General features: G+C 41.9%; 2 protein-coding genes across 17 annotated transcripts; both read right to left on the bottom strand.

The window, feature by feature from the left end:
* Positions 1–12,314: 12,314 nt before the first annotated feature.
* Positions 12,315–147,884, bottom strand: MEIKIN (meiotic kinetochore factor). Of its 7 annotated transcripts, XM_086410429.1 has the most exons (14): positions 147,505–147,884; positions 147,261–147,354; positions 146,759–146,846; positions 144,230–144,293; positions 127,345–127,482; positions 120,542–120,661; positions 93,160–93,199; positions 87,324–87,376; positions 84,619–84,671; positions 81,621–81,785; positions 80,473–80,553; positions 75,065–75,184; positions 22,390–22,510; positions 12,315–12,523 (listed from the first exon to the last, which is right to left on the bottom strand). In XM_086410429.1, the coding sequence occupies exons 1-14, from the start codon at positions 147,635–147,637 to the stop codon at positions 12,492–12,494; spliced, it is 1,302 nt and encodes a 433-aa protein (XP_086266555.1). In that variant the 5' UTR covers positions 147,638–147,884; the 3' UTR covers positions 12,315–12,491. The 7 variants fall into 7 exon arrangements, with proteins under 7 accessions (XP_086266555.1, XP_086266556.1, XP_086266557.1 ...); XM_086410430.1 differs by lacking the exon at positions 75,065–75,184; XM_086410431.1 differs by lacking the exon at positions 147,261–147,354 and having other exon boundaries at positions 147,505–147,685.
* Positions 147,885–154,547: 6,663 nt separating this feature from the next.
* ACSL6 (acyl-CoA synthetase long chain family member 6) lies at positions 154,548–217,820 on the bottom strand. 10 transcript variants are annotated; one of them, XM_086410421.1, is made up of 22 exons: positions 217,424–217,820; positions 214,789–214,873; positions 199,575–199,795; positions 194,515–194,629; positions 193,777–193,841; positions 193,398–193,499; positions 192,786–192,885; positions 192,000–192,178; positions 191,023–191,055; positions 189,588–189,639; positions 180,965–181,038; positions 179,209–179,286; positions 175,303–175,437; positions 174,586–174,720; positions 173,382–173,477; positions 171,861–171,933; positions 169,231–169,319; positions 168,394–168,510; positions 165,214–165,357; positions 163,847–163,948; positions 162,864–162,935; positions 154,548–155,015 (listed from the first exon to the last, which is right to left on the bottom strand). In XM_086410421.1, exons 3-22 carry the CDS (start codon positions 199,767–199,769, stop codon positions 154,878–154,880), a joined length of 2,094 nt encoding a protein of 697 aa, XP_086266547.1. In that variant the 5' UTR covers positions 199,770–199,795; positions 214,789–214,873; positions 217,424–217,820; the 3' UTR covers positions 154,548–154,877. The 10 variants fall into 10 exon arrangements, with proteins under 10 accessions (XP_086266547.1, XP_086266552.1, XP_086266549.1 ...); XM_086410426.1 differs by having other exon boundaries at positions 179,209–179,265; positions 217,424–217,812; XM_086410423.1 differs by lacking the exon at positions 179,209–179,286 and adding an exon at positions 179,075–179,152 and having other exon boundaries at positions 217,424–217,812.
* Between the last annotated feature and the right edge of the window lie 21,498 nt (positions 217,821–239,318).

Genomic DNA, 239,318 nt, shown 5'->3' with positions numbered 1-239,318 from the left:
CATAAAAATTGGTGAATTTTTGTGTAGTGATTTTAATATTGAAGATGGAAGGAAAAAGCAACATTTTTGACATATTATGCTTTATTATTTCAAGAAAGGTAAAAACAACTGAAACGGAAAAAAAAGATGTATGCATAATTATTTTTGTATGGAGAAGCTGCTATGACTGACCGAGTGTTTCAAAAGTGGTTTGCTATGTTTCGTGCTGGAGATTTCTCACTGGATAATGCTCCACAGTTGGTTGGACAAGTTGTAGTTGATACGAATCAAACGGAGACATTAATTGAGAATAACCAATGTTATACTACATGGAAGTTAGCTGACATGTTCAAAATATCCAAATCAAGTGATGAAATCATTTGTACCAGCTCAGTTATGTTAATTACTTTGATGTTTGGGTTCCACATAAGTTAACCGAAAAAAAAAAAATCTTCTTGACTGTATTTCCTCATGCAATTCTCTACTTAAACATAATGAAAATGTTCTGTTTTTAAAATAAACTGTGATGGGCAATGAAAAGTGGATACTTTACAATAATGTGGAATGGAAGAGATCATAGGGCAAGTGAAATGAACAACCACCAAACATGCCAAAGTCTGTTTTTCATCCAAAGATGGTGATGTTGTAAAAATGCTGGGATTGGAAAGGAGTCCACTAGTATGAGCTCCTTCCAGAAAGCCAAATAATTAATTGCAATAAGTACTGCCAATAAGTACTCCCAATTAGAACAGTTGAAAAGCATCTGCAATTAGTCAACAGAAAACGCATAATCCTCCATCAGGGTAACAAAGACTGCACGTTTCTTTGATGACAAAGCAAAAACTTACACACTTGACTGGCAAGTTCTGTCATTCACTGTATTCACCAGACATTGCACCTTGAGATTTCCATTTATTTCAGTCTTTACAAAATTCTCTCAATATCATGGTAATCCAAGTCTAGGCCCCGACCAGTAACGCTGAAGAATCTGAAGTTGAATGGTTCTGTGAAGACCTACAAGACCTTCTAGAACTAACACCCTAAAATGATGTCCTTTTCATTATACGGGACTGGAATGCAAAAGTAGGAAGTCAAGAAACACCTGGAGTAACAGGCAAATTTGGCCTTGGAATATGGAATGAACCAGGGCAAAGGCTAATAGAGTTCCACCAAGAAAATGCACTGGTCATAGCAAACACCCTCTTCCAACAACACGAGAGAAACTCTATACATGGACATCACCAGATGGTCAACACCAAAATCAGATTGATTATATTCTTTGCAGCCAAAGATGGAGAAGCTCTATACAGTCAGCAAAAACAAGACCAGGAGCTGACTATGGCTCAGATCATGAACTCATTATTGCCAAATTCAGACTTAAATTGAAGAAAGTAGGGAAAACCACTAGACCATTCAGGTATGACCTAAATCAAATCCCTTATGACTATACAGTAGAAGTGAGAAATAGATTTAAGGGACTAGATTTGATAGACAGAGTGCCTGATGAACTATGGACGGAGGTTCATGACATTGTACAGGAGACTGGAATCAAGACCATCCCCAAGAAAAAGAAATGCAAAAAAGCAAAATGGCTGTCTGAGGACACCTTACAAATAGCTGTGAAAAGAACAGAAGTGAAAAGCAAAGGACAAAAGGAAAGATATACCCATTTGAATGCAGAGTTCCAAAGAATAGTAAGGAGAGATAAGACAGCCTTCCTCAGCGATCAATGTAAAGAAACAAAGGAAAACAACAGAATGGGAAAGACTAGAGATCTATTCAAGAAAATTAGAGACACCAAGGCAACATTTCATGCAACAATGAGCTCAGTAAAGGACAGAACGGAGAAGGCAATGGCACCCCACTCCAGTACTCTTGCCTGGAAAATCCCATGGATGGAGGAGCCTAGTAGGCTGCAGTCCATGGGGTCGCTAAGAGTTGGACACGACTGAGCGACTTCCCTTTCACTTTTCACTTTCATGCATTGGAGAAGGAAATGGCAACCCACTCCAGTGTTCTTGCTTGGAGAATCCCAGGGACGGGGGAGCCTGGTGGGCTGCCGTCTATGGGGTCACACAGAGTCGGACACAACTGAAGTGATGCAGCAGCAGCAAAGGACAGAAATGGTATGGAACTAACAGAAGCAGAAGATATCAAGAAGAGGTGACAAGAATACACAGAAGAAATGTACAAAAAAGATCTTCACAACCAAGATAATCACGATGGTGTGATCACTCACACTTACCTAGAGCCAGACATCCTGAAATGTGAAGTCAAGTGGGCCTTAGGAAGCATCACTATGAACAAAGCTAGTGGAGGTGATGGAATTCCAGTTGAGCTATTTCAAACCCTGAAAGATGATGCTGTGAAAGTGCTGCATTCGATATGCCAGCAAATTTGGAAAACTCAGCAGTGGTCACATCACTGGAAAAGGTCAGTTTTCATTCCAATCCCAAAGAAAGGCAATGCCAAAGAATGCTCAAACTACCCCACAATTGCACTCATCTCATATGCTAGTAAAGTAATGCTCAAAATTCTCCAAGCCAGGCTTCAGCAATACATGAACCAGGAAATTCCTGATGTTCAAGCTGGTTTTAGAAAAGGCAGAGGAACCAGAGATCAAATTGCCAACATCCGCTGGATCATGGAAAAAGCAAGAGAGTTCCAGAAAAACATCTATTTCTGCTTTACTGACTATGCCAAAGCCTTTGACTGTGTGGATCACAATAAACTGTGGAAAATTCTGAAGGAGATGGGAATACCAGACCACCTGACCTGCTTCTTGAGAAACCTGTATGCAGGTCAGGAAGCAACAGTTAGAACTGGACATGGAACAACAGACTGGTTCCAAATAGGAAAAGGAGTACGTCAAGGCTGTATATTGTCACCCTGTTTATTTAACTTATATGCAGAGTACATCATGAGAAACACTGGGCTGGAGGAAGCACAAGCTGGAATCAAGATTGCCGGGAGAAATATCAATAACCTCAGATATGCAGATGATACCACCCTTATGGCAGAAAGTGAAGAAGAACTAAAGAGCCTCAAGATGAAAGTAAGAGAGCAGAGTGAAAAAGTTGGCTTAAAGCTCAGCATTCAGAAAACAAAGATCATGTCATCTGGTCCCATCACTTCATGGGAAATAGATGGGGAAACAGTGTCAGACTTTATTTTTGGGGGCTCCAAAATCACTGCAGATGGTGACTGAAGCCATGAAATAAAAAGACGCTTACTCTTTGGAAGGAAAGTTATGACCAACCTCAGTGCAGTTCAGTTCAATCACTCAGTTGTGTCCAACTCTCGGTGACCCCATGAATAGCAGCACTCCAGGCCCCCCTGTCCATCACCAACTCCCAGAGTTCACTCAAACTCACATCTATCAAGTCAGTGATGCCATCCAGCCATCTAATCCTCTGTCGTCCCCTTCTCCTCCTGCCCCCAATCCCTCCCAGCATCAGGGTCTTTTCCAATGAGTCAACTCTTCACATGAGGTGGCCAAGTATTAGAGTTTCAGCTTCAGCATCAGTCTTTCCAATGAACACCCAGGATTGATCTCCTTTAGAATGGACTGGTTGGATCTCCTTGCAGTCCAAGGGACTCTCAACAGTCTTCTCCAATACCACAGTTCAAAAGCATCAATTCTTCGGTGCTCAGCTTTCTTCAGAGTCCAACTCTCATCCATACGTGACCACAGGAAAAACCATAGCCTTGACTAGATGAACCTTTGTTGGCAAAGTAATGTCTCTGCTTTTGAATATGCTATCTAGGTTGGTCATAACTTTCCTTCCAAGGAGTAAGTGTCTTTTAATTTCATAGCTGCAATCACCATCTGCAGTGATTTTGGAGCCCAAATAAAGTCTGACACTGTTTCCCTATCTACTTCCCCTGAAGTGATGGGACCGGATGCCATGATCTTAGTTTTCTGAATGTTGAGCTTTAAGCCAACATTTTCATTCTCCTCTTTCACTTTCATCAAGAGGCTCTTTAGTTCCTCTTCACTTTCTGCCACAAGGGTGGTGTCATCTGCATATCTGAGGTTATTGATATTTCTCCCGGCCATCTTGATTCCAGCTTGTGCTTCTTCCAGCCAGGGTTTCTCATGATGTATTCTGCATATAAGTTAAATAAACAGGGTGACAATATACAGCCTTGACGTACTCCTTTTCCTATTTGGAACCAGTCTGTTGTTCCATGTCCAGTTCTAACTGTTGCTTCCTGACCTGCATACAGGTTTCTCAAGAAGCAGGTCAGGTGGTCTGGTATTCCCATCTCCTTCAGAATTTTCCACAGTTTATTGTGATCCACACAGTCAAAGGCTTTGGCATAGTCAGTAAAGCAGAAATAGATGTTTTTCTGGAACTCTCTTGCTTTTTCCATGATCCAGCGGATGTTGGCAATTTGATCTCTGGTTCCTCTGCCTTTTCTAAAACCAGCTTGAACATCAGGAATTTCCTGGTTCATGTATTGCTGAAGCCTGGATGGAGAATTTTGAGCATTACTTTACTAGTGTGTGAGATGAGTGCAATTGTGGGGTAGTTTGAGCATTCTTTGGCATTGCCTTTCTTTGGGATTGGAATGAAAACTGACCTTTTCCAGTGATGTGACCACTGCTGAGTTTTCCAAATTTGCTGGCATATTGAGTGCAGCACTTTCACAGCATCATCTTTCAGGGTTTGAAATAGCTCAACTGGAATTCCATCACCTTCACTAGCTTTGTTCATAGTGATGCTTTCTAAGGCCCACTTCACTTCACATTCCAGGATAGACAGCATATTAAAAAGCAGAGACATTACTTTGTCAACAAAGGTCCGTCTAGTCAAGGCTATGGTTTTTCCAGTAGTCATGTATGGATGTGAGAGTTGGACTATAAAGAAAGCTGAGCCCGGAAGAATTGCTGCTTTTGAACTGTGGTGTTGGAGGAAACTCTTGAGAGTCCCTTGGAGATTCAACCAGTCCATCCTAAAGGAGATCAGTGGGTGTTCATTGGAAGGACTGATGCTGAGGCTGAAACTCCAATACTTTGTCAACCTCATGCGAAGAGCTGACTCATTGGAAAAGACCCTGATGCTGGGAAAGATTGAAGGCAGGAGGAGAAGGGGACAACAGAGGATGAGATGGTTGTATGGCATCACCAACTCAATTGACATGGGTTTGGATAGACCCTGGCAGTTGGTGATGGACTGGGAGGCCTGGCGTGCTGCGGTTCATGGGGTCGCAAAGAGTCGGACATGACTGAGCGACTGAACTAACTAATTAAGGGGAGAAATTTCAATTCCTGAAGACTGTAAAAGGCACCTATAACAGTTCTTTGCTCAAAAAGATAAAAAGTTTGGGGAAGATGAAGTTATGAAGGTGCCTGAAAAATGGCAGAAGGTACTGGAATAAAACATTGAATTCATTGTACAATAAAGTACTTAGTAAAAATGATAAAGTATCCTTTATTTTTATTTTAAAACTGAAGGAACTTTTTGGCCAACCCAATACTTGCTATCATTCATCACATTTCCTTTATGTTATAGTGTAATATTCAAATTATAGACTTAGAGGGCACTGAAATGATACAAGTTTGCCATAAAAGAGGACATGTAACTATACCTAATTATGTAGATTAAACTGAAAATAGTTTCAAGTTCAGTGACAGTGTAGATTATATTTTTTTCTCCTTTTACTCAACATGACCTCTTTTCACAGAGAAATTGAGGTGTCTTAAAGTAGCCTCTTTATATTTAGGGGCAAGAAGGAAGTGTGAGAAATAAAATAAAATAATTATTCATTAATAACATATAAATGTGGAGCTGTTCGGTTAGAAAGTTAGACATAAGGCCTACACTTTCACTCAGGAGTAGAAAATTTAGCCTCTGTGCAAACCCCAAAGGCCTTTGGGTCTCTGTCCACCTGATTCCAGTAACATAGAAAAGAGGCATACTCCTCCCTACAGCCATTTTCGAGTTATCAGACAGCAAAAGGTGGCAATAAAACAGGAATCTTGCTCCTTTAACCACCATGCTAATAAGCACAACCTCAATTGTGCTGAATTCTTCTGAAACAAATTAGATTTTCATTGATAACATCTCAGGACAAGATAGTCAAATCAAGATGATCAAGTAAAACTTCCTGAATGACACTTAGATGGACTCAGAGTACCTCAGTTTTAAAAACTCTTAAGCCAACCAATGATTTACTGCTGTATAATACGGGAATGGCAGTTGTTTGAGGCAACAGAAAACAAACATTATTTAACAAATATTTCTTCAGTCCCTCAAAGGTGTCAATTCGATGTTCTGGCTGTCTATTCCTACTTTCAGGAACTTAATTCTTAGTGGGAAGATGCGAAGTAAACAAAATGTTTGCAAGTAGTGGTAAAAGTTAGGAAAGAAAGAGTTAATAGTATACAACTGGAGGGAGCCAAATTTAGATACGGTGGTCAGGAAAGTCCTCTCCAAAGATGTGGGATTTGAACTGAGGTCTAAAGAATGAAAAGGGACAAGCCATGGAAACATGATGGTAAATAACATTATATAAGAGAGATGAAAAATACAAACACTCTGAGACAGGAAGGGGTTTCTCCTGTCTGAAGAAAAAAAAAGCGGGGAGGGGCTAAAACACCTGAATATACTCTGGGAGGGGGAAGATGTTTGAGATATGGTTTAAATGGCGACATGGAGCCAGATTATGTAGAACCTTGTAAATCATGCAAAAGAGATTGGATCAAGTGTGATGTAAACTATTGTAGGAATTTAAAAACAGGAAAGGGACATGATAGAATTTATGATTTTAGAAGATTACTCTGGTTGCTCTGTGGAGAAAGGAGTATAAAAGAATAAGAATGGTAAGAGAGAAACTATATAGGGGTAGACCATGTATTTTAGGCAAGAGTTGATGTTAGCTAACTATTTTAAGACAGAACTAATAGGATTTATAGTAGAAGTAAAAGAAAAACTAAAGATTGACTCCTAGGTTTTTGCCTTGAGCAACCAACTGGAAGTAATTTCCTGATACAAAGATGAGTGAAATTATAGGTTTAAAGAGGAAAATGTAGCATAGTAAGTTTGGATATATTAAGTTTGAATGACCACTAGCTATCCACCTGGAGATTCTGAGTAGAATAAATGAGGAGAAGGCAGGACTGAAGAAAAATTTGCTAGACATCAGCTCATACACAGAATTTAAAATAACAGAATGAGTGAGTTTTCCTAGAAAGAATATGTATGTATAGTAGACAGTCCAGCACTAATATTCAGAGAGGACACCACTTACAAGTCTTCACTAGAAAGACTCAACAAAGAAGGATGAGTAGTAGTAAGACAAAAGAAGAAAATAACCCCAAAAAGGAAGAAGACATCAACTGTGTTGAATGTTACTGAAAGTTTAAGTGTCCGTTAGATTTTTCAACATACACATCTTGACAAGAACAGTTTCAATAGAAAGCAGAGCAAAAGCCAGAATGGAGGGAACTCAAAAAAGAAAGAGTAGGGAGGGAGTAATAAAGCAAATATAGACAACTACTCTGCTTCGCTGAGATAAGGAACAGGAAAAATGGGGATTGAGAGGAGATGGAAGGAGGGAATTATTTTTTTTTTGAGATGGAAGATATTAGAGAATTTCATATGCTAAGAGAAAGAATCTAATAAAGATGATGAAATCAAACACCTGCTTAGTTCCAGGTGCTAAGGATGCAATAATGTACAAGACAGTTACAGCCCTCACCCTTAAGAAACCAGCAAGTAAACAAGTTATTACAGATTGTGATAAGTGCTTTTAAGGAATCAAACTTTTATCTTCAACATAAAATTGGCTTGAAATCTTCACATTGAATTCTACTGGAAGTATACAAAAGGAAACAGAAGTTGACAGGCAATTACATGATGTTATAGTAAATGCTATGATATGGGCAAGTACAGGATGAAAATAAGGAAAAACAAGTAACCTTTTGGAGGAATTAAGGGGAGTTTTCTGAAAGGGGAAATAAATCTGGATTAAAAATTAAAATGGAATATGCTAAAAAAAGAAGATGTGGGCATAGAAAGTGTGTTCCAGGCAGATGGAGCAACACATTCAGGGCTTGGAGGCAAGAGAGAATTTAAAAATCCAGTGACCTACAATACAATCTAATGGTAAAATTGAACTGGATTAATAAAACTATGTAAAAATCATTTAAAAGACTTTATCTAGAGGACATGGGGAGCTAGCAAGGGATTTTAAGCAGAAAACAACATGATCAGCTGAGCATTTTAGACAGTTCTCTCTAGATGCATTGTGAAAAACTGACTATAGGGTACAACAATAATGACTGAGAAATGAGTGAAGAGGCTTTTATTCTAAGCCAGGCAAGAAAATACTGGCATGAACTCAGAGAACAGCCATAGGAATGGAGGAATATGGAAAATACTGAGGACTTTTAGGACTGCAACAGGACTTCATGATTGCCTGCCTGTGAGAAAGTAAGAGGAAAAGGGTGATAGCAACTTTCTGGCTAGGTAACTTGGACAGATGAAGCTATCCAACACTGAAACAGATGATAGAAGACATAACTGCTTCAAGGCGATATAAATTCAATTTGGGATATGTTGAGTATGAGATACCATGGGAATCCCTGTGGTGATGACAAGTAAGCAGTTGGCTACAGAGACTTAGAACTCTAGAAATGTCTCATGTGAGTCCATCAGTCAGGATGTTCTGTGTTGCACATGATAGAAAACCCAAACTAAACTGGCCTAAGCAAAAAAAAAAAAAAACTGATTAGCTAGCATAACTGGAGCTAAAGTACAGAACAGTTCAGGCACAGCTGTATGCAAAGACTCAACAATAACATCAAGAATCTAGCTTCTCTATCCCAGTCCTAATTCCTCTGTGTGAACTCCATTCCCAGACACTGCCTCCATTTGTGGACACAAGATGGCTGCCAGCAGCTCTCCTGAGAGGAATAGCATAATAAAAAGGCTGTATCCAGTATTCTCAGAAAAAGCACTGAGATTTAACCCAATACATCATTTTAGGCCTTGCCCCTAATCCTGAACCAATCACTGTGCCTGAGTTAGGTGGGCCATGTAATCGATTTAAACCATTAAAGGCCCACCTCTAGAACTAAAGTTGGGATCAATCCCACCTAAATCATGTGACTTGGAAACTCAAAATCCAATTATAAGGGAGGTAGTGAAGTGAAGTGAAGTCAGAAGGGAACAGAAATACAGTGGTGAACAAGATGTAGTTTCTACATGCAAGAATCTTATAGTCGAAGAGATAAAGTGTAGAATTTGAAAGGCAATTACAGTACATTGTGATTAGTATGGTGCAGGCAAGTACAAGATGCTGTGGGAACACAAGGAAAGACAATAAACTTCTGGGGGACACAGGCAGGGCCAGTCACCACACATATTCACTACCAATATCCATGGCAGTTACTGACAACGATTTGGGGTCAACTGAACAGAGATAAGGGAGAAGGCAATGGCACCCCACTCCAGTACTCTTGCCTGGAAAATCCCATGGATGGAGGAGCCTGGTAGGCTGCAGTCCATGGGGTCGCTAAGAGTCGGACATGACTGAGCGACTTCCCTTTCACTTTTCACTTTCATGCATTGGAGAAGGAAATGGCAACCCACTCCAGTGTTCTTGCCTGGAGAACCCCAGGGACGGCGGGGCCTGGTGGGCTGCCGTCTATGGGGTCGCACAGAGTCAGACACGACTGAAGCAACTTAGCAGCAGCAGAACAGAGATAATAACCAATGGCAGTGATAGATGACATCACCAAGAGAGACAGTGTAATATAAGAAGCCCTAGAATATGGGACTTCCCTGGTGGTTCAGTGGCTAAGATTCTGCACTCCCAATACAGGGGGCCTGGGTTCAGTCCCTGGCCAGGGAACTAGATCCCACATGCTGCAAGTAATAGTTCACAGATCACAACCAGAGATCCCAGTGCAGAGCAACAGATAAATTAAGAGGGAAAAAAAAAGAAGTCCTAGATTATAACTCAAAGAAACAACAAAATTTAAAGACAGGACAAAGGAAAGTAAGGAAAAATAGAAGAGAAAGAGATCAAAGATGGGATGAGGTAAGAAATGAGATGAAAGCCTGGAGAGTAATGTTTCAGAGAAGTCATTCCTTACTGTAGGATTTCAAGAGGAGAGTAATAGTCTACAACATCATTAGCTAGGAGGGGCTGGGTAAGATGAGAACTGAGAAATACTCCTTAGATTAACATCAAAGGAGTGCTGGTAGCCTTGAGGGGACCAGTGTCAGTGAAGGGCCCAAGGTGAAACCAGACTTTATGTGTGTTGAGGGTAGGGGAAGGAAGAGGAGAAAGGACTGAGCAGTGAAGGGAATCAGTGAAAAAGCAGAAAGGACTCTTTTCAGGAAACATGGATATAAACAGGTAAGGAATTATTACATAGGTAGAAGAATGTATAGAATCAAGGGAGCATTTAAAATATAAGATGATCCAGTATGTTAAAATGAAGGTTAGAAAGCTACAGTAGAGCAGGAGACTGAAGATAACTTCTATCTGGAAAGTCTAGGTATCACACCCTTCATATAAGCATGTGTGCACAATATGAGATAAAGAAGCTATTCATAACTGAACAAACCTTGGAAAGGTGAACAAAACTTTAAATTTTTTAAATGGAAATGGCATCATGACTGCTTGGCCTTTCATGAATTTTTAACTGAATTTTCTGGGTACTTGTGACATGAGGGTTTGTTTTTTCTTTTCATGAACTTGAAAATATAATTTTAAGTGCTTAGAAATGAAATGTAATTAGTTGTATGCTAAAATAAAGTGGTCCAGTCCCACTGTTAACCTTTTAAAAAACATAGACCACTTTGAAAATATGATGAAAACTATGGAGACACTCTCCCCAGAAAGAAATGAACTCCTTTTCTGATGGTCTTCCAGGGAGGTTCACTGAAAGATGTCTGGCGCCTACCCACCAATGCAGAGTTACAGGTATAACCTTCTAGGATTTGCCAACAGGAATCTTCCTGGAACTTATCACGTCTGGCAGATACCAAGTCCGGTTATTCTACTTTCCTTCCTCTTAATCATAACTAAAGTTATGTCCTTTACTAGTAAGCCTTGAACTTCAATTGCAACTCTTTCCTCCCTCCCACCTTTCCCTGTGCTCCAGCTAATAAAAATAGTGGATTCACATAGTCCTACCTTCATTTGCTGGTTATCTCACTTTCTAAACCACATCAGCCTGGCCAAGTCTTTATCTTTATATTTTTCTTATCAGCAATATGAAACTATCAAATGTTTATTTCCTCCAGCCCCATTAGGACCAGTCTAAGAATCAGGTATCATTTTTTTCTCACAAGAACCTACCACCTGTTTAGAAACTATCAAATACTTTGTTCTCATTCTCACCCCTCTCCCTTGGATTATAAACTCCTTGAAGGCAGGGAATAAGCCTTCTATTTAATTTCATATTCCCCCGCTGCTTATCACATTTCTGCTTTTTAAAACGACCACAAGAGTTGCTGACTTAGTTGAGTACTGATTGAGAATTCAAGTCTAAATTTGGTTCTAACCTCCATCATTAATGATCTCTTCTATATTTCCTAACAGCTTTCCTGTATTTTACCTCCAAATTAGAATATAAAACCAAAATCACAAGTAAGTTTTGTTAATGGCTTAAGGCCTTGTGAAATTATTTACAAGAATATCTTCATGAGACTCCTATTTTAAAATGAGTACTATATGGGTTATGTAACCTCAGTTAATTCTTCAATTTTAGAATTTTCCTTCATACTGAAGCAGCTCTGAAATTTTGCCTCACTTAATTTTATGTCTAATAACATTAGTAAAACCATCAGAATTAAAACCTCACCACCAGTTATACACTATACTGTGTTCACTGACAATAGGATTGCTGCTTTTTAGGAAAGTCATTTCCAAGATATATTACCCCTCAAAAAAAGTCCTACAGATAGATAGCACTAGCTAAAGAAGGTTGTTTGGGATGAGGTAATATATTAAATACTTAGTATCTGATTGATTGAAAGTATTACACAATTCCTGCTTCAGCAAACCTTGAGTATAGAGTTTCTTTCGGTCAGACCTGGAATTAGGTCTCTCACTCATGTGGTTTCAATTAAGTTCTGTTAAAAATAGCTTGTAATATAAGCATCAACAATTTTACTACTGTTAATCCATACAAAGGATAAACTTGGGAAAAAAACCATCAAACAAAGTTACCTGGTATCCTGGTATTGCATCTTTATAAATAGCTGAAGTCATCTATTTAGTGTACAGTCTTCTAATATAAGCTGTTTGTTATTTTACAATACAAATATATATATATATATTTAAGAAACAGATAGAAGAATGATTCCTTCTCAGCTTATTAAAAGTAATTTATAAGACTCTCAGTAAAATTTCAACATCAGGATATAGCACAAATAATTAGAGAATTTTGATTTTTTAATTTTATATAATTTCAAGCAGATATTGTGCTTCACGGACTTTGACTTCACATCCAAGTCTTCAAAGTAGTGAAAATTCAGCCACACCTGCTACATCCTTCCACTTGTTTTTATTATAATATCTGGAGAAAAAATTAACAATAGATTATTTCATATACATCACAAGCATGTGTCCAATAGTTATTAATAACCAGTCCCTAGGAGAGAGAACACTTGATGTCCAAGCAACTCTAGTTTCAATCCATCAATCCTTAGGAAACAAATCTAGAGGTCCTTAAAAAAAGAAAGAAAGAAAAAGGGAAAGCTGGCTCACTCCCTCCTGGACATACTGAGGATACTTCTCTTCTCTTTGGAGGCACAAAGAGACCTGTCTGACATTCCAACAGAAAGCCCAGCAAAGACAGCTGTCAGTGGCCATCATAGGCTGCTAACTCCAGCCTGGTAACCTGGTGGAATCCATCCAGTTGTGGTTCCCATCCCAGTCCTCCACAGCCACCAGCTAGTCAGAATCTCCTTTTCCAGGCTATCCCTGCTTCCATTCTCCTACTGACCTGTTGTAGCTGAACCCAGGTTCTTTCCAATACAGGATTCTGAGGACTTTCTTCCTCCCAATATCTTGTACCTTTTGGAAAGTCAAACAAAACCTATAGCTCTCCTTAGATTTTGAGATTTTTATTTTCTTTTTCAGAAAAAATGATAAATATTATGTTATAAATTCATATCTTAAGCTAATAGAATAATAACTTTTATCTGGATATATATCTTTAGTGAGAATTTGAATGTTTAGATGATAATAACAGGTGGAGTCAACTTTATGTATTTCCATTGTCACATTCATTCTATGATACACCTTATGCCTGGCCTAATCAGCCTATATCAATGGTTTTCAAACTCTGCTACACCTTAGTTATTTGAGCTTTTAAAAATCCTGATATCCAGGCTATACTCCATACCAAATAGGACAGAACCTCTGAACAAGGGACTCAAATATCCAGAAAAGTTTGATGTACAGCTGTTTGAGCACCAGAGACCTGTATCTTTAGTGGTCCATGGACCAGTAACTTCAATGTCATCTAGGAGTTGATTAGAAATGTAGAATCTTGGGCTCCATTCCAGAGCAAGAGAATCATAAATCTCCATTTTTAATAAGATCCTCAAGCAAGTCACAAGTAAACTAAAGTTTGGGAAGTACTGGCTATTCTATCCTCTACTGCTGCTACTGCTAAGTTGCTCCAGTCGTGTCCGACTCTGTACGACCCCATAGATGGCAGCCCACCAGGCTCCACTGTCCCTGGGATTCTCCAGGCAAGAATTCTACCCTCTACTCTTCCTTATTGTTATCTTCACTGACCTCAGATACAGTTTGCTCACTTGTCGATCACTTTGGAAACTGGGCCACAGTCATCCTCTCCATACAACTTAAACTTTCCAAGTGGCAACCAGCCCATCCAACTATGTAGTCTCCTCCACCCCTCCTTGGCCTTCATATATACATCCAGGGCCATGCTCTATATTTCCCCCTGACATCACCTACAGCATATCATCTCTGCTGCTGCTGCTGCTAAGTCAATTCTGCTAAGTCACTTCAGTCGTGTTCGACTCTGTGCGACCCCATAGACGGAAGCCCACCAGGATCCCCCGTCCCTGGGATTCTCTAGGCAAGAACACTGGAGTGGGTTGCCATTTCCTTCTCCAATGCGTGAAAGTGAAGAGTGAAAGGGAAGTCACTCAGTCGTGTCTGACTCTTAGCGACCACATGGACTGCAGCCTACCAGGCTCCTCTGTCCATGGGATTTTCCAGGCAAGAGTGCTGGAGTGGGGTGCCATTGCCTTCTGCCTGCTATTATCTAAAAATTCAAACTCTCACTTAAGATATATATCCAGGTAAAAGCTGTTATTATACTAGCTTAAGATATAAATTTTTAACATATCATTTATCAGCTTCTCTGAAGAAAATAAAAATCTCAAAATCTAAGGATAGCTACAGGTTTTGTTGGATTTTCCAAAAGGTACTGTTACCTTGGAAGTCTTCCCTGACACTTCAAAGTTAAAATCATCCTCTCCTGGGCTCCTAGGATGCTTTGCTCCACTTCTAACTTATCACCTTAGAAGACTGTGAAGTCTACCTCATGATGAATCCGTAAGCCCTGGAGGACAAAAGCTGTATTCATATCCCTAACTAATAATACAATGCCTAATGCATGCTTGTTGGCTGAATTAAAGTACCAATAACAGACCTCCATTGCTGTAACTGTAACAGTATAAAGCAATGATTGGCTGGTTCTTCTTATTGGTTTTAAAAAAATTTTAAGTCTCTGTTTAAATAAAATATAGAAATCCAATGTGTAAAGCAAAGAGAAGCAAGACTGCTCTGTCTGGATGAGCTGAGAAACTCAGAGCCCTATCTACTCTTACATTCTCTATATGACAGCTACCCAGTCAAATATCAATAATCTCAGATATGCAGATGATACTACACTAAAGGTAGACAGTGAAGAGGAACTAAAGAGCCTCTGGATGAGGGTGAAAGAGGAGAGTGAAAAATCTGGCTTAAAACTCAGCATTCATGGCAAATAGATGGGGGAAAAGTGAAAACAGTGACAGATTTTATTTTCTTGGGCCCCGAAATCACTGCAAATGGTGACTGCAGCCATGAAATTAAAAGATGCTTGCTCCTTGGAAGAAAAGCTATGACAAACTATACAGCAAATTAAAAAGCACAGACATCACTTTGCCAACAAAGGTCCATATAGTCAAAGCTATGGTTTTCCCAGTAGTCATGAATGGATGTGAGAGTTAGGCCATAAAGAAGGCTGAGCACTGAAGAATTAATGCTTTCAAATTGTGGTGCTGGAGAACTCTTGAGAGTCCTTTGCACAGCAAAAAGATCAAACCAGTCAATCCTAAAGGAAATCAACCCTGAATACTCACTGGAAGGACTGATGCAGAAGCTGAAGCTCCAACACTCTGGCCCATGATGCAAAGAGCAATCGCATTGGAAAAGACTCTGATGCTAGGAAAGACTGAGGGCAGGAGGAGAAGGGGGTGACAGAGGATGAGATGATTGGATGGAATCAATGACTCAATGGACATGAGTTTGAGCAAACTCAGGGAGATAATGAAAGACAGGGAAGCCTGGTGTACTGCAGTCCATGGGGTCACAAAGAATCAGACATAACTTAGCTGCTAAACAACAACAGTCAAACTTAGCAAGAACCAGGAAAGCTAAGTTCTAGTTCTGATTCTGCCAGTAACTACCTGTGTGACCTTGGACAAGTTACTGATCAATATAGCCAGGTCGTTTTTGTTGTATGCAAAATGAGTAAAACAAACTAGATTATCGTATGGTTCTCAAATTTTAGTGCTTATTGGGATCACATAGAAAGCTCATCAAATTGTAGATACTTACGCCATCTCTCTAGAGATTGTAATTTATCAGATCTACAGTGATTCTGGTACAGGTAGTCAGAGGACCACACAATGAGAAACCTTGGACTGGATGTTTTATAAGGCCTCTTCTATCTGTCTGTCTATAACCATTCTCAGATCTCTGCTTACCCACACCATCTCGTCAACCATATCTCTTTTGGACTCGTGGTTTACTTTCACCAATTTTTTCTTTAATTGGCATAATACCAGTTATAAATGAACAAGCAGCATACTGAACAGGGGTCCTAGACCATCAAAAGTGAGCTTCACTCTGTCCCTGATTAGATTACTGCCAAACTAGCTAAACTGTTAAATGCCAGGACTAAAAATAGGCTGCTGCATGTTTAAAATAACATGCTCACAGTTAGCTTGGGGCTTTGCTATTTTTACGAAAGGAAAGACAGAGACAAGTGCCCAGAGGTTGAAAGGGAATTACTTAAATATGGAGGCTGCTGTATGCGATGAGAGCCTAGAAAGAAGCCAGGAGGTGGCACAACTGGTTCAATATGCATCAGTGGGACTCTCTGAATTAAACTAAAAAATTTGGTCTTAACACTAGAAAGAACCTCCTAAACACAATTTAGTTTTGGTTTGTTGCATAATTAAACCCAGAATTATGACATTACCTGATGAATTATTATGACCAGCCAAAAAGATCAAGTTAAGAGTTTATTTTTATCAATTTACTGATATTAATTTATCAATTTTTATCAATTTACATACACACAGAAAAGTACTATACAGCTTCTTGGGCCTTCAGAAACTTAACACATCCATGTAACTACCATTGGGATAATGAAATGGAACACTACCAGGACCCTAGAATTCCCTCTTATAACTCTTTCCAGTTAATACCAGCTTCCCAACAAGGACATCCACCATAGTGATTTCCATCATAGTTTAGTTTTGCCTAGTTTTGTACTACTAAATATAAGTGATATTAAATGTACTCTATTGTGTTTGGCTTCTTGTGTGGGACTCATCAATACTCTTGCAAGTAACTGTATACTGTTGATTCTCAGTACTGTATAGCACTTTAATCAGTGACTATATCACAGTTTATCCATTCTACTGTTGATGGGCATATTCAAAGAGTTTCTGGTTTGAAGCTGTTACCAATAGTGCTGCTATGAACATTCTAGTATATTTCTTATGAGGAATATATGTGCACACTACAGTTGATGCTTTTGAACTGTGGTGTTGGAGAAGACTCTTGAGAGTCCCTTGGACTGCAAGGAGATCCAACCAGTCCATCCTGAAGGAGATCAGCCCCGGGATTTCTTTGGAAGGAATGATGCTAAAGCTGAAACTCCAGTACTTTGGCCACCTCATGCGAAGAGTTGACTCATTGGAAAAGACTCTGATGCTGGGAGGGATTGGGGGCAGGAGGAGAAGGGGACGACAGAGGATGAGATGGCTGGATGGCATCCCTGACTCGATGGACGTGAGTCTGAGTGAACTCCGGGAGTTGGTGATGGACAGGGAGGCCTGGCGTGCTGCGATTCATGGGGTCGCAGAGAGTCAGACACAATTGAGCGACTGAACTGAACTGAACTGACAGTGGATATATTCCTCAGAATAGAAACTCTGGGACTCTAGGGCCCAGAGAAATGGAATTTCTGGGTTTCTTTCCATTTCAGTGAAACTTCTAGGGGTCCAGTGGTATGAGACATCTGCCTTACAAGCTAAAGGATAAATTGTTGCATCTGGACCCTCCAACAACCAAAAACCAGACACAATACGTAGAGGGCCATTTTAGATTTTGGAGTCAACATATCCCTCATTTGTGTGTACAACTCCAGCCCACTTACTGAGTGACCTAAAAAGTTGCTGGTTTTGAGGGGGTCTCAGAACAAAGAGAAGAGTCTGCAAAAGGTCCAGGCTACTGTACTGCTTGTGCCATAATGGTCCAGCAGATCAAATGGTGCTTGAAGTGGCAGTGGCGAAAAGAGAAGCTGTTTGGGGCTTGCAGATGAATAATCACAGTACAGGCCCTAAGGATTTTTCAACAGAGTGCTGCCATCCTCCGTGGGTAATCACTCTCTTTTTGAGAAATAGCTTATGCTCTGCTACTGAGTCTTAGTAGAAATCAAACCCTTAACCATGGACCACCAAGTTACAATGAGAGCTGAGCTGCCCACCATGAATTGTGTGTTGTCTGATGCACCAAGCCATAAGGTTGGCTGTGAAGAGCAGCACACTGTTAGCAAATAGAAACAGGTTTATGAGACTGGGCTCAAGCAGGCCTTGAAGGCAAAAGTAAGTTATATGAGAAAGTGAGCCACACGCCATGTCCACTATTCCTGATACTTTATCTTCTCTTTCCCTGCTTGCTTTAATGGTATCACGGAGAGTTCTGGACAGGTAACTGAGGAAAAGAAAGCTCAGGCTTCATCTACAGATGGTTCTCCATGATATGCAGACACCACCTGAAAGTGAACAGCCTTAGCACCTATAGCTTCTTTCTGGGACATCCCTGAAGGAAACTGGTAAAGGAATATCCTTCAAGTGGGCAGAACTTCAAGGACTGAATCCAGTTGTTCACTTTATTGGAAGAAATGGCCAAATGTGTGATTATATATGAGGTGGCTCAGATGGTAAAGAAGCTGCCTGCAATGCAGGAGACCTGGGTTTTATCCCTAGGTTGGGAAGATGCCCTGGAGAAGGTAATGGCTACCCATTCCAGTATTCTTGCCTGGAGAACCCCATGAACAGAGGAGCCTGGTGGGGCTACACTCCATGGGGTCGCAAAGAATTGGACATGACTGAGTGACCAACACTTTTACTTTCATTGGCTGTGACCAATAATTTGGCTAGGTAGTCAGGTACTTGGAAGATACATGATTTGAAAATGATGACAAGAAAATATGAGAAGAGGTATGAAACTAGAAGTCTCTGAATGGGCAAAAAAACATGATGATATCAGTATCCCACATGAACACTCACCAAATGTTACCTAAACAGAGGACAATTTTCATAATCAAGTGGATAAGATTACCTGTTATGTGGATACCAGTTAGCTTCTTTCCCCAGCCACCCCTGTCATCACCCAGTAAGCCAATGAACAAAGTGGCCATGGTGACAGGGATAGAGATTGTGCATGGTCTCAGCAAAACAGATTTCCACTCACCAATGTCGGCCTGGCTACAGCCACTGCTGAGTACCCAATCTGTCAGCAGCAAAGACCAACACCTAGTGAAGATCCCCTAGAGAAAGGCTACCCACTCCAGTATTCTGGCCTGGAGAATTCCATGGACTGTATAGTCCATGGGGTCACAAAGAGCAGACACAACTGAGCGACTTTTACTTTCCCTGGAGTGGTCAGCGAGCTACCTGGTGGGTTGAGTACATTGGTCCACTTCATCATGAATGGGGAAACATTTTATTCTTACTGGAATAGACAGTTATTCTGGATATGGATTTGCCTTCCCTGTACATGATGCTTCTGCCAAAACTCACCAACCAAGGATTTACAGAAGGCCTTATAAACCATCATGTTATCCCAAAACATTGTTTCTGATCACACTACTCACTTAACAGAAAAAATAGTTTGGCAATAGGCCCAAACTCTTGGAATTTACTGGTCTTATCATGTTCCCCACCACTCTGAAGCAGCTGGCTTGACAAAATGGTGGAAAGGCCTTTCGAAGATTCATTATAGCATCAACCTGCAGAACTGGGGCAAGGTTCTGCCTAAGGTTCTGTATGTTCTGACTCAGCATCCAATATATGGTGGTACTGTTTCTCCATAACCATGATTCACAGGCCCAGGAATCAAGTGGTAGAAATGGAAGTGAGACCATTCAATATTACCCCTTGTGACCCACTAGGAGAATTTTTGCCTCCTGTGGCCATGACTTTATGCTCTACAGGTCTAGATACCTTAGTTCAAAAGGAAGAAATGCTGTTACCAGGAGTCACAACAATGATTCTATTGAACTGGAAATTAAGATAGCCACCTAGCCACTTAGGGCTTCTCACACCTCTGAGTCAACAGGCAAAGAAGAAACTTCTTTGTGCTGGCTGGGGTGATTGATCCTGACTGCCAAGGGGAAATCAGACTACTGTGCCATGATGGAGGTAAGGAAGAGGATATCTGGAATACAGGATAAAGCATCTGCCTGCAATGTGGGAGAGACCTGGGTTCAATTCCTGGGTTGGGAAGTTCCCCTGGAAAAGGAAATGGCAACCCACTCCAGTATTCTTGCCTGGAGAATCCCATAGACAGAGGAGCCTGGCAGTACTAAGAGCATCTCTTAGTACTACCATGCCCCACCATTAAGGTCAATGGAAAACTATAATAACCCAATCTAAGTGGGACTACTGATGGCACAGGCCCTTCAGAAATGAGGGTTGTGTCACCTGACCAGTAAAAGAACCACAACCAGTTGAGGTGGTTGCTGATGGTAGAGGTAGTATGAAATAAGTAGTGGAGGAAAGTAGTTATAAGTACCTGAGAGATCAGCCCTGGGATTTCTTTGGAAGGAACGATGCTGAAGCTGAAACTCCGGTACTTTGGCCACCTCATGCGAAGAGTTGACTCATTGGAAAAGACTCTGATGCTGGGAGGGATTCGGGGCAGGAGGAGAAGGGGACGACAGAGGATGAGATGGCTGGATGGCATCACTGACTCGATGGACGTGAGTCTGAGTGAACTCCGGGGGTTGGTGAGGGACAGGGGGGCCTGGCGTGCTGCGATTCATGGGGTCGCAAAGAGTCAGACATGACTGAGCGACTGATCTGATCTGATCTGATAACCACGTGACTAGTTAAGCAAATATTTTTGTTTTCTTCCCTCTTTCATGCCTATATCATGTAACATAAGTTTTATTAATAACACTTAACTTTATATCATAGTATCTAAGCTACAGGATATCAAGAAGAAAAACAAATATCACTGAAGGACTTTATCCTCTTCTGGGGAAGGAGTGATCACATTTTCAGTTTTATGTAGAGTGGCTGTAGTATGTTAGGCAGAAGTATTACTTTGTTATTGTCTTTATTTAGACATTAAATATGGTTTAAGGAGATGTGTATGAATGCATAGTTGACATGGAGTGGACTGTGATGGTAAGTTGTATGCATCAACTTGGCTAGGTAACATTACCTAATTAAATTAAATACTAATCTTGGTGCTTCTATGAACGTATTATGGTTAACATATGTAATAAATAACTTTAAGTAAAGGAGATTATCCTTGATAATGTGGGTAGGCCTCATACAATCAACTGAAAGACCTTAAGAAAAAAACTGAAGTTTCTCTGAAGAAAAATTCCTCCTGAGGATTTACTGTATCATTGGCTCCTGCCCAAGAGTTTTTAGCCTGCCCTACAGGTTGCAATCAGACCTTCCAATTGCATAAGTCAATTCTCTAAAATAAATCTCTTTATATACCTATACATATATGTGTCTCTCTACATATACCATTTATTCTGTTTCTTTGGTAGAACCCTGATTGATACAGCATCTACTATTCCCTACCACTATGCTAAAGTTATCAGAGACTGAGATAGAAAGAGGTCTATTACATGATTTCTGTCATTTAAAACTTCATAACCCAAAGAATATAAAAAGTTAGCATTATGAATTATGTCAGGTAGACTGCCAGGCTCCTCAGTCTATGGAATTCTCCAGGGAAGAATACTGGAATGGGTAGCCATTCCCTTCACTGGGGGATCTTCCCAACCCAGGAATTGAACCTAGGTCTCCTGCATTGCAGGCAGATTCTTCACCATCTGAGTCACCAGGGAAGCCCAGTAGTATATTATTAAGTGTCAAATGAACATCACTAAATTAAGTAGTCAAGGAACTTAATGAAAAAGATCTCTGTGGACTTCAGGAGTGCTCTGGGCATGTTCTGTGGAGGAAACGGGGGCAAGGATCACGTTATACATAACCTATTAAGTTTCAGTTTCTTTACTGCTTGCTTACCTTTCAAAGGTTCCCAGCTTCATTGAGTAATTAGACATTCTGTCTGATATGCAGTGAGGGAAGTACAGAAAAATCTAAATTTGGAGCATAGAAGCCTTGAAAGATTGAATTCCTCTCCATTACTTGGTAGCAGTGTGATCTTGGACAAATTTCATACTACTTTAAGCCTCAGATTCTTAATATTTTTTTAAAAAGTATACATCCTGTTATCATAAAGTAATAGTGAGAAATAAAGAAGATATAATGAGGTGCCTTTCCCAGAGCAAGTGCTCAACTAATGCTAAGTGAATGCAAAAATATCTCCATATATTTAAAAATGAAATATCTATCTATGAAACCCAAAATCACTAATTTTAGATAATTATAAAAGGAAGGATACTAGATAAATACACTTTAAATTAATGGCATAACATAATTTTTTAAGAGATGACAGTAATAGACTTTCAAAAAACCCATTTTACTCAGGTTCTGAAAACTGACCAAGCTTTTTTATAATTTTACCGTTTCCACTTCATGGAAGAACTCTCAGAATACAATTTATAACTAATTCCTGGGTACATAAGGAATTTACAATGAAAAAATCTTTTGTATCTTTCAAAGAGTAGGTTGTACATTCATACTATAGTACCTTGAGGTATATCTTTAGGAAGAGAATATTTCTTCTTTACAATAATTCCTTTACTTTCCACTTGTCTAGTTCCTGGTGATGCTTTAATAATATAACATATTTCTGATGCATTTGAAGGTACCTGAAAAAAATTACATAATTTTTCAGGTAATAAACCTATAGATTGTTTTATTTCAAAGGCAAATAGTCTCAATATTGATATATTTCATAGACATTCGCAATATAAAGCATTTAGGAAGTGCTCACTTCACTCCAGACACTATATAATTGGTTTTTAAAACATTTGCTTATTTAATATTCACAAGAACCAGCAAAACAGATTATATTATTCCCATTTATAAAACAAGGAAACTTAAGTTCAGAGAGGCTGGATTAACTTATTTAAAAAACATAGAGAAAAGTAATGGTAGAGTTGAGATTCAAGCACTCCAAAGTTGAAGAGAAAGTTTATAGGATTTACTGAATTAAAACATGACCCAGAGGGATGGTATGGGGAGGGAGGAGGGAGGAGGGTTCAGGATGGGGAACACATGTATACCTGTGGCGGATTCATTTTTATATATGGCAAAACCAATACAATACTGTAAAGTTAAAAAATAAAATAAAATAAATTTAAGTCTGATTCAAACAATAGATTCCTTGATTTCCTAACTCAGTTAATTTTTCAGAAATTTTATGAAGATATTTATTTATTCTATAATTGATGGATTAAATTAAATAAGCCTTATATACCACTTTACATCTCTCCCCCCACAGCAATAATGTTTAGTCTTTCTAGTGGTTACTTTTATAACTTTTTAAAAGTTGAAGTATAGTTATTTACAATAACATGTTAGTTTTAGGTATACAGTACAGTGATTCAGCACAGAAAAGTACACAGTACAGAAAAGAATCTGAAAAGAAATATATATATATATAGATAGATAGATAGATAGTATAGAATCCTTTTCAATTCTTTTCCCTTATAGGTTACTACAAAATATTGAATATACTTCTCTGTGCTCTACAGTGGGTCCTTATTAGTTGTCTATTTTATATATGTAGATCAAATTGCCAACATCCGCTGGATCATGGAAAAAGCAAGAGAGTTCCAGAAAAACATCTATTTCTGCTTTACTGACTATGCCAAAGCCTTTGACCATGTGGATCACAATAAACTGTGGAAAATTCTGAAAGAGATGGGAATACCAGACCACCTGATCTGCCTCTTGAGAAACCTGTATGCAGGCCAGGAAGCAACAGTTAGAACTGGACATGGAACAACAGACTGGTTCCAAATAGGAAAAGGAGTTCATCAAGGCTGTATATTGTCACCCCGTTTATTTAACTTATATGCAGAGTACATCATGAGAAATGCTGGACTGGAAGAAACACAAGCTGGAATCAAGATTGCCGGGAGAAATATCAATAACCTCAGATATGCAGATGACACCACCCTTATGGCAGAAAGTGAAGAGGAACTAAAAAGCCTCTTAATGAAAGTGAAAGAGGAGAGTGAAAAAGTTGGTTTAAAGCTCAACATTCAGAAAACGAAGATCATGGCATCCGGTCCCATCACTTCATGGGAAATAGATGGGGAAATGGTGGAAACAGTGTCAGACTTTATTTTTCTGGGCTCCAAAATCACTACAGATGGTGACTGCAGCCATGAACTTAAAAGACGCTTACTCCTTGGAAGGAAAGTTATGACCAACCTAGATAGCATATTCAAAAGCAGAGACATTACTTTGCCAACAAAGGTTCGTCCTAGTCAAGGCTATGGTTTTTCCTGTGGTCATGTATGGATGTGAGAGTTGGACTGTGAAGAAGGCTGAGCGCCAAAGAATTGATGCTTTTGAACTGTGGTGTTGGAGAAGACTCTTGAGAGTCCCTTGGACTGCAAGGAGATCCAACCAGTCCATTCTGAAGGAGATCAGCTCTGGGATTTCTTTGGAAGGAATGATGCTAAAGCTGAAACTCCAGTACTTTGGCCACCTCATGCGAAGAGTTGACTCATTGGAAAAGACTCTGATGCTGGGAGGGATTGGGGGCAAGAGGAGAAGGGGACGACAGAGGATGAGATGGCTGGATGGCATCACTGACTCAATGGACATGAGTCTGAGTGAACTCCGGGAGTTGGTGATGGATAGGGAGGCCTGGTGTGCTGCGATTCATGGGGTCACAAAGAGTCGGACACGACTGAGCGACTGATCTGATCTGATCTGATTTTATATATGTAGTACTGTGTAAATATTAACCCCAACTTCCTAATTTGTCCCTCCTCTCACCCCCTTTAACCACTGGTAACTATACATTTGTCTTTTCTACATCTGTGAGTCTCTTTCTGTTTTGTAAATAAGTTCATTTGTATCACTTCTTTAGATTCCACATGTAAGTGACATCATATGATGTTTGTCTTTCTCTGTCTGGCTTATTTCACTTCGTATGATAATCTCTAGGTCCTTTAATGTTACTGCAAATGGCATTATTTCATTGTTTGTTTTAATTTTTTAATTTTCTATTGGCATACAGCCAATTAACAATATTGTGATAGTTTCAGGTGAACAGTAAAGGGACTCAGCCTTACACATATATGTATCCATTCTCCCCCAAACTCCCCTCCCATCCAGGCTGCCACATAACACTGAGCAGAGTCCTATGCCCTATACAGTAGGTCCTTGCTGGTTATCCATTTTAAATGTAGCAGTGTATACATGTTCATCCCAAACTCCCTAATTATCCCTTCCCCCATCCTTCCCCTGGGCAACCATAAATTCCTTCTCTGAGTCTGTGAGTCTCTCTTTTTTAAATAAGTTTATGTGTATCATTTCTTTTTAGATTCCACATATAAGGGATGTCCAGAGAAGGCAATGGCACCCCACTCCAGTACTCTTGGCTGGGAAATCCCATGGATGGAGGAGGCTGGTAGGCTGCAGTCCATGGGGTCGCTAAGAGTTGGACACAACTGAACAACTTCACTTTCACTTTTCACTTTCATGCACTGGAGAAGGAAATGGCAACCCACTCCAGTGTTCTTGCCTGGGGAATCCCAGGGACAGAGGAGCCTGGTAGGGTGCCATCTACGGGGTTGCACAGAGTTGGACACGACTGACGTGACTTAGCAGCAGCAGCAGCATAAGGGATGTCATATGATATTTCTCCTTCTCTGTCTGAACTTACTTCACTCAGTATGACAATCTCTAGGTCCATCCATGTAGCTGCAAATGGTATTATTTCATTCTTTTTAATGGCTGACTAATATTCCATTGTATATATGTATCACGTCTTCTTTATTCATTCCTCTGTTGATGGATATTTAGGTTGCTTCCATGTATTGGCTATTGTAAACAGTACTGCAATGAACACTGGGGTGCATGTATCCTTTCAGATCATGTTTTTCTCCAGATATACGCCCAGGAGTAGAACTGCAGGGTCATATGGTAGCTCTATTTTTAGTTTTTTAAGGAATCTCCATACTGTTCTCCACAGTGGCTGCACCAATTTACATTCCCAAGAACATTGAGGGGTGGCTTCCCATCTGGTACTAGTGGTAAAGAACATGTCTACCAACACAGAAGACACAAGAGACATGGGTTAGATCCCTGGAAGAGGGACAACCCACTCCAGTATACTTGCCTGGAGAATCCTATGGATAGAGAAGCCTGGAGGGCTACAATCCATAGGGTTGTATAAAGTGGGATACAATGGAAGCAACTGAACATGCACTCACAACAGTGAGGGAGGGTTCCCTTCTCTCCACACCCTTTCCAAGATTTATTGTTTGTGGACTTTTTGATGATATCAATTCTGGCTGGTGTGAGGTGATACCTCACTGTAGTCTTTGCATTTGCATTTCTCTAATAATTAGTGATGTTGAATATCTTTTCATGTGCCTGTCGGCCATCTGTGTGTCTTCTTCAGAGAAATGTCTATTTAGGTCTTCTGCCTATTTCATTCTTTTTAATGGCCAAGTATATTCCATTGTATAAATATACCACGTCTTCATTCATCTTCCCCTGGGCAACCATAAGTTGGACATTCAAGTTGCTTCACATCTGGCTATTGTAAATAGTGCTGCAATGAACACTGGGATGCACATAGCTTTTCAAATTATAGCTTGCTCTAGGTATATGCCCAGGGGTGGAATTGTAGGATCATTCGTTCAGTTCACTCACTCAGTCACGTCTGACTCTTTGTGACCCCAGGGACTTCAGCATGCCAGGTTTCCCTGTCCATCGCCAACTCTCTGAGCTTACTCAAACTCACATCCATTGAGTCGGTGATGCTATCCAACCATCTCATCCTCTTTCATCCCCTTCTCCTCCTGCCTTCAATCCTTCCCAGCATCAGGGTCTTATCAAATGAGTCAGTTCTTCATATCAGGTGACCTAAGTATTGGAGTTTCAGCTTCAGCATCAGTCCTTCCAATGAATATTCAGGACTGATTTCTTTTAGGATGTACTGGTTTGGTCTCCAAACACTCCAAGAGATTCTCAAGAGTTTTCTCCAACACCACAGTTCAAAATCATCAATTCTTTAGTGCTCAGCTTTCTTTATAGTTCAACTCTTACAGCCATACATGACTCCTGGAAAAACCATCGCTTTGACTAGACGGACCTTTGTTAGCAAAGTAATGTCTCTGCTTTTTAATATGCCATCTAGGTTAGTCGTAACTTCTCTTCCAAGGAGCAAGTGTCTTTTAATTTCAAGGCTGCAGTCACCATCTGCAGTGATTTTGGAGCTCAAAACAATAAAGTCTGTTACTCTTTCCATTGTTTCCCAATCTATTTGCCATGAAGTGATCGTACCAGATGCCATGATCTTACTTTTCTGAATGTTGAGCTTAAAGCCAACTTTTTCACTCTCCTATTTCACTTTCATCAAGAGGTTCTTCTTTATCTTTATTCTTTATTCTTCGCTTTCTGTAGGATCGCATGGGAGCTCTATTTTTAGTTTTTAAAGGAAGCTCCATACCGTTCCCCATAGTGGATATGTCAATTTAGATTTTCATCAACAATGTAGAGGGAGAAGGCAATGGCACCCCACTCCAGTACTGTTGCCCGGAGAATCCCATGGATGGAGGAGCCTGGTAGGCTGCAGTCCATGGGGTCGCTAAGAGTTGGACACGACTGAACAACTTCACTTTCACTTTTCACTTTCATGCATTGGAGAAGGAAATGGCAGCCCACTCCAGTGTTCTTGCCTGGAGGATCCCAGGGATGGGGGAGCCTGGTGGGCTGCCGTCTATGGGGTCACACAGAGTCGGGCACAACTAAAGCAACTTAGCAGCAGCAGCAACAATAATGTAGGAGGGTTTCATTGTAGTTTTGATTTGCATTTCTCTAATTAGTGATGTGGAACATCTTTTCATGTGCTTTTTAGTCACCTGTATATCTTCTATCCAGAAAAGTCTGTTTAGGTTTTCTGCCCATTTTTTGATTGGGTTGTTTGGTTTTTTGATACTGAGCTGTGTGAGCTGTTTTTATATTTTGGAGATTAATCCCTTGTCACTTGCATTATTTGCAAATACTGTCTCTCATTTTTTGGGTTATCTCTTCTTTTGTTTATAGTATCCCTTGCTGTGCAAAAGCTTTTAAGTTTAATTAGATCCCATTTGTTATTTTTGTTCTTATCTCCATTACTCTAGGAGAGGATCCAAAAAGACATAAATACAACTTATGTCAAAAGAGTATTCTACCTATGTTTTTACTCTAGGAATTTTATAGTATCTGATTTTACATTTTGGTCTTTAAATCATTTTTAGTTTATTTTGTGCATGGTGTTAGAGAATATTCAAATTTAATTCTTTTACATGTAGTTTTCCAGTTCTCCCAGCACCACTGATAACACTTCTAAGCATCAACATGGTCACAAGACCCAGTCTAAACAATCAATGTATTCTATGCCCCTGGACATAGTGACTGGCTCAGTAAGGGACTAACAGGAAGAAGGGAATGCTGAACATGAAATTCTGACACAAAACCAGAATCACTAAAGGGGGCAGAGAGGTCCTAAACTGATACACAACCTGGGCTACACCTGTTGTAGTAGAAATAGATAGAGATCTTAGGAGGATGAGATCATCAGTTAGATCCACAGGATTCTCATCAAATAAGAGCAACAAAATAGTGGGTTAAATGATCAGGGTCAAGGTTTCAGTGTCAGAGTCATTCTTTAAGATCCAGCTCAGAATGGTTTTAAGCAGAAATGATGACAAAATACACTTCACATCTTCCTGTAATTTCATTATAACAACAAAAAAGTAAGTACCAAAAGTGCTGTGGAAAACGCCACTGGTAATTTAATAGTAATTGTCAGTTAATTTTGACAATATGCCATCAAGCAGACCATCTCTAAAGAAATGCCATTGCTTTCAAACATAACATATCTTATCTCTTAGAATTCAGAAGCAGAGATACATATGTATGAAGGGCACCTCATATTTTAAATAAAGTTTATACAGAAGCCTATTCTAATGTAAAATTTATACTCTGAGGTGGACATCTACAATTTTCCTGCCCAGTATTCCTTTTCCATCCTTCTGATATGGAACAGTACCAGAATCTTCTTGGGAGAATGTAGTCATTTGGACTGGTTGGAGAACCACTGGAAGAGATAGTAAGGTTGGAGAAACCTGGACTTCACTCATGAGGAATGTGTGGGTACTAGCTTGATGCCAGGCAGGAAAGACAAAGGTCTGCCCCAGCAACTGCTGGGTTTCCAACAACTGCCTCACAGTACTCTCCAATTGAGTCAGGTGAACACCCTGGTCCAGCTCACTCCATGTCACAGAGTGGCACTGGATGTGTGGCAGCCAGCACAGGGGAAAAGACTCCACCTTGGGATGCAAAGGTGACTGAGCCTCTACTTTTAGGGTAGAGCCCAGGTGGGGCAGTGGCGGCGACTGCTGGTGCTTACTCAAGCAGTACCCCAGAAGCAGTCTAGACTTCTGACGACAGCAGAGCCACTGGGTTTCCCCAGATGAACTCAATCATACCCTTACCAGGACATGTCATACCTAAAATGGCAAAAGTTAAAGAATTTCAAATACAGCAAGAGAAAAACAGAGAGTCACACACAAGCAAATTCCTATTCAGCTATCCCCTGATTTCTTTGCAGAAACTTTGCAGGTCAGAGGAGAGCAGCATTATATTTTAAAGTCTTAAAAGGAAAAAACCTGCAACCGAGGATCCTCTACTCAGCAGATTATCATTTACAACAGAAAGAGAGAAAAAGATCTTCTCAGACAAGGAAAAGGAGTAAGAATTTATCAATATTAAACCTACCCTAAAAGAAATGTTGAAAGATCTCTAAATGAAAAAGTAAGAATCTAGAGGAAAGAGAAAATTCCAGTAGGAAAGACAGATATATAGTAAGCATTGAAGATTACTTAATTAAGCCAGTGTGCAGATTAAAAGACAAAAAATAATGGTAAAAGAAACTACAACTACAATTATCAGCAAAAAGATAAACGTGAAGATGCAAAATATGACATCAAAAACACAGTGTTGGGGAGAAGAGTAAAAAAAAAATTAGATCTTTCAGAATGTGTTTGAACTTAAACGAATACAAATTTAAAACAAGTAGATATAATTATAGGTCAATATTATTTCTATGGTAAAGTGCTAGTTGCTCAGTCATGTGTGACTCTCTGCGACCCCATGGACTGTAGCCCTCAAGGTTCTTCTGTCCATGGGATTGTCCAGGCAAGAATACTGAAGTGGGTTCCAGTTCCTTCTCCAGGGATAACCACAGATCAAAAACCTACAACAGACAGAGAAACCAAAAAGAAATGTACCAAATACACCACTAAAGAAAATCATCCAAATATAATGGTAGAAACAAAAAGAAGAAAAAAATGAACAGAAAGCAACTACAGAAACAACTGGAAAAAAGTAGTAAAATGGTAATAAGTACATACTTACAATAATTACTTCATGCGTCAATGAGATAAATGTGCCAACCAAAAGACACAGGGTGGATGACTGGAATAATAAAGTCTCTTCAATATGCTGCCTACCTGAGGCTCACTTCAGTGTTAAAGACACACAGACTGAAAGTGAGGGGAGAGAAAAAATATTTCATGCAAACAGCAAGAATGTGGGGGTAGTAATACTCATATCAGATGAAAGATTTTAAAACAAATGCTATACCAAAAAAAAGATTAATTATCATGTATAATGATAAAGGAAACAATACAAGAAGACAATATTATACTTATTAACATATACAAACCCATACAGGAGCACCTAAGTATATAAAGCAGACATAACTAACAGGCATACAGGGAAAAATTGGCAGTAATACAGTAATATTAATAGAAGAGGACTTTTAACATCCCATTGACATCACTGGACAGATCATCCTTACAGAAAATCAATAAAGAAACAATGGTCTTAAATGGCCTAATGGACTAGGTATACTTAATAGACATTTATAGGATATTAAATCCCAAAACAGCAGAATACACATTCTTTTTAAGTGCATATAGTAAGTGCTCCAGGATAAATCACGTACTGGGCCTCAAACGAAGCCTCAAAAAATTTAAAGGGACAGAAATTATATCATGCATTTTTTTTCCCAATCACAATGGTATATAAATAGAAATCAACTATATAAAGAAAACTGGGGAAAGAACAAATGAGTGGAGACTAAACAACATGTTACTAAACCAGTGAGTCAATCATGAAATCAAAGAGAAGACCAAAAAAAAATTTCAAGACAAATGAAATGGAAACAGAATTTCCCAAAACCAATTAGATGCAACAACAACAACAAAAAAAACATCTGTATGAGGGAAATTTATAGCAATAGAGGCCTTCCTCAAGAAATAAGAAAAATCTCAAATAAACAGTCTAATCTTCCACTTAAAAGAATTAATTCTTTTAAGGACTTCCTTGGTGGTCAAGTGGTAGAGAATCCTCCTGCCAATGCAGGGGATACAGTTTAATCCCTGGTCAGGGAAGATTCCACATACTGCAGGGCAGCTAAGCATGTGTGCCACAACTACTGAAGCCCACTTATCCTAGAGCTGGTGCTCCACAACAAGAGAAGCCCTTGCAATGAGAAGTCTACAAAACCGCAACTAGAGACTAGCCCCCACTCACTGCAAGTACAGAAAACCCACGTTCAGCAATGAAGACCCAACACAACCATAAATAGATAAATATTTTTTTTTAAATTTTACTCTTTATTTGAAGATTTTGAAATGTAAAAGAAAAAAAAAAGATTTAAAAAAGAAGAAAAGGCAAAGCCCAAAAACAGCTGAAGGAAGTAAATAATAAAGATGAGATGAAATAAGTAAAAATAGAGATAAAAAGATCAATAAAACCAAGAGCTGTTTTTTAAAAAAGATAAAACTGATAAACTTTTTAGCTGAGTTCATCAAGAAGAAAAGAGGCCTCTGCCTCAAAATAAATAATGAAAGAGTAAAAATAATAACTAATACCACAGAGACATAAAAAGAAAAAAAAAACCCATAATACTATGAACAGGAGAAGCAATGGAAATAGCAACAGACTTTATTTTTGGGGGCTCCAAAATCACTGCAGATTGTGACTACACCCTTGAAATTAAAAGACGCTTGCTCCTTGGAAGAAAAGTTATGACCAACCTAGACAGCATATTAAAAAGCAGAGACATTACTTTGCCAACAAAGGTCCATCTAATCAAAGCTATGGTTTTTCCAGTAGTCATGTATGGATGTGAGAGTTAGACTATAAGAGAGCTGAGTGCCAAAGAATTGATGCTTTTCAACTGTGGTGTTGGAGAAGACTCTTGAGAGTCCCTTGGACTGCAAGGAGATCAAACTAGTCCATCCTAAAAGAAATCAGTCCTGAACATTCATTGGAAGGATTGATGCTGAAGCTGAAACTCCAATACTTTGGCCACCTGATGCTGGGAAATATTGAAGGTGGGAGGAGAAGGAGACAACAGAGGATGAGGTGGTTTGATGACATCACCAACTCAATGGACATGAGTTTGAGTAAGCTCCAGGAGTTGGTGATGGACAGGGAAGCCTGGTACGCTGTGCCCATAAGGTTGCAAAGAGTCGGACACGACTGAACAACTGAACTGAACTGAACTGAATGAACAGTTAATATGCCCACAAATTGGACAACCTGGAAGAAATTGACAAATTTACAGAAGCAAACAACCTGCCAAGACTGAACCAAAAAGAAACAAATAATTTAAACAAACCAAATCATTAGAAGTTAAATAGAACCTTTTATTTAAAAAACTCCCATCAAACAAAAATCTAGGACCAGACAGCTCTACAAGGGAACTTTACCAAACATACAAAGAACTAATAGTTATCCTTCTCAAACTATTCAAAACAATTGAAGAGGAATGAATACTCCCAAGTTCATTCTATTATAAGGCCCCCATTGCCCTGACACCAAAACTAGACAAACATTTCAAAAAAAGAAAATTACAGACCAGTATCCTTGACGAATACAGAAGCAAAAATCCTCAACAAAATTTTAGCAAACCAAATCCAACAATATAGAAAAAGAATCATATACCATGATCAATTTAGTCTAGGATGTGGATTTTAGTTTAGGGTCACAAAGACAGTTCATCATTCATGAATTAATCAGTATGATACAGCACAGTAACCAAAGTAAGGATAAAAATCATGTCATCATCTAAACTGATGCAGAAAAAACATTTGGCAAAAATCAACATCCATTCGTGATAAAAACTCTCATCAAAAACTCTCAACTTAATAAAAGTCATTTACAACAAGCCCACTTAATATCATATTCAATGGTAAAATACTGAAAGTCTTTCCTCTAAAGTGAAAAACAAGACAAAGATGCCCACTCACACCAATTCCATTTAACAGTAATGGAAAGCCTAGCTACAGTAATAATGTAAGAAAAACAAATAAATGGTATCCAAATTGGAAGAGAAGAGGTAATATGATATCTTTGCAACCCTATGGACTGTAGCCCTCCCAGATCTTCTATTCATGGGGCTTCTCCAGGCAAGGATACTGGAGTGGGTTTCCATGTCCAACTTGATACTTCATACAGAAAATACTAAAGCCCCCACTCAAACATTATTAGCAATAATAAATGAATTTAGTAAAGTTGCATTGCTGCTGCTACTGCTAAGTAGCTTCAGTTGTGTCCGACTCTGTGAGACCCCATAGATGGCAGCCCACCAGGCTCCCTCGTCCCTGGGATTCTCCAGGCAAGAACCCTGGAGTGGGTTGCCATTTCCTTCTCCAATGTATGAAAGTGAAAAGTGAAAGTGAAGTCGCTCAAGTCGTGTCCGACTCTTCGTGACCCCATGGACTGCAGCCCACCAGGCTCCTCCATCCATGGGATTTTCCAGGCAAGAGTACTGGAGTGGGGTGCCATTGCCTTCTTTGAAAGTTGCATTATATGAGATTAAAACACAGACATCTGTTTTTTATAGAACTGATTTTTATTTCTATACAAAAACAATGAAATAATGGAAAGAAAAAAATCCTGTTTAAAACTGCATCAAAGAGAATAAAATGCACAGGAACAAAATTAACCAAGGAGGTAAAAGATCTATACTCTAAAAACTATAAAACACTGTTGAAAGAAACTGAAGATTATACAAAGAAATGGGAAGATTCCCCATGCTCTTGGTTTGAAAGAATTAATATTTTTTAATGGCCATATTACCCAAAGCAATCTACAGATTTAATGCAATTCCTATCAAAATTAACAATATTTTTCACATAGCTAGAACAAGTAATTGTAAAAATCATATGGAACCACAAAAGATCCCAAGTTGCCAAAATAATCTTGAGATAAAAGAACAAACACGGAGGTATAACCCTTCCAGACTTCAGACTATACTACACAGCTATGGCAATCAAACGGCAGAGTACTGGCACAAAAACACACACGTAGGTCAATGGAACAGAATAAAAAGCCCAGAAATAAACCTACACACCAATGATCAATTAATCTATGACAAAGGACACAAGAACACACAGTGGAAAAAAGACAATCTCTTCAACTAGTGGTTCTGAGGGAAAATGGAAAGCTACATGTCAAAGAATGAGATTAGAACATTTTCTAACATCATTTACAAAATAAACTCAAAATGGATTAAAGATCTAAATCTAAGACCAGAAAGTATAAAACTCCTTAGAAGAAAACAAAGGTAGAACACTTTTTCACATAAATAGTAGCAATATTTTTTTAATCTGTCTCCTAAGGCAGAAGTAGAAGCAAAAAGAAATTTAATAGGACCTAATTAAAAAGCTTCCACATAGTAAAGGAAACCATAAACAAAATGAAAAAGACAACCTATAGAATGGGAGAAAGTTTTCTCAAATGATATGGCCAACAAGGAGTTAATATCCAAAATATATAAACAGCTCATATAACTCAGTATCAATAAAAACAAACAACCCATTTAAAAAAAAAAGGCTTAGAAGACCTAATTAGACATTTTTTCAAAGAAGATAAACAGATGGCTAACAAGCACATGAAAAGATGCTCATCTTGGCTACTTATCAGAGAAATGCATGTTGAAACAACAATGAGACATTACCTCACATTTGTCAGAATGGCTATCATCAAAAAGTCTACAAAAAGCAAACATTGGAGAGGATGTAGAGAAAAAGGAACTCTTGTACACTGTTGGTGGGAATGTAAATTGGTGCAGCCACTATGGAAACCAGTATGGAGATTCCTCAAAAAACTAAAAATTGAACTACCATTTGATCCAGTAATTCCATTCCTGGGAATACCTGCAGAAAAAATGAAAAGATACATGCACCCCTGTGTTCACAGCAGCACTATTTGCAACATCCAAGACATGTGAACAACTCAAGGGCCCATCAGCAGACAAATGGAAAAAGAAGATGCAATACATATACACAAAGGACCACTAGCCATAAAAAAAGAGTGAAATTCTGTCATTTGCAGCAACATGGATGGACCTAGAGAATATTACGCTTCGTGAAGTTGTCAGACAAAGACAAATACTCTACGATGTCACTGATATATGGAATCTAAAAAATAATAATACAAACTGATATATAAATGTAAAACAGAAACAGGTTCACAGATACAGAAAGCAAACTTGTGGTTACCAAAGTGAAGATAGTAGAGAAGGACAAACTAGGGGGGCTGGATTAACAGATGAAAACTACTACGTAGTAAGTAGATTAGCAACAAGAACACATTATATAGCACAGGAATGAGAGCCAATATCTTATAATAACTTATAGTGGAATACTGTTTCTGAGGTGCCAGTGGTCAGTCAGCACATTCACCTTACTTATCAATAACCTCAGATATGCAGATGGCACCACCCTTATGGCAGAAAGTGAAGAGGAACTAAAGAGCCTCTTGATGAAAGTGAAAGTGGAGAGTGAAAAAGTTGGTTTAAAGCTCAACATTCAGAAAACGAAGATCATGGCATCCGGTCCCACCACTTCATGGGAAATAGGTGGGGAAACAGTGTCAGACTTTATTTTTCTGGGCTCCAAAATCACTACAGATGGTGACTGCAGCCATGAAATTAAAAGACGCTTACTCCTTGGAAGGAAAGTTATGCCCAGCCTAGATAGCATATTCAAAAGCAGAGACATGACTTTGCCAACAAAGGTTCATCTAGTCAAGGCTATAGTTTTTCCTGTGGTCATGTATGGATGTGAGAATTGGACTGTGAAGAAGGCTGAGCGCCAAAGAATTGATGCTTTTGAACTGTAGTGTTGGAGAAGACTCTTGAGAGTCTCTTGGACTGCAAGGAGATCCAACCAGTCCATTCTGAAGGAGATCAGCCCTGGGATGTCTTTGGAAGGAATGATGCTAAAGCTGAAACTCCAGTACTTTGGCCACCTCATGCGAAGAGTTGACTCATTGGAAAAGACTCTGATGCTGGGAGGGATTGGGGGCAAGAGGAGAGGGGATGACAGAGGATGAGATGGCTGGATGGCATCACTGACTCGATGGACATGAGTCTGAGTGAACTCTGGGAGTTGGTGACGGACAGGGAGGCCTGGCGTGCTGCGATTCATGGGGTCGCAAAGAGACACGACTGAGCGACTGATCTGATCTGATCTGATAGTAGAATAAAACCTACAAAAATACTGAATCACTATCTATATAACTGAAAACAGTATATTTTAAGTCAATTCTACTTCAATTCAAACAATTCCTTAAAAAAATTTTAAACAAGATAAAATTAGCAAAAGGAAAAGGCACATAATGTGCAGTCCAGAAGAAAAGGCATACAGATTTGAATTCAGGAGGATAAGCTTCCAGTTGTCCACTCCTTGCTGAAGTCAAATGGAGAACATTTATTTCTCCCGAGCGCAAAGTACTGCCAACCAGGGAAGCTCAGTGAGCCTTTGTATCAGGGTTTCTATTTAGAGTCAGTCACATAAGTATGCAGTGCCTGCAGGACTGACCTCAGCTACTCAGACCCCAGTCCCCCAGAGGTCAAACTGATACAAGGTGGCCCAAAGCCTCAGGCAACAAAAGCAGGTGTTTACCATAAATCACTTGTGAGCATAAACTATCTGGCCTGGCTCAGGACATACAAAACACTGTTATCCAAGTATCCACTGATATTCCAAGGCTTCAGAGGTCATCTCCCAGGAGCCTCATCCCAGGATAAGCCTGAGGAACTTGGGAATGTGCAGGCCTGATATTTTTAACCCTTTCCTGCATACATATAGTTTACAAAGAAATGACATTAGGCTAACAGAAGTCATAGAAAACTTGAAATAGTGGTAAGTTCTCAATCTAGTAAAGGATTGTGATGGTCCTGAGGTATTGTTTCCAAAGAGTTTTTGTTTTTCTGGAGAAGATGTACCTCCAGCCCCTTTCTGATTCAGTAAGGTCATGTGAGTATTTCTGGCCACTAAGTTTTGAGCAGAGGTAATGAATGTCACTTCCAAGCCAGAACATTTAATTGCCAGTGTAAGGCATTGCAGAGCTTTCTTTTTCACTGGCATAATTTCTAGAAATATTCAAGATGGGGCTGCTCTATGAGCAGGGCCCTATGTCAACTTAATGGATGTATGTATAGCATCAGCAAGAAATGAAACTTTGTTGTTTTAACTGCTAAAAATTGTTTTAGTTATTTCTTACTACAGGTTATGCTGTTTAATACAAGTTGTCTATAAAATAAGTTTGCACAAGCTTTAAGCTTAACAATGAAACTTTTCAAACAATTTCCTTTTAGATCTTAAATAAGAAATATGTTGTACTAGAGGTCTTATCCAAGACACTAAGGGACAGTTCTTATGGAAGAAACAAAACCATTATTATTCTAAGATGATATGATTGTCTACATAGAAAATCAAAAGGAATTCAACATATATTAGCATTAACAAGATTCAGCAGGGTTCTGCATATACACAAATATATACAAATCATTTATATTTCTATACTCCATAAACAAATTTTTAAAATATAATGATAAAAAGACACAATTTGCCATAGCATCAAATAATATACCTAGGAATATATTTAACAACAACAACAAAAATACAAGGTAATTCTGGTTAAAATAATAAAACTTTATTGAAAAATATTGAGTAACACTTAAATTAGGAAATATATGATGCTCATGGAATGAAATATTTAGTAAAGATGTCAGTTATAAAAATAAAAACAAATTAGAGGAAGTGAAGTGAAGTGAGCTCGCTCAGTTGTGTCTGACTCTTTGCGATCCCATGGACTGTAGCCCACCAGGCTCCTCCATCCATGGGATTCTCCAGGCAAGAATACTGGAGTGGGTTGCCATTTCCTTCTCCAGGGGAAATTCCCGACCCAGGGATCAAACCCAGGTCTCCCGCATTGCAGGCAGGCACGTTACCCTCTGAGCCACCGGGGGAGCACAATTAGAGGAATGAATGGCACAAATCCCAGGACAGTCATTACTCACGGGACAGGGTTAATGGAATCATAGTGAGATTCCTTGGGCTTCGGGGAGACAGTATTTGTAATGTTCTCTTTCATTGTCTGCATAGTGGGTAAGCATAAGGGTATCCATCTAATTTTTTTTTTCTTTAAACTGCACATACTCTCTCCACTTGTGGTGCACAGGCTTCTCATTGTGGTGGCTTCTCTTGTTGTGGAGCACAGGCTTTAGGGCACGCAGGATTCAGCAGTTCCAACTCTCAAGCTCTAGAGTGTGGGCTCAGTAGTTGTGGCTCAAGGGCTTAGTTAACTCCCTGGCATGTGGGATCTTCCCATACCAGGAACTGAACCTGTGTCCCTTGCATTGCCAGGTGGATTCTTAGCCAAAACATTACTACAAAAGATGTGGAAGATAAAACTGAGGGCATCTCCCAGAAAGTAGAACAAAAGGATAAAGACATTATTTTAAAGATAAGAAATTGAGAGGGCTGGTATAGGAAGTCCACTATGCAAATAATAGATGTTCCAGAAAAAGGAGAAAAATGCAGAGAGGAGGAGATTATTGAAGTAATAATATGAAAAAATTCCCCAAACCAAAGTGTTTATGTTTCCAGGTTAAAAGAAATCCACCATGTTCTACCACAATGCATGAATAAAAACATATACCAAAGTATTAATACATGATAATGAAATTTCAAGACACCAAGGAAAGGAAAAGATCCTTTTAACCCTCACAGAGAAAAAAATTATTTTAAAAAAATTTTTATTTATTTTAGGCTTGCATTTCACATGATGTACTCTGCATATAAGTTAAATAACCAGGTTGACAATATACAGCCTTGCAGTATTCTCTTCTCAATTTTGAACCAGTCAGTTGTTCCATGTAAGGTTTTAACTGTTGCTTCTTGACCCCCATACAGGTTTCTCAGGAGACAGGTAAGGTGGTCTGGTACTCCTCTCTTTAAGAATTTTCCACAGTTTGTTGTGATTAACACAGTCAAATGCTTTCATGTAGTCAATGAAGCAGAAGTAGATGCTTTTCTGGAATTCCTTTGCTTTCTCTATGATCCAATGAATGTGGGCAATTTGATTTCTGGTTCCTCTGACACTTTTCTACATCCAGATTGTATATCTGGAAGCTCTTGATCACACTGCAGATGGTGATTGCAGCCATGAAATTAAAAGATGCTTATCCTTGGAAGGAAAGTTATGACCAACCTAGATAGCATATTCAAAAGCAGAGACATTACTTTGCCAACAAAGGTCCATCTAGTCAAGGCTATGGCTTTTCCAGTGGTCATGTATGGATGTGAGAGTTGGACTGTGAAGAAAGCTGAGTGCCGAAGAATTGATGCTTTTGAACTGTGGTGTTGGAGAAGACTCTTGAGAGTCCCTTGGACTGCAAGGGATCCTACCAGTCCATCCTAAAGGAGATCAGTCCTGGGTGTTCATTGGAGGGACTGATGCTGAGGCTGAAACTCCAGTACTTTGGCCACCTCATGGGAAGAGTTTACTCATTGGAAAAGACTCTGATGCTGGGAGGGATTGGGGGCAGGAGGAGAAAGGGACGACAGAGGATGAGATGGCTGGATGGCATCACCAACTCGATGGACATGAGTTTGGGTAAACTCAAGGAGTTGATGATGGACAGGGAGGCCTGGCATGCTGCAGTTCATGGGGTCGCAAAGAATCGGACACGACTGAGCGACTGACCTGAACTGAACTGAGGAATAAAGGGGAACCTCAACTCTCTATTAATAAATAACATCTATTAATATGAAAAAAAATAACCACTTACAGCTAACATCATGCTTAATGATGAAAAACTTCAACCTTTCCCACTAAGATCAGGTACAGGCAAGAATGTTCCCTCTTAACACTGTTTTTCAACATCATACTGGACGTCTTTGCTAATGCAATAAAGACAAGAAAGAAAATAAAAGAAATACAGAGTGTAAAGGAGGAATAAAACTGTCATTATTTACAGATGACAGAGTTATCTATGTAGAAAATCCAGAAGAGTCAACAACAATAAAAACTCCTGGAGCTAATAAGCAATTATAGCAAGGTTGCAGGATACAAACTTAATATAGAAAAATCAATTGCTTTCTTATATAACAACAATGCTGCTGCTGCTGAGTCACTTCAGTCATGTCTGACTCTGTGCTACACCATAGACAGCAGCCCACCAAGATGCCCCGTCCCTGGGATTCTCCAGGCAAGAACTCTGGAGTGGGTTACTATTTCCTTCTCCAATGCATGAAAGTGAAAAGTGAAAGTGAAGTTGCTCAGACGTGTCCGACCCTCAGCAACTCCATGGACTGAAGCCTTCCAGGCTCCTCCATCCATGGGATTTTCCAGGCAACAGTGGAGTGGGGTGCCATTGCCTTCTCCATAACAACAATAGAGAACTGGGATTTGAAATTAAAAACACATTACCAATTATATTAGCATGCCCAAAATGAATTATTTAGGTATAAATCTAACAAAATATGTATAAGATCTACATGAGAAAAACTGTAAAACTTTTGATAAAAGATATCAAAAAAGAATGAAATAAATGGAGATATAACCCATAGTCATACATGACTCAAGGTTGTCAAAATGGCAGTTATTCCCAACTGAATCTACTGATTCAGTACAATCCCAATAAAAATCTCAGCAAGTTATTTTGTGAATATTGAAAAACTGATTAAAGAGGCAAAAGACCCAAAATACAGAACACGATATTGAAGAAGAACAAAGTTAGAGGACTTTAAGACTTAATTATAAAGTCTTTATAATAACTTTAAGTCATTATAAAGCTATAGTAATCAAGAGAGTGTGATATTGGCAAAAAATAAATAAATAAATAAAAAGGACAAACAGATCAATGGAACAGGAGAACCCAGAAACAGACATTTATATATACTCAACTCATTTTTGACAAAGGAGCAGAGGCAATACAATGAAGCAAAATAGTCTATTCAACAAATGGTGTCAGTACAATGGACAGCCACCTACCAAAAAAATAAAAAAGAATATAAACACAGACCTTACAACCTTCACAAAAATTCAAAATGGATCAGAGGTCTAACTATAAAATGCAAAACTATGAAACACTCTAAAGATAACATAGGGGAAAACCTAGAAGATCCTGGGTATGGTAATGTCTTTTTTTGATTAACATCTTTTTAGATATAACATCAAAGACATGATCCATGAAAGAAATCATTGATAAGCTAGATTTACTTAAGATTTAAAGCTTCTGCTTTGCAAACGGGTGTATCAAGAGAATTAGAAAAAAAAAAAAGAAAGGCACAAGTTAGAAGAAAATATCTGTAAAAGATACATCTGATAAAGGACTGTTACCCAAAATATACAAAGAACTGTTAACAGTAAGAAACAGCACAATTAAAAAATGGGCCAAAGACCTTAACAAACACCTCACCAAAGAAGATATTCAGATGGCAAGTAAGCATATGAAAGGACGCTCCATATTTCCACATCAGGGATATGCAAATTAAGACAACGGTGAGATGCCACTACACACCTATTAGAATGGCCAAACTCCAAAACATTGAAAACAGTATATGTTGATGAAGAGGTGGAGCAAGATGAACTCTCATTCTTTGCTGGTGGGCCTGAAAAATGGTATAGCCATTTGGTGTTTTTTTAAAAAACTAAACATACAGTTACCATTTGAGCTAGCAATTTTATTCCATAGTATTTATCCAAATCATTTGAAAGCTTATGTTTACACAAAAATCTGCACATGGGGACTTCCTTGATGGTCCAGTGGCTAAGACTCCACACTCTCAATGCAGAGGACCCAGTCAGGGAACTAAATCCCACATGCCGGACGTGGGACCACTTTCTCCCCCACAAATTCACCAAAAGATCATTTGAACGCTGAGCAAATTCCACAGAACAACTTCTGAATGCTGGTGGAGGACACCAGGCAAGGCAGTCTGCAAGGCAAGGCAGGACCCAGAAAGGCAGCCCATTGTCTTCTAAAGGAGGTAGGACAAAATATAAAACATAAAAAGAGAGACAAAAGAGTTAGGGATGGAGACCCGTCCCAGGGAGGGAGTTGTGAAACAGAAGTTTCCAAACACCAGGAAACCCTCTTACAGGCAGGTCTGTAGTGATTTTTGGAACCTCAGAGGGCAACATAACCAGGAGGAAAATAAATAAATAAATAAAACCCATAGATTATGTGCCTAACTGCAACTCCCATTGGAGAAGTAGCCCAGATGCTCGCGTCTACCACCAGCAAGCAGGGGCTGAACAGGGAGGCACGGGCTGCATTGCTTAGGATAAGAACGGGGCCTGAATGCCCTGAGGACAATCTGAGGGCGCTAACGTGAGATAGCAACCCAAACTGTGGGATAGCCAGAGAGAGAGAAAAAAAAAGAAAGAAAGAAAGAGTGAAAGAACTTTCCCACTAAAAGCTCTAACCTAAGGCACTGGCGGGCCGCATGCAGAACAAAGGACTAAGCAAGTATCAGAGGACAGCTAGCTGGCTTCGGACCAGCCCATCCCCCACCAGAGGCAGAGAGGCAGGAGGGTGACAGCCAGAGCTGGAATGCGAGGGGCAGTTTCGGCCCCAGAGACCGCATCCTCTTCCAAACTGCGAGCAGGCTCCCAGTTCCTAAGCAAGTCTTCCTGGGATCCTGGACGGTTGACATCCACCAGGAGGGTCGCAGGGACTGCGGAGGTGATAAGACACACTGCCCACCTGGGGAGAGTGCGCTCACCAAGCACCTGATCGCCTGAGCTGCTCAGACCTGGGAAGGGCACAAAACGCAGGCCCAACTGAGTCTGTGCCTTTGTGTAGTACCCAAGAACCTGAACCTGAGTGGCTTAGACCTGGGAAGTACACGCAACCCAGGGCCCACTTTAAACAGTTCCCCTGCAGAGCAACCGGGAGCCTGAGCAGTGTAGACTGGGAAAGCACACACGCCATGAGCGGGGGCAAACCCAGTGTGGCTCAGACACTGTGAGCACTCCCCCCACACGCCAGTGATATTTGTTTGCAGTGTTCCTCCCTCCCCACAGCACAACTGAACAAGTGAGCCCAAATAAGCGACCACCTTCGCCCCCTTGTGTCAGGCACACTGAAAAGACTTGCAAATAGAAGAAGCCAAAATAAACAGAGGGAACCGCTTTGGAAGTGACAGGTGCAATAGATTAAACCCGTGTAGATAGTACCGACTACATTGGAAGGGGCCTATAGACCTTGAGTAGAAGTATAAGCTGGAACTATCTGAAACTGAACTGACCCCACACTGTCCACAACAATTCCAGAGAAATTCCTAGATATATTTTACTATTACCATTTTTTAAATTAAAAAAAAATTTTGCCAAAAAAGACCCTATTTTTTAAAGCAAATTTCATATATAATTTTGTATAATTTTCGTGATTTTTTTAAATATTGTATTTTTGAGAGTCTAACCTCTACTCTAGATTTTTAATCTTTGCTTTTTGGTATTTGTTATCAAGTTTATACCTTTAAGAATCCAATCTTCAGTACCCATTTTTACTTAGGACTGTGATTACCGGCTTGATTGTCCTCTCCCCCTTTTGACTTTCTTTGTTCCCCCTCATGGCACCTCTATTTCCTCCCACCCCCATCTCTTCTCTACCCAACTCTGTGAATCTCTTTGGGTATTCTGGGCTGTGGAGAACACTTAGGGAACTGATTACTGGCCAGATCTGTCTCTCTCCTTTTGACTCCCCATCTTCTCCTCTTGGTCACCTCTATCTCCTTCCTCCCTCTTCTCTTCTCTATGTAACTCTGTGAACCTCTCCAGGTGTTCCAGGCTGTGGAGAGCACACAGGGAATTGATTACTGGGTAGATTGCTTTCTCCCCTTTTGATTCCCCTTCTTCTCCTCCTGGTCACCTCTATCTCCCTGCTCCCTCTTCTCTTCTCCATGTAACTTTACAAACCTCTCTGGGTGTCCCTCACTGTGGAGAATCTTTTCTCCATTAACCTAGACATTTTATCATCAGTGCAGTATGCATGGAGAAGTCTTGAGGTAACTGTAAGAATAAGACTGAAAACCAGAGGCACGAGGCTTAAATCCAAAACTTGAGAACACCACAAAACTCCTGACTCCAGGGAACATTAATTGACAAGAGCTCATCCAAAAGCCTCCATACCTACACTGAAACCAAGTTCCACCCAAAAGCCAACAAGTTCCAGAGCAGGACATACCATGCTAATTCTCCAGCAATGCAGGAACATAACCCTGAGCATTAATATACAGGCTACCCAAAGTCACATCAAACTCACAGACACCTCAAAACTGACTACTAGATACTTCATTGCACTCCAGAGAGAAGAGATCCAGCTCCACCCACCAAACACCGACACAAGCTTTCCTAACCAGGAAACCTTGACAAGCCACTCACCCAACCCCATCCACAGGAAGGAACCTCCACAAAAAAGAGGAACCACACACTTCCAGCATACAGAAAGGCAACCCCAAACACAGCAATCTGAAGAAGATGAAAAGGCAGAGAAATACTAAGCAGGTAAAGGAACATGATAAGTGCCCAGCAAACCAAACAAAAGAGGAGGAGATAGGGAATCTACTGGACAAAGAATTCAGAATAATGATAGTAAAAAATGATCCAAAATCTTGAAAACAAAATGGAGTTATGGATAAACAGTCTGGAGACGAGGATTGAGAAGACTCAAGAAATGTTTAACAAGGACCTAGAAGAAGTAAAAAAGAGTCAATCAATAATGAATAATGCAATAACTGAGATCAAAAACACTTTGGAGGGAATCAACAGTAGAATAACTGAGGCAGAAGATAGGATAAGTGAGGTGGAAGATAGAATGGTGGAAATAAATGAAGCAGAGAGGAAAAAGAAAAAAGAATTAAAAGAAATGAGGACAACCTCAGAGACCTCTGGGACAATGTCAAATGTGCCAAATTTCAAATCATAGGAGTCCCAGAAGAAGAAGACAAAAAGAAAGGCCATGAGAAAATACTTGAGGAGATAATAGTTGAAAACTTCCCTAAAATGGCGAAGGAAATAGCGACCCAAGTCCAAGAAACCCAGACAGTCCCAAACAGGATAAACCCAAGGCAAAACACCCCAGTTCAGTTCAGTTCAGTTCAGTCCAGTCACTCTGTCGTGTCCGACTCTTTGCGACCCCATGAATTGCAGCACGCCAGGCCTCCCTGTCCATCACCAACTCCCGGAGCTCACTCACTCACATCCATCGAGTTAGTGATGCCATCCAGCCATCTCATCCTCTGTCATCCCCTTCTACTCCTGCCCCCAATCCCTCCGAGCATCACAGTCTTTTCCAATAAGTCAACTCTTCGCAAGAGGTGGCCAAAGTACTGGAGTTTCAGCTGTAGCATCATTCCTTCCAAAGAACACCCAGGACTGATCTCCTTGCAGACCAAGGGACTCTCAACAGTCTTCTCCAACACCACAGTTCAAAAGCATCAATTCTTCAGTGCTCAGCTTTCTTCAGAGTCCAACTCTCACATCCATACATGACCACTGGAAAAACCATAGCCTTGACTAGACAGACCTTTGTTGGCAAAGTAACATCTCTGCTTTTGAATATGTTGTCTAGGTTGGTCATAACTTTCCTTCCAAGGAGTAAGCATCTTTTAATTTCATGGCTGCAATCACCATCTGCAGTGATTCTGGAGCCCCCCAAAATAAAGTCTGACACTGTTTCCACTGTTTCCTCATTTATTTCCCATGAAGTGATGGGAGCAGATGCCATGATCTTAGTTTTCTGAATGTTAGCTTTAAGCCAACTTTTTCACTCTCCTCCTTCACTTTCATCAAGAGGCTTTTTAGTTCCTCTTCACTTTCTGCCATAAGGGTGGTGTCATCTGCATATCTGAGGTTATTGATATTTCTCCCGGCAATCTTGATTCCAGCTTGTGTTTCTTCCAGTCCAGGGTTTCTCATGATGTACTCTGCATATAAGTTAAATAAACAGGGTGACAATATACAGCCTTGATGTACTCCTTTTCCTATTTGGAACCAGTCTGTTGTTCCATGTCCAGTTCTAACTGTTGCTTCCTGACCTGCATACAGGTTTCTCAAGAGGCAGGTCAGGTGGCCTGGTATTCCCATCTCTTTCAGAATTTTCCACAGTTTATTGTAATCCACACAGTCAAAGGCTTTGGCATAGTCAATAAAGCAGAAATAGATGTTTTTCTGGAATTCTCTTGCTTTTTCAATGATTCAGTAGATGTTGGCAATTTGATCTCTGGTTGCTCTGCCTTTTCTAAAACCAGCTTGAACATCTGGAAGTTCATGGTTCACATATTGCTGAAGCCTGGCTTGGAGAATTTTGAGCGTTACTTTACTAGCATGTGAGATGAGTGCAAAAAAACAATACCCAGTGTGGATGTGACTGGTGATAGAAGCAAGGTCCAAAGCTGTAAAGAACAATATTGCATAGGAACCTGGAATGTCAGGTCCTTGAATCAAGGCAAATTGGAAGTGGTCAAACAGGAGATGGCAAGAGTGAACATCGACATTCTAGGAATCAGTCAACTAAAATGGACTGGAATGGGTGAATTTAACTCAGATGACCATTATATCTACTACTGCAGGCAGGAATCCCTTAGAAGAAATGGAGTAGCCATCATGGTCAACAAAAGAGTCTGAAATGCAGTACTTGGATGCAATCTCAAAAACGACAGAATGATCTCTGTTCGTTTCCAAGGCAAACCTTTCAATATCATAGTAATCCAAGCCTATGCCCCAACCAGTAACTCTGAAGAAGCTGAAGTTGAACGGTTCTATGAAGACCTACAAGATATTTTAGAACTAACACCCAAAAAGATGTCCTTTTCATTATAGGGGACTGGAATTCAAAGTAGGGAGTCAAGAAACACCTGGAGTAACAGGCAAATTTGGCCTTGGAGTAACGAATGAAGCAGGGCAAAGGCTAATAGAGTTTTGCCAAGAAAATGCACTGGTCATAGCAAACACCCTCTTCCAACAACACAAGAGAAGACTCTACACATGGACATCACCAGATGGTCAACAATGAAATCAGATTGATTATATTCTTTGCAGCCAAAGATGGAGAAGCTCTATACAGTCTGCAAAAACAAGACCAGGAGCTGACTGTGGCTCAGATCATGAGCCCCTTATTGTCAAATTCAGACTTAAATTGAAGAAAGCAGGGGAAACCACTAGACCATTCAGGTATGACCTAAATCAAATCCCTTATGACTATACAGTGGAAATGAGAAATAGATTTAAGGGACTAGATCTGATAGACAGATTGCCTGATGAACTATGGATGGAGGTTCATGACACTGTACAGGAGACAGGAATCAAGACCATCCCCAAGAATAAGAAATGCAAAAAGCAAAATGGCTGTCTGGGGAGGCCTTACAAATAGCTGTGAAAAGAAGAGAAGCAAAAAGCAAAGGAGAAAAGGAAAGATATAAGCATCTGAATGCAGAGTTCCAAAGAATAGCAAGAAGAGATAAGAAAGCCTTCCTCAGTGATCAATGCAAAGAAATAGAGGAAAACAACAGAATGGGAAAGACTAGAGATCTCTTCAAGAAAATTAGAGATACCAAGGGAACATTTCATGCAAAGATGGGCACAATAAAGGACAGAAATGGTATGGACCTAACAGAAGCAGAAGATATTAAGAAGAGGTGGCAAGAATACACAGAAGAACTGTACAAAAAAGATCTTCATGACCAAGATAATCACGATGGTGTGATCACTCACCTAGAGCCAGACATCTTGGAATGTGAAGTCAAGTGGGCCTTAGAAAGTATCACTACAAACAAAGCTAGTGGAGGTGATGGAATTCCAATTGAGCTATTTCAAATCCTGAAGATGATGCTGTGAAAGTGCTGCATTCAATATGCCAGCAAATTTGGAAAACTCAGCAGTGGTCACATGACTGGAAAAGGTCAGTTTTCATTCCAATCCCAAAGAAAACAACCCAAGACACATATAATCAAATTAACGAAGATCAAACACAAAAACAAATATTAAAAGCAGCAAGGGAAAAACAACAAATAACACACAAGGTGATTCCCATAAGAATAACAGCTGATCGATCTTTCAACAGAAACTCTCCAGTCCAGAAGGGAATGGCAAGACATACTTAAAGTGATGAAAGAGAAAAACCTACAACCCAGATTACTGTACCCAGCAAGGATCTCATTCAAATATGAAGGAGAAATCAAAAGCGTTACAGACAAGCAAAAGCTCAGAGAATTCAGCACCACCAAACCAGCTCTTCAACAAATGCTAAAGGATCTTCTCTAGACAAGAAACACAGAAAAGGTGTATAAACTCGAACCCCAAACAACAAAGTAAATGGCAACGGGATCATACTTATCAATAATTACCTTAAATGTAAATACGTTGAATGCCCCAACCAAAAGACAAAGACTGGCTGAATGGATACAAAAACAAGACCCCTATATATGCTGTCTACAAGAGACCCACCTCAAAACAAGGGACACATACAGACTCAAAGTGAAGGGCTGGAAATGAAGACTAAAAGAAAACAGGAGTAGCAATACTCCTGTCAGATAAAATAGACTTTGAAATAAAGGCTGTGAAAAGAGACAAAGAAGGACTCTACATAATGATCAAAGGATCAATCCAAAAAGAAGATATAACAATTATAAATGTATATGCACCCAACATAGGAGCACTGCAATATGTAAGGCAAAAGCTAACAAGTATGAAAGGGGAAATTAACAGTAACACAATAATAGTGGGAGACTTTAATATCCCACTCATATCTATGGATAGATCAACTAAACAGAAAATTAGCAAGGAAACACAAACTTTAAATGATACAATGGACCAGTTAGACCTAATTGATATCTATAGGACATTTCACCCCAAAACAATGAATTTCACCTTTTTCTAAAGTGCACATGGAACCTTCTCCAGGACAGATCACATCCTGGAATATAAATCTAGCCTTGATAAATTTAAAAAAAAAATTAAACCATTCCAAGCATCTTTTCTGACCACAGTGAAGTAAGATTAGCTGTCAATTACAGGAGAAAAACTATTAAAAATTCCAACATATAGAGGCTGAACAACACGGTGCTGAATAACCAACAAACCACAGAAGAAATCAAAAAAGAAATCAAAATATGCATAGAAACGAATGAAAATGAAAACACAACAACCCAAAACCTATCAGTTCAGTTCAGTTCAATGTATGGCAATGTATGCCAAAAACCACTACAATATTATAAAGTAATTAGCCTCCAATTAAAATAAATAAATAAATTTTAAATAAATAAATAAATCCCATTGCGACAACTACAGATCCCACATGCTGCAACTAAAGATCCTTCATACCACAATGAAGACTGAAGAATACACATGCTGCACTAAGACCCAGAGCAGTCAAAAATAAATTAATTTTAACAACCTGCACATCTATATTAAAAGAAGCATTATTCATTTTTTAAAATTTATTTATTTATTTTACTTTACAATATTGTATTGGTTTTACCATACATTGACTCGAATCTGCCATGAGTGTACATGTGTTCCCAATCCTGAACCTCCCTCTCACCTCCCTCCCCATCCCATTCCTCTGGGTCATCCCAGTGCACCAGCCCCAAGCACCCTGTATCATGCATCAAATCTGGACTGACAATTCGTATCACATATGATATTTTACATTTTTCAATGCCATTCTCCTATATCATCCCACCCTCGCCCTCTCCCACAGAGTCCAAAAAACTGTTCAATACATTTGTGTCTCTTTTGCTGTCTCACATACAGGGTTATCACTACCTTCTTTCTGAATTCCATATATATGCATTAGTATACTGTATTGGAGAAGGCGATGGCACCCCACTCCAGTACTCTTGCCTGGAAAATCCCATGGACGGAGGAGCCTGGTAGGCTAAAGTCCATGGGGTTGCTAGGAGTCAGACACGACTGAGCGACTTCACTTTCACTTTTCACTTTCATGCATTGGAGAAGGAAATGGCAACCCACTCCAGTGTTCTTGCCTGGAGAATCCCAGGGACAGGGGAGCTTGGTGGGCTGCCGTCTCTGGGGTCGCACAGAGTCAGACATGACTGAAGCGACTTAGCAGCATACTGTATTGGTGTTTTTCTTTCTGGCTTACTTCACTCTGTATAATAGGCTCCAGTTTCATCCACCTCATTAGGACTGATTCAAATGTATTCTTTTTAATGGCTGAGTAATACTCCATTGTGTATATGTACCACCGCTTTCTTATCCATTCATCTGCTGATGGACATCTAGGTTGCTTTCATGTCCTGGCTATTATAAACAGTGCTGTGTTGAACATTGGGGTACACGTGTCTCTTTCAATTCTGGTTTCCTCAGTGTGTATGCCCAGCAGTGTGATTGCTGGGTCATATGGCAGTTCTATTTCCAGTTTTTTAAGGAATCTCCACACTGTTCTCCATAGTGGCTGTACTAGTTTGCATTCCCACTAAGAGTGTAGGAGGCTTCCCTTTTCTCCACACCCTCTCCAGCATTTATTGCTTGTAGACTTTTGGATCACAGCCATTCTGACTGGCGTGAAATGGTACCTACCTCATTGTGGTTTTGATTTGCATTTCTCTGATAATGAGTGATGTTGAGCATCTTTTCATGTGTTTGTTAAACATCTGTATGTCTTCTTTGGAGAAATGTCTGTTTAGTTCTTTGGCCTACTTTTCGATTGGGTCTTTTATTTTTCTGGAATTGAGCTGCAGGAGTTGCTTGTATATTTTTGAGATTAATTCTTTGTCAGTTGCTTCATTTGCTGTTGTTTTCTCCCATTTTGAAGGCTGTCTTTTCACCTTGCTTATAGTTTCCTTTGTTGTGCAGAAGCTTTTAATTTTAATTAGGTCCCATTTGTTTATTTTTGCTTTTATTTCCAATATCCTGCGAGGTGGGTCCTGCTGTGATTTATGTCGGAGAGTGTTTTGTCTATGTTCTCCTCTAGGAATTTTATAGTTTCAGATCTTACATTTATATCTTTAATCTATTTTGAGTTTATTTTTTGTATGGTGTCAGAAAGTGTTCTAGATTCATTCTTTTACAAGTGGTTGACCAGTTTTCCCAGCACCACTTGTTAAAGAGATTGTCTTTTCTCCATTGTATATTCTTGCCTCCTTTGTCAAAGATAAGGTTTCCATAGCTGCGTGGATTTATCTCTGGGCTTTCTATTTTGTTCCATTGATCTACATTTCTGTCTTTGTGCCAGTACCATACTGTCTTGATGACTGTGGCTTTGTAGTAGAGACTGAAGTCAGGCAAGTTGATTCCTCCAGTTCCATTCTTCTTTCTCAAGATTGCTTTGGCTATTCAAGGTTTTTTGTATATCCATACAAAATTGTGAAATTATTTGTTCTAGTTCTCTGAAAAATACCGTTGGTAGCCTGATAGGGATCGCATTGATTCTATAGATTGCTTTGGGTAATATACTCATTTTCACTATATTGATTTTTCCAATCCATGAACATGGTATATTTCTCCATCTATTTGTGTCCTCTTTGATGTCTTTCACCAGTGTTTTATAGTTTTCTATATATAGGTCTTTTGTTTCTTTGGGTAGATATATTCCCAAGTATTTTATTCTTTTTGTTGCAATGGTGAATGGAATTGTTTCCTTAATTTCTCTTTCTGTTTTCTCATTATTAGTGTCTAGGAATGCAAGGGATTTGTGTGTGTTGATTTTATATCCTACAACTTTACTATATTCATTGATTAGCTCTAGTAATTTTCTGGTGGAGTCTTTAGGGTTTTCTATGTAGAGGATCATGTCATCTGCAAACAGTGAGAGTTTTACTTCTTCTTTTCCAATCTGGATTCCTTTTCTTTTTCTTCTCTGATTGCTGTGACCAAAACTTCCAAAACTATGTTGAATAGTAGTGGTGAGAGTGGGCACCCTTGTCTTGTTCCTGACTTTAGGGGAAATGCTTTCAATTTTTCACCATTGAGGGTAATGTTTGCTGTGAGTTTGTCTTATATAGCTTTTATTATGTTGAGGTATGTTCCTTCTAGTCCTGCTTTCTGGAGGGTTTTTATCATAAATGGATGTTGAATTTTGTCAAAGGCTTTCTCTGCATCTATTGAGATAATCACATGGTTTTTGTTTTTCAATATGTTAATGTGGTGCATTACACTGATTGATTTGTGGATATTGAAGAATCCTTGCACCCCTGGGATAAAGCCCACTTGGTCATGATGTATGATCTTTTTAATATGTTGTTGGATTCTGTTTGCTAGAATTTTGTCAAGGATTTTTGCATCTATGTTCATCAGTGATATTGGCCTGTAGTTTTCTAAAAGGAGCTTTATTCTTAATTGCCAAAACCTGGAAGTTATCAAGATGTCTTTCCATAGGTGAGTGGATAAACATCCAGACAATGGGATATTATTCAGCCCTAAAAAGAAATGAACTATTAAGCCTAGAAAAGACATGGAGGAACCTGAAATACACACTAATAAGTGAAAGGAGCCAAACAGAAAAGGCTACATACTGTGTGATTGCAACTATATGACAATTTAGAAAAGGCAAAACTGTAGAGATAATTAAAAGACCAATGGCTGTCAGCGGTACGTGAGGGGAGATGAATAGGTAGGACAAGAGGTTATTTAAGGCACTGAAAATACCCTATCAGTTAAGTTCAGTCACTCAGTGACTTTGCGACCCCATGAATCACAGCACGCCAGGCCTCCCTGTCCATCACCAACTCCCGGAGTTTACCCAAACTCATGACCATGGAGTCAATGATGCCATTCATCCATCTCATCCTCTGTTGTCCCCTTCTCCTCCTGCCCCCAATCCCTCCCAGCATCAGAGTCTTTTCCAATGAGTCAACTCTTCGCATGAGGTGGCCAAGTATTGGAGTTTCAGCCTCAGCATCAGTCCTCCAATGAACACCCAGTACTGATCTCCTTTAGGATGGACTGCTTGGATCTCCTTGCAGTCCAAGGGACTCTCAACAGTCTTCTCCAACACCACAGTCCAAAAGCATCAATTCTTTGGCCCTCAGCTTTCTTCACAGTCCAACTCTCATATCCATACATGACCACAGGAAAAACCATAGCATTAACTAGACAGACCTTTGTTGGCAAAGTAATGTCTCTGCTTTTGAATATGCTATCTAGGTTGGTCATAACTTTCCTTCCAAGGAGTAAGCGTTTTTTAATTTTGTGGATGCAATCACTATCTGCAGTGATTTTGGAGCCCCCCAAAATAAAGTCTCACACTGTTTCCTCATTCATTTGCCATGAAGTGATGGGACCAGATGCCATGATCTTAGTTTTCTGAATGTTAGCTTTAAGCCAACTTTTTCACTCACCTCTTTCACTTTCATCAAGAGGCTTTTTAATTCCTCTTCACTTTCTGCCGTAAGGGTGGTGTCATCTGCATATCTGAGGTTATTGATATTTCTCCTGGCAATCTTGATTCCAGCTTGTGCTTCATCCAGCCCAGCGTTTCTCATGATGTACTCTGCATATAAGTTAAATAAGCAGGATGACAATATACAGCTTTGACGTACTCCTTTTCCTATTTGGAACCAGTCTATTGTTCCATGTCCAGTTTGAACTGTTGCTTCCTGACCTGCACATAGGTTTCTCAAGAAGCAGGTCAGGTCGTCTCGTATTCCCATCTCTTTCAGAATTTTCCATAGTTTATTGTGATCCACACAGTCAAAGGCTTTGGCATAGTCAATAAAGCAGAAATAGATGTTTTTCTGGAACTCTCTTGCTTTTTCCATGATCCAGCGGATGTTGGCAATTTGATCTCTGGTTCCTCTGCCTTTTCTAAAACCAGCTTGAATATCTGGAAGTTCACAGTTCACGTATTGCTGAAGCCTGGCTTGGAGAATTTTGAGCATTACTTTACTAGTGTGTGAGATAAGTGCAATTGTGGGGTAGTTTGAGCATTCTTTGGCATTGCCTTTCTTTGGGATTGGAATGAAAACTGACCTTTTCCAGTCCTGTGGCCACTGCTGAGTTTTCCAAATTTGCTGGCATATTGAGTGTAGCACTTTCACAGCATCATCTTCCAGGATTCGAAATAGCTCAACTGGAATTCCATCACCTCCACTAGCTTTGTTTGTAGTGATGCTGTCTAAGGCCCACCTGACCTCACTAGGTGAGTGATCACTAGGTGAGTGATCACACCATCATGATTATCTCTGATATTATAATTACAGATATACCTATTTTTATTACCCTCTGCTTTACTGCATTTTGCTAGTACTATATATAATTTTTTTTTTAATATAAATTGAAGTTTTGTGGCAACCCTCTGTTTAGCAAGTCTGTTGGCACCATTATCCAACAGCACTTGTTCACTTGATGTCTGTGTGTCACATTTTGGTAAATCACACATTTTTCAAATGTTTTCATTATTATTATATTTGTTATGGTGATCAGTGACCTTTGATGTTACTATTACAATTGTTTTGTCAGTTTTTTGCAATAAAATTCTTTTTGCAGCCATGAAATTAAAAGATGCTTGCTCCTTGGGAGGAAAGCTATGACAAACCTAGACAATATATTAAAAAGCAGAGATATCACTTTGCAGACAAAGGTCTGTATAGTCAAAGCTATGGTTTTTCCAGTAGTCTGTATGAATGTGAGAGTTGAATGACCATAAAGAGAGCTGAATGCCAAAGAATTGATGCTTTCAAATTGTGGTACTGGAGAAGACTCTTGAGAGTCCCTTAGACCACAAGGAGATCAAATCAGTCAATACTAAAGGAAATGAACCCTGAATAATCATTGGAAGTACTGTTGCTGAAGCTGAAGCTCCAATACTTTGGCTACCTGATGTGAAAGGCTGACTCATTGGAGAAGAGTGTGATGTTGGGAAAGAATGAAGGCAAAAGTAGACTATATGAAGTCTAATTTAAACTATGGACTTTGGATGATTATGATATGTTAATGTGGGCTCATTCTTGATTTAAAAATGTACATTCTGATGAATGATATTCATAATAATTATGGCTATGCATGTGTGAGAGTAGTGAAGATATGAGAGTTCACTGAATTTTCCTCTCAATTTTGCTACAAAACTAAAACTTTTCTAAAACAAATTTTAAAGTAAAAGGATACAAAAATATACACCATGCTCACAATAGTCAAAAGAAAGCTAGAGTAGCTATATTAACATCAGACAAAGGAGATTTCTATGCAAAGAATATTACCAGGGATAAATAAGGCCTTTCATGATAAACTGGATGAATTAATCAAGAGGATATAACAATCCCAACCACTCTTAAATGTTTATACATCTAGTAACAGAGGTTTTGTTTCACATATAAAACATTTTTCATATATAAAAATATTCACATATTTTATATGTGAAACAAAAAAGGATAGGACTAAAAGGAGAAAGAGACAAATCTACCATTACAGTAAGAGATTTCAATATCTCTTAATAATCAATAGACCAAGTAGGCAAGAAATTAGCAAGGATATAGTCTACTTGAACATCACTACCAATCAACCCGACTGATTGACATTTATAGACCACTTTACCCAACAAAAGCAGAATACACATGATTCTCACATACACAGAACATTCACCAAAATAAACCATATGGGTTATAAAACATATCTCAACATTTTATGGCAAACAGACGGGGAAAAAATGGAAATAGTGACAGATTTTATTCTCTGGGCTCCAAAATCACTGTGGATGGAGACTGCAGCCATGAAATTAAAAGATGCTTGCTCCCTGGAAGAAAACTTATAACAAACCTATACAGTATATTAAAAATAGAGACATCACTTTGCTGATAAAGGTCCATCTAGTCAAAGCTATGATTTTTCCAATAGTCATGTACAGATGTGAGATTTGGACCATAAAGGAGGCTGCTGCTGCTAAGTTGCTTCAGTCGTAAAGTGACCCCATAGATGGCAGCCCATCAGACTCCGCCATCCCTGGGATTCTCCAGGCAAGAACACTGGAGGCTAAGCACCCAAAAACTGATGCTTTTGAACTGTGGTGCTGGAAAAGATTCTTGAGAGTCCCTTGAACAGCAAGGAGATCAAATCAGTCAATCCTAAAGGAAATCAACCCTGAATATTCACTGGAAGGACTGATGCTGAAACAGAAGCTCCAATACTTTGGCCACCTGATGCAAAGAGCTGTGTCATTGGAAAACACCCTGATGCTGGGAAGGATTGAAGGCAGGAGGAGAAGCGGGTGACAGAGGATGAGATGGTTGGATGGCATCACTGATTGAACGGACATGAGTTTGAGCAAATTCCGGGAGATGGTGAAGGACAGGGAAGCCTGATGTGCTGCAGTCCATGGGGTCGCAGAGTTGGACATGACTTAGCAACTGAACAAAAACAACAAATTTAAAAGGAATCTAGGCATATCAAGTACAGTCTCAGACCACCATGGCATGAAATTAGAAATGTGTAACAGAAATATCTCTGGAAATTTTTCAGATATTTATATAATAGCACACTTTTAAATGGCCCAAGGATGAAAGAATAAATACATAGGGAAAATGGGAAGTATTTGAACTGCATGAAAATGATAACACATTGTGTCAAAACTTGTGGGATGCATCTGAGCAGTAGTTGAAGTAAATGTATAGTTGAACTAAACTGTGCTGTGCTTAGTAGCTCAGTCATGTCCAACTCTTTGCAACCCCATGGACTGTAGTCTGCTAGGCTCCTCTGTCCATGGGGAATCTCCAGGCAAGAACACTGGAGTGGGTTGCCATGCCCTCCTCCAGGGAATCTTCCCAACCCAGGGATCGAACCCAGGTCTCCTGCATTGAAAGGTGGATCCTTTCCCGCTTGAGCCATAGGGAAGCCCATGAATACTGGAGTGGGTAGCCTGTCCCTTCTGCGGGGGATCTTCCCAATCCAGGAATTGAACTGGGGTCTCCTGCATTGCAGGTGGATTCTTTACCAGCTGAGCTACCAGGCAAGCCCAGCATTAAAACTACTGTATTAGAAAAGAAGAAAGGTCTCATATCAATGACCTCAGCTTTCACCTTAATCAATACAATATTGTAAAGTTAAAAAATAAAATAAAAAAGTAAAAAAAGAAGAGCTAATTAAACATAAACTAAGCAGACTAAAAAAAATAACATCAGAGCAGAAACCAGATTGCTCAGAAAAAAGAGAGAGAAGACATAAATTATCAATACCAGGAATGAGAAAGATTATATCACTACTGCTGCTGCTGCTGCTAAGTCACTTCAGTCGTGTCCGACTCTGTGCGACCCCATAGACGGCAGCCCACCAGGCTCCCCCATCCCTGGGATTCTCCAGGCAAGAACACTGGAGTGGGTTGCCATTTCCTTCTCCAATGCATGAAAGTGAAAAGTGAAAGTGAAGTCACTCAGTCGTGTCCGACTCTTAGCCACCCCATGGACTGCAGCCTACCAGGCTCCTCCGTCCATGGGATTTTCCAGGCAAGAGTACTGGAGTGGGGTGCCATTGCCTTTTCCTATCACTACAGATGCCCATATATTAAAGAATAATAGGAGAATATTATAAATATTTGACAATAAATTTACAGGAAATGGACAAATTCCTTGAAATACACAAACTACCAAAGTTTTCTCAAGAAGAAAGAGATAAGTTGAATAGCCCTAAAGAGGTTATACATGCTAAGTCGCTTTAGTTGTGTCTGACCCTTTGTGACCCTATGGACTGTAGCCCACCAGGCTCTTCCGTCCATGGGATTCTCCAGACAAGAATACTAGAGAGGGTAACCATGCCCTCCTCCAGAAAAAGGTAGTAATTGTAACATTTCTTTTCAACAAAGAAAATTCCAGGCCTATATGGCTTCAATAGTGAATTCCACCCAACAAAAATAATTTAAGGCAGAAATAATACTATCTCTTCTCCAGAAAACGGAAGAGGAAGAAATACTTCCCAACTTGTTTTATGAGCTTAATCATTACTCTGATACCAAACGCAGACATACACTTTATTTTTTTAAATTATTTTATTTATTTTAATTGAAATCTAATTACTTTACAATATTGTAGTGGTTTTTGCCAAACATCCACATGAATCAGCCATGGGCACACATGTGTTCCCCATCCAGAATCCCCCTCCCAACTCCTTCCCCATTCCATCCCCCAGGGTCATCCCAGTGTACCAGCCCTGAGCACCCTATCTCATGCATCAAACCTGGATTGGCAATCCACTTCACATATGATAATATGCACATTTCAATGCTACATACACTTTAAAAGAAAACTACAGACCCTCACGAACACTGATGCAAAAATTGAAGCAAATCAAATCCAATAATATATAAAAAGAAAAATACATTACAACCAAATAGGGTTTACTTTAGGATGCAGAGTTGGTTTAACACTAGAACATCAATCAATACATTATATTCAATTTACAATCATCAATTCACCATATTAACAAACTGAAAAAGTAAAACCCTACGATCACCTTAACAGACACAAAAGCTACATTTGGCAAAATCCAGCTAAGAGTCGGACATGGCTGAGCAACTTCATTTTCACTTTTCACTTTCATGCATTGAAGAAGGAAATGGCAACCCACTCCAGTGTTCTTGCCTGGAGAATCCCAGGGACAGGAGAGTCTGGTGGGCTGCTGTCTACGGGGTCGCACAGAGTCGGACACGACTGAAGGGACTTAGCAGCAGCAGCAGCAGCATCTATTTCTGATAAACTCTCTCAAGCATATTAGGAATAGAAGGTAACTTTCCCAAACTAAGAGAAAATATATAGAAAACCTACAGATAATATCATACTTAAGAGTGAACTACTAAATGCTTTTCATCAAAATATAGAAACAAGGCAAGCATGTCCGCTCTCCTTACAGCTCTCTTTCAACTTTGTACAGGAGGATGGAATCAGTGCAATTATGTAAGAAAAAACAAAAGGCATCCATACTGGAAAGAAAGAAGTACAACTATTTTTATTCACAGATAACGTAATTGCCCATGGTCAAACAGAAACTTTAGGGGGAAATACCACTAGATCTAATAATTAAGATTAGCAAGTTTATAGTATCTTTATTATGAAATGAGTGTTTGTGTCCCTCCAAAGTTTATATGCTCAAGTCATAACCCTCAATGAGATTGTATTTGGAGATAGAGCCTATGAGAGGGTGATATGAGTTCATAAAGGTGAGGCCCAATCTGAGAGATCTGGTGCCCTCATAAGAAAAGAAAGAAACACCAGAGCCCTCTCTTTCTTTGCATGGAGAGAAAAGGTCATGTGAAGTCATAGCAAGATGGTGGTCACCTACAAGACAAGAAAAGAGCCCTACCAGGAAATGAATAGGCCAGCACTTTGGTCGTGGACTTCCTGGCCTCTAAAACTTTGAAAAAATAAAATTCTGTTGTTTAATCCCCCTAGTCTATTGTATTTTGTTATGGTAGTCCAAGAAGACTAATATAAAGATCAACAAACAAAAAGGTATATTTATTGGACTTCTTCTTGGTGGTGCAGTGGACAAGAATTTGCCCGCCAATGCCAGGGACAGGGGTTCGATCCCTGGTCCAGAAGATTCCACATGTCTCAGAGCAACTGAGCAACTCAAGCTCAGTACTCAGAGCACAGAGCAACTCAAGCCCATGTGCCACAATTTTTGAGACCATGCTCTAGAGCCTGCAAGCCACAACTACTGAGCCCGCATCCTCAGCCACTGAAGCCTACATCCCTAAGACCTGTGTCTGTAAGAAGAGAAGTCTCTGTGATGAAAAGTATGTGCACTTCAACAAAGAGTAGACACCACTCATTGCAACCAGAAAAAACCTGGGCAGCAACAAAGACCCAGTGCAAACAAAAATACATAATTTTTTTAAAAAAGGAATCAGTTGGATGGGAGGGGAATTTGGGGAGAGAATGGATACATGTATATGTATGGCTGAGTCCTTTCACTGTTCACTTGAAGCTATCACAACATTATTAATCAGCTACACCCCAATACAAAATAAAAAGTTAAAAAAATAAAAAAGGAATCATTTTTTAAAAAGGTATATCTCTATTGCTAGCAATGAATAGTGAGAAATAGAAATTAATAGCATAAAAATCAGAGAAGGCAATGGCACCCCACTCCAGTACTCTTGCCGGGAAAATCCCATGGACAGAGGAGCCTGGTGGGCTGCTGTCTATGGGGTCACACAGAGTTGGACACGACTGAGCGACTTCACTTTCACTTTTCACTTTCATGCATTGGAGAAGGAAATGGCAACCCACTCCAGTGTTCTTGCCTGGAGAATCCCAGAGAGGGGGGAGCCTGGTGGGCTGCCATCTCTGGGGTTGCACAGAGTCGGACACGACTGAAGCAACTTAGCAGCAGCAGCATAAAAATATGAAATATTAAAATTAGGTGAGAAATAATGACATCAGGTGGGAATAATGACCTGTTTAGTAAAAATTTTAAGGTAGTAAAGAAGACCTAAATAAAATGGACAGATGCCCTTTTTTCTTAAGATAGGAAACTCAATCTTGTTATGATGTCAATTATCCTCAAATTAACCTATAGATTCAATGCAATCCAAATCAAAATCCCATTAGAGTTTCTTGTTTTTTTTTGTAAAAATTGACAAGCTTATCCTAAAATTCATATACAAGTGCAAAGAACCTAAAAGCCAAACCAATTGAAAAAGAATAACAAAGTCAGAGAGCTAATACTATCTGATATCAAGAATTACTATAGTGCCACATTATTCAATACTGCATGGTACTGGTATAAAGATAAACAAGTAGATGAATGAAACGATATAGAGAATCCAGACAGAAACCCATACTTATATATGGATAACTTTTTTTTCAGCAAAGGTGCAAAGGCAATATAGTGAAGAAAGGATAGAATTTTCACAAATGCTAGAATAATTGAATGTCAATATGCAAAAAAAGAACCTGAATCCATATCTAACATCATTTAATAAAATTAACTCATAGGCAAAAATGTAAAACTTTAAATTATGAAACTTCTAGAAGAAACCACAGAAGACCTTTGTGACCCTGGGTTAGGCAAAGATTTCTCAGATATGACAACAAAGGCATATCCCAATAACAAACTGACAAGTTGGACTTAATCAAAGTTAAAAATTTATGTTCTTCAAACTGTTTCACAAGAAATTACATATTATATGATTCCACTTATATGAAATGCCCAGAAAAGGAAACTCAAGAGACATAAAGTAGATCAGTATTTGCTTGGGGCTGAGAACAGGGTTTAAGTGTAAATGGGCATAAGGGATCTTATTGTGGGTAAAAAATGTTCTAAAACTGACATATGGTGATGCTTAAACTCTCCAAATTTGCAAAAAATCATTTAATTGTAAAACTTTAAATGGGTAAATTTTATTATATGTAAAATATACTACATTAAGGTTTGTTTTTTTTTTTAAAGAAGACAATAGAAATAGTGTGAAAAGACAAGGTGCCCACTGGAAGAATATTCTTCAAAGCATATATCTCATAAAGGATTTGCATCCAGAATATGTAAAGAACTTTCAAAATTCTACAATGAGAAAATCAAATAATTTTTTAAATAGACAAAATATTGGAACAGATATATCACCAAAAAGGATATGCAGATGTCAAATAAGTACGTGCTGCTGCTGCTGCTAAGTCACTTCAGTCGTATCCGATTCTCTGTGACCCCACTGATGGCAGCCCACCAGGTTCCTCTGTCCCTGGGATTCTCCAGGCAAGAATATGGGAGTGGATTGCCATTTCCTTCTCCAATGCATGCATGCATGCTGAGTCGCTTCAGTTGTGTCCGACTCTGTGCAACCCTATGGACAGCAGCCCACCAGGCTCCTCTGTCCACGGGATTCTCCAGGCAAGAATACTGGAGTGGGTTGCCATTTCCTTTTCCAAAATAAGCACATGAAAAAGTGATTAACATATTAGTCCTTAGGGAAATATAAATTAAAATCACATTACGATATCACTTCATATCTATTAGAATGGTTCAAATTAAAAGACTGGCCATATTAAGTGTTACATGTAATGAAACAAGTTTCAAACACTGCTAGTAGAGGAGCCAAGATGGCGGAGGAGTAGGACGGGGAGAACACTTTCCCCCCCACAAATTCATCAAAAGAACATTTAAAAGCTGAGTAAATTCCACAAAACAACTTTTGAAGGCCGGTAGAGGACATCAGGCACCCAGAAAAGCAACCCAAGTCTTCGAAAGGAGGTAGGAAAAAATAAAAAAGACAAAAAAAGAGACAAAAGAGGGAGGGATGGAATTCTGTCCCGGGAAGGGAGTCTTAAAAAGAGAGGTTTCCAAACACCAGGAAACCTTCTCACTGCCGAATCTGTGCCGAGCTTTGGAAGCACAAAGGGCAACATAACAGGGAGGAAAAATAAATAAACAATTAAAACCCGCAGATTGGGAGACCTACGGTAACTCCCCCAGTGGAGAAGCAGCACAGACGCCTGCACATGCCATTAGCAGGTGGGAGCTGGGCAGGGAGGCACGGCGTGGGCTGCATTGCTTAGAGTAAGGACCTGGCCTGAATACCCTGAGCGCTATCTGAGTGAAATAATTTGGGCTAGCAAATCAGACTGTGGGATATCTACCACGCGAAAAGCCAGCCCTAACCTAAGACACCGCCAGGCCCGTGCATGGAACAAAGGACTGAACAGAGATAGCCGGCTGCAGACCATCCCCCTCCGGTGACAGGCAGCCAGAACTAGAAGGGGGCAATCACAGCCCCAGAGAGACATTATCTATAAAACTGTAAGCAGGCTTCTTTGCTAACTAAAACTTCTTGGGGGTCTGGATGGTCAATATCTACCTGAGAAGGTGTGCTGGTTGTACACCTAGATAACCAAGCGGCGAGCGGCGGGGAGGCGATAAGTCGCAGCAATCGTGCTCGCCAAGCACCTCATCACCTGAGCTGCTTGGACCTGCGAAGGGCACAAAGCGCAGGCCCAATCGAGTCTGCACCTCTGAGGACTACCCGAGAGCCTGAACCTGAGCGGCTTGGACCTGGGAGGTGCAGGCAGCCCAGGGCCGGCCTCAGATGGTTCCTGGCAGAGCAACCTAGAGCCTGAGCAGTGTGGGCAGGGAGGCTACATGCGCCGTGAGCGGGGGCAGACCCAGTGTGGCTGAGGCACTGCGAGCACGTGCCAGTGTTATTTGTTTGTAGCATCCCTCCCTCCCTCCCCACAGCGTGACTGAACAAGTGAGCCTAAAAAAAAAAAAAAAAAAGTGTCCTCCACTGTCCCCTTTGTGTCAGGGCAGAAACCAGACACTGAAGAGACCAGCAAACAGAAGAAGTTATAACAGAGGGAAATGCCTTGGAAGCTACAGGCAATAGATTAAAACCCTGTGGTTACTACCGACTACATAGGAAGGGGCCTATCTTGAGAAATATAAGTCGGACCAAGGAACTAGCCAAAAATGAACTGAACCCACAATACTCACAACAAAACCAGAGAAAGTCCTAGATATATTTTTTACTATTTTTACGATCATTCTTTCTTTCTTTTTTTAATTTAAAAAAAAATTCTAAGTCCTCTATTATTCCTTTAATTTTCACTTTTATAACCTATTACTTCGCAAAAAAAAAGACCTTTTTTTTTTGCAGCAAACTTCATATATATTTTTTTTTATAATTTTTTGACCTTGTTTTTTTTTTTTTTTTCTTTTTTTCTTCTTTTCTTTAACATTGTATTTTTGAAATTCCAAACTCTACTCTAGATTTTTAATTTTAGCTTTTTGGTATTTGTTATCAATTTTGTACCTGTATTTTCTTTATAATTTTTGCGGCTTTGTTTGTTTTTGTTTGTTTTTTTCTCTCTTTCTTTTTCTTCTTCTTTTTTTTAACATTGTATTTTTGAAATTCCAAACTCTACTCTAGATTCTTAACTTTTGCTTTTTGGTATTAGTTATCAATTTTGTACCTGTATTTTCTTTATAATTTTCGTGACCTTGTTTGTTTTTATTTGTTCGTTTTTTCTTTCTTTCTTTTCCTTCTTCTTTTCTTCAACATTGTATTTTTGAAATTCCAAACTCTACTCTAGATTTTTAATTTTTGCTTTTATGTATTTGTTACCAATTTTGTACCTTGAAGAATCCAATCTTCAGTACCCATTTTTCACTAGGGAGCGAGATTACTGGCTTGACTGCTCTCTCTCCCTTTGGACTCTCCTTTTTCTCCACCAGGTCGCCTGTGTCTCCTCCCTAACCCCTCTCTACTCTACCCAACTCTGTGAATTTCTGTGAGTTCCAGATGGTAGAGAACACTTAGGGAACTGATTACTGGCTGGATCTGTCTCCCTCCTTTTCATTCCCCCCTTTTATCCTCCTGGCCACCTCTGTCTCCTTTCTCCTTCTTCTCTTCTCTGTATAACTCTGTGAACATCTCTGAGTGGTCCAGTTGTGGAGTGCACATGAGGAAGTGATTATTGGCTAGCCCACTCTCTCCTCTATTGATTCCACCTCATCTCATTCGGGTCACCTCTAACGCCCTCCTCCCTGTTCTCTTCTCCATGTAACGCTGTGAACCTCTCTGGGTGACCCTCATGGTAGAGAAACTTTTCATCTTTAATGTAGATGTTTTATCAGTGGTGCTGTATAGAAGGAGAAGTTTTGAAACTACAGTAAAAATAAGACCAATAACTGGAAGCAGGAGGCTTAAGTCCAAACCCTGTCTCCAGGGAACTCCTGACTCCAAGGAACATTAATTGACAGGAGCTCATCAAACGCCTCCATACCAACACTGAAACCAAGCACCACACAAGGGCCAACAAGTTCCAGGGCAAGACATACCAAGCAAATTCCCCAGCAAAAAAGGAACACAGCCCTGAGCGCCAAGATACAGGCTGCCCAAAGTCACCCCAAAACCATAGACATCTCATAACTCATTACTGGACACTTCATTGCACTCCAGAGAGAAGAAGTACAGCTCCACCCACCAGAACACTGACACAAGCTTCCCTAACCAGGAAACCTTGACAAGCCACCTATACAAACCCACACACAGCGAGGAAATGCCACAATAAACAGAACTCCACAAACTGCCAGAATACAGAAAGGACACCCCAAACTCAGCAATTTAAACAAGATGAAGAGACAGAGGAATACCCAGCAGATAAAGGAACAAGATAAATGCCCACCAAACCAAACAAAAGAGGAAGAGACAGGGAATCTACCTGATAAAGAATTCCAAATAATGATAGTGAAATTGATCCAAAATCTTGAAATCAAAATGGAATCACAGATAAATAGCCTGGAGACAAGGATTGAGAAGATGAAAGAAAGGTTTAACAAGGACCTAGAAGAAATAAAAAAGAGTCAATATATAATGAATAATGCAATAAATGAAATTAAAAACACTCTGGAGGCAACAAATAGTACAATAACAGAGGCAGAAGATAGGATTAGTGAATTAGAAGATAGAATGGTAGAAATAAATGAATCAGAGAGGATAAAAGAAAAACGAATTAAAAGAAATGAGGACAATCTCAGAGACCTCCAGGACAATATTAAACGCTACAACATTCGAATCATAGGGGTCCCAGAAGAAGAAGACAAAAAGAAAGACCATGAGAAAATATTTGAGGAGATAATAGTTGAAAACTTCCCTAAAATGGGGAAGGAAATAATCACCCAAGTCCAAGAAACCCAGAGAGTCCCAAACAGGATAAACCCAAGGCGAAACACCCCAAGACACATTTTATCAAATTAACAAAGATCAAACACAAAGAACAAATATTAAAAGCAGCAGGGGAAAAACAACAAATAACACACAAGGGAACTCCCATAAGGATAACAGCTGATCTTTCAATAAAAACTCTTCAAGCCAGGAAGGAATGGCAAGACATACTTAAAATGATGAAAGAAAATAACCTACAGCCCAGATTATTGTACCCAGCAAGGATCTCATTCAAGTATGAAGGAGAAATCAAAAGCTTTTCAGACAAGCAAAAGCTGAGAGAATTCTGCACCACAAAACCAGCTCTCCAACAAATACTAAAGGATATTCTCTAGACAGGAAACACAAAAACGGTGTATAAATTCAAACCCAAAACAATAAAGTAAATGGCAACGGGATCATACTTATCAGTAATTACCTTAAATGTAAATGGGTTGAATGCCCCAACCAAAAGACAAAGACTGGCTGAATGGATACAAAAACAAGACCCCTACATATGTTGTCTACAAGAGACCCACCTCAAAACAGGGGACACATACAGACTGAAAGTGAAGGGCTGGAAAAAGATTTTCCATGCAAATAAGGACCAAAAGAAAGCAGGAGTAGCAATACTCATATCAGATAAAATAGACTTTAAAACAAAGGCTGTGAAAAGAGACAAAGATGGTCACTACATAATGATCAAAGGATCAATCCAAGAAGAAGATATAACAATTATAAATATATATGCACCCAACACGGGAGCACCGCAATATGTAAGACAAATGCTAACAAGTATGAAAGGAGAAATTAACAATAACACAATTATAGTGGGAGACTTTAATACCCCACTCACACCTATGAATAGATCAACTAAACAGAAAATTAGCAAGGAAACACAAACTTTAAATGATACAATGGACCAGGTAGACCTAATTGATATCTATAGGACATTTCACCCCAAAACAATGAATTTCACCTTTTTCTCAAGCACACATGGAACCTTCTCCAGGATAGATCACATCCTGGGCCATAAATCTAGCCTTGGTAAATTCAAAAAAATAGAAATCATCCCAAGCATCTTTTCTGACCACAATGCAGTAAGATTAGATGTCAATTACAGGAGAAAAACTATTAAAAATTCCAACATATGGAGGCTGAAAAACACGCTGCTGAATAACCAACAAATCACAGAAGAAATCAAAATTTGCATAGAAACAAATGAAAATGAAAACACAACAACCCAAAACCTGTGGGACACTGTAAAAGCAGTCCTAAGGGGAAAGTTCATAGCAATACAGGCATACCTCAAGAAAGAAGAAAAAAGTCAAATAAATAACCTAACTCTACATCTAAAGCAACTAGAAAAGGAAGAAATGAAGAACCCCAGGGTTAGTAGAAGGAAAGAAATATTAAAAATTAGAGCAGAAATAAATGCAAAAGAAACAAAGGAGACCATAGCAAAAATCAACAAAGCCAAAAGCTGGTTCTTTGAAAGGATAAATAAAATTGACAAACCATTAGCCAGACTCATTGAGAAACAAAGGGAGAAAAATCAAATCAATAAAATTAGAAATGAAAATGGAGAGATCACAACAGACAACACAGAAATACAAAGGATCATAAGAGACTACTGTCAACAATTATACGCCAATAAAATGGACAAAGTGGAAGAAATGGACAAATTCTTAGAAAAGTATAACTTTCCAAGACTGGACCAGGAAGAAATAGAAAATCTTAACAGACCCATCACAGGCATGGAAATTGAAACTATAATCAAAAATCTTCCAGCAAACAAAAGCCCAGGTCCAGATGGCTTCACAGCTGAATTCTACCTAAAATTTAGAGAAGAGCTAACACCTATCCTGCTCAAACTCTTTCAGAAAATTGCAGAGGAAGGTAAACTTCCAAACTCTTTCTATGAGGCCACCATCACCCTAATACCAAAACCTGACAAAGATGCCACAAAAAAAGAAAACTACAGGCCAATATCACTGATGAACATAGATGCAAATCCAACAACACATTAAAAAGATCATATACCATGACCAAGTGTGCTTTATCCCAGGGATGCAAGGATTCTTCAATATCCACAAATCAATCAATGTAATACACCACATTAACAAATTGAAAAATAAAAACCATATGATTATCTCAATAGATGCAGAGAAAGCCTTTGACAAAATTCAACATCCATTTATGATAAAAACTCTCCAGAAAGCAGGACTAGAAGGAACATACCTCAACATAATAAAAGCTATATATGACAAACCCACAGCAAACATTATCCTCAATGGTGAAAACTTGAAAGCATTTCCTCTAAAGTCAGGAACAAGACAAGGGTGCCCACTTTCACCATTACTATTCAACATAGTTTTGGCCACAGCAATCAGAGCAGAAAAAGAAATAAAAGGAATCCAAATTGGAAAAGAAGAAGTAAAACTCTCACTATTTGCAGATGACATGATCCTCTACATAGAAAACCGTAAAGACTCCACCAGAAAATTACTAGAGCTAATCAATGAATATAGTAAAGTTGCAGGATATAAAATCAACACACACAAATCCCTTGCATTCCTATACACTAATAATGAGAAAACAGAAAGAGAAATTAAGGAAACAATTCCATTCACCACTGCAACAGAAAGAATAAAATACTTAGGAATATATCTACCTAAAGAAACTAAAGACCTATATATAGAAAACTATAAAACACTGGTGAAAGAAATCAAAGAGGACACTAATAGATGGAGAAATATACCATGTTCATGGATTGGAAGAATCAATATAGAGAAAATGAGTATACTACCCAAAGCAATTTATAGATTCAACGCAATCCCTATCAAGCTACCAGTGGTATTTTTCACAGAGCTAGAACAAATAATTTCACAATTTGTATGGAAATACAAAAAACCTAGAATAGCCAAAGCTATCTTGAGAAAGAAGAATGGAACTGGAGGAATCAACCTGCCTGACTTCAGGCTCTACTACAAAGCCACAGTTATCAAGACAGTATGGTACTGGCACAAAGACAGAAATATAGATCAATGGAACAAAATAGAAAGCCCAGAGATAAATCCACACACATATGGACAACTTGTCTTTCACAAAGGAGGCAAGAATATACAATGGATTAAAGACAATCTCTTTAACAAGTGGTGCTGGGAAAAGTGGTCAACCACTTGTAAAAGAATGAAACTAGAACACTTTCTAACACCATACACAAAAATAAACTCAAAATGGATTAAAGATCTAAATGTACGACCAGAAACTATAAAATTCCTAGAGGAGAACATAGGCAAAACACTCTCCGACATACATCACAGCAGGATCCTCTATGACCCACCTCCCAGAATACTGGAAATAAAAGCAAAAATAAACAAATGGGACCTAATTAAACTTAAAAGCTTCTGCACATCAAAGGAAACTATAAGCAAGGTGAAAAGACAGCCTTCAGAATTGGAGAAAATAATAGCAAATGAAGCAACTGACAAACAACTAATCTCAAAAATATACAAGCAACTCCTACAGCTCAATTCCAGAAAAATAAATGACCCAATCAAAAAATTGGCCAAAGAACTAAATAGACATTTCTCCAAAGAAGACATACAGATGGCTAACAAACACATGAAAAGATGCTCAACATCACTCATTATCAGAGAAATGCAAATCAAAACCACTATGAGGTACCATTTCATGCCAGTCAGCATGACTGTGATCCAAAAGTCTACAAGCAATAAATGCTGGAGAGGGTATGGAGAAAAGGGAAGCCTCTTACACTGTTGGTAGGAATGCAAACTAGTACAGCCACTATGGAGAACAGTGTGGAGATTCCTTAAAAAACTGGAAATAGAACTGCCTTATGATCCAGCAATCCCACTGCTGGGCATACACACTGAGGAAACCAGAAGGGAAAGAGACACGTGTACCCCAATGTTCATCGCAGCACTGTTTATAATAGCCAGGACATGGAAGCAACCTAGATGTCCATCAGCAGATGAATGGATAAGAAAGCTGTGGTACATATACAGAATGGAATATTACTTTGCCATTAAAAAGAATACATTTGAATCAATTCTAATGAGGTGGATGAAACTGGAGCCTATTATACAGAGTGAATTAAGTCAGAAAGAAAAACACCAATACAGTATACTAACGCATATGGAATTTAGAAAGATGGTAACAATAACCCTGTGTATGAGACAGCAAGAGACACTGATGTATAGAACAGTCTTATGGACTCTGTGGGAGAGGGAGAGGGTGGGAAGATTTGGGAGAATGGCATTGAAACATGTATAATATCATGTATGAAATGAGTTGCCAGTCCAGGTTCGATGCATGATACTGGATGCTTGGGGCTGGTGCACTGGGACAACCCAGAGGGATGGTATGGGGAGGGAGGAGGGAGGAGGGTTCAGGATGGGGAATTAATGTATACCTGTGGCAGATTCATTTCGATATTTGGCAAAACTAATACAATATTGTAAAGTTTAAAAATAAAATAAAATTAAAACAGAAAACTAAAAAAAAAAAAAACACTGCTAGTAGAAATGTAAGATGGTATAACTACTTGGAAAACAGCTTGGCAATTTCCATTTTTAGGTATTTATCCAAGAGGAAAGAAAATATACACCTATACTGTAAAAGAATGTGTATTATAACACTTGCTAAAACAATAAGGAAAGTTTTATTCAAAACTTGCAATAGTGGTATTGCAATAGCAGAGAGAGGTTGTGTCCAATTCCAAATACAGCAAAGATAGCTGGGGATTTAAAGCCAATGAACAGTGAAAGCATCAGAGGATGGGAAAACTGCTAAGAGGAGAGACATCAAGGGTAAGGAGATTCTTGTTAAACTTATCTAAGATACTATGATTTATGATAGGAAATATATATTTGATCTTTGCCCCCATTTCTGGCATAGAGCTGAAATTCCCTAGGTGATAAGAGAAATGAGGTGTCTTTTGTTACATTAATAAAGTGACTTTTGAACTATAGCTAGGATAGCGGCTGGTTGTGAGGGAAACCAACTATGTAATTAGAGGATTAGGACTTTCAGGCCCATACCATAACATCTTCTCATAAGGGAGGAGAGAGTAGCTAGAGGTTGAATGAATCACCAATGACCATTGATTTAATCAATCATGCCTATGTAATGAAGTCTCCATAAAATTCCAAAAGGACAGGGTTCAAAGAGCATCTTGGTGAGATTGGGGAGAATGGCACTCCAAGAGAAAGCATGGACCCTCTGCACCCGTCCACCATACTTTGCTCTATGCACCTCATCTATCTGGCTGTTCCTGAATCATATCCTTTTATAATAAAACAGTAATTTGGTGAGTAAAATGTTTTTCTGAGTTCAATGAGCCACTATAGAAAATTAATCAAACCCAAGGAGAGAGTTGTGAGAACTTCTGATTTACAGCCAGTAAGTTAGAAGTAAAGGACTTGTGACTGGAGTCTGAAGTCTCAGGAGACAGGTAATGGAACCTCCAATTTGTAGCCAGCCTGTCAGAAACACAGGTAATAACCTGGGCTTGCAATTGGTGTCTGAAGTATAAGGTGTTCCTGTAGGACAGAGCCCTTTACCTGTGGAATCTGTTGCTGTCTCTGGGTAGTGTCAGAATTGGGTTGAATTTCATCCACCTGCAATGTAGGAGACTTGGGTTCAATCCCTGGGTTGGGAAGATGCCCTGGAGAAGGGAAAGGCTACCCACTCCAGTATTCTGGCCTGGAGAATTCCATGGACTGTATAGCCCAAGGGGCCACAAAGAGTCAGACAAGACTGAGCGACTTTCACTTTCACTTTCTAGGATACCCAGCTGGTGCCCGGAATTTGCTTGTTTGTTAAGTGAAGGAAAACCCTCCCCATCAATACACTCATTGAAACTAGGTCCAGGAACTGATTTAGACTTAACATGCCAGCATGCTAAAGGCAGCCAGAATGATCAGATATCAGAGGTGGAGGACTTTCTGTAAACTGGTGAGCAGAATTCTTGCTAAAATCATATTCAAGGATGGACATGGAAGCCCAAGGTCAAGGCCTAGTTTAGAAGAGAGCTCAGGATAGCCTCACTAAAGTTTGATTATGGAGAGATTCTTTGTTAATACAAATACTTCACTGAAATGTTCCAAGCAGCTAAATAATATAAATGTCCATAAATAGATGAATGGGTAAATAAATTATGGTATACCATGCAATGAAATATTACTTAGCAATAAAAAGGAACAAACTATTGATACACTCAAACACAACAAACTGATACACAACAAAATATGGAAAATCCTTCAAGAAATGGATACCTGATCACCTGACCTGCTTCCTGAGAACTGTATGCAGGTCAAGAAGCAACAGTTAGAACTGGACATGGAACAACAGACTGGTTCCAAAATGGGAAAGAAGTACGTAAAGGTTGTATACTGTCACTCTGCTTCTTTAACTCATATGCAGAGTACATCATGAGAAATGCTGGACTGGATGAAGCACAAGCTGGAATCAAGATTGCCGGGAGAAACATCAATAACCTCAGATATGCAGATGACACCACCCTTATGGCAGAAAGGGAAGAAAAACTAAAGAGCCTCTTGATGAAAGTGAAAGAGAAGAGTGAAAAAGTTGGCTTAAAACTCAACATTCAGAAAACTCAGATCATGGCATCTGGTCCCATCACTTCATGGCAAATTGATGGGGAAACAGTGGAAACAGTGACTTTATTATTTGGGGTCCACAATCACTTCAGATGGTGACTGCAGCCATGAAATTAAAAGACACTTGCTCCTTGGAAAAAAGTTATGACCAACCTATACAGCATATTAAAAAGCAGAGACATTACTTTGCCAACAAAGGTCCATCTAGTCAAGGCTATGGTTTTTCCCATAGTCATGTATGGATGTGAGAGTTGGACTATAAAGAAAGCTGAGCGCCAAAGAACTGATTCTTTTGAACTGTGGTATTGGAGAAGACTGTTGAGAGTCTGGACAGCAAGGAGACCCAACCAGTCTATCCAAAAGGAAATCATTGCTGAATATTCATTGGAAGGACTGATGCTGAAGCTGAAACTCCAATCCTTTGGTCACCTGATGTGAAGAACTGACTCATTGGAAAAGACCCTGATGCTGGGAACGATTGAGGATGGGAGGAGAAGGGGACAGCAGGGGATGAGATGGTTGAATGGCATCACTGACTCAATGAATATGAGTTTGAGTAAACACTGGGAGTTGGTGATGGACAGGGATGCCTGGCGTGCTGCAGTCCATGGGGTCACAAAGAGTCAGACACGACTGAGCAACTGAACTGAAACTGATTGATATACTCAACAATATGGCTGAATCTCAAAATAGCTATGCTGAGTGAAAGAAGTCAGACTAAAAAAGAAACAACTCTCTCTTTCTTGAAGGACTCCAAAATCCAATCTGTTATGACAGTAACTAGATAAGTAGTTGTTTGCGGGGCATGAAGAAAGAAATTGTAATATTATAGGAGGAAACTTCTGGTGATGAATATTTTCACTATCTTGATTGTGGTGGTGGTTTCAAAGATACTTATACACAGGAAAACTTTTTTTTTTTACTTTTATTAGAGTATAGTCACTTTATAATATTGTGTTAGTGTCTACTGTACAGCAAAGTGAATCAGATATATATATAGATATATTCCATTTTTTGGATTTTCTTCCCATTTAGGTCACCATACAGCATTGAGTAGAGTTCCCTGGGCTATACAGAAGGTTCTCATTAGTTATCTATTTTATACATGGCATCACTAATATATGTATGTCAATCCTAAATTCCCAATTCACCCCATTCCCCTCTTTTCCCCTTGGTATCCATAGGCTTGTTCTCTATGTCTGTGTCTCTATTTCTGCTTTGTAAATATGATTGTGTATATCAATACCAGGCTTTCCTGGTGGCTCAGGTGGTAAAGAAAACACATGCAATATAGGAGACCACCTGCAATACAGGGGACCCAGATTCAATCCCTGGGTTGGGAAGATCCCCTGGAGAAAGAAATGGCAACCCACTCCAGTATTCTTTCCCGGGAAATCCCATGAACAGAGGAATCTGGTGGGCTACCATCTATGGGTCACAAGAGTCAGATATGACTTAATGACTAAACCACCACCATACCAATGTCAACTTTTGGTGATGAGTATTTTCACTATCTTGATTGTGCTGATGGTTTCAAGGGTGCTCATATATGTAAGAAATTTAAATTGCACACTTTAAATATTTGTAGCTCATTGTATGTCAATTATATCATGGCTCAACAAAGAATCTTTTTTTTTTAAGTAACAGTTCCCAGTCTCAACAAGGCTCTCCGCAATGGGCTATAATTTTGGGTTTCCCTAGTTCTTCCATTCCCCTAAACTCCTATTTTAAACCCTTTTAAATATCCTTAAGCCTCTTATCCTATATTCTTTCTTTCTCTTCCTTTCTCTGGAAGATTATCCCTCGAGTTGCCTCTAGTCTCAGCCTTTCTCCACCCTGGGAGCCAAAATAAACTTTATACTAGAACATTCATATCTCCTGTTTACAAACTCTTACCAGCACCCCCTCCAGAAAAATCCAAATTCCTTAACAAGGATTATAAGACCATCTTTGATGTTGGCCTCTACTTATCTCTACAATCTCATCTCTAGCTTTTTCCTCACCATCTGCATCCCCATCTTCACCTTAGGGTCACACTGGGGTCTAGCTACAATAAACTACCACCCATTCCTAAGTTCTGCATTTTTATTTCTTTATCTCTCTGCCCTTTTCTTGTCTTATTCTTTCTCTCTCTTGTCTGCCCTCTCTCCCTTTTCTCTGTCTCTTTCTCTCTCTCCCCCCGCTTCTGTTCTCCTCTCTTTTTCCAGTCATCCTCTGTCTTTACTCCCATCCCCCCACCCCCCCTGCCATGGCTCTTAAGAGTTATGCATTTTATTAGTACTTCCATATATTCTTGCTAACACAACTAAGTTGATGTCAACAATTTCTATGTACAGACATACTGAGTTTTGGATCCAAGTAGGATAATACTATTTCATCTGGGTTTTTTATATTCCTAGGTCTTGATGATGCAAAGTGACAGCCTAATATCCTTTATTTGGAATGATATCTGATAGCTGACTCCACATGTAGATGATGTTAGCCTCAACTGAGTTACAGATCTCTTAAAGTATCTCATATACAAAGTATCCAATATAAAAGTAATTATTTCTTTTAGTAAGTGAAGGAAAATTTGAAACTACTACCTCATTTGAAGAACTGTCTTGCAAAGTTGACACAGGAACAATTTCATCTGAATTAACATAATTGCTGACATTTGGAAATAGTTCTTCAAAAGATGCTTTTTGCACTGAGGACAAATCAATCTATAAAAGAATACATTACTCTTGTAGAAGTACAATACTGCAAAACAATCATTTTTAAGTAACCAAAGAAAAGTTGAACTACTCTCTCAATTGAATGATTTTCTTGTGAGCTTGACATATGAATAATTTTATCTGAATTAATATAATTGCTGATATTTAGAAATACCTCTTCAAAAGATGCATGTTTAACTGGGAACAAATAAATCTATAAAGAATAGTACAAGGCTCTTTAGCTTTAAAATTATTTTTAAATAAGAATTTTCATTTGCTAAAGTATCATTTAATTTATACATATTAAGTGGTCCCATCACTTCATGGCAAATAGATGGGAAAACAGTGGAAATAGTAACAGACTTTATTTTGGGGGGCTCCAAAATCACTGCAGATGGTGATTGCAGCCATGAAATTAAAAGACGCTTACTCCTTGGAAGGAAATTTATGACCAACCTGCTGCTGCTAAGTTGCTTCAGTCGTGTCTGACTCCGTGTAGCCCCATAGATGGCAGCCCACCAGGCTCCCCCATCCCTGGGACTCTCCAGGCAAGAACACTGGAGTGGGTTGCCATTTCCTTCTCCAATGCATGAAAGTGAAAAGTGAAAGTGAAGTCGTTCAGTCCTGTCTGACTCTTAGCGACCCCATGGACTGTAGCCCACCAGGCTTCTCCATCCATGGGATTTTCCCGGCAAGAGTACTGGAGTGGGGTGCCATTGCCTTCTCTGATGACCAACCTAGACAGCATATTAAAAAGCAGAGACATTTGTCAACAAAGGTCCGTCTAGTCAAGGCTATGGTTTTTCCAGTAGTCATGTATGGATGTGAGAGTTGGACTATAAAGAGGGCTGAGAGCAGAAGAATTGATATTTTTGAACTGTGGTGTTGGAGAAGACTCTTGAGAGTCCCTTGGACTGCAAGGAGATCCAACCAGGCCATCTTAAGGGAAATTGGTCCTGGGTGTTCATCGGAAGGACTGATGTTGAAGCTGAAACTCCAGTATTTTTGCCACCTGATACAAAGAGCTGACTCATTTGAAAAGACTGATTTTGGGAGGGATTGGGGGCAGGAGGAGAAGGGGACAACAGAGGATGAGATGGTTAGATGGCATCACCGACTCAATGGGCATGAGTTTGGGTAAACTCTGGGAGTTGGTGATGGAAAGGGAGGCCTGGCATGCTACAGTTCATGGGGTCACAAAGAGTCGGACATGACTGAGTGACTGAACTGAAGTGCCCACTAAATGAAATTCACCTACCCAGCAACTACACCTCATGGACTAATTTCCCTGATCTTCCCTTAACTGTTAGCCTTCCCCAGTGTTCTGCCTTTGCCTTCTTTTTGCCTACCACTGTACACTAGAGATTTTTAAAATCTCTACCTTGTTCCAGAGCGCCATACCCATATCATTATCAGGTTTCTCAACTTGCCACATATTTCTACATCAAAATCAAAATATTTAAAGCCAAAGTCACGACCCATACTCCTTAGTTTTGGATTTCAAGAAGCTCTGTCATGTTGAGGCGCCAGATCTGACTACAGTAACCTGGCCTGAACCTAGGCTATACCACATGTATGTGTGCCCAGAATGAATTATCAACTGGCTGGGTGGGGACTGGGGGCATCTGCCCTTGCCCAGCTCCTCTTCCTCGTAGGGAGACAGAACAACTTCAGGCCTATCAATGTGTATTTTGAAACAGTGTTAAAAAGGTCACCTGAAAGTGAGACCCTAGAAAATGAAAATCCTTAGAAGCCCTGAGTCAACTGGCCTCCTTTCAGGGAAGCCAGCCAAGGAATGGCAACTTGGAATTGAGGGGAATCTAAATGACCCATTTGGTGGCAGCAAGCTATGGAATGAACCAAAGGGCAAATAGACTCATTCAATAAAAAAAAGAAAAAAAATGTAGACCTTAAAATGTCAAGCCACTAAGCGCTCTCAAAAGTATTTTTATTTATTAAAAGACACTAAATATTTACCTACAAAATGGGAGAAAACATTTGAAAATTATTTATCTGATAAGGGTCTAGTATCTGGAACATATAAATAACACTTACAACTCAACAATAAAAAGACTAATAGCCTAACTTTAAATGAAGAGGATCTGAGTAGACATTTCTCCAAAGAAGATATACATAAGGCCAATAAGCTCTACTGCAAAATCACAATGATATACTACTTCACATGGCCAAAAGATGGATGATGGTAAGTGTTGGTAAGAATACAGACAATCAAGACACTCATACTGCTGCTGGGAATGTAAAATTGTTCAACCACTTTGGAAAACAGCCTATCAATCCTCTAATTATTAACCACAGAGTCACCATATAACTCTGCAATTTTACGTCTAGCTATATGCTCAAGAGAAATGAAAACGCACATCCACACAAAAGTTGTATCTGAATGTTTGTAGCTCCTCATTATTAATAATAGCTCAAAGGCAGAAACAACTCAAGTGGTCATGAATACTATTATTAGGCCACAAAAAGGAAAGAAGTACTGGTATATACTAACCTTGAAAATATGCTAAACTAAAAGACGTTAGTCACAAAAGGCTACATATGATTTTATTCACGTAAATGTGAATAAATATCTAGGAAATCTATTGGGATAAAAAGTGGATTAGTGGTTGCTTGGGACCAGATAGTGGGATGGAGGAATAAAGTGATAATGGCAATGGTTAAAAGGAATGGGTTTTTTTGTGTGTGTGGTGATAAAAATGTTCTAAATTGACTGGGGTGATATACACCCAAGAAAACTGAAAACATATATCCACACACAGACTTGTCCATGAACACTCATAGCACTGCTATTCATTCAAATACCCATAAACTGATGAATTAGTAAATAAAATGTGGTATATCCTTAATATGAGACGTTATTCAGCCATAAATAAACAAAATACTGATAAATGCTGTAACATGGATAAATCTTAAAAATATTATGGTAAGTGAAAGCAGTTAGACACAAAAAGCCACATACTGTATGATACAATGTATATGGAACGGCCACAATAAGCAAACTTTAAAGAGATAGAAAGTAGATTAGTAACTTCCAGAAGCTGGAGGATGAGATAGGAGGAATGATAAGTGACTGCTAAGGGGGTGATGAAAAATGTTCTTTAATTAGATTGTAGTAGTGGTTGCACAAGCTTATGAGTACACTAAAAGTCACTGAATTCATACTTCAGCAAGGTGAATTTTTAAAAATGTGAATTATGGCTCAATTTTAAAAAGATGTTGGTATTTACAAAATAGTCAATTAATTAGTTTTGTAGGGGAAAAATCATTTTTAAACACATTTCTCATATATATATATATATATATATATATATATATATATTAACCCAAAAGATAAAACAAAAATGAATAAAAAAAGAAAGTCATTTTCTAGGAAAAATATTAATCTTTAGAATACTAGAAAGACTGTGAGCAGAGTGTTCACAGAATACCGTTTTCCCATCTTGCAAAAGTGATCTTTGGTTAACTCTCCAGCTCTGTTCCACTAAGAATCTGATAAAGGTAAAAATGTCAACTATATTACTAGGCAACACTGCTTAGGGTAAAAATGATATCTAATTTTGAGGAATTATACATACAATGTAAATTTAAAAAATGCTAGAAAACACACATTATGGGCTTCCCTGACTCTTGTAATTAGGCATGTCCCTTGTGGGGACCCTGGAAGCTACATCTAGGTGTTATTATAAAACATACTGAATCTCATCTCCTTGTATCTGAGCTCTCTCCAGACTGCTGTGCAAGCTACTATATGAGCTCCTGTGAGGACTGCTTGCACTGAAGAGGCACACCTGATCTTGCTCTACTTGCAAGCTGTATACCTGCTGTTCAGTTGAACCTCAGAAGAACCCTGGCTGGGTAAGAGGCAAATTATAGATTCTTAGAAGAAAATACAGGGAGAAAACTTCATGATATTGCATTTAATAATGACTTCTTCGATATGTCACAAAAGCACAGACAACAAAAACAAGAACAAAAGATAAACTGGACTACATGTCAATGTATGGCAAAACCACCACAATATTGTAAAGTAATTAGCCTCCAATTAAATTAAATAAATTAATTTAAAAATTAAATTTTAAAAAATTTAAAACTTTTGTGCATCAAAGGGTACTATCAACAGAATGAAAAGGTAACCCACAGAATGAGAGTAAATATTTGTAAACCATATATCTGATAAGGGGTTCATATCTAGAATATATAAAGAACTCTTACAACTCAACAACAAAAAAATTAACAACCTGATTTTAAAAATGAACAAAGGACTTGAACCGACATTTCTCAAAAGAAGATATAAAATGACCAATAAGCATGTGAAAAGATGCTCAGCATCATTAGCCATTAGAGAAATACAAATCGAAACCACAAGGAGATACCATCTTACACCTGTTATTTTAAAAACACACACACACACAGAAAATAATAAGTGTGAACAAGGATGTAGAGAAATTGGAACCCTTGTAAATTGGTGGGAATGTAAAATAGTGCAGCTGACATGGAAAAAAGTATGGTTGTTCCTCAAAAAGCTACAATGAGAGTTAACAAAGGATCAGCAATTTTGCTTTGAATAATATACCAAATGAATTCAAAACAGGGCCACAAAGAGATATTTGTATACCCATGTCCATAGCAACATTATTTACAATAGCCAAAAGATGGATGCAACCAAATGTCCAACAACAGAAGAATGGATAAACAAAATGTGGTACATTCATACAATGGAATATTATTCAGCCTTAAATAAGGACATAAGTCCTGACATATTCTTCAACATTGACGAACCGTGAAGACATTATGTTGAGTGAAATAAGTCAGTCACAAAAAAGACAAATACCATATGGTTCATTTATATGAAATGCCTAGAACAGTCAAATTCATAGAGACAAAAAGTAGAATGGTGGTTACAAGGAACTGGAGGAGGAAGGAATGGGCAATTCACTATTCAATGGGTATGAAATTTCAGTTTTACAAGATGAAAAATTTCTGAGTATGGATGATGGTTACAACAATGTGAATGTACTTGAACTGTACATTTAAAAATGATTACAAGGGTAAATTTTATGTTATGTATTTTTTCCACAGTAAAAAAATTTTTTAAAGAATAAAAAATTTCTTTCATGTATAACAGTATATAGAGTACTTCCAGTGAAAATATGTTTATGCAACAGAAAATACAGACATTACTATGTGCAATATTCCCCTAGTCTAGGAGAAATAGAAAAAGAGAACAGAGAGCCAGAAAACAGATACTACAAGTGCTAAATGATAATAACACTTACCACTAAACCAGGTGTTTGCGAAGATGGAGTACTTGTTAACAGGCCTCTGCTTTTCTTATCAGAAGTACTGGAATGTGCGTTCTATCAGTATTTTGTGAAACAGAGAATTGAACAGCAGAAAGAAATAATACAGTAAACACAAAATTTTATAATTTTATACTAGATCATAATGTGTCACAGTAATAGCATTTTAATCTACTAACTCAATTTTAAACCACTAGACAGGTAATTAAAGAACTGTTTGACTTGAGCTGGGTTAAACAACTTCAAAAAAACTCCAAGTGGTACAAATGATAAACCTCTTTGAATAGGTGTCAGTATATGCTGAGAAGCCTGGAACCCAAACTCATAAAATTTGAACATCATAGGGAAGTTGTGTTAGGTTTCTTTTTTTCTTTCATCTTTTCTTCCTTTCACTCTTCTGGCTTAGAAATCTCTTAAACTAGTTGTTCAAGACATAATTTAGAATATTTATTAGGAAACTTTTATCAAAAAATTTATAGGTACATTTACCTAGCACACTAAATCTGTTAGCTCTCTAATTTGTTAGCTATATAATCTTTCAATATGTTCATCTGAACAACAGGGATTATTCTACCCTAGGAACTGTCATGCAAATGTTACATATGATACATGCTGCTCCACTGAAGGAGCACGGTTACCTGATAGCTCCCAGCTGCAACAGCTTTAGAATCTGCTTCAGCTTTTAGGTTGAAGCCATTACCTTCTTGGGCAAGCCTCAGCCAACATTTGAACATAGCAGCCCAATGTAAGATTCCTGTAATGGACAATCTATGCTCCAGACCTCCCCACTGGGAGAGCTTTTGTCAGCTCTGCATTGAAGACTAAGGCTATTTCACCCCAATCTTCCTTCCTCCCTGCTCTTCTTTCTCCAATATTACCCCCTCCAATATGGCACTTGAACTCTTAATTCTGCTGAATAATCTTTCCCAGTGGTCTCAAGCAAACCAATTGTCAACTGTCAGTCCATTTAAAACATATCTGCCTGTATATAGCTGTAAGTATATAGATTCTCTGCAATTTTTCCTAGCTTTGCTAAGAAGTTATGTACATCTAAATCTTTCTAATAAGTACATTTTCATTTTACAATCTTTTCAAGAACCAGCTAATAAAAGAACAGTGCTTACCAATGCAGGTTTGAGAGGCTGAGGCAGCAGAACTTTAGCAACTGATTTACCTGCACTGCTTTCTACAACAGACCTCTGGTGAGATGATGGAACCTTGATTTTTAGATGACGAGAGTTTAACGTTGTTTGAAAATTTGTATCTCTAGGTTTAGGATCTTTTTCAGGCTGAAACAAATTCAGAATCCTAAGACACATTTCACAGTGCTTTAAAAACATTTGTATCACTTCTCAGATGTCCTGTTTTTATTGTTATATGGATGTGTGTTATAATTAAAATGGGATATGTATTTCTATCTATAATTCTCTAACTTCAAAGTTTACAGATAAAACTTTCTTAAAATAGGTAAAGCATTCTTCATTTCTGCTATAGTATTTTTGATCTCAAGCATTCCTTTTCTGATTATTCTTAGAATTTCCATCTCTCTGCTTATATTGCATGTTGTCTACTTTTTCCTGTAACTGCCTTAGCATATTAATTACAATTATTTTATATTTCTGGTTTGAAATATAATTCAAATTGGTTATAATTCTAACAGTACTGTAATATCTGACTCTGGTTCCAATGCTTATTCAGTCTCTTTAAACAGTAATTTCTGGCCTTTAGTATGGCTTGCAATTTTTGCTAAAAGGTAGACATGTTGTACTGGGTAATAACAACTGCGGTGAATAGTCTTTCATAATGCACTGATAAATTGTGGGGGGAGAGGGGAAGCCTTCTACAATTCTATGATTAAGTCAGTATTTTATTGAGCCTATGCCCCTGGACTGTGAACATCACCAGTCCTTCTTAGTTCCCCTCCCTGCAAATTGAGGCAGGATGGCTAGAAAGGACCATCCTGTAGTAGTTGGGTACTTCCATTCCCCGATGTGGAAGGCTAGAGGGAGCTAGAACTGGGTAATTTCCTTTCTCCACTGGAAGGGCAGAGCTGGCTGGAATCAGGTATTTCCCTTCCCCAGGTAGGTTACTGCTGCTAAGCTGCTTCAGTCATGTCCGACTCTGTGTGACCCCATGAGACGGCAGCCCACCAGGCTCCCCCGTCCCTGGGATTCTCCAGGCAAGAACACTGGAGTGGGTTGTCATTTCCTTCTCCAATGCATGAAAGTGAAAAGTGAAAGTGAAGTCGCTCAGTCATGTCCAACTCTTAGCGACCCCATGGACTGCAGCCCCCCAGGCTCCTGCATCCATGGGATTTTCCAGACAAGAGTACTGGAGTGGGTTGCCCTTGCCTTCTAAAACCCCAGCAAGTTAGGATCTTAAACACCTTCTCTTGAGAGCAGGCTTTGTTAAGAAAAACAGAATATTTCAAAATGGTTGAGGTATTTCAAAATGGTTTCTTTTCCCTTCCCACTACCAGAACCATGAGGGTATTCTTCACTGATACTCATTATGAGGATCTGGTACAGTTTCTGCAGGTAAAACTCACAGAAGTGTGGAGGTTCCTGTGATGAATGGGTTCCTCTTGAGTTGTCCACAATGAGCCTCAGAAATTCATCAACGACATTTTTGGTTTTCCCACCCCAGCACTGGTTCTCAGGGAGGTTTCTGTTCATGTGTTTCTGCTCTGGTAAGTCAATATTCTCTGTATCCACCTGTCTGTCTTTCCATGATCTGGTGTAGCAGTTTACCATGCGACCTTACTTCTTTGACAGATCTATAAAGCGTTGCTGATTTTTCAGTTTGTTCAGGTTTCTACTTGCTAGGACAGAGCAATGATTTCTAAATTCCTTTCGTGTTAGATCAGAAACTGGAAGTCCTCCAATTTTCCAAAATTCTTTATAACACGACCTGCAAGCAGCGTTCGGCAAAACTGGCCACTCTCCCTTTTAGGAGCAAAAGTCCTCCTCCCTTATCTTCTACGAAACCATACACTGTTTATTTTCCCCTCCTCTCTGTCCACTCTTTCTTTTCCATCTGGCTGTAGAATTTTCCAAGAATTGATCCTGGATACCTTTCTCTTCCTTACTCTCTAGATACTCTTTCCCAAGTGATTTCATCCAATACTATACATTCTAAAATATCTGTAATATTGTACACTCCTCTTTTATTTTTCTGACCTGCAAACTTGCAGCCAGTGGTGCTTCCAACATTTTCATCTTCATGTGCATTCAGACCTCATGCTTCTCCTATCACATTATATAGCCCCTTTATCCATCAAAACTGCTTAAGACACAAACCTAGAAGTCTTTCTTGACACCACTCACTCTTTCTGCCTCTATATCCAATCCATGAACTCTACAGGCAAAATATCTTGAATCCATGCACATTTTTTCATATGTCCTACAAAACATCCTAGTTAAAGCTACCACAATCTCCCACCAAAAATCTTTGTAATGAATCTTCTTGCTGACAGTCTTGCCCTCTTTCAATCTGCTCCCCAGTTATACAATGACAGTATGGTAGAGTGAAAAAAGTATAGGCTTCAGATCAAGGAAGACTTGCCATAAATTCCTCAAGCATATTGGTTAACACTTAAACCTCATTTTCCTCAGCTATAAAATAGCTAAAATATAAATGAAAACCTTACATAACAGGAATGCTATAAAAACATATAATTAACAAAAAATGCTTAGAATAATGCTTACATTGAGTAGCCACTCCAATAGTAGCTACTGCTATATACAAAGTCAAGTTCGAATTCCTCCCCGAAGACCACTAGATTCCAGGCCTAATGTACTGATTTATAATTCCTTAACATAGAACATTGTTACTATGTTTTGACTACAAAGCAAATGTATTATTGTCACTTTAAATTACTAACAGATATCCAATTATCCAAAAAGAAATTGGAAAAATTGTACATTTTAATCCTCTTTCATTAAATTTATAGAGTATATATGCATGCAACAATAATGTAATATGATAAACTCTAAAAATGTTTTCAATTATTGGTTTAAATAGCTGAAAAATAATTCATATAAAGTATTGTCTAAAAGAAAAAAGTATTTTCTATATTAAGAAAATTTATGGTTTATAAGGTTATTCTGCTTCAATACTTACTTTTTCTTTTTTTTCCCCAGGGGTCGAAGAGTAATTTTTCTCAGCAAGTAAAACTCCACAAGATGCATTATCAATAACAAAAATATACATTAGTGTTAATTATTTAACCTGTTGTTACATCTAAAGTACAGAAAATAGAACTCAAATTTGAAAAAAAAATTGATTTTAATGACTGATTTTGTAATAGTTTTAGAACAACCTAACTTGAACAATCTGACAGGAGAAAGAATTCTTTAAAATATCTTTACCTCAAAACCTCCAGGTTTCACAGGAATAAATAAACTCTATATAAAAGATTTATCTTTCAATTTAGTAGAAAAAGTTGAATGTAACTTGAATTCTTAATTATCCTTCCACTTCCATTCTCTCTCTACTATAACTTTTTTACTAGCATTTAAAACATACTCATACTCAGGCTTCTTTCAGAGAAGGCAATGGCACCCCACTCCAGTACCCTTGCCTGGAAAATCCCATGGGTGGAGGAGCCTGGTGGGCTGCAGTCCATGGGGTCACTGAGCGTTGGACACAACTGAGTGACATCCCTTTTACTTTTCACTTTCACGCATTGGAGAAGGAAATGGCAACCCACTCCAGTATTCTTGCCTGGAGAATCCCAGGGACAAGGGAGCCTGGTGGGCTGCCGTCTATGGGGTTGCACAGAGTCGGACATGACTGAAGTGACTTAGCAGCAGCAGCAGCAGCAGGCTTCTTTATTTTAAAAAATTTTATTTTTTAGTTGAAGGATATGCAGATGCAGATATGCAGATGACACCACCCTTATGGCAGAAAGGGAAGAAAAACTAAAGAGCCTCTTGATGAAAGTGAAAGAGGAGAGTGAAAAAGTTGGCTTAAAGCTCAACATTCAGAAAACTAAGATCATGGCATCCGGTCCCATCACTTCATGGCATATAGATGGGGAAATAGTGGAAACAGTGGCTGACTTTATTTTTCTGGGCTCCAAAATCACTGCAGATGGTGATTGCAGCGATGAAATTAAAAGACGCTTACTACTTGGGAGGAAAGTTATGACCAACCTAGATAGCATATTCGGAGAAGGCAATGGCACCCTACTCCAGTACTCTTGCCTGGAAAATCCCATGGATGGAGGAGCCTGGTAGGCTGCATTCCATGGGGTCACAAAGAGTCAGACACGACTGAGCGACTTCACTTTCACTTTTCACTTTCATGCATTGGAGAAGGCAATGGCAACCCACTCCAGTGTTTTTGCCTGGAGAATCCCAGGGACGGGGAAGCCTGGTGAGCTGCCGTCTATGGGGTCGCGCAGAGTTGGACACGACTGAAGCGACTTAGCAGCAGCAGCAGCAGACAGCATACTAAAAAGCAGAGACATTACTTTGCCAACAAAGGTCCGTCTAGTCAAGGCTATGGTTTTTCCAGTGGTCATGTATGGATATGAGAGTCGGACTATAAACAAAGCTGAGCGCCAAAGAATTGATGCTTTTGAACTGTGGTGTTGGAGAAGACTCTTGAGAGTCCCTTGGACTGCAAGGAGATCCAACCAGTCCATTCTGAAGGAGATCAGCCCTGGGATTTCTTTGGAAGGAATGATGCTGAAGCTGAAACTCCAGTACTTTGGCCACCTTATGCAAAGAGTTGACTCATTGGAAAAGACTCTGATGCTGGGAGGGATTGGGGGCATGAGGAGAAGGGGACGACAGAGGATGAGATGGCTGGATGGCATCACTGACTCGATGGACGTGAGTCTGAGTGAACTCTGGGAGATGGTGATGGACAGGGAGGCCTGGCGTGCTGCGATTCATGGGGTTGCAAAGAGTCGGACATGACTGAGAGATTGAACTGAACTGAACTGAACCTTTCTTCTCCTGTTCACAAGCTCCTTAATCTTTGATCTATAAAACAAATCTTTCTTCTAATGCTCATCCTCCAGGGTAGTAGTTTCTACTCTTTTCAAGGACGTGTGCTTTTACAAGTTTAGTTTTTATGACCAGATTCATTTCCCTTAGGATGGAAACCACCTTAATCATTTTTATAACCATAACTTCTTAATACCTAGCATTTTCTAAATGCTCATTACATAACTGCTTAAAGTAAAGATAACACCAAAAATTATTTTTTTTTCCAGCTCATACAGACTTTTATATGCATCAGGAACAAAGCAAGCAATTCTTTAAATTTATCCCTAAACAAATGCTCTAAAACTTACTGCAGGAAATAAAGAAAATAGAAATCTGAAATGAAGCAGATGTTAATAAGGTTGTAAATGTCTTGCTAAGTTTATTCTAATAATAAACTGCATAATAAAGGGCCAAAAAATGCAAGGCATTTTGTTGTTTCTTTTATTTTTCAATCATCACACATAACTTCAATGTATCTGTTAACTGATTACCTTCTTCTCCTATAATTGAAATTTACAAGGACAGGAAAAATATATCACTCCCTGTTGGTATATATCAGTAATGCCTAGTATAGAATACTCAGTAGATGTTTATTAAATGAATTAATGATAGGTACTGTGGGGATAGTTAAGACCTAGCCTCACACATCTTCATTTCTTAAATACAACCACACACTAAAAAGCACTCAATTTCCTGGGCTACCAGTTTTCTTAACATATACCATACTGTGACAAAAATAAAGAAATAGAGGATTATAAAAATGATTAGTTACATTATTAATTACATGATTCTGAATATGAATCTGGTTCAAATTTCATTATTAATTACCTGATTCTGCCTTTAGTTCTGAAGAAATATTTTGGTCTGCTAACATCGTCATGCTAGAATAAGAACAAATTAATGGAATTCTTTTACTCTTTCAGTACCTTTTGAGAATCATCAAATAATACTTAATATACTTAATACTTAAAATAAGGACATTCCTATGCAATCAATTATCCTGTAGAAAAAATGTTAATATTAGAAATGTTAATGTTAGAAAAATGTTAATATATCTATATGAACTAATAGTTTTTTGAAAAGGCAATATGTGCATCCATCAGTGTGAGACAACAGGTACAAAGCATAGTATTTATTTTTTAAAATTAATTAATTTAATTGGAGGCTAATTACTTTACAATATTGTAGTGGCTTTTGCCATATATCAACACAAATCAGCCACGGGTATACACGTGTGCCCCCCATCCTGAACTCCCCTTCCACTCCCCTCCCCATCCCATCCCTCAGGGTTGTCCCAGTGCACTGGCCCTGAGCACCCTGTCTCATGCATCGAACCTGGACTGGCGATCTGTTTCACATATGGTAATATACATGTTTCAAAGCTATTCTTTCAAATCATCCCACCTTCACCTTCTTCCACAGAGTCCAAAAGTCTGTTCTTTATCTCGTGTCTCTTTTGCTATCTTGCATATAGGGTCATCGTTATCATCTTTTTAAATTCCATATATATGCGTTAATGTACTCTATTGGTGTTTTTCTTTTTGACTTACTTAACTCTGTATAATAGGCTCCAGTTTCATCTACCTCATTAGAACTGATTCAAATGAATTCTTTTTTAATGGCTGAGTAATATTCCATTCTGTATATGTACCACAGTTTTCTTATCCATTCGTCTGCTGATGGACATCTAGTTTGTTTCCATGTCCTGGCTATTGTAAACAGTGCTGTGATGAACATTGGGGTACATGTGTCTCTTTCAATTCTGGTTTCCTTGGTGTGTATGCCCAGCAGTAGGATTGCTTGGGTCGTATGGCAGTTCTATTTCCAGTTTTTTAAGGAATCTCCACACTGTTTTCTATAGTGGCTGTACTAGTTTGCATTCCCACCAACAGTGTAAGAGGGTTCCCTTTTCTCCACACCCTCTCCAGCATTTAGAATCAGACAGATCTCGATTTAAAGCTCAGGTCTGCTACTTACATTTGAGTGGCCTTGGGAAAGTTACTTAACCTGTTTTGAGTCATGATCATCTCATTTATGCAAAAAGAATAGCAGTCTTGCCTTCTAGCATTCTTCTGGTAAGGATCTCATGTAACATGAGAGATAATACTTTAAAAAATTAATATTCTTTTTCTATTTTATACTTTCGTAAATGAGACTGCCCCCAATCAAATGTGTGAAAGAGGATTAGTTATTATAAGAACACAAAAAGACCAAAGCTCAGCCTTTGATCACCAAAGTGGGGTTTCTGAGTCCCCAGTGGACTTGAAAACTAAATGTGAAAAGATTATTTTTAAATTCCTATTACTGCTTTAATGAAAAGTTGAACTCAGTAAGCAAAAAGAATTTTACTCCTTCATATTTCCCATTTAAATTCATCCTGTCAAAAAGACAAATTTAAAACTATAATGCAATTCATGGAGTCACAAAAGGCTGGACACGACTGAGCAACTGAACTGAACTGAAAACTATAATTCAAAGATGCATATACCCCTGTGTTCATAGCAGCAGTATTCACAATAACCAAGACACAGAAACAACCTAAATGTCCATCAACAGCTGAACGGATAGAGAAGATGTGGTGCATGTATACAGTGGAGTATATATATAAAACACTACTCAACCATAAAAAAGGATAAAGTAATGCCATTTGCAGCAACAGGAACACAACCAGAGATTACCATACAACTTATATATGGAATCTAAAATATGACACAAACGAACCTATCTATTAAATAGCGGAATCAGAGACATAGAGAACAGACTGGTGATTGCCAAGCAGGAAGGAGTTACAGGAGGGATAGAGTGGGAGGTAGAGGTTAGCAGATGTACGCTTTTATATATGGAATGAATAAACAACTGCATAGAGAATATACTGTATAGAATAGAGAACTATTAATGTATTCAATATCCTATGACAAACCATAAAGGAAAATAATGCTTAAAAAAGAATATGTATGTATAACCCAATAACTTTGTTGCACAGCAGAAATTAACACATTGTAAGTCAACTATACTTCAATTATAAAAATAGAAAAAAAAGAAACAAATACAACACAATACAACTACAATATACAAATACAATAAATTCATCCTGTCAAAAATAGTACTTTTTTGCCCCCAAATGAAATTTCATGTGTATTCTACTGTTTTTGTGGTAGGTACTCTCTGGTAATAAACACACACTTTTAGGTAATAAAAACTCCACTATTAGTCTTCTTCAAAACTAGAGGCACTGAAACAGTCTGAAAATAAAAACCCAGCCTTTTAGCACAAGTAGCTTGAGAAGCACTGCACTATTATGCTGATGCCTGCTGAAGAGAGGGTGTCTTACCCATGCCCACACAGAGAACTTCCTCTCACTGCCTACCTACCGTTCAGCCTGTCTACTCGTATTAACAGCATAAAACATTCCTCATTACTTTTGCCTCTTTAACCTGCTGGATGTCTTCAGAATATGTCACAAGAAAACCTGGATTCTGCTCTATCACCATCTAGTGGCTAAAAGCGGACAATGTCAACTTCTACAGGCTTCTCAGGAAGATTGCTCAGGGAAACTGTTCTGGATTTCCAGAACTGCACTGGGGTAACAAGCAGAAGCTCCTGTGCCAGGTTTGTGATAACTGTAAATCACAGAACTTGGCTGCAAAGCAAAGACAAATGAGCACATCCTTACCTGAGACTTAAGTATTAAAGCAAGATTAACAGTTTCAATGTTTCCCTGGTGGCTCAGATGGTAAAGGATCTGCCAGCAATGCAGGAGACTGAGGTTCAGTCCCTGGGTTGGGAAGATCCCCTGGAGAAGGAAATGGCAATCCACTCCAGTATTCTTGCCTGGAGAATTCCACGGACAGGGGCCTGGCAGGCTATGGTTCATGGGTTGCAAAGAGTCGGACACGACTGAGCAACTAAAATACATAATATCACAACACCAAACTCATTATTTAATTTAAACCTCTTCCTTTTCTCAACCTAGCTCTGAGTTAGACTCCTGAAGTGAGGAAAGCAACTATAGTTTTTTTTCCCCCCCCTTCTATTTCTTGTTATTTTCCCTCCCCCATTTGCTAACTACTCTTTAGGATTCTCTGGCATTGGAGCAGCAGGAAGGAATTGTAGGAAAAAATAGGAAAGGTCTATCCTGATCTTAATTGATACTATTATAACATGTCCTTGGTGCCCTTTGGGCATGGCAGATAGCCAAATGCTGACTCTTTCAAACCTGAAGTATTATATTTTGAAGGGTTCAAGATAAGATTTCCCTATCCCTAGGATGCTCTCACTTGCTGCTCTTTATGATGTTCTCAGATTTTGCATTTGATGATACTATTTCCAGCCTTGTTTTTTTTTAATATATTTTTCATTGTGTTTTTAAATTTTTTACTTGTTTGGCTGCACTAGGTCTTAACTGCAGCATGCAGGATCTTTAGTTGCAGCATGTGAACTCTTGGTTGCAGTGTATGGATCTAGGTCTCTGACCAGGGATTGAACCCAGACCCCCTGCATTAGGAGCTTGAAGTCTTACCACTGGACCACCATGGAAGTCCCTCCAACCTCTTTTAGTCAAGTTTATTTTGTCTTTTCCAAGAAGTCATACTGGACATGGTACCTTTCAAGATGATCCCTTCTGTGGGATCTATGTCTGACATTTGGGCAATATGCACAAATCCTTGCTGTGCAAGACTCTGAAAGTATATCTAGCATCCTCTTTATTAGCCACTCCACAGCATCTAACTGACCTTCTTGCTTTGAACCTTTCCAGATGTGAGTCAGAAACCAAATTCCAGAGAATACATGTTGAACTTTCCAAATGGTTCTCTGGGGGCTTCTTCTCTTGGGTTGTAGTGAGGGAGAAGTTTCTCTCTCTCCTTGCATATGACACCAACAACTCTTATCAAAGAAATAAACATTTTTTAAAATTTTATTCATTTTTAATTGAAGGATAACTGTTTTATACAATTGTGTTGGTTTCTGCCAAACATCAACATAAACATTCTCGATCATTTCATCCTCTCAGTGCATTCTTATTCTTTTTTTTAAATAACTTGGAGGTTGGTGATGAGCTAATGATGAAAGAATGAGGTTTTGATCTCATCTATTACAAGTTTGACATACATGGTTCTATACAGAATGGGGGATAGAGTAATTGTCATTTTATTTTGTTCTCATCTATTGGTCACGTTCCAAACTCTAAGACTACATGAAAGTACATTTAACATCTTGCTAGTTCAAAAGGTTTCACAAACCAAAAGCAATGCAGAGAAGGTGGTCAAATTCAAAACCAAAATACCTGGCAGAGGGCTATTGTGTCTAGGAGAGTTTACCATGAAGGTTGCAGAAAGAAAATGAAGTCAAAGTCTTGGTGGAGAACTTCAATGAGACTTAAGGGGCTTAGGGTGGTAATGAAAGCTACAGTGAGGAAGAATCATCAATGGAGAACTTCAGGCCCAAAATAAGGCTGTAAGTTCATCAATGAATTTATCAGTAGAGTCCAGCCCAGGTATAGAACTAGTCTTGAAACCTGCAGCACAAATTGGTAAAAATTCAGAGACAACTCATGGGTCCCAGACACTCTCAAGACCCAACTTCACTTCTCCCCCTCTTTGGCCTATACATCTATATTTACAGTGATGATTTGTCCAAACTGGGACCTTTCTGAGAGTAAAAGTCAGCTATATTAAAGATTATGTCACAATAGCAGGTACATACTGGGACTGTCTCAGGTAAATCATGAGGCACGACCATCCTCAGGAATAGTTTCATACTTCATTATTCAGCCCTTCAATGGATTCTGTTAGCCCTGCTTTGAAAATACATCCAAACTCTGACCTCTCACTATCTCTTCTCTTGCCACTCTGGTCCATAGTCCAATATTTCTTGCCCAGTTAGGGCAGTATTCTCCTAACTATAATTTCCCTAATTCTTTGCCTTATCATAATCTGTTCTCAACACAGCAGCTAGGATGATTCTTTCAAAACATAAGCCATATCACATCATCCTTCTAAACCATTCAACAGCCTTAAAATTCACTTATACTTGCCTAAAATGCTTTATATGATCTGGCATCTTGATTCTCTCACTTATCTCCTAACTCACTACTCCTCCTCACTTCACACCAGGAGCCCAAGCCTTCCTGCCTTGGGTATGGCTCCAGCTAGTCCCTCTACCTGGAATGTTCTTTTTTTTCAATGAATCACACAGCTTGGTCTATCTACTTCTTATGTCTCTGTTCAAATACTACCTTTTCAATGGTGAGTCTCTGACCACAATACTTAAAAGAGCAAATCTCTACCCTAATACTCTGTAGTCCCCTATCTTGCTTTATTTTTCTCCATAGCATTTATTACCATATAGCATGGTATAAATTTACTTGCTTATTAGTTTATTGTTAATATCCTCCAACTAGAATGTGGACTCAATTAAGGCAGAAATTTTGTTTTTAATTAATTTTGTTACAACAATTATATAGTTAGACAGATAGACAGACAGACAGATGGATAGATAGAAAATATACTCTGGTAATCAGAACAGTCGTGGCATATAGTGAGTCCTCAACAAATACCGAATAAACAAACACCTGAATTTCTGGGCTAATAATCATACTTGCTATATAACTATGAGAACAAAAAGCATTAAAAACACAACAACTTTAAAAAATGTTAGTCCTTACACTTTTCTGTGGCATTTCTGATAGTCTTCTGAAGAGGTACCTAAGGGGGGAAAAAAGATCTATTAGGAATATAATTCAGGGGAGGGGAATCAAGATGGCAGAATAGGAGAAGATGGAGTTCACCCCCCACAGCAAACATATTAAAAAATATATCCACATGTGGAATAATTCTCATGGAAAACTAACTGGAAACTGGCAGGAAAATGTCTATACAACCAAAGCTGCAAGAAGGATCTCCACATAATCAGCTGGGATGGAAAAAAAAAAGGGGGCATCAGGTCAGGACCTGTGCCCCTGGGAGGAATCTGTAATGAAATAAAACATCTGTGTGGGTAGACTCTTTCCCTGGGGAGCATTAAGTTAAGCCCAACCTGGGCATCACAGTCCTGGGGTCCTGTGTGCATGAGACAAACTTCCTTTCCTGCTCAGAAATCCACTGAGATGATAGTAGAGCTGGAATGAGGAGTACACACATGCTGGCTTGCCAAAAATCAGGGCAAAGAGGACTTCATGGCACTTCCCAACCCCAAAGGGGAAGTACCCAAGCCCCACTCACTCTGCACCACAGCCTGAACCAGGTTCTGGGCAAAGACTTGGTCTAGCTACACAGAGACACACTAGAGTGCCTGGGGCATGATCTGGATGGAGCTGTGGTGGCCACTATCTTGCATGCATGTAGGGTGGCATCAAAAGAGTGTGAAGAAAGGTTTTGGGACCCAGGACGACCACACAGGTCCCACTGGATTTCAAAATCTTCAAATCACCAGAGGATCATACAAGAGAGAGGGCTATTCATCAAGGAGGCTGACTTAAGGGATGACTTCAGCCGGAGGACACAGATCCTGGTGCCAGTAAAAGGGTCTGCAGAAGTGGCACAGCATGCCTTCAGAGTAGATGTTGTCACTACTCCTTCTTGACTACTGAGGAAACTCAAGCACAGGGGACTTCAGAGATCAAGCCCTGAGCCTTTGGAGTGGGACCACTGACTCCAACACCTTAGACTACCAGAGAACAAACCCCAGGGAGTATCAAATAGTGAGAACTCACACAAAGGAAACCACTTGAATACAAGACCCGGCATCACCCAAACACCAGTACCACCCTGTGCAGGACACCTCATCTAAACAACAAACAAAACAAAAATACAAACCCAATCATAGCAGACAGGATTAGCACCTCACTCAGCCTTGCCCATCAGAGGAAAAACAAACACACAAACAAACAAACAAAAACTCAGCACTAATCTCACCCTACACAAAGCTTACACAAACCACTGGACCAACCTTAGGAAGGCAGAAACCAAAAGGAAGAAAGAATTCAACCTTGAAGCCTGGGAAAAGGAGACCTCAAACACAATAAGTTTTATAAGGAATGAGAAGGCAGAGAAATACTACACAAATGAACGAACAACCTAGAAACACAGAAGTCCAAATAAATGAAGAGGAAATAGGCAAACTACCTGAAAAAAATTCAGAATAATGATAGTAAAGATGATCAAAAATCTTGAAAATAAAATGGAGAAAATGCAAGAATCAATTAACAAAGACCTAGAAGAATTAAGGAATAAACATACAGAGACAAACAACACCATTACTGAAATTAAAAATACTCTAGAAGGAACCAGTAGCAGAATATCTGAAGCAGAAGAATGAATCAGTGAGCTGGAAGATAAAATGGTGGAAATAACTTCTGAAGAGCAGAATAAAGTAAAAAGAATGAAAAGAATAGAGGATATTCTCAGAGACCTCTGGGACAATATCAAACACACCAACATTCAAATTATAGGGGTCCCAGAAGAAGAAGAGAAGAAGAAAGGGTATGAGAAATTCTTTGAAGAGATTATAGTTGAAAATTTCCCTAACATGGAAAATGAAATAGTCAATCTATTTGTGCCAAGAGGCACAAAGAGTCCCATACAGGATAAACCCAAGGAGAAACACACCAAGACACATACTAATCAAACTAACAAAGATTAAGCACAAAGAAAGAATATTAAAAGTAGCAAGGGAAAAGCAACAAGTAACATACAAGGGAAACCCATACATTTTACAGCTGAGCTTTCAGCAGAAACTCTGCAGGCCAGAAGGGAATGGCAGGATATATTTAAAGTACTGAAAGGGAAAAATCTATAACCAAGATTACTGTACCTGGCAAGGATCTCATTCAAAATTGATGGAGAAATCAAAAACTTTTCAGACAAGCAAACATTTAGAGAATTCAGTACCACCAAACCAGTTTTACAACAAATGTTAAAGGGACTTATATAATCAAGAAATACAAGAAAGAAAAAAAAAGATCTACAAAATCAACCCCAAACAATTAAGAAAATGGCAATAGGAACATATATATCAATAATTACTTTAAATGTAAATGGATTAAATGCTCCAACTAAAAGGCACAGACTGGCTGAATGGATACAAAAATAAGACCTATATATATGCTGTCTACAAGAAACCCACTTCAGACCTAAAGACACATATAGACTGAAAGTAAGAGGATGGAAAAATATATTCCATGAAAATAGGAAGCAAAAGAAAGCTAGAGTAGCAATCCTCATATCAGACAAAATAGACCTTAAAATAAAGAAGATTACAAGAGATAAGGAAGGACACTACATAATAATCAAGGGATCAATCCAAGAGGAAGACATAACAATTGTAAATATCTATGCACCCAATATAGGAGCACCTCAATACATAATACAAACACTAACAGACATAAAGGGGGCAATTGACAGTAACACAATAATAATAGGAGACTTTAACACCCCACTCACACCATTGAAGAAATCATCAAAACAGATAATTAATAAGGAAACACAAGTCTTAAATAATACATTAGATGAGATGGATCTCATTGATATCTTCAGGACACTTCGTCCAAAAGTAGAAGAATAAACCTTCTTCTAAAGTGCACATGGAATATTCTCCAGGATAGACCACATCTTGGGTCACAAATCAAACCTCAGTAAATTTAAGAAAATTGAAATTGTATCAAGCATCTTCTCTGACCACAATGCTATGAGACTAGATATCAATTACAAGAAAAAAAAAACAACCTTAAGAAACACAAATACATGGATATTAAATAATATGTTTCTAAATAACCAGCAGGTTACTGAAGAAATCAAAAGGGAACTAAAAACATTTCTAGAAACAAATGACAATGAAAACATGACAACTCAAAACCTGTGGGATGCAGCAAAAGCAGTCCTAAGAGGGAAGTTTATAGCAATACAATCCTACCTTGAGAAACAAGAAAACATCGAATAGACAACCTAACTTTACACCTAAAACAACTGAAAAAATAAGAACAAAAAAACCTCCAAAACTAGTAGAAGGAAAAGAAATCATAAAGACCCAAGCAGAAAGAAATGAAAAAGAAATGAAATAAACAATAATAAAGATTAATAAAACTAAAAGCTGGTTCTTTGAGAAGATAAGAAAAATTGACAAACCTTTAGCCAGACTCATCAAGCAAAAAATCGAGAAGAATCAAATCAACAAAATTAGAAATGAAAAAGGAGAGGTTACAACAGACAATGCAGAAATACAAAGGATTCTAAGAGACTATTATGAACAACTGTTTGGCAATAAAATGGATAACCTGAAAGAAATGGATAGATTCTTAGAATAGTTCAATCTTCCAAGACTGAACCAGGAAGAAATAGAAATTATGAACAACCCAATTACAAGCACTGAAATTGAAATTGTGATAAAAAATCTCCCCCCAAACAAAAGCCCAGGACTAGATGGCTTCACAGATTTCTGTCAAACATTTAGAGAAAAGCTAATGCCTATTCTTCTAAAACTCTTTCAAAAATTGCAGAAGGAACATTTCCAAACTCATTCTACGAGGCCACCATCACCCTAATACCAAAACCAGACAAAGACAACACAAGAAACGAAAACTACAGGCCAATGTCACTGATGAACATAGATGCAAAAATCCTCAACAGAATTTTAGCCAACAGAATTCAGCGACACATCAGAAAGCTCATACACCATGATCAAGTTGGGTTTATTCCAGGGATGCAAGGATTCTTCAATATACACAAATCAATCAATGTTATACACTGTATTAACAAATGGAAAGATAAAAACCATACGACATTCTCAATAGATGTAGGAAAAGCCTTTGACAAAATTCAGCACCCATTTATAATTAAAACTCTTCGAAAAATGGGCACAGAAGGAACCTACCTCAACACAGTGAAGGCCATATATGAGAAGGCTACAGCAAACATTCTCATTGGCAAAAAACTGAAAACATTCCCCCTAACATCAGGAACAAGACAAGCATGTCCACTTTCACCACTGTTAATCAACATAGTCTGGAAGTCCTAGCTACAGCAATCAGAGAAGAAAAAGAAATAAAAGGAATCCAGATCAGAAAAGAAGAAGTAAAGCTCTCACTGTTTGCAGATGACATGATAGATAGTGTACATAGAAAACCCCAAAGATACTATGAGAAAATTACTAGAGCCAATCAGTGAATTCAGCAAAGTCACAGGATACATCAATATACAGAAATCACTTGCATTTCTATATGCTAACAATGAAAAATCAGAAAGAGAAATTAAGGAATCAATCCCATTCATCACTGCAACAAAAAGAATAAAATATCTAGGAATAAGCTTGCCTAAGGAGACAAAAGAACTGTACACAGAAAATTATAAGACACTGATGAAAGAAATCAAAGATGATATGAACAGGTGTACAGATATTCCATGTTCCTGGGTAGGAAGAATCAATATTGTGAAAATGATTATACTATCAAAAGCAAAATACAAACTCAGTGAGATCCCTATCAAATTACCAATGGCATTTCCCACAGAACTAGAGTAAAAAAGTTCACAATTCATATGGAAACACAAAAGACCCCGAATAGCCAAAGGAGTCTTGAGAAAGAAGAATTGAGCTAGAGGAATCAACCTTCCTGACTTCAGATTATACTACAAAGCTACAGTCATCAAGACAGTATGGTACTGTCACAAAAACAGAAATATAGACCAATGGAACAAGATAGAAAGCCCAGAAATAAACCCATGCACCTATGGGTACCTTTTTTTTGTTGACAAATGAGGCAAGAATATACAATGGGGCAAAGACAATGTGGCAAAGACCTCTCCAACAAATGGTGCTGGGAAAACTGGACAGCTACATGTCAAAGAATGAAATTAGAACACTGCCTAACACCATACACAAAGATAAACTGGAAATGGATTAAAGACCTAAATGTAAGACCAGAAACTATAAAACTCTTAGAGGAAAACATAGGCAGAACACTCGATGACATAAATCAAAGCAAGATCCTCTATGACTCACCACCTAGAGTAAAGGAAACAAAAACAAAAGTAAACAAGTGGGACCTGATTAAACTTAAAAGCTTTTGCACAGCAAAGGAAACTACAAGCAAGGTGAAAAGACAACCCTCAGAATGGGAGGAAATAATAGCAAATGAAACAACTGACAAAGGGTTGATTTCTAAACTATAAAAGCAGCTCATACAAGTCAATGCCAGAAAAACAAACAACCCAGTCAAAAAGTGGGGAAAAGACCGAAACAGACATTTCTCCAAAGCAGACATGCTGCTGCTGCTACTGCTGCTAAGTCGCTTCAGTCGTGTCCGACTCTGTGCGACCCCATAGACGGCAGCCCACCAGGCCCCGCCGTCCCTGGGATTCTCCAGGCAAGAACACTGGAATGGGTTGCCATTTCCTCCTCCAATGCATGAAAGTGAAAAGTGAAAGTGAAGTCTCTCAGTTGTGTCCGACTCTTAGCCACCCCATGGACTGCAGCCTACCAGGCTCCTCCATCCATGGGATTTTCCAGGCAAGAGTACTGGAGTGGGTTGCAATTGCCTTCTCTGAAAGAAGACATATAGATGGCTAATAAACACATGAAAAGATGCTCAATATCACTCATTATTAGAGAAATGCAAATCAAAACTACAATGAGATATCACCTCACATCAGTCAGAATGGCCATCATCAAAAAGTCTACAAACAATAAATGCTAGAGAGAGTGTGGAGAAAAGGGAATGCTCTTGAACTGTTGGTGGGAATGTAAATTGATACAGCTACTATGGAAGATGGTATGGAGATTCCTTAAAAACTAGGAATAAAACCACCATGCTGCTGCTAAGTTGCTTCAGTCGTGTCTGACTCTGTGCGACCCCATAGACGGCAGCCCACCAGGCTCCTCTGTCCCTGGGATTCTCCAGGCAAGAACACTGGAGTGGGTTGCCATTTCTCTCTCCAGTGCATGAAAGTGAAAATTGAAAGTGAAGTCGCTCAGTCATGCCTGACCCTCAGTGACCCCATAGACTGCAGCCTACCAGGCTCCTCCATCCATGGGATTTTCCAGGCAAGAACACTGGAGTGGGGTGCCATTGCCTTCTCCAAAACCACTATATGACCCAGCAATCCCACTCCTAGGCCTATACCCTGAGGAAACCAAAGTTGAAAAAGACACATGTAATCCCATTGTTCATTGCAGAACTATTTACAATAGCTAGAACATGGAAGCCACCTCGATGTCCATCAACAGATGGACAGATAAAGAAGTTGTGGTACATATACACAATAGAATTTTACTCAGCCATAAAAAGGAATGCATTTGAGTCAGTTCTAATGAGGTGGGTGAACCTAGAGCCAATTATACAGAGTGAAGTAAGTCAGAAAGAGAAACATAAATATCGTATTCTAACACATATATACGGAATCTAGAAAAATGGTACTGAAGAATTTATTTATAGGGGAGTAGTGGACAGATAGACATAGAGAATAGACTTATGGACATGGGGAGAGGGGAGGAGAGGGTGAGATGTATGAACAGAGTCACATGGAAAGTTACATTCCCATATGTAAAATAGATAGCCAACGGGAATTTACTGTATGCCTCAGGAAACTCAAACAGGGGGCTCTGTATCAACCTAGAGGGGTGGGATGGGTAGGGAGATGGGAGGAAGGTTCAAAAGGGAAGGGGTATAGGTATACCTATGGCTGATTCATCCTGAGGTTTGACAGAAAACAAAATTCTGTAAAGCAATTATCTTTCAATTAAAAAATAAATATTTTTTTAAAATTAAAGAAAAAAAGAGTGTGTAGTGGCTAAGTGCTGAACCTTGAACACAAAGGCCCTGGGAAAGGACTTCATCTAGCTATTCAGAGACAGCTGAGAGTGGCTGGAATGTGATCCGAGTGGAGCTGTGGAGGCCATTGTCAGCACACTCAGGAATAGGTGGTGGTTCGTCTCCCAGTGAGAGTGCCCTGGCTCCACCAACTCCTTACCACACCTTAGTGGTAGATCTGGAGCAAACAAGTTCTGGGAGAGATCTGCCAGAGAGGCAGCTCAGGTCTCAAGGGGCAGCACAGCCACCTCACTTCCTGTATTCACAATGCCCTGATCCCCAGCCTCAGTCTGTGTCTCATCACAGCCTTGTGCTATATCTAGGATGAACACAACAGAGAAATGGATGTGACCTTGAGCTGTTTCTGAGTAGAGCCACAGATGGCTACACAGGCAGCACATAGGTGCTCTGTGACCGAATGGGTGTCACCTGCTGCGGGGTAGAGGACACACTCAAAGGCAACAGAGCCTGATCAAACCTGACCCTCAGAGCTTCTAATCCAACAACTAGGGAGCAGACCTTGCCTCTGACAAGATGGGATAGCCACTGAGCAGAGAGGAAGCCCTGCCTCACATTCTGCATAGGCTCTAGATAGTCTAGCATGAAACACACCCCCTATCTAGGGAATAATGGTCAGCACAACCTAAGGAAAGACATGGCTGATGTTGATACCAAAACCAGCCCTTACACCAAAAACACTGGACACACACACCCTGAACCAGGATGCTCTCATGGAAAAACATTCCTTCAAGATCACGGTAGAGAACTGTTTCTCTTAAATTAATAAAGACACACAAAGTCAAGTAAAATGAAGTTAGAGGGACTACTCCCAATTAAAAGAACAAAGAAATCCTCTGTAAGCAAAAACAATGAAATGGAGATCACCAGTCCTCTAAACCCTGAATTCAAAAAAGTAGTAATAAAAAAGTTAACATAATTAAGAAACATTATTGATAGAAATGCAGACCACTGTAACAGGAACTAGAAAGTATAAAAATGAACCAATCAAAACTAGACAATTCAATTACCAAGATAAAAACCAATCTAGAAGCAATGAATAGCAAAGTAAATGACACAGAAGATCAAACAAGTGATCTAGAAGATAGAATAATAGAAATCATTCAATCAGAATAGCAGACAGAAAGACAAATGAAAAAACTGAAAGCAACATATGAAATATATGGGATAATATAAAACATTCCAGCCTACACAACAGGGGTTCTAGAAGGAGAAAATGAGAAATGGATGGGAATGTATTTGAAGAAATTATGGCTGAAAACTTTCCACACCTAAAGAAGGAAAAAGTATAGCAAGCACAAAGGGTACTAAATAAGATTAACCCAAACAGAGCACACCAAGGTATATCATAATTAAAATGGCAAAAGTTAAAGAGAGGATTGTAAGGCAGTGAGAAAAAAACAGAGCCAATTACAAGGGGATCCCTCCCCCCAAAGAGCTACCGGCTGATTTATCTGCAGAAATTTTACAGGCCATAATGGAGTAGCATAATATATTCCAATTACTGAAAGGAAAAAACCTAGGATTCTCTATCAGCAAGATTATCATCTAGAATAGAAAGAAAGATAAAGAATTTCTCAGACAGGCAACAACTAAACAAATTCAACAATACTACACCTACCATAAAAGAAATATTGAAAGGTCTTTTCTAAATAGAAAAGAAGCAAGAATCTATAGTAATGGGGAAAAAAAACACAACAGGAAAGGCAAATATATAAAATAATTGAAGACCTGCCTGCCTGCTAAGTTGCTTCAGTCGTGTCCAACTCTGTGCGACCCCATAGACGGCAGCCCACCAGGCTCCCCCGTCCCTGGGACTCTCCAGGCAAGACCACTGGAGTGGGTTGCCATTTCCTTCTCCAATGCACGAAAGTGAAAAGTTAAAGTGAAGTAACTCAGTCGTGTCTGACTCTTAGCAACCCCATGGACTGCAGCCCACCAGGCTCCTCCATCCATGGGATTTTCCAGGCAAGAGTACTAGAGTGGGGTGCCACTGCCTTCTTTGATGATTGAAGACAGTACAGAGTAAAAAAAAAAAAAAAACAATAAAAAAATTTGTAAAAACAATTATAACTACAATTACCAGCAAAAGGATAAGCATGTAGTTGTAAAATAGGACATAAAAATCACAAAATGTGGAGGAGGGCAGTATAAAATGTAGATCATTTTAGAATGTGTTTGAACTTGCATGACTATCAGTTTAAAGCATGTAGATATAATAATGGGTCAATATACTTGTAATCCAGGGTAATCACAAATCAAAAACATATAAAAGATACATAAAAATGAAAAATAAAAGAACTCAAGCATACTGCAAAAGAAAATCATCAAACCACAAAAGAAAAAACAAAAGGAAGAAGAAATGAACAAAGAGAAACTACAATAACAACTGGAATACAAAACTGAAAATGACTGTAAGTACATACCTCCTTTAAATGTCAATGGACTGAATGTTCCTATCAAAACAAAGAGTGGCAGACTGGATAAAAAACAAGAAGCTACAATACGCTGCTTAAAAGAGTCTCACGTCAGGACAAAAGACACACACAGATTGAAAGTAAGGGGATGGAAAAAGATATTTCACGCAAACACAAATGACAAACAAATAAGGGTAGCAATACTCAGACAAAACAGACTTTAAAACACAAGTCACAAAGAAAGACAAAGAAGGGCTTTAGGTTCAGTTCAGTCGCTCAGTTGTGTTCGACTCTTTGCGACCCCATGAACTGCAGCACGCCAGGCCTCCCTGTCCATCACCAAAAGAAGGACATTACATAATGATAAAGGAATCAGTACAAGAGGATGATATTATACTCATTTACATAAATGTACCCAATAAAAGGGATGCCATGATCTTAGTTTTTTTTTTTTTAATTTCTCTTATTTTGGTGATAAAATACTAGAAAGATTTAGGTAACATAATTTTGTAATGGGTTTACTCCCAGATATTATTTACATTTCATGTGTAAGGTGAATCACTGATGAAGATTTCCAGGTTATGTGAATGTTTACCACCAGGACATTGAAAGAAATTATACATGTAAGGAGAGACAGATTTCCTTTTCCCAAACATCTGTAAGAGCATCAAGTGCCTTTTATTTGAACAAATAAAGTCATTATTATGTATTTCTTTTCAAAAGAACAAAACATGACTGTCCAATAATAAAATGGTTTTATTATAAAATTTTATTTTTCAATTCAAATATCACCTTTCCCCAAAATTTTACCCTTTATGAATCATTTGGCATGCTTATGATTATTATGTAGAGCTCTTGAGCTTTATAAAACACTGAAGAAGAAAACGATGTTCTGTGTTTATTTATTTTTAATACAAATTTATTTAATTGGAGGCTAATTACTTTACAATATTGTATTGGTTTTGCCATAAATTGACTGAATCTGCCACGGGTGTACATGTGTTCCCCATCCTGAAGGCCCCTCCCACCTCCCTCCCCATCCCATCCCTCTAGGTCATCCCATTGCACCAGCCCCAAACATCCTGTATCATGCACTGAACCTGGACTGGTGATAGTTTCACATAGGATAATATACATGTTTCAATGCCATTCTCCCAAATCATCCCACCCTTGCCCTCTCCCACGTCCAAAAGACTGTTCTATACAACTGTCTCTTTTGCAGTCTCGCATACAGGGTTATTGTTGCCATCTTTCTAAATTCCATATATATGGGTTAATATACTGATTGGTGTTTTTCTTTTTTTTTTTCCAGAAATGATGTTCCATTTATTCACTGAAAAAGAGGGAGATTAGGCCTTCTTGATCAATTTCTTCCAGTCTCCCCAACTCCCTCCCTTCACTTTTCCGAAATAACACACTGAGAAACATTTTTGTACAAAAACCACGTATTATTCCCCCCCTCACAAAATCGGGTGGCTGTATTACAGGAACAAAACCAGATCAAAGACATAAAAAGAAAAAGTCACCACTTATACTGAAACACAACAGTGTTAAGAATTCAGGTATTCTGTAGAATTATTACCAGCATAGTTAAAATATTTCCACCTGGATCTTTTAAATTTGAAAGTGATCACATTAAAGACCTGAGGTTGCAAGAGACCACAGTATGAACCAGAATTCCATTTTCCTTTAAAGACCTCAGTGGAAAAGGTATTTAGAATGAGCTTCCTTTGGGAAAAACTGGCGGGAAAATACAGAAAACCCTGGCCATTGTCAAAAGGCACTGGGATCTTTCTGGAGTCAAAAGCAATGGAATTAAACTCCAGTAGGAGCAAGCTCATTTTCACTCCTAGCGCCTGGAATAAACTCACTAAAGGAACAAGGTCTCCTTGGTTCCAGTACTTTCTGGCTTACTTTACTCTGCATAATCGGCTTCAGTTTCATCCACCTCATTAGAACTGATTCAAATGTATTCTTTTTAATGGCAAAGTAATATTCCATTCTGTATATGTACCACAGCTTTCTTATCCATTCGTCTACTGATGGACATCTAGGTTGCTTCCATGTCCTGGCTATTATAAACAGTGCTGTGTTGAACATTGGAGTACACGTGTCTCTTTCAATTCTGGTTTCCTTGGTGTGTATGCCCAGCAGTGGGATTGCTGGGTTGTATGGCAGTTCTATTTCCAGATTTTTAAGGAATCTCCACACTGTTCTCCATAGTGGCTGTACTAGTTTGCGTTCCCACCAACAGTGTAAAAGGGTTCCCTTTTCTCCAAACCCTCTCCAGCATTTATTGCTTGTAGACTTTTGAATAGCAGCCATTCTGACTGGCATGAAATGGTACCTCATTGTGGTTTTGATTTGCATTTCTCTGATAATGAGTGATGTTGAGCATCTTTTCGTTTGTTAGCTATCTGTATGTCTTATTTGCAGAAATGTCTCTTTAGTTCTTTGGCCCATTTTTTGATTGTGTCATTTATTTTTCTGGAATTGAGCTGCAGGAGTTGCTTGTATATTTTTGAGATTAATTATTTGTCAGTTGCTTCATTTGCTGTTATTTTCTCTGATTCTGAAGGCTGTCTTTTCACCTTGCTTATAGTTTCCTTTGTTGTGCAGAAGCTTTTAATTTTAATTAGGTCCCATTTATTTATTTTTGCTTTTATTTCCAATATTCTGTGAGGTGAGTCACAGAGGATCCTGCTGTGATTTATGTCGGACAGTGTTTTGCCTATGTTTTCCTCTAGGAGTTTCATAGTTTCTGGGCTTAAATGTTTAGATCTTTAATCCATTTTGAGTTTATTTTTCAGCATGGTTTTAGAAAGTTTTCTAGTTTCATTCTTTTAAAGTGGTTGACCAGTTTTTCTAGCATCACTTGTTAAAGAGATTGTCTTTTCTCCATTGTATATTCTTGCCTTCTTTGTCAAAGATAAGGTGTCCATAGCTGCATGGATTTATCTCTGGGCTTTCTATTTTGTTCCATTGATCTATATTTCTGTCTTTGTGCCAGTACCATACTGTGTTATGACTGTGGCTTTGTAGTAGAGCCTGAAGTCAGGCAGGTTGATTCCTCCAGTTCCATTCTTCTTTCTCGATTGCTTTGGCTATTCGAGGTTTTTTGTATTTCCAGAGAAATTATTTGTTCTAGCTCTGTGAAAAATACCACTGGTAGCTTGATAGGGATTGCACTGAATCTATAGATTGCTTTGGGTAGTATATGCATTTTCTCTATATTGATTCTTCTGATCCATGAACACAGTATATTTCTCCATCTATTAGTATCCTCTTTGATTTCTTTCACAAGTGTTTTATAGTTTTCTATATATAGGTCTTTTTTTTCTTTAGGTAGATATATTCCTAAGTATTTTATTCTTTTCATTGCAATGGTGAATGGAATTGTTTCCTTAATTTCTCTTTCTGTTTTCTCATTATTAATGTCTAGGAATGCAAGGGATTTCTGTGTGTTGATTTTATATCCTGCAACTTTACTATATTCATTGATTAGCTCTAGTAATTTTCTGGTGGAGTCTTTACGGTTTTCTATGTAGAGGATCATGTCATCTGCAAACAGTGAGAGTTTTACTTCTTCTTTTCCAATTTGGATTCCTTTTATTTCTTTTTCTACTCTGATTGCTGTGGCCAAAACTTCCAAAACTATGTTGAATAGTAGTGGTGAGAATGGGCACCCTTGTCTTGTTCCTAACTTTAGGGGAAATGCTTTCAATTTTTCACCATTGAGGATAATGTTTGCTGTGGATTTGTCATATATAGCTTTTATTATGTTGAGGTATGTTCCTTCTAGTCCTGCTTTCTGGAGGGTTTTTATCATAAATGGATGTTGAATTTTGTCAAAGGCTTTCTCTGCATCTATTGAGATAATCATATGGTTTTTATTTTTCAATTTGTTAATGTGGTGTATTACCTTGACTGATTTGCTGATATTGAAGAATCCTTGCATCCCTGGGATAAAGCCCACTTGGTTATGGTGTACGATCTTTTTAATGTGTTGTTGGATTTTGATTGCTAGAATTTTGTTAAGGATTTTTGCCTCTATGTTCATCAGTGATATTGGCCTGTAGTTTTCTTTTTTTGGCATCTTTGTCAGGTTTTGGTATTAGGGTGATGGTGGCCTCATAGAATGAGTTTCGTAGTTTACCTTCCTCTGCAATTTTCTGGAAGAGTTTGAGTAGGATAGGTGTTAGCTCTTCTCTAAATTTTTGGTAGAATTCAGCTGTGAAGCCATCTGGACCTGGGCTTTTGTTTGCTGGAAGATTTCTGATTACAGTTTCGATTTCGCGCTTGTGATGGGTCTGTTAAGACTTTCTATTTCTTCCTGGTTCAGTTTTGGAAAGTTGTACTTTTCTAGGAATTTGTCCATTTCTTCCAAGTTGTCCATTTTACTGGCCTATAGTTGCTGATAGAGTCTCTTATGATCCTTTGTATTTCTGTGTTGTCTGTTGTGCTCTCTCCATTTTCATTATTAATTTTATTGATTTGATTTTTCTCCCTTTGTTTCTTGATGACTCTGGCTAATGGTTTGTCAATTATATTTATCTTCTCAAAGAAGCAGCGTTTGGCTTTGTTGATTTTTGCTATGGTCTCTTTTATTTCTTTTGCATTTATTTCTGCCCTAATTTTTCAGATTTCTTTCCTTTTACTAACCCTGGGTTCTTCATTTCCTTTTCCAGTTGCTTTAGGTGTAGAGTTAGGTTGTCTATTTGACTTTTTTCTTATTTATTGAGGTATGTCTGTATTGCTATGAACCATCCCCTTAGCACTACTTTTACAGGTTCCCACAGGTTGTTGTGTTTTCATTTTCATTCGTTTCTATGCATATTTTGATTTCTTTTATTTCTTCTGTGATTTGTTGGTTATTCAGCAGCATGTTGTTCAGCCTCCATATGTTGGAATTTTTAATAGTTTTTCTCCTGTAATTGACATCTAATCTTACTGCATTGTGGTCAGAAAAGATGCTTGGAATGATGTCAATTTTTTTGAATTTACCAAGGCTAGATTTATGGCCCAGGATGTGATCTATGCTGGAAAAGGTTCCTTGTGTGCTTGAGAAAAAGGTGAAATTCACTGTTTTGGGGTGAAATGTCATATAGATATCAGTTAGGTCTAACTGGTCTGTTGTATCATTTAAAGTTTGTGTTTCTTTGTTAATTTTCTGTTTAGTTGATCTATCCATAGGTGTGAGTGGGATATTAAAGTCTCCCACTATTACTGTGTTACTGTTAATTTCCCCTTTCATACTTGTTAGCATTTGTCTTACATGTTGCACTGCTCCTCTGTTGGGTGCATATATATTTATAATTGTTATATCTTCTTGGATTGATCCTTTGATCATCATGTAGTGTCCTACTTTGTCTCTTTTCACAGCCTTTGTTTTAAAGTCTATTTTATCTGATATGAGTATTGCTACTCCTCCTTTCTTTTGGTCTCTATTTGCATGGAATATCTTTTTCCAGCCCTTCACTTTCAGTCTGTGTGTGTCCCTTGTTTCGAGGTGGGTCTCTTGTAGACAACATATATAGGGGTCTTGTTTTTGTATCCATTTAGCCAGTTTTTGTCTTTTGGTTGGAGCATTCAACCCATTTACATTTAAGGTAATTATTGATAAGTATGATACCATTGCCATTTACTTTATTGTTTTAGGTTCGAGTTTATACACCCTTTCTGTGTTTCCTGTCTAGAGAAGATCATTTAGTATTTGTTGGAGAGCTGGTCTGGTGGTGCTGAATTCTCTCAGCTTTGGCTTGTCGGTAACACTTTTGATTTCTCCTTGATATTTGAATGAGATCCTTGCTGGGTACAGTAATCTGGGCTGTAGGTTATTTTCTTTCATCACTTTGAGTATGTCCTGCCATTCCCTCCTGGCCTGAAGAGTTTCTATCGAAAGGTTAGCTGTTATCCTTATGGGCCTCCCCTTGTGTGTTATTTGTTGTTTTTCCCTTGCTGCTTTTAATATTTGTTCTTTGTGTTTGATCTTTGTTAATTTGATTAATATGTGTCTTGGGGTGTTTTGCCTTGGGTTTATCCTGTTTGGGACTCTCTGGGTTTCTTGGATTTGGGTGATTATTTCCTTCCCCATTTTAGGGAAGTTTTCAACTATTATCTCCTCAAGTATTTTCTCATGGTCTTTCTTTTGTCTTCTTCTTCTAGGACTCCTATGATTCGAATGTTGGGGTGTTTAACATTGTCCCAGAGATTGTTAACATTGCCTCAGAGAGTCTCTGAGGTTGTCCTCATTTATTTTAATTCGTTTTTCTTTTTTACTCTCTGTTTCATTTATTTCTACCATTGTATCTTCTACCTCACTTATCCTATCTTCTGCCTCCATTATTCTACTGTTGGTTCCCTCCAGAGTGTTTTTGATCTCATTTATTGCATTATTCATTATATATCAACTCATTTTTATTTTGCTAGGTCCTTGTTAAACCTTTCTTGCATCTTCTCAATCCTTGTCTCCAGGCTACTTATCTGTAACTCCGTTTTGTTTTCAAGATTTTGGATAATTTTCACTATCATTATTCGGAATTCTTTATCAGATAGATTCCCTATCTCTTCCTCTTTTGTTTGGTTTGGTGGGCATTTATCCTGTTCCTTTACCTGCTGGGTATTCCTCTGCCTTTTCATCTTGTTTATATTGCTGTGTTTGGGGAGGCCTTTCCAGGAGTTCTCTTTATTGTGGAGTTTCCTCACTGTGGGAGAGGCTGGATGGGTGGCTTGTCAAGGTTTCCTGCTTAGGGAAGCTTGTGTCGGTATTCTGGTGGGTGGAGCTGGGTTTCTTCTCTCTGTAGTGCAGTGAAGTGTCCAGTAATGAGTTATGAGATGTCAGTGAGTTTGGTGTGACTTTGGGCAGCCTGTATATTGAAGCTCTGGGCTGTGTTTCTGTGTTGCTGGAGAATTTGTATGGTATGTCTTGCTCTGGAACTTGGCCCTTGGGTGGTGCTTGGTTTCAGTGTAGGTATGGAGGCGTTTGATGAGCTCCTATCAATTAATGTTCCCTGGAGTCAGGAGTTCTCTGGTGTTCTCAGGATTTGGACTTTAGCCTCCTGCCTCTGGTTTTCATTCATATTCTTACAGTAGCTTCAAGACTTCTCCATCTATACAGCACCAATGATAAAACATCTAAGTTAAAGATGAAAAGTTTCTCCACAGTGAGGGACACCCAGAGGGGTTCACAGAGTTACATGGAGAACAGAAGAGGGAGGAGGGAGATATAGGTGACCATGAGGAGAAGAGGGGGAATCAAAAGAGGAGAGAGCAAGCTAGCCAGTAATCACTTCGTTATGTGCTCTCCACAGTCTGGACTGCTCAGAGATGTTCACGGAGTTATACAGAGAAGAGAAGAGGGAGGAAGGAGACAGAAGTGGCCAGGAGGATAAAGGGGGGAATGAAAAGAAGAGAGACAGATCCAGCCAGTAATCAGTTCCTTAAGTGTTCTCCACAGTCCAGAACACACAAAGAGATTCACAGAGTCGGGCAGAGAAGAGAAAGAGGAGGGAAGAGATAGAGGTGACCTGGTGGAGAAAAAGGAGAGTCCAAAGAGGGAGAGAGTAGTCAAGCCAGTGATCTTGCTCCCACGTAAAAATGGGTATTGAAGATTGGGTTATTAAAGGTACAAAATTGATAACAAATACCAAAAAGCAAGGATTAAAAATCTAGAGTAGAGGCTGGATTCTCAAAAATACAATACTGAAGAAAAAAACAAAGTCACAAAAATTATAATATATATATGAAGTTTGCTTTATAAAATAGGGTCTTTTTTTTTTTTTGCAAAGTAATAGTAGGTTATAAAAATGAAAATTAAAGGTGTAATAGAGGACTTAAAAATTAAAAAAATTTTTATTTTAAAAATTTAAAGAATGATAATAGTAAAAATATATCTAGGACTTTCTCTGGTGTTCCTGTGGACAGTGTGGGGTCAGTTCATTTTCAGATAGTTCCTTGATCAGGCTTATACTTCGCAAGATCTATAGGCTCCTTCCTATGTAGTCGGTGCTAACTACAGGATTTTAATCTATTGCACCTGTCACTTCCATGGCAGTTCCCTCTGTTTATTTTAGCTTCTTCTCTTTGCTGGTCTCTTCAGTGTCTAATTTCCGCCCTGACACAAGGGGGCTGTGGTGGACACTTTTTTAGGCTCACTTGTTCAGTCGTGCTGTGGGGAGGAAAAGTGAAAGTGAATGTGAAGTTGGTCAGTCGTGTACGACTCTTTGCGACCCCATGGACTGTAGCCTACCAGGCTTCTCAGTCCATGGGATTTTCCAGGCGAGAGTACTGGAGTCGGCTGTCATTTCCTTCTTCAGGGGATCTTCCCAACCCAGGGATTGAACCCGGGTCTCCCGCATTGTAGGCAGACACTTTACCCTCTGAGCCACCAGGGAAGAACACTGCAAACAAATAACACTGGCATGTGCTCACAGTGACTCGGCCACACTGGGTTTGCCCCCGCTCATGGCGTGTGTGCTTTCCCTGTCTACACTGCTTAGGCTCTAGATGCTCTGCTGGAAACTGTCTAAGGCCAGCCCTGGGTTGTATGCACTTCCCAGGTCTAAGCCACTCAGGTTCAGGTACTTGGGTACTCCACAAAGGCGTTGACTCGGTTGGGCCTGCGTTGTGCCCTTCCCAGGTCCACACAGCTCAGGTGACCAGGTGCTTGGCAAGCACAGTCGCTTTGACTTATCACCTCCCCCATCCCTGCCACTCGGTTTTCTGGGTTTACAACTGGCACGCCTTCTCAGGTGTGCCTTGTGTCTCTTCTGGGGAGCTGATCTCTGGCTGCGACCCTCCTGGCAGATGTCAACCGTCCAGAATCCCAAGAAGTCTTGGTTAGCAGCGAAGCCTGCTTGCAGTTTGGTAGATGATGCCTCTCTGGGGCCGTGATCATCCCCCTTCTGGCTCTGGCTGCCCTCTCCTGCCTGTCTCCGGCGGGGGATGGGCTGGTCCACAGCTGGCTAGTCTGCTCAGTCCTTTGTTCTGTGAGCCAGCCTGGCGGTGTCTTAGGTTAGTGCTTTTTGCTAGTTAGCTATCCCACAGTCTGGTTTGCTATCTCAAGTTAGTTGCCTCAGATTGCCCTTGGGACATTCATCCAGGTCCTTACTCTAAGCAATGCAGCCTGAGCCTCCCTGTCCAATTTCCGCTTGCTCGTGGTAGATGCCGGCATCTGTGCTGCTTCTCTGCTGGGAGTTACCGTTGGGCATGTAATCTGTGGGTTTTAAGTATTTATTTATTTTTCCTCCCAGTTATGTTGCCCTCTGAGGTTCCAAGGCTCCCCACAGACTCACCAGTGAGAGTGTTTCCTGGTGTTTGGAAACTTCTGTCTTTTTTAAGACTCCCTTCCCAGGACAGATCTCTGTCCCTACCTCTTTTGTCTCTCTTTTTATCTTTTATATTTTTTCCTACCTCCTTTCAAAGATAATGGGCTGCTTTTCTGGGTGCCTGATGTCCTCTGCCAGCATTCAAAAGTTGTTTTGTGGAATTTACTCAGCGTTCAAATGTTCTTTTGATGAATTTGTGGGAGAGAAAGTGGTCTCTCTGTCCTATTCCTCCGCCATCTTAGGACTGTCGATCTTAGGTTTTTTTAACATTGAGTTTCAAGTTGAACCATAAAGAAAGCTGAGCATTGAAGAATTGATGTTTTTGAATTGTGGTTTTGGAGAAGACTCTTGAGAGTCTGTTGGACTGCAATGAAATCAAACCAGTCAAAGCTAAAGGAAATCAATCCTGAATATTCATTGGAAGGACTGCTGCTGAAGCTCCAGTACTTTGGCCACTTGATGAGAAGAGCTGACTCATTGCAAAAGTCCCTGATGCTGGGAAAGATTGAAGACAAAAGGAGAAGGGGGTGGCAGAGTGTGACATGGTTTGGTAGCTTCAGTGACTCAATGGACATGAATTTGAGCAAACTCCAGGAACTAGTGAAGGACAGAGGACCTTGGCACGCTACAGTCCATGAGGTTACAAAAGAGTTGGACACAGCTTAGTAAATGAACGAAAACAACAACAATAAATATCTTAAACAAATACTAACTAACATAAAGGGATAAATGGGTAATAGTACAATAATAGTAGGAGACTTTTAACACCCCACTGACATCAATGGAGTGATCACCCAGACAGAATATCAATAAAAAACAGAAGTTTTAAGTGACACAACAAACCAACTGGACTTAATATCTACAGGACATGACATACACATACATACACACACACACACAAATATATACATACACACACACACATTCTTCTCAAGTATGCATGAAAATATTTTCCAGAATAGACAATAGGTCACAAAATAAGCCCCAACATATTTAAGAGGACAGAAATTATTTCAAGCATCTTTTCCAACCATAATGGTATGAAACTAGAATGAAAAACAGAAAAAGAACAAAAACTCATGGAGACTGAACAACATGTTACTAAAAAAAAAAAACAATGTTGAAATCAAACAAGAAATCATAAAATACCTTGAAACAAAGAAAAATGAAAACAAAACAATACAAAATTTAGGTGATATTGCAAAAGAAATTCTAAGAAGGAAGTTTATAGCAATATAGACCATCCTCAAGAAACAAAAAATAGTCTTAAAGAACCTAATGTATTACTTAAAATAATTAGAAAAAGAAGAACAAAGATAACCTCAAGTCAAAAGAAGAAAGGAAATTACAAGGATCAGAGAAGAAATAAATAAAATAGAGATTAAAAAATAATTGAAAAGATCAATATAACCAAAAGCTGATTTTTTAAAAGATAAAATTGACAAACCTCTAGCTAGCCTCATGAAGAAGAAAAGAGAGGATCCAAATAAACAAAATAAGACATGAAAGAGGAGAAGTAACAACTGATACCACAGAAATACCAAAAAAAAAAAAAAAAAAGAGAGAGAGAGAGAGAAGAGTATACTATGAAGATATGTAAGCCAACATATTGGAGAACCTAGAAGAAATGGACAAGTTTCTAGAAACATACAGGCTGCCAAAACAGAGATAAGGAGAAACAGTTTGAACAGACTGATCACTAGAAATGAAATAGAATCTGTAATTTTAAAAACTCCTTGCAAACAAAAATTCAGAACTGGTTGGCTTCCCTGAAGAATTCCACCAAACATAAAAAGAACTAATCCTATCCTTCTCAAACTATTTCAAAAACTTGAAGAGATAGGAGCACTTCCAAATTCACTCTATGAGACTACCATCACCCTGATTAAAAAAAAAAAAAAAACAGAAAAGATTCTAAAAAGAAAATTAAAGGTAAGTATTGTTGATGAATATAGTAGTAGAAATCCTCAACAAAATATCAGCAAACCAAATCCAAAAATACAAAAAAGGACCACACATTATGATTTAAGTTGTATTCAATCCAGGGTCATAAGGATGGTTCAACACATGCAAATCAAGCAATGACATACATCACGTTAACAAAAGAAAAGACAAAATCACATGATCATCTCAATGACACAGAAAGAGCATTTGATAAAATTCAACATCCAGTCATGATAAAAACTCTGGCCAAAGTGGGTATAGAAGGAACATATCTCAATATAATAAAAGCCATTTTGACAAGCCCACAACAAACATGATATTCAACTGTGAAAAGCTGAAAAGCTTCCCATTAAATTCAGGAATAAGACAAGGATGCCCACTCTTGGCACTTCTATTCAATGTATCATTGGAAGTCCTAGTCACATCAATCAGACAAGAGAAAGAAATAAAATGTATCCAAATGCAAAAGAGAACCCTCCTACACTGTTGGTGGGAATGTAAGTTGATGAAGCCTCTATTGAAAACAGCTTGGAGATTCCTCAGAAAACTAAGAATAGAATTACCATATGCTCTAGCAATCACACTTCTGGGAATATACTTGGAGAAAACTATTAATATAATTCAAAAAGACACATGCATTCCTATGTTCATAGCAGCACTATTCACAATAACCAAAACATGAAAACAACCAAAATGTCTATTGACAGATGAATGGATAAAGAAGATATGATAGATATATTAAATGAAATACTACTCAGCTATAAAAATAATGCCACTTGCAGCAACAGGGACAGATCTAGTGATTATTGTAGTAAGTGAAATAAGTCAGAAAGAAAAAGACAAATAGCATATAGTATCATTATATGTGGAATCTAAAATATGGCACAAACAAACCTATCTACAAAACAGAAACTGACTCACAGGGAGAACAGACTTGGTTTCCAAGGGGAAGTGGGGAGAGAGAGGTATGGACTGGGAATTTGCAGTCGGTAGATGCAAACTTTTACATTTAGAATGGGTGAACAACAAGGTCCTACTGTATAGCACAGGGAACTATATCCAATCTCCTGGGATAAACCATAATAGAAAAGAATATAAAAAAAGAACATATCTACGTATATAACTGAGTCATTTGGTTATACACCAGAGACTGGCACAACAATGTAAATCAACTATACTTTAATTTAAAAAATTCCTCAAAAATGGATTCAAATGGAAAGGAAGAGGTAAAATTGTCATTATTTGAAGATGACATGATACTCTATATAGAGACTCCTAAAGTCTCGAGACAAAGATTATTAGAACTAAAATATGCATTCAGGAAGGTTGCAGGATATGAGATTACTATATACAAATCTGTTGCATTTCTTTACACTAATAATGAAATATCTGAAAGAGAAAGTAAAAAAAATCCTGTTTAAAAATCATATAAAAAAATCTAAGAATAAACTTATCTGAGGAGGTAAAATACCTACATGCTGAAAACTATAAAACACTGATTAAGGAAACAGAAGATGATTCAAAGAAATGGAAAGATATCCCAAGCTTTCAGATTATAAAAATTAACATTTTAAAAATCACAATACTCCTCAAAGAAATCTCCAGATCTGATGCAATCTGCATCAAAATATCCATGGCATATTTAACAGAACAAGAACAAATAATCCAAAAATTCATATGAAACCACAGAAGACCCAGATTGCCAAAGAAATCCTGAGAAAAAAGAACAAAGCAGGAGGCATAACCCTTCCAAATTTCAGACACTACTACAAAGATACAGTAATCCAAACTCAGCATGGTATTAGCACCAAAACAGACATAGTCAATTAATCTACAGTAAAAGAGGCAAGAATATACAATGGAGAAAAGACAGTCTCTTCAGCAAGAGGTGCTAGGAAAGCTGGATGTGTTGTGCTGTGCTTTGTCACTCAGTGGTGTCTGACTCTGCAATCCCATGAACTGTAGCCCATCAGGCTCCTCTGTCCATGGGGATTCTATAGGCAAGAACACTGGAGCAGGTTGCTGGATAGCTACATGTAAATCAGTGAAACTGGAACACGCCCTCACATCATATACAAAAATAAACTCAAGATGCTTTAATAAATATAAAGGCATGTCAGAGATTTCCCTGGTAGTCCAGTGGTCGAGAATCCACCTGCTAATGCTGGGCATGGGTTTGATCCCTGGTCTGGGATCTAGGATTCCACGTGCTGAGGAGGAACTAAACCTGTGTGCCACAACTATGAAGCCTGAACTCTAGAGCCTGTGAGCTGAAACAACTGAAGCCCTTGCACCCTAGAGCCTGTGCTCGACAACGAGAAGCCATCACAATGAGAAGCTCAGTAGCCACAACTAGAGAAATCCCATGCACAACAACGAAGACCCAGTGCAGAAAAGAAAAAAAAAGGACTGAAAACATGACATGATGAAACTCCTAGAAGAGAACACTGGCAAAATATTTTGGACATAAATTGTAGCAATATCTTCTATGCTCAGTCTCCCAAGGCAAAAGAAATCAAAGCAAAAACAAACAAATGGGACCCAATTAAGCTTAAAAGCTTTTGCACAGCAAAGGAAATCATCAACCAAGTGAAAAGACAACCGACAGAATTAAAGAGAATATTAGTAAATGATGCAACTGACAACGGGTTAATATCCAATAGAGACAAACAGGTCAAACAACTCAATATGAAAAAGCAAACAACTCACTCAAAAAATGAGCCGAAGACCTAAATAAACATTTCTCTAAAGAAGACACATAGATGGCCAATAAACACAAGAAAAACACTCAATATCACTATTGGAGAAATGAAAATCCAAACCACAATGAAGTATTACCTCACATCTGTTAAAATGGCTATCATGAAAAAGTATACCCCAAAAAATGTTGGAGAGAGTGTGGAGAAAAGGAACCCTCTACACTGTTGGTGGGAATGTAAATTGCCACAATGAAAATGTAGCCACTATAGAAAACAGTATGTAGATTCCTCAAAAAACTTAAAATTGAGCTATGTATGATCCTGCAATCCCATTCCTGGGTATATGCCCAGAAAAGATGAAAACTCTAATTTAAAAAGATACATGCATCCTAACATTCACAGCAGCACTATTTATGATAGTCAAGACATGGAAACAACCCAAGTGCCTATCAACAGACGACTAGCTTAAGATGTAGTATGGATGTGTGTGTACACACACACACACACACACACACACACAATGGAGTATTACTCAGCCATAAAAAGAATGTAATATTGCCATGTGCAGCAACATGGATGGACCTAGAGAATATTATATTTAGTGAAGTAAGTCAGACAGAGAAAGACAAATATATGGCATCTCTTATATATGGTATCTAAAAAATAATACAAATGAATCTATTTACAAAACAGAAATAGACTCACAGACATAGAAAACAAACTTATGGCTGTAAAAGGGGAAAGGAAAGAAGGAGAGGGACAGATTCAGAGTATGGGATTAACAGAAATAAACTATTATACCTAAAATAGATAAGTAACAAGGATTTACTCTATAGCATAGAAAATTACATTCAATATCTTGTAATAATATATAATGGAAAATAATCTGAAAAATACATATATATATAACACCCTGTTGTATACCTGAAACTAATACAATATTGTAAATCAACTATACCTCAATTTAAAAAAGAAAGAAAATACACAGGGCTTTGTTCATTTGTGTAAAAGAAACACAAAAAAGATAAAGCGTAAATTAAAGAGACTGCTTACCAAAAAGGGGTGGGTGGAAATAGGGTAGAAAGAAGAGGGCAAAACCATCATGGTAGCAGTAGAAGAAGATGTAGCAATACTCTACTGCATTGCTTGTATGATAATATTTTTTTGTATAACTATAATTCTTAGAACCATAGTAATGTTTCACATACCTTCAACAGCCCTCTCCCCCTGAATAAATAAACAAAACCAAATAGGAAGGGGGAATCAAAAACTGAATTCAACACTACCAAAGGAATGTATTAATTACTACATAACAACTGAACAATAATTTCAGTGAAAGTGGAGGAAAAGAACTAGCCTATCTAATTTTTGAAAAGAGTCTGTTGATAGGACACTGTAATGCTAAAGACAAATAGAACTGTACATAAATGCTGTAGTAATCTATTTAGTAAATGTATTTCTCACAGGGATCTGGGTTAACAAATCTGAAACTTCTCTGTGTGTATAATAGGATAAAGGAAGGGAAGGAGGGAGGAAGAGAGAGAGAGAGAGACAAAGCAAAAAAGAAGTGGATTTTAACCCATAAAATAAATATCCATGAGTTCATACTGATATAAATAACTGAATAAATAAATGGCAGAAAATAGTTACTTTTCAAAAAGAAATTTCAATTAATAAATGTAACAGGTAACAGCAAAGTATTGATTGAAAATCACCATTCCATGAACACCACAGTAAGAACTATTGCAGTCAAGTTCCTCTGAGGAATGGTAGTATCAGTGGATGAAAGTTTGAGGAGAAACAGGACTTATGGAGCCATAAACTATTTTTTTTTAGGTATTTATTAACTACAGAGGGAAGCTAGTAACTTTACAGTGGAGAAAACCAGATATCACCTTAATCAAGTGAACATTAATATGACCAATAATAACATAAATGTACTGACATTAAGAACTCCTTAATACAACATCATTTCTGTGGTATTCTTATCAAAAATTGCATAATCTCTTTCTAATCATGAGAAAACACTAGACAAATTCAAATGGAGAGACATTCTACAAAATAACTGATCAGTAATCTTCAAAAGTATCAAGCTTACAAAAGACCAAGACTGAAGATCTGTCACAGTAGATTAAGGGAGAAATAACAATCTAATTTAACTTATATGCAGAGTACCTCATCAGAAATGCTGGGCTGGAAGAAGCACAAGCTGGAATCAAGATTGCCGGGAGAAATATCAATAACAGATATGCAGATAACATCACCCTTATGGCGGAAAGTGAAGAAATAAAGACCCTCTTGATGAAAGTGAAAGAGGAGAGTGAAAAAGTTGGCTTAAAACTCAACATTCAGAAAACTACGATCATGGCATCCAGTCCTATCACTTCATCGCAAACAGATGGGGAAACAGTGGAAACAGTAGCTGACTTTATTTTTCTGGGCTCCAAAATGACTGCAGATGGTGACTGTAGCCATGAAATTAAAAGACACTTACTCCTTGGAAGGAAAGTTATGACCAACCTAGACAGCATATTAAAAAGCAGAGATATTACTTTGTCAACAAAGGTCCATCTAGTCAAGGCTATGGTTTTTCCAGTAGTCATATGGATGTGAGAGATGAACTATAAAGAAAGCTGAGTGCCAAAGAGTTGATGCTTTTGAGCTGTGGTGCTGGAGGAGACTCTTGAGAGTCCCTTGGACTGCAAGGAGATCCAATCAGTCCATCCTAAAGGAGATCAGTCCTGGGTGTTCATTGGAAGGACTGATGTTGAAGCTGAAACTCCAATACTTTGGCCACCTGATGTGAAGAGCTGACTCATTGGAAAAGACCCTGATGCTGGGAAAGATTGAGGGCAGGAGGAAAAGGGGACAACAGAGGATGAGATGGTTGGATGGCATCACCAATCCAATGGACATGGGTTTGGGTAGACTCTGGCAGTTGGTAATGGACAGGGAGGCCTGGAGTGCTGCAGTTCACGGGGTCACAAACAGTCAGACACGACTGAGCAACTGAACTGAACTGAACAATCTAATGCAATGTAGGATCCGAGATAGGATCCTGAATCAAAGAAAAGACAGTAGAAAAACTGATGAAATGTGAATAAGGTCTGTAGCTAACAGTTTAACGCCAATGTTAACTTCCTAATTATGACCATTGTATTGTGCTGAAGAATTGATGCTTTTGAACTATGGTGTTGGAGAAGACTCTTGAGAGTCCCTTGGACTGCAAGGAGATCCAACCAGTCCATCCTAAAGGAAATAAGTCCTGAATATTCATTGGAAGGACTGATGCTGAAGCTGAAACTCCAGTACTTTGGCCACCTGATGCAAAGAACTGACTCATTGGGAAAGACCCTGATGCTGGGAAAGATTGAAAGCAGGAGAGAAGGGGACGACACAGGATGAGATGGTTGGATGGCATCACCAATTCAATGGACCTGAGTTTGAGCAAGCTCTGGGAGTTGGTGATGGACAGGGAAGCCTAGTGTACTGCAATCCATGGTGTCACAAAGAGTCGGACATGACTGAGCAACTGAACTGAACTGATTATGGTTATAGAAAATAACATTTCAGAAAGCTGGATGGGAGGTATATGGGAACCCTTTTTATTATTTTTGCAACTTTTCTGCAAGTATATTAATAAAATTCAAAATAAATGTTTTTAAAAAGTAAACCCATATATGCTTAAGTTACTTACTATTAGTCAGATATTATGTGTAGCCAAAGGTAATCCTAATTGATTAATTTAGCTAAAAAATCATTCAAGAGAAAAAATACTTTGCTTTTTCAATACTGACAAGGGTTTTTCCCTTTGTGACATGAGGAAAAAGAATGTGAAACTTACCTAAAATTGCAGAGAGATTTGAAAACTCAGGTACCTTCTCTATTGCTACTGCTTTACTTATGTCCAAAAGAGTAGAATTCTTACATGGCATGTTTTCTTCCAACATGGGATGCTCCCATTCTAAAAGAAGCAGGGAGAAATGGCACAAAATTTTGAATAGCACACAAGTGGCAGGTTACCTTTTTCTCCCCAACTTAGGTTCCTAGCCCATACAAAGCTACAGTAATTGAAGAAAGTTTAGGTGAAGCATAAAAAAAACCCTTGAGGACATCAGGATATTAAATAATCTTTGGGCTATTACAATGCCCAAATACTCTTACTTCCTTTTCCCCACTTTTCCCATTATCCCCATATTATTATATGGCATATTTAGTTAGGCCAGTATTCAATGCAAACGTTATGATGATAAATTGTCATAAAAATGCTGTCTTTAACTCTGTTGGTATATATACAGTGACCACCTCTTGTTTTTCCTGGAGCCAATAAAGAGTTGTTTGTTTAGATTTCTCTGTATTCTTCATCTATTTAATCCTAAACCCTACCAAACTGTATAAATCCATTCTATTTATTCCATTCTCTGATGTTCTGAAATTTTATATTGTTCTGTCTTGGTGTTTTTCATCTCTTGTGCTAGACACTGTACGGCCCTTTAAACCCAGAAATCATACTTCTTAGATCTAGAAACTGTTCTTGAGTTATATCTTTGGTAATTTTCTTCCTCCTGTTTATTTCATTATCTTTTTCTGAGACTCCTATTATTTGATGTTAGATTTCATATACTACTTCTCTAACTAATATTTTTTCTCCTTTTTTTCCCTCCTGACTTTTTTTTTTCCCCTGGGAAATCTCAATTTATTTTCTAATCCTTCTACCGAGTTTTCCATTCTGCTATTGCATTTAATTTATTCTCTGAATATTCTCACTCCCTTTTTTTTTAAACAGCATCCTGTTCCTATTCAATGAATGCAATATACATATTTTTATCTCAAGGAAAACTTTTCCCCCCAGTATCTTTCTTGTATTCCTATTTCTGTTTGGTTTCTTCTCTTATTTTTAATTTTACTGTGGTGGGAACACTTAACATGAGACCTACCCTCAAATTTGAGAGTACAATAGAGTATCGTTAACTATAGGCACAATGTCATGCAACACATCTGTAGAACCTGTTATTCATCTTGCATAAGTAAAACTCTACCTGTTGATCAGCAACTCCCCACATTTCCTTCTCCTTGGGCCCTGGCAACCAACATTCTACTCTCAACTGCTATAAATCTAACTACTTTAGCTATCTCATACAAGTGGAATAATACAGTATATTTCTTCCCGTGACTGGCTTATTTCACTTGCCATAATGTTCTCAAAGTTCTTCTATAGTGTTGCATATAACAGGATATCCTTTTTAAAGGCTGAATAATATTCCACTGTATGCATATACCACATTTTCTTTATCTATTCATCCATCAATGGTCACTGGGCTATTGTGAAAAGTCTGCAATGCACATGGGAGTTCAAATATTTCTTCTAGATCCTGACAGTAATTATTTTGAATAAATACCCAGAAGTGGGATTGCTGGACCACATATATTTTAAATTTTTTGAGTAACTGCCATACTCTTTCATTGCAGCTTCACTATTTTACATCCCTATCAACAGTATACAAAAGGGAATCCAATTTCTCCACATCATTGCCAACACTTACCTTTTAAAAAATAATAATAACCATCCTAATAGTTGTGAGGTGATACCTCACTATGATCTTGATTTGCATTTCCCTGACGGTTAGTGATCTTTTCATATACCTGTTGGCCATGTGACTGTCTTCTTTGAAGGGAATATGTTTATTCAAGTTCTTTGTCATTTTTAAAAATCAAGTTATTTGGATTTTTCCTATTGAATTGTGGGAGTTTCTGATATATTTTGGATATTAATCCCTTATCAGATATGTGGTTTCTAAATATTCTCCCTTTTTGTAGGGTGTTCATAGGTTATTCACTTCGTTGTTTCTTGTGCTGTGCAGGAGCGTTTCAGTTTTATCTAGGCCTACTTGTCTAATTTTGCTTCTGTTGCCTGTGTTTTGTTGTCACATCCAAGAAATAACTGCCAATACCAATTGTCATAAAGCTTTTCCCCTATGTTTCTCCTAGGAGTTTTATAGTTTCTGGTCTCACATGTAAGTCCTTACTATATTTTGAGCCCACTTTTTTGTATAAGGTAAGGGTCCAATTTCATTCTTTTGTATATGGCTATCCAGTTTTGTCAACATCATTTGTTGAAGAGACTATTTCTCCCACATTGAGTATTCTTGGCACTCTTGTTAAAGAGCAAATGTCTTTATGGATTTAGTTCTGGGCCCTCTATTCTGTCCTACTGGTCTATATCTCTGTCTTTATTCCAGTACTATAATGTTATGTTTACTATAGCTTTGCAATATACTTCAAAATCAGTTTAATGTTAATTTTCTGTCTAGATGTTCTATCCATTATTAAAAGTAGGAGTATTGAAGTCTCCTACTATGACTGTATGCCTATTCCTACCCTCAGTTCTGCCAGTGTTTACCTTCTATGTCAGGTGCTTTGATGTTGGGTGGATATTTATTTCTAACTGTTGAGTGTTTTTGATGAATTGATCCTTTTATAATTATGCAACATTCTTCCTTGTCTCTTGTAAAAGTTTCTGACTTAGTCTATTTTTATCTGATATAAGTATAGCCCCTTGTGCTCTCTTTTGGTCACAATTTACATGGAGTGCCTTTCCCCACCCATTTGCTTTCAGTCTATGTGTGCCCTTAAATCTTAAGTGAGTCTTTTGTAGAGAACATACGGTTGGATTATTTCTTCAACCCATTCAGCCACTCTTTGTCTTTTGATTGGGTTTAACCCATTTATATTTTTGATAGAGGAGGATTATTGATAGAAGAGGATTTACTATTATAATCTTGTTAACTCTTTTCTGTTTTATAGTTATTTTGCCCCTCTTCCCTCTCTTGCTATGCTCCTCTGTCTTTCATTGATTCTTTTACATTGATATGCTTTGACTCCTTTCTATTTTTCTTTTATGTATCTTCAACAGGTACTTTTTGTGTGTGGTTACCATGGGGCTTACATAAAACAGTTTTAACAGTCTACTTTAAACTGATAACAATTTAACAAAAACGCTATGCTTTTACTTCACCCCTCAAACACATTTTGCAGTACTGATGTTATAATTTACCACCTTTCATATGGTATATCCATTAACATATTTTTATAATTATATTTAATATGCTTGTCTTTTAACTTTTATACCAGAATTAAGAGTGATTTATATGTCACTGTTACTGTATCAGTGCATTTGTCTATATACTTACCAATGAGTTTTGTACTCATATGCTTTCATACAGCTGTTTAGAGTCCTTTGTTCTAACTTGAAGAACTCCCTTTAGCACTTCTTGTAAGGCAGGGCTAGTGATGATTAACTCTTTCAGCTTTTGTTTGTTTGGACTTATCTTCTCTTCATTTCTTAAGGACAGTTTTGCAGGTTTCAGTATTATTGGTCAGATGTTTATTTCTTTCAGCACTTTGTCTATTTACTTCCACTCTCTTCTAGCCTGCAAGGTTTCTGCTGAGAAATCCATAAACAGTCTAATGAGGTCTCACTGTATATATCAAGTCGCTTTTAAAACTGCTGCTTTCAAAGTGCTTTTTCTTTGACTTTTGGCAGTATGACTATGTGCCCCCATGTGAATTTCTTTGGTTCATCTTATCTGAGGTTTGTTGGGGTTCCTAGGTCTGGATGTACACTTCCTTCTCCAGATTTAGGAAGTTTTCAGCAACCATTTCTGTGAAGAAACCTTCTGGCCCTTTCCCTCTCCCTCCCTCCCCAATTCCCTTTTCCCTTTAGGACTCTCACAATGCATATACTGATCTGTTTTCTTGTGTTCTGTAAGTCTCAAACTTTCTTCATTCTTTTATATTCTTTTTCCTTTTAGCTCCTGTGACTGGATAATTTCAAATGACTTATTTTTGAATTTGCTGATCCTTTCTTCTGATTGATCTTTTACTTTTTTTTTTTTCTTAGTGCATTTATTGTTTTTCTCAGCTCTAACATTTCTTTTTGGTTCTTTTTAAAAACTCTCTTAAAATTCTCACTTTTTCCATACATTGTTCTGAGTTCTTTACGAACATTTGCTGCGCATCTTTATGACAATCATTTAAAATTCTCTGTCAGGTAGTTCACATGTTTCCATTTAATCTGAGTCACTTTCTGGAGCTTTATCTTATTCTCAGTTTTTGGACCATGTTTCCCTGCTTCTTCTTTCTCTTTAATCATTTGTGTTGGTGTCTGCACATTAGATAAAACAGCCAGCTTTCCCAGTCTATAAACAGGTAGGCCTCATACAGGAGATGACCTTCACCAATCTTTCCAACCAGGATCTTCTCAAACCTTCTTGCTAGTTCAAACCAGAGTCTTTGTTTTCAGTGGCCATGAGGCATCTAGAATATAACAAGTCCTATCACTGCTCTGAGACAGATGAGACAAAAGCTAGTCCCTTGGGCAGCCCCAGAAATGTTGGAATGTTGAACACAGTCCAAATCTTTCCCTCCCCAGAGAGAAGCTGGGATCTGGTGAATGTTCTCATGCTAGGATAAACTGGTATCTTTGTTTCAGCACTCATCAGACTTCCAGAGTATGTCAGGTCCCACCAGCACTCTGAGGCAGACAAGTCAGTAGTCCATTCTTTGCTTATCCCCAAATAATTGAGGGCTTTTGGCACATGGTTCAGTCCTTTCCCTTCCTCCCTAGGGAAAATCTGGGAGCTGAAGGTTTCCTGCCAATTGTATGGTGCTGTATGGCAGATGTGAATTATAATGAAAGGGTGTCTTGAATTTTTCTATTTGCTTTGATGTGACTGGTTTCAAGCTTGCCTGGGGGTGCAGGAGTCACTCAACTAGTTTTGAGATTTCTCACAAAGGGAAATCTCACAAAGGGAAATACATGGACACAAATTAGTCCATGTATTGTTGTTGAATTGGTGTGTCCATGGGGAAAGGCAAGTCTAAGGCTTACTATTCCAACACCTTACTGATTTACTACCATATTTCGCTGTTTTGACCTCTATGCTTTATGTTAGAAAATTCATCAGAAGTCTGGTAGTCCTTGTCTTCTGCTCATATTTGAGAGGGGGCCCTAAATGGCTAAGTGGGATCTCTATGGCTTAGCTGGGGCTGGCCACATAGGCAACTTCACTGTAGGGTTCCTGTCAGTTTCACTGAAGTACTACTGAGGTCAGTATCTTTTGATACTTTCTTTAGGGTTGCTCAGATTTCTCAGGAAAAAAATCTTCCATTTTCCTGCCTGGAAGTTTCAATTCTGGGTGCTAGCATTCTAGAAGCTGAATAGAGAAATGGACCATTGGGTTAGGATGAGACTAAGCATTGGGTGAGCAGTCCTACAATTTGGAATATACATTTGCATTTAACTACCCCTTTCTGCATTCACGACAGTATCTGAAGCAGTTGGCTTTTTCTATATAATAAATAACACTGAAATCTCAGTGGCATGAAATGAAAGCATTTCTTTCTTACACCTGTCTACTATTTGACTCAAGCAGCTCCACTTCAGGCTATAGGTTGGGTAATCAACTAGGGCAGCTCTCTGAAGTCTGCAGTCTGCCCAGGGCTATCCTGCTCTGTATCTCTTATTCTGGAGTTCAATAATAGAGGTAGAAGCTAATTAGGATATGCATATGGTCCCTGACTCACAATGGTTCAGCTTAAGAGTTTTTTCCATCATAAGTGGAAGAAGATTTGTATTTTCCTCATGATAGCAAAAGGATAGGGGGACAAAACCAATTATGTATGCACATATCAAAAGTTTGCTTCTGATATCTGGGCAACTGATATCCATGTTGCCCAAAGTCATATGGCCAACCCCAAAGCCAAAGAGTGAGAAAGTAAACTTCACCCACCATGAGGCTATGACAAGGTTAATGACAATATTTCAAAATACCATGGTATCCCTGTTATTAACAGTGCTTAGTTCAGGGTCCCTCTGTTTCAAAATACCCCAAAGAATAAATTTCTAGGAAAGGAGAAGGAGAAGTCACCATAATTTTTGTATTTTGGGCACAGCTTTTTACAAGTATTTTACAAGCCACATTGAAAGCTTTTCTGGGATAGTATAGTATTGTACAAACTAGCTTGTTTCAGGGGTATTCCCATTGTTGATTCAGGATTCAGCTTTTTAAGTCCACTTTATCAGACCATTTGCTATCTAGCTTTCCAAACTTTATTCTTTCTCATTCTCTTTACTCTTATGTGTTTGTGTCTTTTTTTAAAAAGTCATTTTCTGCCATTGCACAAAGTTGTGGAGGAAGGCATATGTTCAATCTGCATCATTAACCAAAAGCTGTTAATTATACATATGGCAAACATAAATAACTGATAATTTGTAGAAAAAATTCAAGCAGGGAGGTGGTCCAGTCAACCTTTGAATTATTGAAAAGTAAGAGAAGTATAGGAAATAAAAGATAACCCATAGTTCAAGAGAACAAATATACATATGTTAGGTATAAAGTTGCTCAATATTAATAACTGGATAATATGTATTACATGTAAATGCTAATCTCTTCATCTTTTCCTGATCTGGGGGGTTTTGATCTATAGTCCTATGTGACTGAGTGTGGAACACAGTGGATACTGGGCAGAGAGGTTTTGGTGAGGAAGATAAGTATACCTTCTCAAAAGGAACATTATTCATTGCAAAATTTGTAGACAAAGGACCAGTTTCTATGGAGGAGCAACTTAAGGTTGAAATTTTCTCACCTAAATAATCTGATCCTCTGAAGAGCTCAGGTGATGGGAAGCTACTTAAATTCTCTTCGGAACTCTTGTATTCTGTAGAAGAGTCTGTAAATGAATAACTTAGAAGAGAGCCAGAAATATCATGCTGCAAACTTAGTCCTATAGAATAAACAAGCAAAAAGAGTAAAATGTTTCAACAGTAAACAGATTTAAAATCCTAAGAACTTAAACTTGTACAAATATACATGCAGTTGTATACTAGTAATGTAAAATTACACATAAAACTGAAATGGCATGCGATTGTATACAATCTTAAATTGTACTTGAATTTCAATCTTAGAAAAGGTCTATTTTTGATATGAAGAAAATGCAATATAAACCCCTTCCATTGTTTCTCAAAGTTTTATACATTTATTCCTTCCCTACTTTGGTTCAGTTATAATTCTTGACTCAAAAATACAAATTTTATCAAGTATACCTTAATAATAAATATAAATAAATAAAATGTATACCTAATTTTTCAAGTGCAAGTTTTATATATAAGTAACCCATTAACTGTAAGCTGACTAGCTGAAAAGAAGAAAGGATGATTCTAGTTATTCCATTTAAAAAACAATGAGCATAAACATAGATTCAAGGGAACATAGATCAAAGGAACTGAACAGAGTCCAGAAATAGACTTACATGCATAAGAGTAACTTATTTTTGACCAAGATGCAAAGGCAATTCAATGGAGAAGGGATATTCTTTCAAACAAATTATGTTGGAACAACTGTATATCCACACGCAAAAGCAAAACAAAATAACTTGCACTCATATCTTCCATCATATAAAAAATTAACTATAAATGCATCGTGAGTCTAAATGCAAATCCTAAAACTACAAAACTTCTACAAAAAACAGGATAAAATCTTCATGACACTGAGTTAGGTAACAATTTTTTTAATGTAATAATTAAAGAATGATTCATAAAACAAAAGCAGTGATAAATTGGGCTTCATCAAAGTTCAAACCTTCTATTTCAAAGAGACAAGCCACAGGGTAAGAGAAAACATTTGTAAATGGACTGGAATCCAAAATATAAAGAACTCCAAAAATTCAACAATAAGAAAACAAACATCTCAATAGGAAATTGGGGGAAATATATGAACAGAAAATCTCTCTAATTCAGAAGTCTTAAAGTCATCCCTGTGAGAGTAGACTAGAATGAAAATCTTTCTAATAAATGACAGGTACAGACCTTAGTATTTACTTGAAGAACCAGAAAGTATAGTAAGAAAAGAGAAAATATACTCTACTATAGACAGTCAGCATTTATGAAACATTCCTAACATGATAAAACAGAGGTCAACACTAACAGAAACTGGTGGAGTGTGGGATAAGGGATGAAAGGAGAGCATGACTCCTAAAACCCATTATCTTCTGCCCTGGAGCTGACTTATACCTATCTCTGCTCATTCATTACCTACCCGAGACTACTAACTCTTTATCCTTCCCACTTTGATCTCACCACATCTTTTTCTTTCACTCCAACCATCTCCTTAATGTTGACAACTGCTCCCAATGTGCCCTCCTCCTCTAGCCACCAGTGCACCACTTAAATTGACTGACTCAAGCTACCATTCTTCTTCTCCTCTTCAGATGTCAGAGTCAGGCTATTCCTCTGAGTATGTTTCTCTTCCCATACTTCAGCTGTCCCAGAGTGTCCTTCCCTGTCCTTGCTACTTTTCTCATTGTCTTCATCCTTCTCATTCTTGGTTGCCGCATCTCTCGTGCCTTCTACCTCTCAAAATTCTATGAATACCACTCTCAGGAGAGAAAATCCTTCCACCAAACTCCAGAACTCAAATTGGGCTCAGAAACTAGGAAAGCCCTGTACTCACCCCTTGGGTAACTTGGCAGAGAAAAGAATAAACAAATGTTCCTGACTATAATAATAGAAGGTTGCTCCTGGTGTCACAAGTAAGAAATGTAAATGCATTTTTAAATTACATTTATATCAAATTATAGTATACATTTTAAAAGTCAGTTCTACAAGCTTTTATCAAAAACTACCACCTCTTAAAGGAATTTAAAAAAAATTGCAACCTCTTGTCTCATAACTCCCTATCATAATGAGACAACTGTTTTCAACCCTATTAACTCTATTGTTTTTATATGCTTATATTTATAAATTAAATGTATTCAATGATTCTGTTGTTATAATTGCTTAAATATATTTACAGCTGAACCATGTACTATGAGCTCTATCATTTATGTTAAATTTTTGCTACAAGTTCTTATTTTTCCTTTGAGTTATTGATTACATAATTTTCAATTCATTTTCTAAGTACCTATTTCATCTCAACTTTTTGCAAAAGTATAAATTTTCTCTCAATAATTTTTTTTAAAAAATGCCAGGTTATCTATCAGTTTTTTTTCTTCCTCTCTTCTTCCCTTCCTTTTTCTCCTCCTTTTTCTTTCCTTCCTTTTTTTCAAGTACTGCTGCTGGAGATCTCAATACACTTGCTCAAATTGGGATTGACTGTCTGCTAGACATGCTGCACAGGTGTCTTCCTGGGATTTCCCTTTACCATGATCCTAAGAAATTCTTTTATATATTTCATGTATTAGAGCCTTTGATTTCAGATTTCATGATTTCTTCCTTATTGATTTCCTTTCTGGTTTTGTTGGAATAGCTTCTTCATTTCCTGAGAAAAGGTGCATAGAAGACCTGTTTGAAAATTTCTTTATACTATCTTCCTATCTGAGTGATTGTTTAGCTAAGTACAGAATTCTAGGCCAGTATATTAAAAAGACTGATGCAGTCTTTAGTGTTTGACAGATTTAAACCTCACTGTTCCAAGTTCCCCTTCTGTCCCATATCTGTACAAGTTGATGAGCCCTGGTGTTCCATATTCTGGCAACAATGGCAAGTTAAAGCCTCATCCCAGCCCCACTCTAACCACCTAAACATCCCAACCCAGTTTCCTTTCCCTGCTCTCTCAAGCCATTTTCAGTCCTGTTCAGGAAGACAGTCTCTTCTCTAAGCGGCCTCATTATATCAGTAATAAACTTTTCCACACCCTCTTGGTATGTGAGTGGCATCATTAATCTTGAAATTTAAAACAAATTTTGGGTGAGGATTTATCCTGTCTCTGCAAATCAGTTCTCTTCAGAAAAAGTGCACTTTTCCACCATGTTTTAGCCTCTAGAGTTGCTTCTGATATGTTCAATGTTATTCACCTTATTGATTGCTTATGTGCAAAAGGTAATCTTTTTTCCTCTGAAAAACTGAAGGATTTCTCTCTTTATCCTGAAGATTTTTAAATTACATGACATTGGGTCTTGGTATGGGTCTTTTTCATTCATTGTGATAGGCAGTTGGTGGGCTCTTTCAATATGTATACTCATGAAGATGGCAGAGGAATAGGATGGGGAGACCACTTTCTCCCCCACAAATTCATCAAAAGAACACTTGAATGCTGAGTAAACTCCACAAAACAACTTCTGAATGCTGGCAGAGGACATCAGGCACCCAGAAAAGCAGCCCATTGTCTTCAAAAGGAGGTAGGAAAAAAGATAAAAAGAGAGACAAAGAGGTAGGGATGGAGATCTGTCCTGGGAAGGGAGTCTTAAAAGAGAGAGAAGTTTCCAAACACCAGGAAACACTCTCACTGGCGAGTCTGTGACGAGCCTTGGAACCTCAGAGGGCAACATAACTGGGAGAGAAAAAAATTAATAATTAAAACCCACAGATTACATGCCCAATGGTAACTCCCAGCAGAGAAGCAGCACAGACACCCGTATCCACCACGAGCAAGCAGGGGCTGGACAGGGAGGCGCGGGCTGCATTGCTTAGAGTAAGAACCAGGCCTGAATGCCCCAAGGGCAATCTGAGGGAACTAACTTGAGATAGCAAACCAGACTGTGGGATAGCTAACTAGCAAAAAGCACTAACCTAAGACACCGCCAGGCCGGCTCACAGAACAAAGGACTGAGCAGAGCTAGCCAGCTGTGGACCCGCCCATCACCCAGAGGAGACAGGCAGGCGAGGGCAGCCAGAGCCGGAAGAGGGTAATCACGGCCCCAGAGAGGCATCATCTACCAAACTGCAAGCAGGCTTCATTGCTAACCAAGACTTCTTGGGCTTCTGGATGGTCGACATCTGCCAGGAGGGTTGCAGCCAGAGATCAGCTCCCCAGAAGAGACACAAGGCACACCTGAGAAGGTGCGCCGATGTACACCCAGAACACCAAGCGGCAGGGACAGGGGAGGTGATAAGTTGAAGCAACCGTACTCGCCAAGCTCCTGGTCACCTGAGCTGCTCGGACCTGGGAAGGCACAAAATGCAGGCCCAACCAAGTCTGTGCCTTTGTGGAGTACCCGAGTGCCTGAACCTGAGTGGCTTAGACCTGGGAAGTGCATACAACCCAGGGCCGGCCTCAGACAGTTCCTGGCAGAGCAACCTAGAGCCTGAGCAGTGTAGACAGGGAAAGCACACACGCCGTGAGCAGGGGCAAACCCTGTGTGGCCTACTCACTATGAGCACATGCCAGTGTTATTTTTTACAGTGTCTTCCCTCCCCACAGCACGACCGAACAAGTGAGCCTAAGAAAGTGTCCACCACAGCGCCCTTGTGTCAGGGTGGAAATTAGACACAGGAGAGACCAAGAAACAGAAGAAGCTAAAACAAACAGAGGGAACCGCTTTGGAAATGACAGGTGCAATAGATTAAAACCCTGTAGTTAGCACCGACTACATAGGAAGGAGCCTATAGATCTTGAGAAGTATCTTGAGAAGGATCAAGGAACTATCTGAAAATGAACTGACCCCACATTGTCCACAATAACACCAGAGAAAGTCCTAGATATATTTTTACTATTATCATTTTTTTAATTAATAATTTTTTAAGTCCTCTATTACACCTTTAATTTTCATTTTTATAACCTACTATTACTTGCAAAAAAAAAAAAAAAAAAGACCCTATATTTTAAAGCAAACTTCATATATATGCTGCTGCTAAGTCGCTTTAGTCGTGTCCGAATCTGTGCAACCCCATAGACGGCAGCCCACCAGGCTCCACCGTCCCTGGGATTCTCCAGGCAAGAATACTGGAGTGGGTTGCCATTTCCTTCTCCAATGCATGAAAGTAAAAAGTGAAAGTAAAGTCGCTCAGTCGTGTCCAACTTTTAGCGATTCCATGGACTGCAGCCTACCAAGCTCCTCCGTCCATGGATTTTTCAGGTGAGAGTACTGGAGTGGGGTGACATTGCTTTCTCAATTCATATATATATATTTTATAATTCTTGTGACTTTGTTTTTTCTTTAATATTGTATTTTTGAGAATCCAACCTCTACCCTAGATTTTTAATCTTTGCTTTTTGCTATTTGTTCTGCTTTATTGACTATGCCAAAGCCTTTGACTGTGTGGATTACAATAAACTGTGGAAAATTCTGAAAGAGATGGGAATACCAGACCACCTGATCTGCCTCTTGAGATATTTGTATGCAGGTCAGGAAGCAACAGTTAGAACTGGACATGGAACAACAGACTGGTTCCAAATAGGAAAAGGAGTACGTCAAGGCTGTATATTGTCACCTTGTTTATTTAACTTATATGCAGAGTATATCATGAGAAATGCTGGACTGGAAGAAATACAAGCTGGAATCAAGATTGCTGGGAGAAATATCAATAACCTCAGATATACAGATGACACCACCCTGATGGCAGAAAGTGAAGAGGAACTAAAAAGCCTCTTGATGAAGGTGAAAGTGGAGAGTGAAAAAGTTGGCTTAAAGCTCAACATTCAGAAAATGAAGATCATGGCATCCGGTCCTATCACTTCATGGGAAATAGATGGGGAAACAGTGTCAGACTTTATTTTTCTGGGCTCCAAAATAACTACAGATGGTGACTGCAGCCATGAAATTAAAAGATGCTTACTCCTTGGAAGGAAAGTTATGATCAGCCTAGATAGCATATTCAAAAGCAGAGACATTACTTTGCCAACAAAGGTTTGTCTAATCAAGGCTATGGTTTTTCCTGTGGTCATGTACGGATGTGAGAGTTGGACTGTGAAGAAGGCTGAGTGCCAAAGAATTGATGCTTTTGAACTGTGGTGTTGGAGAAGACTGTTGAGAGTCCCTTGGACTGCAAGGAGATCCAACCAGCCCATTCTGAAGGAGATCAGCACTGGGATTTCTTTGGAAGGAATGATGCTAAAGCTGAAACTCCAGTACTTTGGCCACCTCATGCGAAGAGTTGACTCATTGGAAAAGACTCTGATGCTGGGAGGGATTGGGGGCAAGAGGAGAAGGGGACGACAGAGGATGAGATGGCTGGATGGCATCACTGACTCGATGGACGTGAGTCTGAGTGAACTCCGGGAGTTGGTGATGGACAGGGAGGCCTGGCGTGCTGCGATTCACGGGGTCACAAAGAGTCAGACACGACTGAGCGACTGATCTGATCTGATCTGATCTGATCAATTTTGTACCTTTAAGAACCCAGTCTTCAGTACCATTATTACTTGGGAGTGAGATCACTGGCTTGACTACTCTCTTCTCCTTTGGACTCTCCTTTTTCTCCACCAGGTCATCTCTATCTCCTCCCTCCCCTTTCTCTTCTCTGCCCGACTCTGTGAATCTCTTTGTGTGTTCCGGACTGTGGAGAACACTTAGGGAACTGACTACTAGCTGGATCTGTCTCTCTCCTTTTCATTCCCCTCTTTATCCTCCTGGCCACCTCTGTCTCCTTCCTCCATCTTCTCTTCTCTCTATAACTCTGTAAACATCTCTGAGCAGTCCAGACTGTGGAGAGCACATAAAGAAGTGATTACTGGCTAGCTTGCTCTCTCCTCTTTTGATTCCCCCTCTTCTCCTCCTGGTCACCTATATCTCAATCTTTTCTTCTCTTCTCCATGTAACTCTGTGAACCTCTCTGGGTGTCCCTCACTGCAGAGAAACTTTTCATCTTTAACCTAGATGTTTTATCATCGGTGGTATATAGATGGAGAAGTCTTGAGGCTACTGTAAGAATAAGAATGAAAACCAGAGGCAGGAGGCTTAAATCCAAATCCTGAGAACACCAGAGAACTCCTGACTCCAGGGAACATTAATTGATAGGAGCTCAAAAACGCCTCCATACCTACACTGAAACCAAGCACCACCCAAGGGCCAAAAAGTTCCAGAGCAAGACATACCACACAAATTCTCCAGCAACACAGGAACAGAGCCCTGAGCTTCAATATACAGGCTGCCCAAAGTCACACCAAACTCACTGACATCTCATAACTCATTACTGGACACTTCATGGCACTCCAGAGAGAAGAAACCCAGCTCCACCCACCAGAATACCGACACAAGCTTCCCTAAGCAGGAAACCTTGACAAGCCACCCGTCCAACCACTCCCACAGCGAGGAAACTCCACAATAAAGAGAACTCCACAAACTGCCAGAATACAGAAAGGCCACCCCAAACACAGTAATATAAACAAGATGAAAAGGCAGAGAAATACTCAGCAGGTAAAGGAACAGGATAAATGCCCACCAAACCAAACAAAAGAGGAAGAGATAGGGAATCTACCTGATAAAGAATTCCAAATAATGATAATGAAAATGATCCAGTATCTTGAAAACAAAATGGAGTTACAGATAAATAGCCTGGAGACAAGGATCGAGAAGATGCAAGAAAGGTTTAACAAGGACCTAGAAGAAATAAAAAATGATCAATATATAATGAATAATGCAATAATTGAGATAAAAAACACTCTGGAGGGAACCAACAGTAGAATAACGGAGCAGAAGATAGGATAAATTAGGTAGAAGATAGAATCGTAGAAATAAATGAAACAGAGAGGAAAAAACAAAAACGAATTAAAAGAAATGAGGACAATCTCAGAGACTCTCTGAGGCAATGTTAACAATCTCTGGGACAATGTTAAATGCCTCAGCATTCAAATCATAGGAGTCCCAGAAGAAGACAAAAGAAAGACCATGAGAAAATACTTGAGGAGATAATAGTTGAAAACTTCCCTAAAATGGGGAAGGAAATAATCACCCAAATCCAAGAAACCCAGAGAGTCCCAAACAGGATAAACCCAAGGCGAAACACCCCAAGACACATATTAATCAAATGAACAAAAATCAAACACAAAGAACAAATATTAAAAGCAGCAAGGGAAAAACAACAAATAACACACAAGGGGATTCCCATAAGGATAACAGCTGACCTTTCGATAGAAACTCTTCAGGCCAGGAGGGAATGGCAGGACATACTTAAAGTGATAAAAGAAAATAACCTACAGCCCAGATTACTGTACCCAGCAAGGATCTCATTCAAATATGAAGGAGTAATCAAAAGCGTTACGGACAAGCAAAAGCTGAGAGAATTCAGTACCACCAGACCAGCTCTCCAACAAATGATAAAGGATCTTCCTTAGACAGGAAACACAGAAAGGGTGTATAAACTCGAACCCAAAACAATAAAGTAAATGGCAACGGGATCATCAGTTCAGTTCAGTTCAGTCACTCAGTTGTGTCTGACTCTTTGCGACCCCATGAATTGCAGCACACTAGGCCTCCCTGTCCATCACCATCTCCCGGAGTTCACTCAAACTCACGTCCATTGAGTCAGTGATGTCATACTTATCAATAATTACCGCAAATGTAAATGGGTTGAATGCCCCAACCAAAAGACGAAGACTGGCTGAATGGATACAAAAACAAGACCCCTATATATGTTGTCTACAAGAAACCCACCTCGAAACAAGGGACACATTCAGACTGAAAGTGAAGGGCTGGAAAAAGATATTCCATGCAAATAGAGACCAAAAGAAAGCAGGAGTAGCAATACTCATATCAGATGAAATAGACTTTAAAACAAAGTCTGTGAAAAGAGACAAAGAAGGATACTACATAATGATCAAAGGATCAATCCAAGAAGAAGATATAACAATTATAAATACATATGCACCCAACATAGGAGCACTGCAATATATAAGACAAATGCTAACAAGTATGAAAGGGGAAATTAACAATAACACAATAATAGTGGGAGACATTAATACCCCACTCACACCTATGGATAGATCAACTAAACAGAAAATTAGCAAGGAAACACAAACTTTAAATGATACGACAGACCAGTTAGACCTAACTGATATCTATAGGATATTTCACCCCAAAACAATGAATTTCACCTTTTTATCAAGCGCACAAGGAACCTTCTCCAGCATAGATCATATCCTGGGTCATAAATCTAGCCTTGGTAAATTCAAAAAAATTGAAATTATTCCAAGCATCTTTTCTGACCACAATGCAGTAAGATTAGATCACAATTACAGGAGAAAAACTATTAAAAATTCCAACATATGGAGGCTGAACAACACGCTGCTGAATAACCAACAAATCACAGAAGAAATAATAAAAGAAATCAAAATATGCATAGAAAAGAATGAAAATGAAAACACAACAACCCAAAACCTGTGGGACACTGTAAAAGCAGTGCTAAGGGAATGGTTCACAGCAATATAGGCATACCTGAAGAAATAAGAAAAAAGTCAAATAAATAACCTAACTCTACACCTAAAGCAATTAGAAAAGGAAGAAATGAAAAACCCCAGGGTTAGTAGAAGGAAAGAAATCTGAAAAATTAGGGCAGAAATAAATGCAAGACACACAAAAGAGATCATAGCAAAAATCAACAAAGCCAAAAGCTGCTTCTTTGAGAAGATAAATAAACTTGACAAACCATTAGCCAGACTCATCAGGAAACAAAGGGAGAAAAACCAAATCAATAAAATTAATAATGAAAATGGAGACATCATAACAGACAACACAGAAATACAAAGGATCATAAGAGACTACTATCAGCAACTATAGGCCAGTAAAATGGACAACTTGGAAGAAATGGACAAATTCCTACAAAAGTACAACTTTCCAAAACTGAACCAGGAAGAAATAGAAAATCTTAACAGACACATCATAAGCATGGAAATTGAAACTGTAATCAGAAATCTTCCAGCAAACAAAAGCCCAGGACCATATGGCTTCACAGCTGAATTCTAAAAGCCCAGGACCAGATGGATTCACAGCTGAATTCTACCAAAAATTTAGGAAGAGCTAAATTCCTACTCAAACTCTTCCAGAAAATTGCAGAGGAAGGTAAACTTCCAAACTCATTCTATGAGGCCACCATCACCCTAATACCAAAACCTGACAAAGATGCCACAAAAAAAAAACCTACAGAGCAATGTCACTGATGAACATAGATGCAAAAATCCTTAACAAAATTCTAGCAAACAGAATCCAACAACACATTAAAAAGATCATACACCATGACCAAGTGGGCTTTATCTCAGGGATGCAAGGATTCTTTAATATCCACAAATCAATCAATGTAGTACACCATATTAACAAACTGAAAAATAAAAACCATATGATTATCTCAACAGATGCAGAGAAAGCCTTTGACAAAATTCAACATCCATTTATGATAAAAACCCTCCAGAAAGCAGGACTAGGAGGAACATACCTCAACATAATAAAAGCTATATATGACAAATCCACAGCAAACGTTATCCTCAATGGTGAAAAATTGAAAGCATTTCCCTTAAAGTTAGGAACAAGACAAGGGTGCCCACTCTCACCACTACTATTCAACATAGTTTTGGAAGTTTTGGCCACAGCAATCAGAGCAGAAAAAGAAATAAAAGGAATCCAAATTGGAAAAGAAGAAATAAAACTCTCACTGTTTGCAGATGACATGATCCTGTACATAGAAAACCCTAAAGACTCCACAAGAAAATTACTAGAGCTAATCAATGAATATAGTAAAGTTGCAGCATATAAAATCAACACACAGAAATCCCTTGCATTCCTAGACACTAATAATGAGAAAATAGAAAGAGAAATTAAGGAAACAATTTCATTCACCATTGCAACAAAAAGAATAAAATACTTGGGAATATATCTACCCAAAGAAACAGAAGACCTATATATAGAAAACTATAAAACACTGGTGAAAGAAATCAAAGAGGACACTAATAGATGGAGAAATATACTGTGTTCATGGATCAGAAGAATCAATATAGTGAAAATAAGTATACTACCCAACGCAATCTACAGATTCAGTGTAATCCCTATCAAGCTACCAGCGGTATTTTTCACAGAGGTAGAACAAATAATTTCACAATTTGTATGGAAATACAAAAAACCTCGAATAGCCAAAGCAATCTTGAGAAAGAAGAATGGAACTGGAGGAATCAACCTGCCTGACTTCAGGCTCTACTACAAAGCCACAGTCATCAAGACAGTATGGTACTGGCACAAAGACAGAAATATAGATCAGTGGAACAAAATAGAAAGCCCAGAGATAAATCCATGCACCTATGGACATCTTATCTTTGACAAAGGAGGCAAGAATATACAATGGAGAAAAGAGAATCTTTTTAATAAGTGGTGCTGGGAAAAATGGTCAACCACTTGTAAAAGAATGAAACTAGAACACTTTATAACACCATACACAAAAGTAAACTCAAAATGGATTAAACATAAGACCAGATCTAAATGTAAGACCAGAAACTATAAAATTCCTAGAGGAGAACATAGGCAAAACACTCTATGACATACATCACAGCAAGATCCTCTGTGACCCATCTCCCAGAATATTGGAAATAAAAGCAAAAATAAATAAATGGGACCTAATTAAAAGCTTCTGCACAACATAGGAAACTATAAGCAAGGTGAAAAGGCAGCCTTCAGAATCGGAGAAAATAACAGCAAATGAAGCAACTGACAAAGAATTAATCCCAAAAATATACAAGCAACTCCTGCAGCTCAATTCCAGAAAAATAAATGACCCAATCAAAAAATGGGCCAAAAAACTAAACAGACATTTCTCCAAAGAAGACATACAGATGGCTAACAAACACATGAAAAGATGCTCAACATCACTCATTATCAGAGAAATGCAAATCAAAACCACTATGAGGTACCATTTCATGCCAGTCAGAATGGCTGCGATCCAAAAGTCTACAAGCAATAAATGCTGGAGAGGGTGTGGAGAAAAGGGAACCCTCTTACACTGTTGGTGGGAATGCAAACTAGTACAGCCACTATGGAGAACAGTGTGGAGATTCCTTAAAAATCTGGAAATAGAACTGCCTTATGATCCAGCAATCCCACTGCTGGGCATACACACTGAGGAAACCAGAATTGAAAGAGACACGTGTATCCCAATGTTCATCACAGCACTGTTTATAATAGCCAGGACATGGAAGCAACCTAAATGTCCATCAGCAGATGAATGGATAAGAAAGCCATGGTACATATACACAATGGAGTATTACTCAGCCATTAAAAAGAATACATTTGAATCAGTTCTAATGAGGTGGATAAAACTGGAGCCTATTATGCAGAGTGAAGTAAGCCAGAAAGAAAAACACCAATACAGTATAATAACGCATATATGTGGAATTTAGAAAGATGGTAGTGATAACCCTGTATGCAAGACAGCAAAAGAGACACAGATGTATAGAACAGTCTTTTGGACTCTGTGGGAGAGGGCAAGGATGGGATGATTTGAGAGAATGGCATTGAAACATGTATATTATCATATGTGAAACGAATCGCCAGTCCAGGATTGATGCATGATACAGGATGCTCAGGGCTGGTGCACTGGGATGACCCAGAGGGATGGGATGGGGAGGGAGGTGGGAGGAGGGTTCAGGATGGGGAACACATGTACACCCATGGTGGATTCATGTCAATGTATGGCAAAACCAATACAATATTGTAAAGTATTAGCCTCCAATTAGATAAATTTATATTAAAAAATAAAAATGAAAAATATGTATACTCATGATCACTTTGAATTCTAAAAAAATTTCTAGTTTCATGTGCTTAATAATTCCATTCCTGTTTACTTTATAATATCTGGAACTACTGTTTTTCAGATATTAGAATGCCTGGACTCAGGTTATAATTTTTCTTTTTAAAATAGCAGCTTTATTGAAATACAATTCATATTCCATAAATCCCAATCTTTTAAAGGATACAGTCTAGTGGGCTTTAGTTTACTCACAGAGTTGTGTCATCACTATTTCTTTTATCTTCTCTTTAACATCTGTTCAACTTTTGGAGTACTTCCTTAAATTGATCATCCAATCCTTCATAGAAAGTTTTATTCCTGATTTCATATTTTTAAGAATTCTTTTTGTTCCCTGAATGCTCCTTTTTTTTGTAGCCTACACTCGTTTCATAGACATGTTTCTTCATCACACTGAGGATAATAATGAAAATATGACTTAAAAGGTTTTTTTCTTGCATTGTCTGTGTTCTTCAAGTTTCTTTTTATTTGGTATCTAACTTTTATTTTATACATACTAAATTTGTATAATTCCTTAAATGTCTGGTAATTCTTAAATGTTTAAGAATGAGGCACTAAAGAGCGGCTGGAAACTGGATTCATAAGTGAGGTTTAGGAAGCAGTATGGGCTTTACTGAAGGGTACTTGGACAGGAACCAGGTCATTACTGCCAGAATATAGGTTTTCTCCTGGTCAGAGAAGTTTCCAAGAGAGGAACCCTCTAGGCTTTTAACTGGGGTGTATTTTCCTGAGTCTGAGGTAAATGAACAGACTTTACTTAATTCCCTTCCCTCCTCCTCCCACACCTCACTGCTAGTTTTCAGTATAGCACCCCTGCCCTCAGCAGTACTGAGCATCCCTTTGCTTCAGTGTCTCTGGACAGCCATGGTGGGAATAAAAGTAGCTGCCTGGCTACATCGTCTTGGGGGAGGGATCATAGTATCTAACTGCTACTTTTAAAGATTTCCAAAATACTATTTTCAACATTATCTCAACCTATTCCTTCACAAATATGTGGGATATGTGATGTCTCTAATTCCTGAACTTCAGCCTGCGTCATTTCACTTTGTGGTTTGTCCTAGTTTCAGCCTTTTTTTTACATTCAGTTCAGTTCAGTCGCTCAGTCGTGTCCGATTCAACTTAATTCATTTACATTGCAGATTCCAAACTTTTGTTGATTATCTCTTATCAGCTAAGGTTTCTTCTCTTTTTGTCTACATTATGGCCTTATGCCGTTTTTATGCCTTTATTGATATTTTAGTGTTTTCAGAAGGAATAACTAAATCTGGTCAATCCTCCAGATTAAATATGAAATCCTGAGTTAATTTTAATCATGTTGCAAATTTTCTAGATTCCAAGACAGAATTAAAACAATTATATGTTAAATAGAATTCTGTGGGTTGCTCAAAACCTAACCATTTATATTTTATTGTAGTATAACGTATTCTAGGTTTCAAATATCAATCAAATATCAAACAAACTCAGATACAGCTAGTTTGTTAATTAGAGACAGTCTATCTTCTATTTTCTCATACTTTTCACACATCAACTTGATAAAGCTACTAACCAAGGACATTTATCATATATTTAAACTATAATTTCTTAAAATATTGATTATGATAAAATTGTTTATTCCCTCTAAATAGAGTAGAAAACTCATTCAACAAGCATTTAAAATTATATTATGTCTCAAGCATGGAAAGGAAGATAAAAGGCAGTGCTTATTCTTAACAGCTTTAGGGCCTAGATGAACAAATATTATACTGTTGTTTCGAGTCCTGTGACAGTGCCATGGAACTACCAGGAAAGAACAACTCATCTAGAAAGAGAGAAGAGCAGTCAGGAGAGGCTTCCAAAAGAGATGGCACCTGAATCTGTATTTGAAGAAGTAGCGGAAGTTAACTAGGCAAATAAGGAAGAAGAAGGAGGGAAAAGTGTTTGTTAAGCATTTTCCATGTTCTTTTACACTATATTTTAAGAAAATTCCTGTATTTTCTACCTAGCTAATTTGATTTTCAGCTGAATACATTAGGTTGATTTATTGTTTTAAAATTTTATATTTTTAGTTTCCAGGGACTATAATTTTTTATAGCAGCTGATTACATTATGGATTCAATTACCTCTTGTCTCTAAAGAGTTATTTAAAGTTTACTATCATCCCTTCAGGTTTTGATTCTTTTGTTTGGTGCATTTGTGATCTCTCTTCCATGGCATTGGTATTCTTCAAAGATTTGACTGTTTTCGATCATCTGTTCATATGTGTATTTGAGAATTTCTGTTTATATGGCAGAGAATATAAATTCTGAAAAAACAACCTACCTCTGGAGATTTTAGAAGAGTGATGAGATATTCTGGGGACTTATGTTCTGAGTGGGGATGTTCTCCTGTATTTTCTGGGGATTGTAGGCTACACGGGAGTGCATGCAAGCTCAGTTGCTAAGCTGTGTCTGATTCTTTGTGACCCTATAGACTGTAGCCCACCAGGCTCCTCTGTTCATTGGATTTTCTAGACAAGAATACTGGAGTAGGTTGCCATTTCCTCCTCCAAGGGATCTTCTCGACTCAGGGATCGAACCCACATCTCCTGAATTGGCTGGCAGGTTCTTTACCACTGAGCCACCTAGGAAGCCCTAGGTTACATGGGGGCACTGCCCTATTTGGTTAGTATCCACACTGGAAGTCTCCTATATCAGAATTCCCATTTCAGAGAGCCATTATGTATCTTTTCCCTGGGATTAACAAGTATAGCATAATCTATATTTTTTAACTTTTCTGTCCCTTTGCTATCCGTATGGCAATCTGGAGTTACTTCAGACTCTTCTGCTTCTCTCTCCAGCTCCAACATTGATCCTAAGGAGCCAAAATGAAGTCTTAGTTCACTTTGCTAGGCAGTAATTCCTAGGGTTCTGACCTGGCAGCAAGCACTAAGTTGCCAGTGTTCCAATATAAGAAAGGGATGAGTAGGGGGCCAGGTCATACACTGCCTAAATGTAGTGCTTAATCCATCGTCTTGACAACTCCTTCAGGGTCCCATCTATTATAGTGTTTCACATTTATTGACCAAGTGTTTTGAGTTAAGTGTATCTCCAGAGCTACTCTTACCTCTTCAGTGTTTTTTCTCTGCTCTTCATATATTTATCAGTCCGATCTCATCTGTCTTTAAGAATTCCTCAGGCTTAGTGTAGTAATGACATCCTTCTTTGTTTTCAAAAATAAGTTCAATTACACCAAAATTCTATCAGCAGCCCTCCATATTCAACTCCCTATTTGAATTACTAGTCATCTTAAAGGCACCCATTACTTAATATATTAAAGAGAGAATTTATGATTTTTCCTTCAAACAAGATTTTTTTCAGTGAATGGCAGCACCACCTTACACTCAGTTATGCAAACCAGAAACACATGTCACCTTTGACACCTCCATCTTCAAACTTCATCTGTAAATTCTGTCAATTTCATTTCCTACAATAACCATACGTATATCCACTTCTTTCCATTTCCAGTGCTATCATTCCTCCCCTTTACTACTGCAGTCCCAAAAGATGCCTATTTACATCCACTCTGCTTCTTCCCATACAGTAACTAATATGATCATATTATTCCCTATTTAAAAGACTTCAGCAGCTTCCTGCTGCTCCAAAGATAAATATCTTTGGCATGGCCTGCAAGGCTATGGAAGGTCTCGTCTGTCCAACCTTATCTTATTATCACATTTCCTCCTCTGTTCCCTCTGCCTGGATGTCTCTTTATTCATCTTTCTGTATAGTTAAGCTCTACTTTTCTTCAGATCTCAAGTAGATTACCACTCCCTCATGGAAGCCTTCCCTAATCTCTTCAACTAAATTCAGTTACAGTCAAGTCTACCTCACTTTTGTAACACTTATCACAATTGTGTTTGAAGGCTTTGAGGATGAAGTCCAGAGCACAGGCAGAAGGATTCAACTTGGACCAGGAGAAAGACATCTTTTCTACTGAGATGGGAAGATAAGACAGATACAAATGGATGTTTATGTTTGTAAGAAAGTAAGTTGAAGGAGTTCACATTGCCAGTCTTACCTGTTACTTGTTTACTATTTGATGAATTACTACTATCAGCCTGGAGATCATCTGTCACTGACTCCTATGTGAAATAAGAATTAAACATATAGCACAAATTATGAGATGGAATATTTTTATATTTTAATATTATAAAAACATTTATTTGGTTATTTTAAAAATGTAAAACTAATGTTAACTTTGTGTATCACTTTCATATTTAAAACATTTTTCAGCTTATTGATATAGATGTAATCTGATATATAATATTAAATCTTAAAATATAATACTGTGGTCATATCTAGGGTGTCAAAAAATATACTAGTCAATAACTATTGTGGGATAAGCCAGCAAAGTGAAAATGAAAGTCACTCAGTTATGAAAGTCAAAGTCACTCAGTCATGTCCAACTCTTTGTGACCCCATGGACTTATATAGTCCATGGAATCCTCCAGACCAGAATACTGGAGTGGGTAGACTTTCCCTTCAGGGGATCTTCCCCACCCAGGGATAGAACCCAGGTCTCCCATATTGCAGGAGGATTCTTTACTGTCTGAACCACCAGGGAAGCTCAAGAATACTTAAGTGGGCAGCCTAGCCCTTCTCCAGTGGATCTTCCTGACCCAGAAATCCAACTGGGGTCCCCTGCACTACAGGCAGATTCTTTACCAGCTGAGCTGCCAGGGAAGGGAAGTCCCGGATAAACCAGCAACAAGAAGATAAAGATGAATATTTTTCTGATCCCCTAGGCAAGAAGGAATTTTTTCCCCTCTAAATACTAAAGCAAAATAAATAAAAAGAAAATGATTGATAAATAAATCTAAAATACCAAAAGTAAAATAAAAGGCAAACAAACAAATGTGGAAATATTTGTTACATATGTGTGTAAAGTACAACTATCTTCAATAAATAACAAGTAAGTATTTCACAAAGTTACACAAATGGCCAATAAAATGAGAAAAAGTATCAACTTTACTAGCATTCAAAGAAATGGAAAGTAAACAACATGCTACTTTTCATCTATCAAATATATCTATACATCTTTATCTATATCTATATTTTTAAGTTTCAGATAAGATGGTGCCAACTGGACAGAATGAAATAAATAAAATAAAAATTTTAAACATAATCCAACCCTTGACCCATTGCAACATATTTATCTTAGGATAACAATTTGAGGTATATAAAAACAATTTCTGTGGTAGGATATCTACTGATATCTAAAACAGCAAAACCTTGGAAACAATCTCAACCTCTCAACCACAAAAAAATAGTTATAGAAATTAAAATATGACTATATATGACAAAGCACTAAGCAGACACTAAAAATCATATTTTTGAAGATTATTTAATGTTAGAGGAATTTATACAATAATTTGTAAAAAAAAAAAAAAACAAACGTTTTTAAAGGCACAGGAAAAAATAAATGGAAGGAAAATACAAAAATTGAAAGGAACTGCTTAAATATTCTTTTTGCACATCTTGAATCATCTGTTAGGGATACTTAACACCGCTAAAATCTGGGGAAATGTATTTTGTCAAAGTTGCCCTCCCCAAAAAAACTTGTCATAGAGAAATATGCAAGCTAAAAAGCTGGATTGTGACTATCAAATTTAATGCTAATGTCATATGCTGCTGCTGCTGCTGCTAAGTCACTTCAGTCGTGTCCGACTCTGTGCAACCCCGTAGATGGCAGCCCACCAGGCTTCCCCGTCCCTGGGATTCTCCAGGCAAGAACCCTGGAGTGGGTTGCCATTTCCTTCTCCAATGCATGAAAGTGAAAAGGGAAAGTGAAGTCACTCAGTCGTGTCCGACTCCTAGAGACCCCATGGACTGCAGCCTACCAGGCTCCTCCGTCCATGGGATTTGCCAGGCAACAGTACTGGAGTGGGTTGCCATTGCCTTCTCCAATGTCGTATGAGTCACAAGCAATTTTTAAAATCTGAGTTTCTCCAAACTACTGCTCCAGGCAAGAACACTAGAGTGTGTAGCCATTTCCTTCTCCAGGGGATCTTCCCCACCCAGGGATCAATCCCAGGTCTCCTGCATTGCAGGCAGATTCTTTACCATATGAACCACCAGGGAAGCCCAAACTACTGTTATACATCTGTAAAATATTTTACAGAATCCACATTAAGTACATTAGATCAGGAAGTTGTATAATATTCTAATGATAATGAATCCTCTGTTTCTAATTGTTAATGTAAGTCAAATGAGAAAACATGAAAATGGCTTCGAAATGTGTGCTACCAAACATAGCAGAATTACTAAGAAGCACTTAATATTTGTCACACAGAAAATTAGCCAGTAAGGAATATTTCTTAAATCTTTGACAAAGGAAAGAAAAATAAAAATGCATGGCTATGAGTCTATCAGAATCAGAAATTCAAGGCCCTATCTAAAGCCACAGCATCAGTATGTATAAAAACACTGGAAAGTTATGTAGTCTCTATTGAACAAAGATCATATTATACTTTCTTTCAGAGGTACATTAGGTATCACTAGTCTCTACACTAAGTTTATCCAAGGACCAGAGGAGAAACATACATACACTCAATAGAGCAATCTTCTCATCCTGGGTCTCTTCACTAGTGCTATTTTCATGCAGGTTTTTCTCTCCTGTAGCTTTTAACTCAGTGCTAACAAACAAACAACACAATTAGTTTGTAGTGTCTGGACTTGGCTCTCCACACTCCAGATCACTGTTCACACTGTTGAGAATCTGAAAGGCTCTATGGGGGTCATCATTAGCCACCAGAACATAGTGTGTGAATTGTATCAACACACAATACGCCGGGAATGCTTTCCTGGAGATTATATCGCATTTGCCTTTAGGCAACTTGGCCAAATTTCCTTCTTTAAAACAAAATATCTCTCTTTCCTAAGTCAAATTCCCAGTTCTGTGTTCTGAGAAGAGCTAAATCAGAACACATTATTTCTTTCACTGACTCTTCTTCTTCATTGACTCTTAGAATGAGAGGTTATTAGGATCAAATCAGGACTGAAATTTTGAGGTGGCCAGAGGCATGGGGCTGTTACTTGTGTATACACACCTCGGTGGCCGAGAGCTGCCACCTCCCTGACCACTCCGCTCAGATTTTTCCGCGATTCTCTGCAAACCACGCGTTTTGCCATTTCTTTTCAGGCCTACAGATAGGGTGACACGTTTCAGGATAAAAGCCCCAGAGGCCTGCCTGCAGGCTTTGGTGGAACCCTGGGGTTGAGGCCCAACCGCCCCCGCCCTTGGTTCTTGTCCACCCCGCAGCCTGCGCCATGAGCCAGCCCCGCGGAGCTTACAGTGGGCAAAGAGCTTTCGGCCGGGCCGTGACGGGGCCTCCGCCTTGGCCCGGGCACCTAGACTTGTCGTTGGGGTTAGGTTGAGCCTACCGCGGGCCTGCTTTTTGCGGGTATAGACCCCTAGTGACCACATTGCCACCCCACCGCCAGGCCCCAGAGGCCTCTTAGCCCTGGACGGCCTGTCTCGTCGTCTTTCTGCGGAACCTAGCTACAGTCCTGTGGAACCAGAGTCCAGGCCTGCGGGGCACCCAGAGAGGAATTAAAAAGGTGAGAAAAACCAAAAGGCCTACAGCGCCAACCCCCACCCTGGCCTGGAGAGGCCTGCCTCACTCCCGCCTTTTTATCTCCGGGAAGTTGCGCGGCGGCTTCTGGGAAGACGCGGTAACGTGGTGGCTTCTGGGAAGACTAGTCCGCTGGGCCCAACACCTGGTACTGATACTTGGGCCAGTCTCCTTAGCAACATTACCAGGAAGGCCATGGTAATGGAGTTTGAGGTCTCTAAGCACACAGTCTTCCCAGGGGGAAGCCTGACTCAGTGTAGGAAGGTGAGAGAGGAATGAAAGCACATTACAGTGACAGGGAATGTTTTCTGAGCACCTCAGTCCCTAGAGCCGCCAATTTGCTGTGGAGCCTTGGTAACTTGAGAGTCTAACCAAGCATTAGAAGTGCTTAGGTTCCAGGAGGTTTCTTCTCAGGGACAAGCAGAATCTCTGAGCCCCTGCCTAGAAGCTACCTCCCGGACATCTCTTAGTAGCCTTGTGGTTAAGGTAGAGAGTTCCACAAGGGCTCCCCTCCTAGTGCCCTGAGGCTCAGGTCTTTTTCTCTGCCCAAAGGGAGTAACATGGGAATGACCACTCACTCCATACACTGAGGACAGACCATCTGGCTGCATCTGATAAACATATTGTGTATATAATAACCATCTTCTTACTTTTAAAAAATGACATTTCACAACCTTAAAACATGCTATTTGTATAGATGAAATTAGAAAAACTCAGACTTCTTTTGTGATGCTCCAATATTGTGTATGTTCATTGGAAGGACTGATGCTAAAGCTGAAACTCCAATACTTTGGCCACCTCATGTGAAGAGTTGACTCATTGGAAAAGACCCTGATGCTGGGAGGGATTGGGGGCAGGAGAAGGGGATGACAGAGGATGAGATGGCTGGATGGCATCACTGACTCGATGGACATGAGTTTGAGTAAACTCCGGGAGTTGCTGATGGACATGGAGGCTTGGCGTGCTGTGGTTCATGGGGTCACAAAGAGTTGGACACGACTGAGTGACTGAACTGAACTGAAATGAAGCACACATATAGCCACAATGTTTTTATAATAAAATCACTGGATTTTTTAATTCAAAATCTGCTCATAGAAAGTCACTTAATAATTAATTATTAAAACTTAACTTTGTAAAGAATAGAGGGCAGCCATGCTTACTTTATTACATATAGTGCTTTGAGTCACTGAATTAGTACTTAGTCAGCACCTTAGTCTGTGTCAGGCATTATGGTAGGTCGTGGGGTACAAAAGTGAATTAGAAACGGTTCTAAATAGTCAAGGACCTCACAGTTTTGTTGTTGTATAAAGCAATTATCATATTTCAACATCCTTTCTCTAGTCACATCCATACATGCTGACAGGCAGTCTGTAGTTTACAAGCCAGCTTTCCAGGCTCCCTTCTCTCCCATTGGAGAATGTTTTTTTTTTTTTTTAATTGTGGGGTTCTTAAATTAATTTTTAGGAGGTATGGATCCTGGAATGCCTAAGACATAGAAATGGAAGAAATGGTGAAAAAGGAAAACAGCTTGAAGCAAAAGCTGATCTGCCCTTTGATGGCCCTATTCTCTAGAACCCTCTCTATACTGAATTATATTCGCTGAGGTTCCATCAAGTCAAGATTTATGGGAGTTAATGCCCAGGGCTTCAAAACTTGAAATAACCTCCGGTGTCATTTCTTGGGCCAAAAGTGTCCTTAGAGATGATCTGGTTGTCCCCTCAATTCAAAGGTGAGCAATTAGGACACCTGTCTTAGGAGGCTCATTAGGACAGGAGGTTGGCATAGGTGGCATGAATCTCCTAACATTTGGCTAGTGTGCTTGTCATGCTCCCATTCCTCCCAACACATGGCTGGGAAAGGAATACGGGAGGAGAGCAAGGAAAAGAGCTTGAAGCCTTAAGTAGCAAGGGGAAGAGAAGAGACTACAGTCAGACTTTCAATTTAAAGCTCCGCCTGCCCAGCCTACACAAGGAGAAAGAAATGTGTTCCCTACAAAAGGGTGAAGTAGGGCGGAGGTATCTCAACGCAGTCATCTATCTCCCTCCACTCTATCCTCAAGCATTCAGTCCTAAGTGTTAAACTGAACATCTTCCATTTTCCTGTTATATTGTTTCCATATCTATACTTTAGAATTCTGCTTTCAGTGTTTCAGTTCAGTCATATGATTGTTTTGACTAGATTTGGAAGTCATGGAAATGCTAACTTCTATGGGCAAACAGATTCCAAATTTTTAAGAGATTTCTGAAGAAAGCTTTTGGGAAAACAGCCAGTTCATTCCCTGGAGCCCAGAGGAAATCTTTCAGAATACCAGTTTCTTATCAAGTGACCCCCCCCACCAAACCCTTGCAACCTGAGCTCTGAGCAGTTTCATTTGTGGTACCATCCACAGGATTTAGGTTCAACTGAAAATCAGCTTATTTTTGCTTAGTCCACAGGACTGGGAAAAAATAAGTGATAAATGGAAAGTATCTTCAAGTACTGCAGTCTTAATACTATGCAACATATGTAAAAGGACCAAGGGGATTTTTATTCAGCAGACATTTCTTGAGCCTCCATGATGGTACAGACTTTCTGTGCTGGGGCTACAACCACAAGCAACTTAGTCTTAGTGGGCATGTGGCAGAGGGTTAGTCAACCATGCAACCATATGGGAAGCTTCTTAGAGAAAAGGGTAGTTGAACTGAGATATAAGAGGTGAATGATAGGAATTAGGGAGATTAAAGGAAAGGGTATTCTATGAAAAGGAGACTAAAATCATGATGCTTTTAGGCCACTGCAAAAAGTAGTTGGCATAACTGGAACCAAGACTCTTTGGAGGAAGGACTGGAGAAGAGACCCTGGGCCTTATGTGCTGAACCAGGGAGCCTGAACTTTACCCTAGAAACTATGGGAAGTCACTGAAGGAATACTAAGCAGGAGAGTGGCATGACCAGATTTTCAATTTAGAAACATTGCCCTGACTCAAATGTGAGGAAGCTGACGTGGAACAGGAAGACTAACTTTAAAAGCACTGTAATATTCCAGACGAGAGATGAGAGGGGCCCCAGCTACACTAAAAGCTTTGAAAACAGAGAGGAGTAGATGGTAGCAAATATATGGAGAAAGCAAAATCTGCATAATTTAGACTGCAGAAATACCATTTTAAGAGCGTACTCACTGTGTACGGGTAAAAGACATGGAAATACTGTTTAAGGGCCATCGTGATGGAAAATTTGAATACAATCGTGTGTTCTTTTAAAATATAAAAATGAATTAAATCCTGGATACACTTAAATCCAGGACACATTTGATAATAGCAAATGTGCAAGGCAAAGGAGAGCTTCTCTGGGGGGACCATAAGTCTTCGGAGTTTGGGGATCCTTACAAAGGATGTAGAGTAGGTTGCCTAGTGATATAGCTTGATTCTATTATAATCAACCAGAATTACCATAAGCATTATGACCAGTGATCACCAAATATACTAACATCAGAGGATTATGCTAAATAAATTTATAAAATAGTAATTATAAGAAACTTTGAGAAACAAAAAAAATTTTATTTTTTTACAAAAGTTTTCATAAATGCATTGTATATTTGATATGCATGCTATTATAACAAAGCAACTAAAAATATAATTACAGTTAATATACTTTTATGCATATTTAAAAGGTAACTTTTAAATTTCCTCAATTTTTAAAAATTGAAAGTAGAATAAGCAATTCTTCAAAAAATATCCATTTCCCCTTCATGCAACTGCTGCAGTGACTTAACAAGAAAAATAAAAATAATCAGTCGAATGTTTAAAAGCCACTGTCACCCCATGAAAACCTTTTGTTTGGACCAAGTTTAGAAGTGCTTGCCTCCAGGTAATATGTATCTATTGCCTCTGGGTTATAACCATTTATGTGTTCTCATTAGGGCTTTGTCCTCACTTGAATGCTAATTCCATTCTTACTGTGGTTAACTGTAGATTCACAGAAAGGACCTTGTAGCATACTTAGAAAATTCTGACTACCGGGATCATGTTTTTCTTTTCACGTATATGCTTTCTTAAAATAGAAACAGGCAAGAAAATATACCAACTTAATTCAACATATAGTTTATCAATTTTATATATAATTTTTCATTTTTCCTGAGATATTAAGTTTGTAAGTGGTCTGTTTTCATGCAAAAATACAGTTTTCCATTCTTTACATTCATTTCATAGTATTTTGTATTCTAAGTAACTACATCACATTTGTGCTTTATATTAATACATTTGGAAAATAAAGAATAATTCATTTCCTTTACTGCTAGAAACAGAAAAGATTAGCGACTCTTTGATGGGTAATACAATCAAATTAAGTGCTGACTTCAAGTTGCTAAAACATTACCTGACTATAAAAATTGCAATGAAAAATTCTATTTTTTTCATGCTTGCAGTTTTACCTAAATTTAGAATGGAAAGTTGACCTGCTTATGTGAGGGAGACTGGGTATTTATTCCTTAGATTCCTGAGTTCTTGAGTTCCTAATATGTGAGGCTAGGCCTGCACACCACACCTGGTCAGTTTCCTCTCTCATCTGGAGGAAAATCACAATACAATACAAAGACGACTTTTATGGCAAAAGGAAAGAAAATGGTGTATATTCTACTTTATATCTTTATAAACAATATCAGTTTGTAAAATGTGAGAATTACCAACAAATTTGAATGAGAAACAGAATAAAGGCCAAACATTTAAAAACATGTTTATGCTTAAGTAATTGACTGCTGTTATACTTCGGATTTAAATTGGATTGATGTCCACTATGAATGTAAATATCTTAAGTACATAGCCTTTTTCTATTTTTGGTTAAAGAGAAATACCAACTTTTTCCCCTCAAAATAAAGTTGGAAAATCTGAGGCAAGAAGGATTTTCTTTCGTTAACACATACTGTTTCATTTCTATTTTATTAAAAAATTCAGTAGTTAAACAGAGGAAAAAATAAATGTACATGCAATATATTTAAGGCCTGCTGTTTACTTTTCTCAGCACATCTGCAAGAACCTGTTTATATGCCCAAGTGTGACGGTTTTCATGAGGATTAGGAAGGCTAAATAGAAACTTAAGATCTTTAAAGTGAGGAAAAGAAATCTTAAGTTACCCATAATCAATTATCTCTATTACTAGGTAAAAGTGGAATCAAAATAAAATCAAAATTATTTGCTTAAAATTACACTGTTTAAAATCCTTTGTAAACAAAGATAAACATGAAATTTAGTTGAGTGGAAGGACAAAGGGAAACAGCTTCATTTTCTTCAAGACCTGAAGCTACTCGCCTTTAAGATAGTATGAATATCCAATAGCAATTTTATAGCAATGAATATCCAGGTAGCAATTTTCTTTTAATTAGTCAAATATATATTAAATATAAAAAATTAATGTTATGTAGATGTGGCCTTGGACATTTTTAGTATTTGTTTGTTTAGAAATGCCTTTAAAGTTAGTGTGCATAGAATAATGTGCATAGAACTGGGTTATTTACCATAAGTCAAATCTTAAGTGTGAGCAGTGGGACTGCAGAGAGAGTCCAGTAAAGGAATATGTAGAAGACTGGATAAATACATGAAACAAAACTGGGGTTGGTCCACTATTGCTAAGACTGAAATGTATCATCTCTGGTGCAGATTCATCTAGTAAGCCTGTGTGATTATGCAGTTTCTAACCCACAGCCTTATTGACAGTATGGATTTGCTCCCGGTGAAAGGAGCTTCTGGACTGTGACCACTGCCCCTGTCTATTTTCAGATCCTGGCTCTACAGATTAAAACACTTTAAAAACACTTTCCTAGGGACAGTTTCTTCTTCAGATGCAGTCTGTAGCTTGGGACTTAATTGCTGTTCATGCTGGGCTTTAACTATATGACATTGTTGGCACCCAGGTACAAGAAGTGTTTAAGCACATAATACAAGAGAGGAGGTTTTCATGGGTATTTAGAAGCATTTAGAGATTCTATGCATGAAATTATTCCCCAAGGAGACAGTTATCTATGATGGACTTAAGTAGTTTTCTAGGGGTATTTTGAAGAGGTTCTTCAAACTTACGTTGTTGAAAATTTATTTTATTTGGAGATGACATTCCCCTCCTCCCTACATCCTGCCTTGACAGTCTTATTGGAAGAAAGAGCAACTGTTCAGAATTATTGCCACATGTTTCCCAGGCCTGGCATAGACATGTTGAAAATGGAAGACTGGAAGAACCCAGCAAGGAAATTTGGTATATTAATCGCTGCCCACCGTGCGAAATAATTCTGGGTTTCTTATCCCAAGTCTTCCCTAAAGCTCCATCCAATGTAGAGTCAACAGACATCTTTCATAATACATGTGGTAAGACATCCATGAATATACACATACTATCCTTGAAACAGTTGTATATTACACTACTTCTGGGTAGTTCCTAATATTTTAATAAGCTTAATAAATAAGGAAATGGATTGAAAAGTCTTTGTAAAATGTTATGTAAATATAACATTTAAGAATGTCTGAATTTGCATTCATCATAAATAAAAGTAAAAATTGGACAGAAAACGTTTTCAAACCAATAAGGATTATTATGTTTAAAGAATCTGAAGTTATGTAGCTATAAAGTTATGTAGAAGTTATGTATCATGTCTGTTTCAGCAAGATTCTGTATTAGTTTTCATTTAAGTCTAATTTAATTGTGATTTTGTCCATCAGTTATCGAATAAGGCAGTCCACCTTGCCTCAGTATTTGCCATACCTGTTTACTATTTCAAAAATAATTAAGTACAATGTATCAGTTATGTTTTTCTTTTATATTTAATAGAAGTTCTGTGAACATTGAGAATATATTACTTTTAGTGGTACACAGTTCTTAAGAAAAGTCGATTTTTTTACAATGCCACTTGTGATATTTTTAGCAGCTTGCTACAATATCATTGTAATAAAAATAAAGTGTACTCAGTGATGAGAGAGAAAATATTGTTAAAGACCTCTAGAGACAGGAAAAGGCTCAGTCATAAGGTCACGTGCTTTTCATTTTCAGCTGCATCATTCTGACTTGTTACTTTCAAGAACAACTATAATATTGCTACATTGTCCATTATACCGAGAAGAACTTTCCTTGAACTTCACATGGAGGTTGAGTAAAGCTCTTCTATTTGTTTTTTGAAGTACTCTCTCAGCTCAGGTCTCTTAGCCTTTAGGGTCGGTGTCAGCAAGCCATTTTGAACTGAGAACATATCAGAGTGGATGTGAATGGCTTTAACCTAAAAACCAAACGCAGAATACATCTTTATCAGGAGTATAACACAACATTCATAGCATACATGGTAGAAGTAGACAGGCATGTGGGAATAGAAATACTGACATAAAAACAGGCCTATTTAAAAAGTCAGAGTTACTGTAACAGCCTGTCAGCTTATTTGATATATCTGAAAGCCACCTCATCCCCTTCTTACTCCCCAATTTAGCCAGTCAACAGAAATGAATGAGGTCCTCACTCTGTGCCAGGCACCGAGGGCACAAAGAGGAATCACGAGTGCCCTTACCCTTGGGGAGTGCATGCTGGCATCCAGCAGAGCAGGCACAGTGGGCAATTATTAGAGAGAATGGAATACTCAGGAGGAAGGGCACCTAACTCAGGGAAGCCTTCCCAAATTAGGGGAGTGTTAAAGGACAAGCAGGAGTTAACCAGCTAAGGAGAGGCGGGTGAAGGGCATGCTGGGCAGAGGCAACCCCATGAACACAGCCACAGGAGTGAGAAATGGCAGAGTGTGAAAAAGGAAATCCAAGTGGTTTCTTTTGTCGTTTCGTGAAATAGGAGGCCAAGGAGGTAACGGATGAAGCTGAATTGGTGGACAGGGCAGTTTTAGAGGAAGATAGTAGGAAGACACTGAAGATTTTTATACAGGGCAGTAACACAGCTGAATACACATTTTATAAAGTTCTTTCCAAGAGAAACGTGAACATGGTTTTTAAGAATGTTAAGACTAGAAGCAGCAAAACCAATCAGAAGGATCTGACCAGTCCATAGGAGAGCAGAAAAGGGGCTACGCTTAGAGTGGTGGCAGAGACAGGGTCAAGTAAGCAGTTCTAAGAGAGATTCAGAGAGAAATGAGATGAAATAAGGAAGAGGCAGTTTTGAGGACTCCTAGGCTTCCAGCTTGGAGGGCTGCATGGAAGAGATGCCATTCACAGGAGGAATATAAAATCTAGGTGGGACATGATGAGTAAATGTTAAAAAAAAAAAAAAGTTCTGCTGGAAAATTTTATAGTATTATTGGAAGGAGGAATGGAGAGATCAGGTTTAGTGTTCATGGTGCTTATTTCCATGAGGCAGATCCCAAGCCTCCTCATACAAAGTCTCTTTGCAATGCTGAATGGGGGGCCAGAGAGATAGATCAACTATTCTGGGAAGGGCTGGGCAGGCTCCTCTCATGTGGATTCCAGCTGAAAGGGTCACTGTCAATTCCACGAGAACTTTTGTCATCTGGGCTTGAGCTGAATCCTGGAAGGACAGTCTCTCCAAAAACTTGTATCCTGACTGACAGTTGGGTCTACCTTCAGTTATTTTGTTGAGATAACAGATCCATATTATTAAAGAGCAAAGGAATCACTATATAAAGACTTAAAAAATTAAATGTGCTGAATACACATATACTTTCACTTGCTGTTTCACTGAACTGATCATTTATTGAGCAACTACTATGTGTCAGGTATGGTGTAAGGCACCAGGGATACAAAGAACAAGACACAGTCTCTGCCCACATGGGCTTACAATCTAGTGAGAGATGCTGCCATGTGAATATTACTACTACAGGGAAAGCAGTGGTCCATTGCTTTGCTAGCATCATTCCCCATCTTCCATGCTAATAAAACCAGGTTTTGTTTGAGGCCAAAATGGTCTATATGTAAACTATGACAATCCTATTCCCTATTTCCAAGCCTCCCTTGAGACTAAGCGGGTAATCATCAGATCCATTTTTGGCTACTGAGAAGGGAAAGTTTTTGCTTTCCGCATGAAAGTTTCAGATATACCTATTTCTACCCACTCCCCCTTTTTCCTTCCTTGAATATGGACTGTGTCCAAAGCCATAGCAGCCACCTTGTGACCATAAGGTGATACGCCAACATACCCAGAATGGAGAGTGGGAAGAAAGACCTAGGGCTTTGAAGACCTGTACCTGCCTTGGACATCTTATCTTTGGACTTCTTATGTGAGAAAACCACAAAAATACACCCTATGTATGTAACATACTGAGGGTTTTCTTTTAGAGCTGAATGCATCTGACATAGCACCTAACCCTACCCGGGTCAGGATTCACTGCAAAGGGATGCTTGAGTAAAACTCTGAAGGATAAGCAGGCTTTGGCCAGATAAAGATAGCAAGGGGAAGGGAGAGGCTGCTCTATGGCTCCAGTAATGGGGGCATGGGTTACAGAAGCCAGGAGAATAAAAGTGCAAGGTCCCTGTGGCACATGCTACTGCCACAGGAGAACCGTTACTTAAAATCCATGGATACAATCAGGAAATGACTTATTTAAAAAAACAAAACAAAATACTCTCACACCCATTAGGATGGCTATTATCCAAAAAAGAGAAAATAACAAGTGTTGGTGAGGATATAGAGAAATGGAATCCTTGTGCGCTGTTGGTAGGAATATAAAATAGTGCAGCCACTATGGAAAACAGTATGGCAGTTCCTCCAAAAATTAAAAACGGAATTACGACCCAGCATTTGGAGTGTGTGTGTGTATCCAAAAGAACTGAACGCAGGATCTTGAAGAGATATTTGTACATCCATGTTCACAGCAGCATTATTCACAACAGCTGCAATGGAGAAGCAACCCAAATGTCCACTGACAGATGAATGGATAAGCAAAATGTGGCAGAGATATGCAGTGACATTTAATTCATAAAGGAAGGAAATTCTGACACATGCCACAACATGGATGAATTTGAGGGCATTGTGCTAAGTGAAATAAGCCAGTCACGAAAAGATAAGACACCTAGAGTAGTCAAAGTCACAGAGACAGAAAGTAAAACGGTGGTTTCCAGAGACTGGGAGTAAGGAAGGAATTAAGTTACTGTTCAATGGGTACAGAGTTTCATTCTACAAGATGAAAAGAGTTACAGAGATGGGTGGTGATAATGGTTGTACATTATGAATGTACTAATGCCACTGAACTACACATTTAAAAATGGTTAAGATGGGAAACTTTATGTTATGCATATTTAACAACCAAAAAAACTCAGGGAAAAAAATCAATGCATGCAAATAGTCACAAAAAATTCAACATGTCAAGGATTGTTTTCAAAATCTCTGATGCCAATTGTCTAGTGTTCTGGCAGGTGGATACTGTGATATGACAAAGAATTCTTGGCCCAGAAAATTCTCCATTGCATTCACTGATTTTTCAGATCAAAGACTCAATGTTCAAAGAAGACCCCTAAAACAGCTATACTTTCTACTTCTTAAAAAGCTTTCAAGAAAAATTCTAACAAATTCTGGCATTTTTTAAATGCATGCTTGTAATTTTAAAATGTGATGATTTTTAAATGAACACAACATTAACAAATGAGATTCACCTTTGCCTCTTAGAAATTTGTTCAAATGAAGGATTCACTTTTGCTATAGAAAGAATAGCATTTTAAGGGAACCATGTGTGGTGAGAAGGGGAGGACAGGACTACACTAAAACTAAAGCTAGCATTACATGTAGCAGCTTCAACTTTACTTCACATATCTGAAGGATTTCTACTTGGATATCCAATATACATACGTGGAAATCTGAGGCACCTGCCCAAAAAAGAGGTATTATCTAATGTTTCAAAATTTGTAAAGGTCCTTGTAATAAGTGTTTTGTTTGAAAATTCCCTCAGTGATCTTGATATTCAAAGAAGCAAGTAAGTAAGTTGGTTGCTGGAGTTGGTAAGGAATAGGGCTGGCAGTTTTTGTACCCTCTGGAATATACTTTTTTCCTAACTTGCTTCTATCAAACACAAATCATCCTAGGGGATCCAAAAGTCACTGGAAACAGGTCCCAAGGGAGATGTTTTTGGCCCATAGTACACTGAGAACCAGGGGTTCCGCAGTGGCCACTGCTGATGGGTGCGTGGAGGTGGACGTGGGCATAAAGGTGGGGTGCTGACAGGCAGGGGTGGGATGGAGTTGGGGAGAAGCAGAGGTGCATGAAGGTGGGGTGTGGGAGGGATAAGTGAGGGGGTTGGGTTGAAAGTGGGGGTAGAAGATAGGCTCTGGCTCAAGCCCTAGATCTACTAGAGCAGCTCTGCTCTTATGTCTGGTACATGTTATCTAAGTTCGGCTACTTAAGTTTGGAAATCACCATTTGATAACAAGACTAGTTAGCATGAAGAAAAGATGAACAAAATCCAAATAAAACTTAATCCAAGATACAGCGGTTTAACTTTGTAACTCATGTTTACTGTTATGAAATGGAAACTGAAAAAGTGGCAGAGCTAACATCCTTAGCTCCTTCTGATAGAAATGGTATCACGGGAAGGCTTCTGACAAGTGTCAACAGCACACCCACCTTCTTCTGTAAGTGAAAATAATAATATATTTAAAAGGAGATGCCAATGCCAAAATATACATTTCTACAGTGTCTCTGCAGCCTGGGTTTCAGCTTATGCGCCTTCCTAACAGCATGTGGAGAACGTGTGTAACTGAGACAAGAGTCTACGTTCACCACAGGGACCTGGGTGAACCCCTCTGAAAATCCAGCAGCGATAAGCAGAAGCTTCAGACAGTACAGTACGGGGAAGATGACTCTCACAGGGAGAGCTACCGGTGCTATTATGCTATTAAGAGGGTAAGTAGAATGTAAAAGAAACATTATGATCTTAGGAAGAAAGAACTGCATCAGCTGGTAGATTCTGCGTATCTGTCAAACCAGCTACCTGCAGCAAGCCTAAGGCGCTGCCCGGGGCATCTGCAGTTTAGTGTGGCTCTCTACAACACAGTCTCTTCCTGAGGAGAGGAAATGAATACAGTCTTGCAGGAAGCCAAGCAATGTGGCACTCAGCGCGCCTTTCAGCCACTTAACAAACAGATCAAAGTGGCACTGCTGCCAGTCCCTGCTCCAGTCTGACCTACGGCCCTGGGTCTATTTAAATCCTGCCATGAAAATACCTGCACAAATTGCTCCAGTAGCTAAAAATCTAATCAGTAATTGGGAAAAAATGAGTCAAAATAGTTCTTTAGCTAACACTGACCTTAACTGTGGGTCGCCAACCTAGTTTTTTATTTTTCCCCAGAAAAAAAAAATTTCTCAAAACTTGCCAATGTTCATTTTTTATAATTACATATTTTCTAATAAAACCAAATTGTTGAATTGTGGCTGGGAAAATAAAGGGATAAATCTTTATTCTCCCATTATGCCTAACACAACATAAAATGTGTTTTCCAGTTTGCAATAAACAAAGTTTTTGTTGTGGAAAGAAGGAAGGAGATACTTGATGTTAGCTCCCTTTTTGAAACTATACGGTTATCAGTGATTTCTTTTTTTTTTTTTTAATTTAAAGACACTGTAACATTTAAATTTTATATTGGAATATAACGTTTCACAAGTGTCAATTTATGCCAACTCACTAAAGCATAGAAATTTTCATAATCCTGAAAAATCATTCAATAGAATTACTCAGTGAAACACTTTAACACACAATATTGCCTGTAGATAATAAATACAAAATAAATAATTTAGGACAGGAGAAATTTTTTAAAATTTAATTAATTAGGGAAATGCTCAATTAATTTCTGATTTAAAGGCAAACTGATTAAGTATTCATTTCAATGACAGAAAATACAGTAAAAGATATTTAGCAAGGGCTCTGCAGTCAGGATTTGAAAGATCTATTAAGTTTCAAAGTTCACTTTGTATTTATATGCCTATACAAACTAATAAGCCATATAAGTGTCAAGAAAATGGTTAAATAATGGTTAAGTATGCTCAAATACTTCCCAAGAACCTATATGTTTTAATTATTGATACAGTTATTTTAAATGCTTCCTTTCTACTCATTAAGAAATATCTCCCAAAGATCTCCATAAATTAATGATGGTTGGCCTAGTTCTAGGAATTGTTTCTGAAAATTAAATTACATTAAATTTTCATCTAATTCAAAGTTTAATTCAGATCAATCCTGCCCAGTAAGTCTCAACTCCTAATGTTTCTGTTGAATGATTTAAGCCTTGGGCTTGGGTATGTATTTGGGGTGGAGGCAGCAGGGGAGGGTGCTGTTAAAAAATTAGCAAAAGCCTTAATTGATCATTCTTTTATGAGGAAAGGGAAAAGGACTAGCTGACAATAGATTATGGCTTAACTGGAATAATTTATGTCAAGCTTTAGAATACAACTAGGAGCATACCCTTCTCAGGCACGAAGCCTGGTTTTTGCTCGCCTGTGGTCAGCTGAGGGTACACGCTGGCTGTGGTGGGGAGGATGCCACAGACAAACTAAGAGGAGAATGAGAACAGAGAAAATGGAGAGGTAACAAACAGCCCTGGCAATGAAACTCAGGCCTTTGGGATGCCACATGACTTCTCTGTATTTGAGGTTACCATGGCAAGGGCAGATTAATAGAGCAGAAACTCTGCTTAAGGCATATGGAAAGTTAAGAATATGCCCACTCTCAGTAAAAGCTCTAATTTGAGCAATGGTTAACACTGGAAAAGGTTCTTTAAACATAACCTTAAGAGTGGTAGTCTTTTCCAGGAAAGAGAATCAGTTACAATTCTCCATGTACCCTGAGGCAGGTCACACAGCCCACATCCAGCAGGGGGCGTGCAAGCCTTGGGAATCACAAGGATATCTGTAGGATCCCAGTGCATCCCCAGCGCCCTTACCGCCAGCCATTCAGGTAACAGAGGCCCAGACGCACCAGGTCTCCAACCACTCTGTGGCCCCTGCTCTACGTACAGGATCATGTCTGTAGTCACACAGCTTCCCTTGATGGAGAAGCAATGAAGTCAGTTCTAGCAAATTTAAAAATTTAAATAATTATCATGCCAGAACTGACTTTGCATTCAGAAAGATATATGTGACTTCCCTGAATGCCTTAGATTTTATAATTTTTTAAAATAAGGATCTATTTATCCAGGTCTTATCTGCCCAAAAACATGCTGACAGATGCAGGCAAAGCAGTGTTTCTCAACCTAGATTAATGTAAAGATCTATTTCAAAAGAAAAACATTTCTCTCAAACCCTGAAACTGTGTTTACTTAAGAAATTAAAGTCTTAATCTGTGGAACTGTTTTCTAATTGCCAAATAATTGCTGTAAGAATTTTAGCAATATATTTAAAACTGGTTTAAAAATGGTTTTGGGTTAACATCAAAATGAACATATAAAATTAAAAAATTCTCATAAACCCTACAGACTCTGTTGGAGAAACATTTTATGAAAAACAATTATATTAAATGCATACTGGGGAATTTCTTAAAATCCATATTAATATTTTTCTGTTTAAAGAATTGTGCTTTTGAATTTTTGACTACAGAGGATTACACATGGTATGTGTAAGAAGGACCAAGTATGCTCATGAATTCAGTTACAAAAAAGAGGCCCAACCTTGCAAAGTCAAAAAGTCTTAAGAGGTTTGCTGTGTCCACTCCCAGCACACTCTTTGTTTCCTCCTCTTTGTAAAGAGCACACTGGGCTGACAGATCCCTGGCCCCAGAAGGGCAATCTTTTCCATGTCCCAGCAAGTAAGATCACCGGCTGCAGCCAAGAAGACAGTCCCCATAAAAATAAAAATGAGACAGGGCTCTGCTGCTTTTGAGTACTGCACACAGCTCAGAGACACACCATGTAGACACGCTCTACCGGTGACAGCTAGGAACATATTTCAGCTTTATGAACATTTGTTATTATGAGGACAATGAGTGCAGTCTCACTTAGCAGACAACCTCTTTTAGTTAGATTGCAGGTTGCTGCAAAGTCAGCTTGGAACAGGCTTTCGGAGGTCTGCTGGTACATAGCCTGCCTGCAGGGCACAGTGTGGAGGATAGGGAATCTAGGTTAGGGTCACCGTCGGTTGCTTTAATTTCCATCCCTACGTAAAGGGCGGTAACAAGTATGGAAAAGGTAACAGTTACCTGTTCAAAAGAGTGGAGTCCACTTTCTTGTCCTAACCTCACCATATCTTCTAAAATGGCTTTCTTCAGCTCCTGAATCAAACCATATAGGTAAAATTACAAGGCAAAATCACATTTCAAAATGGAGATAGAAGAATCAGTGAGTTTTGAGCAAAGTACAACTAGTAACCATACCAACACGTGCCCCCACCGTTTGAACCCCCAGCTGTGGCTGACACTCCCTGGCAGCAAGCCAATCACCACCTCTCATCTGGTAAGTAAGTGCTGGCAAGGCCTAAGGAGCGCCTGAGAGCAGGCTAAGGGACTACTCAGCTTTTCTAAAAATCAGCCCTCTGGTCAGCCTGCTGAGTCCCTGGTGCCTTGTCACCCCCAGAAGAGCCCAGGGCCTGGTGGGAGCTCTAGAGTTCACACTGCTAAGAAACAGATCGTGTGACTGAAGGGCTAATAACAAGTCAGGGCACAGAGATCCTCTTCCACAGAACCACACATGTGCCAGGAGGTTTCTGGAAGGTGTGAGCAGCTAATGCTCTCAGCAGGAAGAACTGTGTTGCTTTTACAATTCTATGACTGTCTCTCTAAGCCCAGTAGACACAAAATCTACCTCCCATCAGGAAAGAACAGGGCTGTCAGAAGGCCTACGCTCACATCTGACACTGCTGTTAACCAGCTGTGTGGCTCTGGGCAAGCCCCCTCACTCCCTGGACTCTGCTGCAAGCTGCAAAACAGGGCTGGACATGCTTTCTGTGATGTCTCCTGGATGGAAAATTCAAACGTTTATCAAGTATTCTAAGAGGAATTAAGGTTCTTCTACAACAATAACAAAAGACAAACCTCTGATTTAGGACTCCCACCACTTATAAAATGAACTTGGAAATTTCCCTACTGGCTCAAATTTCACTTGGGCTACTGTTTTTGTGTTCTCTCATTATGCAGTATGTTAGAAGGTCCGGCAGGCTTTGAGGAAACAGCCCCCAGGTACAGACCTTATTTGTGCAGAGCTCTGCATACGTCCCTTCAATTCCTCTCTTCTGGGCCCAAGAGGGCATGACTTCTGCGTCGGGCACGACAATGCCCACCAAAAAGGCCTGTGATCCCACCAGAGGAAAACATAGTTATGACAAAAGTTTTTAAAGTGGTTATTTGTGGTCCACCATTAAAACTTATCTTGGTATTCTCAGACTCTACTCTTTTCTAAAAATATGTAAATGCTTATGAAACATTTCCACTAACATATCACACATTCTTGACAGAAATATTCTTGAATATCTCTGATATATTTCCCTAACTTTGTAAAAGATTGATTAATAAAAAATAAGCTTAAAGGAGATTAAAAATCAGTAAGGTTAGTCCTGTATGTACCTTTAATTCTCATGACAAATTTAAATGAGACCATCTTTAGGATACTAATCAACCAACTCTACATCAAAAACACATACATTTCTAAGTATTTCCAGACCATTTTGAAACTGATTCATTAATATGCTCCTCATTCATCAAGAACACAATTTTAATTTTTAAAGTATTTTCTTAAAAAAATAATAGTCTTTAACTACATAAATCTAATGACAGCCCATGGGCTTCCCAGGGGACACAGTGTCAAAGAATCTGCCTGCCAGTGCAGGAGATGCAAGAGACTCAGGTTCGATCCCTGGGTTGGGAAGATCCCCTGGAGTAGGAAATGGCAACCCACTCCAGTATTTTTGCCTGGGAAATCCCATGGACAGAGGAGCCTTGGAGGGTTACAGTCCACGGGGTTGTAAAGAGTCAGACACAACTAAGCAACTGAGCATGCAATGATAGCAGAGAATATATTCACAGTAATCCTTCTACTTCAGATCTAAATGATACTGAAAAGTAGAATAAATAGAAATTCTCTCCAAATAATTTAATCCTAAACTGTATTAGTATACTAGCTTAATACATTAAGTATTAAGCTTAATACATTGTACATTATAATCAGTACAATTACTTGCAATATTGCACCTATTTATCTGTAAAGTTCACTTACATATTTTAAAACCAAAACAGCAGAAACCCTGAATCTTGCTTCACCATATTACCTCAGAATTCCTCTTGGAAGTAGATGAAGCATAAGTTAAAAGTAGTGGGAATGTACATTACTACTACTTCAAGCAACTTATTTACCTTAATTGCAAATTTATCAAACTATAAGCAATCAAGATTTCTCCCTTAGATAAACATTTTCTCTCCTGATCTTATATGCCAGATAATACCAGTGTCGGAAATGAATGGTCATCATTTTAAATCAAATACCAGATACTTAGGAAATCATTCCCCAAATTCTCATCAGGCCCGGCACATGTGGGAAGGCGGGAGCCTGGGGACTCACCTTTAAGCTGTCCCCGTGGACATAGACTTGGGCAACAGGCTCACTCCGGATGTAGATATTCTCAATCATCTCGGGCGCAACATATTCTCCCTGAGCAAGTTTAAATATATGCTTCTTCCGATCAATAATTTTAAGAGTACCAGTCTGTGGAGTTGGATAAGCAGCTTCATAAAAAGATGGCATTCCCAAGCTTGAGCCCCTCACTTATTCGTGCCATAGCCCCTCAACCCCCGCCCTGTCCCAGCCTGCATGCCCCACTGGATCTGCTCGTGCACCCAACGTCTCTGCCCTCACAAAGTCACCATGTGGCCAGAGAGGGACAGTGTGTACACAAGTGGGCAGCTCTCAAGCTCTGCTGGGCCGAGTGCCCACTGTCCTCTCCGCTCAGCATGTGCCTCATTCCCCCTCCCAGCCCTGCCAGCCAGGTGCCCAGCAACAGGTGCCCTCCTCCTCAGAAGGCTCCCCACCTTCCCATTGGGGCTCCTCTCACCAAGGCCCTCACTCCAGCTGTCCCTTTTCTCATCTGCATCTTCAGATTCGCCCCGTGAACCACGCTTAGGCCACCACTCCCAAAGGATGGACTCTCCATCCATCAGCACACAGCACAGCTCTGGTGGAGGCCCCCAGATGGCAGGAGGGGCCCTCTCTCTCCAAGATTTCTGCGGCAGGCAGGCCACCCCTGGGCAGTGAGTGCTTGAGCCCCTGGCTTCCAGGACCCCCACCCACTTCCCTGACTCCCTTACATCTCTTTGAATTTCCGAGGTGAATAGGTTGGTCTCTCTCCTTTGGCTCAACCCTTGAATGCAGCCATGTCCCCACTTCCACTGACAACGTCCCTTGAGGTGACTATCATTTATCTCCTCAGTGGCCACTCCTGCATCTGTCTGAGCTTCCTGCCAGAGCTCTTCACTGAGTTCTAGCCTCAGAACCTCACTATCCTCAAAAGACTAAACAAACAAACAAACAAACAAAAAACCAGGCTGTTTGCCCTGCACAATGCAGTGTGCCCTAAAGGATGACCCTCCTCAAGCCTGCTCCATTCCCCAAGCCCCAAACCTAGAGATGGCCTTGCCACTGCACTCTCCTGGGACTTCCAGTAGTCAGGCTCACCCGTCCTCGCATAAGTCCTCCTTACAGTCGACTCTTCCTCCCATCAAAACCACTTCCTTATCTAACGTGTGCACACACTCTGGCCCCACTCTATGTGTTCAATTATCAGAACCACAGTAATCTCACCAGAAGAGAAAAACAAGCAGGCCTTGTTTTGCTCAAAATCCAGCCTGGACATCAAGCACTTCCACCACACTGGCTTCTTTGGGCCTCGTGGCACCCTGTGAGTTGGGTGTCATCACCTCCATTTCACAAACGGTGAAGGTGAGGATTAGAGGGGTCAGTCAACTCCTCCAAAGCCATGTAGGTAGGAGGTGAGAGAACCAGGACTTACACCAGGTCTTTCTGGATCAGAAACTTAGAACTTTTTCCCTGACCTATCTAACACTATTCCAACATAATAATAATTTAAAAAATTGACTCCCACAGACTGTCTGCCTACTGTGTTGGGCTGTGAGTTCTTGCATGGATCAATTTACTTGCTTCTCACAACACCCTGCAAGGTGGGTGGTTTCATCTGAGTTTTAGGGCATCCGTGGCAGGTGCGGTTTTGTGGGACTTTCCCCCAAGTTCTTCCCCAATTTTGAGGACTCCCCCCTAATACTAAATGAAGTACAGAGCCTTGAAAGGGGCCTATACAGGCAAGGCCTGAAGCCTGGGCTTCATTAGCTGACAGGACAATCTACCCTCTGCCAGTGTCCAGGGCCCTGCTTGCTTCTCCAGCCTCTCTCCTCCACTGTGGGTCCTCAGCTAGAAGTGCTTGCCTCACGCCCTAGTTTTCCTCAACTTAGTGCCGCTACTACTCCTGCCCTGACTGTCCTTCTGCTCTCCCCTCTCTTGGGACAGGACATACATTCTGAGACTCAGAGCCAGTGGGCGCCTGTTCTTCTCTGCCTCTCCCCCAGGTGAGCATGGCCGTCATCTCATGCCCATCACACTAGGTTGGGTAGCATCTAAAGACACCTCTCTTCCCTGAGCAGAGTCCCTGGTTCTGGGTACACGGTGGGGGCACACGCACGTCTGCTGCAGGAGTGAGGGTATCTCCCAGTGAAGTGCACAGTTCCAAGCAGCAAATCGGCTCACCAGCCCCTGGAGGGCTCAACATCACTAACCTGCCCGATAAACTCGACATCTCAGAACATCCACCCAAGGCCTTAGCAATTTCCCAGAGACACAGGAATGGTTTCCTGGGGTGGGCTGCAGCAGGTGGGGGGCTCTTCGTTTCAGGGATGGAGCCTTTTTTGTGGTCACAGCTTTCACCTAAGCATATGCTATGTGCCAGGTAGTGTGTTAAGGGCTTTACAGGTACACTGTAATCTCATTTCTTCCTTACAACATGACCACAGAGGTAAGCAGTGTTATTACCCCCATTTTACAAATGATAGAATGAATCACCATAACTGTTTTTTGTTTTTTTTTTTTATTCTAAATTAAATAAAAGCCAAATATCAAAATGAATCTGGTTTTAACTGATAACTGGTTTTTAATTCCCATAACTGGTTTTAACTAAAAGTTGGGGGCCACAGCTAAAGAATGCCATGTAGCTTACTCTCTTATTCTACAAGGGAGTTAATACGAAGCCACGGGGAGGGATAAAACTTTGTTCAAGGTCACCGGAGTAGCTGCTAGCAGAGACAAAAGAACCCTAGAATCCTCCTGCCCAGCTCCAAGCTTTTCACATCACTCAGTGTCACCTCTCAGCTGGAGGCCAGTGTCCCAGGCCCTGCCTTTCTCAGATCTCCGAGAGCTATGAACCCCTTGTTCCATGTACAATACTTTATCCATCAGATTTCAGAGCACTGTCAGACTTCTTCTAGGAGGCCACTTAAGGGTAGGCAGTGGGCCTCAAACTCCAATTCTATGCTCCCCAAAGATCCCTGTCACCTTCACCAGGAGGATGGAGAAGGAAGCTTTGGGGGCAAGGTAAGAAAGAACCTCCCAATTCCCTGAGGTTTTCTGGAATGACTGATTGTCAGGGTGGACATAAAGACTCCTGCCTCGGGAGTGAACCAGATGACACACACTCCTACCACCAAAATGTGTGGAGGTCCATGGTTCCAACGTACGCACCGGCAGCCATTTCCCGATGTCTCCAGTGTGAAGCCAGCCGTCATCATCCAGGGCTTCCTTTGTCCTCTCTGGGTCTTTCAAGTAACCTTTGAACACATTTGGTCCTCTCACACATATCTGTAGGGACAAACACCTGGTTTTTCTCAGGACGCAGCATAGGGAACCCTGACAAGAGGCTGTCATGAGGCATGTGTAGAAAAATGTACACTATCCCTCAGGAAATCCACTGAGGAAACCACAGTGGTGGAAAAAAAGGACACGAATGGCCACCGGCATTCTCTCAAGCAGTGACTTCTCTGCTCTGACTCCCCAGGCCTACCTCTGCCATCCCCTCTTCCTCAGGAACCCAGTGGCCTTCGGTATGTACTGCTCTGCAGCACTGGATGGTGTCTCCCCGGAGACAGAAGGCTGGCTAATTCTGCCAGAGATGCCTGATGCCCTGCGTCATGACCAGGCACTCAGCATTCCCATCCACTCCCATGGGATCAGCAAGTGCCGGTAAGCTCTATCTACCCCATCTGGCCTATCTCCAAATGGTCACATTTCTGTTTGGACAGATACACAGCTCAGGCCATGCCACTTAAGAAAAAAAATGGGTTTTAAAAAAAAGTTTAGTAATCCCAAATCTTATTTTAGATCAGCCCAGCCCCATCCTTGGGGGTTGGTTACTTCATAAACAGGAGAGGAAATGCTTAATTTAGTTGGGCTTAAATTAATCAGGAATATGAAATGACTTTACACATAAGGTGAAAGGAAAATAATTCCATTTTTTTTTCCCTTTTACTCCCTACATAATAAAGCATCCACAGACATGAATGGCTAAACACTCAAGTTTACCTCTCCTTCTCCTTTGCTGGTCCAGTAGTTCAGTTCCTCGACATCGACGAGCTTGATATGATTGCAGGGCAGAGGTGCCCCTACGTGTCCTAAAACACCAGAACAAAGGGGCATTGTTCAGCGTTCATTTCAATTTCAGGACTGAAGATGCTCCATGCCATGTAAAACCCCTCAGGTGGTCACAGTGGGGAATTGTGGATGGAAAGCAACACACCTTTAGACAGGCAAGCACTGATGATAAAGTTTTGGAGCAAGGTGAGGCCAACGAACCCCTGCGGGGCCTTTGTTCTACATCCGTCCAGTTGGACAGACTCACAGGGCCCAGATGGGAGGCTCACACCCACACCAACCACACAGTCAGGATGTTTTATATTAAGACATTTCCCCATTATTAGATCGTATCTTTTGGTTTTGTTTCAGTTCAGTTCAGTTCATTTCAGTCGCTTAATCATATCCAACTCTTTGAGACCCCTGGACTGCAGCACACCAGGCTTCTCTGTCCATCACCAACTCCCGGAACTTACTCAAACTCATGTCCATCGAGTGAGTCGGTGACGCCATCCAACCATCTCATCTTCTGTCATCCCCTGTTCCCACCTTCAATCTTTCCCAGCAACAGGGTCTTTTCTGATGGGTCAGTTCTTCCCATCAGGTAGCCAAAGTATTGGAGTTTCAGCTTCAGCATCAGTCCTTCCAATGAATATTCAGGACTGATTTTCTTGAAGATTGACTGGTTGGATCTCCTTGCAGTCCAAGGGACTCTCAAGAGTCTTCTCCAACACCACATTTCAAAAGGATCAATTCTTTGGTGCTCAGCTTTTTTTATAGTCCAACTCTCACATCCATACATGACTACCTGAAAAACCATAGCTTTGACTAGACGGACCTTTGTTGACAAAGTAATGTCTCTGCTTTTCAATACGCTCTCTAGGTTGGTCATAAGTTTTCTTCCAAGGAGCAAGAATCTTTTTATTTCACGGTGGCAGTCACCATCTCCTGAGTTTTCCAAATTTGCTGGCATATTGAGTGCAGCACTTTCACAGCATCATCTTTAAGATTTGGAATAGCTCAACTGGAATTCCATCACCTCCACTAGCTTTGTTCTTTTGGTTTGAGGATCATAAAATAGTCATTATTGCTTTTCCCCCAGTCACAAAACTGTTGATTAATGTGCATAATAATCATCTACAATTCTCTCTCCCTCACACCTCAAATAAGACTTTACATTTTCTTGGTCTTCTATATTCCAATCACAAAACTACAACTAAGCTATGTTCTAATAACTGGTTGTTACACAGTTTATTGGCAAAGCAGAGGATTTTTATGCAGGTGCTGGCCAAGGTCCTGAAATAAAGTGAGCCACGAAAACAAAAAGGAGGCTCTGCCACTTTCTCTTTTAAATGAGATGTTGTCAAATCTTTTACAGTATTGTACAAAGACAGCTATCCTCTCATACTTGATAAACTTTCATATGTTTTTATGGTAAGGATGCCTAAAAAAGGTAAAATCTCCAAACCTTCACATGTGATAATGCGGAGGGTATCACAAGAGGGAAGAAAGTGTCCAAAAGGAAGGGTACATATGTAAGCAATCATATAATATGGCATATTATATATAATATGGCATAACAAGAAAAAAGTTAATGAGCCAGGATCTCAGAATACACTCCTTGTAGTAAATCTGCCAGTGGTAGGGAGACCAAAAACTTTGCATACAAGATATACTTCACTCAGCAGGAGTTTAAGGAGATAAAACTCAGAAAACAAACAAAAAAAATGCTTCTGTACCTCACTTGGCCAAATGTGATTTCAATTTAGAGTCCACCTATCATGTTTCTGCTGACTGCCTCAAGGTGCTCAGAAAATAGTTGCATTACTAAGCATGTTTCTTTCCTATGCACATCATTCCACGTTTTCTAGTTATAGTTGAGCAAACTTAAGCATGAAGGGTAGCCCCAGGCTCACAGAGGAAGCTGGTATCTGGAAGGAGTCTTTTGATGAATGTTTTTCATATTCTTCCAGCATTTGGTCTAAATTTGGTGATGGCCAATACATGTACAGGCCAATACCTACTACCTCCTCCTTGTCCTAAAAAATAAGTCTCTTCAGAATGAGGTTGTGGGCAGTAGTTGCCCCTCTCTGAGGTTGCCACTGCCTTCTAGATGTTGCAGTCACAGGAGACCATAGTTCCAAAGAGCCTCTGAAATGGCCCTTCAAGAAATAGCACATCGGCTGCTATAAACGTGCCCCTCCCTCTTAGGTCATATCCAATTTGCAGCCTGCTTCCTTCATTCTAAAATGACTATAGGCTAGACTGTGATATTTAGAAACTATAAAATCCAATATATTGATATTATAGGTATTTTTCTATCTGGAGCTGTATTTTGTGATCTGTTACTTTTCTTTTAAAACATGACTTCTAATTATCTATGGAAGAAATAGGAAAATACACAAAAAAAGCAAGTACAAAAATATGTAACAAAAAAACCAAATCCATAATGCCACAACCCAGACAAAACCACCATCAATGTTTTTCTTCTATTTCCTAAGTGCCCTTGTAAATATACTCTCCAAGAGGAAGTTTTCGAGCTTGCTGTTCTAACTCGTTCCCGCATCTCCAGCCCATCCTACCTGAGGTCCAGTCCCCAGGTGTGGTGAAGGTACATCCCGCCGTGCACTCCGTTTGGCCGTAACCTTCATAAACCTTCAAGCAAAACACAAGAACTGCACTGTAGTGTGCGCCCTCCTGCAGGTAGCTGGCTGCCCTTTGCAGGCAGCTAACCTCCCACTGAGTGTCTGGCTGCTCCTGGCTGGGGACGGTGCCCTGAAACTAGGTAACTCCAGGAGAAGCTGGACACAGATAACAGGCATGGCTACTCTGCTTGGAAGAAATGCTATTTTCACCAGAGATACTTAGTAGATAAGGTTATGTGGTTTGGGATAAAGGCTTCTATTTTCAACCACTGACTTTATTTTCAGTTTGAATAATACATAGTAAAGACAAACATTTTAAAATCCATTAGAGGTCTTCTTTTGTCTCTGTAAGATATTCCCCTTCAGAGCCCCATGTGCTGGCATGACCAGACCATGTAGGAGAGCTGCCTTTAGGAGAGGTCAGCTCATGTTGCTGTATAACAGGAGGGTCAGTCTAAGAAGCCCATGGCTTCTTTTTCCTTCCTTTTTTTTTTTGTGTGTGGGGTGGGGAGGCTTGCAGGATCTTAGTTCCCTGACCAGGGATCGAAACCAGGATCCCAGCAGTGAAAGCACTGAGTCCTAAACACAGGACTGCCAGGGAAGTCTCAAGAAGCCCACGGCTTCTAAAGCATAAAATTTTAAGCTTGCATATTTATGAAATAGATGTGCCTACTTTACTGAAAACCCACCAGTCACAACTATGTTACTATATAGTCTGCATAAGTCTGGAGAAGGCAATAGCACCCCACTCTAGTACTCTTGCCGGGAAAGTCCCATGGATGGAGGAGCCTGGGAGACTGCAGTCCATGAGGTCACTAAGAGTCGGACACGACTGAGCAACTTCACTTTCACTTTTCACTTTCATGCATTGGAGAAGGAAATGGCAACCCACTCCAGGGTTCTTGCCTGGAGAATCCCAGGGACGGGGGAGCCTGGTGGGCTGCCATCTATGGGGTCGCACAGAGTCAGACACGACTGAAGCGACTTAGCAGCAGCAGCAGTTTGCATAAGTAGGAACTCAATAAACATTAATTGAATGGATAAATAAAGGAATGGATTTTTTTTAGCAATGACAAAATCTACCCAGTCAAATAAAAGCACACAAATGAACTTTCATCCCCCTCCCCCACGCTCCTTCTCTGGGCTGGGGGACAGTCTGCAGGCTGGAGAATGCAGAGATGCCAGTACAGGTGTGGGACAGATTCTCCAGCACATTGATGATCCATGTGGTTTTCTCCCAGAGTGGATACACGCCTAGGCTTTCTACAATGTCACAAAGCTTTCTTGGCTTTCAGTGACCCTTAGGCTTTTTACATCTTCAAAGCACGGGCTTTTACCCCACAAAAATCTTGCCCCTAGGATATTTCTCTATACAGAAGAGGGATCAATGGGTTCCCTGCCCTGTCCTAATGTACACCCCACTGCCCCCAGTGAAGGCCACAGAAAGGCAATCAATACCTGGCAGCCCAGAGCTGCCCGGAGGAATCCCAGGACTGTTGGTGATGCGGGGGCTGCTCCAGTAACAATCATCCTCACGCACCCACCGAGACTGGCCTGTGGGGAGAGAGAAAAACGTGCCAGAGTCTATGCTGCTGCAGGTGACGTGCAGCTCACCTGGGTCTCACTCAACGAAAACACACCACAGTTGCACCCTAACCTGGACGCTGAGGTTGGGATCAGAGAGGCAGCCTGAAGCTGTACAACCCAAGAGCTGAGGTGAGGAAGGCCCTTCTCCTTCCAAATGAATCAATCCAAATGGCTTTGCAACCCAAGCCACGGTATGGCTGGCTAACTCTTTTATGTATTTTGAGACATAAGCCATTAATCTGCGTGGCATTCTGTAATTTTGATTCTCCCTTTCTTAAAATACACAGCTGTTCCCTCACTCTCTCATTGTTTGCAAGCATCCACAACAATTACTTAGGACAATTTCTTCCCACTTACACCTTAATAGCATGGCCTTTTAGTTCATTTCTAAATCAATGCCATGAGCTATTCACCTGTGCACGGCAGAAGACAATAAATTTTTTAAGCACTTTGTTTCTGTAAGTTGAGCCAAGAGATTTTAAATATTCATTTTCATAGCTAAAAATAGAGTAGAAGGAAAAATGAGTAATGCTCACTCCTCTAATTAACTACAAATTCTTTGTGTGATGCAGAGCTTTACAACTTTAGTGGGGATACAGGAATGAGTAGTTCATATACGGCTTGGTTTGGGAGAAGCTGAAGGGATGGGAAACAGGGAGGGAAAGGAAGATTCTTGGTCATCATGCTAGAGCCTTGTGCTGCTTGGAAAGGCACCGTGACCAAGGTTACAGGGAGGGGGCGAGAGAATCCTCAGGTCCCAGGAGTTCCCTGGTGAGCCCGACTACCCATGGGCAAAGTTGTCCTACTGCCTACAGAGGTCGAGGAACTCACTTTCCAAGAATTCACGCCAAGAATTCTTGCTGGTTGCCTCAGGCAAATATAACACATCTCCAAAGAACGAAAATGAGTCCTTTAAAATTTCAATGGCAGCTTAAGCTTTGATTTCATTGGCAATTAAGTTACTGTTTTATAAGATTACATGCCATGCCACTGGGATAGAACTCTCCAGTTCTTCTATAAGGTCACCCACTGGATACCTGGGTGCCACTCCACCATCACTTGTTCACTTTCTCACCTGAATCTTATGAAAGAAGAGTTCATCCCAGATACTATCATTCCTGATGATTCCACTCCGGACCTCGGCCTGCTTACGCTTTGCTGCAAATTCCAGGAGCCAGCGCTTTAATGGGGTGTCTGCCTGGCTGAAGATCTGAAGAACAGAAGTTGGGAACAGCTGTAAGGACCACATACCCTACCTCGAGACATACTCTCAGGAAGAAAGCTCAGACTGGTCAGCAGAGAAGCCACACTATTTTTGCCCCTGCATGTGAAAGTATTAATTACTTAGTCATGTCCGCCTCTTTGTGACCCTGTGGACTGTAGCCCACCAGGCTCCTCTATCATGGAATTCTCCAGGCAAGAATACTGGAGTGGGTTGCCATTCCCTTCTCCAGGGGATCTTCACAACCCAGGGATTGAACACATGTCTCTGGCATTGCAGGCAGACACTTTACCAACTGAGCCTCCAGAGAAGCAGGAGCTTCACTAAATGTGTGACATCCAGTTGAAGGTTAACACTACCAAGGCCCAGGCACACAGCTGAGAAAGAAGCTTCCTTCCCCTCAAAATCTCCCAACCAGGGTTTTGGACAGCAGGAAGCAAACAGAAGAGCGGGTGGGAGTCAGGAAATACGAGAGGAGGCGACTTTCAGGACCTGGGGCTGGAGGTGTAGAAAGTCTGCCTGGGGCTCCAGCCTCCATCCGAACAAGCAGAGACTCCCCGCGAGGCTCACCTTGTCGTACATGCGGTTCAGCAGCCGGGGGACCACTGGGAAGATGGTGGGGTGCAGGGCCTTCATGTCATCTGAGAGGAGGCGGATGTCTCCCTGGAAGAAGCCAACGCGCCCTCCGTGGCAGTAGACGACGGACTGGCGGAAGAGGACAGGAAGAAAGGAGTCCCTCAGGGCGGTCACTCCTGGGAGCAGTCCAGAGCTGTCCAAAGCTCTGCCCCATACGGAGGCACCTGTGACCCCCAAAGCCAGCTCTGGCTGCTGCCATAGGACACTGAAGAAAGCCATCCGAGGTGACACATCGCCCTCCACAGCTCCCCACTCCCCCGCTAAGTCCCACTCAGACATGAAGCGAAGCAGGAGACAGGGTGGAATCCTGAGCCTTTGGGGGATGCCAGCACAGCCACACTCACTGGTGGCTGCCCCTTCGTGCTCACTCCCAGAGCCTGGACAGCGGCCTCAGTCCCTGAGCTGTACTACCTCATCAGTGTGTCTGCTCCAGATCTCAGAATGCCTGCGCGCTTCCCCAGGGACAACTCAGCAACTCTGGAAGGCTATGCAGTGCCCACGAGTACTGGGGATGCTGCTGATGTTGTTGGCCAAGGGAGGCCAAGGTGGAGCCTGGCTGGTTGCTAATGGGACTAGGAACATGCCAAGGGCTCCTTTCTTCCGTATTCATAGCAATTATGTAAGGGAGACAGAATTCTTATCAGTTTGACAGAGGAGGAATGCAAAGGCCTCAGAGGTAAAGGGATTTGCTCAGAGTCACAAGTGATAATTGCTGGTGCTGGAATCCAGGTCTGAAACGCTGGAAAGCCCTCCCTAGTAGACCAGATCTCCCCCAAGGCCAAATGGCAGAGGCTTAGGAGATAATGCTTCTGCTGCACCTAGAAGTAGGGCAAAGGCTAACAGAGTTTTGCCAAAAGAACACACTGGTCACAGCAAACACCCTCTTCCAACAACACAAGAGACAACTCTACACATGGACATCACCAGATGGTCAATATCAAAATCAGATTATATTTCTTGCAGCCAAAGATGGAGAAGCTCTATACAGTCAGCAAAAACAAGACTGGGTGCTGACTGTGGCTCAGACCATGAACTCCTTATTGCAAAATTCAGACTTAAATTGAAGAAAATAAGGAAAACCACTAGACCATTCAGGTAAGACCTAAATCAAATCCCTTACAATTATACAGTAGAAGTGACAAATAGATTCAAGGGATTGGATCTGATAGACAAAGTGCCTGAAGAATTATAGATGGAGGTTCATAACATTGTACAGGAGGCAGTGATCAAGACCATTCCCAAGGAAAAGAAATACAAAAAGGCAAAATGGTTGTATGCAGAGGCCTTACAAATAGCTGAGAAAAGAAGAGAAGCTAAAAGCAAAGGAGAAAAGGAAAGTTATACCCATTTGAATGCAGATTTCCAAAGAATAGCAAGGAGAATAAGAAAGCCCTCCTCAGAGATCAATGCAAAGAAATAGAGGAAAACAATAGAATGGGAAAGACTAGAGATCTCTTCAAGATAATTAGAGATACCAAGGGAACATTTCGCACAAAGATGGGCACAATAAAGGACGAAATGGTATGGACCTAACAGAAGCAGAAGATATTAAGAAGAGGTGGCAAGAATACACAGAAGAACTATACAAAAAAGATATTCATGACCCAGATAACCACGATTGTGTGATGACTCACCTAGAGCCAGACATTCTGGAATGCAAACTCAAGTGGGCCTTAGGAAGCATCACTATGAACAAAATTAGTGGAGGTGATGGAATTCCAGTTAGGCTATTTCAAATCCTAAAAGATGATGCTGTTAAAGTGCTGGATTCAATATGCTAGCAAATTTGGAAAACTCAGCAGTGGCCACAGGACTAGAAAGGTCAGTTTTCATTCCAATCCCAAAGAAGGGCAATGCCAAAGGATGTTCAAACTACCACACAATTGTACTCATCTCACAGACTAGCAAACTAATGCTCAAAATTCTCCAAGCCAGGCTTCAACAGTACGTGAACCGTGAACTTCCAGATGTTCAAGCTGAATTTAGAAAAGGCAGAGAACCAGAGATCAAATTGCCAATATCCGCTGGATCATTGAAAAAGCAAGAGAGCTCCAGAAAAACATCTATGTCTGCTTTATTGACTACGCCAAAGCCTTTGACTGGGTGGATCACAACAAATGGTGGAAAATTCTGAAAGAGATGGGAATACCAGACCACCTGACCTGCCTCCTGAAAAATCTGTATGCAGGTCAAGAAGCAACAGTTAGAACTGGACATGGAACAACAGACTGGTTCCAGATTGGGAAAGGAGTACATCAAGGCTGTATATTGTCACCCTGCTTATTTAACTTATATGCAGAGTACATCATGTGAAATGCTAGGCTGGATGAAGCACAAGCTGGAATCAAGATTGCCGGGAGAAATATCAATAACCTCAGATATGCAGATAACACCACCCTTATGGCAGAAAGTGAAGAGGAACTGAAGAGCTTCTTGAGGAAAGTGAAAGGAGAGTGACAAAGCTGGCTTAAAGCTCAACATTCAGAAAACTAAGATCATGGCATCCGGTCCCATCACTTCATGGCAAATAGATGGGGAAACAATGGAAACAGTGAGAAACTATTTTGGGGGGCTCCAAAATCACTGCAGATGGGGATTGCAGCCTTGAAATTAAAAGACGCTTGCTCCTTGGAAGAAAAGTTATGACCAACCTAGACAGCATATTAAAAAGCAGAGACATTACTTTGCCGACAAAGGTCCTTCTAGTCAAAGCTGTGGTGTTTCCAGTAGTCATGTATGGATGTGAGAACTGGACTATAAAGAAAGCTGAGCACAGAAGAATTGATGCCTTTGTACTGTAGTGTTGGAGAAGACTCTTGAGAGTCCCTGGAACTACAAGGAGATCAAACCAGTCAAACTCAAGGAAATCAGTCCTCCTGAATATTCACTGAAATGACTGATGCTAAAGCTGAGGCTCCAATACTTTGGCCACCTGATGTGAAGAGCTGACTCATTAGAAAAGACCCTGATGCTGGGAAAGACTGAAGGCAGGAGGAGAAGGGGACAACAAGAGGATGAGATGGTTGGATGGCATCACTGACTCAATGGATGTAAGTCTGAGCAAGCTCCGAGAGTTCATGATGGACAGGGAAGCCTGGCGTGCTGCAGTCCATGGGGTCACAAAAAGTCAGACATGACTGAGCAACTGAACTGACTGACTGACTAGGAGATAATGTGTGCCAAGGCTGGTTCCTTAAGTGACATACACAGATGTTTCTCTGTCCCTACAACCTCATGTGGATTCCTCCATTCTCTGTCCCCAGGAGGTCTGTCCTAGTGCTCAATCATGATGGCAGTGCCATCTATAGCCTGAGGGGCTGTGAGAGTTTGATTCCCCAACTTTACTATCTTTACTGCTTTCTGTTTTAGGAGTTTGTGAGTGATGGAAGTTACAAAATATAGGTGTGTTGGGCATAAACGGAGCCACATTGCACAGAGGTTGAACAATAAAGCACTTCTGCAGAGAAGCAATGCTCGCTGAGCAGATGCATCAGCTGGGACCTCTCTCAGCCAAGGGATGTCCACAGGTGGGGCAGGCAGGTCCCAAGAGAGATAGGTGGAGGGGCCATGGTCCTCTGACCCCTTGTGGCACCTTCCAAAGACAGGCCAGTTTAGTTCTATTTCACGCTGCCAGTGACAAAGTGACACCCTGCTAGGGTTGCGGGTTCAGGGCACAGACTGTGCCTCCCTGAAGCCAGGGCCTTACCTGTACCATTCGCTCAAACATGTGTGCTAAAGGCAAATAGGAAATGTGTACATCCGCACAAGTGGGAGCCCACTGACTCTGTAAGAAAACAGAAGGAGCCCAGGCAAGGCCCGGTCAGTCAGGGGGCGTCTTACCTGGATGACTCTCTCAAACATGTGAGCCAAAGGCAGGAAGGAGATGAGCACATCGTCCTGTCTCGGAAAGATCACTTTCTGCAGGTGCCGGGCATGGGAGACAGAAAGGAAAGAAACACTGACAGGAAGACAACAAGAGAGTCATAAAACAATAAAGAGAAAATGACCTGGAGGGGCGAAAAGGAAGAGGGGGAGGGCTGGATGGGGGAGGAGGGAGAAGAGACAGAGGAGAGACGACAGAGAGAAAAAGTGAGAAGGGGGAGGGGTGAGAGGAAGACAGAAGGTGCAGAAAGAAAAGTGAGAGAAAGGGCAGCATAGGAAGCCGCGTGTTAGGTCGAAGCGCCAGTGGGTCTAGGTTATCTGCAGAAGCAAAGAGCCAGTTGAAGCACATATAAACCAGCAGAGTCAGCTGCGCAGGGGAGTCTCCTCCGGGAGGGCCTGCACCTCACACACAGCCTTCCTGCCACCTCAGGCACCTCCCCCTCCCCACAGCTGCAGGGGCTGCCTCTGGCCCCACTTCACCAGCAGCCCTGGGCCACCTGGGTAGGGATTCAGAGGGTCTCAGCCTGTTGGCACTTTCCAGTCCTTCTTGGAGAAAGGGGCCCAGAGAACCCTAGGTCTGTGCCTACGAGGGTTGGGGACAGAGGTGTGGCGGGTGGAGCCAGGCCTCAGAAGCCACAGCCTGAGAACAGGGCTTCACAGGGGATGCCAGAGCAGGATCCCCCTCTCTGGGCCAGATCTGACCTCAGGGACAGAAGCTGCGCTGGTCAAGGGGCTCTGCTCAGGGACGAGCTCTCCTGGGCTGATTTCCCTGCTCTCTGCCCCTTTTCAGAGGTCCTCAGTCTCCTGGGCTGGCTTTCGGACGAGTCTGGACAAGCCCTGGGAAACTTGCTCATGGCTCCTGGCCTGGGCTCAGCTACCAAAAATCTCTCAGTTTCCTACCAAGATGTAGGAACTTTCCTACTATTTGGGCATATGCTCCATAATGCCATCTGGCATAAATATGGATAGTGGTTTTCTCTACAGTGGAGAAAAAGCTTAATTTATGTGAAAAGGTATGTCCCTTCCTCCTTAAGGAAACTGTAGGACATTCAGATACTCACCACTTGTGGTAAAAGGTCCTTCCTTCTTAGCTGGTTAAAAATGCTAACATGCTTTTGTCAGGCCAAGATATCAAGCTTTTTTTATTTTAGATTTACCTTTTTTAGTACAGCCTTATAAATTAGCAGTTGCCGTTGTTTCTCAGACTCTAGTAGTCCTTAAACACAAAATGATTGAATTAAACCCTGACTTACTTGGAAAAACAAGTTACCAAGGATTACTTTTTAGATAAAGTTATACATTACCCACTCCAGTACTCTTGCCTGGAAAATCCCACAGACGAAGGAGCCTGGTAGGCTAGAGTCCATGGGGTCGCAAAGAGTCAGACATGACTGAGCGACTTCACTTCATACATTAAACCACAGGTATCTCAATTTTTGAAGTTAAAAATGGAAAACAGTTTTCCATGTTTTTTCTTTCTGGGATCTCAGCACTATTAGAAATCAACTGAATATTTACCAGGTATGGATCATTTCAGCGTTTGTGGTTCGAAGTATCTGTGAAAGTGGGATTGCTCTAATGAAAACAGAAACTTCTGCCTGGGAAAGGCAGCCTAGATTATATCAGGGGGAAAAAAAAGAAAGCACAAAGAAAAGCCTCTGAGGCTTGAGGGTGACCTTGAGAGTAAACCTGCATTGGACTCTACTTTATTCACCTCTGTCACTTTCAGAAAGCCCGAGAAATCAGCCACCACGTTTCCATGGGTGAGCATCGCACCTTTTGGGTTCCCTGAAAGGAGAGAGCAAGAAGGAAATTAGTTGGAAGCTCATCGGCCACTCCTTGAGAAAAGCGCCCAAGTTGTCAGTCCCAGACGCCCAGTGCTGTCCACGCAAACCTCTGGCCTTCGTCCACAGCCACCATCAGAGTCCCACACAGATGAGTGCTGGGAAGGACCACCATTCTGCAGACGCTCGAAGCTCACCCACCTTGAGGCTCCCAGCTGCCTGATACCACAGAAGGCAGGTGACACAGCTGCACAGGGAGGGTGCCTCGAGGCCTGATGGGCTGGCCGGTGCCTTCCCTTCTGCCTTCCTCAGGGAGCACAGGCTCTTGGCCCCCAGTCTCCTTAGGCATATCCCCAGTAACCCATGCTGCTCTCTGGGCCTGTGCTGTTCCAGTCTCCAGCTGCCAACTGTGCTGGAAGAGGACTTTCTCACTGTAACTGACACCTGGAAAGGCCCCAGTCCAGGCCAGGCTGGAGGCCCGGACTGCTGGGAGAGCCCTCCCATCTTCTCATTGGCAGAGACAGGACATGGATGTTCTTGCTGTGTCTTGACACGACCTTCCACTGCTGCACCTGAGGAAGCCAGGGGCTGCTAGCATGGCTCAGAGGCCAGGTGGGGACAGAAGACACAGCAGGCTGTGGAGGAGGCCACTGGTTAGCACGGCCTGTCGGGGCAGACACACGCTGCTGGTGCTCCTGGACAGACCTGACCAGGCTCGAGTCCTGGCCTTGCCCCTCAATGGCAGCCCAACACTGGCAGGTTGTTTTCTCTTTCTCCGTTTCCTAACCTGTAAAATGGGGCTTATCTAAGTTCTGAGGACCTAGCCAGGTACAAAAGATATTAAATTACAAGTTACCACTGAGGCAGGAGATACATGATCTGTTAAACTCCAAAAGTGAGGGGTCAGACCATGTGTAGAATTTACCCCCAAAATACCAAATAAACCAAAATGTTAACTTTGCAACCCTCACCCAGAAAAGAGGTAATAAAAGGGCTGAGTTGAGGTTAAGAAAGTATTGCAGTAAATGCCACTGAACTGTTCACTTTAAAAAGGTTAATTTTAGGCTATGTGAATTTCACTTCAGTAAGAGAGAGAGAGAGAATACGAATGAATGAAGGAGAATTTGTGAGGATTTCTTCGGAGAGCTGTTGAGTCCTACAGCTCATCAAAAGGGAAGGAATGAGGAGTCCTCTCTCCCAACTCCAGTCTGAAACCCAAGCTAACTCAGGCCCTAATGAGGCTATTTGAAAAGCACAATCATGTTCCTTAAAGATCGGGGTTCCCAATAAGAAAGGTGAAGACGGCTGTGGCTGAAAATCAGATAATAAATCCCAGAAACTGAACACGGAGTTCACAGAAGGTACATCAGGTGGTAATGGGAATGGTGTCTTAAAGAGGAATCTTACCCGAAGGCCAGTACCCGCCCTCAAATCAGAGGGGGCAGTAAAGTATATACCAGAGACATAAGCGCATGTGAAGCAGGGAGCAGACAACCAAAGGCAGGCACTGCCTGCTTTAACAAACCTCCTAAAAGTGTCCATGAAACAACAGACTGAATTGTAAACATCTGCCCCAAACCATTCTCCCTCCCTACTTTCATCTGGTGGGAGAGGGCAGAAACCTTTATCAGCCAGTGGAGGAAGGGGAGGACCACCAGGTAGGAAGGCATGATCTCACACCTTTCCCACCTGGCCTGCAGCCAGCCCTGGCCTGGGTAGGGAAATCTCAGCGAAGTGGACACATTCATATTTTGGACCTACACTTGTAATTCTGAATTAAGATCGAGTTTGTGACTTACAACGCCCATGGGACTCACCTGAGAGGAACCAGAAAAGGCTTGGGTGCCTAAGTTTTATCCAGGGGCAGACAAAGAGCTACCCCCACCAAGCCATTGTAAAAGAATAGATGCAAACAAAAACAAAGTTGCTCTCATAATTAGAATCTGTGAGGCTCACCCTATTGGTGACCTGTTTGTCAATAATGGCATCACCTCTGTCTGACCAAGATGTGGTGTGTTTTAACATGTGATCAGGCACCTACATCCATATTGCAAATCACAGAGGTGATTTTGGGGACATAGAAAGTTACAGGATTGAAAAAACATTATTTTCTAATAGGTGGCTGTTAAAATACCCTCCTTTTGAAAATAAGATCCATGCACTTTGTTTTACTGCTTCTCTTTCTTTCATCCCAGCATCTTTCCTCAAACCCAGGCCCTTATTAAGAAATTTCCCTGAATTGTCTCTTATGTACAAATCCCAGAAGAGTCTCTCAGCCCACAAACAATTCTGAGAGTATCATCTAGAAATTTTCACCTGTGGAGTCATAAATTCTGGATTTTTTTCTAAGGAACACCCCCAAAATACCAAGTATGAAATCGGAACTGTCACAAAATATGGTACTATGCTGCACAGCTTTAGACCTGCTAGACTGGGTAACTTGCTCACATCTAATGTAATCTCAGTGGAGAGTTTGAGAATTTCAAGAGAAATTTGTCTTCATTGATGAAAATCGTCTAAAGCCTCCACTCAATGCAGGCCAGGATACACACGGTGGTAGCACTTATTCAATTCTATGTAGTTGGACGTGCCCCTTTCCTCTTCAACATGATAAGAAAAGCTTACAGCTTTCAGAAACAAATGTTTTCTTGTAGATATAAATGAAATTTTACAAACTTCTAGTGAGTTGCAGAATTTCTAAGAAAATGCTCAAATTATTCCTTAAGAAATGCTCAAATTATTTTCTCAAGTCCACTCGAGATCTGGCCCCAGAGGATAAAGGAGAGGTAAACACTAGCAGCAAATCCTGGGAGAAGACTCCCAGGTCTGAGTTGGGAGGTGAGAGGTGAGCCTTCGAAAAGGCTCTGCTTGCTTCTGATTCAGGACAAGGACACACCGCTGGTAGCATTTGTTTTAAACATGATACGGAAATGTTTCCAACTTGCTCACGTGGAGGAACAGGCTAAGCATTCCCAGCTAGACCTATGTGCCATCAAAGTTGCAAACTCATGTCCTCTGGTTCTCTCCTTTCCTGGTGCAAAGTCAGTGACAAGGCGGGCATCCAGGCCCTCGCGTCTTGGCAGAATGAGACCTGTGGCCCATTTCCCACCTTGTACTTATCAACTCGCCATCCTTGCACTTCATTTTCTGTCCAGCTGCTGAAGGAAGAAAACTCTCTGAGTTTCAGATTCTGCCAACAGCATTTTGGCTTTAGCCAGTGCTCCTGGGTAAGCTACCCACGGCTGGTGAGCAGAAGGGCATTTCACTGGGTGAGGATCTGCCCTGGATGGATGTTGGTTCTGAGATGGAGCAGCTGTGGGGTGAAGCTGAGCTCAAGGTCTCTCCTCTAGGAATGGATGGGAGAGGGACTGGGAGCAGTGTTGGGTCGTCTGGCTGGGGGCTCCTCTGGCTCTTTTTTTCTGCTTTCACATAAAAGTGGGTTACGAAAGACACCAGTGACAGAAGTGCTTTAGAAGTTGTGTAATACAGATAAGAGTGTTCATCTCCCTGCTAAAGGTTCCCAAATCTTTTTAAGAATTGAGTCTTACATTCATCAACCCCACATCCACCAATGTTTTTAAACATCAGACTCGAGGACTAGCAGGAATACAAATAATCACTGTAACAGCAGGCAATTACTGAAAACCAATGTGGGCACTGTGCTAGGCATTTCATATATGGTAGCTCAGTTATTTCTTGGAACAAGTCTATGCTACAGGTATCAGATGTATGCATTTCCTACCCAAGGAAACTGAGGCTTAACAGAGCTTAAGAAACTCCCCTAAAGCTGCACAGCACAAGTGCCATGATGTAATCTTAGGCCTGTGGTCACACAAATCGTGAATGGGATGGTGCAAAAAGCGTAAGTCAAGGTGAGCCTTTGCCCAGAGAGCCCACCCTGAGCAGGCACAGCTGTAGGGCCAGTGGGCACTTAATGCACTAGATGAAATGACAGGCTTCCCTGGGCATCCTCGGCTGGAATAGAGGGCATACTCCAGTTCTGGGGCCTCCACCTTCTCCTCAGCCTCCCAGCCCCGCTGCCACCACTAAGAACTAACCTGGCATGCTGATACCCTTTCCTATTACTCCAGACACATAATGCTCCCCAGCCCCTCCTCCCTCCCAAGCTGGACTCCAGGGTCCCTCACTCCAGCCACTCTCCTGCCAAGTTCTTCAGTCCCCAGGCATCCCCTGGAGGACCCCACTCAGATAACCCCACCAAGTCAATCCAGCTGCCCCCCTTTTCCATTCCTCCCACAATGTGACCCCAGAGGCTCACGGTCTCCAGCCCCAGAGACGTGTGTTCCTCACAGAGACTCACATGGCACCCCCTTAGACTCTGGTCCGTTCATGACACATCTCACCCTCAGGCAGGACCCTAACTCCTCCATGGAGGAGGCCTCCCAGCCTCCTGGCCTCCCAGAAGCCTTTCTTCCTCCTTTCATCCCCCCAAGGTAGGTATCTCTCTACAGTACTTAGAAGCCTGCTCTCTCCCCTGACACAAAGCAGAGCTTTGGGGGCTTTGCTCCACTGAGCTTCACCTCCCCTTCTCTGTCTCTGGTGGCATTCTCCCAACTGTTCAAAACACCTTTAAGTATTTCCGGGAAAACAACAAAAACTCCACCTTCCCTCAACCCCATGGCTTCCACCAGCTGCCACTCTGTTCGCTGTCATCCCTTCACAGCTGATCTTTTTTTTTTAAAATAAACTCTGTTCCAATATAACATACATATGGTAAAGTGCCCAAATACATACACAGTTCAGTAGATTCTTTTCAAAGTGAAAAAAATTATCCAGGTACCAGTTATCTGGGTACAAGTTATCCAGCCAACTAGTGCCCAGATCAAGAAACAGAACATCACCAGCTTTCCACGGCAGCAGAATCCCAGGAGGCAACCACAATCCTTGACTTCTGAGACCAGAGAATCCTTTACTGTGCTTTGTCATTTAATATAAAAGAAATCATACGATATTTTGTGTCTTTTTTTTTTCTTTCACTTGAGTTATGACTTCCTATGTGTAGATATACCATCCTATTGCTGACAGGCATTTTAGTTGTTTCCAGATTTCAACTTCCCAAGTTTGCGTTGCTAGGAACGTTATGGAGCATGCCTTTTGGTGACACAGCCACGGCTCTTGAAAGAACTGTCCACACTTGCTGAACTGATATCCTCCTCTCCCACCCACTCCTCAGGCCGTCACCGTCACCTTCTGTGCCCAGCGCCGCCCCCACCACACGGGCACCAGCGGGCGCTCTTGTGGCAGCATCCCGTGGGCACAGCTGAGCCACCCGACCATGCTGGCCGCTTCTATCCTCCTCTGGCCTCTCGAGCTGCTTCTGCACAGCTTTGATTTGGAACTCTGCCCCCCATCACTCCTCTCCTATCAGTGTTGCCCCCCTGCAACCAGACCCCTCTCTCCCTCACAGAAACATTTTCCTTCTTGCTGCTGGTCCTCTCTGCACATGCTGTTCCCTCTCCATCCCCCTCTTCTCCTCCAGCCACCAGTCCTTCAAGACTCTGCTTAGACCTGGAGTCCTTTCCATCCTGCTGTGCCGACCTCTGGGTGGCCTACCACTCCACGCACCCTGGGATGCAGGCCCTCAAGGCAGAGAACTGCCTTGGGACATGAGCTGTGAGCTCATGAGGGCAGGGCGGTGTCTTCTCCATCCCTGTGTCCTTGGCGTCTAACACCAGGTCTGATGCAAAGTGGTAACTGAGCTGAATGAATGAATCCATATACATCAGAAAAGGACAGCTAAAGACCCACAGACTAACAAGAACATGTTTGAAAAGACCACTGTATTTTCTTCTCTGGGAAGACAGCGTACATGAACCCATAAGGATACATCTGCACAATCGTTCATGGGGCCCAAGTCCCCAGATTAAGCTACGTTATACCCACAGAGTATACAAGAGTATCTTTCATTTGGGAAAGGCAGTTCGATTTCATCCAGCTAATACTTATTCTGAAATGAACGACCAACCACACGCCCACCCGTTAGCCATCCCTGAGGACAGACAAACCTCAAGCTTTCACCTCCTCCAGGGCCTTCTTGACCTGACTAGTGGCTCCAAAGCACTGGCTTATTCTGGGAATCTCCAAAGATATTTCTATCACACACCAACAGAAAAATCTTCCCAGAATGATTCCACCAGAATCATGATTTCAAATGTAAGGTGCAGACAGTATTTTCCATCTTTCCTCACTGAAAGAACAACGTGGCTCTTGATGAAGCCAAGGCCAAGATGCTTATCGTGGAAGGAAAGCTGGCTCCTCAGCTGTGGTGTGCTGGACAAGAGGACAGCCATCAGGGACACAGCTCAGGCTCAGGCTGACGCCACAGAAATCCGAGTGTGCGGCCAGGTGGGGTGACACCAGGTAAGGGGCCTGCTCCCCTGCCAGCTCCACTCTGGCACCCACCACAACTCTGGAGTGGGAGCCTTGGGCAACGAATCGCAACCTGTTTTCTAGGCTCCATGTACTCTGTTTCCTCCATGTAGAGCTTGGGCAGGTGGCTCAGCTTCCAGTTGCGATTCCATAGTCTGAAAAAGCCCTGGACACCAGGCCTGTCCTTCACAGCTAGGCAACAGCACTGTTTCTGCATCATGAAGTTCTTTTCCAGATACAAGGGGGCAGCAGTTGTGACTAAGTGACTCATTTTTGTGACTAAGTGACTTAGTCACATAGTTGTGACTAAGTGATTCTGTGCTTTGAAGCTCGAGCACATTCTTAATCAGCAAGGATCCAAAGTTAAAGGCCAGAGTAGTGACCTGCTCCCAAATTCAGGGTGGAGGGACAGGTTATCAAAATTTCACACTGTGAAACTCTTTAATAAAGCAATGGCACCCCAATCCAGTACTCTTGCCTGGAAAATCCCATGGACGGAGGAGCCTGGTAGGCTGCAGTCCATGGGGTCGCTAAGAGTTGGACACGCCTGAGCGACTTCACTTTCACTTTTCACTTTCATACATTGGAGAAGGAAATGGCAACCCACTCCAGGGTTCTTGCCTGGAGAATCCCAGGGACGGGGGAGCCTGGCGGGCTGCTGTCTATGGGGTCGCACAGAGTCAGACACGACTGAAGTGACTTAGCAGCAGCAGCAGCATAAAGCTGAAGGGCATATTTTTAAATTCTGGGTTGGCTCTGGATATCAGTTCCTGGGGAGCAGAGGCTGTGTTATTTTCCTTCTGACAGGGTTTAGCAGTAAGGTGGAAATTCTCACACCCACTTGCGTGCGTGCATGCTATGTCGTCTCAGTCACATCTGACTCTTTGCAACCCTATGGACTGTGTAGCCTGCCAGGCTCCTCTGTCCAGGGGATTATCCAGACAAGAATACTGGGGTGTGTTGCTGTGCCCTCCTCCAGAGGATCTTCCGGACCCAGGGATCGAACCTGGGTCTCCTGCATTGCAGGCGGATACTTTACCGCTGAGCCATCGGTGAAACCCCAAACCTACACGAGTTAATGGCAAAATCCATTTTGATTCAATAAAGTCATACTTGTCATGAGCCACCCACAAGGATAGTCCTGCCTGTGGGACTGGTCAAGGGTCTGCCAAATGCCTTAGAGGCTGCATCTGGAGAAGGCGTGGGAGCCCTAGTTCACTGCCCATCAAGAAATATCAGCAAAGTAGGCCAGTCCTAGGTCTGGGGAAGAGGCTAGAAACTTCCCGCCCCTTCCCGAGTTATCACATGAGGCAGAGAGGCAGCAGTGAGAAGAGCACCAGGAGGGGCAGGGGGGAGAAGAGGGCACCACTGGCCGCTGGTGCTCCCTTGGACAGTCCCCACCCCGCCTGCCTCGCAGGCTGTGCTGAAGTCTCAGTGGGGCACAGTGATAGGGTGGACAGGCCACTGAAGACCGCAAAATGCCATGCCTGTGGAACTGGTCCTCAAGTGTGTCCTGCCTCCTTCAGGAAGACTTCCTTGGCTGTTCCCACGAACACTGATGCACATACTCCTCTGCCAGCACCAGGCATGGAGTGCGTCATTTCCTCTTCCTGAAACTTTTGCCCACAACACACCAGCCACAGATCATCTGCACTGCCTTCTAACACATCTTTCCCACTTCCTGTTTGGCACCTTTGACCACCCAGGTGAGAAACCGGGGACAGTGGTGGCAGAGAGGTTAAGTGACCATGCTGTGCCCCTCCAGCAAGTGGTGGAGATGGGGCTCAAAACCAGACTCTCCGACACCAAACTCCACACTCCTTCCCCAGTCCCTGACACAAAGGCCAAGCAGGCGCAGGGAGCAGAGAGGTGAGAGCCCTGCCTCAGAGTCATGCGTGACCCCACTGCCTAGACTGCCTCTGGTCCCCACTCTGGGAAGTTTGTAGCCCCCACCCTAGTCCTCCCGAGTCCACACCGTCCAGCCGCCCTGCACTGCCTCGTGTTGGCCGCTGGGAGCAGCAGGGAGGAGCCAGCGTCTGGAGCCAGGCACAGGACAAGGCTCAGCCCGCCCCACAGAGGGTGCCAGAGAGCCCTCGGTCGCCCTGTCCAGGGTGCCAGGAAGGAGCAGGTGGCTCTGGCTGGTGAGCTAGAAGCCTCACTTACCTGTCGTGCCACTCGTGAAACACACAATGGAGAGGTCACTGGGTTTCGGGGGCTACAGAGGTGAGAAGAGGAGTGTGTTAGAGACCCAGCCGGTGTGGCCGCCTGGACCCCTTCCCCGGCCAGCCCCTCTGTGCACACCCTGCCCCACCTCACGTGTGTGTGCGTGGTGTGAGATGCAGGCATGTGCTGGCACATGTGTGTGGCCCTGCATGCTGTCATCAGAAAGGTGAGCAGGCAAGTCCCCAGGAAAGAGGAGGAAAAGCCAAGGAAACCTAGCCAGGCATGGACACATATCCGTCTCACCCACCTCACACTTGCTCCTGCCACCTCCCCCACTTGTGTCTGAGTTGAATTCTAAGGGGATTGTGCTGCAGTGGCCACACACAGGCCTTCGTCAAAGATCTCACCTTTCTAGGCCATGTGACCCATTTCCTCCTTTCTTCCCACTATTTCCCCCAATGTCTGGGTTTAGGCTTGGGAACAGAACATGGAGCCCAGAGCTGAGCTGCCCACTCTGTCACTGAGATTGCTCTGCATCTGGCCCTTGCCCTGTGCATGTAGTCCTGGGGTCACCAGGAGGAGCCCACCATGACCACTTGCATGTAGAAGATGGTGTCCCAGAAGAGGTGACATGAGTTGAGACTGATGGACAAGCCACATCTCTCCAGATGAAGTCAGAGTGGGCATTCTGGGAGAGGAAACCAGCCTGGGCACAGACAGAGGTGCAAGAGACAGGGCATGCTGCTGGGTCAGAAAGGAGTTCTCTAAGGCTGGGGGCGTGGCACAGTGTGTGGAGGTGGGGACACATCAGGGGCTACGGGGAAGGTGAGGGCCCTGGGAAGAGGGATGTGACCTGCTGCTGCCTGTGCATGCAAAGGCTCACAGGGTGGGAAGTGAGTGGGAAGAGCTGAGCTGCAGAGGGGGCTGGAGGTAAGAGGCCTGGTTAGAAAGCGGAAAGTCCCCACACGGCCCCTCCCAGAGGGCAGTGGCCCACACTGGTGACTCCAGCTCAGGCAGGATCACTTGGGGATGACACACAGAAAAGCTCAGAGAGCAAAGATGAGCAAAGACAGCAGAGGCCGCAAGGCGTCCACTTCCAGCTCTGCTGCTGCTCCTGCCCATCTCATCCTCTGGAGAGCTCACTACAGGGAAAGGGAAAACATCAGGTCTCCCAAAGAAAAAGTTACTGGAGACGCAAGGGATTGGCTGCCCTTTTTCCTCCCTCCCAAACATCCGACTGCTGTTCCAGGTCCCTCTCTGGACCCTCACTCACAGAAGTCCTCAGCACCCAAGGGGACATTTCCTCAGTTGCTTATTAACACAGGGGTGCTACTCTGGCCTCTCTACCAAGCCTTGTGGATGGTGAGGAAGGTCCGTAAGGATGTGCCCTGGGCACCATTTTGCTCAATCAAGACCTGCTGAAAAACGAGCTTACCACAGGATCACAGTGATTCTGCTGGCCACAGTCCTGAAAGAGGAAAACATTGGTTTTAAATGCTCAAAAATTCTAATCAAAAAAAAGATAAATAAATAAACACAGTATGCCTCGATCCTGCACCAAGCCCAGAGGCCAAGATTCCCAATCCAGGGAATACAAAGATACACACGCAGGCACTGGCCACCCCACATCACACATAGGGGTCTGCAGCCCAGGGAGAGGCTAAGCACTGTATACAGGCACAGTGGGGAGATGGCCTGAGGGGTGCACGGTACATCAAGACGGAGTGGCTAGGTGGCCTGGGCCTCCTGCCAAGTGGTCAGGGCTGGAGGGGCAGATTGGGGCTGCCAGCTTAGGTGTGGCCCCTAAAACCATGGCAGGGCACAGGCATTCAAGAGCACACAGGGAAACAGGTGGAGAACTGGAAGGCCCACGGTTCTAGGGCACAGTGGCAGTCAGCTGCTACTGAGTAAGGCGCGAGGCCCTGGAGCATGCCCTGTGTCACCCTGGCAGGCCACAGGCTGCCACCAGCCCAAAGTCTCTGGGGAGGCCATGCAAAGGAAACCAGCTCTGTTGGCTGCTGGTGGCCTGGGAGACATCTACAAGAACCTCTTCAGGACTCCAGTTTACTACAGTCCCCCGGCTCAGACAGGCTAGCCGTTAGCTGGAAAAGAGGAGACTCCAGAGGCTGTGGGAGAAGCTGTGGGGCAAGCTGGCACTACCATCACCTACTGGTACCTGTGTCATTAACTATGCCAACCAGCTGAGCTCATACCAAAGAGGATGCCTGGGGGACCAACTCTACTACCCAGTACCAGCCCCTGGGAAGCCTCCCGTTTGAACCCTGGCACATGAAACATCCTGATGGCCTCAGACATCCATCCCAGGGTCATAAGATGGGCAGATAACCAGCAGCTCTGGCTCAGGGGTCAACTAGCTGTGGCCCAGGAAACAGCCCAGAAGCAGATCCTCACCTCCACATCCTGCATGGACTTAATGACCACCCCACACTCTTGCCCTCTGTCTTTCAGGGCCTCCTCGAATGGCTCCATGAGGATGATCAGCTTGAGCCCTGGCGTCTCCTTCCTCTCCACGTGCTCCAGGAGAACCACAGCTTTCTGAGGTTTATCCACGATCACGGTGCTGATGTCAGCTGTAGGGGTTGTCAGGGAGAGTCAGGCTGTGCGGGCACAGGCTGTAACTGCGGGCAGCACGTGCCAGGTAGTAGAAAAATGGGCTGTGTTTGCCACAAGACAAGCTTGTGTGTAAATGAACACGTATGACAGGTCACATGCGACATGTTTCCAGAGGAAAACTGCCCAAAGCCTGGATGAAGCCGAGGGCAGAAGACCAGGAAATCTCTTAGAAGGAATGCTTGGAATCTACCCTCAAGAGATTCCCTGGGGTAGATTCCAAACATTCCTTTTTCTCTAGGTTCAGCTACCATCATCCCTGGTCTAAGATACTGATCACACCCCCAACACCTGCCTTAAGCTGAAGGGAACTCAGAGGGTTGGCAGCCTATGTGGGGGGCTGGTGCGGAAGCTCCTTCTTGGCAGCCCTACTGTGTGGAAGGAGCCTTCAGGTAAAGTCCAACTGGGGACTCAGGAAGCCAATTCAAGGGCCAAAACGGAAGCCCCCAGTGTTCTCTGAGAATGGCAGCAAAGTGTTTACTAGTGTCAGACAATCAGCATAAGCTGAAGGCTGGGAAGGGGAAGTGGGACCGGCCACCAGGGACAGGAGTGGGCAGCTGGGCTCACCTGTGTTGATGATGTAGCGGACTGCCCCAGGGCCCAGGGTGTCATATAGAGGGACCACCACCATAGAGTATGTGTAACAGGCAAGCTCTGCGATGATCCACTGTGGAGAGAATTGGGGTGGGGGACAGGGGAGTACAGAGCAGATATCAGGGCTGCACTGCCCTCAGGCCCAGGCAACCAGGGCCCTTGCTTGGGGCCCTGTGACCAGACTGCTCTATTCTGGCCCTGTGCACAAGGCAAGGGACCCATGCAGCTAATGGGCTGTGCCTGCTCACCCACAGCCTTCTAGTCCGTGCGTGCTCCAGGGAATCACGGACTCCAGATTACCCCAAGCCCACCTCCGGGGTTTGTATGGGCTTCTTCTCCAGGTCCTTCCTCTCCCATGGCTCAGGGAGTTGCTGTTTGTGCAGCTGGGTGGGGTGTGGATGGAGCTTGGCTGAAATGTCCACCCCGATTAAGGGCAATGCCAAGAGAGTGAGAGATGGCATGGATGAAGGATCTCCATTTTTCCTCTTGCCCCAGTCCCTTCAGGCAATGGGAGCTGGGCTGTTCTATGGTATCCAATCCTGTATTCCACTGATGCCTCTAAAACCAGTTAAGGCTGATGCTCACCTCTGGTCTATTTTGTGCAAAAACGCCGATAAACTGATCTGTACATGGTTTACAATTGTGCTGGAGAAGTCCAGACCCTAGAAATTCAGCCCTGTCGGCCACCTGCACAGAGACACAGAGAAATGATGGGAAAACAAGGGTTCTTCAGCAGGGAAGGGAGAGGTGCAGGTGGGCTTTCTATGGTCTGAGGGAGCTCCCCAACTCCCTACTCAGGTGTGTTGGAAATCTTGAAAGGTTGCTGCCAGGAGTTTGACAGACAGGCCAGACAAAGAAAAAGTAACTGAGACCCTCCAGGGTGCCCCCAACCCACCCTCCCACCTCATTCCAAGCGCCAGGTCTGTGTGGGTAGACAGAGTGGGTGCTGTCTTCTGTTACTCACCTCCTGGTAGGACAGCCACTGATAAGGCTGCTTGGGATTCCTGAAGCCAAGACAGGGTCCATTCCCTGCAGAGAGATAAGCAGACCTTGTGCCAGGGAGGAGGGCAGGGTAGCAGTACCACCTGCACCCACTCAGTAGACACCCGGATGAACCTCCCGCCCCGGGAGACAGTCCATGAGCCAAGCGAGCTGCTCCCCACCTGCCTAAACCTGCTGAAGTGCAAGAAGGCCTACAGTACACAAGCACGGCATCTCCCCAGGGAGACCAGGGAGGCCCAGGAACGGGAAACGACACAGTGCCTGTTAGTTCCCACCATGACCTGTGTGATGCAGCCCCAGGAGGACGGGGACCCGGGGACCCCTGGGCAGAGGTGGCACTTTGCCTCTCTGTGACAACTCCCTTCACCCAGATATCCTGGAAGTCGGGATTAGAACCATGCCAGCCAGTAGCCTGGTAGTTCAAGGCTCACCAGGGGCTGCCAATGGGAGATAGGGAGTATGCGCTAAGAGACAGCTTAAGGTCAGCGGTTCCAGGGCTGGACAAAAGCTGAGGTTAGCCGTTGACCACATTAGCAGTTACCTGTGTGACTGGGTGGCAGGAGGGCTAAGAATGGCTTCTCTCCCCTGACCCTGGGAATGACTCTTCCGCCACACCCCTGGAACCACGCTTACTCACTCCCACCCTTGCACCTGCTCAACCCCTGCCACGACCCTTCCATACTCCCATGGCCCCTCTTACCTGAGATCCTAAGCCCACGGTGGAACACCTCGTACATGGTCCTGGCATCGTCGTAGTAGTGGGTGAACAGCTCCGGGCTGTCCCCTATTACGGATCGCCGGGCCCCACCACTGTCCTACGAGCCAAGCACAGAACGGAGAGGCAGCCGGGGGTGTCAGGAGAGGGCACCGGGCCGTGCACAGTGTGGATGCACACGTGGGCCACACGGCTGGAACAGGACGCGCTCTGTGCACACTCACACGCACGGCCTACACACACCTGGGCTGCACACACACACCCTCTACACACGTTCATGGACACGTGACTTGTACACACTGGACCTGTACATACCCACACTCCAACAGGCGGCTCACGCCCATGGGTCCAGTATAGTGGTCTACACACGCACACGCAGCACCCACACACCAGGTCAGCATACACTGCTGCTGCTGCTGCTGCTGCGTCGCTTCAGTCGTGTCTGACTCTGTGCGACCCCAGAGACAGCGGCCCACCAGGCTCCCCCGTCCCTGGGATTCTCCAGGCAAGAACACTGGAGTGGGTTGCCATTTCTGCCTCCAATGCATGAAAGTGAAAAGCGAAAGGGAAATGTCTCAGTCGTGTCCGACTTCTAGCGACCCCATGGACTGCAGTCTACCAGGCTCCTCCATCCATGGGATTTTCCAGGCAAGAGTACTGGAGTGGGGTGCCATTGCCTTCTCCGGAGCATACACTAACTGCCCATAATCCTTAGTTACTGTGCATACACACCCATGGTTCACTCATACAATAGAGTGGTGGATGCTGGCTGGAGTCAGGCTTCAGGATCAACCCGCCAAGGTGTTGCTGCCATGCATGTAGGTTAAGAATCATGGCTGTCATCCACCACTCACATAACAGTGTGATTAGTTTGAGAACCCGCTGAAGGTACTTTCCCGGGAAAAGAGGCCTAGAAGGCTGTGAAGGAAACAGCCTGGACCTTCGGTGAATCGAGTGGGAAGGCAGCAAACGCCATGTGTGCTGGGGGCTGGGAAAGGAGCTGGGCTTCTCCTGCCTCTTCCCCTTCCTCATGCCACCCCTCTTCTCAGGACCCAAGCCCAGTACGCTCCAGAATCACTGCTCCAACTCTTCTCTGAGCACTATTTGGGCTGTGCTGGGCTGGCTCATGGTCCGCCGCCTCTTGAAACCTCAACTCTGAGGAACAGCGTGAGAGCTACAAAGCAAACAGCCGGACTCTGAACCACAGGCGGCACTCAGCTGCTTTGCAGTGGACAGTTCCGTCTGGCCAGTGCCTCCTGAGCACCAGGCCCATGGAGGACCTGCGTGGGGATCTGGGCACCGATACAATCAGACCTGGTGAGCACTCAGAGGGGACAGAAACGATGAAGCAAGAGACTGTGTCCAGGGACAGAAGGGGTATGCATGGGCAGGTGTGTTAGAGCATGGCTGCTGAGCTGGGTTTTAAAGGATACAAAGGGGTTTACTGGGCAGAATGAGGAACAAGGACTGGAAGTCTCACCAGAGGCAACAAGGGCAAACACTTGTGGCAGGAGGGCACCTGGGGGCTGGAGGCAACTCATGCCGCTCCGAGTGGTAAACGGAGGGGTCCAGAGAGGCAGCAGGTCAAGGCGAGGCGCTTGAGCTTTAGGTGGAGGGCAATGGGGAGCTGGGAAGGATTTTTAGCCAGGGTAAGAGACATGATCTTCAAGACCCAGACAATCACGATGGTGTGATCACTCACCTAGAGCCAGACATCCTGCAATGTGAAGTCAAGTGGGCCTTAGAAAGCATCACTACGAACAAAGCTAGTGGAGGTGATGGAATTCCAGTTGAGCTATTTCAAATCCTGAAAGATGATGCTGTGAAAGTGCTGCACTCAATATGCCAGCAAATTTGGAAAACTCAGCAGTGGCCACAGGACTGGAAAAGGTCAGTTTTCATTCCAATCCCGAAGAAAGGCAACACCAAAGAATGCTCAAACTACTGCACAATTGCACTAATCTCACATGCTAGTAAGGTAATGCTCAAAATTCTCCAAGCCAGGCTTCAGCAATATGTGAACCGTGAACTTCCAGATGTTCAAGCTGGTTTTAGAAAAGGCAGAGGAACCAGAGATCGAATTGCCAACATCCGCTGGATCATGGAAAAATCAAAAGAGTTCCAGAAAAACATCTATTTCTGCTTTATTGACTATGCCAAAGCCTTTGACTGTGTGGATCACAATAAACTGTGGAAAATTCTTCAAGAGATGGGAATACCAGACCACCTGACCTGCCTCTTGAGAAATCTGTATGCAGGTCAGGAAGCAACAGTTAGCACTGGACATGGAACAACAGACTGGTTCCAAATAGGAAAAGGAGTATGTCAAGGCTGTATGTTGTCACCCTGCTTATTTAACTTACATGCAGAATACATCATGAGAAACGCTGCACTGGAAGAAACACAAGCTGGAATCAAGATTGCTGGGAGAAATATCAATAACCTCAGATATGCAGATGACACCACCCTTATGGCAGAAAATGAAGAGGAACTCAAAAGCCTCTTGATGAAAGTGAAAGAGGAGAGTGAAAAAGTTGGCTTAAAGCTCAACATTCAGAAAATGAAGATCATGGCATCCAGTCCCATCACTTCATGGGAAATAGATGAGAAAACAGTGGAAACAATGTCAGACTTTATTTATTTGGGCTCCAAAATCACTGCAGATGGTGACTGAAGCCATGAAATTAAAAGACGTTTACTCCTTGGAAGGAAAGTTATGACCAACCTAGATAGCATATTCAAAAGCAGAGATATTACTTTGCCAACAAAGGTCCGTCTAGTCAAGGCTATGGTTTTTCCAGTGGTCATGTATGGATGTGAGAGTTGGACTGTGAAGAAAGCTGAGCACCGAAGAATTGATGCTTTTGAACTGTGGTGTTGGAGAAGACTCTTGAGAGTCCCTTGGACTGCAAGGAGATCCAACCAGTCCATTCTGAAGGAGATCAGCCCTGGGATGTCTTTGGAAGGAATGATGCTAAAGCTGAAACTCCAGTACTTTGGCCACCTCATGCGAAGAGTTGACTCAACGGAAAAGGCTCTGATGCTGGGAGGGTTTGGGGGCAAGAGGAGAAGGGGACAGAGGATGAGATGGCTGGATGGCACCACTGACTCGATGGACGTGAGTCTGAGTGAACTCCGGGAGTTAGTGATGGACAGGGAGGCCTGGCGTGCTGCGATTCATGGGGTCGCAAAGAGTCGGACACGACTGAGCGACTGAACTGAACTGAACTGAACTGAAGAGACATGATCTGAATCGTTCCCCACCAGGTAGCACACAGGAGTAAATGCTACCAGGCCCTCTATGATCTGGATCCCTCTTACCTCTCTCATCTCACCTCCTACCACTCTCTCCTCGCCTCCTTCACTACAGTCGCTCCGGATTCCTGCACTACTGGACGATGAGGCAAGGGAGGGCACCACCCTCCCAGGAAGAGAGGCCTTGGCTGTGCCCATGACCTGTCCTCCCCGCCAGACCCACGAGGGACTCGCTCTCTGGCCCTCAACCTGACCAAATCCAGATCACTGTCACCTCTAAGCCCAGAAGCCCCAGGTGCCTCCCCACACATGGCCCCTGCAAAGTCACAGCAAAAATGGCCCTGTCTCTCCTACTACTGAAAACCCCAAATAGATCCAGGCTGTCCACTCCGAGAGTCCCTCTCCAGTTCATGGGGCTTCCTTGCTGGCCTCTCCAGGTGAGTTAATTCATCTTAGTGCTTCCTCTGCATCATCTCACCAAATCCTTAAAATAACTTTAGGAGGCAGGTTCTCTTTTTATTGCCCACTTCACACATGAGGAAACTGAGGCTCAGAGAGTTTATTAAAAAAAAAAAAAAAAACTGCCAAGGACCACAAGGCTAGTAAGAGGCACGGCTGGGCTGCGAATCCAGAGCTGCTGGTCACCACAGGCAACTAAGTTATATATACCCACAGCCCTTCTCCACCTCCCAGCCACACCACATGAATCGCCACTTCCCAAAACCACCAGGTCGTAGTCACACACCTGCACCTCTGCACACATTTCCAAAGCATTTTCTGGAAAAATGCTCTAAAGGTCCCACTCCTATCTCGGCCTATGCCCTCTCCCACCAGACAAAACTCTGTCATGCTTATGATCGGTACCTACAAGATACACCGCCAAGAGCAAAAGCAAGGAGTTGCATGGTGTACGTGGTGTATTATCATTTTAAATCATGGGCAGATGTCTATACGTTTGCTTGTGGAAAACAGCTAACACAATGCTCAGGTGAAGAGAACTGGGAGGCAAAAGGAAAAAGGTGGAAGCTTATCAGTCTATGTCCTTTGGCTGCTTTTGAACTGTACACTAACTATTCAAAATAACTAAAAGAAGATCCTCTGGAGGAGAGCCTAGCAACCCACTCCAGTATTCTTGCCTGGAGAATCCCATGGACAAAGGAGCCTGGAGGGCTACAGTCCATAGTCGCAATGAGTCAAATACAACTGAGTGACTAATACTTTTACTTTCAAAGGTTTTTAAAAGGCAAAATAAATTCCATAAACGTAGGAAACAAATCTTACAGGTCCTTCTAGACTGAGCCTGGAACCCCTTGTCCAGGCCGGGCTGCCATCCCTTCTTCCCTCAGCGGCTCTGCCTGTGAGTTGTGTGCTCTGGAAGGGCAGGGCCCTGCGGTCGGGCCCCTCTGGGTCCCAGCTCCAGACCAGGGTCGGGCACAGGGAGAATCTGGGAGGAAATTTACCCAGCACCCCCTTGAGAACATGCTTAGGCCTCCTACTGAGGCCACCATAAGCCAAGGCCCCCTCCCCGAGAAGCAGGTAAACCAGAGGCCCAGGGCAAGGGCAAGGTCAGTCTCTGGCCGGGTTTCAGCTACTGGGAGAGGCAGAAGGTGCATCTGGTAGGAGAGCCCGTCCAGGGCCGCTTCAGAGCTTCCTGGCTGGCTGCCCAGGGAAGAAACCAAGGTTCTCTGGGCCATCTGAGGCCAAATAAGCCACAAGTTTGGGTTCTACCTTCAAGATGCCTGTCCCCTGCCCACTACTTCCCACAGCCCAGCTGCTCACACGCTGCTCACCTCCACCTCCTCTGACTGCATCAGGAGATTGCACGGTGGCTTTAAGGCCTTCGGTCGGTGAGTGAACCAGTAGGCGAGGATGGCGGCTAGTGCACCCATACTCACGAGGGTGGTGGCTGAGAGGCTGCGGAAAAACTGGCCCAAGTCGGCCAGCTCGGGCAGCCGCAGCATCCTCAGGATCTCCTGAGTCTGCATCTTCTCCAGAAGCGAGAGGAAGAACTCTGTGGGGAACGAGAGGCAGGTGAGGGAGGCGGCCCGGCAGAAGGCAAGGGAGGGGTGGTCTGGGGCCTCTCTCCCACTTGAGTCAGAAGCCACACACTGATTCTGGCCAGGCCCCAAGCAAGGTGAGATGTACAGTCTCCTGGAGCAGCACAGCATATACTAGGAGCTAGATGCTAGGAAGGGCCCTTCCCGGTGACAGGTCAGAGAGCCCTTAGCAGCCATACCAGACAGTGGGACATCCGGCCCAGTTCTCCTGAGAAACATATGCTCGGGCCCTGGGCCATGCCTGACATGTGCTTCCGCATCTCCCAGGGGTAGAGCATGCTCTGACAGCTCTGGAGTTAATGCCTCCAGAGCCCCAGCATCTGGGTGTACTGCCTCCCCTGTGTCATCACAGCATCTTGCTTATCCTTGCTCTCGTGGTGTGGACTGGATGGAGGGGCAGCAGATGTGCCTGGCACTGTGCCCAGGATGAGTGGGGGTGAAGGGACGTAGACGCCTTTCATGCCACCTCAAAGCCGCCAGCAGCCGGCTCTCACCCTAAGGGACACAGAGAAGGCAAGGGGGCAAGGCCCACAGACCAGCCCTGACAGATGTGAGGGTAGCGAAGCAGAAGGCGAGGGTTCAGTGCATGACATGCAGCAGAGTCCCCTCAGCCCACCAGGGGGCTTTCCTCGAAGAGAATTTATAAGCAAAGGCCTGCCAGGGGCAGAGGTGATACTGGGGCCAACTTTCTGAAGAACGGCAGCGCTCCCAAGAGCAGCCAGGCTGAGGTGCGGACCCGGCTCTCCTGCCCCAGACTGCTGACCACTATGCACTGTGGCTCCGCACCACCACAGACCAAGAAGCCAATGGCGGGAGGAAGAGGTGGCCCGCCATTAACAACGGCCCTGTGCTGTGCTCCCTGGGATCCCATCTGCTAATGTTCAGAGGAAAGAGGAGGCAACAGAGGAGGAGCGAGAGTTAAGCTGGTGGGAAGGAAAAGGAATGAAGGCTCAGAGAGAAGGGGCTCAGCAACGTGCTGGGTCCCTCCTAGGGACCACAAGCATCCCTCGTGACGCTGCACGTGGGGTCAGGGTGCCCTGATGGGATAAAGCATGCAGTCCAAGTGGACACCGTGGGCCTACTAGGGGCACAAGGAGGATGCCCTAGGGTGGCCAGTGGGGGCTTTTCTGTGACAAGCACTGGGGGCTTAATTTGGTTCAAAAACGGAAACCCCCAAGTGCTACCAGGCCCTCCTGTTAACTGCTAAGTGAAGTAATGCTGGCAAGACACGCACATGGCTAGCTGGGCTCAGGGGTCTGCACTTCGCCCAGGCCTGAGGAAGGCAGCAAGGGTGGGCCAGGTGTTGGACGCTCTACCCCGACAGGGGCCTTCTTGGTGTCACTGCCCATCTGGGGGGCCCAAAGCTAGGAGTGCTGTATGACACCTATGGGTCTGCCAGCTCAGTGAGGGTTGTGTGGGCTCCTGGCTGCCATGTGCTGGTCCTTCACCCCCATCTCTGGATGCATGACTGTTGCTTCCCTTCTTGGGAAAGAAAGAGAAAGGCCAACAACAGCTACTCTGCAGCCACAGGATATGAGCCAAATAGCAAATGCTTGACCCTTAGGAGAGGAGAGAGCTGCTGAAATTCCAATAAATGGCATCTGTGCTAAACATCACCATACCAAAGATGAGGTCAATGCTCTGCACTCACTGCAGAGGAAATGGGCAAAGCTCCAGAGTTCAAGTCCCTTCTCCTTCACTTGTGAGCTACTCTAGGTTGAGCACACCTCACTTCTCTGGACCTCTCCTTCCCCATCTTTAAAATGGGGACAGTATCACTCATGCATGTAAAGCTCCTCATCCTGGGTGTGGTGTAGCTAGAGGCACGATGGGACTAAAGAGATGGCAGTGGTGTGCTTGTCAGAACAAGGAGGCTGTTCAGCCCAGGCCGAAATACACTGGACACACGTGTCTGAAACCAGGTATGCGGACCCTCGGGGGTTTATGCTCTACGGATGGCACGGCAGGCTGTGTGAGCCCAGGTTATACTCATCAACCACACACAGGGTCTAGGTGAGAGAAGCGAGCCCCCAACTAGCCAGAGCATCCTCACTGAGTCCCTGAGCCAGAAATCCAGTTTTACCAGCAGCCTGCTTGAGCTGGATCAGTTTTGGAGCCGCCCCACAGGAACAAATAACTTCTGGCAAACTGGAGAAATTAAGGTTCTGCATCAGCAAAGCAGAGGTCAGGCTACGGACCAAGGTAAATCCACTAAGGAAAACTGCTCTGGGGAGGACCCTGGGCAGGAGGCCAGTTGGCTTTCTTGGGATATTTACTTCCTTAAGCTGCAAATAAGAGACTAAGTTACAGCCAGGCCCATCAGATAAAAAATGACTCACTACATAGTGGAAAATCTAGATAAGCCCGCTAGCTCCTTGGGTGAGCTCTGAGAGCTGAATGATGTTTCCTATAGCAGACTCAACTGACTCCATAGGCTGGGAAGCCAAGGCTCAAGAAGTCCCTGTCCAGCCCTGGGGCTCAACTATGCAGTCCCAAAAATTTCAGAGAAAACCCTGGAAGTATGCCTTACTACCTCAAGTGTTCTTGCCTGGAGAATCCCATGGACAGAGGGGACTGGTGGGCTACAGTCTATGGGGTTGCAAAGAGTCGGATACGACTAAGCAACTAACACACACACATGCTTTACTACCACCAGTCCCTGGCCCTTGGCAGTTCCTTGCAGGCCCCAGGCTGCAGCCAAACGTGGGCATTGGTTGCAATGCTGGGACTGTCACAAGAGCACAGAAAAGAATGACTAAGCCATCCATTCACTTACCCATCTACCCACCCACTCACCTAGCAGACCCTCATATGGCCCCACTCTGATCTAGTTCAGTGCTGGGCACAGGGCCAAGCCAGATGTGGGCCTGCCCGCAGTCTCATCAGGGAGATCCAAAAGGGAATGGACAGTGCTGTGAAGGCAGTTTGGGCTGTGATCAGACATAGGGCACCAGAAAAGATGCCCAACTCAGGTCCAGAGAGTCAGGGCAGACTTCCTGCAGGAAGTAGCAGTGATGCCGAGACTGAAGGATAAAGAGGAAAGATGTCCCAAGCAGAGGGAAACAAATATGTAAAGGCTGGAGCTGAGGGAGACCACGGAGCACTTAGCAAACTAAATATTACACCCAGGAAAGAAGTCTGGAGCCCATGAACCTTTGTACGAGGTCCAGGGCCACAAGTCTGAGGCTGGTTTCCCAGATGTGCCAACCTTTCAGTCATCACCAAAGCACCACAGGCCCCAGGAGAGGGAAGAACAGAACCTGCATAAACTCCCTGAAATGTTGGTATACCTGGGAGTCCATGCCTCCACACTGCACCACTCAGTCCTCATGACTCCTTATGAGGTGGAGACACAGAGACTCCACCGAAGAAGTTACCTGCCATTCACAGGTGCAGCAAGCGAGCAGGGGAGCCAGGACCTGAGCCCCAGATGACCACAGCCTCTAAACCACTGCCTTGCTTTGCACTGCCACCCCAACGCTTGCCTACGCTGTGCCATCCACATCCACAACCCGTGCTCTCCTTTGCGACAGTGCTAAACCCACAGACAGGACTTCCCAGGAGGTACTGCAGAAAAGAATCCGCCTGCCAATGCAGGCAGATGTAAGAGATGTGGCTTCAGTCCCTGGGTTGGGAAGATCCCCTGGAGGAGGGCATGGCAACCCACTCCAGTATTCTTGCCTGGAGAATCCCATGGACAGAGGAGCCTGATAGGCTGAAGTCCACAGAATCACAAACAGTCAGACACAACTGAAGTGACTTAGCATGCAAACCACAGAAAATCAGCTTCAGATCTGGTCAGAAGAGTCCAAGCCCAGGTCGGGGGGTGGGCAGTGGGCAGCACATGGTCACCAGAGCCTGTAAGCAGGGAACAAGATAGCCAGGCCAGCCACTTGCACTTCACCATGCACGCACTATAGGTGGGCTCCCTCTTGGCCTCAGATTACGAACTTGCCATTTTCCCACGGTTGGGTTCCCTTCCAGGAAGCCCACTTGCCTGGGATGCTGGAGGGTGGTGGGAAAAGGGCTTGACCACTCACTCCTCCCCAGGCTCCTACTCAGGTGCCCACCCTAAGGAGGCAATTCAAGTGACTGCAGGTCCTACAGTGCTAAGGCTGGGCCTGTGCCCCTTGGCTGGGCAGCGACCAGAGGGTGTTATTCCTGCCAGCTCACCAACCTCAGATAGTCAGGGGTGCTTTCACATGCCCTGAGAATGCTTCAGATCAGGACCCACCAGAGGGGAGAGCTGCAAATTCAGGTCCTCTAAGGACATGGACCTCAGAGCCAGCCTGTGTCACCAGGCTTTTGGCTTGAGGCGGGGCCTGGAGTCTGGTCTCATCTCATTACTTAACATGGCCTTGGGCTCTTCTGACCTCTGCTCCTTCTCTGTCAAGCTGGTGTAGCGCTTGGTGGTCCCTGGGGTCTGAGCCATTGGTGCTTCATTCCCTGTCCCCAGGAGGCTCTCGTGGTTGCAGCAGCATTGGGCATGGGTAGGGGGCGTGGGGGAGGGGGACAGCAGCTAAGGGAATCAGCAGTGGTGCTGGTGTTGCCAAGAGAGCAGCTGTGTTTGTAAATATTCACCTGGCAAGGGTTCCCAGCCCTCAGCATCAACTAGCCTCCTCTCCTTCCGCATATACCATGCCTCCTTCTCCAGTTCAGAACACCAAGTGGTGGCACCAGGCCCCTCCTCACCCCCATGGACGGTGGGGAATGAGAGGCACAGCTGTTAAAACCCAGGAAAGAGAGAGAGCAGGAGGAAGGGGACCCCGGTCGGAAGCATTCTGACTTCAAGGTGGCAGAGGCAGAGCCCCAGGGCCCATTTCCAGTGCAGATGGCCCCCAAATCCATGGCTCCCCTCCAAGAGCCCTCTGCTGGTCCAGGTTCCTAACCCCACCCCAGCACTCTAGACTTTCACGATCTGGCAAGATGGCTCTGTCAGGACTACTTCCTAAACATCTCCCAAATCTGACCACTCCTTCCCACCCTGCTACCCCTCTCCCTCCCCCCGGCCTGGTCTGGTCCAGCCATCACCGAGTGCCGTCCAGACTCCCACACCAGTCTCTCCACAGGCCACCCTGCTCAGTGCAGTGTTTACACCGACACCAGAGTTATGTTCCTGACACACAACCATGACCAAATTGTGCCACTGCTCAAAAGCTTTACCTGGCTCCCTCCTACCTGAGGACAAAACTTCGAAGTCAGCACCCTGGTACTGAGACCCTCCACGATCCTCAGATTCTTCCTTCCCCTTAGAAACACATTGGCTTCCCTCTATATCTGCCTGGAGGCAGGTGGGGGGGGGGTGGTCCGTGCAAACCTCTGAGGGCTTCAGAAATGGGGACGCACAAGGCAAGCCAGTAGATCATTAAAGGACTTCCTTAACTCCCAGTGAAGGACTCTGAAATAAAATTATAAATTCCTAGGGTCCAGGGCTCCTGCAAACAAGCCAGGGAAAAGGCCCATAGGAGAGTTCTGGTGCTGGACTGACTGGGTCCAAGTCCTGACTCATACTGATAGCTGTATGACCTCAGACAAGTCACTTTACCCCTGTGCCTCATCTCAAAAAAATCTCGTGGACAGAGACTATAGTGCCAGGCGCACCGAAAGGGAAATAGTCAATAGACAGAAGTTAGCTCAAGCAATTACTCTGTCTCTGCCAGCCAAAAGGGCTCAAAGACAACCTGCAAAATGACATGCGTTCACACCCTACCTTTCGAGCAGGCTCCTGGCACTGGGCAGGCAGTGAGCTGGTCCCACCAGGACCAGTCTCCTTTTATAAAGGGTATGTGGGGCTTGGGGAGCACTTACCACATCTTAATCAAAACACAAAAGTGGTGAAGGCCCTGCCCCAAGTCTGCCCTCCTGGGGACAGCTGATGGCAACAAATACCTGCTCTGAGAAGCCAGCTGGTGGTGGGAGCTCTAGGAGTGGTGGCAGAGGCTCCCCGGCAGCTGTGGCAGTGGGTCTGGTAGGGGACGGGGTGCAGAACAGCTCTATGGGGAGCTGATGGCCCCTCAAGGCCCCCGCTGCCCCCCACCCCCAATCTGCATGCAGGGCAGCACTGGCTCAGATCAGCTCAGAGGCAAGCAACCCAGCCTTAACCCCTACTCTGCCAGGTTGCAAAGAGCCTCAGATTATACCCCTCTCTGCTTCTCCCCACCTCCACCCTGTCTTCAGTTCTAGAGAGCGGTTTGTCAGAAGGGTTGCTTAAGGACAAAGTCTTCTTACACATCTATCTGTGGCCAGGCCCTCAGCCTGCAGGCAGCATGGGCGGTGGGGGTGGTGGGAAACAGTGGAAGTGGGGGAGGGGATGCCAGATCTCCTGGCAGAGGGAAGCCTGCACCATGGCCCAGGAATCTCCTCCAGCTCCTTCCAGGGGCTGCCTCCGCCCCCACCAGGTCACACCCAGTCTACTTGGGGGACGGGAAAGAGATTAGGCACAGTCCCAGAAAAAATATTTGCTTAGAGACGTTCTGGGCAGTGGGGACACTCCAGACCAAATACCAGTATCAGCAAGTAAAAGATAATGGCTGAGCTTCCCCACGAGACCCCAGCACAGCAGCACACCAGCCCCTTCTCAAGGCCTGCCGTGAGATGCTTTCCCACTTTGCTGGTGGGGGACGGGGGGCAGAGGAGGTGGGGGTGGCCACCCTGGAGCCAGAAGCCACACCTTGGCCTGCTGAAACCAAAGCTGAGCCCCGAAACTCCCTCAACGCCTCTGGCAGGCAGCCTGGGACAGCGAAGTCCCAGGACGGGCAGGGCCTCAATCCTGCAAGTTTTCTTCACAGGGGAAGGAGTGGGGGTGGGGATCAGCTACAGCCTTTTTTCACTCTTCCTTCCCAAGCCAGGATGTGACAGGGCCACTGCCGGAGAGTAAAAGGCCGGTCTGGCCCAGAGGATCCACCGCACCACCCTCAAGCCCTACTCACACTCGGTGCTTCCGAATTTCCCAGAACAGGGCCTTCCCAACACCGTCCACCTCCTGAGGTTGCAGCACAGCACTCTGAGCTCCCTCTTGAGAGCTATGCGCTCAGCCTGCCTGGAAACTCTAGTGCCTGAGGGCCTTGCAACACCTTCCCTGGAGCTGATTCGGCTTGCCCTGCTAGCCCCACCGTTGGGGGAGGGCTGCTTGGAGAGCTTCCTGCCTCAGCAGCCCTTACCTGGAACCTGGCACAAGTCTGTTTGGGCTCCCAGGCCCCAGCCTCTGGCAACCCCACCTGGAGGGAGCTCTAAAATGTACAAATGCCTGAGGACCCACCCTCAGCCCCCAAAGCCCTTTACTCTTTTTTCCTGGGGGGACCCTTACTTATCTATGCACATTTTCAGAGATATCTTTAAGGTGAAAGCCTCCTTCGATGCTTCTCAGGGTAGCTTCTGGGGCAGAAAATTCAGTGGACGTAACCCAGGTCCTGGCTGACAGAAAATCACACAGGGTGCCAGAGGCGGGGAGTCCTGGCCCAGCAGTGCTGCCCCAGGAAGCACGTGGCCCAGGAGCCAGGTCAAGAGAAGCACAGACCTCACCATCCCAGCTGGGTGGCCTGGTCTGTTAAGACGAAGACACAACAACTCTCCCTCAGCCCGGCACCCTCCCCGTCCACAAAGGCATCAAGCTCTGTGCTGAGAGAGGGGCCGCCTTCCTCCTGGGTTTTAATTAGACTCACAGGACCACAGACGACTGGGGCAGACACAGGGCCGAGGGCCTCCCCGAGCTGGGAATTGCTACGTGAGGCCCACTGCACATTCCCCCGTGAGAGACAGGCGCAGGATTCAGGGTTGCTGGGTTACAGAGTGGCTCACCGGCCGAACCTCCCTGAGGAGCCTGAGTGTAGTTCTGAAGGTTTAACTCAGACTCCTGATGTAGAAAGGCCTAACGAAAGGTTGGCTGTGCCCGACCGCTGCCCAGGGCCCGTCTCAATAGCCTGAACCTGCCTCGGAAAGGCTTCCCTTCAACAGTTCACTTGGAGGCAGCCCACATCATGCTCTGCCCCCCATCCTCAGCCCAGCACCTCTCAGGAATCTCACTCACCCTAAGCCCTGGTCAGGGAACATGGGCCCGCATTCCTGACAGCCACACCGGGAAGCCAGGCTCAAACAATACTTAATCAGACACTTAAAAATACAAATAGCCTTGAGCGCAGAGGAGCAAAGAGAAACACAGTGTCTTTTACAAGCTCTGAGATAAAAGTTGTCCTTACCACGAATTAGGCCGGACAAAAATTCTCAAAATAAAGAGGGGCAGCAGATGTTAAGACAATGGCAATGTTCCCTTTAGCAGTATTTCCAGGGGACCTGACAGGACTAACAGGGTGCGTGAGCCTCGGGCCTCACCATCCTTCCTTCCACACCAATTCCGGGGGGGGCGGCAGACAGGGAAAGTGGCGAGGGTCATGAGTGCTACACAGACAGGGGATACACCCTGGCCAGGCCCCACTATGCAGGAAGCCAAGTCCTGTGGCTGCAACGTGATCTTTTCCCCACCCCACCCCGCCCATCCAGGTTAGGGCTACCAGGGCCCTGGCCTTGGGAGCAGTGATCCATTTCGTCACTGGCCCCAAGTGAGGGCACACGGCAAACCCTACAGGTTCAAGCTCAGAAAGAGAACGTGGGCTGCTCCTGGCAGGGCCATGCTGCCCTGCTGTCAGAGCTCAACCGCCGGGGGCCAGGGTTACAGGTGGGACACAATGTGACTCCCTCCAGCTCCAGGGAAGTTTCTCGTAGGCGGGTTGAGGGTCCTGTGAAGAGGTGGTTGGGGTCACTGAGGTGAGGGGAGCAAGAGAGCAATGGATGCGCTTGCCCACTTGTTCACTCAGGAGCAGCTTGGAGACATCCTGCTTGGGGTGAGAGTCACAAGACAGAACCTAAAACATCTTCAGTCAGGGACAGGGAGCAAGAGATTAGGAGCAAGGTGGGAAGGAGAGTTCTGAGAAGGCAACAGAATCCCAGAAAGAGGCCTGTAATGTGCGCAGACTCCTGGGAAGGAGGCACTGAGGCTGAGAAGACGGCACGTGGCTGCCGAGAGAAAAAGACTACAATCTGCGCTATATACCACCCCGTGCCTTATACATCAGCCACAGGCCGATGGTGTCCACCAGCTCACCTGACCTAGCACCGCAGGGTTTGAGGATGCCAGAGTGTCCCGGGCAAGCCACGCCTCCAGATCCCAGCCAGAGGGACCACTACCATGGCCAGGAGCCAACAAGGCGCCTATACCCACCGTTTCCAGGGTCACGGTTTATTTCATAGGAATGACAACGAGCAGAGAAAAGGGAGTTCTGCTTTTGGTTAAAGTTTTCTGGGACTCTGATAAACAGCTTAATTTTCTGGCTTCCTCATTTTTTGACCAAGTTCCTCTTGAGAACTGCACAAGGAAACACAAATCTGAATCTCGCTCAATTCAGCACAAAGTGTGTGCTGGTCAGCGGGACCCTGCCACCTCCTGAATCGTCCCCTCTGGAGTGACTCAGGGCCACGGAGAGACTACTGACTTCCACTGCCCTCCAGTCAATAAGACCTGTTGTTGGCTGGGGAGAGCTGGTGGCGTCCACAGAGTTAAGGCAGCCCAGCCCACTGCTGATCAGGGAGGACTGAGAACTCAGGCCTCCTTTTCAAGGCCAGGATGAATGGGGACTATGCAAATCACTGCCTCCGGAGGAGCTGCAGCAGGGGAGGGCCTGCTGCTGGCAGGCCTGCACCTCTCTACTTGGGTCTGTCACATGAAAGGGTTTGTATTCCTACCGCTGCCTCTGGCACTTGGCCAGACTGGGGCTGTTCTCACCAGAAAACAAAAATCTCTTTCAGACCAAAGCTAAACCAGGTCCCGGCTGGCCCAGGGAGGCTGACAGACGTTGTTCACACTGACCCACTGAGGAGTCATCACCTGGATTCTCACTGAACCCCCCAGCTCTCCACAGGGAGCTGAAGGCCCCTGTGGCTGCTTAGAAAATCACTGAGTCAGGTCAGGGAAGGCAGGGCCAAGAAATGGGATTGGCCCATGACTATGTCCTTAGTCATGACTGGGCCTCAGGAAGCAACCTTTTGGTATGAGAGAACTTCAGTAATTTCCTCATGGAGTTGATGCGGAATGTGGAGAAAGAAATGGGAAGAAATATGTGACAGTAAACAAGAGCCCTTGCAGTGCACAGAGAAGACCTTTAAGAATGGGGGTCTCGGGTACCCCTGCCTGCTGCCACAAGCACCCTTGGGCTGGGGGTGGGGTCGTAACCTAGAGCCCAGCGTGCACAATCACGCTCCAGGGCCGGGACTCCATCTTCCACAGAGCTCCACAACAAGGTCAGACTTCCACCTTGTTCAGACTTCCAGAGCTGCTTGTCTGACACCCTAGAGTCACCAGGAGCTGTCCATTAACCATGGCACAAATATCTGTATCTATCTACGTATTTTTAAAGGAATGTATCGATAACAAAACAAAACCCCAACCAGATTCCCAACATATTTTATTACAAGACAGATGGAAGATCATCATCTCAGAATAAAGGGTAGTCATTTAACTTGAAAAACTCACAGTACTGCCTTCATCTTCCACATTGTGTGCCACGTGTGGTTGCAGATTTCCTCTGCAGTGGATGACACCGAATGAAGAAACCAGATACAAAACAGCGCACACCCTAGGCATCCACCTAGAGACAGGACCCACAGCAGAGGCTAACCTATGTGGACAGTACAAACCTTGTAAGCTATGCAGCATGGATGCTACACAGACTCCCATCAACAGGTAACAATGACACAGCAAGATCTCAAACACACATATGATCATTTAGCCTGAGAGAAAATCTAGGACAAAACCACCTCGGAGCCGATTCTGAACCGATAGGAGGGTTTGTGGATGTTCCGCAGGTGTCCTGCAACCCAAGGCAAACAGGCCTCGTCTGCCTCTTAGCCCAGAGAAACCACCCATCTCTGATGACCATCCACCCTCCTTGGTCCCTCCTGCTGTCAGCTGGGATCATACACCACGCCCAAGAAATCCTGAGAGTTCATGGGGCTGCCCCACTGGGGAGAAGAAGGAAATAGGGGAGGAAGAGAAACGAAACTTCAATCCAGATGGAAAAGGGGACTTCACAGGTCACAGCCTTCCCTGCTGCCTGACCTGTGGCAAGGGGATCAGGGACACACATCCCCAAACCTCCCAACAGCCCACTGGGCCAAAGGAAAGCCGCCTTCCCTTTCTCTGCACCACCCCAGGCAGCGCCAGGCTGAGGAGGAGGCAGCCGGCAGGTTGAGTGGGGGCTGATACAGGTGAGTCAGTGGTGTCCCCCAGAGCACACCCCACACACCTGCTGGAAGGTACGTTCTCCAGCCTCCTGGGGTAAAGGTGGCTTCATGCAGAAGAATGGCCAGAAGCACCATCCCTTCCACAGTCAAGGGGTCACGGCAGGCCTGGATAGGTTCTCCCGGAGGCCCCCTTCTCCATGTGGATGCCTGCTTTCCTCTTACTGACCTCTAGGCCCTCACCATCCACCCTCAGGTCAACCTTACTCTCCAGTCTCACTGGCTGGCCCACATTCCATCTTGCTGCGTTCTCCGTCCCAGCTCTGACTACCTTTCCATCCCCATCTCTGACTGTCCCTGCTGTGTGGCTCCAGCTGGCCATGCTGTCCAATCTCTGGCTGACCTTACTGTCCCCCCCCTACCCTGTAGCCCTCCTGTCCATGTGGCAGGACCCACAGTCCATCCCCAGAATGGTTTATAGCCAAGGCTGGGGGAAGGGTTAGTGGTCAGGAGGAACCCCACTGGGGATTCTTGGCCACGAGAACAATCTAGAGAAAACAAAAATCAAATCAAACAACAAAAACACACTCGTGGGAAAAACAGGGCTACCAAGGGCTAATACCGGTAGCCACTTCCCGTGCTGGTGGGCCAAACTGTGGTGGCACACAGAGAGGGGGTCAGGGTTCCTACTGTCGATTGGTGGGCACTATCCCAGAGCTGCCCATTCAACCCAGGCCAGCCTGTCCTCTCTCTCCATTCCTCCAACAGCCACAGTCACTAGAGCTATTCCCAGCCCTGAGAGATACCAGCTCAGGTTTGCTTACCCCAGGATCTGGCAACGGATGCCAACTGTTACCTCATTGGCACCATCCTATCCTGGCTTCCTGCTCTAAAGCCCCAGGCGGCAGTTACCTTTGGAATGCAGGCCTGAATGAGCGGATGACAAATCAGAAGCCAGCCACCCCCAACTCTCCGTGGCCACCCCCAAGCACCCCTACTCCCTGGAGTAGCTGTCGGGAGAGGAGAGCATCTCCAGGAAGAGCTGGTGAACAGGCACACACGGAACTTCTTGGGATCTGAAATCTTTCCGGCTCTGAGATTACAGATTGAACTTCGGAACAGACAGCTCAGCTTGGCCCACATTTGTCCCAGCCCATTTCCCATCTTCCTACTTCTACTTGTCATGGACCCCAAGCCTCACATGAATCAGGAAACCACACCAAGTAGCGAGGTCAGAGAATGACCACACCAACCAGGGGACCCCAGAGCAACTGAGCAATTATGTGCCACCACCTCTGGGCCTAACCTGAAGGCCAACCCCAAAGGCCCCAGACAGCACCTCAGCCACAGTGCTCCCCTCCTAGGGCTCAATGAGTGGTTGGTGGGCACTCTGACCAGGCCGACACAGGGCATGGGGCCATCAGACGGCATCCTCCAGTGAGCTGCGGCCCGGGGCTGGGGCCTCCTTTCAGCTCTGCTTGGCCAGAGTGAGTTCCCAGCCTACTGGGAGACTGGAAACTTGGAGCTCTACGGAAACGATAGGATCTCATCCTCAGAGAAGACTACCTTCCACAAAACCCATCACCCTGCAGCTGCAAGTGCAGTCATTCACTCATTCGTGAACTCACTTCTGGAGCACCTCCTTCTGTTCTGAGCTCTCCAGTGAGGGCTGCTATGGCTCTGGCTGCAAGGGGCTCACACCTGCTTTCCCCTAGGACTTCCCCCATACTGACGGCATCCCGCAGCTAGACAGAGAGCCTGGAACCCAGCAGGAGCACATTCAAGGTCTGCTGTCGGTCAGTGGACTTGTGTTGAGGCAAAAGATTATAAAGCACATCATTACCAAGATAAGTTATTCTCAGGGAATTTTTCTTATCATTCACTTATGCAATCAACACTACACACACACTGTACTGGCCCTGGCTTGGGGCACAGGCAGGAGACACCCTGGCTCTGCCCTCAGGGGATCACAAGGCTCACAGGAGGCCCAAGACCATAGTTTAGTGGAATGTGTGCCCCCAGGAGATGCGTGTGGCTTGAAGGGTGCAGGGACAGTTCACCTTAGCCATCCACATGCTCAGTTTTGGCCATATGCCCTCGATACGGCTACCACACAGAATAAAGCCTCTTCTGCCTGGCCTCCTAGGCCTGAAGAGCCCAGCCCCCGAGACCTCACTGGCTAAGTAGAGACTGTGCCAAGCTCTCATTCAACTGTCTTCTTAGTCTTTTCTCTCATGGATCCTTCTGCCTGGAATGTCTGTTCTTTCCCTACACCCTTTCGGCATGTCAGAGTCCTGCATCTCCTTTGAGGAAGGCTTAGCTCAAGGTGTTATAACTTTAGCTAACATTTAGTTAGCCCTTCCCTATGGGCTAGCCCCTGCTCTTTGCTCTTCACACCTGTCTTCTCCTTAAACACTCCCCGTCCAAGGATTGTTCCCTTGTCTGTGCCCACCGACCAGCCTGCTGGAGGGGCTTGGGTTCTTTCCAATCCTCCAGGTCTCTCTGTGGCCTAGAGTCTGAGAATGTGGTCTGACTCACAGCTCTCAGGGGTGGCTTCACCACTGAACCTCCTTGTGTCTTGGTGCTGCATCTGTTAAAGGAGGCTAAGAGCACCACAGTGTCATGGGTGAAATTAAACGATAGCTTGCGGACTGTAGAACATGGTGCTGGACACATAATACACGCTCAAGAAAACAGCAGTCAAGTCAGCACGTTTGCAACAACACTTCCGCCATGAAAACACTGCTTCTCCCCAACAGTACTTCATTCAGTGAATGTTTTGAGTGCCTACTATATGCCAGGCACTGGCTAATTACACATTGCAGCTTCTGTTACACAAATGCCTGCAACTTCAGCCTCTCTTTGCAAAAAAGTCAGAGCCTCATGCTCACTTATCCTACATGCTGTGTGGGGGGGACAACCCTGGATCCCATCTGGGGCTGTAGCTGAGCCAGATTCAGCCTTCTGAAGGTCAACCCAAGAGCCCTTATAATCTCAAGGGACAGAAAACCAGTCAGGGAGCAGAGTGGCTAGGTTCTGCTGCCCCCTGGTGTCAGCGTGCTCTCATTGGGAGTACCCCCCTACCCCACCATGGGCTGGGGAGCGAGAGAGGGCACTAAGGTCAGAATTCTCCCACACAGAGGCGCGCCATAGGCAAATCCAGGCCTTCTTTTGTGAGGTGTGCCCTCGATGTTCTGCCCGGAGTCCACTGTCTGTCCAATTCCTGGCTGCCGTCCTGGGCCCCTGGGATGGTCCCAGACCTCACACCAGTCCTCTACCCTAATGGGAGCAGAGATGGAGGGAGAATCTGATTGGGCTGAGCTGAGCTAGGCTGTGCAAGTCTGCACCTGCCCTGGACACCCATAGCCAGATTGCTGTCACACCAGTCTCTGCCACCATTCCTCTTCCTGGAACCTAGCCTCAACTGGGCCATCTTTGGCCAGACTTAATTCTCATCCATAATATCGCAACAGCTTCCCACTGCTCTCCCAGCCTCCGCTCTCCTCCTGCTGGCTCAGCCTGGCCACTGCAGGTAAATCAAGGGCTTTTCTGCCCCTGAAATAAAACCCTCTTCTCTAGAATCCCCTCCCATCCAGACTCCATCCCCTCTGACAACCCACAGTACTCAGGCAAAAGACCCTAAAAGACCCATCTCCCACCACAGTCCTTCCTGCATGTCTTTGCTGCTCTGACTTTCTCTACCTGGGGTTTGGCCTACCTGCCTCTGACAAACACCCCTGTATGCTGCAGAAGCCCACTCAGACGTCACCGATGGTCGGGTATATGGTTGCGCAGACTGGATCCTGTAGAAGGACACAGGGTTGCATCAGCCTCGAAGTTCATCCACCAAGAGGGGAGCCTCTTTCTATTCTGTACAAGGGTGCCATTTGGCAGGCAGAGTGCCGATCCATGGGGAGCACTCAAAGTCCTCTGAGTGCTCACAGCACTGAGACCATGGCAGGGCCAGGCACGGCATCTGACTCGCCACACTGGGTCTATTTCGTTTCCTTGTTTATTACTCAACACACAGGTGGGATCTGGGTTGGCCTCAGTAGAGCCGTTGCTCTGCCAAGGCTCAGAGCACGCGGCTGCGTCCCCCAGATAGGCAGTTCCTCCTCCAGATGGCTCTCCTCTGTCCTTGCCTTGTCTCTGTAGGGCCAGACTGGGCAAACGGCACATCACTCTACAAAGAGTACTATCACTTCAGCGGGGCCAGAGGATTCTGGCAGCTGCCATGGGATCAGAATGTGTTCTCAGTGTTAGCCCAGGTGTCCTCCCTGCCCTCGGAGAAAGGCTGGGTCCAGGCAGAGTCTCAAGGAAGGTAGACATGATCTGTGAATGCCATGACGTGTGGCTGGAGTGAGCGCCACACACCAGCCTCAGTGTTTCACGCTTACACCAACTGTGGCATCTTTTGAGAAATTTCCTGTACTCATTGAGAAATCTGGCCTCTGGGGAAGCAGCTGCCCCCCTGTACCAAGAGCCTCCCTGCTTGACCATTCCGAGGCCCCTCAAAAGGCCTTCGGTGAGGCGGTTTCCCCACTCTAGGCGGCACCTGATTGCTTTGCGAAACACTCCGCACCAAAGCAGGACTGAAGGCCAGTTTGAGTTAGTGTTGGCTGAATCCCACTTTCAGATGAGCATCTTGCACTGAAAGGATTTTTTCCCTCAGAGGCTGCTGATGACTCCTGAAGTTCTCAGGCACCTCCCTGTAGCCACAGAAGACCAAGGCTCCAGAGAGCCACCCTTGGACCTATGGCCGGGGGGTTGGTGGTGGTGGTGGTGGTGGTGATGGGGTCTCCTAAGGGTAAGGCGACAGGGTCCTCGCACAGGGAAAGGGCTCTGAGAGCACCAGCCACGCAGTAAGCAGGGGCTGTTACTATCATTATCGTTATTTTGATACCTCCGGCCCTCTGTTCCTAACCCTAGTTCTAGCTCCAACCCTGTCTGCTGGATGCGCACATCAGACCCAGAGGGCCCTGCCTGGCTTGTCCTCAGACCTGGCAGACAGAAGGAGCTTAGGGAGCTGAGGGGATTAAGGAGGCCTCACTCTCTCCCCAGCTCAGGGGAGCTGCCCCTGTGGCCTGACACAGGGCAATGGTGGCTGGCGATGCCCACCAGCCCTCAAGTTCAAGCCTGATGGCACGAAGCACTTAGCAACGATGGATCAATTAACTCAGATCAAACCCTAATCTTTCAGATATTATCTGTGTGACATTGGCAAGTCAATTAGCCTCTGAACCTCAGTTAAAAAACAAACAAACAAAAAAAACCCAGCACCACCGACCTCCTAGGATTTGCCGTGAATATTAAATAACAGGCAAAGTTTCAGTTAAGAATTTCAAAAGGGTCGACTTCCTCCCCTTCTGCTCAGAAAAAACCTTACTACTTCCTCTGATACTGCTGTTTGAATGTGAAATAACAATAAAACTAACATTTCATGAAGCATTTGCTCTGGGCTAGGTCAGCTTAAAGCCAGTTTAAGGTTCAAGCACTGCACATACATTATTAGGCTGAATTTGTATAAGGGGGTAGTGGAGACCCCTTAGTGGTATCATAACCTAGAGGAAATCAAAGCTCACAGAGGACTGACTGATGCAGGCAGGAAAACTGCTGGATGAATGGGTCCTGGGTGAGAGCCCAGGTTCTGTGTTGGGGAGGAAGAGTGTTGGGCAGGGACTTGGAAGAGGGGGTCCTCAAAGTTTCTTGAGAGGATGCAGAGGTAAGAAGCTGACTCCTGTGAAGGGGAGAAGTTGTGGGCTGGCACAGTCGGGACACAAGCCCTGGGCATGGCTGAGGAGCCAGGTGAACCCTGCTTTACAGAGGGTCAAAGGTGGGCAGGGAGGGGTTGTGAGGAGACCCTCTCAACCAGGATTGGGATGCCTCAGGCCAGTCTGGGTCATGTCCTTGACCTGCTGTGGGACCTCAGGGCCCAACACCCTCCATTTCTGGACCCTGGAGATGAACAAGGATAAACTGTCAATCCCTGGACTTGGTCTTGGGGGACGACCGGGCTCAGGCCTAGTCTGCTCAGCGGATGGTCCTCGCCATATTGGGGGTGGGGTTGGGGGTGGGGGGAGGCCACGAGAATTAGAGGGAAGTTGTGGGGTCTCAAAGACGAGGTTGTTGTGGGGTGGCAGTGAGCAAGGTCCCTCATTTTTACTGACACAGCTGCTTCCCAAACGCGGCCCAGAGCCCGCCAGAATTTGGAAGGGGGAGACCTGGGCGACCTAGCGGAGTCCCGAAAGGATGGCTCAGGAGCCGGGGCTGGGGGCTCAGACAACCCAGGACCAAGATCCCACAGTGTGCTGGGGATGGGGATCACGGACGAGGACGGAGATGGGGGGACTCACCCGAGAACAGCCAGAGGGAGCCCCCCGACACGAGAAAGAAGGTCAGCATATCGGTCAGCGGGACCCAGCCTGGCCCCGCACGGCCGCCCCGGCCCGCAGCCCCGCAGCCCCAGCAGTCGCCGCGCCGCTGCCGCCGCCGCCGGGTATTTTTAGCCCCCGCCCCTCTGCTCCGCAGCGCCCCGCCTTCCCGCGCGGCTGCGGCGTCTCGGCGGGAGGGGGAGGGCCGGGAGCGCGCTCTGCACTGGCGCTCGCAGCCAGTTTCGCCGCGGGCCAGGTCCCGGCGCCCGGTACGCTCACCCCCGCGTAGGAACCGCCGAGTCCCCGGGCGGGGGAGGGGCCAGGCTGCAGAGCGGACCGGGCCTCTCCACCGCAGCCCAACGTCAGGACTCGGCGTTCTGGGGAAACGGGCAGGAGAGGGGCGCACGGGCGACGCGCGCGGGGTGCTGACGCCGCACACCTTGCCAATGCGCGACTCTTACCCCTACGCGCGCCATCCTGGCTTTTAAGGCTGGGCAGACTCTGGGTGGCAGAGAGGTTGTGGTCACCTGTTCTAGTAGGCGCACGTGCTGCTGCGCCGCTTCCCGCTGACGCTAACACCCCTAGGACCTCAGTTTGCAGACACTGGGAGCCTCTGGGTGTCGAGCCCCCTAACGAAAGAAGAGAGAGGGCGATAAGGGTCTAAGTAGGATCTGGAAAAGTGGCTGTTAGGACGGATAGTGCCCATATTCGCTGAGAACCCCAGATCGCACATCACTCCTTCTGGGAAGATTGAATCTGAGGCCACCCAAGGTCACAGGAGGCTCCATGTGGTCACAGGCTGCCACACGGGGTCACATGAGGTCACAGAAAGCCACACGGAATCACAGGTGTTTCACCAAAACACAGGTAATCCTGGTCTTCACACACAATCATATGTGGCGCATGAGGCCTCTCAAGAGGGCCCCTCACAGCTACAAAGAATGGCCACACAGGCATCCAAAGACGGGGATGGCTCCACAGCTAGATGACCAGTTATGTTACCAAACTGAACTCACCCAGCCTGAAGCACCGCAAACCTAATCTACTGACACCAGGTTTTGGTGGGGAAAATACAGTGTTTATCGCAGTGTTCAAAGCAAGGGAGTGGAAGATAAGCCCCAGATCTACTTTCAGTTCGTCTTTGAGTTAGGGTTTTTTTCTTAAGGGATATGAACAAACAGGCTGAAATTGATCGTCTTGTGACATTTCTGTGACATTTCTTCATCGCAGTTTTGAAATAGAGAAGGGGCCAGGGCACAGCCTTTGAAAGAATGGCATTTCCTGAGGACAACATGGGGCTTCCAGGTGGTGTTAGTGGTAAAGAACCCCCACCTGTCAATGCAGGAGACTAAGAGACATGGGCTCAATCCCCGAGTTGGGAAGATCCCCTGAGAAGGGCATGGCAACCCACTCCAGTATTCTTGCCTGAAGAATCCCATGGAAAGAGAAACCTGGTGGACTACCATCCATAGGCTCTCAAAGAGTCAGACATGACTGAAGCAAATTAGCACACATGCAGGAGGACAACATAAACTATTAGAACCAAATGGGTCCAAGATGGTAGTCAATTTCCACCAGACTTTAATCCTCAGTATACACTGGTTGTAACAAATCAGCAAGCTAAGTGACACAGCCATAGGTGCCAGGACAGTTCCAAGACTGACCATCGAAGACCCAAAAGAAGCCAATGGCCCAATTCCTGGAAACCTCCACCCCTTCCCCCAAATAACTGGAATAATCCTGCCTATTAAATTACCCAGCCCATAAAAAGTAACCAGGCCATATTGCAAGGCCTTCTTGCCTGAGATGGCCCACCTTCTTTCCGTGGAGTGTTCTTCTCTCTAAATAAATCCATTTCTTCCCTATCACTTTTTTGACTCACTGAATTCTTTATGTGATGAGACATCAAGAACCTGAGCTTCATTAAGTCCTGAAACCAGGTGTGTGATTCAGTTTCAAGAGTTAGGATGTTCCTGGTTTATGATACTCTGGCCAGGTGATCCATGGCTTGCAGTCTGTTACCTCATCTTGCCCTGGATAAACAACCTGAGTTTGTTTATTAATGGTGATCTCTCTAATAGCTTTTAGTACATTAATGATATCAACCACAGCAATTTTAGTCATCTGACTCTGGTTGATTACTGTTCAGTTAGCACAGGGTTGGTGTCAGAGGGGACAAGAAAGGGGACAAAGTTTTGGATAGAGAGATTAATGATAAACTCGGTAAGAAAATTTGATTTTAGGGAGACACAGCTTCAATCCCCACTCCTGTTTTAACTTTCTGCCCAATCTTTGAGGGAAGAGAATGATGACCATTCTGGCTATTTCCTGCTGAAATGGGGGCATAGTCCTGACTCAACTGGAAATGGAAACGTTGCATACTAAGTAGGAAATATTTCTGAGATCCAGGTCTTGCACCTTTGGTGCAACAGCTTACAGTACATTTTATAATCAGGTACCCAGTTAGAAGCTGGAAGAGGAGTGAAAACCCAAACTTAAAGGCACCTTGGTAAACAGGTCTCACTCACTGAGGAATTCAGAAGAATAAGCCTGAAAACCAGCCTGAACCTGGTGCTACTGGGGAGACTTGTCACCAGGTAATGAATTTCCTAATTGTATCTAAGTAGGTCTTAACTTCTGATGTGGTATTAACATATACATAACAGATTCTATTAGCTGCTACACTTATGCTTCCTCTTTCTGCTAAAATCTAAATGCACTGGTCATAGCAAACACCCTCTTTCAACAACACAAGAGAAGACTCTACACATGGACATCACCAAATGGTCAACACCAAAATCAGATTGATTATATTCTCTGCAGCCAAAGATGGAGAAGCTCTATACAGTCAGCAAAAACAAGACCAGGAGCTGACTGTGGCTCAGATCATGAACTCCTTATTGCCAAATTCAGACTTAAATTGAAGAAAGTAGGAAAAACCACTAGACCATTTAGGTATGACCTAAATCAAATACCTTATGATTATACAGTGGAAGTGACAAATAGATTTAAGGGACTAGATCTGATAGACAGAGTGCCTGATGAACTATGGACAGAGGTTCATGACATTGTACAGGAGACAGGGATCAAGACCATCCCCACGGAAAAGAAATGCAAAAAAGCAAAATGGCTGTCTGAGGAGACCTTACAAATAGCTGTGAAAAGAAGAGAAGTGAAAAGCAAAGGAGAAAAGGAGAGATATAAGCATCTGAATGCAGAGTTCCAAAGAATAGCAAGGAAAGATAAGAAAGCCTTCCTCAGCAATCAATGCAAAGAAATAGAGGAAAACAACAGAATGGGAAAGACTAGAGATCGCTTTATGAAAATTAGAGATACCAAGGGAACATTTCATGCAAAGATGGGCTCAATAAAGGACAGAAATGGTATGGACCTCACAGAAGCAGAAGATATTAAGAGGTGGCAAAAATACATGGAAGAACTGTACAAAAAAGATCTTCACGACCCAGATAATCACGATGGTGTGATCACTCACCTAGAGTCAGACATCATGGAATGTGAAGTCAAGTGGGCCTTAGAAAGCATCACTATGAACAAAGCTAGTGGAGGTGATGGAACTCCAGTGAAGCTATTTCAAATCCTGATAATGATGCTGTGAAAGTGCTGCACTCAATATGCCAGCACATTTGGAAAATTCAGCAGTGGCCACAGGACTGGAAAAGATCAGTTTTCATTCCAATCCCAAAGAAAGGCAATGCCAAAGAACGCTCAAACTACTGCACAATTGCAGTCATCTCACACGCTAGTAAGGTAATGCTCAAAATTCTCCAAGCCAGGCTTCAGCAATACGGGAACCGTGAACTTCCAGATGTTCAAGCTGGTTTTAGAAAAGGCAGAGGAACCAGAGATCAAATTGCCAACATCTGCTGGATCATCACCAATGCAAGAGAGTTCCAGAAAAACATCTATTTCTGCTTTATTGACTATGCCAAAGCCTTTGACTGTGTGGATCACAATAAACTGTGGAAAATTCTGAAGGAGATGGGAATACCAGACCACCTGACCTGCCTCTTGAGAAACCTATATGCAGGTCAGGAAGCAACAGTTAGAACTGGACGTGGAACAACGACTGGTTCCAAATAGGAAAAGGAGTACGTCAAGGCTGTATATTGCTTATTTAACCCTGCTTATTTAACTTCTATGCAGAGTACATCATGAGAAACGCTGGGCTGGAAGAAGCACAAGCTGGAATCAAGATTGCTGGGAGAAATATCAATAACCTCAGATATGCAGATGACACCACTGTTATGGCAGAAAGTGAAGAGGAACTAAAAAGCCTGTTGATGAACGTGAAAGAGGAGAGTGAAAAAGTTGGCTTAAAGTTTGACGTTCAAAAAACTAAGATCATGGCATCTGGTCCCATCACTTCATGGGAAATAGATGGGGAAACAGTGTCAGACTTTATTTTTGGGGGCTCCAAAATCACTACAGATGGTGATTGCAGCCATGAAATTTAAAGATGCTTACTCCTTGGAAGGAAAGTTAAGACCAACCTGCTGCTGCTGCTGCTAAGTCGCTTCAGTCGTGTCCGACTCTGTGCAAGCCCATAGATGGCAGCCCATCAGGCTCCCCCGTTCCTGGGATTCTCCAGGCAAGAACACTGGAGTGGGTTGCCATTTCCTTCTCCAATGCATGAAAGTGAAAAGTGAAAAGTGAAAGTGAAGTCGCTCAGTCGTGTCCGACTCTTAGCAACCCCATGGACTGCAGCCTACCAGGCTCCTCCGTCCATGGGATTTTCAAGGCAAGAGTACTGGAGTGGGGTGCCATCGCCTTCTCCGTATGACCAACCTAGATAGCATATTAAAAAGCAGAGACATTACTTTGCCAACAAAGGTCCATCTAGTCAAGGCTATGGTTTTTCCAGTGGTCATGTATGGATGTGAGAGTTGGACTGTGAAGAAATCTGAGCGCTGAAGAATTGATGCTTTTGAACTGTGGTGTTGGAGAAGACCCTTGAGAGTCCCTTGGACTGCAAGGAGATCCAACCAGTCCACCCTAAAGGAGATCAGGCCTGAGTGTTCATTGGAAGGACTGATACTAAAGCTGAAATTCCAATACTTTGGCCACCTCATGGGAAGAGTTGACTCATTGGAAAAGATCCTAATGCTGGGAGGGATTGGAAGCAGGAGGAGAAGGGAACGACAGAGGATGAGATGGCTGGATGGCATCACCGACTCGATGGACATGAGTTTGAGTGAACTCTGGGAGTTGGTGATGGACAAGGGGGGCCTGGCGTGCTGCAATTCATGGGGTCACAAAGAGTCGGACACGACTGAGCGACTGAACTGAACTTAATCTAAAGCAATTTTTGTCTAGTATTAATCTGGCTACAGAGAAGGCAATGGCACCCCACTCCAGTACTCTTGCCTGGAAAACCCCATGGACAGAGGAGCCTGGTAGGCTGCAGTCCATGAGGTCGCTAAGAGTCGGACGCAACTGAGCGACTTCACTTTCACTTTTCACTTTCATGCATTGGAGAAGGAAATGGCAACCCACTCCAGTGTTCTTGCCTTGAGAATCCCAGGGATGGGGAAGCCTGGTGGGCTGCCATCTATGGGGTCGCACAGAGTTGGACACGACTGAAGTGACTTACAGTACAGTAATCTGGCTAAAGAATCTAATGCCTTCTGCTGGGAGGCTATGGCTTGAGTTGTTTCATCTGTCACTAATATTCCTAAAGTAAGAGGAAGATTTCATAAGGTTGAGTTGGCAGCTGCTAGCAGATTTTGTTTTGAGAACAGCTGATGGTGTGTCCTTGAGTCTGATATGGTTTGTTCAGAAAATTAAAATTCTCAGTAATGTAGGAACCAATCTGAAACCATGTCCACAAATGGCCACCCGGCTCTGTTTTGAATGCTTGAACCAGTTACTCTATTTTCACTTCTAAATGTATTTTTTCCTTAATGGTTAAAGCAGATGTACAATGTATATTCAATAAGCCACAGAATAGACTGTTCCAATTTAATTTAAATGATGTGTAAGCCAGAATGACTTTCCCAGACCTCAATATGTGAACAATTTTTTGGTCATTTGCCCTTTTGTTTGCAAATCTTTCAATAGATCAAAATAGTTGTCTGTATTAGTTGTCCCTAATAGATGCCAGGATAATTACTGCCTCCCTGAACCCATCATGTCCCTCAATGCTAGACCTTCTTGTTTACACACACATCTACATAGATATCTATACCTGCTGTATCTATCTATCTACTTAGAGGGATCTCCCTAGTTGTCTACATTGGAGGAAAACTAATGAGACATAGTGAACAAGTTCAGAGGTCTGGTTATGGGGAAACATTTTATAGGATATGCATTTTATCCATTATACTAAGTTATCACACCATCATTGTACATGTATTTTTAGCGGTAGACTTACAGCAAGCAGTGATATATGTCATGAGTAGTTATACTCTGATAATTTCACTAGAGAAATTTCCTTCTATCCTGAACATCGGGGACAACAGTATGGTTAGAAGTAAAAGAGTAACTATCAATTTTGACAGTAGACAAACATTTGGTAAACAGGTCAATTGAATTAGTAGGATGGGTCTTACAGATCTGGTCTGGATTCTTGGGTCAGCAGTCTACCACTGTTTTTGTCTTCTTCTTGTCTGGATGTGGGTGTCATTTGAAGTTAGTAGTCCTTTCCATAGATCAGTCCAGTGATGAAACTCTTCTTAAATGGGAAATATTAATTCAAGAGTCAATTCCCTTCAGTTTTGCTGTGCATGAGCTAGTTAGGAGTCCCTAATAAGGATCTTTTCATCTAGGTTGGAGACAGTCCTTTGATGCCTTTTCCAGTAGGCATAATTTCCTGGTTGCAGGTCATGGGGCATCTGTTCTTCACCCAAAGACAGAGTGCTGTGATAAGCTTCAGAAACAAATTTAGAGTGTCCTTTTAATAATTCAATAAAACTTACAATCATGTAGCATAAGAACAAAGAATTATCTGGGAAATGAGTCAGGCAGTAAATACAGACCTCAACTGGTGACTCAGTCGGTAAAGAGTCTGCCTACAATGTGGGAGACCCAGGTTTGACCCAGGGGAAGATCCCCTGGAGAAGGAAATGGCAACCCACTCCAGTATTCTTGCCTGGATAATTCCATGGACAGAGGAGCCTGGCGGGCTTACAGTCTGTGGGGTTGCAAAGAGTCAGACACTACTGAACAACTAACACTTTCACTTTTCACTTTCACAGACATCAACTAACAGAACCAGAATCTAATATTCACTGAAACATACTCTTTTTCTCTCTAAAATCACCCTCGTGTCTACCAAATGTAGCCAAATTAAAACTAATTTGTTTGCAAAATGCATCTGGTTTTAATAAACTTGGCCTGATTTTATATAAGTGTAATTGACCATATGCTTACCTAGTAGCACAGTTGTAAAGAGTCTGCTTTCCAATGCAGGAGACATGGGTTCGATCCCTGAGTTGGGAAGATTCCCTGGAGAAGGAAATGACAACCCACTCCAGTACTCTTGCCTGTGAAATCCCATGGACAGAGGAGCCTGGCCAGCTACAGTCTGTGGGGTTGCAAAAGAGCTGGACATGACTTAGCAACTAAGACAACAACAATTGATCATATAGACTCTTTTAAATTGGCTGTCCTGGAACTTTTCATAAGGAATCTTAAATTGAACGTTTTAAAAGGATTCTCAAGGCCAGGAAAGTCATGCCAAGGGCTTGTCACAGATTCTGCTTATGATATCTATAGATCTGGGTGAATTCTTCTCTTCTCAAGTTCCCCTCTCCCGCCAAATACCTTGCAATTCCTACACCTGTCAGGAGGTGATCTTCCTCATTCACCTGATGAGGTTGCTGGAAACCTAAGAGTTTACGATTTCTAGAGGGATCAGGGAGAGAGAAAAGATAAATGTTTCCGTTCTGCTTGCTGCTGCTGCTGCTAAGTCACTTCAGTCGTGTCTGACTCTGTGCGACCCCATAGACGGCAGCCCACCAGGCTTCCCCATCCCTGGGGTTCTCCAGGCAAGAACACTGGAGTGGGTTGCCATTTCCTTCTCCAATGCATGAAAGTGAAAAGTGAAAGTGAAGTCGCTCAGTCGTGTCCGACTCTTAGCGACCCCATGGACTGCAGCCCACCAGGCTCTTCTGTCCATGGGACTTTCCAGGCAAGAGTACTGGAGTGGGGTGCCATTGCCTTCTCCGTCTGTTCTGCTTATAAAGGTGTAATTTATCAAGCTGCTGGAAGTCATAATTAGCTTAAGGGGAAAGCTTTCCTTTTATCTAAAAAACATAGATGAAAAAAGTCAGTAATATTTCAGATAAAGACCATAAAAATACTATATTCAGCAGCTCACTCAGTGCTATTTGACAAATCTTTTTGTTAACAGTTTTATACAGCCATTGGGATTCTTTAATTTCTTACCCAGTTCAGTGGCATAATCTGAAAGTTATCAGAAAACTGTATTTTCTATGAATCTTCTTGAAGATGAAGCATTTTTGCAAAAGCGTCAGAGTACAACAATAACTGTCTATAAATGACAAAAACTTCAAAAGGCATTAAAGATCTTACTTACTACAATGCAACTGACAAACTTGGATAGTGCTATGACAGCATTGGAAGATAATAATTAGAATTATGACTGACAACATTTTATCAGGACATATCAGATTTTTTTAAGAATTCCATATGATTTTAAAATATATATATTAATATTTACCCATACAGTATAACCTGAGAAGGTTTATCACTATTTGACAATGCTTCCCATGTAATTTAACATACCAAATAATCCTACTTAGTTTAACATCTCTCTCTGAGTTGCTTCTCTGAGGAACCAGGGATAAAATTGCCAATATCCGTTGGATCATAGAAAAAGCAAGAGAATTCCAGAAAAACATCTACTTCTGCTTCATTGACTCTGCTAAAGCCTTGACTGTGTGGATCACAACAAACTGTGGAAAATTCTTCAAGAGATGGGAATACCAAACCATCTTACTTGCCTCCTGAGAAATCTGTATACAGGTCAAGAAGCAACAGTTAGACCTGGACACAGAACAATGGACTGTTGCAAACTGGGAAAGGAGTATGTCAAGGCTGTATATTGTCATATTGCTTATTTAACATATATGCAGAGTACATGTGAAATGCTGGACTGGATGAAGCACAAGCTTGAATTAAGACTGCAGGGAGAAATATAAATAATTTCAGATATGCAGATGACCCTAGCCTTGGTGTCATGGCAGAAAGCGAAGAGGAACTGAAGAGCTTCTTGATGAAAGTGAAAGAGGAAAGTGAAAAAGCTGGCTTAAAACTCAATATTCAAAAAACTAAGATCATGGCATCTGGTCTCATCACTTCATGGCAAATAGAAGGGGAAACAGTGAGAGACTTTATTTTGGGGGGCTCCAAAATCATTGCAGATGGTGGCTGCAGCCATGAAATGAAAAGACACTTGCTCCTTGGAAGAAAAGCTATGACAAACCTAGACAGCATATTAAAAAGCAGAGACATCACTTTGCTTACAAAAGTCCATCTAGTCAAAGCTATAGTTTTTCCAGTAGTCACGTATGGATGTGAGAGTTGGACCAAAAGAAAGCTGAGCGCTGAAGAACTGATGCTTTTGAACTGTGGCGTTCGAGAAGACTCTTGAAAGTCCATTGGACAGCAAGGAGATCAAACCAGTCAATCCTAAGGGAAATCAGTCCTGAATATTCATTGGAAGGACTGATGCTGAAGCTGAAACTCCAATACTTTGGCCACCTGATGTGAAGAGCTGACTCATTTGAAAAGACCCTGATGTTGGGAAAGATTGAAGGCAGGAGGAGAAGAGGATGACAGAGGATGAGATGGTTGAATGGGATCACTGACTCGATGGACATGAGTTTGAGTAAGCTCCGGGAGTTGGTGAAGGACAGGGAAGCCTGGCATGCTGCAGTCCATAGGGTTGCAAAGAGTTGGACATGACTGAGCTTCTGAAGTGAACTGAGATGCTTCAGGGGCCCTTTGGAAAACTCAAGGTTAGCTAGAGGTCAAATCATTTTCAATTAGAATTTGATCTCTTGGAAGTTTGTCAAAAATACCCAAAAGTTTCAAAATACTTGATCAAATAGGGTCATAGGTCACTGTGAAATAGTACTTATCTACTTGACCAAACTGACAATGAAAGTTAGAAAAAGCAAATATAAAAATTTACAACAAATTTCTTAAAAGCTTGTAAAGAAACTTAAAATCTGTTATCAAAAGCAGCTCAATATTAAAAAACAAAACAAAACAAAAATCTATGGGGACTTTCATGGTGGCTCAGTGATAAAGAATCCCCTAGCCATTGCAGGAGTCACGGGTTCAATCCCTAGCCCAGGAAGAACCCACATGCCCAGGGGCAACTAGGCCCATGTGGCACAATTATTGAGACTGTACTCTAGAACCTGGCAACCACAACTACTGAGCCCACATGTCACACCTGAAGCCCATGCGCTTTAGAGCCTGTGCTCTGCAAGAGAAGCCCCTCCAGAGAGGAGCCCTTGCATCACAATTAGAGAGTAATCCTGTTTACTGCAACTAGAGAAACACCCAAGCAAAGCAATGAAGACCCAGGACAGCCAAAAATAAATGTCAAAAATAAAATAATAAAACCCAAAAAACTCCTTTGTTCTCTTAACTGAGAGAGAAATTAAATTCAGGATTTTTACTATCTTTAATATTAAAGTTGATTTACTTAATTAAATTCATGCTAATCTTAGTCCTCACTACACATAGAATTCTTTTCTAAAGATGTTTTTTTTTTCTCTCACAAACCATCTACAACTTTCTATAGCTATATATATTAGTCCCTTATTTTCTTTCCTATTTAGAAATAAACAGCTTTCAGACATAATCATTTTCCCTTAACAAAATGCATTTCCATTCCTCTTACCTTCTTTTACCTTGAATATAAAGATGTTTTTGTTATTAATTTTTAGTTTTAATTACATATATTAATGAGAATTCTCAACTCTTAAAAACCTTAATTTCTAGTGAAAACAAAGAAGTAAGCAAGCAATTGTGACCTGTCTCTCATTAGCATTCTGTAGGTTGGCCAACTTATAAATGTTATTTGTAATTTCTAAAAACATGTGTGTATTATTTACCAAAAATGTCTTGGTGTGACACTGAACCTATTTATTAATAGTTCTAAATGCCTTTTTCAGTTCAGTTCAGTTGCTCAGCCATGTCCAACTCTTTGCAACCCCATGGACTGCAGCATGCCAGGCTTGCCTGTCCTTCACCAACTCCCGGAGCTTACTCAAACTCATGTCCATTGAGTCGGTGATGCCTTCCAACTGTCTCATCCTGTCGTCCCCTTCTCCCACCTTCAGCCTTTTACACCATCAAGGTCTTTTCCAATGAGTCAGTTCTTCACATCACGTGGCCAAAGTATTGGAGTTTGAGCTTCAGCATCAGTCCTTCCAATGAATATTCAGGGCTGATTTCCTTTAGGATGGACTGGTTGGATCTTGCAGTCCAAGGGACTCTCAACACCACAACTGTGGTCCTCCAACACCACAGTTCAAAAGCATCAATTCTTCAGTGCTCAGTTTTCTTTATAGTCCAACTCTCACATCCATACATGACTACTGGAAACACCACAGCTTTGACTAGATGGACCTGTGTTGGCAAAGTAATGTCTCTGCTTTTCAATATGCTGTCTAGGTTGGTCATAGCTTTTCTTTCAAGGAGCAAGCGTTTTTTTAATTTCATGGCTGCAGTCACCATCTGTAGTGATTTTGGAGCCCCCCAAAAAATAAAGTCTCTCACTGTTTCCATCATTTCCCCATCTATTTGCCATGGACCAGATGCCATGATCTTAGTTTTCTGAATGTTGAGTTTTAAGACAGCTTTTTTACTCTCCTCTTTCACTTTCATCAAGAGGCTCAGCAGGCTCTTTAGTTCATCTTCGCTTTCTGCCTTAAGGGTGGTGTCATCTGCATATCCGGAGAAGGAAATGGCACCCCACTCCAGTACTCTTGCCTGGAAAATCCCATGGATGGAGGAGCCTGGTAGGCTGCAGTCCATGGGATCGCTAAGAGTCGGACACGACTGAGCGACTTCACTTTTGCTTTCCACTTTCATGCATTGGAGAAGGAAATGGCACCCCACTCCAGTACTCTTGCCTGGAAAATCCCATGGATGGAGGAGCCTGCTAGGCTGCAGTCCATGGGGTCGCACAGAGTCGGACATGACAAGCGACTTAGCAGCAGCAGCAGCATCTGCATATCTGAGGTTATTGTTATTTCTCCTGGCAATCTTGATTCCAGCTTGTGCTTCATCCAGCCCAGCGTTTCACATGATGTATTCTGCATATAAGCTAAATAAGCAGGGTGGCAACATACAGCCTTGATGTACTCCTTTCCTAATTTGGAACCAGTCTGTTGTTCCATATCCAGTTCTAACTGTTACTTCTTGACTTGCATGCACATTTCTCAGGAAGCAGGTAACGTAGTCGGGTATTCCCATCTCTTGAAGAATTTTCCACAGATTGTTGTGATCCATACAGTCAAAGGCTTTGGCATAGCCAATAAAGCAGATGTTTTTCTGATACTTTTAATGTCTCTGTAAAAGGAAGCCTATCTTCAACAATTAGTGTTCCAGTATCTTATTTTATTTAGGAATGATCTAGATATTTTAAAAACTTTCAACACTTAATTTAGCAAAACTTTAAAGTTTCACATTACCCAAATCTGGAAAGACTATTTTTAAGTAGACAATCCTAAAACATGATAATTCCTAAAGAGTTTACCTAAAAGCTTTTATCTCATTTATATTTAATTTACTTATAAAAATTTCATCATGGACTTCCCTGGTGGTCCAGTGTTAAGACTCCATGAATCCAGTGCAGGGATGCAGGCGCCATGATTCAACCCCTCGTCAGGAAACTAAGATTCCCACATGCCATGTGGCTTGGCCAAAAAGTAAAAATATTTTAAAAATTTCATCATACCAAGTTATTATCTGTTTCCTGACAAATTTTGCAACAGATATAGTAAGATCTTATTTGACATCTAGTAAACCTAAGGTACAATAAAATTATTATACTTAATGTTGGTGCCTCTAACAATATGTCTGTATTAATTAAACCAATAAACTTAAACTAACTTTAATACCAAATAACAATTTAACATGGAATATTTCCCAGTTCATGTGAACTGGAAATTCATTTGGGTTACTTTTATTTTTATATTTCCTTAAAGCCAATTAAACAGAGCTCATTTAGAAATTAATTTTGGTAAGACCATCCAAATACAAAGATATATATTTATAACACATACATGGACACATAGATAAACACAACCAGAAAGTTCATAGCTTCATTTTAAAACTTAGTTATGAAACACGTATTACAATATAAAACTCATTAGTTTATAAATAACAGTTGGAATAAGTTTTAAAAGACCTATTTTTCCTTTTTTTCTTCAGTTGAAAAAGAACTGGAGATGGTCTACATAAGACAAAGATGAGTTCCTGAGAGCCCGTCACAAAGGCACAGGGAGAGAAAAGCAAGTTCCTTTTAGAAGGACTTGTTCCCTTAGAGTAAAAGTTCTGAAAAATGATGCTTTATCAAGCCAGCAAAATCAGTTTTAGACTGTCAAATGAACCTCATTTTGTTCATATTTTCTCCAGAGCCTAAAGAATATCATGACCATGTGGTGTTAACCAATGTAAGTTTGGCTTCAGTCACAGAACCATAAATAAAGGTGGTCCCATTTCTTAGTATGCAACATAAAGGGCTATTTTTAGGAACTGAACTTTTGTTGCCCATGTCTGCCAACTAAAATAGTGCACCTCCTTTAACACAAATATACCCTCACACATGTATATAAGATAAAAATCAAACCAACTCCAAAGCCTCAAAGAAAAACCATTTTCCAAAGCCTCACTTCAACCCAATAGCATAAAAACCCACCCATAAGGAATTTCCTCATGTGTCCTTCTTTTTTACAGTTCTAGTTGGTAGAAGGCATTATAATTTAGAGAGCCATTAGGGATCATTATTCTCCTGATTTTAAGGAGTACTGAAGTCAAGTAGTGTTACAATAAAATACATTTTTTTTTCCTTTTCACAGGTGCACAACTAAAAATTTCTCAATTCTGCAAAATACACCCTAGAGGGCTACAAGACAGAAAAGAGCTCTGATTATCTATTATTAGCTGTTCACAGCCGGCGTTGTCAAATATCAAGCAAACAAACAAATCAATGCAGAGTGGTCTCTCAGGGTCACAGTTTCCTAATCCAAAAGGAAAATCCCAGTCAATGTCCTGCCAAAGATGAAACCAAATACAACAGAGAAGAATACCCTGTTGCTGTCACACATGAGCTCTGCTACTTGCCAGAGACATCTCAACAAGTCAATGCCTTGCATCTTTCATCACAAAATTGAGAGCTCCATGGGTCAACAATACCTGGTCAGCAGTAAGCCCATGGGACTGTCCAGAGACAGAAGCACTCAAGTAGCTGCTACACAGGATCTTAGAGCCACCACTGGCCAGTGGCCGATGTGCCATGGACAAGATGCCTACACGGGATGGTGGTCCCTTTGTGGTTGTGAAAATTGTAACTTAACCAAACTTGGGGCCTGTCACCTAACGCTCAACAAAACCAACCTACTGATGCCAGGCTGTGCTAAAGGAAAGTACAGAGTTTATTGCAGAGTGCCAAGCAAAAGAGTCGAAAATAAGCCTCAAATCTACTCCCGCTTGGTCTTTGAGTTACGGTTGGTTTTTTTTGTTGTTGTTGTTATTGTTTTTTTAAGGGGAAGAACAAAGAGGATGGTATTAATCATCATCCATTTCTTAATCCAAGTTTTCAGAGTCAGGATGACTCTAGTTTTTGATTCTCTGTCCATGACTCAGGGTCTATTAGCTCATCTTGCCTTGGATAAAAAACTTGTATTTGTACACTAGTGATGATATCTAATAATAGCATTTTTAGTACACTAATGATGTTACTGACATCATAATCATCTGACTCTGGTTGATGACTATTCAAGTTAGTGCAAGATTGAGCTCAGACAGGACAAGAAACCCCTTTGGGTTTGGATAGTGAGATTGATCATAAACTCAGTAAGAGAACTCAGTTTTAGTGGGACTTGGTTTCGGCTGAACACCTTCTGTTTTAGTGTCTGGGACTGAAAGGAAGCCCAGCTGCACATTCTTCTGGGAGAATAAATGTAGTTATTTTGGTAGGCTCCAGTGAACACCCACGCCGGATTTCAAGGTTACTTTTTCCAACACTCTTGCTTATTCTCCAAACATGCATGTACCACCAGGCCTCCAGCACCGAGGACAGCGCTCAGGCAGCCCAAGCCTGTCTATATGCAGCCATCCCAAGCCAGGCAGTAGCTGACCCAGGCAGAAAAGGGGAGGAAATCAGAGAGCAGAGGTCAGGTAACAGATGGTGGAAGGGCCAGAGCTCTCTTCAGACCCACCAGAGCCAACCTACCCCATGTGCATGTGCGCTCACAGCTCAGCAGCTATGGTGTGAGTTTATGTACAGGCACAGGCCTGTTTGCTAAGTCACTTCAGTTGTGTCCGACTCTGCAACCCCATGGATGGCAGCCCACCAGGCTCCCCTGTCCCTGGGATTCTCCAGGCAAGGACACTGGAGTGGGTTGCCATTTCCTTCTCCAATGCATGAAAGTGAAAAGTGAAAGTGAAGTCGCTCAGTCATGTCTGACTCTTTGCCACCCCATGGACTGCATGCAGCCTACCAGGCTCCTCCGTCCATGGGGTTTTCCAGGCAAGAGTACTGGAGTGGGGTGGCATCACCTTCTCCGGCACAAGCCTGTAGCAGCAATATATGTCATGTGTGTGCTCAGCCTGTCTATACACACCTTGTGGGTGCAGGTGTGCAGGTATATACCTCTGAGACACTTCCTGTGTTTACAATAGGTGCTTCCACCTTCTTCCCTATTGTAAAGTTGGGATTCCAGGGAGAGATGCTCCTGCTGGAACTCAGGCACAGCCTGGCAGGGACTGTGGAATTGTTCATGCTCCCAGATTAGCAGGGATCCTCCAAGAGGGTCTCATATGGCTGTCAGAATACCCTCACTTTACTCCCACTGGCAGCAGGTTAACTAAAGACCTTCTGGAACTCAGGAGGAAACTCAGGGGAAGGTAGAATGCTGGGCAGAAAGAAGGTATCTCCCCAGACCAGACAGTCTTACAGAGGTGAGCAGACAACAGAACCAACAAAGCATTTCTTTGCAGAGGGAGGAGCCCAAAAGCCAAGCCTCAAGCCGGACTCCCAGCCCTCCTCTGCAGCACTCACCTGCAGAAGTGTTCCAGGTCTTTGCATAAGTCCGGGCAGCCTCCTCTCCAGAGTGATGTCATGGGATACATTTAGTCTGACCTCCTTCAAGATGTAACATCCAGTTACTATTCTTACAGATGCCTCTGCTACTTGTGAATATTTTAATTCATAAACCTGTGCTGAAGCTGTGACACATTACAGTTTCACTGTGTTTTCCTTTTTTTTTCACTGAGCATGCTTTGGTCCTCCCTGAGGAATGGGGATAGCAAGACCAGATCCCTCTCCTCTATGGGTATGTTCCTATCACTAGATAAGGGGTCTTGTTCTTTCCTGTCATGGGCTTCAGAGATTTCCTTTCCACTCTGTGGTTTTCCATCTATGCACCACTTGTTAGCTTGGAAAGTTGTGACTCTACATGGGTGTGGTAATCATGGAACCCAACAGGAGTGAACTGGGGGCCCAGAGATACCTAGGAAGAGCTGGAGGACCCTTGGATTTCTCTCTTTGTTAGCAAGGTCAGCCAGCCACAGGAGTGGTCAGTGCTGTTTATGCCATCTCCTCTCAGATCAGCATCTCTGAGAGGGCAGGCAGGCAGGATCCTGATCATATTTTCAGCCTTGGCATAGGGCCTGACCCAAAGAATGCAGAGAACATTATCACATGTAACAGAGCAGGAAACTGAAGTCTAGCGATGAGAGCGTCTTCCTCAGGTCACAGAGCAGTTCTCGCCTCCAGACTCTCATTTGTTCATTCATTCAGCTCTTGTTTACTAATAATGTGCCTGCCCCCTGCTGGGCACTGAAGGGGCAGGAGAGACAAGTAGGAAGCAGCAGTAATAGCAATCCAGGGTGGTGAACATGATGACATACATTCAACCCAGAGGAGACATGGTGGGGAGCGGGAAATATTTGAGTAGGCTCTATATCTTGCCAGGCATAAGGAGTGGGATGTAGGACACCACTCCCAGTCCTGGCTCTGATTCTGTCATGTGGAGCAGCCCTGAGCAAGTTTCTGTCCCTCTCTGTGTTCACTGGTATAAGAAGAGGTGGATCTAGAGGCTTCTGGGCATCAAAACTAAGTAGCAATAACTCTGAGGCCTCTTCATCATCATAAGCGGCCGCTGTCTGTCCTGCGCGGCCTCATGTCCATTCTAAGTCCAGCCTTCTAGTGACCCTGACAGCCAGTCAAGGATGGACTCAGTTACTCTGGACCCAGGTTTTCCTACACTTAGGACACCTGGGCCATGCTTCTCCGACAGTGATGGACCCTCTGTTATTCGAGCTCTCCAATATTTTTGACCACTCTCCTATTTTTGGATAGTTCCCCACATCGTAAGTACCTCCTTCCCAAGGTAGAATCCAGAAAACTCTCTTATCCAGCCGCTCTTGCAGGAAGGGGTAGATAAGTGACTTAGACTATACCAGTGAAATATAGTCTCATGACTCTATCTCATGAGCCTTTGATTCAAAAGCTCATGAGCCTTTGATTCAAAAGCCAGCAATGAGCAGGTGAGAGTCCTACATGTGGCCTCTATCTTGCTGACACAAGGCAGGTAGATTTGGGAGCTGTTTCTGAAAGCTGAGATTTAACCCTGCTTCTTGAGCACTACCAACTATGCTGTAAGCTTCCTAACATTTTAAAATATATTCTCTTTCTGCTTAAAGGAGTGAGTATGAATTTTGTTGTTTGCAACCAAGTACTCAGGCTGACCTACTCACTGCCCCACTGTTAAAGGTCTTTCCAGCCCTCTAGAGGGTGGACGTGGGACTGGGCACACAGCACAGTGCACACCACCCCCACCGCGGCGCATACCATCCCCACCGCGGCGCACACCAGGAGACAGAGATGCCGGCTGCCGGGCCTGGTTGAGCCAAGCCAGACCTTTGTTTCTCTTTACTGCGACAACCACAAATCTGGACAGCGGAGCCAAGAACTTGAAATCCTATCCAGAGCAAAGGTTTTGAATACATGATGAAATGGTTGCAAACCATGTTCAACTCATGTCTTTTATTGAATAGTTGTGCTTTTCCCCCAGGTTAATAAAATTGTTCAACATAGAAATGTTTGGAAATTATCCCCAAGGAGAATCACCAGTGCAATTTTGTGTGTTTCATAATAATAATGTGTTTATATAGTGCTTAGTATTAATATGGGTCAGCCATTATTTCTAAGCATTTCTGACACATGATTTTTATTTTTTTATTTTTTAACTTTACAATATTGTATTGGTTTTGCCATATATCGAAATGAATCCGCCACAGGTATACATATGTTCCCCATCCTGAACCCTCCTCGATCCTCCCTTCCCATACCGTCCCTCTGGGTCGTCCCAGTGCACCAGCCCCAAGCATCCAGTATCGTGCATCGAACCTGGACTGGCGACTCGTTTCACATATGATATTATACATATTTCAATGCCATTGTCCCAAATCATCCCACCCTCTCCCTCTCCCACAGAGTCCAAAAGACTGTTCTTTACATCAGATTCTGACACATGATTTACATATGAGTTATGGACTGAATTGTGTCTTCCCAAAATTTACATGTTGAAGTCCCCCATATGACTGTATTTGGAAACAGGGCCTTTAAAGGGATAATTCAGGGAAAATGAGTTCATAAGGGTAGAGTCCTAATCCAGCAGAGCTGGTGTCCTTACAGGAAGAGGAAAGGACACACATGCAGAGTAAGGTCTTGTCAAGAATCAGCAAGAAGGCAGCTGTCTGCAAGCCGAGATAGGCCTCACCAGAAACCAACCTTACCAACACCTTAATCTTGGACTTCTAGCCTCCAGATACATGAGAAAATTAATTTCTTTTGTTTAAGCCACCCAATATGTGGTATTTTGTTATGGCAGTACTAGAAGACTAACACAATATGTTAACTCATTTAATCATTACATCAACCATTTTTCCCATGCATAGAACAATTCAAGAAATATTTGCTAAATGAATGAAGGATAAATTTATTTGGTATCATATGCTACTTTTTAAAACCTGACCACATAAGTACTTTCCTTATTTTATTACCTCTTTAAATTAAAAAAAAAATGGATACATGATGTCCATGCATTCACTCAGTTAACTATTTGGTTAACAAGTACTACGCTGAGTCCCCACTAAGTGCAAAGCATTGTGTAGGTACTGGGGATAGAGCAATGAACAAACAAACAAAAAGTCAGCCCACACGACATGTACTTGTGCTATGGAAGTGCCATTGCCAAACTGTCAGAAATCAATTAACCCATTTATTGGGGTTTCTTTGGATTGAAAGTTCTCTGATGAGCCAATCAGACACAGGCAGCTATCTTCTTTTCTTTTAAAAAGGTCAACTAGATAACTAGAGGGCTCCTGGGAGCCAAAGAAAGACAAAGATGAAGCCCTTGGAATTTGTCCTGCATCCACAGGGCTGATCAAGCCACTAGTACTGATCCCTGAGACACCTATGACTATGTCTCCAGCTCACACAAGGTCAGGACTAATGGAAAACAAACCGTACCTTAAAGACTTTGGAAATGAAACAAACGCATCATTTCAAAGAAAATTTGGTTGAATGCTTATACCATCTGGGGGTAGGGAAAATCTTTTTCATCACAACAAAGCAGGCAGAAACCACAAAGGAAAAGACTGGTAGATTTGAAGATCTGACTACATGCAAATTCTAAATGTCTCCATATTAAAAAACCACCATTAAAAAATCTAAAAGGTAAATAGAAAACGTGTAAAAACTGTAACACTGGCAACAGAAGAAGGGTTTGACCTGTAACTCAAATCAAGAATAAAAAGACAAATAAGCAAAGGACAAAGACAGGCAATTCCAGAAAGAAGAAATGCTGCCCTCCTCTGCCTAGCTGCTCATTCAGGTGAGATGTGAAGTAGCTGCCTTAATGCTGCCACCTGTTTTTCCATCTCCTTCTTCCAACGTCTAGGCCATAGGGGCGCTGATCCCTGTAAGAGGAGGAAGGACCAGGCTTCCGTAAGCCACACCTCACTCACCTGGCCCCTCCCTCCTATCACTCTCCTCATCCAGCCAGAAGCCAGCCCCTTTTTCCTGGTGGCAACCTAGGCAGCTTAGCCCACCGCCAGGCCAGATGAACTCAACAATAAAAGCAGGGCAAAGATCAGGAGAAAATGTGGACACCTAAGTGTCTGACATCCTGCAAACCCTTTCTGATGGGAAGCTTGGCCAGCTGTGTCACAAACCTCAAAAAGTTCTTAAACTCTGACTACCACCAGCAGGTTTGCTTAGGAATTAACATGGAGAAAAAAAAAATCGTGATTTTTTTTTGTCCATGAGGATTGTCACTGAAGTATTATTTACAATAGTGCCAAGGTGGAAACTATCCAAAAGTCCAATCCCAAAGTGGCATTCATTTTTGTACCTCCGTAGGATGCTCTGCTGCCCATAAAAATGAGGATGCGGAAGACTGTGGAATGACACAGAGAGATGTTCATGGCATGTGGCCAGGTAAAAAATGCAGGTTACAAAACAATATATTCAGGATGATTTTCATGTGTTGTAGTGTCAAGAAGTCACTTAGTCATGTCGACTCTTGGCGACCCGATGGACTGTAGCCCATCATGCTCCTCTGTCCATGGAATTCTCCAGGCAGGTATACTGGAGTGGGTTGCCATTTCCTTCTCCAGGGGATTCTCCAACCCAGGAATTGAACCCAGATCTCCTGCACTGCAGGCAGATTCTTTACCATCTGAGCCAGTTAAAAGCATGTATCATGGTTTAGTCATTAAGTCATGTCCAGCTCTTGCCACCCCATGGACTGTAGCCTGCCAGGCTCCTGTGTCAAAGGGATTTTCTAGGCAATATACATTCATGGAAAAAAATCAAAGAAAAGTTAATGGTTATTATCATTGACTGGTGGGATTAGAAGAGTTTTTTTTTTCTCTTCTTTGAATTTACCTGTATTTTCCATTTTTTTTTTACAATGAATAGGCATTTCTGTAACAAGGAAAATTCTATTTTAATAAGGAGCATTTCCAGAGCTCTCTCTTGGCTCAGAAAGGGTTGGAATGCTGGAGAGGGAGAAGCATGTCATGGGAAGATCATGACAGAATGACGTCCCTCCTACATGGCATGAATTTCAAGGTGTGAGTAGAGGGTCAGTGCTACCAGACTCCTCATATCCTGATTTGTGGTCTCCTTGCATGTGCCCAAGTCTTTCCCTTCTCTGGTGGTCATTAGAAGTCCACATGGTCAGGACTGGAGGTGGCCATGAGGACCTTAGGAGAGGCTCATGTTAGCCCAGGAAGATGTTAGAGAGTATAGGGAGGCAGGCAGAGGCAGGCCCTTTTAGAGGTGATGGGAGAGCTCTTGGGGAGGGGCCAGTGCTGGGAAGTCTAAGGAGAAGTGAATTTTCAGAACAGGACAGTACATTCCCTGGAGGGAGTCAGGCTGCTTCCCAGTCTCAGAGCTTATTACAGGGAACCAAAAAATCAATGCTAAAGACACTGCCCAGTGGGCTCAGACCCACAGATAACAAAAACAGTACTTTAAGAGGCCGCTCTCAGGGCCAGGAAAGCAACAAGAGCACAATATAGAGCACTTCAAAGGCAGGGAAAACACTACTGGCTAGAAAGCTGCTGGAAGGCACCA

The sequence above is a fragment of the Bos grunniens genome, chromosome 7, assembly GCF_055505025.1.
Source record: "Bos grunniens cultivar Pamir isolate PY7600 chromosome 7, Bosgru_T2T1.0, whole genome shotgun sequence".
Classification (NCBI taxonomy): domain Eukaryota; kingdom Metazoa; phylum Chordata; class Mammalia; order Artiodactyla; family Bovidae; genus Bos; species Bos grunniens.
The sequence above is the reverse complement of the archived record's forward strand: the minus strand, read 5'-3'. Positions and strand labels throughout refer to the sequence as shown.

Coding starts and splice junctions, on each gene's coding strand:
- MEIKIN (XM_086410429.1), bottom strand. CDS start 147,637: ATGTGGTCACTAGGGGTCTATACCCGCAAAAAGCAGGCCCGCGGTAGG. Junction 93,200..120,541: donor AAATCTCTCTGCAATTTTAG/GTAAGTTTCACA, acceptor TTCCCCCCTTAG/GTACCTCTTCAGAAGACTAT. Junction 22,511..75,064: donor AAGACAGTTCTTCAAATGAG/GTAGTAGTTTCA, acceptor AATTTTTTTCAG/GTACCTTCAAATGCATCAGA.
- ACSL6 (XM_086410418.1), bottom strand. CDS start 217,472: ATGCTGACCTTCTTTCTCGTGTCGGGGGGCTCCCTCTGGCTGTTCTCG. Junction 168,511..169,230: donor CCAGCAAAGGAGAAGGAGAG/GTAAACTTGAGT, acceptor TTGTCCCTACAG/ATATGTGTGAGAGGACCAAA. Junction 163,949..165,213: donor TCCACGGGGACAGCTTAAAG/GTGAGTCCCCAG, acceptor GTGGGATCACAG/GCCTTTTTGGTGGGCATTGT.